This window comes from Myiozetetes cayanensis, unplaced genomic scaffold (genome assembly GCF_022539395.1).
Source record: "Myiozetetes cayanensis isolate MyiCay16 unplaced genomic scaffold, myiCay2020 scf1, whole genome shotgun sequence".
In the NCBI taxonomy this organism is placed as follows: domain Eukaryota; kingdom Metazoa; phylum Chordata; class Aves; order Passeriformes; family Tyrannidae; genus Myiozetetes; species Myiozetetes cayanensis.
The window spans coordinates 31443141-31731498 of NW_026086604.1; the positions used below are offsets into that span (position 1 = coordinate 31443141).

Sequence of the window (288358 nt, forward strand, 5' to 3'; positions counted from 1 at the left end):
TCATAAGAGAGCTGAGACCTCTCATTGTAAGATCTTACCCCATAGTGAATGCTGCAAATGAAAATGGTACTAAAGGCCCCCTTCTCTCTTGAAAGTCATCACCTCCCTCACCCATCCCTGCCACAGAACCCCAAGGTCCTCACTGACTCTGCATGTAAGAATGACTGGAAGCAGTGATTCTACACTATTTCATCTGTGGAAGAAATGGAAAAAAAAAATCCAAAATCAAATTCCTCTTATTTTTTGCAATAAAGATGGAGAAAAAACCACAAACTAGGTAAGTCTGTACCTTATCACCCTGCCTGCAATGCAGAATATCTCCAAACCTATCCCTTTTTCCAACTCCAAGGAAAAAGTGTTCCTCCCTAAAAATTAATTCATCTTTGCTCAGAGCTAATATGTCACCTACTCCCTACATTCTCTCAGGACTTGCCTTGCAACAAGCTCAGGAAAGCAACAGTGACTGGTATTCACACAGGCTAAGCAGACTGATCCATCCTCCTCACAGTTGCATCTGTTGCTATAGAGAAGAGTATCTGTCAAGTCCATTTGGATCTCTCAAATTTACAAGACAACATATTTGTGTCAATAGAAATACTGAATATATACATTATGTACTAATAGTTTCTTACTTTTTAGTCAGAAGACCACTGCCTGACTACTTTGAGTCAGTAAGTTATATTTTACATTACATTTCTGCTCATTTTAGAAACTAAGCAGAAGTTTGAAAAGTAACAATTAAAGCAACAAAAATATTATCCACTTTAGATCTACTTAAACTTGTCACACTCAGTAAACATAGTGTAGAAAGAACAGATAGGAAATTTAAATGGCTTTGCAGTAAATTTATATTAGTCCAAACAGCTTTTTCAGATGAGGTCAGTAGGGTGCATTTTCCATTTAAGAGAATCATCCAGACTTAACAGAAGGCATTATGCACATGTTGGATTTTTCAAAGAAGAACAAAACATAGTTGGCAGGCAATTTAAACAAATAGTACGTTAATGTCAGTTAATCCTTATAACTGCATGGCACATATTTATTGTAAAGTAGGGATCACTCTAGTTCACATTGTTTATACCTGATTTGATATTAATGTTTCAAATACCCAAGTAACACTGGAACACAGACTGAAGTGTGTATGTAGTACTTATCTACATAAGCATCTGTGTCAATTTTTGGGCTAGGAAATATGCCACTTCAATTCTACTGTAAACAGTGGGTGGTCAAACAAAAGTCTTGGTGGTATTAATGCATTTAAAATTAAACTATGGCTATCACTAATAAACATGCAAAGTCAAGATACTCACCCTCGCACTGGTGTAAATTTGGAATAGCTCCACTGGTTTAAGTTCAAGGCTCAAACTCACAGGACTAGAAAGGGAAGCTAAACGCAGTTCTGGTATTATCATAAGTAAATGAAGAACCTGTTATGTACCTTCTCCTTACCCGAAAGCATTCCCAAATGATACCTCCCGGGCTCTTAAAAAATGAAAATTTAAGCTGTCTACTCTCCTGTCATAGCTGTGGCTTCAGAGGGTTACAGGCAGAGAGAGCAATTTTATTAAGCAATGCAAAGTGGAATACAAAAATGGAGAAGGCAGAGGTGATCACCTCTAATGTAGCAGAGTACAAGAGCAGGAGCCAAAGTAGGTGTTACAGGAAGAAGAAATGCACAGTTTGGATCCAGGGAGGTATGTTCTTCCTCTCTGTGTATTCCGAGACGCACTGTGTGAGTGGTGCGGGAAAGAAATTAGGCTGAAGGGTGCTGCAGGGGCAGAGGGCTGCACGAGAGAGTGGGAAATAGTGAAGTTATGTCCTGGGGCTGCCTGCAGGAGTTTCCAGCTTCTGAACAGGAATTCAAAAGTAAGGAATTTTAGCATGTACAGCTCAGTAGTTCAGGGAGTTGTCCTCAGTTCTCAAGTTCTCTGGGGCACTGCAGGTCTCCCCTCTGTAGGGTCAGCTGCTAATTGCTGCTTTCCCTCTATCCTCCTACACTGTATATGCGTAGAGTTTTCTAAACATGTTTAATTCCATCTTGCATTTAACAGAGGATTGAAAATTAATGTGAATTGTGTTTCCACAGGAATTCCCACAGTGAGGGAGTGATCATGGCTGCATAGCTATCTTTTCATGCTTTATTAATAGATATTTATATTCCATAAATACCATCTCATACTCTGCCGCTTTCCTACAATGCCACCACTTTACTGGGAAACCTAAAGCCCCATTGGTCCTTTAACTCCCATTTTACTCTGAATCCAAAGTAAATAGCATTGCATTGAGAAAGATTGTTTGAAAGATTAGGTTACTCAATTAGAGGGATTTATTCTACCTTACCAACTTCCTTATAAACATTTTCATTTGAATTTTCAAGGACAGGAGTCCGTTCTCATAACAGGCATGGGCCAAGCTTCACATACCATCTGATATTTCTTCATGTGGTTTGTCTTAATCAAAATTGAAAGCTTCTTTTATCAGGTCACATGTTAGCATCAGCATGGATATAGGCCACCATGGAAAGCTCAGAAAACCAAGTTCTCTGTCAACACATTTAGACATCAGCTGAGGTACTGTTAATGACATGCTCTGCAGAAATGGGAAGGGTAGATGCTGCTATTATCCAGGGAGGTAATAGTTAAGTTTTGCTACTCAGAGGCTACTCAGAGGCTAAGATAGAAGAAGAACAGTGATATGAGCATCACAGGGTCACTTACTAAATATCTTCCTGGGAGATGGCCATCATGCCCTGGAAACCACAGTGTTCAAAGCTCAACAGCTCTGATCCACACGGCACTGTACATTCAGAGAGCTTCCTGTACTGGTCAAGACTCCTAATGGTGTTAGGAGGGGTTCCTTTGTAGATCTCATAGTTTTATAGATTTCAAGTGCAAAAGGAATCCATCTTCCTGTGCAACATGGGTTACCAACCTCCCCTGAACTAGTTAACTGGAGCAAGTGGAGGTAACAGAATCTCCGCACAGTTAGCACACAGTAAGCAATAAAATGCAATGCCCACAGAAAGTGATCCAGCAGACCTGAGCTCTATCCCACTCCCCATGCCGTGACCCTTCTAAATGCCCACAACATTCAGTCAGAACCTTTGGTTCTCTCTGCTGCAAAGCACTGCAGGGCTCCCCCTATCACAGGACTTTTTCACACTTGCAAATTACATTTCAGACTTCACAAAGCAGACACCAGGAAGACACGGAGCACTCATTTTCCGATGGTGTGCCTTTCAGCATAAACCACCTCATTCAACAGGCTTTCTGTGAAAATCTGGAACCCCAGAAAGAAACAGTGTACTCTGATTTAAATTATGACACTTTCTACTCACTTGCATATTATTGCAATGTAGAGTAGATAATCATAGAAATGGATGTTTTTCTCATTCAAATGATTGTGCATTCAGATTGTCTTTTAACATTTTTTTCCTTATGCCTTTATCAGTAACACTTATTCACTGATCTTTATTTTTGACAATATACATCATATCAAGCCAGTAGAGCACTGGAAAGGACTGAGTAATATTTTACAGAGCAGTGCTAAAATATTTGTGAAGGTATTGATGTGAGTTTTTATTGTGCAACGCGCAGCCTTTTGCCCAGAAGTTTCCACCCTCATAAGAATTAGTTACAGAAGAAATTTTATGAAAAATATAGATATTTTATTATTGTGTGACAAAGGCACTGAATAGATACAACCAATGAAATATCTTGAATAACCACAATTTTCTGCAGTTCTTCAACAAGAATAGCAGGAATCAGCAGGACCCCTGTGTCTTCCAGGGTCCTACCTAATCCAGAGGTTGGAAACTTCATGGATTTGCTACAGTGCATCTGGGAAAGAAAAGACAGAGAGAAAAAGACAGAGAAAATATGCACAAGGAAAAATGTAAAAATAAAATAAAATTCTCTTACAGTACCAACCAACCCAGTGGTTAAACACAACTTGCCTTTACATCTCCACAAAAACATTTTGTTTTATCAGTGAAGTAAATAACATGATTTGAGTTCACTCTTGGCTGGCACTGACACAGTAGTGCTGCTTCAGTATTAACTATCCTGGAGCTGCTAATAGGAGATTTTGGTTGGAAGGTTTGTAGTAGATTTCTTAGCCACTGAAAGGGTGTTACAGAATGGTCATCTATGTCTGAGGTGCATCCACTTCACTCAAATTTGAAAGGGAAAGCAGCAAACATCGTATCAACAAGCACAGAAAAAAGGGATGCATGGCTCTCAAGGGAGCAATCTCACGTCTAAAGGTAAGCATGTGTATAATGTTTGCATAGTCAGAAATATACAGAGGGAAAACAATTATTTTAAAATGAAGATAGGTCATCCACTCAAGGTTAAGTTCGCCTGCCACAAAGAAAAACAAATTTTGCATATTATTTTTGGGATAACAGATTTAACCATGACAGCATGTCCATTTTTGCTTATTCACCAAAACTACTTTTTAAAAGATGCAGTTGGTTTGGCATTTTATGTTCATGACCTTTTTCATCAGTTCATTCTTGCACCTCACTTCCCACTTGGAAACAGAACACTTTCCCTATTTTTTTGCACCATTTTAGCTCTACATAGAGTCTTTAATGCCGTCAGTTGCAATAGAGAAGTACATTTTCATAGTTCACAGGAATTAACAGTTTAGGGCTTTTCTGAGTCTGCAATTAGATATGAACAATTGTATCTGGACCTGTCCTCTAGGAACTTCTCTGACCCCTCTGTGAGCCAGTTCAGGTCTTTGGCCTTCTCAACATTCTATCTCAATGATAGACATAATTTAATAATTATCTATAATTCAATAAATTATAATTTAACTATATGTTAAGTCAAATCATTCCTCCTTTGATTGTCTTGAAATGCAATGCCTAATAATTACATTGAGTACATTGCTATTATAGAAAATAATCATTCTCTCTTTGCTTCTCAATACTATTTGTTAATCTTACAGAACTCTATCTGAGTCTCCTATCATATTTTATGGGAATTCAGAGACATATCTTTTCCCAGAAGAAGCTCCTACCTACTTTGCCTCTCACAACATGGCAGTTGGTGTATGCCCCTAAGCACCTTTGTGTAGTTCAGTGGGCTACAGAGAGTATTCAAAAGATGGGAGCATCAACCTTTGGCATAATTGTGTTTTCTGTTTCTAATTCTTTCTCTCTAGCTGTTAACATTATATGACATTACGACCAGTCCTAGACACTAAGCTGGTCTGATCATCTAGCAAATGATGACTTCCAAACTTCTCTCTTGACTGGTCAAACCTAATTTGGAGCTTTTGTATGGACCATTCAGGTTGTCTTGTTTGGATACAGGCATTCTTTGCACTGTTACTTTAGGCGCCGCGCTATCACCGCCGAGACCCGGGTTCGATTCCCGGTCAGGGACACTCCCGGGCAGGTGGGGCTCGTTAGCCCTTAAAGGCAACCCACCTATGTCCTAAGGACCTCACTGCCACCGTCCAAGCTCGCCTGGCCCCGGCAGATGAACCTTAGGATTAAAGGGTGGGCTCAGTTCCGCGCACATTGTGTCTCACCTAAAAAATCCAATGCGCAGGCTGGAAGGTGTAAAGACCTTCCCCGGATCTTCGCTCGCGAAGACTGGCCATTATTATTATTACTTTAGTCAGCCTTGCTACCAGGCATCAGACCATGATTAAGGATTGAGTTTCTTAGCACTATAGGAACTGGGACCAAAACTCAGTGAAGAGAGAACATGTGATAGTTACCTGTCTGATCTGCTATTTTTGGGTCCTAAGATGAAAAACTGTTTTGAAAACATTTTAAGATATCAAATGGGTCTCAATGACGTATCTGTCCCAGTCTCTCTGACGTGCCAAGACATGCCATACTTTTTTTCCTTCAATGATTGCATTCTTGGGCTAGCAGAGTCTGTTGATCTCTGGGACACTCTATAAGCCTACTTTATTCCTCAGTCATTTGTGGTTTTCTAGGAAGCTGAGAGCAGTTTGAACAGTAGGAATGAGGAGTATTAGTGGTTTGCCTGCTGTATTTAGTAACATGGATCTTGGTTACTTCAATCTGTACTTTTGATATTTTTTGCTGTTTGTAGGGGGTGATATTTAAAAATCACTAGATCACTTGGAATCTCACAGAGGCAACTCTTTCAGGCTAAAATAGTAGAAGTAAACAAAAAACCATAATCTAGCCTTCTGCTTCCCTCCTTTCTATGACACCTGTAGCTGGAGTCAGCAGGCGCCACACCCCAAGCGTCTGGCAGTGCTGACCACCCTGTTGCCACCAGAGCTGGCATATTGTTTCAGGGCCTGAGCCAGCAGAACTGGCATCAGGAACCATTTACAATCCCTGCTTTGCCACATCCCTGAGGAATTCCTGACAGAGTCCCTAAGTACAGTACTTTAGTAATACATCACCATGGTGATAAATGGAAAGTCTTTCTTTGCTTGAACAAAAAGCTTCATGTTATAAAGAAATATTTGTCTTGAAGGAAAAACATTTACTGTCCCTCATCTGCTTTTACAAATCCACACTTACTCTTGCAAAGATATCCACTGTCATTTTAAATGAAAACTGACTGAATGTTACATCAGTTAAAATTAACTCATGCTGCAGTTAGAATTTATTGTAAGGCAGCTGGGTTTTATTCCTATTTCTTGAAGAGAACATATGGATTATGACAGAACCTATTAAATATCTCTGGAGTGTATCTGGGAAGATGTGTCATTTTACTCTGAGCTCCGTCATTGAATTTCTGTCTGAACATCTTAGGCTCCTGTAGGCTCCCATCAATTTACAAGAAGATAGAAACCAGAAGAGCCTTTCTAAGCATGCTTGAAACTACAGCTGGGTGAATGACAGTTTTCTTTCTAATGCTTTGTCTTACTTGCACAGGTGACATTTGAAATTAGTCCAGGCTGTTCTTTTTCTTGCCCAGTCAGCACAGATGAAATGTACCCACTTTGAATGTGTGAACTGGAGATCATCAACTTTTCACCTCAGCTCTGCGTTATCTGGTACAGCAGATAACCTACCTCACAGCACCATCTTTCGTAGAGATTAATGGCCTGGTTTACAAATGCTTTTATTAGATTACTTGCTTTTCCCAAACTTTATGGCAAATATATTTCTGTCATTTTGTTCATTTTATTGTGTTGTGGTAGCAGTGCTTTCATATTCAGCAAAGCAAGAGAGAATTAAGACAGAACACAGCTGTCAGCCCGTGACTGCAATGCCCTCCAGCAGTTTCAGTAAGAGGGTGAGTGAAAATTGCTTACTCAGTGGAAGCTGGATGGGTGATTTCTAGGCAGGCAATTACCTGGCAGGGAATACGTGGAGGAAACTGTGGTTACTGCCCCTCTTCTCTTTAAAAGTGCATGGGATCTTTAGCAGCCACAATGGTCAAGATTTCAGGGTTTAGTTTAATTATGGGGAGATGTTCTCTACCATTAAAACAGAGGGGAAAGGAGGGGTAGAATTTTGTGTAGAGTATGTGTGTGTGTGTGTGTGTGTGTGTGTGTGTGTGTGTGTGTTTGTGTGTCTTAAATGCCATTTGATAGCCTTTAGAAGCTCTATGTTGGAGCAGCTCAGATGCTTTCTTGTTTAGAAAACTTATGTAGCAGAAATTCCATTGCAAGAAACTTCACTACATTAAGATACTAATACATTAAGATCTTTCATTTGTTAGCAGCTGACGTTATGAATGTTACTGTCTTTACAAAGAAGAAAATGTAATATTTCATTTTATAAAATTGGAGAATTAATCTTACTTGTTGCACTGTTACAAACTTTTCAAGTATTTCACTCTGCTTTGTTTTATAGTATGCTCTGTGTTACTAACTGGTAATTAAGGCACTGATTCTGTAAGCAGTGTGACCCGTGAGTTGCCACTGCATTCCTTGTCTGTACAGTTTAAACACAACATCTGCTGACACTAAAGGTAAATATTCCTTATGAACTATATCGGTTTTGACTTATAACAATTTATCAAACCTTAGTGTATGAGAGGAAAAAAAGTAGAGTTTGATTGTTATGTTCCAAGCTATTTGCAAAACTGGCAATAAAAAACATTTTCAGACTTACCAACATGAGCACTTTTATTCTATGTTTCTGACAATAAATCCACTATTTCTGAAGGAAAAATCATTTTTCCAACATTTATTTTCAGCAGAAGAATTCATCAATTCACCTTAAGAAGAGAGATGATTAGAGAAATACAAAGTAGTCAGAAGGAAATTAGATTATTTGAATACATGATGCGCCTCTGAAGGTGAAGCGTTAGTGAAAGATTTCATCACCGTGACCTATCAATGACCACTTTTAGCACTGATTACACATTTGTGACTTGAACTGGAGACATAAATCAGACTACTGCTGAAAAATCCAATTAATTTTGTGATCACAGAGAAGCAGTATGCCTTTCTGGCAAAATCTGAACTTGCAAACAAGGTAGAGAACCAGGATGTCTGGAAACTTTTGCAAATGTAACAACATGCTGTTGAAAATAGAAAAAGTAGAAATAATTCTTAAACTTGCATGAAGAATAGCTGTAAAAAAAGCTTTCCAAGGTAAAAAGAGAACCATTGTAGAAATGATAGTCTAGGAAATTGATATGCTAAAAAGGCATAAGGTTCCAGTGTACTAACCCATCCGTAGTCGGTGGAATTTATGTGGTGGGATGAAGTCTGTAAATTGCACTATTCACTTTTAAGGTTATACAGTTCAGAGTACCGTTCATATTGTTTCAATATTAACTGTGGTGAAAATAACTTTTCTTTGTTATGTCTGCATAGGAAGTTTATTTTCCGCAGAGATTCCAGAAGTCGGTTTTATCCTTAAAATATTTTCTACTGTGCCTCTTTTTTGCTCAGATATAAGTGATTCAGTGATTTGAATAAAGGCCGAATAGACCAAGAATACAGCGGTTGGTGATCCCCTCCCCACATGCTCAGGAGCTGGAAAAGGATCAAAACATTTATAATTATAAAATGTATGGCATCTCTGGAGAGGCAAGGGAACCACTGCATGAGATACAAAAGGGTAAAGGAAGTGCTTCACTTTGCATTTTGGAGCACTACAAACACATTCTGTGTATTCCACAGTAGAACATCTACTCTCCCACCACCTTCAGTACCAGACCAACTTCCTCTCAAATTAGTCCCACTGTACTGTAAAGACAAAGACTCTTTGTATTCAAAGAAAAAAAAAAAGTAATGTGTTTCAGGAGTTATACTTTTAGTAAATCCAAAAGAGCTAAAATATTTTAGTAGAACACCATCAAGTAATCCAAGTACCAAATGCATCTCTGCTTCAAGATCAGCTGGACTTCTTGCAGTCTTCCTTGTTCCCTCTTCCATGAGCAGAGCATTCTCCACTGGCTGAGGGTGAAGGCAACTTCAGAAAAAGAGGGCAAAAAAGGTATCACTGCTCCCTTGAGCTGCCTTTGGACCAGTGAGAAATAGAGTTTTGAAAATTTTCTTTGTTTCATCCAAATATTTATATTTATATGACCAGTCATAGTCTTGCCCCTTCTTTGCAGCTTTGTTTCCATAAGTCTTTTAGTTTATAAGAATGTAAAGACAGAAATAGAAGAAGATTGGATTTTTATCCTTTAGAATGTGAATGAAGGAGCATTTCCTTTCCTCAGTAAAAGTAAATTCATTCTCATAGAACCATAGAATGGTTTGGGTTGGAAGGGACCTTAAAGATCATCTAGTTCCAACTCCCTACCATGGGCAGGAACACCTTTCACTAGACAAGTTTCTCAGAATTCCATCCAGCCTGGCCTTGAACACTTCCAGGGATGGGGTATTCCCAGCTTCTTTGGGCAACCTGTTCCAGTGCCTCATCACCCTCACAGTAAAGAATTTTTTCCTAACATCTAATCTAAACCTATGCTCTTTCAGTTTGAATTCATTCCTACTTGTCCTGTCACTATAGCCTTGTAAAAAGTCCCTTTCCATCTTTCTATCTTTCTTTTAGGCTCAAAGACCTGCAATAAGATCTCCCCTAAGCCTTCTCTTTTTCACACTTCTCTCAGCCTTTCCTCACAGGAGAGGTGCTTCAGCCCTCACATCATTTTGGTGGCCTCCTCTGGATTCCCTGCAACAGTTCGATGTCCCCATGCTGGGGACCCCAGAGTTGGATGCATTATTCCAGGTGGGGTCTCATGAGAGTAGAATAGAAGGACAGAATTTCCTCCTTTCGACCTGCTGCCCACACTGCTTTTGGTGCCGCCCCAAACACGGTTGGCTTTCTAGGCTGCGAGTGCACATGGCCAGCTCATGGCCAGCCCCATCCACCAGCATCCCCAAGTCCCTCTCGGCAGGGCTGCTCTCGCTCTGTTCATCCCCCAGCCTGTATTGATACTGGGGTTTGCCCCAATCCAGGTGCAGCACTTTACACTTGATCTTATTAAACCTCATGAGGCCATGGACCCACTTCTCAAGCTTGTCCAGGTCCCTCTGGATGGCACCCATCCTTCAGTCACTTTCTCATTAAATTAGCCTTTAATTTCTTTAACTCATCACACTGCACTGCAGTTTCAGGGCGACTGGTACTAGTGCACAGACATATTTCAACTTTTTTTTTCTTTGGCAGATGTGATAAGAATATGATTGTGCAAGGCAGACAGATGTGTTAGAGTATAATTTTCTGAAGTTGCTTCTAATTTTCTACCTAATTAAATATTTTCTGAGAAAGACACTGAACGAAATTCAGCCTTGGTGTGGCAACTGGAATTACACTAGTGCCAAAATGAACAACTTGAGTATCTTAATTCCATTCTAGCTGTTCTTTGAGTGGCTTTCCATATCACAATGGATGAGTGAACAACACAGTTAAAAAGGAATAAAAAGTCCTGCTTCCTTCTCACTAATAGCATGAATTTCTTTTGTTCTCTTTTGGGTCCCTACACGCCTACTACATTTGGTTGTCCCTTCCCCATTGCAGCTTTAGAGCTATAGTTGAGCATTCTTCTAATGATGGTATTCCTATTACATGCAGCCTGTCCCCCAGACTGTCTTCCCTTCATGCAGATTATTGTGGATCTCAGGAATTGCTCTGAATTGTGGCTGTGGATAGGGAAAACAGACATTTTGCTTGCAGACTGTATTACACAAATTGCCCTCTTTTTTAAGCACAGTGGATGTTTAAAAAGGGTATCAATAGGCCTCTTAGGAGTTTTCGTCTCGATCCAATGTTAAGCTTAGCCGTTGTACTTGCTAATTCTCAGGGCAAAATCTCATTTGTTCCACAAGGCTCTTTTTCTTGTTTGACATGTGTTCTCCGGTGGGAATTCCATCACCCTTTGATTTAATTCTTCCAGATGTTTCATGCATCCTATTATGAGCCTCTTCAAAGAAAGAATAGTCACTGGTCTAGAAAGCAGTTGCATGTTCATTGTTCCAGGGAAGGTAATAATTTTATGCTAGGAAACAGGAGCAAAAAAGTGAATGGGTAGTTGAGCATATATGTGTCTATATGTATATATATAAATCAGTAATAAAGAACTCCCTAAAATCTTGTCAGTTAAACCCAATGGAGATATACTACATTTAAGCAGTAAACACATACATAAAATATATATATTCTATCTGAAGGTAACAGTATCCTTGGGAATGGAAGATTTAGGGCTTTTAACTTCTCCCCTTTCCACATAATGATTTGCTTTGTGTTTGTAAAGGGGTGTTGTTACAAAGAAGGGTAGTTTATTGCACCTGAAAGCCATAATGCCCTCATGAAACACTGTAACAAAATAGACATTTGTAGAACAGATTTTTGTATTTCAGCCTTTAAAGTGTTGTTACACTTCAAATAAGAAAAGTCAAAAGCAGGGCTGGATCTTTGTGCTCACTCAGAACTTAAAAGTTGCTCCTATAGTAATGATTTTGCAAATGTTTCCATGTTGGCTATTTATATCACTTACTGTAAGCAAATTCACTGCACACATCATTCCTCTCCTATCACAATGATTTTTCATCACTGCTATAAAACTACTGTTAATTCATTCATGACCTCTAGGTTCTGGAGGAAGGGTTAATTAGCTATTTTTTTCAGAATTTTGACGTCATGTTGTGCCTCTCCTGTTGCTTCAAATAGAAATCACAGCTTAGTTTCTCTTCCTAAATTTTATAGAGTACATCCAGATAATATCCCCTCATAATTCACTGGCCTACACAAGCTCAAATCATTGGGTTATCAATTAGTTATTTTTCAAGAGCCTCTTCAAGCTACTCTTCCTCTCAGCTATCCTGGAGAGGCATAAATGTTCTTAGCAGATACCAAAATTTCTGCCAGAATTTTATTTCATTAAAACCACTCTGAAAATAATACTTGATATCATAAACTGTGTTACCACGTTCTGTACTTCTTCAGTTTTGAAACTTTACATCCCATAACTTGTCCCCAGATTATATATAATAAGACAAATTTTGCTGTCCTGGAGTTACACCAATAAATCAAGTGAAATTGTACTGATTGCATGATATTACAATTAGTCTTTGGTTCAGCATTCCTTGGGACCTGACTGTTCTAAAAGCAGAAAATGTTTCCTTCCCTTATACAGGTTATTGTGAGAGGGACCTGACTTGTAATGGCTGTAGAAAGGATGTGCTGGGACAGCTGCGCTCAGCCTCCATGCTGCTATCCACAGGTCACCTGGATCCTGCCCTCTGGGTTGCAAGAAGGTCCCACCTTTCAAACAGCCATGTAAGTTCTAGAGCTGAGAATGCTGAGTATGAATATCCCACACTGGAAAAACCACCCTCAGACTCAAAAAGTCTGTGGAAAAACATCAGGCTGACACAATTTTTTTCACTTTAGTGACATAAATGTTTTCAAAATTGAACTCCATACTTTTTGCTCAAAGTGGTTTTAAATTATGTTTACCAACATTTCTGTGAGCTTCATGTTATGAATACTGATATTTCTGAAATGTAGTATACATGCCAGGTATGTATGTCCCTGTAGAAATATAGCAGAAAGAAGCATTCAGATTTAACTAACTTAAAAGAGTCTTTCAGAAACAGCAGCCGGACACAGCATCTTCAGACAGTCACATCTAAGACAGTGTGCTCAGGTCTCACTGCAAACACAGCAGCAACTGACCCTACAAGTGTCAAAAGTTTTTCCACCTCTAAAGACCTTAGTCACTGAAAGAAAGATATAAAGTTTCTTTGCCCTTACGGACTTTTTTTGACAAAAGGGAAATATTTTAGAAAATCTGAACAATTCCACCTGGTGTCAGTAATAAGTCAATGTTTTGGTTTGGCAATTATTGACTTAGGTACAGAAGGAGATGACTGAAACCTTCCATGTGTAACTGGCAGTCAGCTTGTTATGGATTATTAGTCTCACAGAAACAACTAGATCACAATCTGTAATTACTTGCACGTGGCAATAGGGACCTTTTTGGTCTCTAATACTAGAATATAAAGCAATCTAATGGCTACAGGTGGGACTAAAATAACTTTTCAAGTGTGTAATTGCTCCCTGAAGCAAAATAACTCCTTATGGTCTTTGTCACTCGAAGCCTTTCAGCTCAACATCTTTCTTCCTCAGTCAAAAGTTACTGAGTTTGATAATGTTCACTAATTTGGGTGGTGATCTAATCCCTATCAGTAAGGGTGACTCAAAGAAGATCAATTCTTTAAAGGGAAAGAATGAAAGGCTGTGATCTACAGGGAGCTTCCAGGTAGACTGAGTTAACAGATTAGTCCCTGCTGAACATAACATTTATGGATGCAACCCACATTTCCATTGGCTTATCTGAAATCAAGTTTACTCTTAGTCTTTTAAAATATATCCTATGTTCACTGAATATGTGTGTTTGAACGGGTGTGTCTATATCCTCATGTCAAAAAAGGAGTAAGATACTGCATTAGAGCAAGTAATGTCAGTCTTTAGTTCTGATATTTTTGTCTATATTCCAAGACATGAATGTTGACATATAGTGATTTGTGGCGGTATAACTATGAGGATCCAAAGATATCCAAGGACATTATTAGGGTACAATCTTTAATTATTCTTTTTGCTGACTTTGCTTCACATTCACTCTTCAAGTCTTACCCCTAACGATGCTCTTATTATTTAGGTCTTAATAAAATAATGCGATACACTTCTGGCAATACCCTTTGTCCTGATTGCCCTTTGGTTTGAAGAAAGAAGCACTTTTCCCAGAACAAAAATATCTCTGAATTGTTTGAAATACTATTACTTACAGCTTAGTCATGTCTTGAGGGCCAAAATACGTTTGGGTTCCATTTTAACAGTAGAGGGGTGTGATAGGCTAATTATTGAGTGAGTATAACACACACTGGTAGGGCAAGTGGGGAGGGAGGAACACCTAGAAGGGCAATGTTCCTAAGTGGAAAAGAAGAAAGTTGTATCTGTTACATGAACAGATGGTTTCTTTCTTGAAAAGGACGAGCAGATGAGTAGCAGTGGTCCCAAGTCATCCCTTGCCCCATGTGTACCCAAGCCAATGGCTCCTGCTTGCTCTTTCTGTTAGTAGAGGTTTTACTCCAGCTTGGAAAGAAATGGGATGACCCAGTGTGAACTGAGTAGGGGGTAAAATGAGTGACAGAAGGATTCAGCAGTAATTCTGCATTTCCTTGATTTTGTCAGTTTAAAGTTGACCTCTTAACATTAATGTATATTTTGTCATTTATTTTTTATGCCTGATGTACCTACCTTAATTCAGGGACAACAGTTCATGCTGAGTGTTTTATACATAATTTATATCCAATACTAAAACCCATTGTACTGCTTTAAGGGGTTATAAATCCAGTGCAGCCTAGCGGATATGTTAATGCAAAACTCCTGGCCTGCACATTTTATGTGATGTGAATTGCCTATGATTTTCCATCCTAGATACTTTGCCAGCAATATATATAAAAAAAAGAGTTACAGAATGTATCCATGAGTAGCAGTAAAAGCTGCCTTCTTGGGAATATTCACATCTCTAACAATAATTATCCACCCAAGTTTGGATTGGATATTCATTGTTCACATTATTTTATTATCCACAAAGCAGTGCTATTTCCAAGACTTGTACGCCATCCAAAGTTGTGGTTGTAGAGAAGTGTAACAACACTATATCCAATTTTATTGCAGTCCATCATATCAAGTTAATGACATACTGAGAGTTCTGTTATATTTTGTCTTGTTTGTTTACACTTTGGCTAAGATGAGATAAACCTGATATTATGATACCTAAAAGTCCTCCTAAGAGTATTCCATTGTGTTCTGTGAAATTAATACTATTAAATACATCCCCTTCATCTTTACTGCCCTATTTATTATTGGCCCTTCTATCTTTGCACAATGACATTAGTGGTTAAGATGCTTTCTAGATGTGACAAGCGTAGTCCCTTCCCACAAGAACTTGCACTTTTTGAGGTATTTTACAGCCTGTACCCTTTATACTCTTTGGTTTTCAGCAGCTTGCAGGAGAAACACTAAATTATGATGTGACATAACAAAATAGGGAAAGAAAAGTAGAAAAAAAACCCCATGTGCAGGGCCAAGACAGAGCAGTGTTTGCTATCTAAATGAGCTGTATTTGCATCTTCAATGTTCTAGCGTTGGCACATATCAGTGTGCATGTACTGAAAATACCATTTTTGCCATGGGATCACTATTAAAAGGAAGATGCAGTAGGACTGGATGTTGCTTTGGAACTCACTTTGCATCTGTGCAAACATGGTCCCCTTATCACCTGGATGGTTTGTTCTTCCTGAACAATCTCCATTCTTCGCATATCTACAGTGGAGCCCCTTCATTAAGAATTTTCTGGATGGAGACACAGTCAGGCTGTAGATCTGATGTGGAAGTAGAGAGAGGAATGTCAAACGTAGTCTGCGGTAAGAGCAATCAAAGATGTGGGAAGTGAAGCTGGGTTGCATGTAGCCATTTTGTTTGCATTAGGCTCTCCTTTTGCAGCAGGAGCTGGAGAAGATCTCCTGCTGCTTTAACTCTGCTGCAGCTGGACAGGAGAGGATCAGAATACTGTTATTAAGTCTCTGTTTCTACCAGTTTCCCTTTCCTTCAATAGCTGCTCAATGATGCATAGGATCATGGCCTCTCTGAGTCCAAGCAAGGATGGGTTTCTCCCCACCAAAACCCCAGGGGCATCCATTCTGTATCACAGAGCCAGCTTTCATCTCCTGGAGAGGGTAAAATAATGAATCCAAGAACACTGAAAGGGAAATTCTGGAAGCCAGAGCATCATTACTGATGTTATAGTTTCTCATGAAAGGCTGCAAGAGATCTTTAAGGTTTAAAATAAGCTTTCACAGCTTTGGTTTTATGTTCAAATAAAATAAAACAAAAATTAAATGAAAAAGGGATTTCCTTGTGGACACAGCTTCTCTCAAAACCACACAGGAGCTTTGATCAAACACAGAAACTTGGGTAAGTGTATTGTATTATGTACAACATTTCCAACAGCCCCCAAACTTCCCTTTGCAGCCTCTCATGCTGGTACTTACCAAACCAAACACACCTTGATTTCATTCAGTCTTTCAGGCTCTGAATTCACCCCGTTAAGGGTACAAGCCCTTAAGAAATATATAAATTTACTCTGTAAGTGCTATGGAAACATGTCCAATGTGTACTAATATGTACACAGAAAACTGTCATCCCATGCCGAGTTGAGGTAACACTGCCTTCCTTGTTTGCCAGGGAAATTGTTTGTTTGTTTTCCTGAAGGGGAGCACAATTGTTCAGACTGTTGTAAACTGAGTCAAAACCAGATTTCATTAAAGAGTTACATTTCATTGAATTATTTGTGACAGCTTTGATTAATTGCAGATGTGCTAATCAGATTTTTTCAATTTCTTATTAGCTACGGTACCTTTTTTTTCAGGACCTGATTTTAGTTCTTTGCTGGTGATAATGTAAACCTGACCTGAAGGCTGGCTTTGGTCCAGCCTTGGCAGCTTGCAGTCACTGCACAGAGGAACAGGTAGCCTCTGGCTCTTTGTTTGTTTTAAAATTTCTGTGATGATTGTGATCTGGCAGAAGAAGACAAATCCAGGTCTCGTTTCATGCAATTGTTGTAACAGGGAAATTTTGTAATATCCCTTGAAGCCAGTGATGAAAACAACATTTCTCTGTCATTACCCTCTACCAAACACCAAAGATCAGAATCTGTCCTATGTGTTTAGGAAGAACTCCCCTTGAAAATTAATTAAGACCTAGGGTTTTAAAATGTCACCTATATATATATTTAGGAGATAAAAGGAAAAAATACTTTGAGGTTACAGTCAACACTTAAGTTAATTTAAGTCAGTTCTGTTTATTTTACTTACAGGCAGCGAGAGGTATCAGATTTCAACACATCACACACCTGCGTCTTCAGGGTTTGTTTGCTTTCCATCCCATGACTGCATTCAGTAGACAATACCAACAGTCAGTAAAAGCACAATATTTTCTAAGCTAAAATGAATGAAAATCCACATCTCAGTTTCTAGAGTTTAAGTAAACATTAGAGACCATGGGGGAAATTCGGGATATTGCAAACAGCCCATAGTTATGCCCTCAGGTTGCACAGAAACCGCATTAGTTAATGCCAAGGCATGATCAGTAAGTGCTCATGTTTGCCACTGGGCTGCTGCTGCTGCTAAAAGTCAAGCTGTAACCTCTAGATTTGTGTATTCCTACCTCAACAAGGAATTAATGGAAAATTCAAACTTTTATTTTTCAAGGCACAAAAAATTTCAGCAAGGACTAATGTGTTTTTGTTTCTCTTTCCTCAAATTGCTTATATGTGAGGGTTGGCCTCCTGAAGTCAGTAAAAGGACTTTGTTTTTATGAAGCTTTGGATCTGTTCATTAAGTGCGAGAGGGCTTTTGAACAGCAGGGCAGAGCTGAAGGGTCCACATGTGTGGACATCTCTGCAACTGTGTGCGTATACGTGCAGGGGGCTCAGAGGGGAGAATGCAGAAATGCTCTTGGCTTTCATTTTAGGTTTTTGTTTTTTCTTTTCAAGAAGAGGGAGCTCCTGACTTCAGCCTGACTGTAATTCCTCAGTTCAGCTTTAAGAAAAAAGTTACATAAAGAGCAATGAAGGTTGTCATAAAAACTGTCAGTTTTTCAATGCATGACTTTTTCAATGACATTTTTCTGACTATTTGTAAGCAATTGATGTCTGTTGGGAGCAGACTCTCCTCAATTTATCTTTCCTTTTTAACTTGAGGTTAAGAACCTAATAAATGTCTCCAAATCTCCAAATCTCATAGACTTCTTGAGCAGTACCACTGAGGTTCTGTGGCATGCAACTAGAAACTACCACCCATGGCAGATAACTCATACAATTACCTGAAGGTTGTTTTCTGCTTTTACTGCTTTCCCCTTAAATTTTTAAAAATGTAAAACCCAGCTGAAAACAGAAAGAGAATGTGAGTTAAAAATCCTATTAGACTGCAAGGATCTCCCCAGGCACTCGAAGGAGTTTCTAGAAAAATGCAAAGAAAGTGTCGTCTGTTGGAATTTTTTTTTTTCTTAGGTCTTTAAGCTGGAGACTTTAAGCTTAGTGTCTTCTTAAAAGGGAAAGTTTTGTTTTCTTGGCAGAAAGGGCAGGAGAAGAAGTCCTCTAACACCCATGAAGTTCAGGGATCAGTAGGGTAAAGCAGCTCAAAACCTCCCCTGGCCTCTACATGAAAAGCTGCTTGACTTCAGAGTCTCCTGAACGTTGGTATCATGGTTTTCCTCAAAGTCTTGCTGCCACCACCAGCTAATGCTTTGGAATAGGAGCTGGTGTTCCTGTCAATTGTCTGAAAAATAGCATTAGAGCTTCCTGCTAATCCTGCTCTAAAATATTCCCTCTTCTACCTATGTCAGGCTCTTTGCTTTGTGGGGCTGCTACAAGCATCTTGGAAGAGGACACATGTTCAAAAGCAATCCCTCCCACACCTACTCCTGTAATGGGTGTTCAGAGTTTTCCTTTTCCTCCAACTATCATGCGATCATCAGTCAGACTATAAGGCCCAAGGAGAGAATACAATTACACAGAAGTGAACTTCAAAAGCAGAATTGTTAAACTATTTTTTTTCTGTATGAACTTGCCATGACTTGTACGCAAAATACTTTCATTTCCCAAAATGGAGAACAAAGGAGGCAAGAGGAACAGTTGCAGTGGAAACATACAGATCATGTTCTTACAGACTACTGGTGTCTGCCTTTCCGTAAAACTGAAACACTTGAAAGACTGGTGTTCTCTGTCTCTCTTTTTCTCTCTCTCTTTGATTCTGTTTGTCTGATCTCCATTATTTTATTTTTTTTCCAATTTCATTGCTTGAATTGAGGTTTTCTTTTCCAGGCAAGCTTTATTCAATAGCAGACACACTTTCTGCCCCACCACCTCACTTTGTTGTGATGAAACGTCTCCTGTGAGCTCAGACCTTGGTCTTTGTTGCTAACACCAGCTGTTGTTACCAAGAAAACTGATGTTAGACCCTGATGATACTGAAAGGGGAAAGTTGGAGAGGATTACTTATCTAAACCAAAAGTATTTACAATGTTCAAATGCAGGATTTTATTTTAGTCATCCCCACTTGAAAGCTTTGAGTTGTGAATAACAAGAATGTGATCCTTTTTTTATCCCTCTTCTTTAGTATTTTGCATATGGTAGAAGAGAAAGATAAACATTCTGAACTTTTTCTCACCTATCCCATAGTTAAATTTCTCATGTTGGAAAGTTAGCTGAATGGTCATGTGGAATGATGTGAAAAAAAAATTAAGAATAACCTGGATGATGGAGGATGCTAAAACTATTCTGATCTGTACATAAAGACAACTGATCTTGTTGCCTCTAAAACTGCTTGATTACCACTTGCTTATTACTCTTTTATTTTTATTCCTAGATCACCTGAATGTTTTAGTACCATCAATGATGGATGATATTTTTCTGCATCTCTTCTGCCTCTGTTATGTGGTGAAGTTCAGCCACTCTGTACAAAGGTTATGCCCAGTTAAAACAGCCTGTTAATTATTTATGAGACAGCAAGAAGACCAATGGGACTTCCACTTGTCCTTCTGGAGAAATAATGAGACCATTACAGTCTATTTAACACCATGAAAAACAGTATCCACAGGTGACCTTTCAGAATCACTGCCAAGTTAGATTTATGGCCATCATGTACTCTCATCAAGTAAGAATATCAAAGAGGAACTTAAAGTTTAATTGGCACTTCAATTGCTAACAGCATCCTGATGTTTGATAATAATAAAATCTCTCCATTTTACTTTATTTTGTTTAAGAGAGAGAATGTCTCTCACAGGCAGAATCTGATAGCTAGTGTTGTTTCATTTAAGTTCTGGGACCCTACTGAATACTGTGGGTATGTGCTGTGATATGACATAATGATGATGCCGAGATATTGCCATGCCTGTTCAAATAGTCAAAACATCTGTACTTGGAGAAAGATTTCGGCACTCTGTTCCTTCAGCCACACAGTCACTGAAACCAGTGCTGGATGTTGAAAGACCGAAAGCTTTTTCAGTAGTGCTCAGGCCACTGGTATACAAAAGGTGAATACCACCATCACCTCCCAGGGATGAAAATTAACTTAAAAATTAAAATTACAGAAAACTTTGGGTTTAAATAGTAATTAAATCAAAGAAAAAACATGGTTTGTCTGTCCTTTATGTTAGCAGATTATACTGAAGTAGATACAGTTTCAATCCTGATCCCTAGGTGGCTTTGAAAAGACACGTACATCTATCAGAATGGTGACTATAGGAAGAAATAATGACTTAATCTAAATGCTGAACAAAACAGCACTGTGTAGGACACATGCAGCTGTGAAACTGCAGATGGAATATCAAGGAAACAGAATCTAACTGTGTATTTTGAAACAGATGTGAAGCAGAAGGGGTATGTTCCAAGCAGCTGATTTTAAAAAAAACCCAAAAAACTACAAATTATTATAATTGATTGGTTATTAAAAAAAAATATATAATTGGTGTGACATGGCTTATAAATAATTCTTTGTGTGACAAAAGAGTATGGTCCACAATTACCAGTGTCACAGAAACTGACAGAGAAGCCACACCTGGCACCCAAAGAAAGATACAAAAATAACAAGATGTTTGTTCATCTTCTTCTATCATAAGCATCATGTTCATGGCCAAAGGGGTAACATCTTCCACCTTTTGTCTTGTCTATCTCCTTCACCAGAGCACTGATAGGAATTTTCTCGTCCCTTATGCAAATGGAACAGCAAGAGAGAAGTTTCCTTCATTATAAACCTCTGCTTATTTCCTTTGATGCAAGAAGCCATTTCTTCATGTTGTCTTAGACTTCGGATATGAGAAACACTGACTATTTCATGGAGCTCTGTGCAAGCAGCTTCCTCCTCCCTGTTCAATAGTCCATCTGCCCATGCAGCTGCACAGCCTCAGCTGTCGCTGCTGCTGGCCATCGTGTTCCCAACTTGTCACCCCTACTGCATCACTACCTACCTCTGCCTTCAACCGATTCAGTCTATCAGAAAGGGTGGCAAAACCTCAGCATGTGCCCTCTCCAGAGTGCCAGAGCCCTTATCAGCTCTGTAAATCCCTTTGTGCTGCCTGATGCCATAATAGTAATGGATATATTATCTATAAGTAAGGATACAAAACTTCCAAAGCTGAAGTGACTGCAGATTCAGCAGAGGTTTTTTGTGTCTATTTTTCATATTGAGTAGTTTCAATATGAAAACTACTTTCCCTCACACCTTCTGGAAAGGTATTTATTGAACTCCTAGTCAGAAGGGGCTTCACAAGGAGTATACTGAGGATAGAATTAACAGATTTTGCTTTGGGGCAACAGAACCTGTATTCCTGTTTGCCTTTCACAGTTCAGAAGCTAGAGCAACTGCATATCATCTTATAACTCATTAGCAGTGAGGAAATTGTAGGATTAAGCATAGTATAACCCTCTCCTTCCTCTACTTACTTTTAACATCCTTGAACTCTGTATTTTGAATGTCTTTTTTTTCTTCTTCTTCTTTTTTTTTTTTTTTTTAATCCCATGGTAAATTAACTGAAGACTATTCACAAGTCGAATAATAAATGTTCTTATATCCAAGATCACCTAAATCCCAGGAACAATGTTGGATGTTTTCCAACTCAATAGACCATAATCTGTATATTTTTTCCAGTTGACTTTCATAGCTCTATTGAATTCAGTGTAGTATGGTGGTCTTCTGCAATTCAGTATTTTAAGTAGTCAAAAGACATTTTTGAAAACAAATAAAAGGAAAAAATATGAAATAAAAAGAAGATGCCTTTTTTTTTTTTTTTTTTGTCACAAGCAGTGTATTTGTGATCCGCTCTTGAAGCCCTCCCACATTCATCCTCTCCTTTCCACCCCCTTGAAGAACCTGATACACCATGTCAAAAGCAGAGCCAAACTTTGAGGAATAGAATAACTGTCATCTGAGTTTTCGTTTTGGGTCTGTAGAGTACCTGCTGACAGGGAGCAGATTCCTCATTTCCTGCTGTTCTACATACAACTGCATTGTAAATGGAGCTCTTGACGTTGCCTCTGTTACTGAAATTGGGCTACATCCTCCCATCAACCGATTTCTTCCTCAAGTCCTCATTTATCATTTTCAGACTTCACTTTGAAAGAAACCAAAGTTCCAGAGAGCAAAGTACTAGAAGAGAACCATAAGGAGAGGATGTTTAGGAATTAAATTATCCACACAGAACATCAAGTTTTGTCTATTTGTTTTTATAGGTTTAAGATTAATCCCGATCAAAGACTGCTTCCTTCCTACCCCCAGCTCCTAAACTACAGCAGGAACAATTTATAAGGAGAAACTGATTTTTGGAAGACTCTGCTTGTTTGTTTTAGAGGGGCCACCACAACATTTAACTTGCTCAGATGCCACTCTTCTTCAAGGAAAGTTTCTGCCTGGCTTTTTCAAACCAGTGTTCTCACCAAAATAAAGTACTGTGTATTTTTGATCTGCCAGAGTTTGCTTCCAAAGCACAAGGAGCTGTTCTGTCTGAGCAGCAGCAGCAGTCACCCTTTCTTCCTGACTAGCAGACACATGCTTTTGGAAATTGAATGCAGCTGTTCTCCTCCCTGCCCCTTCTTAAGCTTTTGAAGGAAATCCTACTTAGAGAGATGCCCGTGCTTCCAGCAGGGATCCAGAACATGAGGGAGTGCCAACTGGAAAGACTACTTTTGCAAAGAGCAGGTACCAGGTGACCCCATTCTTAAATCTCTGAAGAGAACATGTTTTCTGGTGTCAATTACCTGTATTTTAGATTCTAAACAGATAGCTGGCATTTCTTTAAAAGAAGGTGTTTCACAAGTTAAAAAACCTTCTGGTGTCTTCCATGGAGGTGGTAAATTATTCTCCCAGTAAGATAATGCACATGAAAAAAGATTTCCATAGGCATCTGTAGACACCTCATCTATTACCTGCTGGCATGGCTGCACTCATAGAGAGGTCCAGGGAGTAGGAGTAGGGGAATTCTCAGTGATAAACCTCTGGGTCTTCATGGCCTCTCCCATACTCTCATGAAATTATTGATGCAAGTGATCTACAAAATAGAGAAAGAAAAGGAAAGGACTAAAATGAAACTTATTTTTTGTTATTTCTAATGTTACCAGCAAACACAATTTTATGTTTATACCTTCCTATTTAGATGAGACTGTAATGAGGACCTCAGGCTTTCAAAAGTGAACACATATTTCAGCATTTCAAATTTCGGGGTCAGGCTTTTAGGAAAAAAGGCTTATTGTCTATAAATACAAATGAATATACTGTGAGACCTAATGGAAAGCACAAAATTATTATCAGGAATTAAGTCTCAGGAGAGGTAATAATAACAATAGCAAGACGTCAATAAATTAATAGCTTTACCTAAATTGTGCAATTCTTCAGAGGTATGCCAATGGAAGCATGAGTGGCAAGGGCAGTGGAAGTGCTGTAACTTGTTAAAGTGGATCTTAAATTAAGCAGATGGTTTCACTCTCTTAGGCTACAAATACAGGATTCAGTAGATTACGCTTAAAGCATAAGCCCAGATCGACTCTTGCTGCAGCAGCGGTATAAAAGGAGCAGAGAATAAGCAGTCAAAAAGCCTGCTGACCATCCATTAAAGCGAAGGCACTTGAAAGCCCCTGCTTACCTTTGTTTCAGCCAGGGGTACAGTTCTTAGTGTATGGATGATGCAAAAATAACTCTTGAGGATTGTGTCAAGCATCTATCCACAGCATTTTAAAAATAAAGATGAGCTGGAGATGTGCTAGAGATTAACTGCACTGTAAGCATATCTGCAGTGGTCTGTGGAGTGAGGTGCAGTGTTTCCTGAGGCAGTGTTAAAAAAAAAAAATCATTACTCCTGCAAAATGACACATCAGCCAAACCAACAAGGATGCCCCGAGTTTTATGACACTGAGGTACGTCTGGCTCAGGCACACCTCATATAGGCATTAAGTGCTGTACACATGCAACATGTCTACAGAGTCATAAAGAAAAAATCTTCCATAGGTAATTACTGATAGTTTTACTAGGTCAAAATCAGTCAGGGTGCCTCACATCACAATTCACTGGCTGAATTTTGCCCCCTGAATCTGGAAGAAAACTCTTCTGTAATTAGAAATCCAGGAAGAATTAGGGCAGCCTCTGAAGTCTGAGGAGCTTTCACAGCAATTGCTCTCATGCTTTTATGAACATCAGTGAGACTGCACAGCTCTAGGTGAGGATAGATAACAGCTCCTGAATACTTATTTATGTGAAGAGGGGCAGAGAATCTGTGAGAATCAGTCACGGCCTTTACTAAAACAAATGTTCTCAAAAGCTGAGAAGAATGCCAAATCACAGAAGCCAGAGTTTCTTGAGGGGAAATAAATATTTTTCCACTGTCTTTTTTTTTTTTTTCCTTCATTTTATTTTTCAACAACCTTTGAGAATCTTTTGGCTGCAGCAACAAAACTGTCAACAGGAAAAAAATTACTAACTCCTTCAGTTAACACTCTGGCATACAATTTTTAAACTTTTTATTACATGTTGAATTAAAGCACTTCTGCTGAATATGGTGATTTATTTATATTTTTGTTGTTTCTGTTGGCATTTTATGTTCATATATTTTTTAAGTACTTAATATAAAATAAACTCACATGCTGATAACTTTGGATCAGTACGGTACTTTTAAAACCACATGTTTACAATAAAACAGTGAGAGCTTTGAAATTGAAGTTAAGCTCAGAACGAAACTAGGAAAAAAGTTAGAAAACTTTCTGTGCTCATGCATTTGATTCTGCCTGAGCTGGGCCAAAATTTTTTTCTCGTCAAAAATTACTTAAATATGGATTTTCCCCAGTAAGTCAATGAAGATACTTCATCTATGTTCCTCTCAAGGAAAGCAGAATCATGGCTTATTTTCCCCCTTTTGGTTTAGGTAATGAAAAATCCCAAAAGCTGAAGAAATTGAGCCATGTAGATAAAAGGCTGAATTGTAAGACCCAAAGTTTTCATCCTTTCACTCAAAATGTTTTTGCTGCCACTGTCCCTGATTTTGTGTCCTTTTGCAAGGGGATTTTGAAATTCAAGGCAGACTTTTATTTAAAGTCTCTTACCGGCTACAATAAAAGTATGAAATACACGGTAACACATCAGCTCTGACCTGATATGGAACAGCATTTTTCATCCTTACATTTTTGGCAGATTTGTACTGTGTTTTGATGGTGGGAAGAAGAACAATAAATGGTAAAGACAAAAACATCACTCATTGGTAGCCAGGTCTTTTCTGGGAAAATATAAACTAAGTTAATGCTCTCTGAAGATTTCATCTTGCTTTAATTATACCTTATAATGTTTTGGCAACTGAGTTTGAGAAAGGTAAGAGAAGTTAGGTGTGTATCTGCTTTAAAAAGGCTCCACACTTTTAAAAATCTAATTGAATAACTAAGAAAAGGCATATTTACTGTGTAATTTGCCTCATTTTTAGTTACCAGTGTCTGGTTCACTGAATTTCAAGCTCAGTGACTGGAAGCTTGGCCTGTGCTTTCTGTTCTGGCCACTTGAGGGAAACAGTCTGTAGCTGTGGTCCATAATTTTTGTTTTTACACTAAGGAAGTAAGAAAAATTATATTTGTTGCAGAAAGTTTTCCAACTTTACTTCAACATGAAAGACATCACAAAGAACTGGCTCAGAAATAAATTACTCCCTACATACTAAATATCCAGGAAGGGAAAAAAATGCTGATAAATGAGAGTCTTGGGAGTTGCTAAGTGAGGTCCCTGCACACAATTTATGATCATGCACTCTTGGACTTCAGAATGATTAATACATCTAATTCTCAGTAGAGTAAGAGCTGTTTTAGCCCAGGAGAGAACTGTACACTATTGTTTATAGAAGCAGATAACATCAAAGTGGCCCACTGCTTGTGTTAAGCAAATAGAGAATTCTGGGTCAGTGCAAATTAATCCTAGAGGAGTAAGAAAAAGTTCTTAATGACTGTTAGATCAGTGTGTTATCACTTTTCATGCAACCAAAAATGGTAGAACTGTTAATGAGAATTACAAATGGCCTCGCTCGCCACAGTGTACAGGCAGCTGTCTATTAGCATGGTGACCATTAAGTCCTCTGATGATCTGTACATATAACATTTGCTAATGGAGTAAAGAAGATTTAGGCAATTTTCTGAGATATTTAAGTGATTTCAAAATTTTACAACAAATGCACAAAGTGTTTTACACTGTAATTAGCAGAGTGGACCGAAAGCCTTAAAACCTTATCTTCTATTCACACAGTAAGATCTACTTTACAGAAACAAATGAATTGAATTTACACATGAAGTAACTGTGGGGAGAAAAAAAAGTCTTGTTGGTTGTGTCTATTAACGTGTGTTTTCTATTTCAAAGGCAAGGAAAGCACACAGTTTAGGTTTGTTTAGAAGGAATAGGTTGCATTTCACAGACTGTCAGTGTTGCAAAGTCAACTACAAACTACCTTAGAAGCATTTTTTCTTTCCCTTAAAGCACAATTTAACAGACCACAAGAAGATCTAGAAAATAGACTTACCTTATTTGTTTTCAGTTGGTGGTTCGGGTTTTATTGGTAATGATTTGTGCACCTCTGAACATACCCCAAAGCATTATAATTCTGTTCCAGCCTCTCTAATATGATATACACACCAGGTTATGGGATGGGGCAGGGCTGTTGACAGGAAAGGAGAGGGAACAGGCTGCAAGGGTACAGGCCTTGTAAGGCTGCAGGCTCCTGAGCAGTGGTGGTAGGACGGGAGGGCAAAAGTCTCCTCAATGGTAGGGTCATGGCTGTTTACAAGTCATCATAAAACAATCTGAATACTTATTCTGTGAACGATTTAACTCTCTCAGTGTAGTCACTTCACAGATATTTTTCTGTTAAATTTGCTTTGAAATAAATAGACTTGTTTCACACAGGATCATTATACCAAGAAACTATTTACATAATTGTTAGGTCCTCTGTTATATTGCCCTCTGGTACAGTGGTTGTCATTCAGCAAAGTTCACACACACATTTCAGTGCTTCCCAGAATATTTGACCATGAAGCAAACAGTTTTCAGAATGCAGTAATGGCAAAAATGGGTTCACCTCTCAATTTACAGTTTACCTTTCTACTACTTCACATCTCAGGTGCATCTTTGCATATGGAGATATTTGCTAATGTAAGCCAAGGATGTGAAATGCCCCTGTGTGTACACAGAGGGAAAATGTCCTGCATAGAAGACCAGATCTTTTTCTTCCTTACCTTGATACTCCTACATGAGAGAGTTCTTTGCTTAGGGGATGCAACAGAACAGAGCTGGAGCAGTCTTGTTTTATTCTAGCATCAAACTTCCCCAGGGACCTCCAAGCTCCTTTTGTAAATATCTGGGTGGGGGTAACAGATCCCTGAGTATGCCATGTGGAGTAAATGAACCACCTTTTTAGCAAGAGAGACTTAGATATTTGCCAAAAAACCATGCTTGGTGGAAAAAGCTGCTGACTTACGAAATTAATAGCCTCCCAAAGGAGACTTTATTTAGAAGGGAAAAAAAAAAACCCCATACACCAAGTGAAAATTCATCTTCTTTTCCTCTCTTTAGCCCTTCTCACTTAGATTTAGGAAGGCAAGCAGCTTTCCATAAATCACTGGTGTAACCTGGAGGTAAAGATTGCACAGCCTGTGGTCTTTGTCCTAGGGAAAAAGTCCAGAGATGGCTCTCATGCCCACTGTCCCATCATTGCTTAACCAAACCACCCTTGTGTAATTTTTCAAATCTTCTCACAGAACTCTGTCCCTCCTGCTCTGCAGTCAGCCTTGATGTTTCTCTCTGAACTTCCTCCAGTATACCTACTGGTATGTATCTGGAACTAAACACAGTATAATGAGTGCAGAACACAGCTACAGTGTAATGGGCACACTGAAGGAAAAAAAAAATCCACACAATCAAAAATGGTGTTTTCGACCTGAGTAACCACTGTCTAACAGAGTTAATTTACAAAATTTGTGTCTGAAAAGGCAAAATAAGCTATTTTTCACTTGCAGACAAACTTCTGAAATCTTCCACCTCTGCTCTAATTCCTAGAAAAGAGAGGAACAAAAGGAAAGTGACTGCTTGTGTTTTGTCTCTCTCTGCCTCTGAGAACACTGTGCATAGACCCGTTAAAATGCTCTGCAGACTTTCTTAGTGCCTGGCTTGTCCTTTTCACTCTCTCTACCATCATTTGAGCAATACGCTGTGCAACTGGCCACTCTGACAGCTTTCATGATGCCGAAGTTTATGGCAACTGTAAATCTATTAAGCCACAATTTGCACTTAATAAAATGAAACAGCAAGTAGTTAAATGAAAGCTCAATCCTAAACTGGAGAACATTTTTCAGGAAAAGTCATTGAGCCTGCAGTTGCTACTGCTGCCTTCCTTTGAGAAATTCAATCGTGCTGATTGAGGAAACCTGGAGAGAGCTGGCTATTCCTTCCTTTGGTTCGTAATTGCCCCGTAGACCATTTAATCATCTGTAGATGAAACAAAGCCTGTGCTGTGGAGTCCCGGAAGGGCAGGCATGCGCTTATCAAATATTTCCTACCCACCAAGCAGAGCTGGGAGCTCATCCTGATGCTCTGAGCAGCCCTGCTGTCAAAGCAAGGAGCTGAGAGCAGATGGGCTCTTCCTGCTGTCACTATGCTGGCCTTCCTGCCTGCCTTGATTTTATTACAGCAAAGTCTGTGCAAGCCAATTTTTCAGGAGCGGGGTTTGGAGCAGAGAATGAATGTCTTTCTGCCTGGGAAGGCACGCAGGTACTGAAACACCCACCAGGACAAGAGCTGCTTGGTGCTGTCTTGATGAGAAGAGATAAGCACTGAAAATTAAATAAGGGGAGCAAGGATTTACTGGCTCCTGTAAAACACATTTCTCTGACAACCTTAAAATGTCAGTCTTCATACCCCTTACTCTGAATATGCTCTATATTGTGGCATTGCTGGGTGATCAAGTGTATGGCCCTGTTTCACAGATGAATAGTCTGGTCAGAAACCATATGCCCAGTTTCATTAATTCAAAGGGAAAAAAAAAAAAAAAAAGCCTGGCCAGGGAAGGCACTGAGAGCTTGAAAACATGATCCATCATACTAATTGGTTTGGAATATTAGCCTTTAGTTGAGATTTGAAATCCATTTCCCCCTGAATATAGGCAATTTGCCTAACAGCTCAGGCACTACACATAACCACGTAAAGCTTGACACTCTGCCCTCTGCTCCTAGCTCATATTTTCTGGAATACACCGAGAGAATGCAGCACTGAAAATAGAGTTACAAGAACTGACTGCTCCTGGGAGGGCATCTCTGGGCATGTATCTTCCCCCCTTCCAAAACTTTTGTTGGGAAGAATTCTTATGAGGATTTTTAATTCACAAAAAACACTCAGTGCTGACTAATGCTTGCCAATTAAGTTCAGCCTATTGAATCAACAGTTTCCTGTTACCTGTTCCTTCAGGTAGAACAGTGGCTGATACCCCTGCCCTTTCCCAGGCTTCTGTGCAGGGACCTTTCCTGCCTGAAAACAGTGGGGACACCTGTTTTCTGAGCACGGAAGGCCAGCACCTGAAATCCTAGGAATGGGCCTGCTATTGAGTAAAGGGTGCTTGATAAGGCAGCCACTGTGATAGGCAGCGGAAATTTGATGATGAAAGGAGATGCCTAATAGATTAATCTGGTGTGATTTGCCAAAACACAGGGTTTTCTGGAAGATTATCCACACTCGCAATAGGAAGCCCTTTGTTTGGTAAAAGTCCCCACTTATCATGGTATTCTTTATCTCAATAAGAAACATAATGGTTTACTTGTTTACATGCATGGCAGATATATTCAGAGCTGGGCTTAGGAACTGTGAACTCCTTTTCATTTGAAATGCTTCCAGCAGGCAGGTTATTAGCTGAGGGGGAACAAGCAGTTGGACACACATAAAATTTAAATCTGCCTTGCTTAGATTGGCAAAAATGAATGTTATTTCATCCACTGGGAAAATGTTTTACTTCCTGCTCAGATACTTTTGGAAGAAAATCATAAGCTCATTTGTAGCCATCATATATGTATGTATATATTTTTTTAGAGTTAAGTGGTATGTCTACAGAAATGTATTTGTTACTTTATACCAGTTATTTTCCAGTAATATTAATTATTTTATTAGCTTGTCTTTACTTCTTCAATTTTACTTTGCTTACTATAAAATGTGACTGATGGCTTTACATTATTTATACTGAATGTGTGGCTGGAATTTAGCCCTTGATGTACCTTGGATAGAACCGCCTTGGTCTCTGGAATTGATTTTTAAATACCTTACACATCCGGAACTGCAGAACTACCAAAGTACTGTGTTCTTGAACTCTGGAAATAAACACAAACTACCGCGTTAGAAAACTGCTTTATTAAAGCCTTTTTTAGCAATCTTATGTCAACAAAGTTTTTCATAGTGTGCAATATTAAGCTCGCTGGATACACAATGCACAGGCTGCACAAAGAGATGCACGCAAGAACGCGTGTTTCATTTAAGGAGCTGGAGCACGGGAGTTCGAGGGAGTTACTTTTCTGTGCTCCTCGGCAGTAGCATACTGTGTTCACCATATAGGATTTAAATTTGCTGCAGAGGAAGCCAGTTTCCATATCATAATAAGTACAAGGTAGGGAGTCACTTCAAACAGGACTAAGAGAAGACAAGTTAGCAAGATGCTCACCCTTATTCCACAGGATTAGTTATGTGGACCTACCTCAGCAATACGCTGCAGCCAGCAAAACAGTGAGAAAGGAACAGAAATCAGAAAGAGGGGGGAAATGGGGCTGGAAATCTGATAAATCCATCAAAAAGAATAGATCTCTAGAGGTTTGTCTGTCTAGACCAGTGGATGGCTACAAACAGGAGTCAGTGGCTCATGCAAATGGATACAGTGCAGTGAAAAATTACCATGGAGTAATGCTTGGCACAGACAGAGGATTTTATTTTACTTGTAGGACATATTTTATGGTTTATGAAGATATTGGAAATCTACTTTCTGTTTTCTTCTTCCATGTTCATAGTTTACATTACTTATTTTACAGTGTGTTCAGGCACATATTGTACTTTCTTTTTTCTATCTGCTCCAGACCTTCTTGTAGTTCAAACCCTGCTTAAAGCCAAGTCCTGCAATTCAGCCTAGTCAGTGCACAGATGAAACTGAGGAGTGCAGGAAAGGCCTTCAGAATTTGCCTGGAGTAAGTGCAAAATAATCACAACCTTTGCAAAATTTCTTCTTCAGGCTCGAGGTGTCCATACGTTGTCCTTAAAAACCCTAAAGTGAAATCAGCAAGTAGAATCAAATATCACCTCCCTCCTTAAAACCCCCCAACTTTCTAATGTCATTTCCTTTTGTTAAGTTTTACACTATTTTCACAGAACTGTCTGAATAAAGTCACATGCTGGAAAAGAACAGCATCTTCTGTCCAGGATCAATGGGATGGTTTCAAAAGAAAGCTTTTAGCCAAGACTGAATGACAGCCATACTCAACTGTAGCAGTACAGAACAAAAAATAATTTTTTAATGTGTTACTTGGTACTTAGTATTCATTAGAAGCTGACTTCTACAGATAACTTCTGTGTTTATTATTGTTATTTTAATGACAGAAGCAGAAATGTCTATCCACAGCCAAAGTCATCTGAAAGAATATGTGCCTCCTTGAGAAAAGGAAATACAATGTCAATCTGAAGAAGTGCTGATGCACCAGAAAGGCTGTGGCCTTTCTGCTGCACTATGCTATAGAACAGTGTACTTCTGAGGAATCTGCAGCATTGCTTTAGGTCAGACCAGAAGTGCATTTTTGAACAAATATTCTGGTTCTTTCCATTCGCTGTGCTTTGGTTCACAGCACAGAGTGGCCTAAGAGCACATTCCAGAAACATTTTTTGGATGAAACTAAGCCAGATGTGTTCCAGGACTGAACCTAATTCACTCCAACAGATAGCAGGTATCTAAAAGGTCCCAGATCCAGTCACAAACTAGACCAAAGTAAACCCCCTCTGACACATGCCTGGTCCTCAGGACCAACAGATTTGCTTCACTGATCTGCTCATAGTAGCCTGTACTACCTGCTACTGTATGCGTAGCTTCTGTGACCAGCACTAATTTTGCCATATGGAAGGACATTTATATGAATGAAAACACAGCACTGGATTTCAGAGCAGATTAAGATCTCCTGGCACAAACAGAAGCACTGCGTAATGAACAGGTGGTTTGCTGAGAGTCAAGGTTTCAGCTGAAGCAAAACGTCAAAAAGTGGATTCACAGAGGAAGCCCTGATGCTCCCACATGGGCTTGCTTGCTGCACGCAGCTACTTCCCTTCGAATCTGACACTCATCATTGCAACAGACATTTGTGAGTGTGACTGCACAAATGAAAAAACTTTGTTTCAAATCACTGCCCTGTGTTGTTGTGAGTGCCCATTACAGGAAAATGTCTTACGAATGCGTGGAAAGAGTACTGGAAAAAAATGACACCTATTGCCATTAGAGACAGACAAGATAGACCTTTGTTTCTTGAAGCTCATGGGTTGCTTTTTTGCTTTGTTGCTCTGGTTAGTTCTAGTAAAAGATACCAGCTCTCCTTACAAGCCTTGACTCGGCTGTAAACTTAGATCATCCAAGCTACAACAAAAACAGGACAAACTCTGCATAGTGCAAATGTAATTTGCAGGGTCAGCATGAAACTGATCCTGCCTCTTGGATGAAGAGAGAGCTATATATGTTGTGTCACATCCACGGAGCTGCCAGCACCTGCTAAGAACCTTCAACACAAACTGAAGCCAAAGTGAGCTGAGGTCACGCTTCAGGCATGCCAGGATGGATGAAGTCATTGTGTTCAGTGACTCTGGCTAAATGCAGTGGCAATGTATATATATTGAAAAACCTCTGTTCCAGTTGTCCTTGGTCCTGTGTTATGGAGGATACGCAGGAAAGGTAGCCTCTTGTCTGTATGAAACAGCTACAGAATTGATTTCTATTATGTTAGAATTAAGTAAAAACATTGTATACAGGGCCAGAATTTAGGTCATCATATTTTCAAGGTTTTCAGGTAGATATTAAATATGTCTTAAATCCATCATTGAAACAAATGGATGAAGTATATATTATAATACATATTCAGTTCTAATGACACCCCTAATGGGAAGACAAACACTGTAGAAATTCTTACTAAACAGAGCTGTTACTAAACAGCTCTCCATAACTGGATATGAGGTAAAAGAACATTTATTGTTTTCAGGTCTCAGAGATTTAAAAACAAAAACAAAAACAAACAAAAACAAAAAAAACCCCACCCTTGGATTTTTGGCAGCTGAAAATAAGAGCTTTCAATTCAGACAAAAGAATTATTGTTTCTGGTGCTCATCAAAAGGATTAATACGAAATAAAAAGTAATATACTTCTGTCTGTGCCTTAAAGCCAATGAAGTGTGTGTTCCAATTTTGTCCTCATTTTTATTTGTGGATAGCTTTGTCATCTTTTGCTTCTTTGCTCATCTTCCCTGCACCCCAAGAGCACACTGTGTGTGACATCTCTTCACTTTCTCATTTGGCTGTACGCATGCAGTAATTGACACTGTAGCAAAAGGTCATCAGACCTATAAATTAGCATGATCTTCACAGAGAAATTCATATTCTTTCAAGTTAGAGAGACAGCTTCCATTATGTAGTTCTGTGGCCAGCATACCATAGATGTAAATGCAGCTGTTCCATTTTGGAGTCAGTAGACAGTTCTCAGCAGCAGCAGCAAAATGACTACTGTTTGATCCATGCTATCTGCTCGTTCCCACTGTGTGTCTCTCCATTTTCCTATCCCTGGCTTATCTATCCTGCCCATGGCTTGTCACAGCCCACAAAACTCAATGGAACTATTTTAAATTATTCTGTGGAGAGACATCACCTTCCTAGTGTCAGCCTTGTAAGGCTCTTCACTTAAATCCAAATCGCCACTGGACAAAGGGATGTCTCCATCTCTTCTGTGTCCTCGTGCACAATGCACATAGAAGAAGGATCTCGGTTGTCTTCTGCCAGTTCAAACAAAGGCTGCTCAGGAGGAATGAGCATTTCCATTGCTGTCCTTTTCTCCCGCACAAATGATGATCATTTATAGCAATTTACAATAATACAGCTTTGGAAAATATATATTGGAGGGGAAAGTGTTGTTTTAAGAACTATGTGGAATTTTCAACATAAAACTAAGAAAAGCACAGTCAATTCTTAGTGGTAAGATATTTAAATCCCTGCATATTTGACAGATTATTCCATGTGGATGATAATGATTTGTTGAAAATGTCACCATAGTAGCCACATATAAATATATACAGTCTAGTCTGACTTCAGAATAAAGTAAGGTTTATCTTTATTACCTGGTACGCCACCAAGAATAGAAGTATCCCCTTCACATTCTTGAGAAAGGAGACCCAAAGTTTGCCTTTTTTTTTTTTTCTATCACTTAAATAGTGAGAAAATTGCAAAGTGAGCTAGCCAGAAAATGTTGGCACTTGCATGTTGGCAATTGCATGTTGGATAGACTTGAGGGATGAAATCTGAGAATTCCAGAGACAAAAAAGAAGGATGTTGACAGGAACAGAAACTTAGACTTGGTAGCCACCCTCCTAGAGATGGTAGAAACAAGCTATGAAAATGAATTAGGTTGCCAAGGAACGAGTTAGAAAGGAGAAAGAAAGCAATTAAAGAAGAAAGCCTTAAGACACCAAGGGACAGAGGAAAAGGAGAGGTAGTGAAATCAGGATAAAGTAAGCAGAGGGGCTCCAGGAGCATTAGGAAATGAGAGTTGGAAGCAACTCAGTTGTCCAAAGGAGCAAGTGACCACGGCAGAGCAGTGATGGAGAAGCAGCAAGAAAAATCCCCTTGAAGAAGGTGAAAACACTACAGGAAAACTGGTGCTGTAAAAGGCATATAAAAGGGTGGCCCCTGAGACAGGGAGTGAAAAGGAGATTAAAAAATGACCGAATCCACTCTGTCCACTCTGCATGTGGTCATGCCCTCTTCTGCCCCTCTGGTACTGAAGGAGATGTGATGGCAGGCTGCATGGCTGTAATGTAACTGAGGGTCCTAATTTCCTTCCCTCAGAGAGAAATTACATCTCTTTAGGTCCATCCTGAAGCAGAAAGAAAACCCCTTTACTTATATTGTTGTGGCTGCTTATCTCATGCTGAGAGCAGGGTCTGAACAAGCTCCTTATCCACTCTGCTGTTTACATCACCCATCTGAAGGCATTTGAAGGTAGTGCCTAAGCAGAGGGTCAGGTCTCTCTGACTCTCACATAGTCAGCAGAACAAGAGAGGTTGCTCCAGGCAGCAGTTCAGGGCTCCCAGTAAAAGCTTCTCTTGACTTCCCTCTGTCCTGTGCAGGGGACCTGAGTAGTCCAGCCCCCAAGCCAGCTACAGATTTCCTATGTGAAAGCAAAAGCTATAGGCAAAAAGTAGTTAAAAGCTTAACACTGTATGCCTATTAGGACCCCTTTTATCCCTTTTTGCTTTTTTGAGTGGGTCATTTCTTAAGCAGTCTTCATTTGAATAAAAAATGGTGAGTACATCAATTGCTTGTAGATTTGAAAATGCTCAAAATACATGTGCAAAATAATAAGAAGCATTGTAAAGCTAACTTAAGTTCTTGGTGGCAAAGGGTATGAGAAGTTTAATGTGTTGTCCTTTAAGAGAATCTAACGTATGCATTGGTGTAGAAATACCATAGATCCTGTTTCAGTTAAATGACTTCATTGAAGGAGTCATAGCATGAAGATTGAATGCTAGTATTTATTGAAAGTGATAAATTATCCAAGGATTATACTTCATAAACACAAGATTCAATGTCTAGGAAAAAAATGCAACAACTACCTTAGGTATATTTTTAAAAAATGCTGTTCTGTGAGTAGCTATCAGAGCCTTATCCCCTATATGTTTGTGTCTTTTAAGCTCTGCATGTTACTACGGTATTAACCCTATTCATCTCTCACGTCCCCACTTGATAATCCCTTTTGGCAAGAGAGAGAGCAGCCTAAAGCTGTCCCAGAGCTCTGGGTGACCTGGCTGATGCATGGCCATGAGTGCTTGCTGTGCATCCTGGCATTGCCAGGCAGAAGCAAAGCTGACTTTGCCGAACAGGGGCCAAGTTACCTGGAAGAACAAATACGGTTTTTCTCCTCCATCCAACCACAAATTTTCATGGCAGTTATTGGAACTTAACGATGTTTGGGAGTTCTCCTCCTCTCTCAAATGTGGTTGAAATTGGCCTGAATTTTTGTAGAGACAGGAGGGGTTAGTGGGGGAAAAAAGTGAGAGAGAAAACATGGCTAAAAATAACAATGTTTGGATTTTTCCAGGCCATTTATCCTGGAATATTAGAAAATGTAACGTGTAAAATAATACTTTTTTTTTTTACCACTAAAAACACATAGTAGCACAGACACTTGATTATTATTTTGATCTAGTAATATACTTTCATATACACTGACAGCTGCATTTCCTTCAATTCAGAGTACATACACTTTGAGCTTGGTATTTTTTCAACTCCCAAAGGATGGACAATACTCTAGAGAGCCATTTGGCCAGTGGGAGGAAAAAGCACTTATCAGTGTATGGATTATTATGGAGATAAGCCCATAGCTGTGTGAGGAGCACATCAACAGAACCACATCTGTTTATATCAGCTGAGGATCTATCACTTACCTGTAATAGTATGTTTCCTGAGACTGCCTAACTGATTTTGGACTTAATATTTGATTCATGATTATTTTAAGATTATTTTAAGAACTCAGCAATGGCCCAGAAGAGAAATCTTAATGACTTTGGTAGTTTTGTCTAATTCATACTCTAGGTTCCACAACTCTTACTGATACTATGTATTAACAAACTAAAGAGACTGTTTTTAATGATCTATGTCACTGTGTTCATACTACTCATAGGTGAAGTTAGTTACAATTTTGGGGAGTTAAAAACCTTTCTTTAAAGTCAGCAGGCTCAAAGGCTGGTCCACGGGCATAATTGACAGTACCAGGGTTTGGAATGAAATTCAACTCCTACATGCTAATGCCAAGATCAAGATGCAGTAGGTTCAGGGCAGCCCCCACTGCTTTTGGCATTCTGATGCCACAGATAAACGTCAATTACTATTTTTGGGAATATTATCTTCCCTCGAGTTCATATTTTCACACTAGTTTCAATTGGCTACTGCATCTGTCTTCTCTTTTCAATGCCTGTCTCCATGGCTCCGATTAAATGCTACAGAGGTGCAACACACCAGATCAGCATGTGGTGGATGAGAGGCAGATGCATCTAGCAAAGGCTTTGCTGTTATGTATGTTGTAATTTATAGTTTTCATCAAGTGTATCTCTAAGGAAATAAACTTACACTCATACACATTTATCTCTGTCTTTGCTCTTACTACCCCTTTATTTCTTTACTTTCTTTTTCTGTTTCAGTATCTCTCTATTGTTTTTCTATTATTGTCTCCTTACAGAATGCCACCATTTTATACATTTATATGTCTATGGTAGAAAAAAAAGCAAAATAAAATGGATCAGTATAAACACTGGCTTTGCAGAGACCTGTAATGGGCAAGTGGCCAAGGAAATTCTGCTGCAAAGTAAGCAAGAAAGCCAAAACTTTTAAATTTCACTGCCTCCAATACACATCAGCCTAATGTTCATTTCATCAGAAAAAAATACGGATGACTTAGAAACCTAATTACATTGACCTTCAGGGATGTTTTTTACTTGCTGTCACTCCAAAGTCAGTAATACAAACTCTCAGAATAGGATCTTGGTGTTCATAGTCCCTTGCTCTCATTTTTAAAAATTAATGACAGTGCATCTGTCCATAGTCCAGATCTCAAGATGTCAAACTTTTATTCTCTTTTTTGCTTTTTGTTTCCATAAGAATGTTGTTGGAATGGATGGGGTTCTGTGCAGATCAGCTTCATAAGTATGCACTGTTTCACATTGAAAAAAAATTAAGAATCATGTGTATGGAGAATGAACTTTATTTATAGGGAAGTAATTGTTTTGTCTGTTCTTGATTTCTTACATATTCAGTTACTTTCTGAACATATATCTGAACATATATGCTATTGTACTCCAAATGCACTTTGGTGTAGACATCTACCAACACAATAATCAGTTGTGTTTACATTACAATCAGACTTGACTCATGCCTATAAAGTCATCCCATTTTATGTATTTACACACAGATTTTCTCCCCACTCTTTCCCCAAACAGACCACACAAAATGCAAGGAATGGTTCATAATATCTGAACTCAAATCTGCAAAAGTTGCAAAATATCAGGATAAGGCTGCTGCTTAAGACAGAGGAATAACTGGTAGTTGGAATTAGGATGTGGTCATCTGTAGACCGACTCTGGAGGAAGAGCTGGGGTACTCGCTCAATGTATTCTAGCACTAGAAACAGGAAATAAACTAGAATGGTGACTCTGCTCAGGCATCCTATATCTCATTCTAGCTTGTGAAGCAGGCAAGGTAAAATGGGCTTTTAGGAAAGTGCAAAAGAGAGCAAGCTTCCACTGCCATTATGTTTTATATAGTGGGGCAAAATCACTTCAGACAAAAGTAAGGCTTGAATGTTCAGCTTCAGGAGCTGAAGCTATCTGTATTCCAAATCTTAATCAGCTGGATTTCAACATGTGGAAATGATGGCTGCAGCTCTTGCTCTCTGTGAACAGGTTTGCTCTTGAAAATCTTTCAAAGATAGGAATTTTTGAAGAAGAATTTTCTCCTGAAAAAAATTTTCATGAGATTTGGATTAAATACTATTTGGATTAAAAAAAAAAAAAAGACCAAAGAGACAAGCAATGAAAACAAAATTACTTCAGGTAGAGATACCATTCAAAGTACTGATATTATCTATCCCTAGTCCTGCCACTGTATCTGTGTGACTGGTGTGGAGGAATTGATAATTTCTATTAGACAGCTCTACAGCATCTCTGTTTGAAGACTTGAGAACTGTGGAAAACATGTCACTGCCTCAAATAGTTCCCCATCTATCTGGAAGGCCAAGTGACTTGATCCACAGTACAGCAGTGTACTAAGAGTCTGTACCATGCACAAATGGTCCCCCTGATTTGATGTAAAGCACTAGAAAGAAAAATCAAACAGGTAAAGATCACAGGAGTTCATAGGATTGTGAATTCAATGAAAATTACACAGAGGTTGAATTTAATTGGCAATCACAGCATTGTTTTGTCAGGTCTAATAGTGACTCACCATGCTAAAAATCTAAATGCAACAGTACAGCAATATTAAACAAACAAACAAACAAACAAGGCAATCAGGAAAAACATCACCAAAACCTCACAAGGAGATATCTGGCATAAAGTGCTAAAATAAACACTTTGCCAAATACTTGTTGGCAAAGACAACAAGTTTTCCTTTAAGTTCTTTAAATGAAAAAAAAAACCAAACAAACCACAAACAACAACAACAACAAAACACTCTAGAACCTATTATTTGTAGCTGTGTTTTCTCTGTAAACTTTGCCTGTATGAAATTGGTGAAGTTTTCTTCCACTCTGAAATGATCCTGGAACATGTTCTGCGCCAGAAGTACTCTAGATGAAAAGTAAGCATAAAGAGTTCAATAACACAAATATCACAAAATTATAATTAATTTACATAAAAAGCCATAATAATGCACATTTGTAGTGTTTTGGTAAATATTTTTTTTTCAAAGTTAACACTCTTGAAGCAGATTATCTTTTTTTCTGTATTCTTTAAATGTTCTGACTTCAAATTTCAAAATGCTTTTCTATGTCAATGACAATCTTAATAAAGTCCAATTAGTTCCACAAGGCACTTTCTGATGCACAAGCCCCTGGCTTGATTGCGGTGAATGGTGGGTATTTCCTGTGTTTAAGTCCACATATGGATTGAGTAAGGCAGTGGCAGAGAGACTACTGTTTTCCTTCACTATATCTTCATTTCTTTTTCACAGGGTAAGCCTTTTTTGTTTTTCCTGGCTCTGTTGTCAAAACATTGACCAGAGTTTTGGCTCATGGTATTGGAATACGAGGCCAAAACAATCCTCTGAAAACCAGTGTGGCAAAATGTATTTTAAATCTATACATTCACCATTCAACCATGGGAGTAACCACTCCCACTGCCCCACTCTGTGGTTTAAAAACAACATGGGTTTGCCCCCAGAACAGTTTGATTTATTTGACAAGCTTTTTCAGGCTGGGTATATCTACATTTAAACTGTTCTGAGGCTTGGCTTCCTACGTCACATGTACAGCAAGTATTTAAAACACACTCTAATCATTTTCTACCTCTATTAAACTAGACAAGGTGAATGTATTGTGCATTCTGCAGGATTTCTTTGAAAACCTGTCAGTCTCTCCAAAGACAGACAAGCTACAGTGATTCCTTTATTTTTTTCCCCCTCAAAAACATACAGTTGGGACCTTTTAAGTATTACCTTTGTTACATCCTTTTTGGAAAATAGACGATTTTAATGAATATGTAGACCTAATTCCTGTTCCTGACATAAAAAAGTCCAATGCAAATCAGCAAAAGATTACATATTTTAAGGACTTCTTCATAAAATGTAGTAAGTGTAACAAGCACCCTGTGACAATGCTAAATATTTTCCTGCATTATCAGGTCCCTGGAGGGATTTTCTTTCCTTGGGGATAACAAGAATACAAACAAAAACTTGGCTGAAAAAATGAAATCAGGACAAGACCAATTTTGCACACATGACTGGGAAAATTAAAGTATAGAGATGGTGTGTGGTAGATTAAATAATCTATCCAAACAGAATCTAATAGTTTAAGTACTGGGGTGTAATTCCCCTGAACCAGAATTCCTGTATGATTTACTCCCAGCTTTTTTGGTTTCATTTTTTGTATTGGGTACCACATCACTGAGCTGGGTCTCTGTTTGTGTAGGTTGCATGGACATGATCTATCTGACAGTCACGTACAGAAATATATGCATAGGCACGCAATAAGAAGTCTAAATTTGGGGGTAAGTGGTGGTTCTACCTTGAACGACCTATAAATGATCCATGTGACATTTGAACCAAATTTAAATATCCCACCTGGATTTACTCCCAGGCGGCACAGCAGGAACCAAAGAGCACGCCAGGAAGCGCCTTTCGTCATTTAATCAAACATAAACTTCACAGCCAAACCCATTTCATTTTTGCGTGCTGCAGAAAGCTTTACAAGGGATGGGGAGAGAATATATATGTTTGTGAACGCAATGACACGTGTTACAGTTTCTCTGTTATCCTCCCCTCATGCCCAGCTTCCACCCGGGGTGAGGGGCAGCGCGGACCAGAGCCAGCCCTAATTGAAAGAAAAGCAAGAGCAATTAGCCCGGCGGACGGGCTTGATGGGCCGCTGCTGATGGATGTCCCACCGCGCCCGGAGGCCTGGGCGGCCCCAGCCCCGGCCCCCGCCACACCCCGGGCCTCCGGAGCGGCGGTGCAGGGGGGACCCGGCCGGTCTCGCCCCCGCCCCTCGGCCCCGCCTGGGGATGCTCCTCACCTCGGCGCGCAAACTCCCGCCTCCAGAGCCGCGGTTTGCTCCTCCTGCAACGTATTCCCGTCGGCCTTCGTCACGAAAACTGTAAAACCTCAGTGCTGGGTTTTTAGTGGTTTGGAGCAGAGCCAAAAAAAAAAAAAAAAAAAAAAAAAATTACATGAAGCAACGTTTCAACAAACCCCATAAACCCGAGATGCGAGAGCTAAAGGGTGAAGGGAGGAGCAGGAGCTGAAGTATCAGCAGGAACAGCAAATAGCTTCGTTTTTACTCCCAGACACCATAACTTGTTTTACGATTAGCGATCTGTCTAAAGATTTGTCCTGGAAGTACTTGATATTGGGTTACAAAAGGTTACGTTAATTGCATTAAGCCATAATGACCCATGAAGGACTACAAAGAGTTGGAGAAATCACGCTTCCTCCTTAAAGAAATACATAAAATAAAATAAAACCAAAATAAAATAAAACCAAAAGGGAGAGTGCGGCGGGGCTGGCGGCATGGCCGAGACTCCCGGCGGAGGCAGGCGGGGCGGGAGGCAGCGCCCTGGCCCCGGTGGGCTCCGGCCCCGGATGCCTTCCCTGGTGCCCTCGCCCGCCGCCCGGCTCTGCTGCGGCGGGAGGGCGTGTGTCAGCTCTTGGGCGCAGCCGCCTGCGTTATGGTCCGGAATTAAATGTGTCTACTAATAATCTGTAGTCTCGCTCGGCGGGGCAAAGCAGACAAACAAAATCGTCATTCCAAATGAAAAGAAAACACTATTTCTTAGAAGTGTTTAGGAGGGTGCACAGCGGGGCATATTTTCTTTCTTACTGGCAAGAGTTTGAAACTGGATCCCTTAACATTACTGAGAACATGAAAACATGAAACAAAAGTATTGATCCAAGAATTCGCCGAAGAAAAGTTTCCAAATACACACTGGTTTGTTTGAATTTTTTTTTTTAAGGTTACATCAGATGTTTACTGAGGAAGTGGAAGCTTGTGATATAGCCCCTCCGTGCCCCATTCAAACATACCTGGAGGAAAGTGTTATTTGTGTTGTTAAATTTACATTATGTTCACTTTAATTGCATCAGCTGCTAGATAGATCTAGGAATAATGGCATTTAAGAGGAAAATAGCAATCATCTTCAGAAGACTGCAGCATAATGGAAGAACCTAATTAATTTAACCTTGCAGTCTTCCATAATGGCTGCACTTTATCATTTCCACAGATGGAGCTTGAAGGAATTAACAATGCTGTTTATCCCAGCAGACATCTCTGACTGTGGTTAGCCAATGGCAAATTTCCCACTTTAAGATGCATTTCTTCACTTGAGAGAAACCAGCTCGAGCCCTGGCAATAGCTGTAGAAACTTGCTAATACTGTATGTGTGTGGGATATTGAAAACCTGAGAAAATGCACAATGGTCTCATCTTTATGGTCTCATCAAGTGACGCTGCGAGAAGATAGAGTGTTTCCTTTCTAACTTTTCCAATACCCTTCTGCTTCTCTTCCTTTATCTTCCCCTTCGCTATATTTTTTCTTTAGTATCTTATCCTACAATTTTTTTTCCTTCCTTTTAGAAACACTGTACGTGTCTTTTTCTAGATATGTAGAATTCAACCCCTGTCCTAGATGATTTGCAATGCAGAATTTTTATGCTTGGGAAACCCGAGTAGGCTTGAGGTAAGCACTCCTCCACGCACAGAACACAGTAAAAGCCGGATTATTTGAACAAGCTGATTGTTTATTATTTCAGGAAATAATGCATTTTCCACGTTGTCATATTCTAGGATGCACATGCACTCACACACTCCAGTCACTCGTGGGTGTCAGATGGAAACCGGGAGGGGAGAAATATGCAGTGATACCAATGTAGGAATGTGCCACAGTAATTATAGTTCTCTACACCTTTACCTGTATAGGTATGAAGCAGTGTTGTTTGGCAACTTTGAGAGGGATATTTGTTACCCCAGCGGAGGGGACTTGAGGAGTCAGCCACGGCAGGGAAGCAGTGAACCAGATGAGCACATTGTGGGCAAGATTCTCTCTTCCCGTTCTTGTACGAAGACAAACGTTTTCCGGAGGCACGGAGACAGGGATGGTTCTGCGTTCTGTGTGTTGTAGCTGTGCTTCTGTGTCACAGACGGATCTCAAACAGTATTCGGGTTTTTTTAAGGTTTACTGGCATCCGGGGTTTAGTGTCGCTGTTGGTTTAGGGAGGGAGGAGGGGGAGGCGGGCTTGCACACTTCCGAGTGCCTGGCAAGCAAAACTCCCATCCTTGAACTTAGACCTTAACCCTATCCCAAATGACAATTTGATACCTTTCTTACAGGCCGATACAGAAAGCGTCTTTCCTTATCTCTCGTTTGTACATAGCAGCATCCAATAGAAACCAGCGCATGCATGGAAAAAAAGCGAGACTTCTGGTAAAATTCGTACCGCTCAATGTCTATAAAGCAGTAAAGATGAATGGCAGCCCAGGAACAATATGAGTTGCTTGCGTCGTGTCCTTTAGGAGGACAGTTTTGGATCCAAACCTGAATTTGTTAATCTGGCAGGTATCTGCGATCAGCCCGTCAGCGGACACAGTATCTACATGGTACGAAACACTTAGGTGTGCTGTCACTTCTCTCCTTGGTGGGTTAAGTCCCCGACTGCTTACGGCCGGGAGTACGGCGGTGAGAAGCGCCTGCCTTTCATCCCGACCAGGGATACAGAGCCGCCCCGATCTCACTGCTCCTTCAGGGCAGGTACGGCAGGCAGGGTGCTGGGATTTGAGCCGATGACGTGCTCCGTGACGCAAGCCCAGCTAACGGGGAGACAGTGGTGCCGCTTCGCTAACCCATTTGAAGTCCTGAGCATTGGCCACCTGAAAATAATCCTGCACATCTATGTGTATATATTCCCACTGGAGGGAAAAAAAATATATAAGGAAGAACGGGAACAGAGAGCACCGCAGGGGACCTCAGGCTGTTGCTGGCACGTAGCTGGTCTGGGCGTGGGACAAAGCGAGAGATGCAGCACCGCTGTCTGTGCCACGTGAAAATCTGTTAAAAAAAAAAAAAAAAACCAAACCAAAAAACAAACCCCAACAAAACCAACCAACCAAAAAACCACCAAACAAACACCCACAAAGAAAAAAGCAAAACCACCAACAAAACAAACACCAATCAAAACCCGGGGGAAAAACCCAAAAGAGACTACGCATGGCTGGTGAATCCCGCAGAGGAACACAGGCTCGGCGGCCCCTGCGAGCCAGCCACACCTGCTCGTCCCGCAGACCCGCCCGCAGCCCCACCGGGCCCCCCGTGGGTGCCCACAGGTTGTCGGTGCCCCTACGGTTCTGGAGAGCCGAGGGGGAGGGGATGGCGGTGCTACCGGGTGTCAGTGATGCGGTTGCTGCGTGGGGGGGTTAAGTTTTGGTTATGATGTAGGCTAACGTCGCTGTGGGACTGCCGCATTGCAAATCCTGCACGTGTGAGAGCAGCTTTCCAGCCCCTTCCCTGCTCTGTGGTCACATATTCCCAGTGATAGTGATTTCACTGAAAAGAAGATTTAAAAAAAAAAAAAAAAAAGTCAAAGTGTAGCTATTAAAAGATAGAACACAAATCCCAGCGGGAAGCCCGCATGCTGTGGGATCCCACTGTCCCCTCGGAGACCGGAGGGCCGCGGCGGAGTGGTGGGCGGGGGAGGGGGCCACCTCCCGCTCCGTGCTCTGCTCCCGCCTCGGCTGCTCCTCCCCTCGGCTCGGGGAGATTCACCTGGGAATCCAACAGGACTTTCCTGTTTACCCGGCCCCAGTGGCCCCCGCTGGCGCTACCGCTGGTGCCGGCGCCTTAGGAAGGGGAACAGAGGCTCGGGGGCAAGGGGACATGGTGGGGGCGGTGAACTGGGAGACGAGAAGGCTGGAAGGGCAGCTGCTCTGTAGTTGAGATCTGGGCTGTTCTCCTGCTCAGCCACGGAACAGTGATGCTGTGCAGAGGCGGCGGCAGCATCTTTCCACTTGCTTTTCTTGAACCGTCGAGGCCAAATCTCCCTGGTGTCCCCCCAGAGCTGACGGGCAGCCGGGACAGCGGGGCCCGAACAGAAGTTCTGACGCGCCCCCCCCCTCCCCCGTTGTTATCCCCACCCACCTTCGTCAGCCATCACCCCGCAGCTCAGGTTCCCTCCGGCTCCATCCGCAGCTCAAGCCGCACATGCAAAACGGCCGGGCCGGAGCGGGGCAGGGCCGGGCTGGCCCCAGGTAGAGCGCGGAGCGGGGCGGCCGAGACGGGCGGGGAGGCTGCGAACGCCTCCCCCGGCACTTCCCGCCGCCGGGCGGGAGCGCTCAGTCAGGAGGGTGGGCTTTGCTTGGAACGGGGAGATCACGTAAATCTTAAAATCTCCTATGAAAATTAATAAAAACACACGAAATCCTAGACAGTCCATAGCAACTGATTTTTATCTACCGTTTTACGCGTTTCATTATCCACCTAAATATAGCCACCCCGTGATTTAATGTAGTTCACGGAGACCACAGGCATTTTTGGCTTCCCTTAGTCTTTTCATTCTAGCGCTGGCAATGGGCTGACTTCAGTCTTCTCTCAACAGTTGACTGTATCTGGGGGTTGGGATAAGACCAAGAAGGAGAAAAAGACTGCATTCGATGTATTTGTCTCGGTGCCTCTTCAAACCAACTTGGAGAACCCCAAGCGCTTCCAACCCTGTTTTTCGGTACATTCCCCTGTGCGCTTGCTTTCTGTCACCGTTAAGTCTCCACAGACAATTTCTTTGGAAGCTGGAGACACCCGTCCGACTTGGGGGAGGCGGGCGCTGGCTTTAATCAGCATAGTCAGAGAACCAGAATCAGGTGTGGATTTGTTTCAGGGCATGTTTGCATCAATCAGTATTTTCGTTACAATCTTGTCAACAGTTTTAATTCAAAGCGTATGCTAAAGCCGGAGAAACTGAGCCATACAAGGGACAAAGTTATTTTTAGAAAAATATTGTTAAACAAACTGGCATGGCTGAAATATTCTGATGCTACTAGAGGCTAATAATTTTTTCTTAGCTTTATCGACAACGAAATGGCTCGATCCTGTGTGGGAGGACGGTCTATAATTTTAGCGAGCTTCGACCGTGGCCTGCCAATCCAGAGGAGCGCACCGTCTCCTCCTAAACTTTTCCCTGTATGTCTATGTCAGGCGCAGATAGAACCTTCTGCTTTCCCCAGCACGGGCTGGCTCATAGGTGAGAGCACTGGGGGTCTGCGGGCCGGGGTCACAGCCCCAGCTCTTTTGCGCCTCGGGGCGTTCCGCGCCGTCCCACGCCACCCACACGCCCAGCCTGGCCCCGTCCCGCCTCACCGCGTCCTCCCGCGCAGCGCCCCATCGCAGGTCCCGGGGAACCCACGGCGCCCTCCGGTGCTGCGGGCAGAGAGGGGTGTGAGCCCCCATCGACTGGTCAGGCTTTGCGAGGAAGGTGGCGGAGGGACTGTCCGCGAGTTTGCGGCGGGCAGCCAGTGCCAGGCGCGGAGAGCCGCGGGGCTCGTCTCCAGTGGAGATGGGGCCGGCTCAGCCACCCCACCGCCCCCCTCGGGTGGTTAAACTCACCGGATTAAAGGCTAACCCGACGGAGGAGCGCTCCTACCTGGGCTGTGTTTTTGGCTTAGCTATTTGCGTGGGGCTTGAGCGGCCCGGCTGCGAGGACGCCCTGCGAGCGTCTGGCCGGCTCTTTTCGCTGCCGCTCTCCGGCATCCCCAGTTCACTTTTCACATCAAATAGGCCATTAACTTTTGATCCTGGCTGCTACATTCCAGGTTTCCCAGTGATGTTTCCTGCATACTGAGCACCCCTGCCCCCACTTCTGTCCGACTTTGCATTTAAACACGATCCCGTAGATCTGAATTTCTGTCGAAAATGTAATTTTGAACATATGCACTCATTCGTCTCTTCGCGCTTGGCCTCACATCGAAATCACTCTCGGAGGAGGGACCTAACATTTTAGAGCCCCAGAAGAGTGTTAAAGTTTTGGCTTGCTTACATCTTTCAGCGACCAAGCCAGAACGAGACCTATTAAAACACTGACTAATGCCTGCGAAGACAATTTCCATAACTCCAAAGCCCTTACGCGACTATTGGCAAAGGCTGCGTTCAAGCGCTGCAAACAGCAAAGGGATGAGAGAGCCCTTAGCTACTCCCGTTTAGAACGTTATTGAGCGGGAGCATGACTCAATCTTCAAACGAATAGACTTCGGGGTTTTTGGGTTTCTTTTCCCCATGTGATCTCCTAGTTTCCTCTCTTGGTTGTAGGAAACCATTCGAATGACCGAACGCGGTGTTGAAAGAGCACTTCCAGGGTGCTACAGGAGGTCCGCTTTGCGAGACAGCGGGCCTGCCCACTGTGGGTGGAAGGGGGCGATTTCACGCATGGTTGCACCCCAGTCCCTGCCCATCAGCCGCTTCCCCGAGACCTCGCTGCGGGGGGCCGAGGTAGCGGACCTCCGGGGTAGGTCCCTGCCACGTCCCTTGGAGCATCACTCAGGGGCCCCGTCTCCCTTGTGGGACCTCAAGCTGGTCAAAGCAGTTAGAGAGGGGAGTGTTTCAAAACGCCGGTCTCAGCATCCCCAGCCCGGTCCGCGCTGCCCCAGGCCCGCGGAGGCGGAGTGGGGCGGGCGGCGAACGCGGCTCGGCTGGGGCAGCTGCAGCCGGGAGGCGCCGCTTCTCCCTACTCCCTGGTTTCTTCCTAGCACGTTTGCAATGTCAAATTTCATCGTAGGATAATATTTACTTAAAATTTGCCTTTTAGTTAAGGTTTGGTTGGTTTTGGTTTTTTTTGGTGGTTGTTGTTTTTGTTTTGGTTTTTGTTTGTTTTTTTTTAATAAATTCGCTTTCTGGAATATTTCCAAACGTGTGTTCAGAAGGGGCTTGAACAAACTCGGAGAAGGTAATCTTAAATTCAAGCATTTTCCCCCAGATATCTAAAGATGATACTTTTTCTTATTAACTTGTCAGAAATGTGTTGCAATGCCTTCATATAATTTTATTCATTAACACAATACTATTATGTTCTCATCTTTACAGTAAACCCTTGCCTTGTGAATTACTATTTTCTTCGAAGACATTTGAACCTCCTGTTATGAAAACAATTTTTCTTGAATATACTGAGATATTTTCTTTATTGATCTTAGTGAGGATATAGTAATGACAGATAAGCAAGACTTACATTGTCAGCAAAGTGGTTAAATTACATGGACCAGCCTCTCGGACTGCTAGGAGCTGAATCAAGCCATAATGTTCTAAAGGAAAATGAAGAACATGAAATATATACAGGTTTTCCAAGATCCCCAAATAGAACACTTTTAATTAAACGTCTGTACCTGATAAACTGCAGTTCCAAATTCACAATAGTGACTGTACTTAACTACTTTCTCAAGTGGACTCATGTAAAGTAATGTGCAAGTCCATGTTTGTAGAATAAGACATTAAACAAATGGATTTTCACTCTGAATGGTTCAGCCTCCCATTCATACCTGTGCTATGTACACAGGCTTCTCATTTCAGGCCCTTACTGCTGAAGAACCTCATCTACAGTTGTGGAGAGAGCAAACCTACAGGTATTATTCCACTGCACATGGAATATTCAGTTTTAAAATCTTAATGAGCTAAGGCACAACTAAAATTACCAGACAGTTTAAAATACAAAGTAGGATTACATCGATAATCTACTTTATAATCTAGTTTTAGCCAGTTATTTCATGGAAAGAAACTTCTATAAATCCATGTATTCATAAATAGCTCGTGGGTAGTTTCATTAAAATTACAAACATAAGTGTCTACAGTATTAGATCTTAGAAAGCATTAAAAAATTATTTCCAGAAACTGAACAAAAAAAGTGCTCAAAACTCATTGGAAATCTGAGAGACTTCTACCAGTGACCTGGGGAGCTGTGGGAAGTTTCTATCTGCAGACACACAATTAGCAGATTATGAATCCGGGAGATATCTTATCTGCTCCTCCATACAATGCTAAGTTGCTGCTTTTCGCATCTCCCTCCATTATCATTAGTTTCAGACAACTCCTTATCAAGAAGATAATGACAAAGTAATGGAGTATTGGGGGAGGGGGGAATGAGCAGCACAGCAGAGGGAGAAATATTTAAAATTATATTTAAATCATCATATCACATGGAAGATAACAACAAATATTGGAGGTGTTGAAAACATAACCATTACAGATGAAAATGTTTTCTTTTGGAAAGTTAAAGAAAACAGAATCAAGACTTAGAAGAGACAGAATAATGTTTGAATGGACTATTTGTTATGTGTCTTCTCCTGGGATCTTCTAAAGGAGTACGTGAAGGTCTGTTGTCACATGTGGTTGCCAACATGGCATTATGGGTGCCAGTTTGTACGGGATCCCAGTAGCATCTGTCTCAGGTTCCACTAGAAGCTATTACACACCATTTGAATATTGTATTTTTTCATAATAACAAAAATTTTGCTTTTAATTACACCTAGATGTAGCTGTGGATGGCATCTGACCCTGGAACTGAAAAGCTCAGTTTTATGTGTCCTTCTTTGCATGGATAAGTCAGGTTTATACTCATGGCAGTGCTTTTGTTCATAACAAAATGCCCATCTGTGACTGAAAGAATCTGAAAAGACTCTGAGGCAGACAAAAGGATGTCTATTGACTAAGGAGGTCCCATTTTATATTCCTTTTCTAGTATGATACTTAAGTAAGACATGTTTTAGAAACTGAATGTATGCTTAAGTTGCTTCTAGAAAGTTAAACCCAAGTGCTGGAATTTTTTTCTCCTCAGGGCAAGGTAAGCAGCATGCAACAGCAGACCCGACACATAATGAAAATGCCACACCGATAGGACACAACAATGTGCCCAGTAATGAACTCAAATCCTTGAGTCTCTAAAACCACGGTGTGTTCTTGAGCAGTGAATTTTGTATTTGGATCACTTAATTGAAAGAAGTGTAAAGACAGCTCCCTACTGCCAAAATATCTGAGGTGGTTAGAGAATGCTGTTTATTCCAGCTAGTGTCTGGAATAAATTATCTTCAAGAAATTGGCTCCTGATACTCCTGTTTCAGATGAGAATTTGTACAGAGTGCTAAGTCCTAACACTTCTGGCCAAACCATGGGCTTCATTAGGATTTGCCATTCATCATACCTGCCAGGAGCTCTCAGAGCTGGAGACGTGCTTATTTTGAGGAGTGAAAGAATAACAGAAAAGAAACTGTTTACCTTGGAGCTACTGTCAGTTCTCAAAGGCATTGGTCTTTCAAATTTCAGGGCTCTGAGCTGTCAGTCCTAATATGCTTTCTTACTATTCCTACTGAAATTCATTAGTTACATAAGGAAGACCCACACTGGTTTTAGATGACACTATAGGTCGAATAAGCCACCTAACATTTTGGAGATTTCTATTCCAGATAACGGGATAATGGCAGCAGGTGACCTGCCAGCTCTTGGGGTGGGAGGGAGTTTTCACGACTGGATTTTACTCCAGTGGCAACAGCAGATGTTTGACAACTCATGAGACTGGACTCTAGGAAGCAGGATGGCAATCTGACTGCTATTTTAAACATTTTGATATATAAGCCAAGTTTATCAATCACCTATTGTGAACGGTAATTATGTTGATTTTTTTACTCAGTGCCCAACTATTATATGGGCTTCACTTGATTCTTCTCACAGTATAACAGCTCAAAATCCTGCAGAAGGGGAAAGCCAACAGAAACACTGCAAAGCCAAATCTAAGGCAATCCACATCACTTATCACCATAGTGTCCAGGGTTTCCTGTAGGAAGGAGATCTGCTCTTTTACTTCAGTGTAGGTTCAGGGCTCTCATGAAAGCACAGTCCTCCTTGGGGCTGCATTGCCACCATTCTTACATGCCTGTGCAGCATTCACCCTCACACTGGAACTGACGTTCACATTTTATTCTGAGGTACCCAACCCAAAAATAAGAGTATCCCTGGGGACTTAGGTGTGCTCCAGCAGAGACCTTAAATACTTAGGTCCATGTATAACTTTTGAATACTCTACTGCTTGTTCAAAATTAGTAAATACCTGGGAAATATGAATCTTTGAATTTTTTTTATCAACAAGGTTTCTAGGTGAAAAAGGACAGAATTTGGACATATGCTTAGCCTTACACCAGACTTTGAAGAAAAGCTTCATCACAGAGTGGATAGTCAACACCCCGTTTAGTCAAAGACCGTAAATTTCTGAAGAAACTGCTTTGTACAATGTAGAATTTAGGCTGCACATGTCTATCCCATGAGTCCAGAACAAAGTATGTTGCAGAGATGGTGTATTCCATTTTGCTTCCAGAGATTTTTATGGATCCACATATGGTCTTCTCCATTTCATATCCTACTAGAAGGGAGCAAGTGGACCTGTGACTTCACCTTTCTCGAGGTTTTCTTATAACCTGTGAACCACAATTTTTACAACCCATAGATGACATTCTCCCCTCAGGTATGTTAGGGCAATTTAATCTGCTTCCTTACAGAATAAAAATCCATTACTTCCAATTGTTACGGGTCAAGGTGAATTTAGTGGCAATTACAGTAACCTCTGTTTAATATATTAAAATTATGTTGAAGCAGAAACAGTATAATGAAAATTTAAAAAAATTTATACATATAAAACAACTCATATTTGACAAGTCAAAATACAGCCTAGTGGATTCATTTAAGTTCAAAAGAATGTGGACTTGATCTCTGTTAGTCTGTTTGTACATGGCCCCATACATGACATTCTAATTAACTCTCACCCTTTAATTTACAGGACTGTTACACTGGAGAAGAAACAAGTGGGGGAAAAACACTTAAACCTGTTAAAAAGTAAGAATGGATTCCATGTTATTTGGGTCCTTAGGACAAACATCTAGATATTCTAGTGATTTAAATGGCATGGATTGTATACAAAAAGTTAAGGAAGATCATGAATGCTCGTGGGAACATAATTTCAATTTCTCTAAAGCTAGAGATATGTTCTTTATTTTCTGAAATTGGCTTACAAGGAAGATGTATGAGCTCTGAGAAGAGCTGGAGAAGGAAACAGTGGAAGAGTATGTACTGAAGAAAAAGAAGTGGAATGGAAGAGCTTGAAGAAATGGCAACTTTTTTTTTTTCTTCTGGTTTAAGGAAGAAGAAAGGAAGGAGAAGGCCTGGGCTGCAGTGTTCATAATTACAATATGAGTAAAAAAAAAAAAAGATCAGCAGCTATGCTTGCTTCTGTACGCGGGCCAGGTTGCCAAACTGAGCAGGGCATTAGTTTATGTTATAATAGGGTGGCCGTGCTTCAGGCAGGCTCTAAGTTCAGGTCTCCAGGATGGGGAAGTAAAGAGGATGTTCTCTCATTGTTCTGTGGAGACTTCGTACCTAGAGTATAAGCCACAAGGAATCTGACCCGTGCTTTTTCTCTTCGTGGCTAATGAGGAGGGGTGGATATATACAAGCTCGGATTTTACGGATGATCCGAGGTCTGCGGGGTCAAGTGCCATACGCATAGCACAGCTTCTCCCACTGCAGCATTTCCATGCAGTCCTTGACACCTTGACTCATTCTGTGCCTTAGCCAAGGCGGGCAGCGATGGATTTCCCGGCGCGGTGAAGAGCGGTGTCAGACAAGCCCCTGCGCCCGGGGGATGCTGCCGGTACCCTCTCGACTGCCTGCCCTGCGCCCCGGCGCTGCCAAGGCAGTGACGGAGCCCCCCGCCGGGCTTGGGGATGTGTAACCTGCAGCCGTCCCTGACGTCCCGGCAGCGCCGCAGGAAGCTGGGATTCCTCAGGGCCCATCCTTTCCTCGCTAAAAACACCCTAAGTCTTAAAAATAAAATACATTTATAAAAAAGCGGAGCGTAGTGGGATGGGAACGGGGGGAGGCCGGCGGCGCTCTCCGTGTTCCGAGAGCGGCGGCAGCGGGCGGCGCGGCCGGGCAGGCGCGGTGCTGCCCCGGGCGAGGCGGCGGCGGCGGCGGCGGGAGGAGGAGGAGGCGGTCGGTCAGTCCAGCCGCTCCAGGGAAGTTTCCTCGCCACCGCCTCCCCGAAACCCCTCCCAGCCCAGCGCGGCTCCGCGCTCCTCGCAACTTACCGCCGGGCGCCGCTCCTGGGGAGCCGCCGGGCCCGCAACGCCGCCCCGGAGGCCCCGCGGAGTAGGTGCGCGCAGAACTGAGCCGAGCCGAGCCGGGCCGAGCCGAGCCGAGCCGAGCCGAGCCGAGCCGAGCCGAGCCGAGCCGAGCCGAGCCGCCCCGCAGCCGCGGTGCCGCACACGTGGGTGCGGCGGGGCCGGGCGGGAGGCGCCGGCTCGGCCCCATCGCCGCGGGCGGGTGCGCGGGCGCGCAGCGGGGCTGGCGGCCGGGAGGGAGGGAGGGGCGAGGCCGCGGGAGCCCCGGCGTGGGAGGGGAAGGGGCGGCAGAGCGCGGCTGGAGCGGCGCCGCGGGAGCCTCCGGTGCCGGGCGGCGGGCGCTGCGGCGCGCCGGCAGCGCTGAGTGCGTGTGTTTGCTGTCAGAGGTTAAGAATCTGTGGTCACCTGGCTGCGGTGTGAGCGCGTCCGCCGTCACCCTGTTTCCCGGGGATGCCCGGCTGTGGGCATGGCAAGGGTCAGGGGAGGTGTCCGAGCTCCCGACAAGGAGCGGGCAGCTCCTTCTCCGACGGACGGGGAAAGGCGGCTGATGCCGGGACACCGACGGCGATCCCACTGACCGCGACCGCCCTGGTGTCCTGGTATCCTGCTGGGGCGGCCGCCTGCCTGCCGGGAGTCCGCTGGCTGGCTGCCTCCAGCGGCTCGGGGGAAGGCAGGAGGGAAGGACGGATGCTCTCCTGTCCTCTTTCGTCTCCGCTCCCGCATTCCAGCACCTTGGGAGGAGAGTGCTGAGCATCGGCGGCAGGGAAGGGCTGCACCCACAGGTGTACTCTGCCTCAGCTAGCTTTCTCATTTCTCCCGCCGTCACATAAACCCTTCAAAAAGATGGATGGATATGACTAGTTCTGAGATGGTTTTAGTCTGTGTTGTTCGTCTTGGAATTAATGCTTTTTGTTGTTGTTGTTCCCTGGAAATACTCTGTTCTTTAATTAAATAGGCAGTTTTGCTATCACAAAGTCAAAGGTCAGAGTTTTCTTAAATTATTAAAATATAACATCAGGCTTCCCCTCTCCCCCCCTTTTCTTTATCTTTTAGGCTCCTAGGACCATACTGTTGTGTTTGAATTACAAAGAGTAATTCCCACTGACTTTTAGTATCAAAACACTGTAATGGCTACATATGATCTAGCAAAATGCAGTATGAACAGTAGCACCAGACAGTTGCTACGCTTGAAAACTCACACTTTCCATAGTCTTTCAAATAAAAATGTGGTTATAAGAAAAGAAAATCGTCATTCAGTGCTGTAAGAAGTTCTTTAAAAAGTGGAAAGTCCCTATGAAACAATTTCATTCTTTGCCAAAAGCTGTGTAAGCATGAACCATAATGAGGGTAGTTGTAGGATCACAGAGTAGTCATGGAGCAGGTAGTCCAGCTGCATCAGAAAATAAGAGACAGAAGGGCAATATGTATGGAAATGTCCCCAGTTGAGGACTGCAGCTCATGGAGGTAGCTGGAATGTCTTCTGAAGGGTAGTCTGGATACATTTCTCCCAAACCTTTGTTCTAGCTTGCCTACACCTTATTTTACCATAGATTTCAGTGTAAGGTAAAATGTGAGTATATGTGTTCTTCAACAACCTTTTAAAATGTATGCTCTTTCTGAATGGTTCACCAGTCTTCACAATTGTAGAAATTGTAATAGCATCAATAAAAATGTTTATAACCCATCTAAATAGAAATCAAGTCACTAGTTCCTGATGGCTTTGTTATTTATTCCAGGCCTGATTTTTCATTCCTAATTTTCTTCATTAGATGCATCTTCCCATGTAAACTGAATCATAAAAAGCGTAGGGAGAAAAAGGAGGAAGCAAGTCACTCTTTCGTGTGTTTATGGCTCTGTCCTCTGTGTGCTGCAAAATCTGTCACTATGGGTAAGGTGAGGGATGCGCTCTGACAGAAGAATTGTAAATATTTCAAAGGTCATTTGAACAGTTTCTTCAAGTCAGCTGGAAACTGGGGCCTCTTGCGTCCTGTGTATTTTGAGAATTTTAGGTTATTTTCTTTGTTTCTTTCACTCAATTACTTAATTATAGAATCCAAAAATATTATTGCTCAAAATAACCTTTCCCTCTAGACTTAGAGAGAGGGAGAGTGATACAAAATTAAGAGTTTAAATTGAGTTAAGAGGCTTGAGGTTTTTTCTTTCCTCTCATTTTTACTCTTTTTATCTTTGACTGTTTAATCTGATATACCAAACATCACAAGATAATGGTTTCTCAAACGTCTGGACACTTTTAATGCTAATCCCACTGCATGGCCATGGGAAGTAAAATATGAGTTTACCGTTGAATTCTGTGATATGGGTCAAGCTACCGAAGAAAAGGCTTTAGTGGTTGGACCAAGAAAGATTTGCCCAGGTTAGGTGGTGTGATGGTGAGCTGTGGCTGCCTGGGTGGGACACCTGCAGAGACAAATTCCTGGGGGAGCCTGAGGGCAGCTGCTGCCCATACCCAGGGCGAACCCTGGGTGTGTGGGCAGTGCAGACAGTGAGTGTTGCAGTCTGCAGGGCCCCCACTGTGCTGGACTGCCTGGAAAAATCACAGAGGTGAACTCCCAACCTCTGAGGTGGGTCTGCATTTTTGCAGCTCCCCTTATAATGAAGTGAGCTAGGAGAAAGCTCTTTTTATTTATAAGAACGGAAATTGTGTGTAAAGTCCTTAAAATCAAGGAGGCCACAGCTGGGTACTTCATATGCTTTTAAAAGCTTTTCCAACATGAAGTTCTTTCTCTGTCCTTCCCATGCTGTTTCCATAGCGAGTCACACCTACTGCCACTTTAGGCAATTGGCCTAATTCCTGAAATTTCTGAACTTTAATTTCTCAGTTCAATAGCTTGAGCTCTTTGTCATCTGAATATTGAAGGGGATTGCATGGTGTTGTGTGAATAAAATTTTCTTCGTCTTTTAGGTTTGCAAAGGGAAGGGAGACATTATGTTCAGAATGTTGATGTAGTTCATTCTTCACTTTCTCCTTTATTATGAAATAATATTTATAATACCTATGACATTATTTGATAAATGAAACATTATTTTTTAATAACAGTTGTAAAAAATGTGTTCTATGGATAACAACCATTATCTGTTATGTTTTTCACTCTTAATATATTACTGAAGTCAGTAATACATAACAATAAAGTTCTATTTTGAGCTGTGATGGTGAAAATATTACAAACTATTAAGATAAGCAAACTTGTAGGAAGTGTGGCTGTTGCTAGAGAACAGACTGATTTAATGAATTAACTTCAATGGTGCTGTGCTCTTGTGTGTTTTGTTTTTTTCATAATTGTATGTAAAATGCATTCTCTTTGATAGATATAGTTTGGAGAATGCAGAACTGAAACTATATACTGCTGTTTGACTAAACTCTGCATTTTTTGCTGACAAAAAACACATAATGCATCTTTGTGTAGTTATGTAAGCAGAACCTATTTATCTAGGTTCCAAATCCTTAAGTTTTCAGTTTTTATTACGTTAAAAATGATGAGTTACTGAATTCATTTTCATGAACACACAGTCTGGAAGAAATCAGAGGAAAAGCATGTAATCTGTCAAGCAAAAGGTATGACGCAGTTGAACAAACCAGTATTTAAAAATGTTTTTTAGCATTATTTTCTAGGGAACTGGGAGTTCTAAAAATGCTCTTACAATAATTTCCTTCTCTTCCCCTGTAATATTCCAATTCCAATTGTCAAAATTTGGCGACAATTTATTGGGGATTTAATTTCATAAGGAGTGACTGTTGGGTACAAAAGAGAGAGAAGTCCCAACCTGTACCTCCTCCCTTGACACACTCAGAGCAGGGATGGCCCCAAGGCCAGCTAGGCAGCACCTTCCCTGGAATTACCCCCTGAGAGGCAGCAGCTTGAGGATATAGCACAGAAATGTGAAGGAAAGCTGGCATCATTATTATGTAAATACAGTATCACTTCTGCTTCAAAATCAGCTTTTGGTTAGTGAATTGAGGGTATTTCTGGTCACCATGGGTCAGGCTTCACGTGGTATTTAGGTGACTAAAGTTGCAGTTCAGTGTTTACTGTAATTCATAAGGGTTCTTGCAGTATAAACAGACAAAGAAATAAATGCAAATGGCTATAGGTGCTTAAGCTGATAGGGTGCCTTTAAACAACCCATTGGATCTCACACTGACAGATTTTCAGTCATACAGCCTTCTGGTTTTCTCAGTCTTAGGACCGTTCATGCTCTATGATTTGGCCTTAACAGAGAATGGATGAGATTCCATTCTCATGGATGAGACCAAATGAAGAAAATAAGACTACTTGCACCTACTGGTGAAATTCACACCTAGAATCATAGAATCATAGAATAGATTGGGTTGGAAAAGACCTCCAAGATCATCAAGTCCAACCCCTGATCCAACTCTAATTACTATATCATGGCACTAAGGGCCATGTCCAATCTCTTTTTAAAAACTTCCAGGGATGGTGAATCCACCACCTCTCTGGGCAGGCCGTTCCAATGCCTGATCACCCTCTCTGTAAAGAATTTCTTCCTAACATCTAACCTAAACTTCCCCTGGCAGAGCTTGAGCCCATGTCCCCTTGTCCTGTTGTTGGTTGCCTGGGAGAAGAGACCAACCCCCACCTGGCTATAACTTCCCTTCAGGTAGTTGAAGAGAGTGATGAGGTCACCTCTAAGCCTTCTCTTCTCTAGACTAAACAATCCCAGCTCCCTCAGCCTCTCCTCATAGGACTTGTGCTCAAGTCCCTTCACCAGCCTGGTTGCTCTTCTCTGGACCCGCTCCAGCACCTCAATATCCTTCCTGAACTGAGGGGCCCAGAGCTGAACACAATACTCAAGGTGTGGCCTCACCAATGCAGAGTACAGGGGAAGGATCACTTCCCTGCTCCTGCTGGCCACACTGTTCTTGATGCAGGCCAGGATGCCATTTGCTTTCTTGGCCACCTGGGCACACTGCTGGCTCATGTTCAGCTTCCTGTCAATCAGCACCCCCAGGTCCCTTTCCACCTGGCTGCTCTCCAGCCACTCTGTGCCCAGCCTGTAGCGCTGCAGGGGTTGTTGTGGCCAAAGTGCAGGACCCGGCACTTGGCCTTGTTGAACTTCATCCCATTGGAGTCAGCCCATCTCTCCAGTCTATCCAGGTCCCTCTGCAGAGCCCTCCTGCCTTCTGGTAGGTTGACACTCCCTCCCAACTTGGTGTCATCAGCAAATTTGCTGATGATGGACTCAATCCCCTCATCTAGATCATCGATAAAGATGTTAAACAGGACTGGGCCCAGCACTGATCCCTGGGGGACACCACTGGTGACCGGCCGCCAGCTGGATGCAGCCCCGTTCACCAGCACTCTCTGGGCCCGGCCCTCCAACCAGTTCCTAACCCAGCACAGAGTGCCCCTGTCCAAGCCATGGGCTGCCAGCTTTTCCAGGAGTATATTATGGGAGACAGTGTCAAAGGCTTTGCTGAAGTCCAGATAGACCACATCCACAGCCTTCCCCTCGTCCACCAGGTGAGTCACCTGATCGTAAAAGGAGATCAGGTTGGTCAAGCAGGATCTGCCTCTCCTAAACCCGTGCTGGCTGGGTCTGATTCCTTGTCCATCTTGTAGGTGCTGTGTGATTGCACACAGGATGATCTGCTCCATAACTCTGCCAGGCACCGAGGTCAGGCTGACAGGCCTGTAGTTACCAGGGTCAGCCTTGCAGCCTTTTTTATGGATTGGGGTGATATTTGCCAACTTCCAATCATGTGGGACCTCCCCAGTGAGCCAGGACTGTTGGAAGATAATGGAGAGCGGCTTGGCAAGCTCTTCTGCCAGCTCCCTCATTACCCTAGGATGGATCCCATCTGGTCCCATAGACTTGTGAGGATCCAGGTGGCTCAGTAAGTCACTAACTATTTCCTCCTGGAATACAGGGGGGCTATTTGGTTTCCTCTCTCTGTCTACCAGCTCCAGAGGCCAGTTGCCTTGAGGGCCACCTGTCTTACTGGTAAAAACTGAGGCAAAGTAGGTGTTAAGTACCTCAGCCTTCTCCTCATCTCTATTAACTATGTTTCCCTCCGAGTCCATCAAAGAATGGAGGTTTTCTTTGCCCCTCCTTTTGTTATTAATGTATTTATAGAAGGACTTTTTGTTATCCCTAACAGAAGTGGCCAATTTAACTTCAAATTGCGCTTTTGTATCCCTGATTTTCTTTCTGCATGATCTAGCTGTCTTCCTGAATTCTTCGTAAGTAGCCAGCCCTCTCTTCCATAGTCGATAAACTCTCTTTTTATCCCTGATTTCCTTCAGAATCTCCCTGTTTAACCAGGCTGGTTGTCTTCCCCGCCGGCTTGCCTTTCGGCACACCGGTATGGCCTGTTCCTGTGCACTCAAAACTTCCTGTTTGAAGCACATCCATCCCTCCTGGACTCCCTTGTTTTCAAGGGTTGTTTCCCAGGGTATGCTCTGGACTAGACTTCTGAATAGGTCAAAATCTGCCCTCCGGAAGTCCAGCGTAGAGGTTTTATTGTTGTTTCTCCTTGAATCTCTGAGTATTGAAAATTCTATTATTTCATGATCACTATTTCCTAGGCGGCCTTCAACCACTATATCTCCCACCAGCTCCTCTCTGTTTGTAAACAGCAGGTCTAGCGGGGCCTTACCCCTGGTAGGTTCATTTACCAGTTGATGAAGGAAATTGTCCTCTATACACTCCAGGAAATTCCTAGACTGCCTCTTCTCTGCAGTATTGAGCTCCCAGCAGATATCCGGCAGGTTAAAGTCACCTACAAGGACAAGGGCTGACAATTTTGAGACATCCGCCAGCTGCTTGTAGAATAATTCATCCTCTTCATCATCCTGGTAAGGCGGTCTGTAACAGACACCCATGATGATGTCTGTCTTGTTGGTCTTCCCCCTGATTTTGATCCACAGGCACTCAACCTTATTGTTGCTGACCTCAAGTTCAACAGGGTCCAGAGAGTCTCTAACATATAAAGCCACCCCTCCACCTCTCCTCCCCTGCCTGTTCTTCCTGAAGAGCTTATAGCCTTCCATAGCAGCACTCCAGACATGCGAGTCATCCCACCACGTTTCTGTGATGGCGACTACATCATAGCCTTCCTTCTGCACAATTGCCTCCAGCTCCTCTTGTTTGTTGCCCATACTGCGTGCATTAGTGTACATGCACTTCAGGTGGGCTGTTGATTTAATTCTTAACTCAGGCTTTCCATCCTTAGGCTGATCACTGGAGAGCCCGGTTTCAACCCCTTCCCCCTTCAAACCTAGTTTAAAGCCCTCCTAATCAGCCTCGCTATCTTATGGGCTACAGTCCTCTTATTCTTCCTAGAAAGATGAATCCCATCTGATTTTAAGAAACTAGGTACCATGGAGTTTGCCCCATGGTCAAAGAAACCAAAATTTTGATGGTGGCACCAATTCTTTAGCCATCTGTTGAGGAGTTGGGCTTTTTTACTCCTCTCTTTCATTCATTACTGCATGATGAAAACCAGAAATATATTTAGGTATTTTTTTGTTGTAAAGATTGAAAATAAGATGCATCTTGTGGCATGTAAATGTTGGGATTTACCAGTGAAAATTTTGGTTGACCTTGAGAGATAGGGATGTTTTCTTATTGTGTGGTAGTTAAAGAAGAGAGCAGCATCCTTAACCTTACTGAGGGTGATGTGAGGAAGGTCACTGCTAGGCACATTCGGTTGATGGTGAATCTGTTGTGAAATCTGGAAGTGGCACTCACACAGAGATGCTGGAGACATGGCTCTGTGCCACAGAAGGGCATCTGCACTGCTCTCAAGGGCAGGGTGAGTTCAGAAGCAATTTGGTGGTTCTCACAGTGTGACCCTAACCCTGCATGGGGGTCCCCTGCACTGGGGGATGCCGAAATTTAGGCCTGTACATATCCCAGTCGAGCATTAGCTTTCCATAGCCAGGATGACCCACTTGCAACCATGCTTTCTGTGACCAATCCTATTTGAGTGTATTTTTCTGCTCTCCAGGATGCTGTGGCTTCCACTGCTGAAAATACAGCTGGTGCTGTTTCTTACTTGAATGCTTTTGCTGGCTTGGGGGAAGCCTAGGCTTTAATGAAGGTTGTTACAATTTCAGACTCAAATGTATCTGATTTATTTAAAAAATGACTAAAAGTTAAAAAAGTCATTAAACTAAAACCTTTAACTGAGAGGAAAATTACTTTAATTGCTCTGTGTAAACCTTAAAACCTTTACATGTGACTTGTATTAATTATAACTAGAAAACTTTTACTTGTTCGCACTGAATTCTGCAGAAGCCGTACAGTTGTTTGTTGTTAGACCACAAACTTTTATGGACTGCATATATTTTACAAACTACTTTAAAAGCTCATGTAAAATAATAAGTAATGCCCTACCTTTAATCTAAAATTATAATAGGTGTAGAAAGGCTTCTTAAAGCACACATGTAATTACTACTCATTATAAACATTGTACAGAACCACACGGGTTGAAAGAAAGCTTTGTTTGTAAAGCATCTTACACTTCTTTCCTGAAGTGGGTAAGTATTCCAGTTGCATGTTATGATTCGTAGCTCAACATTTTTTCTTGTATGTATTTCATATTCTTTATTAACCTTGACACTTAGTCTAATACTGTTAATCTGTGGATCCCCTCACCTTTTGTAGTGTGTTTGACACATAAAAAGAGGAAAGCAGATTTATTGCTAAAAGAAATTACAACAGAGGAATAGGCTGTTGCATTCTTGTTTTGTTCTTTGCTAATGATACATAAATAAAACTGGTGAAATTGTAACTTTTTGATGATAAAGATCCCAAGAAATGCTAAGAGCAAAGCTGTTTAATCCTTGTTTGAGGCAGAGTTCACCTTATAAATGGTAATTTTATTAATTTTAAAAAGCATAATATTCCCTTATGTTTTTACCTTAAAAATATTCTGTATTTCCTGTCCTAAACTCTTAGCATGTTTCTTTGCTGAATAGTTTCAACCTACATTTCAGATACCAATAAAGTTGATTCCACTGGGTAGTTTAAACATTGTATTAATTTTGTAAGTAATTTGAAAAAGAAATTCTGGCAAGCAAGTTGCCAGTATAATTTTAACATTGTTCTACAGTTTAACTTTCATGTGTATTCAGTATTCAAGGAAAAATGTGATCTTTTGCTATGTTTGGAGAGCTCTGCTTTTAGAATAATATTATTGCTTTAAATTTTTATATGTGTGTGTGTGTATCCCGCTTCAACCTTTAATGGAGCTTCCCGAAAGAGGCATCCTGTTGGGTGCCTGTGCCAGGGAGATTGCACTCAGAAATCTGACCATCACAGGCACCAGGTTTCATACCTGATGCACATACCAGGTCCTCATTCCTTTTCACAGTTTAAACCATTCCTGACCATTGGGTGCAGGAACACAAAGACTTCATCAAGACAGTTTTTGCAACAGCTGTATTTTAGTTCTAGAACCTGTAAAAGTCAGGGCAAATTATTTACCTGATTTTTTTCAGGTCTCAGGTTTTATACGATCACCTTTCCCAGGTACTCTGGGACTTTTGAACACTACATTGTCAAGTTTCTTTCTCCACCTCAGGAGAGTTTTCTTTGTATTTGACCATCTCTTCCAACACTGGGAAAACAGAAAATCTTCTGAGCTTGCTGAAATCAGAAACCAGCAGATTCCCTTAAAAAACATGCTGACGTCTTTGCCTTTCTTTATTCCTTCAGGTGAGAATTTTCTGTTATTCTCACCCTAATTTCTCCAAATAGCTTAGTCTAAAAAATTGCCTTAATCAGGCATGATAATTTTTAGGTGGCTTCCACTTGAGGTGAATAGCAAGGAGAGTGGACTGTGAAGAACTGCACGAAGGACCTTATGAAACAGGTCACTAGACAATGAAATGACAAATGAAATTCTGCAGAGATAAATGTAAGCCACTAAATCTTGAGTAAAATAGTTGTAGCTGTACATGGAAAGTGATGGGCACTGAGCTGACCCTCACCTTTCATAAATGAAATCTCGGCATCTAAGATAATTTCAGGAAAATTTATTCAGTGTTTAGTAATTCCCCCCAAAAATAAATGTTCAGAATTGCTAAGGACAAAAAGAAATTTACATGGGTTCAGGAGGAGAATAGACAAGTATTTGAGAGAGCTGTACTGAGAGTTGCTAGACAGATGAACTCCATCAGGCTCAGGAAACCCTCTGAACTGAAATAGCAGGAGACTGGGAAAATGTCAGGGAAATTGCATACGCGTGCTCTGTTCTTGCTTTTCTATGACCAGTTATGTCTGTTGTTGGGGACAGCACTAGAAGGATTGTTGGTCTGAACCAGTATCATGGCTCTTGTGTTCTTGTTAGATTTAATGGTAAATGGGAGAAATGTGGCCCAAAGTCTGTTGTTGAATGCTTCCTTCAAGTCAGGCTTACAGTGTGGTAGCAATTTTATAAATGTAAGCAGGATTCAAAAAGTAGTAAAGATGTATTTCCAGGCTGTCACTATTAGCATTTGTCTGTGATGTATTTTTTCTGTTTATAGTGCTTAAATTCCTACCTTCTTTCTTGCTTCCTCATGCTCTTGAATCTCCTCTGTTAATCTGGTTCAGCACCCAATAAGGTTCCTGTGTAGGTAGATGAGACCTCATGTTCCCTTACCAGAAACTTAACTTCCCAGTGCAATTAAAACATTCGGGAAACACCATCATTGTTTTAATTGATTTTTTAATTTTTATTTTAAAATAAAAGTACTCACATATTGAAAAAAATATAGATATTTACTTTATATTACTGACTTAAAAAGAATGAGATTACTTTGGTGCTGAACTAGACATCACAGTGAGTGTAAGTGCCATGGGTTTTAAACATGCCTGTCTAGGACACCCAAGTCCTTGTTCTGTATCTATATAAAGGAAAGCTTACCAATAAAACTTAATTTTTTCAATCTTCTTTCCAACAAGTTTACTTCAGCCACAAGTCCCAACACTCCACGCATTTCTGCTTGATGGTAATGGAAAAAAAGATCTGTTGAGATGGACATGGATGCTTATGGGGATGCAGAGGGAGTGACCTACCTCTTGTGCTGTTGTAGAGTGTGTTACCTACACACTGCATACCCACAGAGAGGTCTGGGGGTTTACAAACCCCCAGAGTCTGTGTCTAGGTTAGTGTCAGCACTGCAGTTGGTGTGGGATGTCTTCCAGCAGATGTGCATGTTAGGTCTGGCACATCTGGACACCTATCTGTTTTGCTGGTGTCCCTGAGGCTCGCTGGAAGGCAGGATGCTGTATTGCATCTGCGGACATTCCAGGCTGAATCAGAGGTGGTCTTCAGTCACAGTGCTGGAGTTAATTGTTTATAAAGCTGCTGAAAGGTCCCTTCTAAATTTCATTTTTAAAAAATACCTTCACCTCTTCCATTTTATTTCCTTCCTTTTTTTTTTTTGGTTTTCAGCTGTTACACTTGGCAAGTTTCTTTCCCAGCATTTGGAAATAATTGTTTTCTAAATGCTACCCAGGTTATCTGCCAAATTTAACACCTTAAAAGGAAGCAGGGGTGGGGGACGAGGGACCTACCTGGGAATGGAGCGAATGTAGTGAGTCTTTAGAAAGTGCTAAAAAGGAAACTTCCCAAATATAGCACCTAAAATCAAAACCATCAAGTTCCCTAATATCAACTGTGAAATATCACATACTATCATCTACAGGGTAAATAAAGGCTATTTCGCTCAGCCTCATAACCTCTTTAGTATTTTCTCTACCAAATGATAAAATACACGTGACTTTTATGTTTTGTTTTGGGTTGTTTGGTTTTTTTTCTTCTAACAAATGAATATGCTTTGGAGAGATACAATTTTGTCTAGGTGTTACTAGCAAATTCTATTAGTTTCTGAGAAAGCATAAGAAAATAAGCGCAAAATAGTATCTACTGATGACACTAAAAATCACCTTATCTTGGAGACTGCAATGGCGTAATCAACCGGGAAGTTGTAAGACAAGAAGTGATTTTGCTGGTGGCCCAGGAACAGGAAAAAAATTTAATTCCTTCTCCTTGGTGATGGAAATAGTAAGGTAGCCCAAGATATTGTGTTAGTGCTCTTTCTGATCACCGTGAGTTTCATCAGAGGCTCACTGCAGCTGAAGGTGGGTTACAGTAGCCCTGGAACAGCTCCAAGATGTGGATATTAGTGACAGAGTGGAGCTTGCTTGGGAAATGCAAAGTTTTTGTGCAGAACAGCTCAGCAAGTACAAGAAACTAGGCTCCTGGTCCTTCAGTGTGGGTGTCTAAGTGCCAGGGGTCAAACATAGCTAGCTACCTTTTGGTTGCCCTCATGTTTGGTGCTAACTGTGCAAGAGATCACCCTCCGCTGGTACCTTCCAGCCCTAAGAGATTATTTCTCAGTATTCCTGACTGTGTTTAACATCTTCCTCCCAGGTCATCAGTTGTCAGGTTTCCAGGCGGGTGCTCAGATGGGGACAGCCCTTCCAGGACAAGGAGCTTATTGAAGTTCCTGGCCACCTCTGCAGCACGGCTGGGAGTGACTGGCAGCCGCCCTGTGCCTGGTGGCAGAGGCGCACGTTCAGATCCATGTGTGTGGGGAAAATTGCACAGCCTTGGCTAACGTTTCAGAAAGAGGGGAATAAAAATCCCCCCATAAAACCACTTTCTGTACTTCTTTGTGGTTTTTTATTCCCTTTAAAATGGTAATAGCTGTTTGGAAAAGAGGGCTGCTGGTTATCACGCCTGGTGCAATAGTGTTTTAGCTGGTGGGACTCTTAGCTGCTACCATCGCGTATTTAATAGTAATAATATTTAACCAAGCAAATGACTTCCAGAGTAATAGAGAAAAATAAAACGGGATTTGTACTTTCATGACTTCCCTTCAATTTGGATCTTGTCTTTTTCAATGATTTGAGTTTTTGTCCCACTTATATACAGTGGCATATTTTGAATGTAACAACTTCTCTGTAATAGATACTTCGCGTAATTTAGATGTAATTTTTGATACATTAACAACTCAAGGGAATTTAATTAGTCTTTGTAAAGCTTTACTAAAAGTTAAAAATAACCTAAGATGACAATTAGAGTAAGGATAACTTAAGTTGCTCCTGTTCAAAAGTTGAATTTTTCAAAATTAAAATTTCTCAATTACATTGTAAATCAGCTGTTCTGCATTACTGTCTAAGCCCTCATGTTACTGCTGGCTTGATTATGCTGCCAGAGGTCTCTGGTGTCTGCTGAGAAAGAAAAGTCTTTGCCCCAAGGAGTATGGGGGTTTCAGGAGTATATAGGAGCTTTTTGTAAATCTCTTTTGCAGTGACTTTCAGGGCAGCATATGTCAGAGCAGAAAATGCAAGAGTGGGCTCTTTTTATGCTGGTTTGTTGTAGGAATCTCTCCCAGAAATGTTTGCTGCAACTGCTTCTGCAAGTAGGGTTGCCTAATTATGGTTGAACTACAATGTACTGTAAAACATCTATGCTTTTTCCATCTGGGCTTTAACAGAAAATTACCAGTCTTGGTAAAGTTTTCTTTCCATTAGTAAAGAGAGCACTGCTGATCTGAAAATCTGTCAGGTCATCCACATACCAGCATTACATCAATTGACTTATGAATATTTTTCCATTAGAAAAGGCTCCATTTTATTCCCTCACTGAAGTTGCAGACTTTCAGTTTGTGTGGTTTTTCCATTTATTGAATTTTGCAATAAAAGAGTTTTTGAAACAGATGTCAGTCATTGCTTAGGAGCAGGGCATTGTTAGAGAGTTGTTTTCTTCTTCTTCTCTTTGTTATTATTTTTTTTTTAAACTGGGAGAACTTCTTGTCCTTCCCCTCCCTAACTTTAATTGTCAGTTTTTAAAGCCTTGAATAATTTTCTAACCTATAATCTGGTGTCAGAACAAATACGAGCACCAGATTTCATAGAAATATTGCAGATTGGCCATTGTTCTCAGCAGGAGCAGGACTGGATTTGATCTCTCAATTGTAAACCAGAAAGAAGGGAGTGGATGCATTGCAGAAGCATGGTTCATACTAGCATCTTCCTTAGAGTGTGGAGTGAACCTGTTAACACTTTCTTAATGCTTAGATTTTATAGAAGTAGCGAAATGTGTGCAATAAGTAGTGTCCAAACAACTGGTCTTGACGGGATTTTTTTATTTTCTTGTGAGAGTCTTATTCAGGTAGAAATATGCAGAATAAGGTTTTGGATCCTGACCCTAGATCATATATATTTCATATGCAGAGTGGTTTTAGGACAAATTGAATATCTTCAGACCATCAGATCTTCACCTGTCATAGAAAAACAAAGTACTATTCATATTTCACTGTATATAAGGTATATATTATATACACACACACACACTTAACCTTCCCAGATTTTCATTTTTATTATTCTTTAGCAGACAGCATTTGCCGCATGTCATTAAAAAAGCACCAATTTTTCTAATGAGGATCTTAGCTGGGTTGTTTTAATTACTCCAGTGAATAGTTCTGAATTTTAAGATGTTCACAGCATTTTATTCTAAAGAAAATTGCCCATGGAAAGAAACCATATTTTGGATTTATATCTGTTTGGGGAGTAAGCCTTCGTTATTTCATCTCAGTACTTCCCTGTTATTTTTAACATCAAAGAACACTATTTCCAAAGGTGACAGAACACAAAGCATCCCATATTTATAATTTATAGGGCCTAGAACTGTGACCTAATGTAAACTTGAAGAGATTTAGTATAAAAATATCCTTAGCTTGAGGGCAACGTTTAGAAAACTTTGTGGATTTTCTTTTTTATCCTGGCTCAATCTACAATCATATTTCTTTGTTATTATTTCCTCTTAGCATTAAAGTACAATTGACATTGATAGATATCAGGGGAGGCTGAGCTTCCTAAAAGAAAAAAATCAAAAGAAGAAGAGATGTGTTGTTGGCACAGAAATAGTGTCGGCAAAAGAGTTCCTGGCTGCCTTTTATTTGTCTGCCGACAGCGAGCACAACAGGGCTCTCGCTGCCTGCTTTTGGCTTGCGTGGATTTGTGGTAAACAGATCAGCTATGTATTTGTTTTCAAGATTGATTCAGTTCTTCAAAGACAACTGCTCCCAACTTGTGAATACTTGTTAGTTAATGGAAAGTTGCAGAAGTGAAGATCTCCTCCTAGTTTCGTGCCAACAAATTAATCCGACGATGTGGTACTGTCTTTTCCACAGGTGTGTGTGTACTAGGACTGTCTGAACCTCACTGTAACTAATAGCCCGTATATAATTTGGAAGGAGAAATCTTCAATGGAAGACCCTGAGGGAATAAATGGGAAGTCTGTAAGTAAACAACTTGTCAGTCCTGAGAAAAAAAGTTACAGCTTTTAAAGTGGTAATTATTTTTGTGGCAACCAAGTGGATGAAAGTCTTAGAGAGGTACATGCTTTTAGCGATTGGAAGAAGCAGTGAATGATGAATTAACTGAGAGATGGAGACTTAGACTAAAGCTACAGAAAATTAGGTGTAGCTTTAAAAGTATTTGTCTTCAGTGATTCATACAACAAATTGATGGTTGTTACTCTCTCAGAGAAATACTTGGCTTGCTGCATTTATGTTGTTAACATTTTGAACTGTTAGAGAATTTTCATCCCATTATTTGAAGTTATTTCTCTTTGTGTGAATATATGCAAATACTACTTCTGGGCAAAGCCAGTGCAACTCTTAGCTGCAAAGTCTTAAGAACAGTGGCAAAAAAGTATAACAGCATTGTTGTTTCTTGTAAATACCTGTTTATAAAGTCATAATAGTAAGAAATTTTGCAAACTATCACACACAATAATGTTTCATGCATGGTCAAATGATTAGTGTGTGTTTTGGATTTGTTAGTTTAGTTTGTGATATCGTTCTTGGCACTCAGTGAACTCAGATCAAAATGCTACATAAATGTTTTTATTCTGGATTGTTTAACAGAAAAAGTGCATCTTGAAATTGCCTTCTTTTTACCGCTTGTAAAATAAATACAAAAAGTACTATTTAGTAAATTTGATTAGATTTATTGCCTGCATTTTTTCTGGACTGTTTATTTTTTACATTTGACAGTACTCTGCATTATCTCTCACTTTTCCCCTTGTATTCTATGATTCTATATTCAGTTTCCCTGATGCTTGTATTAGCTTTTCATGTAGCAACAGAACAGAAAAATACAAGCACCTAATAATAAGCCTATTGTGTTCCATGTTTTTGTAACACTTGATGTGTAGTGTCATTTTTACTGTCTGAAGCAATAGGTCTTTGGTTAGTTTCCAATATTCATTTGTTCCACAGACTTGTCTCTATGTGTACATTTGGCTATTTATCCATCCCTGCTACAGCAACGTGTGGACAGGACCAGTTAACTTCTAGAGAAAGGGTTGGCCATGGTTACTGACTAGTGCTAAACAGGGATGGTCCTGTTTGCAGTTGCAGTGCCAGAGCTTTCAGCACCACCCAAGCTCCATGTTTTATTTGGGATCAGGCTTTCTTCCATGCATGAAAAGTCTTTCCTTGATGCTGTCAGGATTTTTTGTGACTTCCACTGCAATACTTCCACTGTGTTTGCCCAGCATAGTCAGGGCTTCATGTGCTGTGGAGGGTTTGGGCCGGGTAATTGTATGCTGGAGCTGTATGTAATGACAAATGTAACTGTCACTTAACATAACAGGAGTATGAAGGGAAATATTTATTCATGGTTTGGCACTACCAGCACTCCTGTTGGGGTTATTCATTCCATTCCTTCTTTTCACCACTTAGTCCGGAGAGCCTGTAAAACACTTCATCTGCTCAGAGTTTCCCTTCATATTACCCAAGTGGGTGGTAGTCATGGATGCTATCAGGATTATCAAAATCTAAACCAGTAACTGCTGAATAGACCTGCTGCATCTAGAAGAACTCAGGCTTCTGTAAACAATGAGGACTGAAGTGCTCAAAGGTACATGGAACAGGGCAGGGTGTGACTCTTCTGACTGCAGTGTCATTGGACAGGTTTAAAATTGGATATTAAACCCTGAAATCAAATCCTTTAATTAGGTCTCATTTGAACTCATTCATAACCAGAGAGGCTGCTGCATTTGCAACAGCCAGTTGACCAACAGGGAGATTTCCTAAAAGCGGTAGTCAGAAGACAAAACAGTCCCAGTGAAAATGAAGATGATGGTGTGAATGCTGTTTTTGTTTATTTTGTTCTCTGTGTGTGCATACAAGAAAGAAAGAAAGAAAGAGAGGGTGAGGGATAGATCAGCACTCTGTCATTAAAACCCAGAACCCAAAATCTGTTTGGGATTTAAGATCCCAAACACATATAGTGACTTCTAAAACCTGGTGCTAGTCCATAGGAAAAGAGGAAAATGTCCCTGCAAACACCAGTTGAAAGGAAATTTAATCTTGAAAGTGGCTTATGCAAACTATGGAGTGGAAGCAAATTCAGGTACATGTGGATGAGGGAGGAGCTTTATTAAACAACTGAGAAATGAAAGTGTATAATGTTTTAGGAAGACGGAGCTAGATGAACAATGGAGAAAGTTCTGGGAAGAGAAAGGAAAGGAAAATGAAAAAAATTTTTCAGACAACAGTGTGAGAGAGTAGATGAGTAAGTACTTCACCACTGTCTTTGGCCAAGATTTCTCTGTTGAGGAAGAGGATGATGCTGCACACAGGAATGCAGCCTGTCAGTGTTGACACGTACAGAGGATACCATAATAAGCCCAGTAAACTCAATTCTGCTCTCTGTTACACTTGTAGAGCTGAGAGGGGATTTTAGTCTCTAAGCAACACTTTCATCATCTGGAGAAATAATTTTAATGGTACTGTTGTGCTTGGTTTGCATTCTGTAGGAACTGACTTGAAACTTGCACTTGCAAAGTTGAACACTACATCTGTCCCTGCCTTTCTTTTACTAGGTGCCTGAGAAAGAAGCAGAACACAAATCTGAAGCTGGCTAGACAGATGATATCAATGATGTATCCTGCCTGAGAATTTCACTGATGTTCTGCTTCTTTCCAAGTCCAAAAAAGACTTTCAGGTGTGTTTGTTAGTGTTATAAGAACCTATTAAAGATGGTTCTCTCCTGTTTTATCAAGCCAAAATGGTCAGGGCTTTTTTATTTTTATTACTCTATTAATAATGAGTTTTTGATTTCAATTTGTCAGTGAAGCAGGCATCTCAGTGATAACCAAGATGTTACAAATTCATGCAACTGGGCTGCCTCAGTGACTGGGCCTGTTTCTTCTCAAAGACTCTCCAAATGCTGTGCTGCTCACCTCACTGGACTTTTGGTGGATGTACTTCTTGGTCAACTTTGGAGCAGCCACCTATGAAGCAGTATTATTTGGCTTGCCACTGAGATCTGAAAGTCTGATACATAGCCAACATGCTTACACTTTAAAGTGCTATGCGTAGGGTTGCATCTCATGCCAGGTTTGATTACTGGTGCTCCAATTTCCATTTGAGTTCATAAGTCCTGTTCTTCACCACCTTGAGGGGGCTTTTCTACCTGACAGTCATTTGCAATGATTCTCACTGCTCATACGTATCTGAGAAGAAAAAAATACCTCTATTTTTTTAATTATTTTTGAGATGAAAATATCGTTTTGGATGTTAGAGAAATTCTGATAATAAGGAAACTGAGAATGGATAACAGTACATCTTATACAAATTGATTTCAAAAAATTGATGTAAAATTATCATGGCTTACGTGTGTGGTAGGTAAATCTACCAGCTCCAAACTTGGCATTGGCATGGATCCATTGCCCCAGAAACCCTCTAGAAGCCCTAGAAACATGGAAAACACTGATAATCAGAAGATTCATCATGATGTGCTTGATATAGACATACATGTGGTTTAGAGGTACCCTGATGAATGACTTTTAAAAAACTCAGAAAAAGGGCATTGTAGAGGCCAGCGGGTATTTTATTTAATTTGATTTGCCTACTGATTTTTTTTTTTAAAATGCATAGTTATTATTTATTTGCAAAACTCAGCACAAGAAATATTTCACAAGTAAATACTGGCAGTTTTAAGCAGTACTATACCCTCTGGCAATACTTTGGAAGGTGTTTCTTCCATAAGTCTCTCTCTGGTAGCGATATTAGGTTATTACACAGCATAAAATATTTTTCCTTCCTACCCTGTCCAGGCTCACAATTGAAAATTCTCTTTTCAAAATTTTACACCAAGAAGTATTTTCAGCAGTGAGGATTTTTGATGATGGAGTTTGCCCATCTGGAAAACAGAGTGAAGACTCTGAGGCCCTCAGCAGTCAAATTAGTTCCAAACACTGTGCACCCAATGAGCCAAGAAAGGAGATACTCTTGGTCCACTCTAGCAGTTAATCTTCTCTGATTTCCCCTGCAGCCCCCAAACCTCAGCTCTGGGCAGCCTGGCTGCATATTTCCAACTTCTTTCTCCTCCCTGCTGCTCACCGGACACTTCTCTCCTGCGTACCCCATGCCATGTACCAGAGAGCAAGCAGTACTTGCACCAAAAATTCACCTCATACCTCTGCTAATGGAAAGACGCAGAGCGAGTAGTTGGTTTCAGCAAGAAAGGGGGAGGGGGGGAAGTAAAAATCCAAACCAAAAAACATCCAGCACCTGGCTGCAGCAAAATAATGAATTTTGCAGCAAACATGCGAGATTCTGTGGAATCTTGGAAAAATGCCAGACTCCACGACCACAGAAATGCTGAGTCCATGGGGCCCAGAGAGAGATGGCTGGGGCAGTTCACATCTCTCTGTCTTTGTTTCAAGCTCCTTGCAGTCTTACTGAGGCATCAGATTACACTCTCTTCACATTTTCAAGGTTATCTTCACTACCAGAAGGGCTAGAAAGTTCATTTTGTTTCAAGGTGAGCCAGGATCCAGCAGCACAACTCTCGAGTGGTTTCAGAGGCCACTGCCATGGTGGTGGCATGGCTGTGACTGTGGGCATGGCTGGCGACAGCCAGGCGTGACCTCCAGGTTTGAACAGCATCATCAATGACATGTTTTTAATGCTCACGTTACCTGTTTACCACATTAGGGAACAAAGTCTATGAGGAAAGTGGGTGAAAACACAAATATTTTACCTTTAGTTGAAAACTCACAGCATTGTTACCTGTGAAAGGCATGTATAGCAGTGCTGCCTCAGTTTCTCTGAAAGACTGGCACAGCACTGTACTCCCTTTTGCATTCCCCTCCTGAAGAAATGTGTGACAGGCTTCCTTTTTGGAAAGCTCTGCAGGGCAATAGCCAACAAGCACCATGCAATTTCAATCTGTAACTGAGCACATAAAATGTAATGGCCTGCACCCTTCCCACTCCCCTTCCCTCTCTATCTGCAATCGGTTGGATATTGGAAACATAAACCACAAAACCCACTTATTACACTCAGTAAGTGTCAAAAATAATGAATAACCGGAACTAGCTGATGTATTTAAGTTCCCCAAATTGAAAAGAGCTGCTGCTAGGCGGTCCGTACTAACTGCCCGGTAAGTAACCATTGATAGAGTTTTTTCTTTCAAAACATTTTAGTGAAAATACTTCTGAAAATTGTATGGACAGTTTGGAAACCATAGGTTATTCACTACAAACTCTTCACTCAGCTGGGTTTGCAGTAACAACAGGGAGAAATTCTTGTTACTTAAAATGTAATTTTCCTAATTGGTGGCAGAAATCCTACAGTACCATAGGCAACAATGCTTGCAGCACTGACGGAGATGCTGCTACCACAACTTGTAGTGTCAGGCATATTCATCTTTGCAGAACCAAAGCCTAAAGACAGCATTCATAGCAGCAATTATTTTTAATGAGCATTTGTAATTTTCTGCCAATGATACCGAAACTAATCCCACTGTCAGTGTAACTCTTAGTGTTTTACCCATACACAGTGTTGACCTTATGGTCCTCGTTTTAGGAGCAGGACAGAGACATTGCAAGGGTTTCACTGGGGACCACGACTCATCTTAGTTACAAATTCTTTTTTCCTCAGAGAGGTGGATCTTTTTTGTTGTTATGGCATGAGGTATTTTTAGATCACCTTATAAAAATGGGTATATAAGAAATACGCACTCCGTCTGACTCTTTCCAGCCGCTATATAAGTGCGCAGTGTGCATACTGTTCTGCCTGAAGTGTCTTCTTGAAAGCCTTGATGAAGTTGTAGCTTAGCCCTTAACAGTAAAAAGCAAACTGCCAGTGAAGTTTATTTTCTTTTTTACTAGGTTTTCTGGACCATTGTTCCGCTTGAGGAGCCATGTTTGTTAGTTTTGGCTCTCTGACTTCTCTTCCTTAAGGATAAACTCTCCTTAGGCAGTTGTACAACTATGCACTAAAAGACTGCATAGCAGTTTATTCACAGCCCAAGCTCCAGCCGAATTCAACTGTGTGACTTCCTGGCTTAAGCAGGGGTGCATCCGTAATGTAAATACCTACTTGATTTTGTGGAAAACCAGGAGGTTTTTTTGTTTGTTCTTGTAAAAGATTCCTGCTGGAAGCTTAACTTTAAAGTTGGCATCCAGCCTTCTCTGCTGTGACTCGGATACTGATCTGATATTGTGCTTTCATGGACATTTTAATATTTGAAAATTTTTAATTCAACATTAGCTTTGCTTACAAGCTACAGAGCAGAATAAAATCACATTACAAACATTGTAGTATTAGATTTTATCACCATTTATTTCTTCTCGTCTGCCCAGGGATTTCTACATGTTCAGTAGAACTAATTTGCAGTCAGACACTGAGGTCTTCTAGAAGGCCAGCAGGCTCCACAAACTAATTTATCCAAATAACCAATCCCTCATAGGCCAACCATAGAAGGACACCAAAATGGCCTAAGCAGGCAAAGCCCCCTTTTGAAGTCTGGAATGTTTTGACTGACTTGAAACAGGCGGCAGGAATGAAGGGATAATTTTCAGTGACCCATGGGACTTTTTTGCCATTTTCAAATATTAGGTAAAACAAAGAGAAATTGCTTGTTCTAATTTAGAAAGACTTAGCAATCCGGAAGGTAACCAGACTCAGAATTGAGTACTAAGGTATAGAGCTGAAGTTTATTTAATGCATTGAGGGTTTGCATCTGAGTATATAGTATTTACACACCCACACATACACACACTGCTTTACTTATACATGCACATACCTAAACTTTTTTTTGAATTTCACTTTTATTAAAAAAAACTTTAGTACAAAGCATATTTGTGTAATACTAAGTGAACTACCTGAAACATTGTTTTTAAGTGCATATACTGTTTTTCTTGGAACAATCATTTCTAATTAGAAGGATGTGTTTCTGTTGCTGCTTCAAAAGTTGGAACAGTCACTCAGATGCCAAGATTTCCATGACATACCTGTTTTCTTCCACCGACTGTCCTGGTGCATTTGAGTAAATGTGGACATTAATATAATTTTTTAGTGGGTTTTCTAGTCTTGCAGATACAAAGGGAAAGTATTTTGATGCATACATAAACCCACAATTTTCTATGAACACTTCTACGGAAAGAAAGAGAGAGAATGTGAATATTTAGGCACAAAAAACTTTACAGATCATGTATTTCTTGTTCAGCTGCTTGAATGTGTATCTCAGTGTGGAGCAATCTCATAGATTTGAGCAACTTCCTTAGAGACATGCTCTTGTCAGTTTTGTCTCAAATTTACCATGCATATTTATGTGATAGGTCCAACCCTGTATTTAGCAACACTAATGGCACTGACCAACTCCAACACTCAGCTTTGTCCCCATGATATTGACTCACAGATAAGCTAGAGCTTCTTAGCAGAAAGTTTTGTCTTTAAGAAGGATCATTAAGCCAGTAGTAAGGCTTCTCTAGCCGTGCTTAATAGAAGTATCTTACCTTAAAACAGTATTTTAACAAGGATTTTGGTCACCAACTCACCCTTCTTCTTCTGACATCTTTGGTGGTTCTTGGGACCTGTACAGATATAACACTCACAGTTAAGCAAGAGAGTAGGTGCCACCTCCTGTGCACTCACAGTGAGGTTGGTGATGGGCACTGCTTTGCACACACATGTGTGTTCTGATAACTGTATGGATAGCAATGTCAGGAGATGGGAGTTTCAGGTTGGCACTTAAATATTTAGGGTACTGGGTTGGGCTATAGCTATTGCTGGTATCATTCCTACATACACAGTAAACTCCTAGATTTAGTTTGCTATTTTACATGGGATATTGAAATGTGAGTTTCTCCTTATTTCAGATTTCTCTGAAATATTTGGGCTTACCATCGTCCTGTGGTAATAGACAGAGAATAGAATGACAGAGAAATCCTGTTTAAGTGCAGTTTTCAATCTTGCATATACTGACCTCGGATTAGTGGATTTCAGACGCATGATGTTTAAATTAATGTTATTTTGGTGTGAGTGTATTTATGTGTGTCTGTGTGTGTCTCTGTGCATGGAATGTATTAGATTAAATTAAGTTATGTTCCAGCTCTTGCTTGAGGAATATAATTTTGTTAGTAGTTAATAATGTTAATGCCATGATTTTCTCATATTATGTTTACATATATGGCTACAGTAAAATCAAATTATATTTGCTGGGGGTAAGATTAATCAGTTAAGGACCTGTTTACAGTGGGAGAAATTAAAATTCAGAGTTTGTAAGAAAGAGATTCTTCTCTATTTCTATCTGACTTGCTGTAGCTGTACTGTCTAGACTTTCCTGGACGTCTTAGACTCACTGGTCTCGTAGTCCGTGCACATAGCACAGCAGCAGAATCTGGCAGCAATAGGAAGGCTTCATAGGGATTTCTCATCAATCACATAGAATTTGTCATTCTGACATTTTTGGCATTCAAAGCCTTATATTCTGCCACCAGCATTCACATAGGGTGGACTTTGCATTGTACCAAAAATGCACCAATACAACTGCGCAGTGCAGCAGATGGGAGAAAATTTCTTCCCAGCTCCTATGGTGATCAGCTCATACCCCAAAGCACAGGATTTGATTATCCTGATCATAATTTACAGAGCTGTAAATGCTGTTAATGATCATGAGCAATGAATGAAATTGCTTGATGATAAAAAAAAAGTGTTGCTTTTTTTTCCTTTTTTTTTTTTTTCATTCTGTTTTAAAAGAAGCAGGTAGGAGAGTAAGTAATTTCAGACACACTTTCACACTTTCCTTGATTTGAAAATACAATCTAAGAGTTACATTTAGGAAAAATGCATGGGGATTCAAAGAGTGAGAGCTTTTAGTGTAAGCACTGCTTGGGTGCTTGTAGATTCAGGCATTTGCTCTTGATGAATGTGTGTTTAGTACTGCAGATATTTTTAGGAAAGTAAGCATGATCTATTTTTTATTTTATTTTTATTCTTAATAATTGGACATATTTTTCATGTTTGACCACCCTTTTAGGCCTGTAAATAATTTAAAAGATCTAAAAGTATCTCAGTATTCAGGATTAACTAGTTAAATGCTTATATGCCTGGCTTTCACCTTCAGTTATTTGTACCTGAAAAAAGAATCTAAATTTAGGGTTGCCCTGTTTCACTTCTATTTTCTACTCTAGTTTGAAGCATTAGTTTTGTGGGGAACAAGCAAGATGTATTTAGTGGTAGGCTGATAGATACATCAGATTTTTGTCATTTGCAAGAATACTTTGGAGAGGGAGAAGGTGTAAGATCTATGTTTATGTTTTTCCTCTGGGTTTTGCAAGGCATTGTAAAAGCTAAGTGGCACATCAAGCAGGTTTATATAGTGCAGACACTGCATAAATCCTCTATTCAGTCCCTGGAAGGGCTGTATGCTGCCATTATGCTTTCTATAAACAGAAGACAAGAACACTGCCAAATCCTTGCAGCACTGGACATCAGCTCTTTCTGTTCCTAACCTGTCTTGTTTATCGATGCTCAAAGACTGTCTTATTTGCCAGTATTGCATCCACTTCTGATCATCGGGAGCAAAGAGTATCTTGCATTTCTTGGTAGCTGGAATTTCCATCTTTGCAAGTTCTTCTTCATCTGCAATTTTTAAATAAAATAATTAGCTATGATGAGTGTAATTAATTTGGCAGTATTTTGGTCTGACTAATGAGACTTAAAGACAATAGCTACTCAGAAGCAAACACTTTTGGGACTGGACAGGCAAACAAGAGTCTCATATGACAGCTTGAAGAACACTCACATTGGGACTGGCAGAGAAGAGCGAGAGGTATGTAAGTGCCCCTACACTGGGTTAAACAACATAACTTGGTTTGCTGTTCTGTGTCTAACAGGGACTGACAACAGACAGTTAATGAATGTAGGAGAAAGAGAACAAATACTGCTTTTGATAGGATGGAAGATACATCCAAAACATTGTATTTAGTGCTGTCCTTCATGAACTTGCTTTCATCTGAACATATATGTGCTTTGAGTTTCTGTAGTGATGAGTTCCGCAAGTTAATTATGCTTTTTCAAAGACCGTATTTTTGTTGTTTTATGCTTGCTGCTAAAAACATGGTGTTGTTAAGTTTTTTTGACCATGAGAAATGGTGAATTGTCAATCTCTGTTCACTTCTTGCAGTCTCTTTCCTGATTCTGTAGATTTCTGTTGTTTTCATGACACTGGCCTATCTCTTCCAAGCTGAAAAGCCTTGTTTTTTCCTGAGGCTGCTGCTGAGCTTTGTGTGAGAGATTCAAGATGTGAGCACTCTGTTTTTACGATGTTTTCTGTTTTACTGTGTGTTTCCTTCCTAATAATTTTAAACATTATATCGGCTCTTTTGATTGCCACTGGCCACTGAGCTTTTCAGAAAATTATTTTGGAATTCCACTAGTAACATTGTGAAAGCTGCCCACTTACTCTGTTCCATCTTCTAAATAGCAATTCATGGCAGACCTTTTATTTTACCTTGTAACAAATTGTTTAAGAGCTTTTGGCTTGTGAGAAATCTAAATATACGACATTAACCAAATCATTCTTATCCAAATAATCATTAACTCCATACAGAAATGCAAGTAATCTTGAAGTTATGACTTCTCTTTACAGAGCCATGCTTTCTCTTGGCCATTACATCATATTCCCATGTGCCTACCAATTCTCTTGTTTATTATAGCAGCTGATTTGATCATGCTTCCATTGTTCTAGAGCTCTTCGGTGAACTCTTGGAGCTGGGTGTTTTGTCTCTTCCTTTTGTTAACCTGTCCCAAAGCTTCTGCTAATACTTTGGTTTAGAGCTGTTAAGGTCCTTTCTTCTTGTATAGTATCATGCAAATAATTAATTCAGCTTTTTCTGCAGTTGTCTTGTCTTGACTGAATTTTTCTTTATTACCACAGATTGGCTTTTTGCATATTTTCAATGAAGTGCTTATATTAATTTAAGACAATAACAAATGGTTCTTCAGGGCTGGGTTTTTTTTTTGGCCTACATTCTCCTGGGTTTGCAGTTAATCTTCAGAACGTGAGCCCTATTCCAGTTTCAGGTATTTACCTGTAGTGTATGGCGCTCAACTTTTGTAATGTCTTCGAACCCTCAGTATCTGCTACAGAGAAGCCTTAGTCTTCTACGGCTCTGCAAAGGTAAACTGGTCCTGTGCAGGTGTTTAGGACATCTAACATAACACTAGAGGCCTTGTCCAAGCATCAGAATTGCTTGCAGTGTCTACTTATTTTATTAGTCTTAAATATTCCTGTTTAGTAATTTTTTCTTTTTGTGCTCTTGTTGTCTTTGCAGAGAATAGGTTAAATGTACTGATGCAGATCTCTTACAAGTGCTGCTTGAGTTTTCTGTTTATTTAAATACTTGGTTTAGTGAGATCTGTGGCTCGCATGTATTATGTATAAAAATACAGAAAATGTGGGGGATTAATTGCATGTTGACTTCCAGATGATGCAATTACAGAACATAAGCTTCAAAAATTCCAAGAAATTATGTGTTTGCAACATACCTATCATGCCAATTTTAAGTGTTGCAAAAATGTCTGGCAGCACGACTGAATGTGTGCTTGAGCCTTTGGGACCTCTACTTCTTTCTCAGGAAATGAAAAATATTCCTGGTGTTGGAATAAAATAGCTAGTTATTAACTTTTCCTAGTTTATATACTACACGAGTCCAGGTATCCATGCCCTGCTGACATGAATACTGGTCTAATTATCTTTTGTTGTTCAATTGTATGTTTTGGAAAGTCATTTTAGACACAGCCTTACAAAAAATTAAGTAGGAGCCTAGAAAACTCATTAGTTTGTCTAACGTGCTCTTGAAAGATTTTGGAGATTGGGTTCCTGTAGGTGGGCAGCTGATGTCTCGCTCATGTCTAAGGCAGAGAGGGTGGTGGTACCTCCTGCCCTGGCAGATTGCTCCTGCTTTCTGACTGCTGACACTCTGAGAATGGCAGTCCCTTTGAAATGGAAAACTGCACCCCACAGGCAAGGGGACTTCTCATTATGTTAAGGCTCAGACAACAGCAACATCATATTTAAACATCCCTGAAGATTTTTAAACTCCCAATATGAGTAATTTTTTTATTTTTGTCCTGCCTGTTTCATCAAAGGTCAACTCCGCAAACTATATCAAGGAGAATTAGGTCACAAAACTGTGGTACATAGATGGCATATTTGAGGCTGTTTCCTTACAGTATAAATAACTACAGAAATGAAATTGCAAAACAAGCAAAGTATGCTCTTTGTTATTATTTGAAGCAACAGGTTCTCATTATGAATGTTCTTTTTCTGTGTGAGATTTTCCAGTTTGGTTTGGCCTTTTTTTTAGTTTCTCAGACACGTTCCACATGAGACCAGAGTGCCCTTTGATGATATATAACTCTTTTGTGTGATGAGCTAGTGACTGAATTTACTATCCTATGGTAACTTTTTCAGTGGGAAGTTTTATAATCCATGCAGATGTGACAATACAACAGTAGGGTAAGATACTGGTAAAGCTTTTTGTTGTCTTTAGAGAGCTGTTTGAACAGTTAAGCCAAACAGGCTGTCACTAAAAAGAACTCCCTTCTCCACTTGAGATTACCATATTTTGCTTTCCACATGGTATGATGCATGAGCTGAATAGCATAGCTCATTACAATGAGTATTACAAGTGTTGTTATGACTATGTTGAACTGAACAGGTAAGTGAAATAGATAAACGAAGTAAGATTTGCAGGAAAAAAATGGTGTCTCTTTATAAGATCAAAATGATGGAATAAGAAATTGGAAATTTAAAATCAATTTTAGGTGCAACAGCATCCAGAACCTTTCTCACTGAGTATATTCAAGTTTTAAAAAATGGCTTTGAAACTGAAAGTCTGTGAATTTGTGTTGAAGTGGGGTTAATAGTTTTGACCACAAAACCCCAGAAGCTGGGGATACTGGCATCAGTTGCAAGTCTGGAAGGGAGTTGCAAGGAAGATGTGATTCCACCTCCTCTTCACTGTTCTCTGGTGATGGTGGTTTGGGATGTGTGGTGATGACATTCTCCTCTGTGTTACAGCTGTTACTTTCATGTTATGGCATTCAGTGTGTTATGCAGGAGGACGAGTAAAGGTATGGAGGAAGGTGGGAACTGTGCTGTGTTTGTTGTGTAATGCATGAGTGTATAATAAAACACTGTGGAAGATTACTCTGAATGGTAAGAGAGGCAACCAAGTCTGGAAGAATGAAGGACAAGTCATTTTCTCCCTTCTTTTGCCTCCAAGTGAAAGGGCTTCTGCACTTAACTGCCTTTCCTAGCTTTTGGCTTCTCATCATTGTTTTCATATTTTACCAGCACAGAGCAGTCCTTTATTTCAGTTGCTGTTAACACATCACCAAGGAGCATACCAGCACATGCCATGAAAAATTATTTGTGCCTTGGAGCTCTCAAGTCTTATATGACCTGTCAGGCAATTAAAAATGCACATTAAACGTTTTTCCAGCATGACTTTGAGAGTTATCAATTATGTACTTCTGCTGATGAACGCTGTGACTATTTGCTTGCTTCACACTAATGGCAGATTTACACTGATGCTTTTGAAGTCATCCTGAGTCCTTTCTTTAAGCACTGGTACACCTTTGGCTTTTCTCCCGTTGACTGTCAGCTTGTGCTAATAATAATCTGTGGATCTCAGCTGTTTTTGCTGAAAAGCCAGTGTTCGTTTGGGGATTTTTTTTTTTTTTTCCCTGCGCTCATCTTATTCAGCCACTGATGTTTTGTGCCACTCTAGTTTCTCATTGTCAGTGACTAAGTAGGAAAAGATTATTCGCTGCTAAGTGTGCACAGGGCGTTCAGCATTAGAGACAGCTGCTAGAAATAGAAGTCGCGTTCTTGGTTTTGCTGAGCAGTTGTGGATAGTTTGTGTCAAACGAACTCAGTGGGAGACTTTCTGCTGTTGTCACTGTTGTTACTTAGAGAGGATTGCAAACACTTGCCGTGGTTTTTATTGCAGATGGCATTTACTGTCACAGAGTTCTTGTCTTAGTATGTTTTCTTTTTACGGGGTTGCTTAGAAAATGTTTCCTGCTGAAGTATCTTTAATACCAAATCCTTGTGAGATACTAGATTAGAAGGCATTATTATTCTGCCTGTAAGTCTTGCGCCCTGCTGAGAAATTGCAAGACTTACGCTTATAAGTAAGTCAAAGAGAATTGTCAGAAACAAGTGGTGCTGACAAACCCAATGTGTTTTGTGCCTTAACATTTGTTTTCTGCAAGTAATTTGTAGGTACAAAAGTAAATTAAGTGATAAGAAGTGTTACACAGGACCTGTGTAGGTCTGCCAAGAAAAATAAACATGGCTGTGATGAAGTGTGTGACAGTGGTGTTAGCAGAGCTGAAGAGGCTCTTGGAGAGAGCCCCAAGTATCATTGGGATCAAAAACAGGCTGACCATGTGGAGTGCAGGAGCTGGGCTTCTGACACGGAGATTCTCTTAATTCAGCACAAGTTTTCATTTTACTGTTCAGGAAGAAGTTTTAAATCTTTGTTATTTTTATCAATTCTGAGTCTGTCAAAACTGAATCACTAGGTTAACTGGCTGTAACATCTGATGTGTTTAAATCAAACCTTTTGTGTTAGCCCACTGTGCCCAGACTGTCACTAGAGGTTTCATGATTGCTCTGCTAACACTTTTTAAAGATCTAAGACTTCGGTGAGGAAGAAATTAAATTTCTTTGCTTTGAGATCTCCTTTTGTAATTGGATGTAATGTTTATGTGGCAAGGAGGGTTTTGTCATTAAGACACTGACATGGCATTAGGATATATAAATCCTCTCCTGACTGTTCTGCAGACTGCATGTATGACTGTAGTGATGCCATGTTGTCTGTCTCTGCCTATTCTTTGAAAATTGGGGTAGTAATGCTTTCGTTCTCATCATATTAGTCAAAATAATTTGAGCTGATTGTAGTAAACTTGTGTCATGTATAGACATTTCACTAAGCATTGTTTTGTAGTCCTGAGTAATGAACTTGTTTCCTTTTTAAAGTCAAGTGAGAATGTCAAAGCATTAAAGACGAACCACTCAAAGCTTTTGCTTTCAGTAATAAGAATGATGAAGCTCGAAATCTTCCTTTGAACATCTCTGTGTAAATGCTCATAGCAACTATATTCCAGTGGCAAAATCCAAAACACAGAGGAACTGACCCTTACCCTTTTTCAGTGATAAAGATCTGAAGTCTAGATATGAACACTGAATAATCTGCCCTTGTGGGGGCAGTGGGAGTTATGTTTGCAGAGCTAAAGCCGTGAATTTGATCCAGAACTTTGTCCTGTATTTTGTAAATGCAGCAATTTCTCTTAAAGCATATTGTTCTGTATGGTCTCTTCCATTTCGTGAGTGCACACACATTTTATGGTGACTGTTATACAGTCTGTGAAAAATGGTATACTATTGGGTATTTAAATTCTAGTGCAATTATTTTCTATAGCAGACTTCGACATTTTAAAATGCTGAGCACATATTTAAATGACACTGTTCAATGCTTTCACATTTATTTGTTCTCATTTGGTCAGAATAAAGTGTGGAAATATTTTGTGATAACCCAAATTGTAGAATATGTTTAGGAGTTGTTTACTACTAAAGTAAAGTAGTACTATTCTACTGCTCTATTGAGTAGTTTAATTTAATTAATGCAAAGGGGTACTGAGAGGCAAATGAAGGAAATGCCAGGATAAATAAAGCAAATTTTAAACTTATTCTTTGGCTGTTTTTAAAATGGGACCAAGTTAGTAGGCTTACTTTTAGGCATCTGCTATTACTAGTTACTACTGTGCACAAATGATACTACATGAACAGAGGGCTCCATGATGCAATTTTAATAGTAGTAAGAATCTATTTTCTTGTCACTTGATGACTTTTTAAACAATGCAAATTTTAGAACAAGTATTTTTAAATGATAAATATAAAGGTAGTTGCCACATGTATTTATTATATTTATTTTATATTTAGCTACTCTATTAATCTTTGTTTCAAACATTAAATGCCTTCCTCATGGCAGCTGTCCATTCACTAGTACCATGACTACTGGCATGTTAAGTTCAAAGTGGAATGTCATGGAGAATGCAGATAATATATTTAGTTCCTGTCACCAGACAGCACAAGGCACCAGTGCGTCTCGTTCTCAGAGGGGGAAGCCAGCTACTTTCTCTGCAATGTTCCCCTTCAGTTAATATCATTTGGGTTTTTTTTTTTAGATAAAATGTTAATCAGGTCTATCAGTATGATTTTTTTTCTGTAATCTTTGGTGTTATGAATACCTGAAAGTCTTAGACAAAATAATTTTTAAAGCAATGTCAGAGAGAATATGTAGAAGATTATATGTTTGTTTTTCAATACTCACATATGTTCATGCCGAAAAATAAGCTGGAGTTGGAGTGAATGCAGGAGAACTCCGGGTCTGAATGATCAGAAGCAAGCCATTTTAAAACAAATTATAGAAGCTTATAGAAGAGAAAATTTTCCCAAGAGCATAGTGAAATGCTTAATCCATATTTCTAGAAAATTGCAGCTGTCAGGCTTTCTTTTATTACCCTAGCAAAATGCTGTGTCAGGTGTTATGAAGAAATTTGACCACGCATTTAGAAAATTAATAGCTTCCTTACATCAGATGTGTTAAATAGAAACATGTCTGGTTGTGCAGCCAGTTGTCATATTTTGATGTTCTTATTGAAAGTTATTTCTTTTACTGTATAATTTATGTTCAGTAATTAAGCTATGAGGAAAGACTCATCTTCATGCACATAAAAACCATTTATAGAACGAGACCAATGACTGCTGTGCCAGTCTTGCTGTATACAGTGTCAGGTGTTCCTGAGAGCATGCCACTCAGTCACAGTAAATTCCAGTGTGGAACAAGAAAACATTGCAAATGTTTTAAATCTTTCCTTGCCACAAGGAAAGAATTGGTTTTGACAAATTCATTTGTATCCCTGGTAAATTGTGTTTGGTTTGTCAAAAGAACAAAGTGACAGCCAATAGAAGTATCTTACACTGATGTTCTGATGCTTCAGTAAGTTCTATCTTGTTCTAATAGACTTTACGTCTTTCCAGTGCTTTCATTTACCCATAGATTACTACTCGCATTAACAGCTCAAGTTTTATGGGTTTTATGGTTTCTTCAATCTGTGTTGTGATTAGCATATTGAAAACTGGTGCTGCACTAATCTCATGGTGAACTTTTTTCTTTTGTTTATAATTTCCCACATTGAATCTCGTGTTTATTGTCTCTTACCCTGTCACTGTACACCTTCAAGAAGTATCAGACTTCATTTTCTCCCTATCTTCCCACTAGGAAGATATAAACAATAAGATTTCCTAATAGCCTTCTCTTCTTCAGGCTGATCAAACCTAGTTGCCTCAGCCTATTCTCCTATGGCTGCTTGATAGACACCTGTTGGGCCCATTCCAGTACAGCAATGTTTCTGTTACACTTTGAAGTCCAAAACTGGGCACAGTACTTCAAATACAGTCTCTTAAGTGCCAGATAGAGGGGGGAAATAATGTTCTCTGATTTGATGTTTGCACTTTTGCTTATACAACCCCACACTCTTTGACTTTCTTCACTTCTGCTAGCTCACTCTCAAATGCTCTGACAGGTACCCCCATCCTGTCCTGTAATTTTGCACCCAGTCGGCTCCCAGCCTGCACTGTTGCATCAAGATATTCTGTCCAGGCATGGAACTGGGCATTTCCCTTCATTGAACTCCATTAGATTCCTATAGACCCGTATCTCCAGCCTATCAATGTCTGTCTAATGAACAGCAACCCTGCCCTACCAGCTTGGGAGGGCAGGGTTGCAAACTTCCAAATTTTACAATCTGTACACTTGTTGAGAGTTCACACCATCCACCTCTCTACTTGTTTAGTAACAATACCAAACAGTGTGGGCCATATTATAAATGCCTGGTGAGATGACAATAGCAGCTAGCTGCCAGCTAGCCTTTATATGGCTGATGGCAAACTTCTGAGCGCAAAGGTTCAGCCAATTCTCCACCTGTCTTATCTTCTACTTATTTGTCTGAAAGGATACTGTGGGAGGCTTGCAGACTCATGTCCACAGAGCCAGTAATTTCATCATAAAGGCAATCATGATCAGTTAAGGTCAGTTAAGCCCAAGTGGCTCTTGTTAAATCCGTTCTGGCTGCTCCTTATTATCTTCTTGTCCATCAAGTGCCTGGAAATGGCTTCTGAAAGGATTTGTTCCATAGTCTTCCTGGAGACTGAGGTTTGGCTGACTGGCCTGATGTTCCACAATCTCCTTTCTCTTCTTGAAGACAATATGACATTTGCTTTTTTACAGTCTTCAGGAGTCTCCTCTGATCATTGTGACCTCTCAAAGATGCTCACTGGTGCTGCTTTTCTACCTCTATCCTTACACATTCAGGCCATGTCTTCATACTCCTTGTGAGTAGCCTGTCCCTGCCTCCACCCTTTATGTACTTAATTTTTGTGCTTAAGCTCAATCAAGAGTGTCTTGTTCATCCATGCTGGCCTTCTGCCCTTCCTGCTCAGATTCCTGCATGTTGGAAAGGATAGTGATTTGGGGAAGTTGTTTTTGAGGGTGAACCAGCTTCCCTCATTTTCCTCTCAACCCCATGGGATCCTGCCCTCAGGTCCCACCTGCTCTTCTGAATGATCAGATATGGATAGATGAGAGTATTGGGCTAAGTCATGGTCTGTAGGATGAGAGTATTCCTGGTAATGTAGGGCTGGCGTTGTGGGATAGCTCAAAAGAGAAGGAAGAGGATGTAGAACTGCTCTTCAAGCTGGCAGCATTGTGAGGAAATTTGGAGAAGAAGAAATGGAGGTACATAACTTCCACTGAGGACTACTACTGGTGATAGCAGATCTGCTGCTGACAGTAACTAATGGTGTTAGCAAGATAAATTTTACAACTGTGATTTAGACAAACTAAACATGGAGAAGATGATTGCTAAAAAGAGCACATGAGATTTGTAATGTTTTGGAAAAGTCCTTTAGCACTGGAATCCATAGGCTTGTAGGCAAAATCTAAAAAAGTTAGTAATGAAATACTACAACCAAGATGTTTTTCCCCTCCTTGTCCATTTTCTTTAGAATAACTTATTTCATAATATACTGCAAGTGAACAAATGTATAGGGTTGTTATTAAAGTCTATATAACTAAGAGGTAATTGCATATTTTATAACATAGCCTATGTTATCCCTGTTCATTCCCTTACACAATGATGGCATACAAGACCCCAACATCAATTAATATTTCTCATGTATCAATACTTCATGATACTACAAAGCCTCTAAAAGAAACAACAACAAAACCCCCAACAAACAATAGAAGAGTGTGTAGATACTATTACATTTGTTCAGTGTTTCTGGAACAATATGTATTTGATTTTTCCTCACTTTAAGTGTGATGTTGAATACAAATGCATGTGCCTTGGTTGGATGGAAAGGTCTGGGTCTTCCAGAGAAACAGGACCTCACATTAGCTTTAATTTACTACTTGAGTCAGGAGACATTCTGAGCCTTATAGAGTAATTGATTTGTTTCTCTTAGTTTTTCACAAAAATCAGTTTGCTTATTTGAATGGAAACTAATTAGCAAAGCATAACAGGAAAAACTTCCTGACAAGAAAAAAAGAAACTGTGGAATTTGTATCTTGGTTTCTGCAGTTGATTTTTTAAATCAGAAAGAAAAAGAGAAAGGCTTTTACTATCACTTTCGTTGTGACTATAATATTAGGCATTGTGAAAAATATCCACATTCAGTTTTTACACAGTCCCTAATTTGCTGGTTTACCCCATGCATAAGGCTTGATTCTGGCAGCACTTCTGAATCTGCAGCTATCTAAGCAGCTCTTCATTTAGTAGCCTGAAACCCTTGCCTCACTAGGTGAGGAAGAAAAAGGTGGTCTACAAATAATATTTAAAATAAGTAATCGAATTTTCTCAGTTCTAGGATAAATGCAGATTTACTGGAATTCAAGTGATTTCATTAGAAGGCCAAGTAATTGGGGTTCTACTTGAGGGGACAAAACAAACAGAAGCTGCTCCAGAGAGCAGCCTGCACTGACCAGCAGGAGAGGTACGCCTGGGAGGGAGCAGATGGGTGGCACTACAACGTGGAGGGGTTGGGGCTCCCCGAGGATCCCTTATCCCTGCCCTTGCTAATGGGTTTGAGATGTGCTCATTTCTCTCAGGATAAGAATAATTTTCCAAGGCCATTTTTATCAGTAAGCTTCAAAGGAAACAGCACTTTAAATAAGTGGGCATTTGCCTAGAAAGTGACAGTAATTAATGGTGGCTGCCCATTTAAGTAAAAAAGTAATCAAATAGTAAAACATGAATGTAGACTGTGGATATAAACCATGGCTGGTTAGGTGAGGAAATGTGCTTCCCCTCCCCCCCATCCCGTTAGAGAAGAATGCAAAGTAATTATTATATTTTGAGTTGCTGTTGTTTCTGTGTAATGCTTATGGCATAAACACAGCCTTTGGTTTCTAAGAGCATGACAGAATTTTATCAGTTCCTAGGGGAAGTTCTCGCTTTTGAATGACCAGCAATTTTCTGTCAGTTTATCTAATTGATAATGTTTATGCCTGTACAGTGTACAAAACAGAAAACCGCGTTTGTGGCAACTTTTAAAAGCTGAAGCTGGGCTACAAAATTTGGTAACCACAAAAACTATTTAATGCAGCTAAATGCCAGGGCCCAAATATTCTCCCATTATGTAATGCACAAAACAAATTAAATGCCCACAACATTAAACCAATGTTTTTCTCCTACTTCCTGGGATGCTTACGGTTCCCTCCCTTTTATCTTAAGGAGTTTTATAACTACTCCATTTGTTGCACTTTTCTGCAGGGAAGGACAGTAATCACTAAACGAGTTCATTTACTGGTACGTTGACAAAAAGCAGTAAGTCTTCAGTAACTCTTAGTGGACTTATATATGCACACATCGCAAGATAAGTGCAATACCGAGTTCATAATTTAGACATGAAGAGGTTGAATGTTGAAAAGATTGACTTATGTAGATACAAAATGATAAAATGTTTGCAGTTCCTCTGCCTTTTCCACATTATCCAGTTTATGTTACTGAATGCCAAAAGCAACAGAGTTAATTTGGAAATTGCTAAGGAGACTTCAAGAACAAGTACCAAAAATTAGTTTGAATTCTGTTGTCCCTTCCAAATTGCAGTCAGGTTTCCAGCAAGTAAACTGCTACCCTGCTAATCTCAAGCTTGGGTATATCTGTAACACAAAATGCTATTCGTAATAATCTATGAAATCTTAGTTTTACAGTGTAGCTTCCATACCTAGGGTCTAAACTAGGGTCCATCACAGTTATTTCCCTTAAGACCTCATATTTGCTGAACCTATATGTTAAGTTTCAAAATAACTTTTCTTTATTTTCTGAAGTGTGCAGAAATAATAATGATAATAATAGTAATAGATCTGAGGTTTCATATCTTCTTGATCCTTTAGGGGTAGGAGTTAGACTTCCTCAGTGGTTTCTGGAACAGTCACAGTAGTTGAAACTCTATCAAGCAACTGAAAGACCTTAATAAATGAGCAAGTTTGGAAAGACTACTTAAGATAAAAAAGGGTGTTACTGAGGGCTTTTTAGTGAAATATTTTCATGCCAAAAGCTTTTTTGCATTCCTTACAGCTGAATTTCTCAATAATGAGGTTTATGCAAATATTCAGAAAGGGGAAAATGAAGCACATAGTTGAATATTAGTGCAGTTGTTTTCAGGTGTGATGAAACAGTAGTTCAGTAGTATCTGTGATGAAGTAGTTAAAATTAAACTTTTCATGCCAAAGACATGCCTTTTTCTGTACACCTGAATAAAACATACATTTTGGTACATATATATATATCTCATTATGTTATATAAATATATATGTAAGTATTTATATATGTGCTAGATAAACTGGGAAGGTGTTTAGAAAGCTGCTCAATAGTACTGTAAGTATAACTACCATCAGCTGAAACTGGATTACATAAATGAAAAATGATCCATTAAAGCAAATTTTGTTCTAAATGCTAATCAAATTTTTAAAGTATTTATCCTGAATACGTTGCTTTCATTCCTTCTGTATTATCTTTTAATCTTGGCAGAAGCAAAGTGCTACAATCACAAAAAAATCTCAAAGTCTTGATCACATCTCCCAGAAGACGACTTGTTAAAGGGAATTTTATACTTAACTTTTTTGGGTATCTGATTGAAAGAAAATTATTGAGGCAGCTCTGTTAGTGCCAAGACTCATTTTTAAGGTAACTGACATTTCTGAACCCCAGCCAAGGCGATGATTAGGCAGATTGTTGGTCATGCTGTTTGATGTTTCATTGTTGCTTGACTTTTGGTTGTGAGCTTTCAAGTTTACAGGGAAGACCTTCAGTATGAACCAAGTTTAAGTGAAACATTTCAGTGTTACTATAATTAGTCCTACCAACAAACAGTGCTTTTGCAGACCTTCTGTTTCTGTGTTTAAGAACTGTCATTATTTTGTCGTAATACAAACAACATACATATAGCTCAATGCAGTGTCTAAGGCCCTAATCACAGACTATACATTCCTAGGTGAATGAAGAAATACTTAATTATTTTTAATAATTGGACATAATTCAAAGATCATGAGAGAAACTATGATCCATGTTGAAGTCAGCAAGAGGATTTCCATTGATTTCAGAGGCCACCCAATTTTTTCAAGTGTCATTTTTGCTTACTTGAGATAATTCCATGGCCCAGTTCCTCCCTTTGTGTAGTGCCAATTTCTACCAGTCGATAATTAGTTTATAGTGGATTAGGCTATACTCTATTGTGCATTTATATATCAGATTGAAAGTAGACCTCTGGTGAAATTTATGAAGCTCAGTTTTCAGTAGCTGTCTCCTGCGTGGATTTTCTATCATCTAAAATCTGACTGAGGTTATGAGGCAGCCTTTCCATTTATGGGGAAGGATCTCTTTTCTTCTTAGGCTTCTCTGTCCCTTAGAACTGTAGAAGCTGTCCTCTGTCTACCAGGTTCAGCTGTTGCCAAGCAAAGAATAACAGACATATGGCCTGCATGACAGTATGAAAAAAAACTTGTTTGTTTTTTTTTTTTTCTTTTTATGTGAAATTGGAATTTTGTTTGCTATGGAACTGGAAAAAAAATCAAAATGAAAAAACAAAGTAAGTTTTAACATATAACCTTTAATATAATACATGTAAATACAAAATAAAAATAATAGGTATGTCAAGATATATCCTTAACCATCATCCTGTGTTGAAAATACACTTTTGAGTAAATGAAATTAGATGTCAAGTAGCATTCCATGGAATCTTTTTAGATGTCAGAACACACACGTTAGAAGAAAATTTCAGATCTTTTACACAGTCTGGTTATAAAATTGATAACTAGGATAACACATCTTGGGAAAGCAATGGGAAGCTATTAAGGATCCTGAAAGAAGTGTGACAGGGAGTGTGGAGAAAGTGTAATCTCTACCATGCGACTTCTGTGTCCTACATGTTTTAGTAGGAATTCCTGTAGTATTCCTGTGGATACCACACCATCCCCTGGAAGTGAATTACCTCTTTAATAGCTAGCATTAATACTAAATGAAATTTCTTGATGTCTCCTGGCTGAAAAGTGACTAAGAGCAGGACTACTCATAATTAAGAAAAGGAAAAAAAATTAGTCCTGACCAACGCAAAAATGATACAGAACCGTAAAACTTTTGATATGTCTTCTAATATTTATTTCCCTTTTTGTTATGCTAAACAGTGCTAATAGACCAATAGACTTCTAAAATTATTCCACAACTGTGTCTTAGGTAATTAAAACTGATCACACCTTATCCAGATTTTGTGGGCCATATTCTCACTCACCAGGTGCCATCTTTCATCATGTAGATCCATGAAAATTAGTATACAACATGATTAATTTTATTTGATAGGATTTGCTATTCCTTTATAAACACTCTGCATGTTTGTAGGTAACAGTGCAATGTCCAGAGTACTTAGATCAGTGTGCCTGGAAGATCAATATGCCTGGAAGATAGTTTTAACCACCCTATTTCAAATGAACCAGAGGGGACAGGCTGACTGTCTTGAGGACCAGAAAAAGTTTCTATGTCTAGTCAAGACATAGAAATTTAGAGGGATCAGTGACCTAATTAAAGAACATGAATTCTTCTAGTGTTGATGCCTAAAGTTCAAATGTTCTTTTTATACAGGAAACTCGCCTGCCTGGCTGCTACACAAATATTAAAACAACTCTGTGTGAGACAAGTTTTTTCAGCATCTGGTCTGCAGCACCATGAGACAGTAGCTAAATCTTTGCTATGCAAGACCTCCTTGTCAATCTTGAGCCTAAACATAGTAACCAGTGTAATAAGATGTTTATTAGGGGAAACAAATAATTCATGTCTTGAGATAAGCTCCTAACAGAGACCACATTCGTCTTGCAAGTTACTGTAAAATGACTACTGTATTTTCTTCCTAACTATATTCCTTTCAGGAAGAGACTCGGCATGCCTGCTAAAGTCATTTGTAGCCTTGTCCTCCATATAAATGAATGTCAAGGTTGAATAAGATAACTAATGAGTTGGACGACTTCATACTTGAACACCAGAAGAGAGGTAGCTCCAAGTTTCCTTCCTCTAATCCTTGGTGGCTCGCTCTTATTCTCGTAACTTTTTCTCCCGACAAACTTCTCACTGTGTGTTTCTGGAAAAAAATACCTTATCTAGGGCTTATCCAAATCACATCTACATCGTTACCACATTCACCTTGGGAAGAAAGCCCTTAATGCAAGACAGGGGTAAAATATGGAAACAGTGGTTTCCAACTGTTCTAAATCTTTACATTTTTATAACTAAATATTTAAGTGTCAGAAATCTAACTAATAAATTGAAAGCCTTCAAAATCACAACCAGAGGGTATGCTGTACCTTATAGCACATGTTTTAAAAAGGAAATGACTGAATAAATTAAAACATGGGAAGACAATCTGAGTTACATAATAGCTATATGTATTAAATCATTCAGGAGAAGTTGCAGCTGAACTAACACTCTGTAAAAATGAACTCTCTGTGGTAGACTCTTCACTCACTGAACTTATTTAAAATGTAACAGAGATGAGTGAATGGTTGTACAAAATGGAAAATTGCTGCCATGGAAGAGATATGTTCAGATTTATTCCTTCCACAGGAGAAGATGATGATTCAGTTACATACAACAGAGAAGCAATTAACTGTATCTTTTAGTTTAAATCTGATGCTTATTTGAAATTACGTTTAACCCCAAACCAATATTGTCCCTCTTATCTAAATGCTCATCTATAAAAGGAAGAAAGCATGATCTATTCATAGAGGGGACATTGTGGATGCAATTAGAAATTGTTTACGGGCTGCATAAATGCCACGTCTAAATGCTTTCCCCCTAAATGCTCATATAAGCATCCCGTTGATCTTTTTTTTTTCTCAAAATACTCAATCATGTTTTCACTTCAAGTACATGACATACTACAACCAAGCTAAAATTAAAGTCTTAATAGTCTAATATGCAGTCCCTTACAGGGGGCCCCTTACAGACTAACCAGCCTTATGAATCTTACTGTTTTATCTAAATTAGGAGCCAATGAGCTGGAACACATAATTTAATTTTATGATGCACTGAAAGTATTTCAGTAAGTAGTCATACCAGACTGCTACAACACTCAGTCTCAGAAGGGCATTTTACAGGTTGTCTGTATAATAGATTTTAAAGGACAAAAATTATCTCATATCAGTAAATGTAGAAATATTTTTCATCTGGCAGGAGGGCACCTTCAATTTTTTTAAAAGTAACTGAGTTAAAAAAATACTTTGCCATTTATGAAAGCAAAACACTGCAGTTAGTGCATGGAGAATGAGCTCTTTTCCTTTCTTCTCTTCCTTTTTCAAAAAGGATACTTTCTAGAGCTACCTTCTAGTAATCTTACTTTTGTATATGCTATAAAAACATTAGCTTTTACTTTTCAGAGAACGAAGCATAAACATATATCCAATCCCCCTATATTCATATGCTAAAAGCATTAGTTTTCCATTGTTGCACTAGAACTTAACAGTTTGAGGGATTGTCCACCCATGCATCCTGGAAAAAAAAAGTGAGTTCCCTCGTCAAAATGAATGCAATTAGTAATTCTATAATGGATAAAACTTTTGCTACAAAAATTACTGTAACTGAACTTATTTATGTAAAAGAAATGCACAGAAAACAGTAATATTAGTTGGAAGGAATCCATTGTATTTCTTGGCTTGCTTTCTAATCAGTAATTTAAATAAAATCAGACATATTGTGCTGAGATTTCAGGGGAGACATTTACTATGAGAGATTGCTTTAGTGGTTGTTCCATCTCTTCTCAGCTGTGTTTCGCAGCTGGGACAATTTTAGTGAGGAAAGAGAGCACAAATTCCTGATATCTTTGAGGAAACAACCAAGTTGAATCCCTTGTTATGCTCATGAGAATATAGAAGTGGGTGAACTATGAATACTTAGTTAATTTCCTTCAACAGGCCTGTAAATTTTAAACCAGAGGTGGAAAAACTTTCTCACTGTAGGAGCCCCATCCTAAAATCCCTGTGGATCAAAAGCTGCTTGGGGTCCATTGCATACTTAAAAGAATCAAAGAGAGAAGGAGTGTGGTTTCCCAAAGAGAAGTGACAGAAGAGTCCCTGTGCCCCATAGGGCTGACCTGCCTTGCTTCTGAGTCCCAAAGAAGCTGAGGGATGTCATCCTCAGGAAGCTGGACCTTGCTGGCAATACAGATTACCTGGCAGCCTGACTAAAACCTTGCTGCTGGCTTTCTATTTAGCTTCACTGTAAGGAAATCCCTTTGAACATCCCCTTCTGTGTAGCACCACATCTTGGCCAGCCTTATCTGATTGCTTCGAGAATCTGAATCGGCGTAAGCATTAACCTCAGGAGTAAATGGTCTCATTATAATCAGTGCAGCTACCAACAGGCTAAACTCATGGTTTGTGATTTAGGACCCTCCATTAAGGGATGAATAGAGTGGATTCTAGTGGTTCCATATGTCCATTCATTTTTCATTTATTGAAGGGTACTGTACCAGCCACAGTTCAAACCAAGCTGCTTTACAGCACATTATTATAATCTATTTGAGATAGGAACATACAGTATGTAGTGAGGTTAGACACAAGCCTTGTTCATTTGAAAAGATACAGTCCATATAGCAAAGTGAAAACATGTTTATTTAATTTAAAACTCCTCTATGCTCCATTCAAGGATTGAAGATTATTTATTTTGCTAAATTTCTGGGAGTTTACTCTATTAAAATCAGTGCTTGAAACTGGCAGTTACTGTTTTTAGAGTTATAAAAGAGTTTTCTTCAGAGACACTTACAGGAATGGGACTACTCTGTTCTATAGAAATCCAAGGAGGATAAAGTCCATTCTTGGCTGGTACACTAGTTTAAGTGGTAATACTAAAAATTATACAAGACTCCTACTCTTGTTATCAATAGTTGCTTTACCATTTATCTACAAAGGATATTTCTTATACGTGTATGCATTTGAAGCCCATTTGAGACTAATTTTCATAGATTTTTGAATAGGAATAAAATCAACCTTTTTAAACTTTTAATGGACTTTTTCTTTCGTAATGACATTTTTACTACATCGCATATCACCATAACATTTTAAATATGCTGACTGTAAATGGACCAATATTCACAGAAGCATGGAAGAGAAATTCCACAGATCTATCATCATCTCTGAAACAGGATCAAACACCTTAATTACAATTGTACCAGTGGATGCTTACTAACATGATGGTGAAGTTTACTCCATTCCTGTTTCGCAGAGAGTGATTCACTGCCCTTTGTGAGAGACTGTTAGGAACTGGTAATGATATAAATTACATACCTCTTCTCAGTTTTCTCCTTTCTAGGTCCACCAGTGCTAGATCCACCAAGCTCAATTCTTTCAGTGATTCCTATTAACTCATCTTTCCTCAGCTTGATTGTCTCTGTTACTCCTTGCAAGGTTCATCTGCAGTTTTTTACTGGGGTGTATTATCTAAAAGAAGCTGAGGCTGTTTTGGAATAGAGATGTGTGAGAGGATTACTTTGCATGTCTTACGTTTGGCATTACAGTTTGTCTGTCAGAAGAGGATAAACACTTTTTTCACACATATTGCTTAGACTCCATTTGTGATCTGCTCTAAAACCATTTCTCCAAAGCTGCTACTTATCCAGTAGTAACTTCTCCACATCTCTCCAGCTACCTGTTTAGAAGCTATAGTTGTTTTACATATTAAGTATAATTTTAGTTGATGATAATTTAAAGAAACTAAAAATACAGGCTCAATTTTCTGACCTGACAGGGAACTTTCAGCCAGTGTCTTTATTTTCAACTTTTGGTTTTATTTCACTTGATTGTTATAACTTATCCTCACTGTTGTTGAAATAAACATTCAGTACATGTTACATTAGAGTTACACCACACCTAGAGTGAAATCATCATTCTGGATTTTAAATGGTTAAAACTTATGTATTTTTTTATTGTCAGAGTGCTCTAACTATAATATTATCAGTTCCTTTTTTGTGGATTTTTTTAATGGAAGCCTTGGAAGGTTATTTATTTTTACTGGTAACCTCTAGAAATTATTTTATTTATTTTATTTATTTTTCTTACAAGCTCAGAGATAAACTGTTGGTTTTGACTATGTCCCATATCACTGCTTTCCTAGACCATGTTCTTTGCACATAACTAATGTGGTTGAAGTTGAGGGGGCGTACATTTAAATTTGTGCTTGCATCTTTTCAGTACTGAGTCTTTACTTTGAGGTCTTTAGGGAACCAGCTCAGTTTGCTTTCCTCCCCAGAGAGTGCCTCATGCATTATAATAACAACAAATATTATGAAGAATGGGTATATTTTCTTATTCCATCATACTATCCAAGTGCCTGCAGACTTCTTTAGCAAATTCTTTTGCTGCCTGATGACCTTTCCATCATTAGTATGAATTTCCCTTCAAGGCAGGTATTTTTCAATCAACAGTAATTTGCATGTAATTTATCAAGAGAAAAGAAAAGCAAAATAATTTTATTTAAAGATTTCCCTTTGTTTTAAGCGTCATTAGCAGTTCTGACTAATCAGATTTTTACAATCTCATCAGGCGCTTTTAGAAAATCTCTATGAACTCATCTAGAGGATACATTTATTCCTAAGTGTCCTGTATTGCATTACAGCACAGTAACAAGTCACCGACTGCTACAGATGTTTATGTGAAATGCAATTAACACTCTGCCAATTTAGTTTTTATAGGGACACAATCAATTTTTATTCATTTTAAAGCTGGAATGCTTTTATTGTGTGCTGCCTCTCTGCTCATTATATAGCTAAACAAATTATTCTTCTGTTTGTAGTAAATGGGAGTGTTTAGGCAGACAGTACTGTGCCATAGATCACATATAAGATAGGAATTAAATATTTGGATTATGTAGAATTTGTAAGAACTAAATGCTAATTTAAAATACACTTAAGTTAGGTTTCTTATTTTAAAAACCACATAGTAATTGATGGTATTTAGAGATGGCTGTTTAATCACAAGCGTGGTCCTGTGATGTGCTTACTGTCCACAGCTACCATGGTTTCATTAGTAGGGAAACAGAAAACTCAGCTTGCTCAGGGTCTCCTTTAATAATGACATTTTCTGAGATACTTGACTTATTTAAAGCATTTGCACTGAACAATACTAAATTATTATGCAATAATCTTTGCTGCATAAAGAGACCCAAAATAAGTAGTATATTCAACAAACATAGGGGTATTGCTGTAGGTAAGGGCTTACAAAGAGTTCAGAAGAGTGGAGTTTTCTGGATGATCCCTGTTGGGTAATATATTTTGGATATTAAGAGTGATGTCAAGTCAAGTAAACACTAAGAAGTCAAGAAAAAGACTGCAGATGGCAGGAATGTGAACTATTAGGAAAAATTCACTTAGAATGAATTATCTTCTGCACTTAACAAAATCATTGTTAAAATTGGCTTATGCTCATGCAGAAAACTTTTTTCTAGGTAGTGGTTCCACCTAAATAAATAAATACCTGTTATCCTGACTTTAGTGATCACATGCAGAATCTGTAAAAATGGCTTCTGATCATTACTCTTTCTTACTTTAGCAGCATGCCCATATTATTTCCTATCCTTTCCTTATGCATTTGTTTGCTTTTCTTCCTTGACTGTTGAGATATGTTGATCTGCTTTCATAAAAGCTTATCAAAGAGTTGCTCCCTACCTGTCTTTGGTGTGTAGAACTGGATCATCAGGCTGGCCAGGGAAACACTTGAACCTGACTGCATAACCTTCCTCTGCTCACACATCAGTCTATTCTTCATGCTTTTCTCAGCCCCAGAGCTCATTTTCTCTCTCAGCTCCTCTTCTTTCCCTGCATTTGAATTAACTTTTTTCTTTGTCCTTTGTAGACACGAGACAGAGAATGAAGGGAAGGCAAAGATCATCATTAAAAAGAAGATAAAACCCATTCCTGACCTAATTTCATGAGACAGCCTCCAGAATTCCTCAAAGCATACCAAGTGTGAACAGATTGGTCCATAGGACTGACCTGATAAAATGCAATATGTTGTCAAGAGTCTATCATGAGCTGCAGTTTTCCAAGATTCATTATTTTTTTATCAGATTCATAGGGAAGTTATTAATTGCTGCCTTGAAATGAATTTCATTTCCTAATGTATAGCCTGACTTAAAAAATGATAATTAATTATTTTGAATATAGGTGTTTTGTTTTTTACCATTCTCAGAACTGGCTGAACAATTTTGTGCGACATTTTATATCAATCAGCTTGATATTAAGAAGCTGTAAGTGGAACTTGTTCACCTAGTGTTTAAAGCACGTGTGCATTTAAGCTTTCTAGGCTGCTGCTAGGCAAGCTGGAAACTAAGTTGAAAAGCCATTTCTTCTGCAACTGCTTTGCTACCCTTTCCCTGCCAGGCTGCAAGGGTTATAAGTGTTTTTATAGTCCCAGTCACTCGGAGAATGCTTTCATTGTACCTACTGAGAAGCAGAACCTCCTCTGTGTAACCTGTGTAACTATTAAACTTTTTAGTTTCAGAGAACGCAGTAAGCATGTGCATCGTATGTTTAAAGCCCACATTTACATCCTGTGAATTTTTGCTGCACATTTCAGAGAGGTTTCAGTCTAACTCCAGATATATAGATGCTTAAAGGCAGTCTTATCTTTGTGCTTGCCTGTCAAGTGTCACAAATCTGTTAACCATACTGATGTTAACTTACTTAGGATGCAGTTACAGCATGATGCTGAATTTTCTTAACCTCAAACAATGAAACAGAAATTTCTGTGCTTCAAGTTAAAGCACAGAAGTAGTTTCCTTAAATTTCACTAGTGACTATAAATAATGCACACTCTATTGTGTAATTAAATAATTATTTCCCCTCCAAATTTAGTTATAAACTACTAAATTTATTTCTTTTAAAGTTAACATTTCTATAAAATTGCACTTAATAACTTCATAGAAGACCACAACACAAATCTAAAGAAAATATTTACAAATTATAATGAATCCCTCCATTTTAGATTGCTCAAGTAAGGATGTTCATGTGTTCAGAAAAAATGTGCAAAGGTTTTGTTTTCTTTTTCCTATGTTTTTTGCCTCATCTAGCTTTCTGTGGCAAGTAACAAAGTATTAGCACCTTTGGTGCTGATACTAATAACTCTCAACATAACACACAGTTTTCTGAGGCCTCCCTGCAGACAGTATGAAGGCTTCTTGTTTCACTTCCTAAAATTTATTAGTATTCAAGTTCAGTGAAGCCTAGATGAATAATTGCAGAAAATAAACACCCCTAGGAAGTATGAACAAGGTGAGCTCTAGAAGCTGCTCTTGCAGTGAAATCAGATGAGATCCACATTTGCTTCTCTTTCATGTTTCTCTTGCGATTTTTCAAAGGGAAACGGTACAATGACAATGACTGTTCTTAGTAACACGTGGTAATTGCCACAGAGTTAGGACACAAACCATTGTGAAGCAGGCAAAAAAAAAAAAAAAAAAAAAAAAAGGCTGAAAATGACCATCAAGGACACTTTAATGAACACTTGAATGCACCTCAAATGAAAACCAGATGTTCTTTGCTAACTTCAGCAGTAAGCCTTCTATTCCAATTGAGGAAACTGTACCTTCACAATTTTTTTATGTTTAATAGATAATATGCCAGAGGTATGTTTCTGTACCTTTTTGAACCTTTATGGCATATTTAACATCACTGATATAAATAACAACCCATGGTGCTGGAATTTGATCAGGCGAACAGTATAGTTCTTTATTTAAGAAAGCCCTGTAATGCAATTTGCTTAGCAAATGGAAAATATTTCTGCAAAATAATTACTGAGAAGCTACAAAAAAGGAATATTTCCTTACCATTTCACTGCACCAGAAGGAATACTGCAAATAAAATGATGCTGTAAATAGATTTTCAGCATAGTTTTGATTTATTAGATCATAAATACCATTTTTTAGCTATCCATTCTCCAAGTTTTAGTTGGACTTCCTAGGTCTGGCAGATCAACTACTGACAGGAAACTAAAAATTCCTGGGAGAATTAATCACAGTATTTACATGCATATGTGTATCTATATCAATACATACCTAGACAGTCAGAAATACATATTATTGTATTTTAAACTATGGACCTTAAAAGTGTATTGGTTCATAGAACACCTACAGCTGTTAAGTCAGGTATTAGGTGCTCCAGCTACCCCTCTAAGCTTGCAGCCCTACTTTAAATACAACTTCATGGACCATTCTGGAGGGTAACAATCTTTAGCCTTTAAGGAAAGGGTTTAATCAGAGATGTCCAGAACTGATTCTGGAAACCTATAGCATTTTATAGGTTTAGCACTGATTTCTCCAGGTTGTCAAGTTGCTCTGCAGCACATGGTGTGTGGTCAGCTCAATCCTTAGTAAGTAGTGAGGATCCTGTCCCTGCCCAGAAAGGATACAGATAATTCTTCTGTACCATCTCTTCACTTTCCCATCAGGAGAAGTGGAACTAGAGGCACAAAGAAGTCATGGTGAAGCCATCTGCTGTGTTTCATTACTCGTTGGACTGTGTTAGTGGAAGTACAGGGTGGGCTTCTGTTTGTTTTAGCTGGAGGTAAGGAATGGGCAGGAATAGCCAGCTTCTTGTAGCTGTCCCTCTCCACTATGCCTGAACATAGCTTTAGGATTATGTATTTAGTATTATTTCATGAATTAATGATGTAATATTGTAATGATGATTCCATTACAATCTGCCAATCAAGGCCTACTGAATGGAAATGTAATGTAACATGCCAAGATCTATCTACTTGAAGACAATTTAATTTATGGCTTATTGACTAAGATTTGTTACCATTTTCTTCTGAGCTTTTAATATCCACTACATAAGGCTTTATCAAGGCACTTGTTCTATAATAAGCGATGTAGGAAATTTGAATGACTAGCATGCAGTGGCTAATGCTAAGCAATATACTAGAGCTACAACTTTTTAATGCATTAATTCTTCTGTTATTCATATTTAATTATTTACCCATTTATCTGTTTTAATGGTTAATAACTTAAGATATTAGGTTTATAGGAAAATTCACTTTGGAAGGCAACCCAGGAAGTCCTTCATTCAACCTCCTGCTCAAAGCAGGATCATCTATAAGGTCAGACCAAGTAACTCAGAACTTTATCTAGTCCAGTCTTGAAAAACCTCCAATCTCTTAACCTCAGGGTGAAAAAGATTTTCCAGTTATCCACTCTGAAACTCTTGAGGTTCAGCTTATGCCCACTGTCCCACTTCCACTCACCAGGCATCACTATTAAAAGCCTGGCTCTTGTCTTCTTGATGACCTCCTTGCAGGTACTAGAAGGCTGCAATTAGGTTACCCTTAAGCATACTAAACTTGGTAGAGTTTGCCAGATTTAATCCACTGGCCAAGCCACATATTATTTTGAGGAATAAAGGCCAGGTTTTAACTTTTAGACAACTCCCAGCTGCTCTCTGTTGGCATGTTTAGGTCCTCCAAAACTTTTTCTCTCTTTGTTTGTTAGTACTATGCCCTTCTGTGCTGTGCCAGTGTTGGTATGACATCAGTGAGTCGTTCTGAACATTGTGCCCAGAGGTTCAGCTTGGAGAAAACTAAAATGTTGGAGGGGATGATTAGGTTGTGGATACTCAGTGTTCTCTGTCAAGTGCAGAAAGGTTTTGGTTTTGAGTGCCTCTTCACGTAATAGGAGTAATGTGCTATTTACATTAGTCACACAAGGTTCCTCCAAAGGTCAGTGGATCTCACCTCTCTCGTATTGTTTCCACTTAATCTATTCAGGAGGAAATACTGTCTTTGCATCCTTCTTGCTTTCTGTCTTTTCACTGCAATTTTAAACTTCAAAATGCAATTCAGATCTACAAATCTATTGGAAACAGAAGTTTATCTTCAGAGAACTTCAGCTGTTTTGCTGATCTTAACCAGATTATACCATTTATCCTACTACTTAGTATTTCATAAAACTCATAGGACATCTGCTCCTTGTCTTCGATTGCTGTCTGGTTTGCTCTGCATTTCTTTAGCACAGTTAATATTCAACATGGGATGTCTGAAAAATGTTTATCTATGAAAAGTGATTTGTCTGTTTTTATGAACAATTTACATATTTTTTTTCAAATGAATGAATTTCATCTTCCTGAGAATGTGTTTCAAAGTTGCCATTATATGTCTTTATTACTTTGCATTCAAAAATATTTTGTTCCTGTCTGGATTAAGACTGGACTTGAGGGAGTAGGTGGGGACATTCCCATACATCCTCAAAGGGAGTTCAAGGGTGTGTCTTACATTAGTTTCAAAGTAAAATGTCAAAATTGACCAAAAATAAGCATTGTTTATATCAATCCCATTTTTTACATTTACCATTTGAAACAAGAGATCCTGTGTATGCCTAGAGAAAAAAAGTGAAAATCTGTTACTTACCAGCCAGTAGCTTAAGAATACAGAACCGACCTGTCCAGCTGTGTTAATGAGTCTGCATTCAGCAAACAGTACAGTAATGTGCATTACAGCACACCAGGAACTGCTTTGTGTAAGATATTGGAAAAACCACATTCACAGATATTTTTGGAGCCTTGCTCATCTGACACAACTTTATGCTTGGCTCCAGAGCTTCTGTCCTTACAGGGCAGCTGCAAACTTGTAACTGGGTTGTGTGAAGCTGAGGCTCTCATAAAGTCTTAGTGAATTATATCCAGCAGAATATTTCCAGCACAAACTTTTGTCAGGAAACATGAAGAAGTCCTTGAGATTCTCTGACAGTTTTATGTTTGATATTTAGATATTTTATTTCACTATATGTAATATTACTACTGTAAAGACTCAATTTACTTTGGTTAGATGCAGAGGTAGAAAGTTTTTGATTTCTGTGTTTATGTAAATGAGTGGCAGTTTAGCATTTTGTTCTTGTCCTTGGAAGACTTGTAGAAGATTTAGAGCCACCTGGGACTGTGGAGAGATGTAGTAGATGGATGGACAGAAAGCATGAGAAGGGAAGGGAGCAGATCTCCGGGTCCTTTTGAATCCCAGAAGTTGTGATCATTTAAATTTGGTGATAGTTACTGATGAACAGTATCTACGTATGGATAGATGGACAGTTTGCTCTGTGACTGGATTAGTTGACTTATGTTTTATTGCATCCCTGTAGTGCCTTGAGAAGGTTTCAGTCAGTGACATGTAACAAGTCCAAATTCTACAGATGTTGACCAGTTCTATCAAAGAATCCCTCCCATGCTGCAAGAAGGAAAAATATTAGTGCTTTAGTTTCTTTCTATTTTAAGTAGAATTTTTCTCTAGTATAACTGAAGTTTTGTTGTTCATTATGCCAACTACTATGTCTCATGGAGAACTGAGGTCATGGAAATCATCTGGGGCAGGACTTCACAGCAGCAGGAAGGAGTCCAGAAATGGCAGTAAAACTGTGGTTTTTCATTTGGTTATTGGGGCCTATGAAATTTATGTTTAACTGAACAAACCTGCAAGATATGGATTGGTACACTGAGGAAAAAAATCTGGGATCATTCTGGTACGTCAAGCCATAGCAATTAAAAGTGTAAATTCACGTGCTATTGCTTGTTGCATTATATACAAGCCAGACTGAAATACTGATTCATGTGATTTGTGGAAATAATAAAATGTATACTTATTTGGGAAGTCATTCTTAAATTTAACTTAGATATTTTGAATAGGTCTTGCAAAGTTTATCCCAATGTCATCATTCTTTAACTGATAGTAATACAGCAAAGTTATGTTCACAAAAGTAGATTTCAAACGAAATATTAGAAATATAAACTAATAAGCCCCAAATGCACAGTAACTGAGGTACAAATGCAGTTTTAGAAATTAGTTTTGGTATAGATTTAACAGGGCCAATAGTACATGTATTTCTTCTATTTCCTTCTAGTTTCTGTGCATTGTGATTCAGCAATGCATGCATGCAATAAGCAGAGCTTTATGAAAGCATTAACCAGTGTACTCGTTAGTGCCAGATACTGACTCCTTACTAGAAGATGTTGACGTGTAGAATCAGCAGTTAGAAAAAAACCTGGATTTCCAAGCTCAAGTTACAAGATTTCCATACTGTACTGTGCTGGTTTGACTGTTTTAGAGTACATGGAGCCACTATTCAGCCATATGGCAGTGTTAAAATTTGCGTGTACTGGAGAATTGCATGAAAACTCTGACTGCCAAAGTTTGGAGTTTAAGGTGGCTGAATAGAATTTTCTTACAGAAAAGAAACCATGAAAGTGGAAATTCTGCTACTTAGGTAGGCTTCTGAATGCTACCAAAATATCTCCATGTTGATTTTTCTCATTTGAGTCTTTTTTTTGCCTTTTGACTTATTGAAATTTTATCATACAGGCTGGGAAAGCATTATAAAAAGGAGTAGAAATCACAGATTATAATTTAAATCTATGGTATGATCTCTATTGCAACATTGAATATAGATGTCTGCTGAGGTTTTGGTGTAAGAATACTAGTTCCTGGAGCAGGGGGGAAATGAAGTTTGTAAATAAATAGGAAAAAATAAATAGAAGGTCCCACTCTTAAACAAACAAAATCCCTCTGCCTCTAACCTCCTAAAGCTTGGACACTAGACAAAGTATTTCAGAATTGAAGTTATACTCCAATAAGCCATGGCGGAAATGCCACCTGAAAAAGGAAGAAATAAGTGTCTTCTATATTTTTCCTGTATTTTATATAAAGCAGACAAAGTCTTAGTTTTGTAATGCTGCATGTGTATTTTAGCTTGGTTTACAGGAGGTCTCCTTAGCTGAGAAGATGAGAAGTGGATGGAGAACTTCATTGGTTCTTGAAGGACAGAATAGATTACTGAATAATCAGCAGAGATCTTACTTGCCAGCTTTTTGATTTAAATAAGCTGTAATGAAATGTACACAAATCCTCCCAGAGATTTAAGTATATAACTGTGCCTGAGGAAGTTTACTTACATAAAAGAACATCTTAATTTCAGTCCACTGTCTCTGAAACTCATTTCATAGGCTCTCAGGATATTTACCTCTCGTAGAAATCGTGCTACTGAATTCTGGGCATCCTAGTCAGAAAATATAGTAACTTGTATTTTCCCAAGACATGTATATTTTTGTTTGTTTATTTGTAAAGAAATACAGGGAAAAGGCTATCTTATAAGTAACAAAAATATTTTATGATAATTTTTCTTAGGATCTTTTTGCAAATCTCCACTAGAATAAAAAACATTCCTCTTGTAAAAGCCAAAACATTAATTAGTAGGGCTATTAAACTGTAAGAAACTAAATATAACAGATGAGAAGGGAAGAGGCACTACATCTCTGTAATGAGTCATGAATGATTAATTTATGTTAGTGTAAAATTAAACACCTACTTCTTATACAAAGCTGAGGAACTGTTTGTGTTTACAATGCTAAACCAATTAACAGAGCAGCAGCAAGAATACCAAATGGTGTTGTATTTGTTCAGCTTAAGAAGGGAATGGATAAAAAACATGAGTAACAACATTGGAAAGCACTGAGACATATTTTAGTATGAGGTAACTAGTGAGTGTGGAAGTGTAAATCCTTCAGAGAACATATGTGAGACTCAGTGAGGTTTCTGCATTCTTCATATGAGTCACTGAGAAGGTGAACAAAAACCAGACAGATATGGTGTATTTGGATTTAGATTATCACAAGGAATAATTCAAGAAACATGTTACTGCTAAACTTCTGTGTGGATTTGAAAGTGTCCAGAAGAATAAAGAGCAAATAGCAATAGGAGACTGATATTCATCATGCAAAACCTTCAGCATCTTAAAAAAAACCTACTTGGATAAACGCACTTATTAATCAACTAAAAGTAGGATGAGTGGAGAGATGGCAAATTTAAGACAAGATGATTTAGGTGAAAAGATTAGGAAAGGCTGAAGAACTCCCATGGTACCTGATATAACTGGCAAATATGATGCAAACTATTTGGTAGGACTGTGTGAGCTGCTGTAGACATAGCTCCCAGAGAGATCTGAGCATCATTTTGTGTAGCTCTGCTCACAGCACGGCACCAATAAAAAATTAAAATGGTTTCATTGATACTAGAAAATGTTTTCTTTCCCCAAGTAGTAAGCCTGTGTTACTCATAGAAGAAAAATCACTTTTAAAGTTCAGAGAGATTTAAAAGGGCATTAACAAAGACAATAAATAATAAAAATAGTTTTTATTTATGTTACATAATCCTTATGTTGTTGTTCTAGAAGAGCGATTGACATGTCTCTGAAAAAAAACTCTGGTGCCATCAGACAAACTGCAAGGCTGTGGTGCTACAGCAGTCATTTCAGAGCTTACCAGTAAAGATGTTCTAAGAGTTTCTAAATGAGGATATGCTTGTGCGTGTACAGGTCATTAGAAAGTGGAAGTTCAGATTGCAAAACCATCCATTTAGCTTTTGAATCTTGCACATTTACTGCGTGCAAGATGACACTTTTGTCTTATCTGAAAAGATATAACCTTCACTATTCATATTAATTCATAACTGATCACCTGCAAATGAGCTAACTACTTAGACTTGTACGGTTTTAGTATCCTAGCCTAGCTAAGTGCTTCTGGAGACTTAAAGCTCAAAACTCAGCCCACTCAAAAAGCTTGTTAATGGGTCCCACATGGCACAGCTATCAATTTTTTAGTATCAGATATACATGCTGTATCCATTATAACTTTCACTTAGGGGCAGGCTTGCCCTAACTGTACAGAAGCTTGTAAGGCTTTGCTCTTATTTTTGGTCTGAAATAAGGAAAAAATTAACCATGTTAGAAGAGAGTGCAACCGCGTATTGCAAAAGACGTATTATTCGCTATGTGTCTGGCAGGGAGAGGGCCTGATGCACTGCAAAGGCTTGCAAGATTCTCTCTCTGTTTTTAACATTTCCCAGGTTGTTTAAATGTGCATTGTAAGCAATGATAAAATGACAAGTTATCATTGATCTGTCCTTTCCTCCATCTCAAAGGGATTCATTAAATAATGCATGCACCCATGTGAATTACCCTTCTTCACTATACTATCCCCAGACCATTAGCCAAATATAGCAACAGCAGCATCTTTCAACCCCTAAAAACCCTTTGGCTTTCATTTAATTAAATTATCCCATTATGAAAACTCTTATAATGAGATTAAATTTAATTATTTATTAGACACTTATTTGCACTAGGGAACCTATCAATTATGCATGGTTGTGCTAAACATTTTTCAATCCATCACCTTTTCTTTTCATGGAAGGTGCAATTTATTAAGTGCAACTGAAGTACTGTAACAGAAGAGCTCTAGGAGAAATGTGCATGCCACCCTAGTTCAGTTAATTGCAAACATAATAGGAAAACAGAAATATGAAAATTTATTCTCTCTCCTTTTGATATACAGCACACTGGACAGAATTGCACATTTTGAAATTATGAGGTGCATCTTATTTTTACATCCTACGTAGTAAAGTTCATGGACAGTCATTTTAAAACACGATTTTGGTTGTATTTTGTGTGTTAATAATTCCTAATTGCACAAAAACTCAGATGTAAAGCCTGATTGGAATAGTTCAAAGAAATATTTGTAGCACACTGTGGCTTGTAGCTATGTACATACAATAATTTCGTAATAGCTTGTAGAAGACACTAATATTCTCTTACTATAAAGTAGTCAATCAAAAAGATTCAATTTTAGGCAAACTGGTAATGCATATAACCATAAAACATCCTCACTCACATATCTTCTTGATAAAAATTTGGATATGAAGGCAAAAACCTGTAAGCTGCCGATAATTTTTTCAAGCAGAATGACATTTTCTGATGAATGTTAAGAAGAAGATATAAATGTCAATACAGGTCTGAGCTTTTCTTTTATAAGACCTTGTCAATATGTAATTAATTATTCAGCTGGAGTTTTGTATGGCTCAGGGCAGCATTTCAGAGAGCTTTCTTTTATAAATTACAGTCATCATTAGGATTGCTTTTACTAGTTTCCTTTCCCTTTTTTTCACATTTAGAAATAGCATGTGTCTAAAAGCTCATAGACACCTGCGAGAAGGCATATGCAGTGTAGTGATAAAGTGAAAGAAGGAAGGCTTTTTAGTAGCAGTAGCTTTTAGCATATGCTTTTAATACATTACAAAATTCTGACTTGCTTTAGAAGTGCTCGTGTTTCATGTTCAGATTTGAATGGGAGTCAAACAGAAAGATTTATGTCCTTTTTCTCCTCACTTATGCATGTAAGAGGATGTTTGCTTCATTAACTTTGAAATTCACTGACCAAATAGACTGCATATTTTAGAGGATTTAAGTACATGTGCCCCAAAGTTCACACAAATTGCTATAGAGCATTTCAATCCTCATCTTGAAGGAATGAGACATGGTGCATCTGTTAATAAAAAACAAAGGAGTACTGCTTGTATTTGGCAAAACAGTCGTATTTTGTACTTACAACTTTATCAATGTCACTGGTTGTTATTATTTGGTACTTTCTTCATGAAAGTCAGGACAGTTAATTAAATCTCAGTGTGCCCTAATGGGCTTGATAGAATGGATTTATTCCTGTGAGGGAGATTACGTTCATTAGGACAGCTCTCCAGATGAAATTCAGAACTTAAGTTTGCTTTTTGGTATGCTGGATTTGCCAGCAAGGATTTAGCTCTCATATTCCAGAATAACCAACTATCTCGCCCTTGGATAGATATGCTCATGTGTAAGATCAGTATGTATTTGCATAGAAATATGTTTCTTCTGTTGAAGAATCAAGATCATGTATGAAGCAAGTGGTGGTATCATAACTAGTAGTTTTGGTTTCTGACACTTCCTCTGCAAAATCAAACCTCTGAGTGAAGCTTAAAAATAGTATCTAGACCAAAACCTCTGCCATGTTACACTGCAATGAGATTACCATCTGCAGAGTCTTCCATGGTGAAAGGATGAGTTACATGTGATGACATCTCAGCCTAAAAGCAGCATTTTAATATATTTTTCAGTAAGTTACAGCAAAAACTTCATTTTATCTTTGTCAAAGATTGCTGTATTTTGCATTCTGAAACCTTGATGCTGCGTTTAGCTGTGGAACAGCCCATCTGAGTCCGTGTTGGGGGCTGGTAAATTGGCAACGGTTAGTCTCTTTTTTCCTAGAGTGTAGTCAGTTGGCAGCTTTGAACTCTACTTTGAAATCTCCTTCAAGGATCAGGTAGACTACACATTACAATATTTTAGCAAACAATTTTAAATGCATAATTGAGACATGAAAATGAGATTAAAATAAACATGAAAAAGTGTGCTGGAGATACAACATCTGTCAGCCACCTGCTTAAATTATAGTTATTGAGTCAGACCAGATGTACTGGTAGGTGTACTCAATTTTTACACCTATATTACATGAAGATTTCAGTGTTTGTAAAATGGCTGTGGATGCAACTCTCCATATACTCCTCTCTTCCTTTTACATGTTATAATATTTTTTTCAAGTGGTACAGGAAAGGTGAGCTTCCTAAGAGCTTCAGATACTGAAACATTAAAGAAACCCTACAACCAGCTTATGTTGTGGAGGAGGGTTTTTTGGACACAGCTTTTCAGTACTTTGTATACAGTTTCACCTGAGCAAAGACATATCTATGACGATAAAAAGATTTTCAGTGATGAATTCATCACTGGTATGAAAACCTCGTATGTAGGCTTTTCATTTAGAGCTTTTAACAGCTTAATTTCAGTAACATCCTTTTGCTTTTGTACTTAATAAAGATCACAATTAATAGGATACTGCACAGATATCAATATCTTAAAAATCTACTAATTTCAGCTCCGCACCATTTTGAGCTGTAATTTTAACACTGATAGTGAAAACACATGATATGGCCAAGTCTAGTTGGTTATAATCTTTGGTCTCATGTCTTTATTAGTAAAGAACAACATGAATCCAGTATGGTTCTGAATTAATATAATTTTAAAATGTTTTACAAGGAATATGTAAAGTTTAGTAATAATATTTCCACCTTTGTTGCTTGTTTAGTGTTTTCCTCTTCCATAACTGTTTTATTAGAAACAGGTTTCTGCAGAGGAGTTAAGATATGAGTAAAAATAATGTTGTATAAGGAAAATTATATTAAAAAGGAAAAACTTGTTAAAACAGAGGGAAATGTGGGTTCTCAGGATACAGTAAAATTTTTAGGACACTTTAAATGTAAAGACCTTTCAGCTTTCTTATGCTTACAGCTTTTAAAATATTTTTAGACAAGTGAGACTTTGTTTAGTTTGGGTGAAAAGACTCCTGGTTTGAGGTTTCCTTGTCTCAGGGAAAGATTCCTTTTCAACAGAGCATTGATAATTCTACCAAAACAGATAACCATAGCTGGAAATCATCAAGGCATCAGTCATTAAGTGAGGACGAAAGACTCTCGCTTCCCCTATTCTTGATGCAAAGCTTTTATGCCATCATTTTAGGCCCTCAGGTTGCCAGCACTCTTCCCTTTCGCCTTGAAACAAGCTGACAGCCCAAGGCTTTCTGGCAGGCTGTGTAACAAAGCCCTTTCAAGACCTACTTGGTGGAAAATCAGGTTAATCATGAACTCATACATGGTGTCCATTCTTGTGGCTATTGATCCTTTTCTCGTGGTCTCATCCTTCATTGCATTGCTGTGGTGTCTTTGATTTTATTTTTTGGTATTCATCAAAGTAAACTGAAAGAATGGGTGAAAAAGGAAGATCCTCGTCACTGATGTCAGTCTTACTTATGGTCTGCTGCTACTTGGTGAAGAAGACAAAGTCAATCAGGCCCATGTATGAGACAGCACAGTCCAGCTGTGTGCATCATCAGTTCTGAGATTAAAAAAAAAAGTTCAAGCAATCCATAATATAAATAAGAAGTGCCTTCTTGATTGCAGGCATAGCAGGTCTCTGATAGCAAGCAATGGACAAAGAAACTGGAGAAGGGTTTTGTGCCTGTAGTATTATTCTCCTTCCTTTGGCAGCTCTATAGGATGAACCTGATTTCTTGAGATACAACTTTGCTTGTATAGGTAGGGACTGAAAGGATTTCCTATGACAACTGACAGATCTTACCCTCTGGGGAACTGTCTTTCTATTTAAAATGAAGTTGCCCTGTCAGCAAAATCAAAAAGTTTATTAAAATAGCTGAAGAGAACTGTAAATGGAGATCAGGCAGTTTCTTGTTACAACCTGGTTTCCTAAAAAAAAAAAAAAGGCTTTTGCAACCACATTCTTTGTACATTTGTCTAGCTCTGTGTCCTCTGATAACTTTTCAATTTGTTAGGAAATCTCAATCCAGTCTGACAGAAAGCTAGCAGCCTCAAATATGTCACACTCCTTTAACTTATGAAAACAGAAAGATGGGTTGTGGAGAATGTCCTTGGCTGATGAGAGGCTAAAGACAAACGTATGGGTAGACACCTCTGAAACATCAGGATAAGGCTGCCCTGTACTGATGATGGCAAGGTTGGAGACGTGCAGGTCTTCACTACAGGGCAAGCTGCCTTTTGGCCCTGTGGGTGCTATTGGTGAGCACAGCTTGTTGTGTGCCACTCTCCCCAGCCTGGGGTTTGAGTAAGAGGTACCTGGTTTGCCTGTGTCACCTCTAAGCCATTACACCCTCAGTGCTCCCAAGCCCAGAGAATGCACTTTGAAGCAACTTGCATCCCAGACCCTTTTCTCTTCTCACCAGTAAACCTCTCCTTCTTCTCTTGATTCTCTTCACTTAAGCCACCCCATGATCTTTTCTTCCAGTTTCCCAACACTGAGGCTTCAAACCCATTGCAGCTGCTCTACCACTGGATTTCAGCCTGGATTAAGGTGCTGCTTTGAACCAGCTGTGCTCCTGCTGGCTGACTGTGTTCACTGCCTCTACTTCTGCCTCCATCGTCACTGGATCTCTTGAGGTTATCTGTGTGAGGAAAAAAGTCCTCCCTTCCCCCACTCTTCGTTTTAAGGAGATGTAAAAAAAACTGGTAAGAAGCAACAACTGTGAAAACTGAAGCCTATGAGCTATAAAACAGAGGGAATCTCTGGCAAGACCCTGTAAGTAACTTTAAGCCTGTAATTCTCTCCTCTCACAGCCTAGCTCTAAAATACCCTGGCTGACCTTCCTGGCACATTGTGGGGAAAGTTCAAATATAGTCAAATGCAAAAATCTTTCATTTATAACTTGCTGTCATATAACTTCTGTGGAGGAATGTCTAAGCACAGTTTTCTGGGACTGTTCAATGAGTTACGGGTTGATTATGTCTTCTTCTATTTTTAGTGGTTCTTTTGATCCGTCTTTTTTTTTTGGTAATTGTACTTTTAATTATTTCAGAGTTTCCCAGAATACTGATTTTCTATGCATCTAAATAGGCATTGCAGCAAAGGTATTAATGGAAATATCCTTAGAGGTGAGCATTAGGAGCAGCACAAGGAGTTTAGTAACTCTCATTAGGATGGGGACTTCTTTTGGCTATAAAATACCACTGGAGCATCCTGAAGCATTTATGTGAAAAGACTGTATGTCCCTTCTGTAATTATGAATTGTAGAGTGGGAGATGCAGATAGTGCATATTTGGAATTAGACAGTTATTTTAGATGGTGAAAAGCAGGAGGGAAGTTTTCAAATTAGATTGTGAGAATATAACTATGTGACTTATTCAAATTAATAGGAACTGCATAATGTAATCTCTATGCACCACTTTGAAAATTTCCCAGGGGCTTCTTTTATGAATATTTATGCAATCAGAAATAATATGCAGACAATGAAGCAAAAGTGTAAATACAAAGTGATCACATAATTTTACATGTTTTTAATTATTGACATAAACTCTACTTTTGTCCAGAAACGAAAAATACATATGAATGAAGTAGTTAAACACAAAAGAAAACTGTTTCAACAACTATTTAAAAATGAAATATTGTTTTTAATTTAATTACTAATGAAGTTACTAAACCCATTTGTACTTTTATCGAATATATTTAAAATCTATAATCCAGTTTATGTTCAAAAAAATCCCCAAAATACAAACTACTGCATCTCTCAAGAATAGGTTTATGTCAATCAGATTACCAGATATCAAACAACCTGTTGGTAATGTATCAAGTCTTAATTTGATCTTAATATGGGGCTCAACTAGTTCTTTGTATTCTGAAGCCTGTACCTGCACTGAAGGATGATATGAGAAAAATGCAGGAGGTAAAAGGAAAGGTCTGTGCATTTGCTTGAGAATCCACCTATCCACAGTGTCCTCTGACCACTTACTACTGGCTTACTAAAAGACACATGGTGCTTATTGTTAATTAAGTCCTGAATGTTGTTAATTTTATTATCCACTGGTCTTTCATTCAACAACATAAATACAAAGAAAGATAATTAGCAAGACTCATGGTTTCTGATCATCAGTTCAGTTCAGAGAAGGAATGACAGATGAAGTAGTTATGTCTGAAAACAAATATCATATGGTGTCTGCACCCCTTCCAGAATTCAAGAGCCCCAGAACTAATTTCAGCTGTTCGCTGTTATTTTCAGTATTACTGTACCACCTTGGCTTTTCCGGGACAGATGCAGCAGGTCAAAGAATGACAATGCCTGCAAAATGAGAATAATTCTGGATCAATATAACCCTTAAAAAACCTGTCATGAAAAGTAGATGTTCTGCAGCTTTCCCTGTCTGCCAAGTGGTTTTCACATTTTGAAGTCTTGTTAAACCGAGCAGCAATCTTCTGCCAAATAATTCCATCACCAATTAGTCTGTCATGGGTTTTGTCAGTTCATCTTAACTTCTCTGCCCTATGGGCTGAATACTGGATATAAAAGATCAAGAGGAAAGAAATGTTATGCTTTCTCTCTGTATAACACAGCTTTAACCCAAACATCCTCCTCTGCTGAAGCTGAGAAGCAAGGAAGTTCCTCCCCAGGACCCCAGACTGAAAAAAGAGGTAGCCACTTCTCCATTAGGACTGAAACACGCCTTTCCTAGCAGGACACAGCACAAGAGTGGTTAAAGGGGTGAGGAGAAATATAAAACAAATGGATCAGTATCACAAAGTGTGATCCCCTACATGTCACAAGCAAAATATAAACACCCCCTCTATCCTATGGAAAACCTAAGACAATGAATTCCCCTGGCAAATAATGTATAGTTCTTCCCCTAAGAGAGGAGAGTTTCACTGGCTTGTGTAAAGAACCATAAATCGTGTAAATTGGGTGACCAAATTGAGAGAGGGCTGGAAAATTGTGCTAGGTGAATGTGGGTATCCTTAACTGTTGATTGCACCTCTAAACAGCTGGAGAGCAAAACCTGTATGAAAAAATGCCACCCAGCTTGAATTGCCACTGGACTGTCCTCACTGCCAATACAATTCAGAATATCAGTGATTCCTACTTCAGTGGTTCAGACCAAGAGAGCTGATAGAGTGAACACAAAAGAGATCTAATAAATACATCCACTCCTTTCTCTTATCTTCAAAGTCAAAAGAAGGGAAATAAGCTTCCGACACCCAATAGGGCAGTCACCCCTGCGTGGGAGAACAAACTCCTTGGAAGGTATTTATAACATGGTTAGAGACGAGAGACTGCTGTACTGGACACCATATTTTCTGGCAGATGATTTCTGGAGCTAACAAGGAACTATGCAAATGAAAAAATAATCAGATAAGGTGATAAAGAGTGAAGAAATGAAACAGTCTTTCAGGGTTGCAGTTATGAAAAGATGATTGGGATGCGTTTAGCAAATTTCAGCTAATGAAGTCAGAGTTGTAACTGCAGGCAGGTGAGGAAAACAAATTTAAAAAAAAACTTTAAATGATAAATCAGTATTTATGTGTTTTAGACTTGCAGGAAGTCAAGCCTTCATTTGATTCACCCCAAATGTTTGTAAAAGAATTTATGGGAAATTTTGAAAACACTGTTTTTCAGGAGTAGCTCTTTTCAGGGCAAGAGAGTTCCCTAAAAAAAAAAGTTTTATTGTCACCATCAATCCAAAGTACTCTGTTGTGCTGCAAGAGATGGGGTATCTGGGCTAACAAATTGTATTTGCATGAGAATATGGGTGTGGAGATGTTTTCTGAACCCTGGCTTGCCTTACACAGCAGAGAACAGTAGCCTAAGCAATGTGCTTAGCTCTGCAATAGGAGAAATGGCACTCAGTATGCTCAGTAGCTCAATTTAAGCACCAGTTCCTATTTGACATTGCTAATTACTTAATTTTTCTTAGATGCTGTCCAATATAATTGTTTGGGTTGCGTTGTAAGTTAGGTTGAGAGCTAAGGCCAGTTCTGGAGGTCAGAGGAGTCTAAGGTATTTGGGGTTTTTATGGTAAACAAGAAAAAATATTGCCTTCACTTTGTTAATCCAATACATAATTATCCAGAATAATTAATCATGATATTAATTTTAATGTTAACTGTAACTGTTAACCAACAGTCATTAATAAGATGCTAACCTTTACTTGGCATTCCATCTATGACTGGAATACCAAAGTTCAAGTATTATACATCAGTTTTACAGGCTAAACATCAGTTTGAACATTTCAAAGCATACTTGTTTCTGTCAACCTTTCAAATTTATTTTTTTTTTTTTAATTTCTATATTGTGAATCCATTTGCACATTTCAGAAAGCAAGCAAAAAGAGTACCTTCTTTGGGATTTTCAAATGATGGAGCTAATCCAAGACCCATTCAAGTGAAGAGAATTTACTGCATTTACTACTTCTTTCAGTGGAACCCACTCTGTGAAGATGTTAATTTGGATATCATTGCATTTAATGTTAGGCAGGGAAGGATGCTGTGGCTTATTAGTTCTAGAATGGAAAGAAAAAAACACATTTTCTATGTGTTAAAGGAGATATCTATATGCTAAAGGAGATATTAAATGCATTAGTAATTTCCTTGAGCACATGACACCCATATGAAAATCTTAAAAAGTCTGGATATCACTATTTTTATCATATATTAATTTATCACAATTCCACTGATGTCTGCACATGCAATTTCATGTTTTTTGACTGTTAAATGACATCACTGCTTTCAGATTGACAATACTTTGCATTATTATTAGTTCTCAGATATTTGAGGGAAGATTATTGGTATTATACATGGATCTTTCTAGCAAGAGAAAAGCTGTGCATTTGTTTAAAGAGCACTAAAGTTGGACATTTGGCAAGTATCTTTAAGCTGTGTAGTGCAGTTGTATTAAAACAGAGAAACTTATGTCTTGCAAAGTTACAAGCAAGCTTAGGTGAGTGTAAAGATTTAGCAAATCAGTGTCTCAAATCAGTCTCTTAAATCACTGTGATTTATTCTTTTTTTATTCATAGTCATGAATTTCTAAACCAAATGTAAACATAAGTTTTCAAACCTCTTATTCAGGGTCTCTAAAATCCACTTCACTTACTAAATTAATAGGAAATATTTTTACTGCGTATTACCTTACAGCTATTTTTTCACTGCCATTCACTTCGAGCCATTTTGTGGTATCCATTCAAATTTTGAGAAACTGGTGTCTTGACAGACTTCAATGCATCCAAAGATGACAAGATAACTAAACCTGTTTCCTGCAACCTGGGCTATTAGTGTAGATTCCAACCAGCAGTACACAGCCTTTTTGAGGTCATAATGACTATTAATGGGCACCACAGTCCACCTTAGGATTGGACTGGAGGACAGTGGCCTGGGCTCAAGCAGACCTCAACACTGATTGACAGGAACCTTGTAATGTAGGACCTGCTGTATTGGGTTTCTGTGGCTGGGTTTTGATAGTGGAGGTGGCTACAGGGGTGACTTCTGTTAGAAGCTGCTAGAAGCTTCTTCTGTCTGGTGGAGCCAATGCCAGCTGGCTCCAGGATGGGCCTCCTGCTGCTCGGCAAGGCTGAGCCAATTAGGAATGATGGCAATGCCTCTGTGATAACATATTTAAGAACTGAAAGTTATTGTGCAGTTGAAAAACTGCAGCAAGCGAAGAGAAGAGTGAGAACATGGGAACAACAAAGTAGACACCAAGGTCAGTGCAGAAGGAGGGGCAGGAGGTGCTCCAGGCACCAGAGCTGTGACCCCTGCAGCCCGTGGTGCAGACCATGGTGGAGCAGCTGTGCCCCTGCAGCCCATGGAGGATCAGAGTGCAGAGACCCCTCCTGCAGCCCATGGAGGAGCCCATGCTGGAGCAGGTGGATGCCTGAAAGAGGCTGTGACCCCGTGGGAGCCCCAAGATGGAGCAGGGTCCTGCAGGGGACCTGCAGGCCATGGAAAGAGGAGCCCACACTGGAGCAGCGTTTTCCCTGGCAGGACTTGTGGCTCCTGTGGGGGACCCATGCCAGTGCAGCTCATTGGTGAAGGACTGCACCCCATGGAGGAGTGACCCACAGGACAGCAGTTTATGAGGAACTGTTGCCTGAGGGATGGACTCGTGCCAGAGAGGTCCAACAAGGACTGTCTCCTGTGGAAGGGACCCCACAGGAGCAGGGGAAGGACTCCTCTCCCTGAGCAGGAGCAGAAACAACAACAACTGACTGTAACCCCCATTCCCAGTCCCCCTGCACCACTGTGGGGGGGAGGAGGTAGAATTTGGAAGGAAGGTGGGGGGAGAAGGTGTTTTAAAGATTATTTTACTTCTCATTCTTTTGCTCTGATCCTGTTAGTAATAATAATAATTCAATAATATCCCCACTTTGAGTCTGTTTTGTTCGTGATGGTGATCAGTAAGTGACCTCTCCCAGCTCGTATCTCAACTCATGAATCCTTTGCTGTTTTTTTTTTCTCTCCTCTGTCCAGTTACAGAGGGGAGTGAGAGAGTGGCTGTAGTGGGTTCCTGGTGTGCAGCCAGGGTCAACCCACTACACCTGCTCAAATGCATTTCATCCTGCATATTCATCCGATGGTAAAACCAATTTTAGGCAACCCCATAATAGACTGATGTAAAAAATAGTTTCCTAAAAGTTGTTACTCTATGATGCATACTGCATAACTATTTACTATTATTTACTTACTGACCAGAAAAGCAAGAGCCAAATCCTGTAATTCATCAACTAGTAGAGAAAGATTTGTATAAAGCTCCTGCTGTGCTTGGTATACCACATATGTCTGAGGCCAATTCCTTAAAAAAAAATACTTAACGTGAGATTGATCCTGTTTTAATTCAAGCTTTAGAGATGCATACACAATATTTTATGGTATTTTGAAGATAAAAATATGAGTAGTGTTTTCTCATTAAAAAAACAAACTAAGAACAATGAGGATTTTATGAGAGAGGAGATGGGAGGGAAGAGAAATGCACTGTAGGGCTATCACTGCTTGTTTGTGACAGCTTTTTCAGGTCTCACGGAGGAACAAGAGCCTTACATTACCCAAACTGTGCCCAACTGAGGGGAAGCCCCTCTCCATCCCTTGGTTTTCCCCTCTTTCCAACTATAGGCACCACACAGTTCCTGAGCCTATTTCTGAATTCAGAACCATTCTAGACGTGGATTAAGGTTCAGGAGGGGAACCTTTGTTCTGAGTGCTTTTCTTCCTTGGCATTGAGGGGTGGGTAAGCAGCTCGTCAGTGGCTGCAGGGGCTGGGGATGCTTTACTGTATGGCCACAGCCCTTTGGGCTTGGTGGAGCTGGTGGCAGCACCACTGGTGTCTTCATCCAGAGAAATGGAGCCCTTGTTTTGTCCCAGGCATTGTAAGGCATCATTTGCAGCATTCAGTCTTCAGCAGTTTGATTTTGACTTTATTTCAACAAGCAGTCATCTACGGTGGAATATGTTTCAAGATAGTGCATTTTGAGGCTACTAAATTTTCCTAGGTGTCTCTAACTCAGGATTTGCTGCTCTCCAGATGAGCTGTTAAAAGTCAGGCTAGATGCAAAGAAGTACTCTGCTTATGAATATAAGGAAAAAGTCACCAGACACACCAAAGGCAAACAAGCATTTTTGAGTTGCACTCAGCACATTCCTTATACTGATAGCTGCCAAATTAATTTTTTTTTTTAAAAATCAAATTATATGAGTTAAAAAGAGTTTATCTCTGCTTAGCCACCCTTGTTTCGAGTTCTTCATGCAGTTGCCTTCTGTTGTCTGTATCTTCTCCTTATGATATTGCATTCTTGGGGTATCACTGCATGAAAAGCATTCTGCCTCTGCTCAGTGTGCAGTACCCATGCTGTGTCTCTCAGCTCATAAATTGGCATCCAGTGCAAGGTGCGCTTTCATTTGTCTATGCCTAGTTGAGCAACATGGTTTAATGGTTGTGGATAGAGATTCCTGTATGGTAGAAGGCAAGACGTCCTTAAGGACACATTTTTAGAACTTCACCAGGTGAATCACTTGGGTGGATATGAATGCTTCTGTCTTTAAGGAATGCAAACATGGTACAGGACAGGGGGGCAAGGTATATGATCTGGGCTTTTTAGGTATTGGAATAAAAATTTTGCTGGTTGTTAATTCTTGTGAAACCTTCTTGAAATCCTTATTTTAACCTATTTCCCTCTAAATTAGTGACAGGTTTGAAGGGACAGAATTCTGACTGCCCTTCATTATTTTTTTTTCCCCTTGAGCCCATATTTGAAAGGGATCTGTCATCTTATGTTCATGGGCTGAAAATATAGGTGTAATTATGAATAATTGCTTTAAGAATTAAATATTTCTTTGGTAAGGTAGATTGTCAAGCAGGATATATATGTAGAAAATCTGTATAATGCCTTTAATTAAAAAATAAATCCGTATTAGTAGCCTGGAAGTATGCAAGCAGTAAAAAGAGTTTAAGTTTTGTTTACATTTTGGCTGCAAGAGGTGCCTCCCTTTAAGTATTTAGATAAACAAACCAAAGCTGCTGTTTTCATTAACATGTAACACAGAGTCCAGTTTCCTTACCTCAGAGAACATTAAACTAAAATTCAGTGGCAGAAAGCAATTTGATCTCTTGCAAATATGACTCTTGATAAACCCTACACTATGGAAAAAAAAAAACCAACCACAAAAAAACCCCCAACAAACCCACCTTCAAATTTTGTACCTATTGACATTGCTTAATAAAAACATCTAGAGTGCTGGTGCTTCTGAGTGTGTTTCCAATAGCAATGTGATTGCGAGGCTCTGTGGATAAAGTTACCAATCCTTTGAATTCTGACCTTCAGTCTAAAACAGCTTTAGAGGTTACTCTTTTTCCGATTTGTGAGATTGCAGAGAAAAAGTTAATGCTGCTGGAAGGAAGCGGGGGAGGGAGCTGGGCTTGGAGATGAGAACTGGGACTTTGATGCTGTCTGAGAAGTTTTCCTCTGGCCTTGATTTGTAACAACAAATATTGGCAGCCTGACTCTGAGTAATTATAAGAAGTTTCAAAATAGAGCATGCGTCAATTGAAATTTCTGTGAATATAATTACTATTGAGACCCAATTGATTTTAAGAGAAATTATAGTATTGGGTTTGACAAAGTTTGGATTCTTGGGGGAGCTGTAGCCATCAAAACCTGAGAGCTAGCTTAAGCCCATCATCTGTGTCTATGGGGAGGGGAAACCTCAAAATTGAGTCCCCTCCCTAGACACATCAACTGGAAGTTTCTTTCTCTCTTGAAGATGAGGGTTGGGATGATCATCTTAAACTAAATGCTTCATTTTGTATGGTTACAGATAGATGAGAATCTAATCCCTGCTAAAAAAATTAGGGTCATGGTATAGTTACTGTAAGGTTCAAAGGAACTTATTGTGTTTAGTTTCTTAAAAACAGTTTATAGAAAAAGCATTGATGCAAGCATAAAATAAATCACCTGAGTATTTTAACTTAGACTTCCACTTTTTCATTCTTCATTGCAAGGCCCACAATGTGCAGTATTTATGCTCTTCACTTTTAGAAGATACTTCACCCTTCCTCATCACCATAAGAAAAATATGTGTGACTGAATGTTTCAAAATTAAGGACATACATATTTACTGTATTCAGCTAACACAAGGTTTGTAATTTGAATATGTGTTTATGAGTCACTTATATTAGTCATAAATGCAGGTTTGTCTTAATAATTTGTCAAAGTGAGCTTGGATTACTGTTCTTGCAATTTTCTTCCTAATTCTAAATGCTTTCATTAATACTTATTTTCTCTACCTAATTTTCTTAGCTTTTCTGTAGTCTTATATGTCAGCAGCTGAAAAATTATGCAATAATTGACACAAATAACTAAAATACAGTAATGACCCACTGCTCCATCTACTGTTGAGCAGTGACATGAATAACACTTCAGGAAAAAAAATACAGAATGCATTTAGGAAATAATAACAGAATGGAACTTGCAACAAATAAACCTATTGTTGCTGTGGTTAGTGAACAAACATATTTTTCTTGTAGAAAAAAGAATTCTGAGTATGACTCTAATTCAGAGCTGAAAAACAAAGAGGAACTTTCCATCTTCCTTTTCACCTTATAGGAAGTGCTGACAAAACTGATTTTGTCCATGTTAGTGGAAAATAGTTGGAGAAAAGACAGTCTAGCCTTACTGAGCTGACTCATGTTATACAGTGCACTGTATTTATATCACTGGCAAAAATGTAAGTTATTGCTGTGAAAAAAAAATTTGCAATGGTTTGTAAATTCTCACTTTATTCTAGGAGCACTAAATGAAAGATGAGGAAGGCTTAAGTAGTCGTGGGAGGATGAACTATGGAAAAATGGCATGTGTGTGAAATGATGTGTTTTATAGTCTTATAGAACAATAGGACTTGATTATTTTGTCAGCTCAGTGGTAATCTCTCATTTGTAGTGCATTCTTCCTGCAACTTAGTCTTCTGAGGAACTACTGAGTATAGCTTTTACCATCCGTTAGAGCGCTAGCAAGCTGCTCCTTGTCATAAGTGGTGTATTTGATTTTACTTGTTCACTTTTGCAAGCAAATTATTATTCACATATCACAGTGAAGGGTGATTATTTTCAAATTTTAGGCAGTTCTGTTTCCATGCTGAGCTGGAGTAAAAGCCTGAATGTCAATTGGAAAAATTAGCTCTTTTTCAAGGCTGCTTACAGATTGCAATGTACTCCCTTCATTTCACACCCTATCTTGCAAACAGATAATTCTCCAAATAACATTGGTCAAAGACATTTATGTTGTCTTCGGACAGAATACTTTTATAAACAGTTACTAACATGTTTCTGTATCCTTTGAGCTGAGGCTTTTGTGCAAAAAATGAAAGTGTCATTCTCATTGATTCTTAGGTACCATAGACAGTATTGAACCCTCTCCATAAAACTATTGAACTTTATTGGAAAATGGAAAGTAATTTTCTATAGTTCAGTGTAATAGCTAAGACATTGTTTAAATGAAGGCTGTTGTAGTTAGAAAAGTTACAACATTACTCTTAAATCTGGAGAAGATCTCATAGCTCTGCCCTCAGGATGTCACAGACCTGGTTTCTCGGCCTTTAGGGAAAAACTATCACTTTTGGGTAGAGCACCTACTTCAGATGACCTGGAGACCAGAGCTTATCAGTATTTTTGTGTAGCAATCATAGGTATAATTACCCTCATGAGATTTCTAGAAGAGACAAGTAATGTAGGGTGTTAAGAAATACCAAAACAGAGTTGATAGTATTAGATACATTTAAAACTTACCTTTATGTCAAAACTTTCCCTTCACCCTGCCAAACTACTTATTTATTTTGCAGTTACAGTACTGACTATACCTATAATTTACGCTATTGATGCCTATAAATATATAAACACACACTATTTTTTTACCCCTGTTATATAATGCTTTTAAGATGCAACAAATCTACTGAAAAAAACCCCACATACTTTCATTTTGGAAAATGAAAAATTGAGAAACACCAAGGTATTTGCTTTCAAACTAGATTTTGACCTCTTCTTCTGTGTACAATCTCTGCATTTGTTTATATTGTAGCTGTCAAGAACTATTTCAGGGTCATATATAAGTTATGCATTCATTCCAGAAGCTAAAGCAGTATCTAGGTAAGATTAATAAAGACTACTATTTCCCATTTATTTTCCTATTATACAAAATTATTCTGTAATTCATATTGAAGTTGTGGATTAAAAATGAGTAAAATTGCATGCAAACGAGCCCGTTGGGGCCAGCAGTTCATGTACATTTTGACTAAGGATGATGGTTAGCAACACACCCTTTTTCTTGTAACACATTACACATAGGTTTTAATTCAAGATTGACTTTATTCAATGTATCTTGAAAGAATATAATGAAATTGGTCTTCTCAATCACGCTGATAATTTTTGGACAGAACACTTAAAATGGTTGATTTCTATCACTTTTATTGTTTGTATTTACTGAGGTCTCTCTACTTTTGCTCACATGAGTAGCAGGAGACAATAAGGGCTCCTGTCAAATGCTGCAAACTTCTGCTCCAGCCAGGGACGTCTCTAGGCAACAGCTGCTATGTGTAAGATAAAACTTGTATGGAGGCATAGGAGGGATATTGCCTGCTTCAGAGGGTTCTGATGTTGCACTGCAGTTGTTATGGAAAAAGCCAGGCAGCAGCTCTCAGGAGCAATGGGATGCATCTTTTGCTTTAGTGAAGTGTGGTCTTCCTGGGCCTATTTCTTATGTTAAATATTTCAGCAATATTTTCTACTTGGAGACGAACATGCGAACATCCCACTGTTCCATAATACATTTTACATCTAATTTTTCTTAATTACCAGCACATCTGTAATTGTAGTACCTAAGCACACCATAAATACTTGTTCCAGATGGATCTGTTTTACCAGCGCTAAAACAAGTGTGTGACACTGCATATGGAGTTAAAACCATATTGCATGAGTAATAGTTGTAAAAATATACCCCACAGCTTGTTGTAGCATTTGATATTATGTAATAGTCCTGGTCCTTTACTTCTTAGGACTCCTGAGATGCCAGCTGCATTAACAGGAGTGCAGAATCGGGGCAAATTCAGGCATGATGTAAACATATACAAATCCCACTGAAATCTCTGTCCAAACCCAGTATTAGTGCAATTGTGGTTTGAAATTGATGTTGGGTGCCAATGATCAACAATGTAGCCTGCACTGACTTGGTATGCAGTTAGCTGGAAGAACATAATCAAAAAGCTAAGCAAATAAACCTCTTTCAAGTAGGTTTCAAATCGGTTTAGTGCTCAGCTGTCATAATTAGATTACCTGTTGAAATAAAAAAGCCCTGCACTCACTTAAACCATATAAGGATCTGGTCCACAGTATCAGCTGTAGAATAAGTTCATAGGTTAGACCATATCATGGGGTAATGATATAAACTAATCTGAAGTCCAATCTTCAGACATCAGATAAAGAACTTTAAGGCACTGTTTAATGGCTGTATAAACAAAGAGGACCCTACTTTATCTCATATCCCCCATCTAGATAATTTATATGGCTTCAGTTCCCATACTGCCTACATGCCATACTACAGAAGAGATTAAAAATTCAAAGCTGATTCTTTTCTTGCAATGCATCATCAACACCCTTTTTCTGATCATCTTAGCCTGTGTGTAATTTATCCCATGTTTATCATCACATCATCAAGCTCTGTACGTGTGTGTGGGGATCCGTCTTACTTTAATTAAATACAGAGACTGGGCACACTCCTGAAGTTATTACTTAGATAAAACTCCCAGTAGGGATTACAAACTCTAACCAACAGTAAATCTGTTTCAGTAAGCTTTACATTTAAAACAGTAAAATTTATTCATATATTTGTGCTATGTGTTGGTTTGGTTTTTTTGTGGGTGGTTTTTTTTTTTTAATGGAATGAAATAGATTTATGCAAAAAATTACATGCGTCCCTGGAAGTCACAGTCTGTTTTTAAATAACTTTTTGATTTCCATAGCATCATTTAAGAACCACTATTTTTGCAAAAGGGTTTTGAGTTACCTTTTCCAGTGTCAGATGGTACCCCACAACAACATAATATTCTTTGAGATTTTCTTCCGGGAAAAAATGAACTTCTGCTTCCTTAAAGTGTGTACCTGATCTTTTTCATGTAATATATGTAACTCCAAGAGTCAGTGAAGCAAGAGTATGCCTTTAACTCCATACAGGATTGGATAGGTTTTTTAAAAAATGATCTTATTAACACTAGTAAAAAATCCAGAGGATCGTGGCTGTTCCAAAACATCATATAGTTCAGGATGATTGCATAGCCTTGTATTTCAGGATTTCAGTGACTTTTACCTGACAAAACTGCATGTCTCCATAATATGTAATTTGTATGTCTTTCACAGTTTAATATAGAACATGATAAATAGTTTTCTTGGCATGAGATCTGGTGTGTGACTCTAAAGAAGTGATGGGATTGTGTTTGTGCTGGCTACGCAGACAGACCCAATCGAAAGCTGCTTATTTTGACCTGCGTTCCCATATATGGTGTGTGACTGTCCCGAGATCCCTTTTCTCCGCTAAACAAAATGAAATCCTAGGTGCCTTTTCAGCTCGAGGTTGACTTGTAGCTTTGCAAACTGATCTGCTTTCCTGAAGTATTCCCAATGTACTTGCTACAAAATAATGTCTCGCTTACTGGGATGTAGTAGCCAGAAGACATTTCTTCTCTAGAAGTATTGCTTTCATTCACAGATTAGTTAATTGAAGGTAAGGATATATTAGCAGTGAATAACCACAGATTTTTGTAAAGAAAAAAAAAAGTTATGTTTCAATCTATTTATACAATATGAAGTTGGTTTGTTTGTTTGGGGTTTTTGTTTTGTTTTACTTTGTTTTTTAATTTATTTAGTGCTGTAGACCTGGCATGGTATTAAGACTTCTTTTTTTTTTTGGTACTGCAAATCGTTACGCTGTTTTCCTCATCATGTTTGGATTACCTGTACTGAAAGAGTGTAGAAATATAAGTGTTACATGAAGTGAAAGATACCATCTACAAAGTGGAAATGCTGTGGAGAACACTGGTCAAATTTAGTTATTGTGTGTTTTAATGTTTTTAACATTGTGTATATATTTTTAAAAGAGCTTTTTTGAATTATGAGCAACCAAAATTCTGTAATAGAAATGTATCATAAGCCCATTTCAGTTTAATGGCTTGCTAATTAAATTACTTAATTACTTATCGATTGGTAAAAGCTACGCTTTAAAGAGTTACTGTTACTTAATGCACAGAATTAACCCTATGCAACCATCTCTCTCTGGGAATATTTGTAAGGTCTATAGAAAGGGCCTTTATGCAATTTCTTAAAATTTTGCTAAATTTTAAAACTTTAGAAAGTGAGCAGTTATAACCGAAATACAAATTTGCATATATTTACAATTGTTTTTAGGGGTACAGATATTTAATGGTTTAAACGGTTTAAACCATTTTAAAAGTTCCGGATACTTTATTTAATAAATACCTTTAAATTGGAGAAGGCTGGCTTAAATAGTTTTAGCAGACCCCTTCTTTACAAGGTTGCAAGAATCTCAGATATTTGAGAACAAATCTGTTACATATCCAATCAAAACGGCATGTCCGGACGTGTGTGATGGTTGTATGCTTAAGAGCTTCTGTGAGTATCCCTATTTAGCTTCTCTCATTGATATAACGTTGGTGTAATTCCAGTTATTCTATTAGGACGGCTTTAGTTTAAACCCGGCTTACTAGCGGGGGGACGCATCTACACACAATTAAACTTTCCAAATGAGGAGGGACCCGGGGGATTCGGGAGTTGTTCTGGGGTGAGGCTGAAGAAGGTGAGGCTGTGGCGGCGGGGGGCCAGGGGCGCGCAGCTCCCGCGGCCGCGGCGAAGCGACAGCCCTGGCAGGAAGGCTGACTTGACCGCGCAAGCCTCATCGCGGTTGTTGCTTTTAAACCAATAAGGCTGGGGGACAAGAGAATAGCTGCGGTTTGCTTTACAAAAACAAAAACAAAACCCAAAAGGAGGGAGGGAGGGAGGAAAAAAGGAAAAAAAAAAAAAAAAAAAAGGAAGGAGAAGGGGAGTGAGGAGGAGAGCGGGAGCGGCAGCGTGCCCCCAGGCAGTGCCTGGGCAGACCCACAAGGCTGAGCAAACAGACGGTGGGGCTGGAGGCAGCCTCCCTCCGCTGTGCTTTGTCTGCCCGCCGCCGACCCGTTCCGGCCCCGGCCCCGGCCCCGGCTCCGACCCGCGCCCGGGGCGCGCCCGCCCCGCCGCGCCGCGGGAGGCGCGGCCGCGCTGCGGGCCCGCGGAGGCTGCGCCCGGCTCCGTGAGTACCAGGCGGGCGGCGCGGGCGCTGACAGCGGCAGTGGCGGGAGAGGCGAGAGCGGGAGGACAAGACCGGGGAAAGAGGGCGACTGCAGCAGCCCGGCTGCCGAGCGGCCCCGGGTCCCGGCGCGGCGGGGCCGCGGTGCGCGGAGGGGCAGGGGCGCTTTCTGCCGTCCCGGAGGAGAGCAGCGCTCAATTATAAATCACTAGGTGCTGCAGCTAATTTTGGCCGCGATTCAGGATGGGGTTTGTAGGCTTCCCACAAAACAGATGTTAGGCGGTTCTGTTTATTGTGATCGGCCAGGTTTGGGGATTCTCCCGTTTGATTTCCTCGAGCGCTAGTGGTTCGGTAGATAGGGACAACGTGGTGGTGAGATGTTAAACGGGGTGGGGGAAGAGACACGTACTGTAGGAAACTGGCAGACCTTGCTGAAAGAGATATGAGAGCGTGAGAAAAATAATAAAAAAATTGGGAGAAAGAATGCCTGACAGAGATTTTGACAGTGCTTTCTGAAGCAGGAAATCCTTTTGCTTAATATGTTTAAATTTTCCAAACACCAAGGAAAACACATAGATCCCCACAGGAGAAGTCTTCAAGATGACAGAATAAACATCTACACAGCTGAAATATTTGACGTTTATTGACATTTTAGGTGGCTTATTTAGAACGGTGATCTTAGAACGAGGAAGTTAGAGACCTTTTGAAGTCTCATTAAATTTACATCTTGCTTTTGAGCAACCGAGACCCACCAAACATTCCCAAGTATGTATTTCTCTCGGTGTTTCAAAGACCAAGAGGAAGAACTACCCTTTGCAGCGTAAGATTTATTCTCGAAAAATTAAAGCTCCTGGTGCGTTTAAAAACATTTGGTGGGTTTTTTCCTTTCTGTTGTAAGCAAACATTTAAAACTGAAGCAAGCAGAAGAGATAAAAGGTTTCAGGGAAAAAAAGAAAAGGATAGCATATTTCATGTAGTTTGTTTAAATTTAAAAATGAGCACAGGAAAATTTGGAATAAGTGGAAATGTGGTGTAGTGTATCATTGGAAGTTTCTAACGTTAGATATCATGTATAAAGGTTCTTTTATTTTCCATCCCATACTGAGACAGTTTGCAAAGCATCTGCCAAAACACAGACTGCTGTTTTGGTGTGTAAAATAAATTAATAATATGGATCTCTATATATACATATATGTGTGTATGTGTGTGTGTGTATACATTAGATTTTAGGTATATAAACATGTATGCACACAGCGTTTTGTATACTGCTGACAAACACATGACATGCAGTTTTTAGCCAAGCACCTCACTGCTGTCAGAGTTTTCCCAAGGCCTAGAAGGGTCTGGAAATGAGCAGCCATCTCCTCTCAGCAGTTCTTCTCAGTGACAGACGGCTTGAGTCACGCTTCGCCTTTGGAGAGAGGAGAAAAAAAGAATGAGTAATCATTTTGTTTGAATTGCAATAAGTATGAAATATTTCTCAGGAGCCAAAAAAAATCTTGGAAAAGCAGAAAGACATTCTTAAATGGCTGGTCATAATAGGAGCATTGTCACATTGTAGTGCTTCTTTCTTAAAGGGAAGAAAGTGTTGGGGCTTCAAAATGTTTCATTCATAATTGTATGAAGCAAGTATGCAGGATAGCACTTTTAGAATTTAAACTAGTAATTAAAAATGAAATAACTACAATTACCTGCTTTTGCTTTAATAAGTGCAATTTGTCTTTGACGTGAACATCTAGTGAAAAATCACTACCTCCTCCCTTAGAGCCCAGGAGTACGATTATAGGAAGAGTGAAAGTATTACCAAGTTTCCTGGGTTGCCAGCAAGGTGCCTTTCTGCAGCCAATTTGCATTTTAGTTTTGTAACATTTTGGCTGTTGAAGCCATTATGTCTGTAGATACTGGCTGCATAGCGCTTTTAAGGAGGCAAAGAGTGCTGTTGGGGAAAAGTCCACTTCTCTCCCTCCCTCCACCCCTTCCTAAAAATGACAGATTTTTTTTTTTCCTCCTAAGAAGGAACAGTCTGATTTGAAAACTGCCATTGTCTTTGAAATCTGCTTCTTTAAAGTAGAACTGTGTTTTAAGATAAAGCGCATGTGCTGGCTATAGTTTTCTGGGTTAAATTCTTATTTTCACTTTGAAAATTTCTTTTCAGCTGGAAAAATGTTTTAAATTATAGCCATTAGAAAAAATTGCTCCTAGCAAGCAAAAATACTGTGGAAAACCTGTAATTTAGACAAGTACCTACATTTTATTTTCTCTGTGCTGCTGAAATTTAGAATCCCTTCCCATTTACAGTTTACTTTTCACAGAACATTATTAACTTTTTGGCTTCATACATGATCTTCTGTCAGATGCTTTTGATTTGTAATTTAGCAAAGTATAATAAACAGTGCAAAAGTCATGAATTTTCCTCCGCATCCTGAGCTCTGTGGTAGGGAAAATGTGATAAAATGTGTACCTTAAGTCTTGTTTGATGATCTCTCAAAGCAAGTTTGCCTTCTGGAAATAATTTCTGGGGTTGAAGAGCATGGTATTAACAGATTTAATGTGGCTATTCAATGGATTGGTGGAGTACTATGTGAGGTTTAACAAAATGAGAGAGACAAATTGAACATCAACAAAACCTACATCTGTGAAGAATTATAAATTTAATTAGAAAAAAGGCAAACTTAAAAGACCTCATTAACTAATCAGAATTTGATGTTACTGATTTAAGATTCTTAACTGGATGAATTTGAAGTAGCTTTGCTATCATTGTCCTTTTTTTCTCACTTTGTACTACATAGTGCCTGGGTCTGCAATTTGTATTGAGAAAAAAGATGTGAATGTTACTTACAACAATCAAATCATACACAATAATGTTTTTGAGGTATTAAGGAGAATGTGTATGTCTCTTTTATCATCTATAGCATTTTTAGTTTTAGCAGAGCACTGTGTATGAAGGGAATGTCAGAGCTCCCTTTTTTTTCTTTTTTTTTTTTAAATTTAATTGTGCCCTATTTCTGGGTGGGTAAGGCCATTGCATTTGGGGGATTTCTCCACTTTCTGTTTGATATGTGAGTTATGTTGCAGAACTTCAATTATCCAGAAATCTGTTGGCAGAATGGGAGAATGTATGAGAGCAAGAACACACCACCCAGAAATGTTTTTATTCTATGAACTAACTGGTCGTCATGAGTGTGGTTCCTTACTACGTTGTAATTTTGTACTACACATAAAAAACTGAAAGCATGTGAAGTGTAGCATTTTGTAAACTGTAACTAATTTCACTCACATCTGTGTCTAATTGTTGTCTGCATTCGCATTCTTGAGAGTAGATTTATTTTTCCTGGACCACTCTGTGGATTCAGCTGACCAGCCTAAGTGAGGATTAGTTGTTTTAAAGTTATTTTGATTAAAGAGTCATTTTTAAATTTGGTAACGTGCAACACATGGTTTAAATAATCCTTGAGACACAAAGGAATATATATAAAGTATGTCTAATGAAAATGAAAATTGTGGATATGAACTTTCACAAATCATAAAGTGTTGGAGGACATTTAAGTTATATATTTAATTCACTTCAAGTGAGCTGGTTATTATTTTTGCTTTCTCCCATGCATCTATAAATGAAATCTCTCTCACTGTGTACACACATGCACATGTATATATGTATATTTGCAAATGCACAGAAGTTATTATTATTTTAAAAATTGGTAATTAAAATAGGATTACATGTATATTAGAATTTAATCAAATATGAATTATTCTGTAGGGCACATTGGAAAATATCAGTTAATTAAAGCATCCATTTGAAAATGGAAGTTTTTTGTATTATAAAAGATATGTTTTAAAGGATCCTGTGCAAGAGGGAGTGAAGATAGCTCTGTAAGCAAACTTAGTTCTCACCTATAATTTTTTCCAGGTGTTTAGAAGTAACAGCAGAAACATATCCTAAGGCACTCCGCAGCAGTTTCTGGGGTAAAGAACTGAGGAAAAAAAAAAATCTTTGAAACAAAATGCACAGTTTTGACTGTATCTGCTAGTCTGGTTTGATTTGGCATGCAACGATGTATTGAGAAGCGTGTTATGCAGTACTTTAACTACCCAGTTATAAAAAGATTGATGTTTTTCAGCATGTATTATTGCATGCTTTTTGATTGCAGCTAGGCAATGAGGAACCACGACAATCTTTTATAATGTTCCTCACTGCCTGGCTGCCCCTAGAAGTTGTTTACTCTTGCTAGTAGTAATTCTGTCTGTGATTAAAAATAACAAAAACCCCACCCCACAGACACATAAGTAGGATTTGCTTGGATGATTTTTATGGCACTTAAAATGCCTCATCTCCCTTGTCTTTGCTCTGTGATCATTTAAGAGATGTCAGTTCAGGTTGAATGGAAACGCACATGAAGGATCCTCACTGCAGACGTTAAGAGGATATATACCTTGCCCAGAGAAGCTTTTGTGTGCTTTTATGCTAACAGTGTCTAGCAGTGTCAGTGTATCTTCACCTGAATTTTATCACCTGCTGACAATCATTAGTGGCTAGAGTGTGTTAGCAAAGCAACAGTGTTCTTCTAATAGGATATGAAAACTATTACTCACCTGAGTTATAAAAGCAGTAATTTTATTAAACTGAAAAATTATTGTTGGGCTTCCCAGTGGAACCAGATTCCTTTTCCTGATGAGTGACCTCAGAGGTAAATGCTACAGCTTCCTCCTATTTATTTAGCCAGAATTGGTTTTTAAGTCATTTTATCAGAAATCTCATTAGCGACTGGAATTTTTATGAGTAGGACTTTGTGCAATAATGTGTGGGGCTTTGATTTTAATTCACCCTGGCTGGAGATGGGGTTGTTTTAGAGGTGGTTGTATAATACTGTTGGCCTTATATTAAAGATCTTTACCACAGGTAGACCTGCCCATTGTTGTCATTCCCACCCTTCCCCCAGAAACATTAGTGTCAGCCTCTCCACCTTGCCTTTGGGGGGAACGTGGCTTGCGGGTTCCCCGTGGCCCAGGCACGGAGAAAGGATGGCGAAGAGCAGAGGAAAGCCAACACAATGAGGGCAAGAATCTGTGAAGAGTTAAGGGGAAGGGAGGGATGAGAAGAGGCAAGAGGGTTGGTGGAGGATGCTGAGGGGCTTGGGGCTGGAGCAGCTCTCGCTGCCCTCGGCCGGCGCGGCAGGGTTACCTTTGCGGGGGTGCTTGGCGGAGCAGTGCCGTGCCGTGCCGTGCCGTGCCGTGCCGTGCCGTGCCGTGCCGTGCCGTGCCGTGCCGTGGGAGGAGTGAGCCCCTCTGCAGCTGTCACGGGCCCCTGATGAATCACTATCCCGTCACTTGGCTGCCGTCCCCCAGCGCAGGGAGGAGGGAGAGAGACCTGCCGGGGAAACAACAGTTGAGCCTTCAATTTAAAAGACAATATGCCTTTCACGGGCACCGCACCCACTTCTCTCCCTTTGGATTTAAAGAACAGAATTGTCATCTGTGTGATATCCTTTCTTTAAATTAAGGCCTCATAGTAAAGCGGAATAATAGAAGCTTCTGTTTGTTTCCCTGGTTTACAGGTGCAGAAGTCCCAAACTAGTTCAGATGTTGCTGTTTCCTCAAGCTGCAGGTAAGGATTTGACTGAAAATTGCTACTTTTCTGCAAGTCTTTTTAGTGTTGGGTTTTTTTTTAACTTCAAGTGATAAGTAAAACATTTATTCTTATTTTCCACGTTACGTGGATGAATAGGTGCTGAAGTGGTACTTTTATGTGCATGCAAACAAGTCTGTAAGCCATGAGCACATACACTTTTTCAGTAAATTGTTTGACTTTATATAAGATACTGTCTTTTTGAACTCATTGCGATATCGTTCTTCTTTATGTATAGATCAGATGAGGTAAACAAACATAAAATGAAGGATATTTGTTTAGAACTTGTGATAAAATGTCAGTTAAAATGTGAAAACTTCATAACTGGAATGACACTTAGGCTTAAGGATATTCATACCATTACTGCAGCAGGAATTTTTTATATAATTTTAATAGTCTTTAAAAGAGCCTAAACGTTTCTTTTAAGCTGAAAAATTACTAGTTCAAATGCCTTGGAGGCAAGGCAGAGTCAACTATGAAGTTTCTACTGGGAACAATTACTTAGAATGAGTACATCAAATAACATTATTGATAAGTTTTAGGTATAAGGTGGAAGGATGGGGCACTTCCGTCATAAGCCCCAACATCAACCAAAGGATATGTCATGGTTGTGATGGCTGTTGGCCTTTATATATAAAGGTATTGAAACCACCAGTCTGAAATATCCAGCGGCTTTTGTGCAGGTTAAACTTTTAATTTTTGCTTTGAATTGGAATTGTTCTCTTTTTATTTTGCCTAAGCGACAGCTGCTGAGGTACAGCAGAGTGCTAAGGCACACAAACGCCTGTATGGATTCACTGTATGTTGCTCACATCCCTTTGCAATTGGGCACACTCTGTGTAATCCACAAAGCAAACAAGTGAGCAGACATAATAATGTTTTAATGCTGCATTTGTTTCAACGGAAACAGAGGAACAATTAAGTAGTTTGCCAGAGTAAACACATACATCAGGAATATCTCATTCCCTGTCAGTAGATGATAGGTTTCCACAATTGCTTCAAGTGTTTTATTTGGTTTGGAGGGCCATTATATTGCCACTGAGTGGTAAATCCTGAAAAAGCGGAGTGTTAATTTGTTGTTAAGATAATATATGTCTTTGTATATTGGTGATTCCATCTTTGTAGGTGTCTTAATAGAAGGTTACATGAATGTTTAAAGTACAGTACTTGGAATCTAAATTTTATTCTGTTACAAGCTGTAAAAATAATTACAGTAGCTGGTCAGTTGTGTTTGGGGCTAAAACATGAATTAAGCACTGGAATAAGTCAAGTTGGGAGAAGCTGTTAATTTTTTAAATGTTTTTGGGATGTTGATTAATAGTGGGCTGCATCTTGTAAAGGCAACTCCTGTGTAATTCATGTTGAATCTGTCACTAAGACTAGTTGCATCTTGTTTTCAGGTCTATGGAAATGCAGGATCTAGCCAGCCCACATAGACGACTAAGTGGTAGTAGTGAATCCCCCAGTGGTCCAAAACTTGATAACTCCCATATAAATAATAATTCCATGACACCCAATGGCACAGAAGGTGAGCCTGGTTTTTGGTGGTTTTTTGTGGGTTTTTTTGGTGTTTCATAATTTGGTTTTTTCCTCCTTGTTGCATTGGTGGTGTTGCAGTCAGCAAGCTATATAACGTTTTACTATTTCAGATGTTCTGTGTTTATTGATATGATGCATAAATCAATGTTCAGTGTTTATCAGCAGTTACTATTATCAAGTTTCAGCAATAGCTTTTGTTCCAGGTTTATGTTCCTTTCATGGAGTTTAAATGGACTGAGCAGGTACTATGTGCAGAGCTTAAAGTAAAAAAAGACAAAAAGCCTGAAAGGGAAGTTTAATGATGAGGGGGGAAAGGAGGTGTTTACAATTGCCATAATACAAAATGCAATTTTTCAGTCTTTTTCACTATTTTGGTATTTCTTTTTATTCCCACTTTTTCCAAGCTCCTGAGGCTATGAAAGTTTTGTCAAGTAGGCTAATAAAACTGCGTGTTGAAAGTTCCTCAGGCTAGCTTGCTGCTCTGATGGAGTGGCCAAAATTCAAACAGGTGTAGTAATTCAATGGGGTAAACTGATACCTATTTTTCAAGAAGCAGTCAGGCAGTTGATAAGTTATGTTTGTTCTCAGTAGAATACTAACAACAGAACAACCTAACAGCTTTTCCAGTAATACAATACATCTAGAATACATATAATAATACATATAATGAAGCGCAGAAGGGTTTATACAACAAGCAGCAAAAAATTCTCTTTCCTGTAAGATTTCCACAGCAATAGTGGGAAAGATCATGCATGACATTTAGCTATCTATGTGAACAGACACTTAATGCGTTATTAGGAAAGAGAGTCACACAACTTCAATATTACTGTTCATTATAAAAATATAGGTAAACAACTGTTGCAACAGAAGATATAGCTTTTTTTCCCTAAGAATTAGGTCATATTAGTGCTGTCAGACTGTTAAGGATTATGGACATGCATTGCATGCTCCCAGGAAAGGCGCATGTCAATCAAACAAATGTCGTCCCCCCTCAATTCCCCAAACATCTCTGTTATTCATTCTGACTGGAGTCCTTGTTAGTGGGGAGGGTTTATGTGTTATCAGATTAACAGGTGTTTGTGCCAGAGTTGTGCAAAATTTAGTTTTTGCTATTGCTGTAGAAGTATTGCAATAAAACTTTAAGCCATTTGAAAAAAAAAAAAAACTTTTAAAGAATAAATAAAGTGCTTACTATGTTCATGTAGTTTAAGCAGAAAAATATTTCATGTTCACAGATGAGTCTTCTTCCTTTAAAATACACAAGTATGTTATTAGATTTTTATATTATGAAGTAAATACCACTTTTGGTACAGGATGAAATTACTTTCAAATTAAAATTCCTCTACTTCACAAAAGCCTTTAGTACCTTCTATGTTATTTCAAGGGTTTTATGGTAGCCCAAAAATAGAGAGTGTTCCTTAAAACACTGAAAGAGACTCATCTGACTTGACTTTTTGTTCAATATGTAGTTGCTGTGTGCTGACATACACTCTGAAAAATGCTTAATATTACTATGTCAGGATATGAGTCATATATTGTATCTATTTATTAATGCACTCTCCTTAGGTAGCAAATAATTTTGGAAATAGTATCCCAACTTATAGGTGGGTATCAGAGTTTATTGAAGAAATTCAGGTAAACCTGACAAGGTGACTTGTTTATCTGACACTATAATTTTAAAGTTTAAAAGCGTTTGGGGTGAATTCTACCCAGAAAGCTCTAACTTGCGCTACGTGTTTGCCTCCTGAGACGAAGCCAAACGGTTTTCTTTTGTTTGCCATTTTCCCTCAGGTGACATGACCCTCCTCAGCACTGCAGACTGGTTGCTCAGCCCTAGCACACAGACCCCCGCAGGTTTGCGTGGCTGCAATGGGCGCAGCAGGCGTGGGCGCTCAGCATGCGTTTTTCCGATGTTGTTCAGAAAGTGTCCCAAAAAATAGCTTGTGCTTGATGATTTGGGTCTAAGCTTTCTAATTTGAAAATTCCTGTCTCTGATTACTCTTAAGTGACAAATAAGGAGAAGTTTGTCAAAGAAACACAGTAGAATAGTTTATTTCTGAATTAGATGTGTGCCAAGAGACAAAATTCATAAGTGAATCAGACGCCTGAGAATCTGAAGGTGGAATTTTTACTGCTAATCTGTTTTATCTTGAGAAAATGTTTTGTTAAGCTTCTTGATCTGCTAAAGAGACTTAAGGAAAAGTGGAGTGAATGAAGCAAGAGTTTCCTATTTTTCTTAATGAAGGGTGAAGTAAAATTATTTTTTCTGGGGTTCTTGAAGCAGAATCCTGCTGAGACACAAGTGGCTGATTCAAAGGATGGAGTCATAAGGGCTCACCAAAAACCTTTCTTAAAATGTGGCGGTGTGGTTTGCTTGCTTGTTGCACATGGAATGGAGATGTGAGTTACTGAATCTTCATGTGTTAAATATAATATGGGAAACCAGCTTCTATTCTACCATGCACTCATTCTCAATAACATGAAAGATCCCTCCTTTTTTGGCATAATGGATCTTTATGGGAACAAGAAGCAGGGCCTCTAGCTATTTGCATGTTATAAATATCTTGTAAAGATATGTTAAATTTGATTTGACTATGGGTGTGACTTGGGCAGGTTTCCATACCCTGAAGTGCAGGATATGTTCACTAGATGAGGGGGAGGGGAAAAAAAAAAAGAGAAGAAGAAAAAAATACCTGTCCCAAAGTGAAATGGCCACATTTCAAACAAATGTTCATTAATTTCTCTAAGGCACATTTTCAGACTTGTCTCTTATTGATGTTATTCTGCAAGAGGATGTGGTTGGAAGTTAGCTCACTGTTTTTAGCTAATATTTTTAGCTTCACACTTAGTTGTAAATTTTCAAAGCACTGAATGGGGATTTAGTTGTGTGATTGATTCTGAGTTCAGTCTCTGCATGCAACTTATATATAATAACTCTTTGTGTTCTTGATTTCTCTTTGATAGAGCAAAATTCTTCTCTGTGCCAGGCAACCTGGCCTTCACTGATGGGGAAGTAACAAGGAAATTATAGACCTTGACCAGTGAGAAATTTCCCAGGATCAGTGCAGAGGCATAACACTAAAATGTCTGGATAAAGGCACTCAGAAAAATCTGTCCTGGTATGCCAAGGTGGTGCAAATGATATAAACACTACAGTATTTGAGGTTTCCATGTTTTCTTTAAGTGTTTTTCCGCACAATACTCTCTGTTGTAGAAAACAGTAGATGCTGGACACCATAAAAATTAAGGTCCTGTATGACTTGCCTAAGAAAGTCTCTTTAAAAAATTATTGAAGTAGAGATCAAAATGGCACAGTAAGGCACAGTCATGCCTTATCTCTAATATTCCTTTGTCAGTGAATTGCTAGGGTGGGTTGATACTGAAGGAGTTAGAGGAACAATGACAACAGAAGCTCATAAAATTGCCATTCGTCAAGTTTTATCAGACAGCTAGTGGCTATTCCAACACCCCTGCCCAGATCAGTAGATACACTTAAAGGGGAAAGGCTGTGAGTAATCAATGAATTTGAAAGGAGTAGGAAATCTGTTTTCTGTAGCAGACTTTCTGCCTATGATGATCTTTACTTTTATGTAAAGAATGTAAATCCAACCTGATGGATGGCATAGAGTGAGAAACAGAAGCCTGTGGCCCATCATGTTGATATTTTATGCAACTAGATGGAAAAGAATAGATGAGGACTGGGAGAGGGAGCTGTGATTTTCCAAGCAACTATACTTCATTCATGTTAGGAGTATGGACCTGCTACGGCCCTTTTATTTGAGTGTTCAAGAAGGAAGGAGAGAAGGCATTATCATATTAAGTGGGAAGGGAAAATGGATAACAAACTGAAGATCAGATTTTCAAAGATACATGGGAAGGGAGGCTTCAAAGGGAGCTGGACACCAAAATTCCTTTGGAAAAAAAATGGTTCTCACTCTTTAAGTACCTGCTGCAACATGAGAATGAGATCTCACACAAAGACAGTCAAAACTCTCGACTATGAAGCTATCTGATGGGTTGTCACTAGAAAGATTGTTTTAAGTCTGGTGAACATAAATCCATCTTAAGGAGTTCAAAAGACAGCACTGTGTAGTATGTTTGCTATCAAGCTGCAGTATTACACAATGGAGAAAAAATTGTTTTCAGCATTTCCTGAAGTAATGGGGGAGTAAGATGTTGAAATTCATAGAGAGGGGAGAGCTGGTTATTGTTATAGCACATGATGTAGATTTCTGTAAGTAAATTCTATTCCTAGAAATTGTAATTCTAGCAATACTTTGTAGCACTCAAAATAGTCTTTCACTATTGCAATTAAGCCTGCTCATTGGCAGTGAATGATTTTTAATTTATTCCTATTTTTTAATAGTAATTCTTATTTTTTGTGTGCTTCGGGTGCAAAGTTGTGGTAGGTGATGTCAATCTGACAAAAGGACCCTTCTTTTGGACATGCTTTGGTTCTGGTACCTTTTAGTTACTTGTTTCTGGAGTTTCTGCTGATTATATAATCTGAGGTTTCTATACTTGTGTTTTCATTGAAGAACTTTATGGTATGAAACTTGTAATTGATGCATGGATATCTTCATATTTGGAAATCCTGAAATAATAGCATACTAAAGGTATATTTAATATTTACATTTCAGTAGGGTATGAGCATCAAGAACTATTGATGTTAACTTTACTCAGCCCCAGAAGACTGCAAGAGGACAGTTGTATGGCTAGAGGCAAAAAACTGCAGAGTCACAGGCTCGAAAAAGCAACCTGTAGAGGCTAGTAAGAATCTTCAACCTGATGGCACTACTGGGGAATAAAAATCAGATACAGCCAGTTTATGTAAAGGCAAGGAACTTGGGCTATCCTTTCTTTCCTGCTCTTCACCTTTTTTTCCTTGCTGTATTACATTGGCTTCCTTCCAGACTTTTTGTCTTATCTGTGCTTTTGTTCTCCTGTTTCCCCAAGAGTCTTTCCGTCTGTTCTGAGCACATGTAGCATAATGCTCTATTATTCCTCTTTCCTAGGTATTTGGCCAGAGAAATAACTTGTCCACTTCTCTGCTGGCTCAATCCGGCAACCCCTGTTGCAAGGTCTTGAGGAGGAAATTGGCTATTCAATATTTATGTACTTACTGTCTTGTCTATATGTATGGGCATCTGTTTTTGAAAGCTTTGCTATTTTCTTTTTTCAGGTTTTCCTGAAAGAAAGTAACTCATTTAAGTGATAAGTTAATAGCAATACCGGTTCCCACAGGCATTCAAGGGGAAAAAAAATACTCCAAATGACAAGTTACTTAAAGAAACAAACAAAACCAAACCAAAACCAAACAAAAACAAAACAAAAACAAACAAACAAAAATCCAAACCAAAAGGAACATCTTGGAAGCACCATTATTTTAATATAATTTATTTTGCAAGCTTCTAATACACGTGTTCACAGCACAGAGCAGACTGTGGATGAATCATGGTGGTGTGACAGTACCCTCTGAATGTGTCTGAGGGTCGCAGAGTCCCTGTGGCTTTGCACAGGCTGAGGAATGTCAAAGACCTGTGAAGATGTCCACTGCTTCACTGAAAACTGTGACTGCAACACATCATGCCAGGTGTGGTGTCCTTCCAGTGGGACCAGCCTGTTATGCGTGATCTGCAGACATGCAATTGTGTGATTGCATGCTCAAATGTCATATGAAATGTTGTATGTTACATGCCTGACCAGTAATACAGATGAGATGGAAATCCAGTCCCAGCTCAGTGTGCACTGGCAGAAACTCCAGGGAACAGAAGTAGAACATCTCAGTTAAAGATCACACTTTCGTAGGGTGGTGTTCGAAGCGCCTTAGCAGCTTCACAGCCTTGTGACTTGATGATTAACATTTGTATTTGCATCTCGTAATCTTCTGAGGGGTTTTGCTTGGCACGGGTAGATTAAAACAATGAAACTTTGTTACACTTCGGGGTTAGCGGTGTTATATGATCCCCACTCATTGAGTGAAGTGTCTGTGCCACCTGGTTTGTGAAACAGTCCAGGTAATTTGCTGCTGCTGCTGGGTGGAGGGTAATGGAAGCTAGGACTGTCCCTCTTTGTCGAGGTGAATTTGGCTTTAAGTGTGTCGGTCCTGGAGTTCATACCCTGGCCAGAAGTAGAGTATATTGTTTCCCATTTGTGAAAAGTCCCACCTGCTTTATCATTCTGTTTCTGTCTTCAGAATAGACTTAGTCTTGTGTCTTGTACACCTAAACGGCAGAGTGGGCTTGACTTCTCTGTGCTACTCTCTTGTTCGCTTGAAGACCTTTGTGTTCCCAGAAGGTAACTGAAGACATTCTCTGTCATTAATGGCTGGGCCATTAATGACATTTTGTGATTATTCTTTCTGACTGTGGTTAAAGAACATGAATATTGTACAGGATTGTTTCTGGATGCATATTGCCTCCATTTGGACAGGAGAGATACAAACATTGGGTATAATTAGACATGTGAGTGTGAAGGGGTAAGAACATTACTTTGTCTCAGATATACTCATCTCCTAAATGCAGTTAAGGAGAATATTTTAACCCGTGACTTTTCAGATGAATATCCACATTGAATCTTGATTAGCAGCTACAAATTCTGTCAAACCTTGTCTCTACCCAGATGGTTTTGAATTTTCTTTCTGATTTTGCACTGTAGCAGCAACACATTTTCTTTGTAAATGTAAGGTTTTTACTGCTACATGAGCAGGTACAATGACATTAAAGCTCTCTCAGCTGTAATGAATAACATAAGAGGAAGATGAGGGTTGTGGGGCTGTATGCAGTGAAAGCTAGGTGTTAGCCACAGCCCAAATTCTGCAGAAGTTTTGAAGCCTCTCACATCAGAGGAGGGGAGAGCCGGAAACAGTCTGGGCTTGAAGCAGAATGTGCTGGTTTGAGCAGGGACTTTTTTTGAAAGCTAACCATAAATTTAGGTTGGAAATTACCTTCTGGTAGTTTCCAGACAATGACATTCAGGAAGAGTTCTCTGCTTTGAGAAGCAGGAACAAGTAAGTTTATCAGGCTTCATGGTCAGGATCTGATGATTTGATAATTTGTGATAAAAAGAGAGAATAATATCCTGGATAGGAATTAGCATAATTGAGTAACCTGTAACCTTCAGTAACCTTCAGTAACCTGTTTATAATTGCAAGATTCTTCACCTTAGAGAAGTGTTTGGATAAAATAGTGGAAAATGAAATCAACTTAGAGATTCAAGGAAGAATTTTTGCCTCATTGTTAGTGACAATTATCTATTTTGATTTAATATATATGGCGTAGCTGTTAACAAAGACTAGTTCAGTAGAGCAAGCCTTATATGTATTTTAGATAATAAAAACAATTTTAGAAAGATATTTAAAAACCTTACCTTTTGCATGCTTGAAGGTACAATTGTTATGAGATATTCCTACAACTTCTGTGTTAGGAGAGGCCAAATATTAGGTCTCTAAATCCATATTTAAAATAGCCAGCATCTTATTCCTCCTAGCACTCTTTACTGATATATACACCAGAAACTGTATGACAAGCTGTGAACTAAGAAAGTTGTTACTTGGCCAATGAGTCACGTGAACTTCTGGGTTCTGGTCTGAAATTCTCTTTCTTGGTAGAGTTCAGAAACTGCTGTGTAAGTAATTTTTAGCCACCTTTTGCAATATGTCTGACTAAACACCATGTTGCACTTGCAGTCTCTGAATGTCTTAAGAAGAAATATCTTGACAATCAAAATAACGTTAGATCAGCAGTTAAGCTAGCTCTGAATTTTTGTGCCTTTTTTTCCTCCAAGCTAACATTTGTGTTATTATCTGCTACTCCTAATTTTTTTCTATTATCATATTGTGTTTTTTTTCCTACACAGTTTTTTCTTAGGTCTTGTTTTTTAGAATCTCACAAATGACTAGAAAAGAAAAGTAAGGAGGAAAAATATCTCTCTGTTGACATAGTTTCTTTAGCTCCTTAGTATATAAACCAGAATTATATCAGTAGTTCTAAATAAACATTGCATTTTTTCTACAGATTAAGAATACATTAGACTTCTCCTTGAACTTTTTATTGATAATCTGTTTTATTACATGAGTGATTTTGCTGGCACTAAAACTTAGTAGTACATTGCTAAATCAGAGTCTGTCTCTAGAATTCAAGTCTGATGATTCTGAAACTGTGTAAAAGTCAGTTTTGATAAAGGAACAGCAGAAATCGGAACTCTCCTGTGTCACTTTCTGGTGTTTGGCACAACTGAGCATGGTGCTGGCAGTTACTGGCAAGCTTGCAATGTGTGCTGTGGAGATGTGGCAATATTCCTGCTCACTTCCCAGTGTCATCTTTTGAAAGCTTAGGACATGTTGCAGAAATGTTAATTGTCATGGAAAATGTGAAGAGCTGAAATCCAGAGCATGCTTGAGCAGCATGCTGCAGGGCCAGATCCATGCCTGTCCAAAGCCTGGCTTCCTTGGACAGCTCCGCATGTCTCTCATGAGAGACATGGATTACTGATGTGCTACTGGGAGAGACTGTGAGACTTGTAACCTTAGGCAGTCCCTTTGCAGCTCTCTTTCCCCATGATTCTGGGATGAAATATGCTCCCCTGCAGGTCAGTTTTTGTCTTTGACAAATTAGAGACCTTTCCTTTGCAGTAAGAGTATACATGGTAAACATTTCCAGAAGGTAACCCCCATGGCTGTTTTTCTTTCTCTTAGAAAGAATCATAGAACATTTTGGGTTGGAAGGGACCTTAAAGATCATCTAGTTCCAGCTCCACTGCCTTGGGCAGGGATAGCTTTAATTAGACCAGGAGGCTCAGAACCCCATCCAACCTGGCCTTGAAAACTTCCTGGGCTGGGGCATCCACAGCTTCTCTGGGCAACCTGTTCAGTGCCTTACCACCCTCACAGTAAAGAATTTCTTCCTCATTGTCTAATCTAAATCTACCCTCTGCCAGTTTGAAGCCATTTCCTTTTGTCTCATCACTACATGCCCTTGTAAAAAGTCCATCTCCATCTTTCTTATAGGCCCCTTCAGATACTGGAAGACCTCAATTAGATCACCCCTAAGCCTACTCTTTTCCAGGCTGAACAATTGAATTTTCTCAGTCTTTCCTTGTAGGAGAGATGGTCCATCCCTCTGTTCATCTTGGCTGCCTTCTTCTGGACAGGCTCCAACAGGTCAATGTACATCCTGTACCAGGAGCCCCAGAGCTGGAGGCAGTACTCTAGGTCATGTCTCAGAGCGCAGAGTAGAGGGACAAAATTCCCTCCCTCACCCTGCTGACCATGCTGCTTTTGATGCAGTCCAGGATACAATTGGCTTTCTGGGCTGCAGGTGCACATTGCCAGGTCATGTCCAGCCTCTCATCCACCAGCACTCCCAAATCCTTCTTGGCAGGGCTGCTTTTATCTAAAACAACTGATACTATACTTCTCTTTGTAGTGTGAGGCGGTTCAGTGTAGTCCTTGGACTGCTAATTTGCAGTTATCCAAGAGTGAGGAATATGGAATTTTATTTCTGCAGTAGAGAAAAGGAAGTGTTTGGGAAAAGCGTATACTGAAAACTTTCACCCTCTACTCCAATTTAGGTTGATCTGTCTTATCTTCCTCTCTTTTCCCCCAGCGTGACTATTAGCTATGGAGCAAAACACCTTTCATTGTTATTTCCAAAAGCATAATTGCATTATGGAAATTAGGTTCAGAAGACTTGCAGATTTTGGGGAAAGTTGGAGTAGTTCTATAGAGAACTCTCTAGAGTTCTCTATGAGAGAAGTATTAGTCTGTAAAATATAGTTGTGAGAAATGTAGCTCTAAGAAAAAGCAGAAGATAATGTAGATGATATGATTCTTCATATCTAGATTAACAAACTGCAGAACATCCTGTAAAAGTCTGGTAGTTTCTGAAAAATTTCTTGTGATAGACACTTTGCAATAAATATTTTATTGCATCTTCTGTTAGACTTCGAGTATTTAGTGATTAAATGAATGGTGGATAATTTATATGCTGTGTTTTTAAGAAATACCTTTGTATTAGAGTTACAGTTCAGATCATGAGTGCACTTTTGAAGTGCACCTCTTGGCCACCCTTTCTTATCATGTTACTTCACCTTGTGGAGTCTCTTGTACTTCACTTCTTTCAAAAAAGGTGCAGAAGTGCAGCTAATATTCTCCAGCTGAATAACCCCCTCAAAACCGCCTACCCTATGGAAACTGGACCCCCTGCACCAACCATTTCACTGCCTGAAACTTTTCTTACTGGAATACTACTGCACTGTGTTGAGCTAAGTACTGACTTCCCAAGTTAGCAGACAAAAATCCTGCATGAGAGTCAAAAGAAAATAGTGGGCGATCAGTAAAATCTTGAGAGAGGGCTTTCTAATCTCATGGATAAGGTTTGGTGAAGGAAATAGACATGCAGAAATAAAAATTTGGGTTGGCAATGAAAGGAAAGTTCATTTGTCAAAAGAGGGAAGTGCCTCTGCCTCACCCTTTCCAAACCTGGTACCAAAAGGTTTTTTCTAGTGATGGTATACCTGAACACATATATACAGACAATCATATATGCACAGATATATGCATGTATGACAACATTAAGGCCTTACATGTCAAATGGGGTGCAGTTTACCTTGGTTTTCCCAGATTGACTTTCCACAGTGTTACAGAACTCCCTCACTGAAAGGTCAGGTATGCACCAGCACTGGTGTGTGGGAAGCGGCGTCTGTCTGTGTCAACAGGAGTGAAAACCCAGAGGGGGGGAGATGCTGATAGTAAGATCAGCTCCATTGTTTTCTGAAACATCATCCTCAATTGCTTTTGGTGTACTGTAACTCCAAAATATAAATGTGTAAAAATGGATTTGAGAGATTGCTATGTTGATCTCCCTGGGAGTAGGGATTGTGACTATTTTACAACCATGGCAGGTCAGTCCCATCCTTGCTCTATGGATGAGGATACTGTCATTGCAGAGTTTGCACTGGAGCAATGGAAACAGAAATTGTTTATTTACTTGAGGCTTTATTAAAAGTAATTAATTAATTATTAATTATAATTAAGCATGAGCCAGGAGATAATCTCTCTTGGTTTCATTCTTTTTTACTCTCTGATAGCTGTGTTGAGTTGTGGATGCAGAGGGAATAAAATGTAAAAGCATTCCTTGAAGTGTCTGTTGAGAACTGTGTCCCCTTTGTTTATTCAGGGTCATTGAGAATAAAGTTTTCATTTTGAGAGGAGAAATTCACCATGAGGAAAGTGTTTTACTTCATCACATCTGAAAATTTACTTGAATGGAAACAAAATTTGAATAAGCCTTAGTGAAAACTGTTTAAAAATTATTTCCTTTTTTGACTTCTTCAACTTGCCGCCTTTCGTCTGTAAATGCTGTGTGACCTGATCTAAATGTGGACCCTTATTGTTGGGTCTGCAGGATTAAGAGGAATCAGGACAGGTGCAGAGAGTTGCATGGGGACTTCTGGTTTGTTACAGTGGGTAACAGAAATAACCCTCTTGATCATCTTATATGTATGTGTAAATCATAGCTGCCAGTACTTTGCATTGTTTGTATGCACAAATACATAAAATGCAAAATATCGATAGCCATGATTTAAAACACTTTTGGCAGATTTTTGTTTTATTGAGTTTGTGTCTGTAGTGAGTGTGTGTGCATGAGCATGCAAAAATTTTAGGTGCATATAGAATATCTTTTGTTTATATTTCTATAGTTAAAACAGAACCAATGAACAGCAGTGAGATTGCTACTACTACTACCACGGACGGGTCTTTAGAAAATTTCTCAGGATCAGGTAAGGAATAAACAAAGGTCTTAGGCTCAGCACTTTTTCATTTACTATTTTCTTATCCCACGTGGTCTGAACCTGTACACATCTGTTAAAAAGCCTTGTGCATTTTCCAGCTCTTGCCTATTTCTGTTCATCTAAGTGGAAGTCAACAGAAGTTTTCCCTGAGTAAGGAGCATTACAGTATGGGGCTTATTAATGTCCAGTGATATGTTTGGTGGGAGTCTCACTAGGGAGTATTCTGGCCCAGAGTAATTTTAATCTCTTTTCTGTGAGTAAACATACATGCCTCTTGTGATTAGTATTGTAACTGAGAAGTAGGTCTTCCTCATTTATTGTAACTCATTATTACGAAGGTATTCATTCTTTTGCCAAGCTTCTTTTCTTCTTGAAAGCCAAACATCTTAGTTTCTGACATGGAGGAGACAAATGCTGTGAGAACAACCTGGGGTGTGTTCACAGTTTTGCCTACCTGTGGACTAACTGTGGTATTTCTAGCACATAGTTTTTATGGTGTAAATCAAATTGAAAAGGGATCTAATACTATATTGTGGGGTTATATTTTTATACAAGCAAAATTTGACATCTAGCAACCAGTCAGGCTCCAAGTAGCTAGCCCTTTGCCAGTCTTGTCACAGCCTTCATTTTCTGGACAAGCTGTTGAATATGAAAGCATCAAACCTGAAAGCCCTCCAAAAAATAGAGTATTTTAGTTCTCTAAAAGAAGAAAAGACAGCATGTTTAACACTACTTATGTACGTCTGTGGTGATCAGACTAAAGGTTGGACTGTAACATTTGACAAGTCTGCAGCCTCACAGACCACAGAAAATAAAAATTACCAGGCGTGGAAGGCACAGAAAGAGGTTTCTTGCTTCACAAGGACTCCTGGAGTATAAAGATGATGGATTTTCCCTGTAGCTGGCTAGGAAAGGGGTAGCTGGCAAAGGGTAATTATGCGTGCCTTGTTTATTTCCAAGTACTTAGCAATAGGGCCTGTTGTTTCTCTGGCTGTCTGATTTTACAGTAGTCTCATAACCTGCCGCTGACCCTTTCCTGGCAAAGGCTTTCAAACCCACCTTGGGACCTAAAGGAGAAGTGACACCCAAACAGTAACCAGAGAGGGAAGGGCTCCCAAAAATAACACCCTGAGCAGAGTACACCAGCGCACCCGCCACACTCCCGGCAGCACCCAAAAATACGGACAGGAATGGGGATGGGTTGGTGTAAGGCTCTGTGTCAGCAGCACGAGGCTGCCGGGGGAGCAGCTCACGGAGCAACCTCCTCAGCTTAAGTGTTTCACTAACAAAATCTGCACCTTGTACATCTTTATGCAACACTGGCTAATTTGAAGGTCTGAAAGCATTTTGGAAAGCAGATAAGATGGAGGAAAATAGATGGAAGTGTAATACAGTAATACATAGTCTGTATCAGGAATTATTTTTTTTTTAAGAGGCACGTGCTCTGAAGCTGGCCATATGTTTTCAATCGAGGCACGCATAAAGCTCCTTCATAAAATGTAGGTCTTAAAAATTCTAAAAGTTAATAAAATGTTGCACTTGAGATATCAACAACCCTTTGAAAATATGAAGGGAAATGTTTCCATTAGGAAATAGGTTGTTTGCATTGAAAATGTTGTCTGTGTGCAGCCAAAGAATAAACTATCGCTCAGGAGTTGTACAAAGGGGCAATTTAGTATTTGAGATTTGCAATCAAGATTTTAATGTTAAGCATTCTTGTGTAGTTCCTGATAAAATATTATTTTCTATCTAAGGTATCAATGATATTTGAATTTAATTAAACTCTTGTTAATACTCTGAAATTCTATTAGGAAAAATAATATTTATCTTTGGTGTGTGTATTTACACTTCTGTGTGCTTTCTTTTCTCCTTGGTGCAGCAATTGGAAGCAGTGGTTTCAGCCCAAGACAAACACACCAGTTCTCCCCACCACAGATTTACCCTTCCAAGTATGATATCTTTTTAAAATAATAATAGTACTAGTAATAATAATAACTTGAATAGCCAGATTTTAACATCATATAAAATAATAATTGGGTCCATCTGTTAAGCCATAATTTAAACCACAGCAGCTTCTAGGGAAAAATGTGGGTTTTTTTAAATTATAAAATGTATTTGTAAAATATCTGTAAGTTCTTATTGTACCTGTACTTTTATTATTGATTTCTTATTGTTGTTTTGTCTCTGTCTTATAGTTTCTGTTGTCTAGCATGGCCTATGATTATGTGTTAATGAAGTAGCAGGATTATATTAAGACTAAAAATAAGTACATGCATGTCTGTCTCATGCATTGTCTGTCATTTTTTCTGTCATTTGTAATTAATAGCAGACCCTACCCACATATTCTTCCTACCCCCTCTTCACAAACGATGGCAGCATATGGGCAGACACAGTTCACAACGGGAATGCAACAAGCTACAGCCTATGCCACTTACCCCCAGCCCGGCCAACCCTATGGAATCCCTTCATATGGTAAGAAGTCACGTCTGTGTTATTTTATTCCTGAGGTAAATATTCTTTAGATCAAGATTATGTGACCCTTGTGTTGGTACTTAGCGAGAAAGTTGTGCTCTGGAGCATTTCTTGTGGAAGACTGGCCATTTCCTCACATTGGAATGAGTGTATATGCTTAATTTATGTATTAAAGAACTAAGAATGTACTCAAGAGGATGACTCCATTTTGGGATCAGGGAGAGAGGGTCATTAGCTTTTTGTTGGTGATATAAAAAACACAGCGTTCAAATGGGAAAAGAGATCCGTGGGCTTCCATTAGACAGGCATGGCCCCTGGTGACTTGCTGAGGAGCTCTGCTCTCCAGCAGTGCAGTAGGTTACATTGGTGCACAAAGGTCTGAATTTCAGCTGATACAGATCATTGCAACCCGGATGAATCCATGAAACTATGCTCATTTTCAGCAGGCAAAAAAAGCTAATTCAAAAGGACACTCCTCCCACCAAAAAAAAAAAAATTCACTTTCCAATATTTTAAAAATCCCTGGAGGTGAAAATTGAGGTAAATTGACGCTAAATCTCTGTCTGCCTGATGAAGGAGATAGTACTAAGTAGCAAATATTTCCAAAAAAATTTAATTTAAAAACAAGCTGCTGTGGGTGAGACCATTTTCCTGCCAGACTGTCTGCTGGCAGACCACATAGCAGTGCAGCAGCGAGGATGCATTATTAGAAAATAGGCCTCATATTCCTCTGGGGGCATATATTAAAAATATACAATCCACATGCTTTGAGCAGTAAAAATACATTATGTAAAGATACATTCATATGATGTAAGTTTTATACAAAAAGGACAGAACTCATCATAAAAGCTGTTCTGTTTAAAATTGTTAAAAGTTTTAAGTGCAAAACTGGTGAATCTTTCATCCTGAAATCTGCAAGTTGAAATCCACGGGATCTCAGGTATAACCTATAGCAGATTATTGTGAACAAAAGAAATACCTTATTATTTCCCCTTACTTTAAAATATGGTTCTAAACATAAATTGGATGTTTCAGTTCAAATCCACATCTTTTAAGCTTACATTATGTAAATGGGGAGTCTTACGCATATACACACACAAAAGCTCCTGTTGCTGATGAGAGGTTGTCTGCTAATTCCATCTGGATCAGGTGGGGTGATAACAAACGACCCCTTTCCCCACCACACTTTTTTTGGCCTGTTTCTCCTGCGGACACCTCGTGTTCATACTTGGCTGACTGTGGAGCTTGGGCAGCCCAAACACTGACTTTTTTTGGTTTTTTGCTTGGTTTCCCTGGATGAAATCCTGACCTCACTGAAGTCAACTCTAAAATTCCCACTGACTTCAGCCAGGCCTTGATTTCACTACTTGAGTTTAGCTGTCTCACTGTCGTTGGAGCTGTAATTGAGAGCTGCTTTACTTGGCAACTGCTCTCAGGGGTTAACATGCCTGCCTGCTCTTTTGTTTTGTTTTGTTTTCTTGCCTAGTCCATCCCCCATGCCTAGGACTTCAAATAACTTCGTCTAACATTTTACACTGCAAAGCTGCTTTTGACCACTGAAACCCTCAGTTCCTAAGCAAAGTGGATTTTTACATGTTTTGTTCTTTTCAGACAGTGATTTGTGGCTGGAACTAAGGTGCTTCTTACTGATATACTTTACTGGAACAATATTTAAAAGCAAATAACAATTAAAAAATTTTAGGACCTTACATCATATATATTTTTTGCATATTTAAAGCACATCATATAATCTGTGCTCCCAAATTAAATTATGCAGGGAACATTGGGATGCTCATTTGCAACAGGCAAGAACTGAAACCTTACTTAGAGCCAAATTCTCCTCTTTGGTCTGCAGCTTAGGCCTCATGTATCCTCTGCCTTGCCTTTCTTTCATTGAGGCAGAAATCTTCAATTTCCATCAGGTATAAAGAGAGAAGACTTATGACATATGTGAAAGAAAAAACTGAGTTGAGCGGGGGGCCTCTTGCTTTTTGTTTCTTTACTCCTGGTCTACTAGAAGAAAAAGTATTCATGAATTCCCATATCAGCCTTTCTCAAGTTTTCTCTCTAGGGCAAAGTTTGGGAAGGTGCTGTCTCAAATGCATCTCTATCCTCTTCATTTTTCCACTTCCCCACCTCCACAGCGGTGCAGCCATGCAGGCAGGAAGGGGGGTGGAGGAGAATGCCATTGACAGCTGCTGCCCAGGGGCTCCTGGCTCTGCTTCATCTGCAAAGCCCCTGAGGAGGTTGGAGAATTTCCTGAAACTGTTTCCTCCTGCCTGCTCCAGCAGCAGCTTCTAGCAAAGGCTTTGCTTACCAGCTTCTTTACTTTCGAGATCTTGGCAGTCCCCTTGTGTTTTCTCACTCTCCCTTCCCACTTCCTTGCATACATTAGACTTGGGAAAAGAAGGGAGCCTCGAGGTTTGATGAGTGAAGGCCTTCAGGATGAGAGCAGGTGGGAAGAGTAAGTCCCAGGAGATGAAAGGCTCTTCATAGCATGGAGGTTTGCAAAAGGGCACGTCAGTGCCAAGTTGTCTTCACTCAAGTGGCATCCTCCTGCTGCTGCCTTTGATCGTCTCCTCCCACTTGGTCTGAGATGGAGAATTAAATCACACTGCCAAAAAAATATTGACTACAAATTTAATTCTTGATTTAGTTAAACTTTCTCTGTGCAATATTTAATCAGTATTTCAGAAGTCCTTAAACAGATAGCAAATAAGGATCATTGATACCAAATCATCCATAGCAGGAGTTTCCCCTTGAAAATGAGGTGTCAGATTTTTCACTGGGACAGTTTAATTGTAACCTGAAACAGAAGAAGCAAATAAGCATCAGGGAAAAACAAGCAAACAGGAATAGTCTGGCAGTTAGCAGGTCTGGCAGAAGGAATTAAGGGTAAATAATGACAGCAGTTGAAAAATAATTATGTGGATGGCAGAAAATATGCTGCCATTTGTATCTAGGGAGATACTGAAGTTTTGCAAACATAGTAACTTCTCAGCCCTTTCCTACCTTCAAACATCATTGAATATTGTTTAAAAAAATCCAACCAGGAAATGGGCTTAGATTAACAGTAATTTTCAAAGGAATGTTACTAATTCACACTTAGATAATTCAGTTCAAATAGTGGTGGTTTCTGAACAATGAGGTATCACTGAATGCCACAGTGAAACCTAAGAATATTGTATCACTTTTCCATTGCTTTGGCTATAATTATTTTTAAATGTTGGTTCATGTTGGGACAATCTTATAATTAAAACTAAGAGACAGGGGCTAAACTGTGTGCATTTCCTCAGTATTTTGCTTGCTGATATTTACTTGCTTGTTGCCTTACAAACTGTGGGAAGAATCACTGAACTTGGGCAGCAAGTCATTATTGATAGGACTTAAGATTCTTTTATAATTAAATTTAGAAATGAGAGAGTAATGCGATGTGTAATGGATTTCCCTGTCAGTGCAGATTAATGACTCCCTGCTATTTTTTCCCAGTTTGGCAGGTTGCTTCAGGAATAGTTCTTGTCTATTAGGTGTTTATTTGTTAAAAGACTAAATGCCTCCTATAGTGTTTAATTAGCTTTGAAAAATCATCATTACACTTACTACTGCTAGTTCTCTTTATCCACTTCTAATTTCTTAGAAATTAAGGAGCACTAGGAGCTATGTAATTTTCATGTAGGAATATTATACTATGCAAATCTCAATTATGTTGTTAATGAGTAGATGGCAGGAGATCTTGGCTATGCTACGTTTCATTAAAATCATACAAAGTTGCTAATCTACCTCTGTGTAATGTCATGAATATATGGAAAAGTTTGCCTCTGGCAGGAAAGGAAAAAAGGAATAATGCAACTTCCTGTTCATGTATAAATTTCTTTTGCAGTTATTGGAAACACAGTTTTGAATTTAACCTCTCCCTGGTGAACTTCAGTTTTCCATGTGCTTTTAGACTGCCTTTACCCTGTTCATTTGTGCATACTCTCGGTATTTGTTCTCTCATGCAAGCAATAGTAGTTTTATCTTAAAATTGCTGTTAATTAAGTGATTTTATTTTCCATCCCTGTTTGAATACAAACAAATAGATTTGCTGTCACTAACTGATTTAGGTGCATTGTGGGCAGGCATCAAGACAGAAGGTGGATTGGCACAGTCACAGTCACCTGGACAGACAGGATTTCTAAGCTACGGTGCCAGCTTTAGCACACCTCAACCTGGACAGGCTCCCTATAGCTACCAGATGCAAGGTCTGTATAAACAGATATTACCATTAATTAGATACAGTTAATGCTATGGTGGGTTTCTTATTCTCCTCATTTCTTTACATTCCTGGAATAAAAATGAATGTTTGCTTGAGCACTTACCTCTGATGTTACTGCAGTTGGAGCTGAAATGATGATTGCCTTTGTTGAGAGCAGTGACAGATCAGCTCTCAGCAGTTTGGAAGATCCCTTCCTTCATTAAATTTTAAATAGTAAAGTGTTCTAGTGTTATTACAGTAAAAATGTATCTCCAAATAGCAATAGTTTAGCAAATAATGAACAAGACAAAGCGAGTCCTGGAAAACGTGTCAGGATTATGGATTTAGGAAGTGCCAAATATAATTTGACACCTGAATGTGTTCGAGAAGGGACAAGAAGATAAAAATACCTACTGCAGCTGTGGAGGTGGCTAAGTAATGATTGAAGTCTGTTTCTTTGAAGTCTATTTAAAAGCTGTAAGTCTTTGTATGTGCAGGCTATTATTATCAATTATATTTTGTAGCCTTTCTTGCCTGTGTAATTTCTTTAATATCTTGCCACCTTGTTCTTGCAATTCTTTTCCCCCCCTCTGTATCAAGAAGTCACTGGGTGTGCCTGGTTCTGGATTTTGCACCACTTTAAGTGATATTCTAAAAAAATCTTTGTTTATCAGAAATAGCTAATTTTGGATGTCTTCTGCAGGCCTTTTCACTCCTGAATTTGTCAGTAGAATTCAGATACCTTGCAGCTTTTAGAATTGTTGAAATATATGATCACTCAAAGAATTGGACCACATTTTTTTTAAGTTTAGCACCTTTCTTTATTATTATTAAGCTCAATTTAAACTGTGTACCATCAAGTAAACACTCCATGAAATGTCTTGAGGCAAAAGTGCTTTCAGAGATAAAGTGAATGAGGTTTTGCTTTTGTTCCACAACTTTAAGGGTATATTGATTCAATCCTTTGCTCAGACACAAAAGAGATGGGTTTTTTTGCTCTTTTTTTTTTTAATCTCTTTTTGAACTGTGTGTTGAGTAACTCTGTAGGGTAGAAGTGACTATCTGAGGTCTGAAGTATTGATGAATTGTAGTGTACTCTGACAAGTAAGAAGGATAGAATCAGAGCAGTGTGCAAATTTTCATCTATGTGCTGATTAATGATGATCTTCTACTCCTCTGAGTAAATATAACCATAAGCAGGTTATTGGTTTTGCTTTCTGCAGATAGCTACACAAAAAAGTAAAACAACAAACCCACACCTGCCCATCCTCCCAAAAAATCCAACCTCTCTGTAGGAGAGAGCTGAAAATACTTGCTAGCAGCAGCTACAAGAAATTTCTGGATCAACACTTCAGCTCTTAAGGAACTGATAATTCATGGCCTCTAGGAAATAGTGTTATTGAAAAATCATGTCTGTGTTACCTATAATTTCTGTTGCAGTAGTGCCTTCATGCTACAGTCATATACAGAGGATCCTGTTGTGCTAACCTATACAACCAAATAAAAATATAGTCCCATGGAAGTTGGAGTCTTAAACAAAACATACAGGCTAGAAGGCCCTAATGTAACAATAAAGCTGACACCGTTTAGCAGTAATAAACAGTCAGCACTCCATATTGGTTTTCTAACAGCTCTGAAGTTGTTTTTTGTAAGGTATGGAGGAGAGGGATGTCAAGTAAAGGGGATTTTAGGCGGGACAGTGAAGTAGTAGTTTTGCAGATGTCTGTGGGAAACTCATTCGATAGAGGGAGGAAAGGGGGAGCAGCATGGGGTAACGTGAGAGAGTGTTTGTTGGAAAATTTTAAGAGTAAGTGAATGCTGGCATTAGTAGAACAGAGCTAGGACTCAGTCAATGGACTGTGCAGAGATCTGCCGTAAACAGTATTGTTTTGTTTTCTGCAATATTCAAAATGTGTATAAGATCAGAATTGTCAAGCTCAGGAGAGGGTGTCAGTTGTCAGGAGATGGAACAGAAACATCCTGGAAAGCATTTCGGTTGTACACATTGGAAAGCAAGGACCTAAAAATATTCTGCAAATGTATTAATGATGACCCAGTTCGAAGCTCTAACAAGAAGAGGGTCGGAGGTATTGATTTCATGATGCTGTTGTCTGCAGGGCTGAGGGAGGAGGGGGTCTGAGCTGGGTTCTGCTCCAGCTGTGCTGTGCTTGGGCTGTGAGCTGCCCACCTGTGGAACTCAGCAGATCACTGACAGTCTGGCTTGGGCAGAAGAAACACGGGTCAGAGTTAGGTGGTTCCTGTGGTGTGTATGTTCTTTCTGTTGTACTCATAAACAGCACAATGTGTGGGTGAGGGAAGGACTGGTCTTGTACAGAAACCTTAGAGACCATAAGAATATAACATTTCAGATGAAAATATTTGTGAAGTTGTTAGATGCTAAGTAGAAAAGAATCATATCGCTGAACAGGTCTTTCTTCCAATTAAATGTTTGACAGTATATGTCTATACTATACATGAGAATATATATGTCTTTTTAATGTTTTCATAAGGCTAACTTTTGTATTTGAAATTACTTTAAACTGACTTAATTCTTCCTTTAGATTGAACAGCTGTTAAAAGCAAACAGGAACATTTGTTTCCCTTTCCTCATTTAATTTTGGAAGGAGAACCTATTCATAGTTTCAAAGGACAAAATTTATTCTCATGTCAGACGACAGGGTTAGTGCTGCTGCTGTTCAGTTGTTTGTGCAAAAACCTCCAGAGAGGAAAATGAGTTTCTTCTCCCTTTCCCCTCTAGCACTATATGGGCAGGCTGCAGCCTCAGCCTTGTCATAGCCTGCAACAGCCATTCTTCATCTCCTGCGTGCAGCTGCTGAGCTGCTAAATGGAGATAATGGATCCCACAACCTACTTCACAACCATGCGTTACATGACAGCGCGCTCGGGGCCCTGCGTTCTTGCCTGCAGTAAAGGGGATTTCCTAGTGGCCTTGCAGTTGTCATGCTCATGTTCCCTGACTGGGGTTACCTCGTGCTTGAAAGCTTTGGAGTTAATTCTGGTTCCTCTCCCTGGGGTGAATGTCTTCCTGCAATGTAGAGACTCTGCCTTGCGGTGCGTGTGCAGCCAATTAAATCCAGTGCTTTTCCTGACCCTGCTGAAATTACAGCGTGATTAGTCACTGAACAATAGTGCAGGGAGAGACTGCCAACTTTTGAAAATTATAAGGAGAATCACTGCCTGTGACTCCGCGTTAAGGTTATTCTGTTAATCAGGTTTTTGTTTGTTACAAATTTATCATCCTTGGAACAGGGGGTGCGTAGGGGAAAGGGTGAGAAGAGGGCTCAGGCAGTTCTACCACCTCATGTCTCTACTCCCTTACTTAACGAGTGTGTTCCTTAAGCTGTTTTTCATATAAGTTGCTTCATAGATGTTGAAAGACCACTTACATGACTAATGGCTGTGGGAATGATCTGTTGTTCCTATATTGGCAGAGTTGTAAGGATAGCTCAGTGAGGATAAATGAAGTGGAGAAGGGCTGGGGGGAGCGGCAAGGAAAGACCTCCATTTGCAACTGTCTTATTTGAGTATCCTTTGATTGTGATAAAAGATGGCTTTTACCCTGCACCCAAGTATCCTACTGTGGAAAGATAGGATACCTATGATGAGCACTGGCATTGTTTTAGTTACCAAGACTGTGATGATTAACTATCCAATTGGTTTGGGAAATCAACCATAAAAAAGTAAACGTTAAGGTATTTGGTTATTATTATACAGTATAAAAATATTGTGCTGGATGGCTAACCAGTTACTAGGACAACAAGGGAGAGTTTGCCAAGGATTTTTAAGCACTGTAAGCAAACGGAAGAAACCTTGAGTTTAAATAGCCCATCTGGCCGTCTTAGGCTTTCCCAGGAGAGCTGCACTAAACTTCTGCCACATACATTGTACCCTGATGATAGACATAGCCCACGGCAAGGAGACCGAGCCAGGAAAGCAAATGGACTACTGTGGTCAACACATGGGGGAGGACAGCACCCCACGCCTCGCGGCAGCAGCACAGGGCAAGCCCCGTGCCTGGAGCCTGCACCCCAGTCCAGCAGGGTCCGTCAGCCTTCCAACGCTGGATGGGATTCCCAGCTTTAATGTGGGTCAGAGCTCTTTGCAAAATAGACCTTTGACCTGCAATTTACAGCTTTTATCACATTTTAAAGCTATGTAGCCGGCCAAGTTAGGGCAGTAAATCTCGTGCGTTTTGTAGCGATTCTCATTTTCGTGTTTGCTCAGCTAAGGCAGGACATCAGCTCTGTGCCATGAATACTTAAAAAACAAATGGCAACATTGAAGCATTGTAAAAAGAACTTTAGGCCTGTAGTTCTGGGTGGCCCACGGAGCTGTTTCTGAGAAACCTGCTTCATGTTTGTTACGGTCTAGGAGACCCCTACCCCTCCTCCATAGGAGCCAGTGCTGACCATGAGATGAAAGAGAGATCTGCGAGTTAGTATGTGTGTGTCTTTGTCTGAGAGGCAGAGATGCTGGCTGGCATGTAATTACTTTACTCATTTGCTCTTGCAAATTATTTGCCAAATTTTCTGCGGAAGGTAACGTATTCCTCAAAAAAAGTCTTTGGGTTTGGTTTGTTTTTTTTTTCTTATGAGAGGCTTTTTATATCTTTTTTAGAGTGGCTCAAACTGTGCACCTCTAAAACCTGTGTTTGAATGTATTACTGCATCACTCAAAAATACCTACAGAAATAAAAAGAGACAGAGTGACTTACATTCTTCCAGCCAAAGCAGTATTAGAAATAAAATATCATTTCGAAGTTTTGCAATTTAAAATATTTTTCAGCTGTATTTTGGCTCTGGGGTTTGTTATAATAAAAAAGAAAACATCTGTTTTCCAATTTTAAATTAAATTTAAAACAACATGTTTTTCTCATTAGTACTGTTTATCTGTACTATCTGCTAAACTTGGATGTCAACTCTTCTGCTGAAGTAATCTGATTTTAGTTCACAGGATTAGTAGCATCTATCAACAACCACAGAGCTTTTGCATTAATAGAAGATACAAGAGAAATGTTTACAGTCATTATCACACGTTAAGTTTAAGCTTCATCTTTTACTCCCGTTGCTGTTTGACTTCACATCTCCTTCTTTGTTCGAAACTTAACTTGTATGTGCTTTTAGTTACTTTTGCAATCAACGCAAGCAAATATTTTCCCTTCTGACTTTTCATAACTAGGATACCTATTTGTTTTGATTTTTTTTTTATTTGGAGAAGTAGATAGCTCACAATTGACTTGATGGGGTTATACAGAGCATGCAGCCCTGCCTGCATTCTGTGCTCTTTGGAGTTGCAAGAAATGTCACTTTTCCCAGTGAGCAACCTCTGCATGGAATTTGGTTGTTAATTGAGTTTTGTCAGTTATCTTGGAGGAGTGGTGCATCTGTGTGCCTGGCTCCCTGTTGATTTTCATCCCTCTTTGTCTTTGCTCACCTGCAAGCTTTTGCTCCCTGGACGTATGTATATCTTTGCACTAAGGCAGGTTATGGTGGTGAGAGAGACTGTAAACAACTTGTATGCTTTAGTAACCTGCACTGGCTGGTATTCTCCTGCTGGACAAGTTCGATAGGTTGCCTGATTACAGACTTTGTGGTGGCTTATGTAGTTCACCCTGTGCATCCATATGTCTCAGCTGGTGGCTGTGTCACTCCCGGTTATAACCAGTGAGGGCAAAACAGCTGAAAGGGGGTTGCTGCCCTTTTAGTGGGACAGCTTCTCAGGTTGGGTATTAAACAAGAGCCCCATCTGTCTGGTTTTGGTGGCTCATGAAAGCAGGAGAAGAGAGATGAAGGCAGTAATTCAGTATCTGGGCTAAATTCAATACTGGATCTCCCTTCTCAGAGATACTTTTTTTCTCTTGTCATGCCTAATAGACTCTATCAAAAAAGAAAAGATTTGCAGCCCAAGGCTGTGTATGATCGATTAGTGAATCCTAATGGCTTTGCAGTTGACTGAGCTGTCTGAAGCAGGGAGTTATGGCTTTTGCTGTTCCTGCAAGGGGCTGAGGCTCAGGAGGGGAGAGGACACAGTTCGCAAAGGTGGGAGGAGAAACAAAGCCACTGGGCTTTCGTGAGTGGAGATGGCATCTCGTGGAACAAGGCCTACCATTATTGTTCAACAAAAAAAGTAAAGAAACCCTCATTATTTCTACAATGCTGGGTATTATTTGAAAGGGTGGGATAGCCTAGTATTCAATCAGAGCTGAGGTGGCTCCAAAATTCCTGTCTAAATTTCAAGGGATTTTTTTATTGCAACAATGAAACACACAGTGTAGGAACTATGAATTACCACTTTCCATATATTAACATGTTGTAGAGCCAAATTGGTCAACATATGGGGAATATTACAAATATGCCATAACCTTATGATATAACCGTGTGATGGAAGTTATTTTCCGATACTTTGTTTTAGTAATGTATGTAATTTTTCTTTTCATTTCAGGCAGCAGTTTTACAACGTCATCAGGAATATATGCAGGAAATAATTCCCTCACAAATTCTACTGGATTTAATAGTTCACAGCAGGTAAATTTGTAAATAGGAGCTCAGCAAACTTTGGCAAACTTAGAATTCTCATCCACTGAAAAAATGTAGCCTTTATATAGTTTGTTGAAAGAAATTAGCATCAAGTTAAACTAAGGTTTATAAATGTTTTTCTTCAATTTGTTGTCTTCCATTAATTCTAGAATTAATTGTCTGAGGCTGATGTTCTTTATCACACATAGTCAGCAGTGTGTCTAATTAACTGCTTGTATGAGAAGACATACTGAATTATGTGCATATTAGATACTGTTTTATTACCTCGCAGTTTTAGGTCCTATAGCATCTAGTCCAGGAAGCATGCTTGCTCAAAGTCTGACATGTGTTTGTAGTTATATTTTGGAATTTATACTAAAAAGTAGCAAAACTTTGATGGACTATTCAGTTGCTTTTTTGTCTTGCAGGAATATCCCTCTTATCCCAGTTTTGGCCAGGGCCAATATGCACAGTATTATAATAGCTCACCGTATCCTTCACATTACATGACAAACACCAACACCAGCCCTACGACACCCTCCACAAACGCAACATACCAGCTTCAAGAACCACCATCTGGCATCACCAGTCAAGCAGTTACAGATCCTGCAGCAGGTAATTACATGGATTTTATTGTCCCTATGAGGCATGCTTTTTTAGGTTGAAAGGGGATTGAGTTGGATTTTTTTTTTTTTTTTTTTTGGTGTAGTTGTTGATTTTTGGTTTGTTATTTCTTAATCCTGAGCCTGTGGCACATCTTGTGTAGATTCTAACAGAAAATGGAGTGAAGAAAAAAGATGATCAGTAAAAGTTTTAAAGATTGTGCAAAATAAAATTTGTTTGTATTTATTTGTAAAATCCATGTATTAAAAATTGCGGGGTTTGGACCAGTCTTTATGCTAAACCAGAACCTTCTGTTTTTAAGCTCTGTCTTCATTAAGATAAACTCCTTTGAGTTTTCCTAAGTAAGACTGAAATCAAGAGGCCTTCAGACCATAGCCCAACTGTCCACTTAAAAGAGAGCTTTTGTGGTTTTTTACTTTCAGAGGACATAATAATGCTTGTAATGGGGAATTGAAATTGCACAAGTGTTTCCATTTTAAGAAAAGATTTTCAGTGGCTTTTTCTTTTTCCCAGTCATTTTACCTTTCTTGGTGGAATTTGGCAGTCCTGTACTAGCTGAATATTTTTGAACATTTATGCCAAACTGCTCCAGCTGTTTTTGGAAATGAGGGGTGAAAAATACTTTTCCCATTATTGAAAAAAATAAAAATCCTTATTTTTTTTTTTAAGCAGTTCAAGCATGTCAGTACTTAGTAGATGGCAGAAGTTTGAAATCTGTCAGAGAGAAATTCCAAGATTGCAGATGTGTCTCACAGTAATGCAGTGAGAAGCAGCTATAATTCAGCAATAGTATCATGTGGTTTTGTTTTGGACTTTTTTGGGGGAAGTTGTTTTTAGTTTTCCTGAAATATTTGATGTGACTAATCTTACCTGTGCAATGCAAGCTTTTAGTATAATTTGCTAGGCCTCTGTTGCTTTTCTGCATGAATGTGTACCTGAAGAAAATGTATTCAGTTTTGTCTTGTTTGAGGCATTTACTGAAAGGAAATAGGGAAGAAGATACAGATGATGTATGTGTTTATATACACGAGGTCACATATGTATGCAATGTACTAGAGAAAGATATCTTTCTAAATATACAAATGCATGTTGGAGTCTGGAGCATTTAGAATATGTGGATATATGTTGGTGTCTTCTTAATAACCCTGCTATTCAGTCTTTAGAAATTTTTTACTTTTGTTTTCTGATGGGTTTATTTGCTTCTCTTTTGAAGTTGGAAGCAGTTAAGTTCTTCTTAGCCCAAAACCCAAATGTGATCAAATTTTAGCTTTTTAGCAAGATATTAAAATTGTTATATTATCTGGGTTCTGATCTTTTGCAAAATTTTGCATTTTTTTTTTTTTTAAGTCGTTGATACTCCCTAAAAGCAATAGTAAATGCATATACAAAGAGAGGAGTTATATTTTCCCAAGCTCAAACTTACTGGCTTAAAGGCTGTCTTCCTATTTAAATAGTTTTCTGTACTCTATAAGCTTGGACAGAACTTTTCTATCAGTTTCTTTTTAAGAAGTTTTTTTTTTTCCTTCCTCAAATCCTCTGCATTCTTGTTATGAAAGTTTTGTCAAAAAATTGTAAAGAATTTTTTGGGTTTTCTCTATTAGGAGGAGCTAATGAAAGCCATTTTTCTGTTCTCCTTTGTTAAAGTGGTTGTAGGCAGGAGAAGGGACAGGGCGAGATCCAGATTTTTCCATTTTTCTTTATGCAGTTGTCATCTTTATGCATGTAAGTTAGGATCCAGCCTATTTAGACTCCTGTTTTGAGTGGCAAGAGATGAATACCTCTATTTAAAGTTCAGTTTAACTACAATCTTAATCCTGAGGTGCCAAAGCATCTCCATTGGTATGAGAGCAGTTTAGGGTGGCTAACAGTGATGGGTTCCTAAGGAACCCAGCGTTCCTAAGGAAACCAATATTGGGTTCCTGAGGAAAAATTAGGTCAGAACCTTTTGCTGCCTCACAAACCTTTAACTCTTTGAAGAACCCCTTGCAAGAAGGGAAGAAAGGACCAGTCAGTGAATCTAGTGCTGTTCTTGCCATTTCCCCTGGGATGGCGTAAATGGTTTTGCTTTTTTCCTTGCTGAGGCTTATTGCAAAGCCTCAGCTGAACTCACATACAGTCTGCTCAAAAGACAAAGCAAGGCTGAGGCCGAAGAAAAGAGGATCAGCATGGAGAAGGGGAGTTCTGGTGGACTGAGGACAAGTGAAAGGTGTATTCAACAGAAGGAAATTCATAGTTGGGTTAAAAAACACAGAACAAAGGGGCAAAATAAAAAAAAAAATAATTAATTGCTGTTAGTCAGATTTCTGCAGGCTGTTTTGCCACATCTGGTCAAGTTAGGCTGCTAATTCTCTACCACAATTGGAACGCTTCATATGAGGAATGGTGGGGGGCAGTGGAGAGCCATCACATATAGTAGGATGCGATCCAGCTGCTGAATTGCAGCCATCCTACACATCTTCTATATTTAAAAAAACCCATGTAATCTTTGTGGTTATGAACTATGCCAGGACAAGCACAGAACAGCCTTCAGACTTTACAGAGGCACCAGAATAATTTGACATACATAGGTGGTTCCTATGAAAATGGGCCAGTAAGTGAAACAGAAGAGTCTGGTAAGAAAAATGTGAAAGAGAGAAAATAATTATGTGCGCCTGTGACATTTTTAGTATAGTTTTGCAGACTCAGAAAGCTCAGATAATTTCACTTGAAATACGTTTAATTCCTTGTCCAAATACAAAATAATCCTTTTATGGTTTGCCTCAGTTCCTAACTAAATATGAAAGTTTCTGCCATGCAATCCAGGGCATCCACGGATTCTTGCAGAAGAACCTGAGATTTTCCATTCTCAGTGTTTCTTCTGTCTCTTCCCTTTGTATGTTTGAAAAATTTCTTGTACCACGGTCAGGACAAAATCATTTGTTCCATAAGTCAGACATACAAATTAATGTTATTTTCTTGTGAACAGAAGGTTGTATTTTTCTTAGTGACATGATCACAAAATTGTTAAGCAAAACAATCTCAGTTGGCCATTTCAAAATTTTAATGTATCCTCTGTTTCAGATTTCATTGGATATTTTGTTTTAGTTCAAAAGTAAGGATTTTCTAAGGTTTGTTGTTTTGGGTTTTTTGTCCACTTGTAAAATTTTTTTGCAGAAGAAAATACTTTCCATCAGAATGGCAATGGAATGTTAATTTTCTTCTGGGGTGAGCTTTCAGTCCATACGCTGAACAGATTATCCCAGGTATGGACAGAGAGTTGCTGATTTTTTTTGTCTAAGCTGTAGTATTTAATGGAAGTAATAATAATTAAAATTATAAAAAAGAATGGAATTAGACAAATGAGCAAACATTTGCTCTCCTTCCAATATTCAAATTCACTGAAATAGGTTCAGGGTGAAAAAAAGGAGGTATTTCTTTATGTTTCATATAAGTAAGCTGTGCAGCTCTTTGCTTCAGGACGTTGTGAATTGAAAATATTTGTGCCTGTTCAAGCATTGCTTAGACAGACTCAAAGATTAGGTTTACACAGACACCAATGTCAATTCAAGAAATTCTTGACGCAGAAAATCACGGGAGACAGTGGATGAATTAGTGCTGTGTCTATCGTTTTTATGCTTTCTCACTTAGTTTCCTGCTGTTTGCCCATGTTGAAACTTACCCTGGACAGATGGAGTTTTGCCCCCATCCATTATGCCTGCTTTGATGTTCTAAAATACTTAACATTCATAACGCATATTTCTAAGAGTTATTATAAAAAAAGACTACCTTTTCTAAAGCTTTAATAATTTTCTCTTGCAATGTTTCAACTCTATCATCACAGCTGGTAACAAAAAATTCTCTATTTGTGCAAGGGTTTTTTTAATAAATTAATTCAGTAAAGCTGAATTTATCCTTCTATTTCATATGATACTGTATTTGCAATTTATTATACAGTGTTTCTTGCAAGAGAGACTTCCATTGTTCTTGAGATTTGATCTCTTTCAGTTTTCTTGGTTTCTGTAATAAGTATGTTTAATATATTATGGGGTTTTTGGTATTACTCACATACTTCACAATGCAGAATAAAAACCCCACAAGGGTTTTTAAGGGGGTGTACCAGCCAACAAAACTTGTTCTCAGCCATGGGTCACCATTTTGCTCTTAGAAACTAATTTTTTTTTCCCTTGAACACTGTATCACATTTAGTATTGCAAAAGGGAAAACAACTTTTACAGTTTCTCCTTATCATATTTCATAACTATAAATTAGAGACAGGAAAATGAAACAGAGCAAACAGACTAGATAGGCAACCTTTCACTAATACCTGTATGAAAACAAATGCTGCTATATTTGCAGTAAATTTCTGTTATTCTAATATTTGTTGTTTTTCATAAATAAAAATGAAGAGTAAATCTAGAAGGTATATTTATACAGGAGTCAACATCACTGAAAATTCTGTAAAAACAGAAAGAGGACTGGATGCAATAATGAATGGCCAAGTACAGCACTGGTTTTGCCTTTCTTATAAAGTTTGTTTTCCTGCTTTTGCATTTAGAATGTGAAACTTTAACTCTTTGGCATTGCATCCAACAATATATAGTCTGACCCCTGGATGCAAAATATATTGAGTCTAAAAACTTGATGCACTTTTCAGTAGACTCTGTTTTAAATAAATAAATAGGGTGTTCATCATTGGTTTTGGTGGGATTAAAAGTTACAATGATTTCAAATCTTTTGAAAGCATAACTAATGAGTAAGGAAGAAATAACTACAAGGTATACAGGTACTACTGGTCCATTATGGGATATTTTTCTTTAACAAAGAAAATTGGAGGAAAAAAATCTGGACCACTCCAGGGCTTGTTGATATAGTTGTTGTCATCCATTGTTTATATATACTTTTATAGATGTATATAGACAGTTATAGATATATATATGAGATATACTGTTAATATAATATTTTGTCATTATTTTGAATACTAAATCAAGAAGTCAACCAAACCTTGAAGTAAATAGGCATTTTGCCAGTATTTTAATAAACTATTGAGAGTTTCTGTCAAGTTTATAGTAGTATGCTCTTAGTCCTCAATATACAAACTTCATTTTTAAGGTAAAGATTTTGATGTTTGTCAAAACAACGCTAAAGGCATACTTCTATGATCCTACCAGCAGGCATTATTGTATTCCTGGCAATACTTATTTAGTACTTTTACTTACTACTAATATAGTACTGCTTTTTTTTATAGAGAAGTAAAAAAAAAAAACAAACCAACAAATACATATGTGATTCTGCTGCATTATTTAATTCTGGTCCAGGTTTATGTAAGAAGAATAAGTCTGTATAAACGCTCGTGAAATTTGTGTTTAGTTTATTTATGCAAAAGTAAACTTTAAGTATGCAAAAGTAGGAAAATCATAGCATGAGACTGACACATTCAAATTACCCAAATTTTACATTTTTTTTCTGGTATACAGGAGTTGAAACAACACTGGTCTAAGGATTTAGGTTCTTTATTCAAAATTAAGTGTAAGATTTGACAGCAAACCATTAATCTAGGCACAGTCTAAATGGAAAATATTTGTACATACCTACTTGCAGAGACATTTGACTATCCTAACTATTCTAGACCCATGTCATCCATGTAATTTACACTGTGACATGAGATATGATTACTTTGATAATGTATGTTTACTCTTTTTTGCATACCCTTTCAGTGTAGTAGGGAAAAATCTGACAAAATTTGCAATGCCTTTGTCAACAGCAAAAGCTTTACCCATACGCTCACCAGTTGGATTTACTGAGAGAGACCTGATTTTGGGATTTCTGGGACAGCCAGTTTTCCCCAGATTTGTCACTTGATACTACTGCTGTACATTGAAATCAACAGTAAGAAAATATGGCAATTACTTAAGGGGGATTTCCATAACAAACAGAAATGAATTACAGAATATGGTGTTGCAAAAGCTCTGTCTGTGGCTGTACTGCCTATTCATAGGCAAAGTTGGGGGTTTTTTATGAGATGTTGGAAAATTGTCCTGCATAAAAAAACCATCAAAACCTCCCTCAGTGATGTATAACAAGGAAGTATATGCTCATGAACTGTTATGTCAAGTTGCAATAATGGGGTGCCTTGAAGCATAGAGGAAAGTCTGCTGCAGTATGGTTCATGCATTTAGTTAAGCCAGAGTGTAAACATATTTTATTTCTCACAGTTATGTGCAGTTTTTATCTGGCTTGGTGTGACCGTATTCTACAGGGGTTACTACCAGGTCAGGAGCAGGGGAGTACCAGTCACACCTGGAAAACAAGACATTTATAGAATCTGGGTTTTAAATTTTTTTTTTTTTTTTGACTGACTAGAGAAGTCACACTTATCCAAGGTTTGGAAGAGAGAACTCTTGAGTGTCTGAAACAGAAACAAGCTGTAACATTTAGTGTCTACCTGGGGCAGAGTGCAGAGAGTTGCTATAGCGGGAAGATCTAAAATGATGTGTATGTTCCTGGATGAAGAAGAGTAACTGTTCCTACATTATTAACATAATTCTGTGAAGGCATATGCAACACACAGGAATGGCTCTAGAGGTCCAGATTGATGGATCAACCAGCCCCATGCCCTGCTGCTTCAGAGGCCATCAGCATACATCTCGGGTGCAGCAAGAACAGACTAAACTTGTGTCAGACTTGCCCTAAGTACTTTTCCAGATTCCATATATTTTTGTCTCAGGGGATTTCCAGAGCTGATGTTGTTTGTATGTTTAGGGTGTGCCTGCATTAGCATTTTAATTTGGAGTAAGGTCTGTTTTGATATGGAGCTTTGGCTCAGCAAAGAGGTCCTAGAGCACTCAGCTGGAGTCCTTCCAGTCAAAGCTAACCTGGAAAGTATCCTCCAAGAGACTCCTAATTCCTCCAGCCCCTATTGAGGATTCTTAGGAGACTAGACCAGGCTGGACCTGATCAGGCTGCACTGAAATGACCTCCCAGAAACTGGTAGTGGAGCCTGGTGATGTTGCCACCACTTGTCTGGTCCCACAGACTCCACCTGCTAATGTGGTGTGGCTGTAGCACTCCTGAATGCTTCACTTTGAGGGGTGTCTTCAGCCTTCTCTTGAGCCCTGGTAATCTTTTGGGAGCCTGTCATGTTTTTTTTGGCAAAATGTACCACAAATCTCCTAGGTTTTATCTGAACTCCTTGTATTTAACCCAGCTGCTGCCAGTTCCTTTTTGTGATCTTGCTTTAGTATTGATAGGCAGTAGAGACCTAATCCTCACCCCCTTCTGCGCTCATGATTTTGTGGAGGGTAAGGTTTCCTCCTGTGCTTATCTGTGTTTGTGATGCTCAAAAACAGGATAAAATTAAATTCGGTGCTTTAGAAGCATAATCATTTCACTTGGATAATATTAAAATATGTCTGGTACCATGAAGTCAGCTGAAGTTGAACAAATTACCCTTCTGCTACCAATGATTGTAGAATAATGATAACATGAGTTTGTGGCCTTATAACCTGACTTCAGAAAGTCTCTTCTACCCTGGCAGTTAAATTTTTTCACTTAACAATCTTATAAGAAAACTAGACTAAAACAGTCTGGCAGAAACTACAGCAGAGTGATATAAAACTGTTTAGGAAATGGTGTCCAGAGAGAACTCAGTGAGAGCTCGCTATTAAAATAGAAGGATGGCTACAGCAGCATTCCTCAGTGTCTGCCTTGGGCCTAGCACCATACCACATTTTCATTAATCATTTAGATGACGGAACAGAATGTGTTTGCCTATTAAATATGTAGATGACACCATGCTGAGAGGGGCTGTGAGTTCTTTGGAGATGGGATGAGAACTCAAAAAATGGAGATGTGATCTGAATAGGAGCAGGTGTGAGGTATACATTTAGGCAGGAATGATGAACTGCACAAATGTGGGATGGGGAATGTTGGCAGCTCCTTCCAGGCTCTACCTTTCCCTGCAGACCGCTTTCAGTACTCCAGATATTGGTGGCACACGGAATACCCTCAGCCGCTGTTGTTTTTCTTGTTCCAGAATTTGTCAGGGCTTGGTTCTAGTCGAGGCTCAGGGCTCAACTGGACTCTGTATTCTTTAACTGTGTTTCCTTATGAGGACCTGAGAGTGACCATTGGGCAGCGAGCTGGTAACCCAGCCATGCACACGGAGGCTGCTCTGTCCAACAGCCCTAATTCAAAAAATACTTGCTCTGGTTTCCCTTTACAAGCATGGAATAAGTTTCTTGCACACACAGTCATGTTTTCCCCCCATTGGTTACAGCCATCTGTCACACTGTAACACACTGGTGCCCTGAATAGACTCAGGAGTTCCAAGTATTAGCAATGTTGCTTATTCAGTTCATGTGCAAGGTTTGGTCAGGTCTTTGAGAAACAACCAGTTCAGTGTCACTTCCTCCTCAGAAGGTGATCTAGAAATCCTGAATGTAACGTTTATTGGAAATATTGCAGAAAAATCCTGCCAAGTGGGGCCCAGGGGGGTAGCCTGTGGGACATCCAGGAAGTCAAGCTTTGCTTGACTTTGCTTTGCGTTATTGTGCCCAGTTTGGAGAGACTATAGAGAGTGATAATCAGAGCCTGGAAAAGAGGATTTTCGAGGAAGGCTTAACCTAACAGCAAAGGGATCTGTGAACAGTCTTCAAATGCATGCAAATACAATGAAGGGAATAATCTTTCCCCCCTTTCAGAGATTCAATTTATATTGTTGTAATGAATGCTAAAGTTGAACGTTCTAATGGCACAGCTGTCAAAGCAGCAGAGTAAATTTCCTGGAGAGATCTGTAAGAGCAAGATAAATCTTTCTTGGGAATGATGCAGGCACAGTGGTTCCAAGAAGGGTGGGCTAAGGTCTTCCCGACCCACCTTGGGGTCCTGAGGTAGAGTTGGGAGTCTTTCTGTCAAGTGCTGGTGCATTCAGGTTATCTGTGAAAGGGAACTGAAAATGAGCCCCCATTCCAGCTTGCAGCCCTGTATTTGAAATTTTGAATGCAGTATTCTTAAGTGAAAGGTGGTCAGAAACATGGAGAGCTGGATGGCTCTTAAAACAGACTTTCTTCCCTGCCCTCACCATGCTCTGCTCTGCATGCTCACTCATTTGGGTTTGCTCGGGTTCATTTGTCCTGAAGTTTTGTTTATACTCTTTCCATGCTGTTTCCTATTTTACTTGGTATTATTGTTACTACTGCAATTTTAATACTTAAAATTTTTAGTCATAGCATGTCTGTGAGAATAATTTAAAAAAATTGTAACTGAAGCCACAATCCTAAAAACATTGTCAGAGACCAAGAGCAGCCCTAATTTAAATTAGTCAATAGGAAATGCAATTTTTCATTACGTCTAAACTTTAGAACACATATTTAGAACATTATTGGCCAGTATATCTGTTGAAGGAATTCCAGTCTGTTTATTTTACTGTGTTGTAATTTATCTCAAGGCTTCTGTGCATTGTTTTCTTTCGTTTTCCTTTTTATTAAAGATTGTAATAAAGAAACTGTGTATAGCAGACAAATTGATTGGAAAAATTTGATACACAGAATCGCTCTTTTAGTATAGACTAAGTGTCTTTTGAAGCTTCTGTGTTTAACCCTGACTTACATTTTAACTTGTTGCTCTGCTTTGTTTAATGTAGCCTGAAATACTTAGGTAAATATATAATGTGAAATATATAAGATATGTCAGTTTTCAATAAGGATAGATTTGAAAGCTGAGCATGAGAATTTCAAGACCTTTTCCTTTCATTCAGCACAAGCAACTTTTATTATTTTGAGTAATTGTGCATATGTGGTGTTACACAGATGTCCAGAGTCTCCTCCTTAATCTAACCTTTGACCTCAACAGGATGTTTTCCTAGGAGAAAGAATCACTTGTGTGAGAATTATACCTGTCTGTTCAAGCTGGAATGCCATGGGCTAGGCTGATTAAAATGAAAATACAAATACTTGTATCTACTGAACTCTAAAGAGTAGTTAATGTTAAATGAGAAGTAAAATTGATAAACATAAAAATTTCAGCTGCCTTCACTAAAATAGTGTTTTTAGGAAAAAAATTCACTAGGACCGTCAAAATAAATATATTTGTGAACTTCAGACTATGAATGGAAGTCTTCAAAATTTAAAAATATTTAAAAATGTGTAGTTGCATTTCTGAGAACTGTGGTACTTCTAAGTAAATTAATAGGAAGGATAATTGATGCTGGGTGTCTGCTTTATTAAGGTACAAGACCTTCACTGTTACTGAGTCTATGATGTTAAGAGTAGCAAAATATCTTCCAACTAGCATGTTTTCAGAAGAATTTTGTTGTTCTTACATATATAAATCATAATTCTTTTTTCACCTGTTCAACAACAGTAAACAGTCTTGCAAATAAATGTTGCTGAAGCATAATGATTAGCATACAATACTAAAATGTTTGTAAATAATTACATCCTATCTTGAAGGTACTCATTGGAACAATTCAGTGTTGAGCAGGCCTTAAAAATACTATAAATTTCATCTCCATAGTTGATGCATATTTAAAAAACTTACTAATTGAAATTACCATGGGAAAATAAATACTGTTTTATGCCATAATTAGAAATAATTCTATTCTTCTGGCTCAAATGTAGCAATCTAAAAGAAAATTGTCTGCAACCAGGCAATTTGGAAAATTTTTCAATTTCTTTTTCTTTTTTTTTCCACATCGAGATGTTTTTTTCTTACCAGTCACCATAGCAGTTATTTTAAATCATATTTGAAAGCTTAGAGTTAAATCAATGTTCTTTTATAAAGAGCTGGCATCCCTTAAAATTGTTTAGAATTTAATCTGCTAATATTTGAAGGAATTATTGTATTTTTTTACTTAGTTCTTTTTTACGTGTTTATTAAAATAATTTATGACTCTGTTTTTTCATATAACTTAGGCTATACTGAATTAATTTATGTGTCAATATTACTACTCATCATTGTAAATTTAAATATTTTAGTTAGCACTAGTTAGCAGAACATACCGGTTTTAGTGTCACGCATGAAAAGCAAGTAAGTTGAACACTTTGAAGTTTGAACTGAAAGGTAAAAATGTCCTTTCTTTACTATAACAGAATACAGTACAATCCACAGTCCATCAACCCCCATTAAAGATTCAGATTCAGATAGATTGCGTCGTAGTTCAGATGGGAAATCACGTGGACGTGGCAGAAGAAACAATAATCCTTCACCACCACCTGACTCTGATCTAGAGGTACATTATGTTAAATGTCTTTTGCCTGTTACAGACTTTATTTTTATCATTATTTTGCACAGAGAAATATTATTTACACATCAAAAATAAAGTGGCATTGAAGCTCCCTTTTTTTCCTGAGAGTATTTTCATAGAAGATAGGGTTTTTCATCTAAAGAACCTTCTTCAGGAAAAGCTCCTACTTTCTCTGAAAAATACTCTGTATTTCTTTCTCCTTTTCATTAAAACAAAGCAAACAAACAAATGGAAGAAAAAACAAAAAAAAAGAAGGCAAAAAAAAAAAAAGGCAAGCTTTTCCTGAGGATAAGAAAGGTTTGCATTTGGACAGGAGACACTTCTAGCACAATAGTGGCTTTTGTTCTCTCATGCTATCTCCACATTCCTCCCAGTGGCCCATGGTTTGTGTTGAGAACACATCTCCAATGACACACCACAGCTATGAGCGTCCACACGGCATTACTTTTCCTTTCCAAAAGCTTAGCCCATTCGTCATCTTGGGGAAACACAATCTCACCAGAATTTAAGCTACTCGCATTTGAACACTTTATTTTTTATTAAAATATCATTTTGTTTGTGGTCAGAAGATGAGTTTAAAATACATATTTTCCATTGTCTGTAAGCAAAAGAATTACTTACTGACACCGTAAATTTTTACACATACATCATCCAAGTTCATGATTTTCATTCTTTAGGGGCCTAAAATGCATTAGAAATTAGCATAAATTAAGGGGATTTAAGTGCTTGGCAGCAATTTGCTTTGTTCTGATTTTAGAGGTAATTTTAGAGCAGTTATATGAACTTTGTTTTCTAAGACTTGCAGAAATACAAAATTCAAACCCTGAAGATTTAATTTTCAGAGTCTTCTTTTCACTTATTTCAGTTTCTAATCTCACATTTGGCTTCAGAAAATAAATTGTACAATCTCATTTTCTGTGTATATTTGACAATAAATATAATTCTATTCTAATAGAATAATTTGGTATAATAGGAATTGTAGTAAAAAGCTAACGGATTGTATTACCTTCTTCTGGAAAAACCCCCCAAATTGTTATTTTTAAAAATAAACAGCAAGGAAACTATGGTTTTAATATATAACCATTTCAGTAAAATTTTCCCATTTGTGTGCTTACTGATTCAAATTTTAACTTTCCATGTCAAGTATCAGCTTCACAGAGGAACACATTGATCTGATTCTCTTTTTACAGAGAGTATTCATTTGGGATTTGGATGAGACAATCATCATTTTCCATTCCTTGCTTACAGGGTCCTATGCTAACAGATACGGAAGGGTAAGTGTCAAGAAAGTGATGGAAATTTTCAGTAATATTTGCTGGTTTATGGTTGATACACAAGGAAGATTAGAACATTAGTTAATTTGCTAGAGGCAAACTGGTACTGGTGCTACAAGACATAAAAAACCAAGGAGTAAAGCTGTTTCACATGTCCATTTTTTGCAGTTATTCTGCTCTTATATTCCGTAAATATTTGAATAACATTGAGCTTAATACTTTGACCACTTGACTTTTAGATACAGGTTGTCTGAAACTTGTTGATATCAAAATCTGCAAGGGTCTACCTCCCTTCAGAGAGTGAAGAACTTCCAGGAGTGATTGCTTAAAAAAAAACATTTTAAGTGCTGACTGATCGGCAGTGTACTGTGCTCTGCATTGAGAAGGCAAGAGGAAGAAGACTTTTGGGCAAAGACAGATTAGTCTAAAATTTTTTACCTTAACTTTTTTTTAATCTAGATATTGACTGATGTTTTTCAAAGTCTGTTTATGAGTCAAATCTTTCTATTATGCACAGTCTGTAAATCATAACTGAACTGAGGAATATGTCTACAGACTGTGGGTTTCCTTGGTAATTCTCAGAAGAGAAATATGGCCTTTGATGCTTAAGAACAGTTTATTAATGGAATGCCCTTACTAGATCAGACTTTGTTTTTCTAGGATTGTATTTGAAAGCTAATGTCTCATCTTGTGCTAAAATCTGTTACGCTGTTTCATGTTCACCTCAAGTGAGCTATAACTGAAACACGTTTTTTTTAGCCTTACAAATTTCTACATATAAATAACAAACAGTTTTATCTGACTTCATGAAATACTGTCTTCTTGTAAAGCTTCTATTTATCACTAAAAGATTTTACCCTATGCCCAGCTGAGTGAAGGGTAAATCTACCTCTTGTTCAGTCTGTGCCGTAGTCAGGTTCTGATTTTCTCTCAGTAGATTTTAACATTATAAAAATCTAAAGCAGTATTATTTTGCAGCTGCTCTTGTTTGATCAGGTGAGGTGTGTTTTCAGGAAAGTTTGCTGTGATATCAGCTTACCTGTTTGAGAAATATAATTAGTTTTTTTCATGATGTGACAGAAAAGCAAGTTAATTCCTCAGCCTGAACATAAAACACCTTTCTGGCTGGATGCTTGAAGTTGAGGAAAGTGGCTAATATTCATTTGCAGAGATATAAATATGTATGCTGCATGGAGCTGGGTGTCTCCTGATTGCAGCCCTATCACTCTATCTGTGGCACTGTTTACTTGAGATGCAGCTTTTGCCCAGCTGTCTCTGGTTAAGTGGCATCTGCCATAATATTTCTGCACTGCTAAATGACAACCAACTGTTGATGTTGAGAGAAATGATGGTATTAGGGCTTATGCTGTGGATAAATATTAGATCTTTCTGGTGAGTTAGCAACATGCATGTCCTTGGCTCTCAGATGCCATCATGCAACTGTGCCATTCATGCTTTGTTTTGATGTCAGAATTTCTGTTGTCTTATTGACAGGTTCAGACAACAGTTAGCAATTTCCAGGGATGTAAGAGGAAGATAGAGTCAAATGTTCAAAGTAAACGTGCTAAAACATGTGTCATATCAAAATTGTGGGGTCTATTTGCAGCAACACGAGGTGCACATTTTTAAAAGGTTGTTTCCTTGTGATTTGATTACTGGCTTTTAAAATCAGAAATCCAGATCATAAGTCAATTCTGAAAAGAAAAAAACTTTGAGGGGATTTTTTGTTCTTTTCACCTGTATTCCTTTTTTCAATCCATCTAACATCACCTTTTCTTGTATTTATGTACTGTGGTGAGGGCCAGAAATGCCCTTTTAAAAAATTAAATCTAGGCTGCTCACATAATCATTAAAATACAAAAGCTGGATCTTCAAACAAACAAAAATATCCTAATTAAATAATAGAGGATTTGGCAACTTGGCTTTTAGCTCTTTTCATAATGCCTGAGTGAGTTTCATGGTGAATGACTATGAATGATGTGTGGCATTACTGCTGAAGGGATTGATTTTCTTTTCTTTATTCTCTACCTCTTTCCTCCTAACTTCTTTCTTATGCTACCCTTTTCTGTATATTCCTACTTTCTTATACACTTTTATTACCTGCTTTCCTTTTGCTGCTGTGTTTTCTTTCTGCTTTTGTCCTTCAGCTTTATTGGAACAAAATAACACCTTTGTTTTTCAGTTTGTGCAGTTGTGGCAAAAACAACGGCATAAACTTCTACATTTTTATTCAAGTATTATCTGAGTTTAGTGAATTTTGTGGAATGAAAGGGAATGCATGAAACTACAGGAATATGATTTGTCCTTCCAAGAGAGAAGAAAAAGAAACGAACCAAAACGTTTCCATTTGCTTTTAGATATTTCTTAATATGTACATAGAGAGACGTATTGATCAAATATAATTTATCAGTTACTTAATTGGCACTAGGGCTGATTAAGTTTTAGAATTTTGAAAAAGTTGAAACTCTTCTTTAGTATCTTGGAGCAGGTGCAAATATGTCTCAGTATTGGCACTAGAAAACTGTGGTCTTTACATACATTTCCAGTCTCAGTAAACGCAGTTATATTGAGAGTCTTAACAGGAATTTTCCTTTAAATTATAAGTTTTCCTAATGTGGTTTAATATATTTTAGAGATTGAGAAAAACAAAGCCTGGTTTCACTTAACCCTTCATTTGTGACCCGTAGGCTTAAGTGGAAAATAAACCTTGTACCCAAAGTGAACTTTCCTGTTTTTCAGCTTCTTGTTTCTCCACAAAACAAAGAAATCAAGTGGGTAGAATTTAGAAATGACATACAGGCAATGTTTTGGCTCCAATGCCAGTATTCAAAACAAAGGGCCTGCTTAAGCAGTTTGACATTGGTATTTCTTTTCTTTAGTTAAATTGTACCTCCCTCAGAGATTTGTACCTGATTTTGACCATACCTGAAAAGACACTCCGACTGAACCTGCAAATCCCAGGCAACAAGAAGAGATTGTTAGCTTTCCTACTCATTGTGTGACACCTCACAGTAATTAGCTAGCAATTAGTGGCTTAAAATTGAAAAAGAAGGTTTGGTATGGGATTATTTTTTTAAAAAACCTTATTCTAGCCATGACTTTTTTCGAAGATTACAGCCCCTACTGAAGGTTTGATGCTAGAGTTTGATCTACTATAATGGCTTAAAGCAAGGCTCTCGTGCTTTTTATTAGAGCAGTTGCAAGTTTGTGACTACATAGACATTTAAAACCCTAATGTAGATAAGGCTTTTGCTTCTGTTGCGTATGTGCATCTCCGGAGCTACAGTTTAACACAATTTTTGTGCTAAGTGGAACTTCCTAAATACAAAAAGATTATGTTTGATCAAGGAGTTTCGATTTATTTGAAAAGCTATCTGTTTTCTTTCTTCTTTTAGCTTTTATGTTATTTAATCTGGCATTTTCAGTAGGTGCCAATAATTTTCTTGTTTGTTTTCCTCCCAATTAAATTAACCTAATAAATGATATTATTTTAGTATTACTTTATAGAAATCCCATTCTGTTTTCTTCTACTATGTAAAAATACCTTGGAGTGAAATGGTTAGAAAGCTTTACAAAAAACTATTTTTTCAGACTCAGAGGTGTGGAAAAAATGTTTGTTAAAAAAAAAAAAATTACCCTGAAACTTAAAATATATATATATGCAGCCATTTTTTAAAAATTAATTGTGCAGGTTCATAGCCAACATCATGGTCTCTATGCCTATTTATTCTACTTTTCAAAATGATATTCCCATTTATGGATGGAAGGTCAGAAGGGAATTAGTTCTACATTGTTACATTAGCAACTGATAATCAAGATGTAGATAGTGATCTTCATTTACATCTTAGACCCTTAGCCTACCTAATGCCTTTTAATAATTAGTGAAGAGGCTTCTGTGAGGTGACTTCTGTTAGTGCTTAGGCACAACAGAAATCCTTGTGTAGTTAAAAAAAACCAAAAAACCAACCTGATTAACTATGTAGGATGGTGGGGTGGTAACTGGGCACAAAGATAAGCAGAAATGTCAGAGGAAAAAGTAGCCTTAGGCCTAGCTAGAGAGAAAATACCACCTGCTTTCCACTCCACATGCCTGCAAAAGTAAAGTAAAGGTCTACAAATAGATCAATGTTAAAACAGAGAGACAGAATACTTTTGTTCATCTTTTAAAGTCTTTCCATTTTAATTAAGAAGCCAAATATTCTTTTTTTTGGCCATGCCAGTTTAAAGAGAAGGCTTGTTTTTAAGGGCAGAGTTCATCACAATAGCATGATGCAATTTTTCTTTCCCATTTATAAGGGGTATTTTTTTTATTTTAGAAAACTTTTTATATTTATGAGTTCAATAATAGATATTTTATTTCTTCCATGTATCTCTGTTTCTAAATTTCAAAAATTCTTTTTCTTGTTAGTAGTTCTTGGGTTTTGGCATTTCCAGAGGCAGAGTCTGCCAAATCATCATTCTTTTCCAACTCTTTACTACTGACACATTTTGCCTTTTAACCAGTAGTTACAGAAAAATGTCTGAAAGTTCAGAGATCATGTTGAAACACCTATTAATTTGATTGAGAGGTAGAAAAAGAAACTAGAGACTGCATCTCTTGTTTTTTAACTGAGTTGTCATCAAGTTTAGAATACTAATTTATTTTAAGTAAAATATGGGTTGTAACTTCTGCTATTCTATTTAAAATATAATTCCTAACAAACTAACATTATTAATAGAGGGTGTTATGAGATAACATAACATGTTCTTTCAAACTCATGCTTCTGTCCACTTGGATATACTTGGCATTATAAATGAGAAACTCTATATGAAAAGTATGTATTAGGCTTTCTTTTTGATTTTTCATATTGAAAATATATAAAACACACAAAAAATCAAAACAAGACAAACATCTGTAATGCATTTGGTAACCACAATGCTGAACATGCTTTCTGAGTTTATTAGCTCTGTAGGAATAAGTTGTTATGGTAATTTCTGTAGAGAAGTTAAAGTGTGTTATGTATTAATAACAAACAATAGATTTGTTCACTCTGCATGGGTGGGCCAAACTGAAATCCTAATTAAAGTATGGTTTTGTGGAGAATCAAGGAGTGGTTTTAAATATAATTACCATTTACAAATAAAACATTACTGGTTCTTTGCTTTAAAGTCACTAGGTATTCCCAGGACTGAATCCTGTCACTTGTGACCAGTGAGAGTTTATTTTGAGTAACAATAGCATTATCGTGCCTCTGGTCGCTCATAAAACTTGTGAACAGTTGTAAAATCTGCAGAAGTTTTAGGTGAAATGAATTTGCCCTTTCTGCACAGAGAGCAAAGAGCCTGTGCCAGGGATGCATGAGGGTGTCCACAGAGGGCCCACTGCAAAATCTCAGGGTCAGTCGGGTTAAAGTCATATTTTTGAGTGTTACTAGTAAGTGTTGTAGTACAGGATTAGACACTGAAGTTAAACTGACAAAGTGGATGTTGCATTTAATAAAAGTAGTGTCTCTTGAAAAGCTGTTCCTCTAGTTTGTACTCTTGTGTGTATGTTAGGCATGGTATTGATGGTGTACATACTTAATTTCTTCTTTAAGGATCCACCCACTTCTGTGTCCCTTGGACTCCGAATGGAAGAGATGATTTTCAATTTGGCTGACACACATCTATTCTTTAATGATTTAGAAGTAAGTGTTCGTTCTTTTAAAACACAGAGATTATTTAATATTTGTCTCTTTTTATGTGTTGTTAAATGGTTTTACAATTATATTTGGTTTCTCAATTTCAATATGGAAATGCTTAGAAAATAGCTGTAAAGTTTAGTCATTAGGATCCATAATAATATCTATATTAAATGTCTGCACTGGCCTTCAAGGGTTACTATGGTTTAAATGGTCGAATTTTGTCCTCACAGGCTTTAGTATTTATGATGACAGTAGACAAGTTTCAGAAATGTATACACCAAAAGCATCTATAAACATGCGGAATTCAATAGTCTGCCATGGCCATTAAATATTAAACTTCAGCTTCTATAAACAGTTAATGGCTGGGTACAGATTTCTTGCTTACATCCCACTGTGGTCAAGTGTTACCTTAGCCCCAAGGGAAACCATTAACGTTGCACAGGCTGTCTATCTCAGTGGATTGTTGCTGGGGGTCCTCTGCTTTCCCCAGCAGCAGGCACGATGAGTTCTGTGCCAGTGTTTCTCTGCCACTCGTGCCTCTGCCCTGCAGCGCGGCGAGGGGCTGGTGTTGGCATGCCAAGGGATTGTTTAGCCTACACAGGCTATGGTTTGGCAGTGCTTGTGAGATCATTCTAAAACTACCCAAGCTGCTGAAAGAGACTGTCACTGTAATGCCTGGCTGTTTCATCTTAAAAGGGAAAAATGCAATTTCTGATCATATTTGAATAACATGAAAACATGAAAACAGTCAGATTTCTTTCCCATCGTAGTGAAGACAGCTGTTTATTTAAAATCCAGCTGTTAAGCAAGCTTGTGGTGGGGCTGCCAACACACATTAATCATCAAGTTGTTGTTTTGCTAGATTTTAGAATAGTGTGTTATTCCAGACAGGCAAAAGAATCTAAAAGATTCAAATTCAACTTTTGCTGATCAAAGTTAATTGGCAGCAATTGGCCTTTAAATATTTCCTGATGTTTCCCTTTTCAAAATCAAGCAAAATACACCTTATTTAATAGATGAGCCAAAATCATTTGAAAAATGCCAGTGTGTGATAGACCTCAAATGTGGTTTGTCCAACATCTGTCCTATATTTTGATTTCTTTTCATCTAAAAAGAAACTACTCACAGATGATTTGGCATCTTAGTATATAATGAAATCATTTAACATGCTTTATTTTTTCTTCCATTCCTTAGAGTATTTATTTTTTATACTTACAATAAAATATCTGGTTTCTTTAAATTTTAAAGTAGTGTTTTCTTTCATTGAGGTAGCTAAATGTAAAGATACGATTGTTTTGGATATAAGACGCACCATCAGTGAGTTGCATGTGTAGGACTTATTTTTCAGATTTGTCTAAAATTGTAACAATGTTAGTTATTTTCCAAATCTGTTTCTGATTTTTGGTTTTATTTCATTTTATCCAAAGCAGAATGAGAAAGTACTACTGTATCTTACCAGCATATTCAATGCAGTTCATTGTGTTTTCATTTTCTATGCATAGCCAGACATGTAGCTACTTCATAGATGGAAGTCAGTGCCACTGACTTTAATGGAAGTTAATCAATCACATTGTACAGATGATAGAACATCTTCTGCTAACAGACATCTTGTAGCCTTAACAATACAGTGCAGCAGTTCATTCACTGAAGAAATGTGAAGCTGTGTACGAAAAAAATACTGATCCAGGTAGTTCATGGAAGCAGAGAAGCTCACTGGATAAGCCTGGTTCGTTGCATTTCCACCATAACAAGGCAGTTTATCTTGTGTCTCCAAACTCAAGTGTAATAGGGTTTTTTAATATACCCTAGTCTGTCTTCATACATAGAAGCACCTAGGAGTGAACAGTTTTGTTCATGTCCTTGTACCTAAGCTCTTAGTCCTTATTCCTGGGGAACATGAGCTCCAGGCTGAAAGATCATGTCTTGTCGAAGAAATGAAGAGCATGTTCAGCATGCACCGAGAAGCCTTCAGAAAAATACACAGTGAAAGGGCATAAGAGAGCCTGTACTTTTTGGGAAGCAGCACGTAAGGACTAGACCTCATCACAAACAAAGGCTTTCAGTTCACCATAAATGACACATTTTTTGAAACATGTCACAGACATATGGTGTTTTTGAAGGAGCCACAGTTTGTCGTTCTTGTGAGCATCACCATTTTACTAGCAGGGCCTGTTTCCCAAGGTCTGCGACCTCGGGGCAGATTCCTCGTATCCATCTCAGAAACGCAAAGTCCTTGCTTGGTGGTTTGGACGTTCAGGCTGCTTACAGCTTGACAGGCTTCCATGAAAACTGTGGGCAATTTGGATGTGCCTCAGGCTTAAAGCATCTGTTCTTACTGATGAAGGACTGAGTCTGAAAGATCTAGTGGTGGCCCTGCTCAGGCCTAAGCTTTCCAATTCATGTGCACCAGCACCTAGGCTGTTAGAGATCAAGATGTTTATAGCAACACTGCCAGTGAGCCACAGAGCTTGGGTATCCTTGCCCAGCAATAGGATGAAGGCAGACAAAGCTGGATTTGGAACATATCTAACCCACAGTGTAGACATGTCTTTAGGTCTAGGCATAATTCAAAGTAGGAACCTGAAAGCTGATGTTTTCCAGCTCACCCAAGCTCAGAGGGAACCCTTCCTGGCATATAGGGAGACTGGGTTTACGGGCAGGCAATCATCAGTCATAACTTTGGCCTATGATATACATTTTTCCAGATACCACAAGTTAATGTTTTCAAATAAAAATCTTCTTTCATCCAACACATTCCAGAAAACTCTATAATCAGAACAGCTCTCTTGTTATCCAAGTAAAAATACTTTTTCTTCTTATGAACTGCTGAAGACTGATTTAGCATTTTAAATGCAAAGGGCAGAGTTGCAGCAGTGATCTCTGAAGCACAGCTTAATTCGTTTATGACCTAACTGGCTTTTCAAAGCTCAGCCTAGAGATGAGTTTAATATTATTAGGTTGAATTCTAAACTTCAGGAGTCAATTTTAGTCTGTATAAAGTCAATAAATGCCAATGTGTATCGGTTGCAAACCCATCTGAATTTAGTAAGGGATAAAGCCAGGTAAAGGAATCATCTAATTTCATGCATGTTGCTCTATATGTAATAGTGGTAAGAATGAGAATGGTATGTGTAACTGAAATTTTCGAACTCAATGAAATAATTCAGTCACATCTCACTGAAGATCTCTACTTCTGAAGTCAGAATTCTGTTTTTGAATGGCTGAGCTACATTTAGATTTGCAACTAGTTACTGCACCCTTGTATTAGTTCTTAGTTTATTGCTTTGAGAAAATTGAAATAAATGGCTTATTTCCTTCACTTTGTACAGAGTTATTTGGACATATTAATTCCAAAGTGATGTAATAGCAAGTAATTTCAGATCTTGAAGACCATTCCTTAAACAGCATGCTAAAGGGGAATGATGAGGGTTTTTTACATCCTGAAAGGAAAAATATATGTTTATTTATGTATAATTTGATTTAAGTACCATCATAAACAGTGTTTTCTTGAATTAGTTATAATTTCATAATGCAATTAGAGGAGTGTACTAGGTCAAACAGTAGAAAAGGTACAATGTTCTCAAAATTTAGATTCCAAAATCTGTATTTGGGCTTCTAAATAAGAAATTTGGCATTTCAGTATTGAATTTTTTCACTTAAATATCTCTTACTCTTTGTTCTATAGTTGAATTTTAATTGTGTGCAGGAGGGAATAACTACATTTATGCAGTGCTCTCAAGAGAGCCAGAGTTACCTCATCTGAAAATAATGTTTGATTTTACATGCTGATTATGTTGTGATAGGGATAATAAGGTATAATATTTTAATGGTGTATGCAAAGCAATTACACATATTTAGGTATTTTAGGATGTATGCTCCAGTGTTTTAGGGAAATTAGCAACTTGATGATAGGACTGAAATGTGACATCTGCCTATTTCATCACTCACCAAGGTGATCAGTTCTGGTGTGGGCATGTTCTAGAGCAGAGTGGGGGGATCATGGCTTACAAGGGGAATTTCCTGAGCCAGGAAAATCCCAGGAGAGCACAAAGACCCACCAAGAGCAGGCAGCTCTCATGAGAATGGCTTATTCTCCTGGCATGTGCAAGGCCAGGAGTTATGGTGGCCACCCCCGCTTCCCACCAAAGGCAGCCCTAGTGAGCCCTGTGACCAGGAGCCTTGTGACCTGCACAACCAGGGCAGGCAGACAGGTTGTAGTGTGGTAGTTTGCTCGGGAGGCTGTGCAGGGAGGACACCTTCTCAAAGGAGGGACGTTCCACTGGCCTTGAAGTCTACATAACCCAGCAACTAGGCACTATTCTGTGGTCATCTGCGCAGGTCAAGGGCACTCATCCTACTGGACCCCCAAGGCAGAATGGTGAGCACTCATCTGAGAGCAAAGGCTGCAGCTCCAACAGTGGATCTGCACCATCTGCTCCAGCAGTGGCCAGTGCCTCCACCCAGGCAGACCCACCAAAGGGAGAGGCTACAGTGCAGAATTCCAACTGCAGAAAGTGCCTAGACCTTCCTCCTGGGGCAGGGACAGGCAGCAAACCTGCCTGCCAAAGGGGTGCCAGGTGGAGGACCTCCTGCGGCAGGTGGCTGAGCTGCAGGAGGCAGTGGAAAGGCTGCATAACAGCAGGGAAGCTGAGAAGGAGTTGGATAGCAAGTTCCAAGTACAATCTGCAGAAGATACACAGCCCACAGCCAAACAGCCAAAAACTCCTCCGTTGGCACAGAAGGGAGAGGGGCCAATAGTGTAGAAGAATATAAGCTTGCAAGGGCAAGGACCTGCAAGAGGAAGGCACTTCTGCAAGGCCTGAGGTGCCCATGCAGAACAGAGTCATCCCTGCGCAGACTGAAAAGATCAGACCAGGGGAGATGTTGGAGCTGAGTAAGGAGCCCAACCTGCACCCCATATAACAACGAGAGCAACTAAGAGAAGGCAACAGCTGACAGTAGTAAACAATTTACTTCTGAGGCAACTCTCGTTTGCCAAACTGATGTCCTCTCTAGAGAGAAGTACTGTTTACCAGGGCCGCAGGGCTGTCACCAAGAGACTTCCAAGCTTTATACGGTTCACTGACTTCTGTCTGCTGCTGTTGTTTCACATGAGCACCAGTGATACAGCCAGAAGCAGTTTGAGGAGTATCAGAATGGATTACAGAGCCCTGGGAGCAGCACTGAGGGACTCTGGAGTGCAGGTAGTGTTTTCGTCAATCCTGAGAGCCAAAGGGAAGGAGTTTGAAAGGGCCAGTTGAATCTGGCAAATCAACAAATGGTTTCAGGACACGTACCACAGCTATTTAGATCATAGGACTCACTTTGAGGAACCAGGTCTACTGGAGGCTGATGGGCTTCATGTCTCAGAGGAGGGGAAGAGCATCTTCAGTCATAGGCTTGTCAAGATGGGGAAGAGGGCTTTAAACCAAAGTTGCTGGAGTAGGGGAGTGTCAATCCATCCCACTCCTACCAGTCTGATGCCAGTGGCAGCAGTAGGTGCCCAGAGCCTGGAAAAGGATCACAGATCAGCAGAGGAGCACCTGAAGAGCAACACAAAGGAATTCCAGCCACTCCAGCCAGTAAGTTGGCTTGATCAGGGGCCCATCTTAAATGCTTCTATGCAAACACAAAGAAGCATAGAGAATAAATGAGGAATTAGAGGTGCATGCATGCCTGCAGGTTCTACAATCTTATTGGCAACACAAAGACTAGTAGAGATGACTCTTGTGATTGGAGTGTTAGAATGAAAATATACAGGCTCTTTAATAGAGACAGGCAGGGGAGATGAGGAGGAGGTGTAAGTGGATGTCAATGCTGGAGTATATGGAGTGCTGCCTCGGAATGGATAAGGAGCTGACCGAGAGCTTACGAGTCAGGATTAAAGGGAGAACAGGGACAGGTGACATTAAGTGGGGACCTGCTATAGACTGCCTGATCAGGAAGGTTGAGTGGATGAGGCACTCTATAGACAGATAGGAGCAGCCTCACACTAACACCTCCTTGTCCTCATGGGAAGCTTCAACCACTCCAGTTTCTGTTGGAGGAACAACACAGCAGGCCATAAACAATCCAGGAGGTTTCTGTAAGGCATTACTGACGACTTCCTTCTCCAAGTGATAGAGGAGCCAACAAGGAGAGGTGCTATGCTGGACCATATTCTCACTAACAAGGAAGGCTAGTGGAGAATGTGAAGCTCAAGGGCAAGCTTGACTGCAGTGACCATGAAAGGGGGGAGTTCAAGATCCCTAACTTAGGACAGCAAGGAGGGTGCAGAGGAAGCTCACTACCCTGGACTTCTGGAGAAAGACTTTGGCCTCTTCAGGGATCTGCTTGGTAGAGTACCATGGAATAAATCCCTGGAGGGAAGAGGGGTCCAAGAAAGCTGGTTTGATATTCAACTCCTTCAAGCTCAGGAATGATGCATCCCAAAAAGTAGGATGCAGTCAACACACTGGGTGGAAGGGATGCCATACAGAGGGACCTTGAAAGGCGTGGGCCCACGCAAACCTCATGATGTTCAACGAGGCCAAATGCAACAGGCTGCATCTGGATTGAGCAATCCTAAGCACAAGGGCTGGGTGGAGAATTAATTGGGAGCAGCCTTGGGTAGAAGGACTTGGAGGTGTTCGTGGACAAGAAGCTCAATATAACCCAGCAATGTGCACTTGCAGCCTAGAAAGCCAACAATATCTTGGACTGCATCAAAAGAAGCATGACCAGTAGGTCAAGGAAGGTGATTTGTCCACCATGAGACCTCACTAGGAGTGCTGCATCCAGCTCTGGGGCCCCCACTAAAAGAAGGACATAGAGTGAGTCCAGAGGAGGGCCATAAAAGTAATCAGAAAACTGGAGCACCTCTCATATGAGGAGAGACTGAGAGACTTGGAGTTGTTCAGCCTGGAGAAGAGAAGACTACAGGAAGACCTCATTGTGGCCTTCTGATACCTAAAGGAGACATACAGAGGGATGTTTTACAAGGCATATAGTGATAGGACAAGGAATGATGGCTTCAAACTGGCAGACAGTAAATGTACATTAGAAATTAGGAAGAAATTCTGTACTATGAGGGTGATGAGACACTGGAACAGGTTGCCCAGAGAAGTTATGGTTGCCCCTTCCCTGGAAATGTTTAAGTTTGGGTTGGATGAGGCTCTGAGGAACCTGGTCAAGAGGAAGGTACTCCTTCCCACAGCAGAGGGGTTGGAACTAGATGATCTTTAAGGTCCCTTCCTATCCTAGCCATTTTATGATTCAGTAATTCTATGATTCTGCCTGTATATTTAAAGACTATTTCTTTATGTATTTATAGTGACCCTTTAAAAATTTGGTTTATTCATTTTTTTGGCATATCAGTTGCATATTATAACTAGATATGCTAAAGAAATAATTGGTGGTAGTGAATTATTAGGAACAGCCTATTTTAAAAAGTTCAGTGTTTTGCAAACTTGGTTCTAAAATGTGACCATCTCATTAGATCTGTTCCTGAAAATGACACTTATTAGGCCTTTTTTTTTTTTAATCTTACATAACACTTTTTCTTATTAATAGATTACTTTTTTCTGTTTGTGTTGAATTCTGCTGAAGTAATTAAAAGCAAATTAACTTTCAGTTCTATTCATTATTTTTTCCTTTAGAATTTTTATTCCTGTCTTTCAGGTTTTTGGTGTGGGCTTTTGTGGGAAGGTTCAAAATAAGATAATATATTATGATATTAGAAAAAAATTAATTTTGTCACCTCTGACAAATGCAGTAATGCACTGGGCACAGTCATGGCGGTTAGCATTAAATTTTCTACCATTTGTGAAGGATATATAATGCACATTCATGGCTTCACAAGCTACTTCTGGTTGTGAAGTCTCTATATGCAAAGTGATGATATGTGCATGAGAGTCATCTATAATGAATGGCAGTATGATAAGAGTTTTTCAGCTACATTAGTTGATGTATTTAATGATAAAATGATAAAAGAGGAATGCTGTCAGATATTACTGTAAAGCAGTAACTGGTTCTTTGGAAAAAAAATAGTTGTGTTCTAACAATTAGGAATTGGCTAATTTCTCCTCATATTCTTATTTAAAATCCACCTGATTGTATATTAATGTGTTCTTGATGGAAATTCAGAACACAGTCTCTTCTGTGTGTCAAAAAGAGCTGCATGACTGCATTGTGATTTCAACTATGGTGTTACTTCACATTAGTGAACCTCTAAGCCTCTGCATTAGCATATTACTGTGCATGGACCCCTCTGGAAAGCTGCCTGCATTACAGTTGCATATGATTTCCATAACATGCAGCTCTGTCATTAAGCACAGTTGTTTGGAGCATCAGCCTGGGGCAGACAGTGGCCAAGGTGTTCACATCCCAGCCTGGCTACCAGTCTCCACTGTCCTGCTCACCACCTGCCACCAGCAAGGTTTGCCAGTCCTCCCCTACTGAGGAGCAGCACAAGAGCAGCTTCTGTATTGCTCTAACTGTCCTGCCTCTGCACTCCATTAAATGAAGTTAGATTAATACAGAAACATTGTACAAATCCGACACTTTACACATAGGGGAACATTTCCAGCTCCCATGAAGCATCAAGATTCTGTCTTACACAGATGCATCTTTTCACAGTTTAAAGCCGAGAATAGACAGCATTTATGTCTTTGCACTCTCACGTTGTGTTTGCCCTGTAAACCTCCTCCTTCCCCCCACATTGCAATAAATCCTTCCAGGACTCTCTATAAGTCTCTAACTGCTAGCTTGGATTTACTCAGATCTAGAAGTTGATAGGAAGAAATTAACTGCCAGGTATTGTTTATGACAACTGCTTTTTGTGGATTGTTTCCTGCATAATGTACTATGTGGAAGTGCCTGCTTTCCTTATATGTGGCTCCCAGTCACTGGTCTATCAGTATTTATCAGCACTACCTCTCCCTCCTATTCCTTCTCAAGCTCAGGACTGCGTGAAGTGCAGCTTTTTCTCTTGAAATGTGACTGAGATGTCTGACACACAGCAGTATGCTGAGCCCTTCTGTTCCCTAAAGAAACATAAAGGCCCACTAAGGCCCACATTGCAGTGCAGACTCTCATGTCACTAAAGCAGATGGTGATACACTCTGTACTAACACCAGGCACTACAGGGATTTCCAAGATGGACATCATAGTGAGAGCTCAGGGCTAAGAAAGGGATCAACTAAAACCCAGCACAGCATCTGTAAAGCACAATCTTGCAGCAGAACTCCTTGAACATTAGTCCCTCTTTGGCCTTTGCCTTCAATTCTTACAGGTGAAACCAGGCTGCCTCCCGGCTGCTGGAAGCAAATGTACCATATAAATCACTTCTGGCCCTCAAGGAGAACTTTTTGCATGACAGGGACATATTTTCTCTTTTCATCAGCCTGAAAATTTTCTCCTTTGTAGGTATCAGTAACACTGCAGGAGACTAAGTGACTTTCCTCCCAGGTTCTTCAGTGACCGTGCACACAGCTACGTCCCCAGTGTACCACGCAGTGCCCCGTAGGAATGCCTTTGAAGCAATACAGCCATATGTTCTGTTTCTTTAATCTGAAGGAGAAAGGGAAACTATTTCCCCTCAGACCTGGGTACTTTAATACGCCACAGACTCGGGCTGGTAACTTTTAGCACAGTAGCAATCTGAAGCATGATTTGGGATCATGGGCTTTATGATAATACACTTTATTGAATTCATTACTACATTCAGCAGACTTATCGTGTGCAGGTTATTGCACATCTCAAAGAACCATGACCACTGTAGGGTAAAATGCTCCTCTTTCTGAAAGCATTTTAGCACATCTGGTCCTAGAGTCAACTAATCTAACAAATGAAGTGCTTGGATGCAAGCCAGCCCTTAAGTGCAGGCTTTAAGCAAACTCCAAAGCAAGCTGGGAGAGCAGGTTGGCCGCTATTGCCAGTATAGAAGTCCATCATTTATTCTCCTACACTTTGTAGAACTTTGGAGCCAGCTTTGGACAGGCGTGACAAGTTTGATGTTGCCTAGATTTAAATTTAACTAAATTGTATGGAGGTCCATGGTCAGTGATGGGAGTTAGGGAAGCTGCAGGCAGACCAAGGAGGTGGAGAAGGAGGATTGTGAAAATGCTATTAACAGAGAGAAAAGCTTTTTCAACTTCTCTGCATGGAAAAAATCAGATCAAGATCATTTTGTGTCTGAAGCTGTGCTCCAAGCTCTCAACATTCACAGAGTCAGCCTTTGCTGACATGAGATACTAATCACTTGTCTGGTGTTCATATTTTACATACGTGTTTGTGGAGATGACATGACACAAGGTCAATGTTTGCGGTTCCCAATACTTTGTAATTCCTGATCAACTGTCCCTTAGTCTCCTCATGGCAGTGATGACAAGAATAGTATTTACAGATACAAGGATAATTCTGTCATAAAGTGCTCAGGAGAACAAAGCCAGAGTGAAGTAGAGTGGTCTCTTTAATGTATTAGTCCTCAAGAACATCCTGGCATAAATTCTCTCTCTGCTGACACACTTAGAAAATGTGTTTATTCAAACAACTTTAAAAAAATATTACAAAAAATTGCAAATTGTCATCGAAGAAAACTTTCCACTTTTCAATTGATTCGTTCATTCCTTTTCTATTGTGTTTTTATTTTGGATGATTTTTGTAAGTTGCAATTGTTCCAGTTTGAATTATTCATACATTTCAAGTAAACTCTGATTTTTAAAACCACTGGTTAAAACCACTGTACTTGTGAGCTAGAGCTAGTATGAACTCCATGTAGTCAGCTGGTGCTGGGGCTTCTGTTTGGAATGCCTAGATTTTGTTTTAGCACAAAGGAACCAAAGAGTAGACAGATAGGTTTTGTGAAGAAATACATGGACACACAAATTGCCCAGTATAGTAAAGAGCATTTCACAGAATCATAGAATGGTTTGGGTTGGAAGGAACCTCTAACAATCATCTAGTCCAATCCCCCCTGCCATGGGCAGTGGAATCTTTCAGTAGACCAGGTTGCTCAGTGCCCCATCCAACCTGCCCTTGAACACTTACAGAGATGGGACATCCACAGCTTCTCTGGGCATCCTGTTCAAGTGCCTCATCAGCCTCACAGTGAAGAATTTCTTCCCTGTACTTAATCTAAATCTACTGTCTTTCAGTTTAAAACCGTTACCTCTTACTCCTTGTCCTATCAGTACAGGCCTTGGTAGAAAGTCTGTCCCTCTCTTTCTTCTAAGTCCACTTTGTATATTGAAAAGTCACCATTAGGTCACCCCAGAGCGTTCTCTGCTCCATGCTAAACCCTAGCTTTCTCAGCCTGTTTTCACAGGAGCAGTGCTCCCGCCCTCTGGTCATCTTCAGCCCTCCAGATGCGCTCTATCAGGTCCATGTCTTTCCTGTGCTGAGGACCCCAGAGCTGGAAGCAGTACTCCAGGTAGGGTCTCATCAGAGCAGAGTAGAAGGGGAAAGGGGAAAATCACCTCCCTCAGCCTCCTGGCCATGCCTTTTCTGATGTAGCCCTCTGTGCTGTTGGCTTTCTGGGCTCTGAATGCACATTGCTGGCTTATATCCAGGTTTTTTATCCACCAGTATCCCCAGGTCCTTCTCAACAGGGCTGCTCTCTATCAGTTCACCACCCAACTTGTACTGCTATAGATGTTTGTCCCAACCCAATTGCAGGACCTTGCACTTTATTGAATTTCGTGAAGTTCACACTAGCCCACTCCTCAAGCCTGTCAAGGTCCCTCTGATGGCATCCCATTTGTCAGTGGAATACATGGTAGTCATAGAAGGTTTGTGGTAGGCAGAAATCTAACTTTTACTGGTATTGGACCCATCTCCAAGATGGTATCCTAAAAGAAATTTCTATCAAAATAACAAAACATGTTTTGTTTACGTGTTGTCTCAAATTACGCATTCAAAGGTGTTCCTTCCAGTGACAGAATTAAAGTTCTTGACCCCTTCCCAGGAAATAAAATACCAAATTCTGGCATGCTTTTCACGGTAAAAATTGTGCCTGCCCATTTACAGCTAGGTTCTCTGGAGCCTGAAATATCAAATCAGCTAGTTCAGGAGACAGTGTGTGTGGAAGGACAGCAGTACTGTACCTGGAAGCCATTATAATACTTGCATCAAAGCTGTATATAGGCAGGGTCTGTTACTGGAGTCACAGATCCATCCCAGGTATGGCAGCTTTAGTCGAAACAGAAAACTTAGTGTTGTGCTGCAGAGGAAGGCTCTGAATAGTAACAAGAAGATTGCTGTGTAATGAAGGACATGAGACAGCACTTTGAAAATTCTCTTATGGCCAGTAATGAAACAATACACTTGTTCTAAAAAAACTGACTAAGGCTTGATGGAAATTGGGAGGTGCAAAACTGACTATAAGAAATGTAACAACCTGAGAACTTTGTAGTCAATTCTCATGCTTATACTGTCAATCTGTTAGCAGATTTCAATACACTGGCTTATTGCTGACACATATAAACACCTACCCTTAATGAATTTTTATTTTTGAGAGGTTGCAAAGTTCTTGATGTCTGCCACAGAGCTTTTCTACCAAAGCAGATCGTTCCCTAAGCAAAGATGTGATACATTGTTTGCTGGTTCAGCCTGTTAGATACAAAACTGAGTAATGATGTGATTCATCCCAAAGGCCCCTTAAGTGCCAGAATTATAATTTCAGATTTGATGGGTTCACTTTATTAGTTTAATTATCCCATAAGTCTGAAATAATAGAAGAGTAATGTCAAATAAATAAATGAATAGTTGATACTAATGGTAAAAGCAGTTAATGTAGCTATTAATAAATTTATTGCTTTTCTTTTATTCTTGCATAGAGAGGCTTCTCTTTGGCTTTTAATATTTCATGGAACTGATGTGAACAATTTTTTTTTACATTTTATTTAAATATTATGAATATGATACACTGAACAAAAGCCTATCTACTGCTACAGATGTCAAACCTATAGTTATGGCTCGTTCATAATGCATTCATGAGTTTCCTAAGTATTCCGTTATTAGTTTATAACCTAAAAAGTTTCACAAATTCAAATAACATTCCTGAGCAGTAGATTCTGTGTTTTGGTCTCTGATGAAGTTGACAGATGTGTAAAACCTCATACAGCCAGTCAAGTCCCTGGTGCAGCTGCAAGTGCTGAAGAGTGCAAGTTATTCCAGCTAAGATCAACATTAATTTACACTCAAATACCTTTCCCAGCCCAACCTTTCTATTCACATAATGCAGTTATTTTGTGCTGATTCCACTACTTTGAGGCAAACTATTTTTTTCTCACTGGAGTCTTCTAATATAAAACCCAGAAGATAAACTGAAGAAAGCATTAATAGTCACCTCTAAAGAAGTTCTCTCCTGACTGATGTCGGTACCATTTTAAACTACAGATCTCAGATTTGTATTATTCAGGTTGGTGTTTTGAGTGGATTAGTCTCTGAAAATTATGTACTTAAATTATTTTAAGAAAGCTAGGTGAAACTAAGTTTCATACTCATGTGACATTTTGCAGGATGAAAGCACGTGAGACAATCCTCACATAAGTACAAAGATTTCAAACCACAGCATAAGCATCTTAGCAATATGCGTGGTAGGTAGTTTCTATCAACCTCTTTGTCCTAGACTTAATTTTGGCATGAATTTACAATGTTATTTACAAGATGTCTGATATCTTGAAGGCCATCGTGCAGTTTGTGCTGGTCTGGTTATGTGTGAGTGCTGTGATTGAAGTTTAAATGTTAAGAAAATATGAATACGCATGACTTTTAAACAGATCTGTTTATGCTGGCTTTTGAGGGGTGGGGAGTGGTAGGAATTATATTAAAATGTTGCTACAGGGAGAAAAATTGAGAAATGTCTTTCATTCATTTTCCTTCAAATCATATAAGGGGTACTTGAAGTTGGTTCCCAAAATGTTTGAGTTTCACAGTCTCAGGAGATTTCTACTGTTTCAGTGTGGTTACAATAAGGCCTCTATCTGAATTTCATCCAGTTCAATGGCCTAATGAAACTGTAAAGAAAGGGGGAGAGGATTATTCCCTTTACTCATTGTAGTATCACCTTTATTTTTCTGTGTTTAAAGTAAAAATTGGTTGTTGTTAATAGCACTTGTAAAATTTTTCTTTTGATATGGCCAAGAAACTGGGTGATTCTGTCGTGGATTAAAACTATCCTAAAGTGTGCTATTGAAGCGTGAGGCTTTATGAGGACTTCAAAAAATGTAAACAAAGAGTTTAACAAAAGAAACAGTGAGATATCGAAGGAATGAAGTATTGGGTGGTTTTGGGTTTTTTTTCCAAGATCCTTATCCAGTCAGAACAAGGCAGTCCAGACACTATCTTCAGGTTACCTGTACTATAATGCAGTCAGAAGATGATAGTTCTTATATGTTCACTGACAGCAGAGTACAGACTGCTCGCATAAGTACTGAGCTCAGCTGAAATACTGTCACAAGAAAGATGAGCTTTATCTAAGCAAACGATGCTTTCTAAACTGTAGAAAATCAATCAGCTGAAAGATCTCAGCTTTTTCTTCTGCATATTTGTGTAACTCACATTGCAAATTTAAAATGTGGATGCACAGGGGAATAATGCCTTCCCTAACATCAGTAGGCAAAGGCAAGGGATAGTTGTAGAAGTAGTTAGAACTCGAGTGTTTGTAGGATTTTTTTCTGAAAGTTTTGACTGAAAAGTTTAAAAATACAAGTCAAATATTTCAATTCATTTACTGGAACAAAATGTATGTATTTTTCTTAGGTGTGCATTTACAAGTCCAAAACTCCTGTTACGGCTTTAGTCAAAAGAATTTAGCATAAATCAAGTCATGATTACCTACAAACAAGGGCATACAAACAGAAAAAAAAAGACAGTGAGAACATACACTGACTTTTGTTCTATCACTTTAATAAATTCTAACAGAAATTTGAATATAGGGAACATCTGACTCCCAAACTGTCAAGAGGTCTGACTAACATAACTAATGTATCTTTTTTGAATCTAATCTCCACTAGTTTGGTGTTCAATGCAGCAAATATAATAACTAACAGAAGTGTCTTCCACAAGAAAAAAACATAAAGCAAACAAGGGTTTTTAATTGTTCTATTATATTGTAAATTCATAAATCTTTCTTTACCATAGGAAGGTAGGAAAAACAATAAAGTTTTGTATGACTGTAAATTTTTCATTTCTAATCAAAACCACCCTCAAACATCTATGTAATGTAATATTTCGAGTATTTGAAAAGAGTCAGTAATTTTTAATACTGTATGTTAAGCACAAACACTGAATACTCCCAATTCAGTCTTTTCTAATTATTATTTAAATTTTACTTAAAGGAAGTACTGTGAAAAAATTAATTTTAAAAACTTGCCAACTACAAAAAAGCTTTTACTAAGAAATTAAACAGCAGTGTGGTAATACAACTTTTATATATGAACTACATGTGGTCATACAAAGGGTTAAGCTATGTGATTTCAGGATAAAAGGTTTCCTGAGTTGACTGTTATTCCTATGGTCTGCCAACAACTTTGCAATAAATGGAATGATTTTTATGGGAATGTGGTTATTCACAGCAAGACTACAGTTGGTGTCAGTATGAAAAATTCTTCTTTAGTAGATTCTCTCAGCAGGGATAACAGATCTGAAAGAAAGGCAAAAAGAAGTTACAGAGAACTCTGGCTGGTGTTGGTGACAAATTATGTTTACGAAACGATGGGTTAACTCATTGAAAAAGAAGAAATTAGAACAACCGTAAATCAGAGTCTTGCTCCTCTAAGTGTTGCTATTCCAAAACAAGTTACCTGTGATTGTATTGTTTAATAGCTTATTTTTCTTGTCTATAAAGTGAGTGATACTTCTAGGCTTTCAGTTGTGGGGGTGTAAAATAATGCTTCAGAAATCAGTAAACTTACTGCAAAGTTACACCACAGTCCATGAGAGAACACAAAATATTGGTAGGTATGTATTAAAATAGTTCAGGAGAAAGGAGGGGGGAAAAAATCACTTGATTAGAATATAACATTAATTTATAATTATTTGTTATATTTATAATGTTTATAAATTCTATTATTTCTTAGTATCACTTGTCTATTTTTTACATCTATGTATTTTTTGAAATAATATTATTAGAAGAAAAGTATGATGGAAAATGCATTAAAATATTAATGAACTTTAGTATTAGCAGTTCCTGCATTTACGTTTGGTTTGTGATAAGCTTTCAGAATGTTAAAAAGGCGAAACCATTGATTAAGTCTGCAGCACCACCACTAGGGCTGATATAATTTTCTATTCAAAATTAGGATTAAAGTTACATAGAATTTCATAATTCTCTTCCAGCCATACAGCAACTTCATGCATTTTAATTACTTGGTCTATTCATAAGTTAAGTTCCTGGAATACAGAGGAGTTTGTTACTATTTGGGTTGTTTGGTTATTTAAAAGAAATAGGTAGCAGCTGTTTAAGAAGTAAACATGGCAGCTTTGAGTGCTTCCTGCTCTTTGTTTTCCTCATGGACAATTACCCCAGTTCTGTTTAAAACATTTCATTTGTGAACTTGTCTCAGAGCATTGCAAAACTTCGGGTTTTTTCATTATGGCATGAATTTCCTTTGTTTTACTGGAATGATGTGCGAGCAAGAAAGAAAATCAACCTAGATGTGTTACTGTCAGGAAAAAAAAAAAAAGAAAGAAAAAAACAATCCAGTATGGAGCAACAGTGTTTTTGATAGGTGGAGGCTAACCACTCTTGAGATAAAGGGATAGGTTTAGTGACCTAAAAGTAAATATTGACTATGATGATGCCAAAGAAAATAAATTTTGTAGAAAATTACATTTCACATTCTCTCAGAAAACCTAAAACCAGCATGTGCATTCTTTAATATTCTAAGAAATGTTTCTTCAATAGAAATATTTTAAAAGAATCTGTGAAAGAAAAGCTTTTTGTTTGAAACGAGTGTGATGTGATAGTTAAAGATGCAGCTGAAAGCAGAATCCGCTCTTGGTGATTGTTGAATGTAGTCATTCTTAATGGTCATGTTAATTTCTATTGCCGGTAATACAAAGAGAATCTCTAATACAAAGAGTCCAGTTTTTCACAAAGTGGTGGATTTTGCCAGATGACCTTCATTTAACAATGAACAATGGACAGAAGTTCACATACAGACCACTAGGTCTGGTTCTACTGCTGTGAGAAATAGCTGTTTCCTTGAGGCAAGTGTGTGATTTTGGCAGAGTTGGTCTGATTTGGCTGTGATTGGAGGATGGATCTTGGAGAGTCTTAGCAAACCTTTGGCCAAAGGTTAGCTAGGTGCTGAACAAGAAACACCTGTAGTTACTTCTTCAGGAAAAAACAAACCACCTAATGCAGAAAGTACTGCAAAACATAGTGAAAATATATTTCTGGGACATCGGACTCAAAAAAATAAGTTATTACAGGAAAGGCTGTTGAATAAGGCTTATTCCTGGTGAGAAACAAGGGGTGGTTTCAGGGATAGGAAAGCTTCAGACAGAGCTGACTGAATTATTTCCCTCCTAACCCCAAATACCATAGGCACGGCAGCTGAATAATTCTTTGGTCACCCAGAGTGGAATCATCAAGCCTCTACAGAGAAATATCTATTCAAAAATTACTTTTTTCATTTGGTTGAAAGAAGAGTTCACCTCCTCCCAGTATTTGTGATGTCTGTAATAGGAACCTCCTGACCAGACAGTGGTTAGGGATTCTCTTCTTTATGAGAAGCCTGTGATTCAACTTCTGGTAGTTCTTCAGCAGCAGAGAGTTCTGGGAAAGCCAAATGTGATTATTCCAAAAGCTTCAGTAGAGCTTTTTTTAACAGCATTAGATTTATTTTTAGAGATATAAACCTAATTTTTAATTTACTATAAGTTCTATGAAAAGTAGGCAGTTCCGTTTCTAATTAACCCATCAACAATTGTGGATTCCCAGCAGGCATCACAGTAGTTCCCTTTGCACATTCAGATAGAGACACCAAGCCCATCTATTTGCATTCAATTTTCCACAGTAGCAATCCAGGAACGGCTCAGTTTCAGTGAAGGAAGGAAGGAAGGATAGAGAGGAAAGGAAATGCAAATCATGGTATGGAATTTTCCCTAATATGTGTGTGAAGGAATGACTGGAAAATAGTTTCTCATCTATGTAATACAGCAACCATGGGTTACTTGCAGTAAGTTCATGAAATTCCACTTCATGGATGTGGGACTAAATTACTTCATACATGGATCTGTAGGTAAATGAACAGAAATGCAAAACAAAGTCTTCATTCATAGGCAGAACTGTGGCTTTGCTGGTGTGTGCAAAACACAGCTGAAGACTTCAACCCATCCAAAATTCATGATGCCTGGCTGTTGTGGAATGTGCTGCTGTAGTTCACGAGTGTTAGAGCTATGAAGAATAACAAATACCTCCTTTGCTTACTTGAGAAGATCATTCCTATAGGCTTATGCAACTTATTAACCACTTAACTTCTTTCAAATGGCCAACAATAAGTACCTTCATCCTAGTGCCACTGAAAACAGAGCCTATATGATTTCCTTTCTTGAGAGAATCAGATGGAGTGTTCTTCGCACATTTACAGCTGAGCTGAAATACACAGGAGCCTACCAAGCTTGTAGCATCACTTTATCACTTTATTTACCTTTCTGTTGCTTCTCCCTGAGTTACCTGCTGGGGTTAAGCCATGACAGGCTGTAAGGTGGTACAAAAACTCTTGCCTCTCTAACTGGCACTCCTAGAGCTCTGACAAAGCATAGCTGTCCTCTGCTCCAGCTGGGCCAAGGAAGCAGTGCCTTAGCTCACTCCCTGCATCTGCTACTGAGCAGCAGCTTAGGGGTCAACCTCTGCCCCACAACATGAAGGGTGGGAAAGAAAAGGAAGGAGTAAATTCAAAGTATTGTGTAAAGGTCTTCAGGCTGCACATAGGAGCAAATGTTTTTGCTGTTTGTAGTGGCAAGGTTAGCAGAGAGAATTTTAAACCCGGTCCTTTTCCCATTAGCAGACAATTACAAAGGTGGGAGACTTGCTCACCCAAAACATTGTAGTTTCCTTTTAAACACATGCATTTAGGAGATCACCAAGAGCACCAAGGCACTTCAAATTTAAATTGATTGACACTGTGGGACTGAAAGAGAGAGATTACGTCTCCTTGTGAAAATTTCATTATCCTCTCATTTCCTGAGAAATTAGAAATTATATTAAGGCTTTTATGGAAAACAACATTCTTTTCATAAGTTTAATTTTTAAATTGTTTAAAATTGAAATATATTTTTAAAATATTTAGTATATAGTTTAAACAAAGTGTGTATGTCCTAAAAGTGTACTTTTAAGTTATATTTGGGAATAGTTCATTACACTCTCATGAGATTCATGGTGGGTTTTTTTTACTTCCTAAAACTCCATCGTACTTTATCTTCACTGGCTTTCATTAATCATAGGATTTTTTTTCTCCTTACAAAAGTATCTATTTGCAGATAACAGGAATCGTCATAAAAGAAGTATTTACAATCTGAAGTGCTGAACTTTTAAAATACAGTGGATTTGACACTTTAAACTTAGCATTGTTTTTTCCAGGAGTGACATAGACTCTTCAAATGGATAAACTTGAGTTTTATTTAGCCATTTCTATCTGTTGGTACAATTCTTTCTCTGACACCCCTCTCTTCCTTTCTCTTTCCCCGCAAAATGTACAAAAATAGAAAAACAAATTATTTTGTCAAAGTTGTAATAAGAACTGACTGTAAGAGAGGCACTCTAAAACACTTCTCTTAGTAAGGTGATACATTACAGAAATAGAATAGTTTTACTTTTTATCCTGTCTGAACTGGAATGTAAGGAGTGCATTTGGAATGATAGGGAGTATTTCTGAACGGGAACCTGAACAACAAATTTACACCCTAAAGCAAGCAAGAAATCTCTAAGGTTTGAAGGACTGCACTTATTGTGATTGTCCTGAACTCTGTTGACCCTCTGGTAGAGGTATGAGCTTACTTTTTGATCTTCATTTTCAATAGAAAGGTTTCAGTGTATTGAGTAATATGTACAGAGACAATATCAGTTCATGAAATATCTGTCTCATGACACTTATAAAGCAAAGGAAAGTAGTAAAATAGTTTTCTTTTGCTGTGAGAATGTAACTGGCACAATACAGTTGCTCATTAGATACTTCTTTAGGTCATGTTTTATTTTAAATTGGATTCTTCCAGTTACAAGGTGAAGTTGAAATGAAAATGTAAACCTTGGTTTTAACATAGCTACTTCAATAAACACAAGTTGCAGAATAAGATCTGTATTTATTTTGGAACAAACATTGTTTACTTTAGGAGTATCACATTTAATCCAAATGCATTTGTTGATATGAGCAAGCAAAATAGGATTTTAATCACTTTTTCTATTACAAAAGAATGGCATCCATTGTGCATTATGAAAAGGTTACATGCTTGGCACAGGAAAGCGCTCAAAAGTCATTGGCTGTGAAAAAAGTTTGTTAAATAATTTCAGTTCTTAGTCCTCAATGTTTATAGTAGATAATAATTTATATAGATGATAAGCTGTTTTGTTTGTTTATTTTGATGGGCTATTTTAAGAGTAAAAGATGGGGTTTGATAGTTGTTTTTATGGTGGTTTTTTGTTATGGGGGTTTTTTTTCACTATAAGCATCTCTTTATAGTCATAAGTTTAAAATGGGAGCATTTTGAAAACCTTCACAGCCCGATTTAATTCCTTGACTGTTCATCCACAAATTGTCAGACAGAATGAAGTGGATTTCAAGAACTCCCTTTGTTCTTAATATCCTGTGCCTGACCTACAGGTAATCTGCACCTTTTTTCTTCAGTGCCAAATAATTGTGGTGGGAAAGAAGAGAAAATGTTAGGGTCACAAAGTGCAGGCTAGACAGAGATGACAGGTCCTGCCAATGGAGTGCCAGTGTTGAGAACCTGCGAACCGCAGTCTCTGCTTTTTCACATGGATTTGCACTGTATGTTAACAGGCACTCTGTGATGATGGGTTAGGAAGTTCAGCACTTCAGCCTTTGTTGCCTCAGCTTGAAAGCAAGTGCACAGGATTTTGTATACTTAACAAGTACAGAAGTACAGTGGAGGAACATGAGACTAAAGTCATGTGTGTGTATATATATATATATGTTGTTCTATGAAATGTCAATTTTCTAGCCTGTAAACATACCAAGGATTTTGTTATCCTTCTAGTAAAGTAAAAGCCAGAGATTTACTTGCCAGGTTTAATGACTGCCGTAAATAGTGTTGGGATCCTTGCATGTTTTCTTCCTAAAATTAGAATAAAGGCTGGTTGAAGCAATCTGCTTTTCATTTTGCTGGAAGGTAGTCACAAGTGTGAGCAAAAAGATGTAGAAAACAACACTTTTGAGGAGTTTTTATATGGTCATTCACAAACCAGCTTTGGAATATGTAATTGTTGCCTGGAAAAAACATTTTCTGGCAATCTGTGAGTCTGTGTTTCACAAAGAAGCACGTTGTGATGGCTAATAGGAGTGATGAGTATTTGTGGAGCAGATAATAATCTGAAATAGAATATATAATTTAAAGAATATATATTGTATTCCTGGAAAAGGCATAAACAGAGGTAGTGCTGTCATAAAAAGCTGCATTAAAAACACAGCAGTGAGCACTTGAGGATTTTTTTTTGGATTTTTTTTTTTTCAGATACATCACATTTATAAAGGATTGCAGCTTTAACTTGTTTTGCTAGATCTGTTCTCACATGTACATGACCAAATTTCTCTACTGTTCAGTAGGGAAAATGAAGCAGTGGATATAATTGTGTAATGACAGATAGGAGAGGAACAGAGAATCCCAGCAATCATTTCCTGTGAGTTGGCCAGGTTCCAGGCTGTCTCAATGGGCACGCTGATGTAAAGGCAAAAGGAAAATAGCTCATTCTGAAGGGTGGTTGTTGGTTGGGGTTTTTTTTCCCTGTCTCATTTTGACTTTGCAGACCAAGGTATTGAAACAATTAGTTGACAACGTGGTGTTAGTTTTCTCACGGTAAATTAAGAAGATTAACCAAATGTGGAAGTGTAGTTTAGCCATAATCAGCAGATTTGAGACTAATACTTCGGCATCCTCTGAGGTTATGTTCATGATATTATTCACATTATTCCTTTATATAATGTGCAAACTTGTCCAGAGTTATCTTGTGCTGTGTTTATTCAAAGACATCATAATTATTAGATTTATTTCTGTTAGTTTTGTAGCACAGAAATGTAGAGGATCACCATGCTAGCCATTGCGTCACTCCACTTGGCATGTAGTATTGGCATAGATAAGAGGAACTCTTGTAACAGTCTTAATCTCTTTTATTATTATTAATTTTCCTACAGTAAATTGAGTACTGAGACATATTTTACATATTTATGGCAGAAATACACAACTTGACGGGTGGTAGTCAAGGAGCAAAGTAATATAAATATTTGCAGAACATTTCTGCCATAACTTAATGCTTTGCATATGAATCTTTATAAGGATCCTAAGTTAGTTTAAAGGAATGATTCCAGAGGACTACATCGGTCCAAGCATTTTAAGAGCTGTGAATGATGATTGTGGAGCATCTCTGGGAGTTTTTGGCTCATCATACAAAAACAGAAGAGAGAAGGAGGAAAAAGTTAACAAATGCTTTGGGAATGGAGCAGGGAGAAGACACAAGCTTTCCATGTACAAGTCATTCATTTTTGATTGTTGTTTTTCTTTGGCTCACTGCATTTCACTGGAGACATTCACTTAGCAACATTTGCAGCAGTTTTAAGTTGCTCCTGCAAGCACAGATCTGCTGCTGCTTCAAGCCCCAAAGCAGAGCTGGTGGAAGGGAATGTAGAAACAAGTCTCAGTTACTCCATGCAACATCTGTGGGTTTAATTGAGCTGCAGGAGGTTCAAGCTAAGCTACCAGTTGAGGCACAGAAAGGTCTGAGGGACATGGACACATGGATGTGTGGCATGCAAGCCAGCTGTGCGAGAGAGCAGCAAAGGACAGCACAGACAGTAACTTCTTAAGCTACTATAGGTAGGTTTGCTAAGCTACACATGCTGACACTCTCATTTTCCCTGAAAGTATTATCCCTAAACTATACCAAGTGCATTTTGCTTTCCAGGGGTTGATCCCAAAGTGCAGAGCTGCATCTCAGCCTGTCTGACTGAAATCCAAATCTTCAGTATAAACATGTCATCACTTGTAATTCCTCCTGAAGATTTCAAACTGGCTACACTGAAGTTGCAAGGTCAACACCTTTAGGAGCAAAACACAGCTAGCTGCCTAATCTTTATACGTAAGCCACAGGATAATTTGCTCCTTACTTGCCAATTCAGCCTATTTTAAAAGAGAATCCCATGATTTTAATTTTCTGCTTTGGAACTGACTGCTAAACTGATTCTGTCATAATAAAATACATCTGCATATATAACAGTGTTTCTACAGGGACTTTCAGTATTAATTTCAGATATCACTTTGCCAGAGAAATTAAGGGGAGAATACTAGTATTGTATTTTCTATGAAAATTTCACAAAAGTGTCAAATACATTTGTAAAATTTTGAAATGGTAAGCCTGCAAACAAACCTTTTTTTTCTCTCTCTTTTTTTCTGAATGGCCATTTAGCTGTAAGTCAGGTCCCATCACAGAAACTTTTCTGAGAAGTACTTGAGGATTTTATGAGTCTTTGTTTATATACCTTTGCAAAAATATACCAATTGGAAGCGCATACTTTATTTGTTGGTCAGTGTTTTACTATATCCCTGATTATGGTGTGAGTTAACTGCTGTTTTTAATTGTTGAATGTGTGGGTGCTTGCTTATAACTAATCAGCGGACTGAGCAGTGTCTCAGGTAGTCTTTGCTCTCAAACAGAATGCTCCACACAAAGCAAGCAGGTGAAAACAAATACAAGGTGCTCTGCCAGAAGGATGGGCCAGATCAATTAATGTGGGGCGGGTAACTGGCGTCTGTGAAGAGTTATTCCTAAATAACTTTCCTGCTAGAAGAGCAATTGCTAATTGAATGTTTTTCCCTTACTATGTTCAGGGGTCGAGAAATGCACCCATCACTCATTAAGCCAAAGTCCAAGTCAGCTAGACAGCGTGAAAAAATACCTGGCACTCAAAGCTCACATTTAGCCTCAAAGCCATGCCCTGCCACTCAAGAGGAACAAAATAGTCGTGCACTGTTTGTGACCTTCCTTTAGTTGTAATGTAGTGTCAATCACATTGCTCTTTAATCCTTTCCAAATTATAACATGTATCTCTCGTGCTTTAATTTTGCTTCATTCCCCACCTGGCTTAACCTTTTTACTTCTTTTATTTCTGACAAAAGAGGACACTATCTCTCCATTATATTCAGTATTTAATCTCGAATTTGTGGTGATCATGACCTTTTCTTTGCTTTTCTTGTTTTTTTGACACTGTTTCTATACCTTTACCCCAGCAATTTTTAGTCTCTGATTTCTTTTCTGGGTTTTTCCGTCCAAAATACTTCTTTCTTTTAAATGCCACGTATTGTATTTCTAATGTATCACTTCGGTTCTCACTTTCTACCTGCCAAGCAGATGGTTAGACAGAAGGGGAGAATGTCTGTCACGTCCCAGGGCTTGTCATGGCCCCAAGACCTCGCACTGCAAATTGAAGGTCCAACCAAGCTCCGGGTTCTCTCTAACTGTGGGATCTAAGATGTAGCAGTCTCATTCTTTCTGCCTCTATCTCTTGCCTGAGAGAGTTCAATTTGGAAGTTTGTTGGAGTTACTCCTTCTTTTATCTGCTCATGTAAGAAGATGAGCTTCTACTCCTTCCTTTAGTTTTGTCATTACTAATAAAATTTGTTCCTTTTTCCCAGATTTCTATTTTGAGTCTTCTTCTCCAGCAGCTTGTTCCGGTTGTCTGTCATAGTTTCCAAGCTGGGGAAGGAGAAGTTGCTGGGAAGTCGAAGAGTAATTAGAATGAGTAAACTAATGAATTCAGGAGGGTGTCCTTTCTTTAGCTTACACTCAGTTCATATTTGAATTGTTAACTTTGTATGCATTTGGATGGACATTTGCTTTCAGTTTTAAACAGAAAAATAATAATAATTTCTGTGAATTTGATAACCTCTTGAAGAAGCTTCTGGCTCTTTTTTTTTTTTTAGCCAAGTTGATTTTCAAAGCCTGGCAACATATGTTCACACTTGCAGTTTCATCTGTGTCTTTGCGGCTAAAACATTTTGTTTGTCTGAGGAGTAAAGTCACTGGATGTTGGTTAAATATGAGCAAATGTAGCGTTGTCTCTCCTGTGCTGGTTGTCACTCCTGCCTCTCTCTCTAGCACAAGCTACTTATGCATAAGATAGGAAACAGTATGCATTACAGTATGAATAAATATATGTTATATACTTATATATAAGTATATAAAGTGCAAAAGACCACACCTTGTTCTTCAAAGCATTTTCAGTTTCTGAGGTATTACTTTATAAAAATCTAGAATCTACAGCCACCATGTGAGGCCAAATAGGCTTCTTCAGCTTTTTTCTTATCTGAGGTTGTTGACCTCAGGAGAGGAGGAGAAGGTTATAGGGTCAAAGTCTTTTCCTCCTTGGAGCTTGCTGCTTGCTGGGAGAGGGTTGGCTGGAAAATAGATGTTTTAGAAAAAGGGTTGAGGGTCATGATTTTAATTCTGTTAGGGAACAGCTGGTTTGAGTTTCTTTCCACTTCTATCTTCCCTCCCTTCCTCACAAATCCATGGAGAGAGAAAAATTTGTTCAGAGGGAAGCAACACAAAAATAAAGGATTGCAGTATTTTCATCTTTAAAAAAGATCATGTTTGTTATAGGACTTCACATTAGGAGAGAGAAAAGGAAATTATTAAAATAATTGAAATCCATTATTGTTACAAGCATTGAAATGATATTGATCTAGAGTGTCAGAGGTTTATTTGTTTTCCTGCCAAAATTTAAAACATTAATAGTAATGTTCTAGTGGCTTGGCTTTTTTGTAGATAAACAATACATATTACCAGTTTTAATTTAGAAAAGGAAAAAGCTAATTTTGAATGTGCTGTGTTAGTTTGCATAAGTTGCTGAAGAAAGATGGTTTGATTTGGCTATTTCTGTTCAGATTTTCTTCATCTTGGCATGCTGCTTTCATGCACTAAGACCAAAGAGAGAGGAGGAAACTCACAACTCTCAAATGAATGGCAAACTAGGAACAGATTTTTCATCTGCGCTCCTCTGAAACACTGGCCTCAGGCTGTGTTGGTGTGTGGCTCAACAGCAATCAGAGGTCATAATTTCATTGGCGGTTAGCATCAGGTTTAATTTTTCTAATATGTTACATTTACCAAAATGTCTGGTTTCAGTTACACTTATGCACTGACTGAATCAGCTTTGAGCAGCATGATGTTTTAAGGTACCTGAAAGGCTACAAGAACGTTTATGGAACACATATGCTAATTGTTTTTAACCACTTTCCTTTCTAAACACAAAAATGTGTTTTTGGAAAGCTATTTAACAGTAGTAGCTAATGACGGTGTGCATTTATTCTAAGAAATGAACACAAGGAATAGGTAAAACAGTTGTTTTAACAAGACTGCCATCTACTGATTTCCACAATTAAAAATGTTCCTGATGAGTAAATTGTTCATAGGGGTTTTTTTATAGCTTTGTTTTCAAGATTTGCAAGACCAAGAAAATTATAAAGTCTTTCTGTCACCTTAGGAATGCGACCAGGTTCACATTGATGACGTGTCCTCAGATGACAACGGTCAAGATTTAAGGTACAAGAGAACTCATTAAGATAAAACGTTGCTTTGCAAATTCCTTCCCGGGAAAAGTGATGGGCTGCTGGAACGCTTTACAGTAGCCTGCTCTCTTTTTACCTTCTCCTTCTTTGCAACCCAGCAAAGTGAGTAGCTGGTGGTTCAATGTAGCCTGTTGCCTTTTATTAATCTAGGGGTTTTCTTGTGTCTGACTAGCACCTATAACTTTGGAACAGACGGCTTTCCTGCCGCTGCCACCAGCGCGAATTTGTGCCTGGCGACAGGGGTGCGCGGAGGAGTGGACTGGATGCGAAAACTGGCCTTCCGCTACAGACGAGTAAAAGAGATATATAACACCTACAAAAATAACGTTGGAGGCAAGTGACTCTAGAGTACCTAACAAATATTGATTAGAAGTAGTAAACGGGAAGAACTGGTTTCTGTTGCCTTTTTTGACATAGTTTAGCGAGCTGTTAATTTTACAGTCTGTAGAAAATTGTCTCTGAGCTCACGAAAGGGAAGGAAAATGACAGAGCATTGCTTAATATCAGTGCAGACATGCCCTTATCTACTCCACAGGTCTTCTTGGTCCAGCAAAAAGAGAGGCTTGGTTACAGCTAAGAGCAGAAATTGAAGCTTTGACAGATTCTTGGTTAACACTTGCACTGAAAGCACTCACCCTCATTCATTCGAGGTGAGTACAAAGAGTACCAAGGAAATTCTAGGGTGTCTGCTGATGATCTAGAAGAGACTGCCTGGTCTGATGGGCAAAATGCTGAACCTGAAGGACCTTGTTCTCATTCCTTGTTTCGATCTGACCATGCCACTCTATCTTACTCTCCTGGGAGGTGGTAAAAAAACCCATTCTTTTTAAGTAACAATAATAATAATAACGAGGGGTTCTGATGGGAGGGTTAAGGTTTTCCTGATGTTGTTTTTTTATGTTTTGGTTTGTTAAAAAAGGATGTTTTTGCGTTTTCTCTTCCATAGGACAAACTGTGTGAACATTCTTGTAACAACTACTCAGCTAATTCCAGCTCTGGCAAAAGTCTTGTTGTATGGACTAGGGGTTGTATTTCCCATAGAGAATATTTACAGTGCAACTAAAATAGGTGAGCTATTTTTATCATGTTATGATACATTTAAAGCCGAAATTCTAAAAAAAAAATAGATTGAGATCTGTGTTTAATTCTGACATGCTTTCTCTGTAGCAAATACAGAGATTAGTAATACTTGATGTCATGAAACACTTCATGCTAGAGCATCCTAAAAGTGCTTTTCAAATGTTTGTCATGATCCAGCACAGAAAGCTTTATACAGTTCTATTAATACTGATGCAACCTCTGTTAGGAAGAAATATAATTGCCTTTTTTCATCATTTCTCAAAACTGTGGGACTGTGTAGCAGTTGAAAAGGCTTTTTAGTAGGCTGTAAGTACAGAACACTGGAGTCTTCCCAGAGTAGGAGAAGAAATTGTGTAAAGGTAAGCCCTGTCTCCATTTGTTTTCGTGGGCTCTGAAGCAAATTTTGGTAAACAATTTACCAGAAGCAAGAATGTTTTGCTGCAGAATGTAATTATTTAAGTTCCCTCATACTGACTGTAATAAACTTCAGACAGGCAAATGTTTATTTCTGTTTTCTGGTTCAGTATAAAAGATGTCATTCTGAGTATGTAGAAGTACATCAGACCAGATGGCAACGATGCTTGTAGTTTTTAATGTGATTATGATATATCTGTTCTGTCTCAGATTTGCTCAAAATTGTGGGCCACAAGAAAACGTTTTTCATATGTTCTTAAGTATCCATAATGCAGGAAGCTCAAATGGCCAAGAAAAAATTGTGGCATATTTTGGTGCGTTTTTTTAAAAAACAAAACAAAATAAAAATTGGTTCAGAGTTTTATGAAGACATTTGAAAGCACTACTATAAAAAATTTAAAATTGTTTGCTGGATATAAAAGTAACAGTGTGATCTTTCAAAACTTTATGGTAAATTAAAACTTCGAATCATAATACTTTAAGTACACATTTTAATTAAAACATTTTAATAAATATTCACTTGTAACTTCATGTGCACAGGACAGAAGGGTATTTTTGGAAAAATGTGTTCAATCACTGTCACAGGAAATCATGAGATTTTTGTAGTATGACACAATTAATAATTTTCAAGTATTGTTTCAACTTCGTGTTGGAGATTTCTTATGCCTGGCACTGCTGTTAAAGGATATCCTTGAGTATTTTGGCCTCTCTGCTGGCCAGAAAACTTCTTTTAATTTCCAAGCTATTTTTTCTTGGGCTTTCATGGTTCTGTAGCTGAAATAACTATTTTTAAAACCCCAATTTTTCCCACCTGTTGCTGCAGACACACAGGTAAGCATGTAGCATGACCAGACTCAAGTGACCTTTCAGAACGGGGACATTTGAGAAAGCTCAGCTGTAAGCATTTATTTTCTTTCTGGCTTCTCAGTACCAGTACCTGAAGCTTTACAATATGGGTAATGGGTATTGAAAAATGGGAAATTAAGGTTAGCTATTAGGAAGAAGTTCTTTACTGCAAGGGTGATAAGATCCTGGAACAGGTTATCTTAGGGACTTTGTGGATGCCTCATGCCTGGAGAGGTGCTCAAGGCCATGTTCAAGGTGATCAAGGTGTTCAAGGCCTTGGACAACCTGGTCTAGTGGGAGATGTCCCTGCCCATGACATTTAGCCAGTGGGACTAGATGATCTTTAAGGTCCCTTCCAAGCCTTAACATTGTATGATTCTGTGCTACTTATGCCTACCACATGTGGACCACTAAGATCGTATCCCTAGGTCTGAGCAGTGAAGGAATGAGTCATATTAATGGATCCCAGTGAAGTATCAAGGATCTTGCCCATGTATTGGATTACAGGCATTTAAATCTAAATCTTTTGGATAGCCTTCTAAGGCGGGATACTACTGTTTTAGGAGCTGTGATTAATCTTGTCATAGGTTTTGGAGAAAAAGCTAGAATCTCTGCTCCGATTCAATCAATTTGCTCGATTCAGGCTACTGGCTGTATACAAATGGTAGAGAATTCTTCTAGTAGGGAAAATCCCCACAAAACCTGTCTCAGATTAGGGAATCAGAAAAGAAAGCTGATATTGCAGACCTCTAGAATGCTACATCTACCATGGCATTTGTGCTGAAGGACCTCATGGTGCAGATTTTTGAGTTTCCTGTCAGCTGCTGTGGCAGGACTAAAGCTGCAATCAGCCTTGATACACTTTCCTGTAGGAGAGGCTCTTCTTTCCCAATAGTTCTACTTGTGTATGTAAAGTGTTGGGGACATCCGGGCTAAAAAGTTATTTATTTGATATTATCCCATCACCACCTACCCTGAATATTCTGATCTTTTTCTTTCAGGAAAGGAAAGCTGTTTTGAGCGAATAATTCAAAGATTTGGAAGGAAAGTAGTGTATGTTGTTATAGGGGATGGTGTCGAAGAAGAACAAGGTGCAAAAAAGGTAATGACCTTTTTTCAGTGCAGGTTGGTTTCAAGAATCTGAAAGCAAAATTGTCTTTTCTTCAACAGGGTACATTGACATTTAGATTTGCTGTTTTGCCTTATGAAATATGTTTTCACCATATCTAGTAGGAAACTGCATAAAACTGTAGATAATGATGTGTCCTGCTGTTCTCCAAAAGATACATGAAGCTAGCTATATACGTTTGATGTATTTCAAAAAGGGGCCAGAAAATGGACCCTGGCTTTTGTGCAAAGAACTAATAGTTCTGTTTTCATTGGCAACCCAAAATACCACATAGGATGTTATGAAAGTAAGCAAAAAATGGCAATTCTTACTGATCAAAGGCAGCTTACTATTTGACTGTATGAAATATGTATATGTTAAACCTTGAAAAGGTATGTAGGACTGGAGTAGGTACACAGAAATTTCCCTTTTCTTGTGTGTCCATAATTTGGATTCTGCTTTGGGACGACTACCTGTGGCTTGGCATACATTCAAAACCTCAGATATCTGTGCAGAGATTACTATGTGACTGTCTTTATTATTTTTTTCTTTCCTCTGGGAAGAAGGGAAAAATTCCCATTTTTTTTTCCCCAGTGGGGATTAAGTTCCATAGAAAGCAACACTTCCCACTAACAAGTAATAGGCATTATTTTTAGCCTTGCTGTTACATGCAAGGGCAGCAGATGCAGACTCTTCACTTGGAGAAATGAAGTATAACATTGGCTGTTTGAATAACAGGAGAAAGAGTAGGAAAATGAGCATTTCGGTTCTTTTTCCCTTTCACAGGTAAATTGCTTTTACACAGCTGCTTTTTCACCAAAAAACTCCCTGTGATACTTCTATGTCTCTTGGAGAAGTGAAACTAATTAGTCCACATGGTGTTTTAACAACCATTGGCTGGTTTTGCCTCATGAAATCTGGGTTTTGTGCCCCTTAAGCCTTGTGGGTAGGTTCCTGGCTCAGCCCACCACTTTGCAGAGCCTCAGTTTCATATATCCCTTTGGCGGACTGGCGGGAACAGTTTTCTCCTTTCTCCTTCAGAAATGCCTTTCATCTTTGCGGAGAAATGTTTTCCCGCTGTAAATGATTACATTTTAAAAGCTGTGTTTAAGATCAGGGGGGAAAAAAACTCCTTCCCTTTGTTCCTTTTCTGTTGCTCGGTGAAGTAGTGTTGTATATGATAATTGCAGGAGTAGTCCTTTCGGTAACATTATCTATTTCAGTGCTTTTTTCAACAGGAAACATGATTCAGAAAAGCATAAGAAAAAGCCTTTCCAGTCACTAAGAGGAGTAGCAGTATAGAAAGTTCCTTTGTGCCATTACTTCTGTGTATTCTTTCTTGGAGGAAGGAATTTTCAGGTTGAAAGCATGTTAGATGCTCTGGATTAAATTATCTGCTGCAGAATGCCAGAGAAGTCAATAAGTAGACCAGCAGCCCTGCCTTTCTGCATAAACTATTAATTTGATAAAGGAAAATGCTTCTGTGATTCTGGTCCTGCCTCTTACTCCACCAAAAAAGAAATCACCATTTCACACTGTGAAAGCAGGATTTGCCTCTTAAGTTTTGGCCCTCGCATCCTGCAAGAGCAGAAACCACCCAGTGCCTTGTGGTACGAGGAGCTACTTTCAACTCAGATGAAGTCCTTTCGGTTATCTACTCCTCAGGTTTTTTTAGAGTTACATGGGAATGCACCCTAATGTGCACTGTGCTTCAGGCTAAAAACATCTGCCCTGTTTAAGGAATAAATGATATCATTATATGAGAAAACAGTAAAAGCCTAGACCTTCTCTGGAGAGTATGCAAATAAAACAAAAGTTTTATGTCTACAAAACCACCCAAAGCACATCAATCCAAAGTGGCATAACAGTCCTGTGATCTACCCCATTATGGTGCTTATCCGCTGAACTTTGGTAGCTGGTTCCCTCCTGCCTTCCTTCCTATTAGCATGTTGCTTTTTGTGGTTGGTATTCTCAGGCCAGGGACAGGTTTTCTGTCACCCCTTTGCACAGCAGTTTGCTGGAGGGGCTTGGCCTGTGGTGAAGCTGTTAGTATGTTTGTTTACACTACTTAGAGAGTAAACAGTACACCCTTCTTTAAAGAGCACTTCTTTGCTTCCATGTAAACTATAATATCTTTTCCAGTCTTTTAAAGCGAGCATATAAATTCAAACCTATTTCATTTGAGAAATTTTTTAAATTCTGAATTCATTTTGTGAAAAAAAAAAGAACTTTCAGGTTAGGAGGTAAGAAAGATAAAGTTTGTTATTAAAAATAATTTACCAATAATTTATCAATTGCTTCATAAAAAAAGATTTGCATTTACAGAAAATTCTGAATCAATACAACAATAGGAAAAATAAAGGGCATATTTAATTTTTTTTATTATTTTCATTTTTATAAAAATTCGGTAAAATAAACTTTTTAGTACTATTTAAAAGATAATTGCTCTTTTGAGAAACATTTTCAGGATAAACTGATTGTTCATAAAATGCCTCTTTTGACTAATGTAAGTAAATACAATACACTGAGAAAACTGCACACTCTTTCATTTCTCGTAACGCTGGTCAAGCCCTGGCATCAACACCTTTGTTTAGCTGCCACTTCCAACAAAATATTTTGTGAGACATTTAAAATTCTAAGGACGCTTATGTTGCAGATTGAGGAATAATCATACCCTTCTGGATCAGTGTAGCAACCAGCCAGCCTGGATGTAACAACAGGGTTCTCGTGGAGGCTGCTGCCTTCGTACCAGCTTCCCCAGGAAAAGAGGGAGAGGAAGGCAGAGAGAAATCAGCATGAGAGCCAAGGGGTGCTCAGGAGCTGCTGGCACCGGTGCAGGTGCCTTGTGAGTCAGAGCCGACTGCAATGACAGAGCTATTTGCAGAAAAAGTTTCTAGGGTTTTCTGCCAGAGACTCCATTGTCTTGGCTTTGCTTTGTTCCGTGTTTTGTTTTTGGAGGGTTTTGTTTGGTTGGGTTTTGTTGTGTTTTGTTCTGTTTGAGCTCATCTTTTGACTCTGCTTTTGGAGACTTGTAAGGGAAATACTCATAAGGCAGAAAAAACCCCCAGCTCCTGAGTTTTTCTACTTAGGAGAATCCTCCAAAGGACTTCAGATTTGTGAGAAGAGACAAAGGAGGAGGCTCTCTGCACTGAGGAGCTGGATTTTACATCAGGTGGTTCGGGAGAGCCTGGGCAAATGGACTTCTCCCTTTGTCTTCAAAATGGTCATGCTACCTCAGAGGGAAATCGTGAGGAAAAATCATAAATCTTCGTGGAGCAATAAATAGAATATAAATGGGTATCCAATATGTCACTGCTTTTAAGCTCACAGTCACACTGTGCTGGTCAGGTTTGGGGTAGGAAATAAAGACAGCCGCTTAGCAAATCTGGCAGGAATACAACAAAAATACTGTGAGAGATGACAAAAACTGATGAGTTTTCTATTCAAATCCATCACAAATCTCAGGAGTAAGGTTTTTGTATAAATATGTATTCATTTAAGGGAAGGAAGATAGTGTGCACTTTTTGGTGTTCTGTCAAAAACTGGATTTGTTTTGTATGTGTATTAATAGAAACACTTCACTTTGTGGAGTAAAATAGCTGTGTTCTTTTATTAGGTATATGCTGGAAAATAATATTACTTGTATTTCAGAAATAAAATAACTTAGTATTCTACACTATTTAATAATTTTATAATTATTAGGTTTGCTAAATTAATAATTTCACTTTTCATACTTTTTACATCAAAACCAAATTCAAACTTTTACCACCATATTTAGTTTCAAAATATCATCAAAATTAAGTAATAAAAAAATTCATAAATGTTTTATTACTATGTATCAGCTACAAAACAATATACCTTTTTTAAAAGACAAAACTTCATGTTTACTTGGAAGATACTGAAGCAGTACATAAAATCATTGTTTTACTATGAGTCTAGATGCATATTCTTCCAATATGCAATATGAAAATGATGTCTTACAGTTTCATTACATACTAAAGCATCCAGTTTCACTCTTTACTAAAGTTAACATTTTTAATCCATTCTCCCACAGCAGCAAATGAGATATTATCAGTTCTCAGTTTGCTTAGAATAGAAGACACATGTTCTACATGACATGTGGGCTAAGTGTTGGCAGAGATGGCTTTTTAGTGGCAGTATTTAGTAAATATATATACAAAGAATCTCTCGCACAGTCATTTGGTAAGAAAAAATATACCTCTGTCTCCTGGGTGTGTTGCCACTTTCAGCAAGGCTGAATAGCTGTGAATAAACAGGGCATGCTAATACAGGAATAATACATACTGTTTTGTGTGATAATTTTTGTTACTTAATGGTTTTCATGTTGTAAAATCATTTATTATCTTAGATAAGCTGAAAATTAGTGTACATGCCTCATGAAAACACGTGTATTTAGGAACATACGTGCACAAGACTCTCAATATACATACACACACAAACATATCAATATATATAAATCTGTATCAGGTTTGTTTTTCCTCCTCGTAGCTATGAAGGCTGTGCTGTAGGGACAGACTGACAGAAATCTGGATTGGCCAGGTTTGGCCATGCAGAGAGTGGCTGTGCACATTCCAGCCCCATGCAGCCACCATGTTCCTGGTGTGCTTTATTCCTTGGGAGTGTGAGGCTGGTCTTTTGGCCTATAGGCAGGAGAACTGAAAATAGTTATAATCCTGAGGTTTACATGATCACTTTTTTTCATAGAACTCCCTAGTATCATTCCACACTTCACTGCTATAACACATGGAGTAAACAGAGGTATACTCCTTTCACAAAAAGACAGAAATAAACCAGAGGACACTAATTGAATTTGAAGTATAGAGATATAGCTAAAATAATGACTACTTGCAGTATTGGTTAAAATCTGACCATCAACAGCTGACCCATAAACAGGGTAATCCAAAACTCGATATTGCACAAGGGCATCTAGTGAGAGTCGCTGTAATTTGATTTAGCAGAAGCTAAACCTTCTGTTAAATCAATCAGAGCCTTTAACTGTTCAAGCTGCCTGGTGTGTGTACGCTCTGTGATGATGAGACTGTTACTAGGGAAGCAGTATAATTCTGGAGCTGCATGAAGTGGGAGCTGGAAACCAAGAATTTATTGCTACAGTTCTCCCTGTTCATTGGTTTGCTGTATGACCTTGGAGAGGGTCCGTGTCATTGACTCTTGGCTTCTGCAGAAACACTAGGCAAAGGCAGGTGTCCACCAAGCTCTTTGCCACACCACATCATAGGTATACTATTTACACCTCCCTGACCCAGTGGTTGAGGCAGAGCTGGTGCCCAGCTGACTGGGAGGAGCAGGGAGCTATGGCTGGTTGTCAGGGAGAGCAGATGGGTCTTTCCTGGACAGGGTTTGTGAGACAAGAGGGAAGGTGCAACCTCACAAGAAAAGGAGGCAGCGTTGCTGAGCAGCGCTGTCAACCCATGTAGTCAGCCGGCAAACACGGCACTGGCCTGCTGCAAGCACAAACCTGTGATCCTTTGTCCTTGATGTAGTACCCCTATGAGAGATTTTAAATTCTACCAAGATCTTGCAGCCTAAGTAAGAGATAAGTGCACAGAAGCTTTTGCAAAGTACAGAGAATGGCATGATTAGTAATCTTTATTTTGTTTTACTCTTGCTGGTTCATTTCCTGAACATGGTGTAAGAAATTAATCTTTAGGAAATGTTTGAGCTGGAAAGAAGCAGTGTTTGGCCTAAAAGAACACTGTCTGTATGATGTAACAAGGAAGACATTGGGATGTGGAGTTGTAACTGAGTGAACAAATTTCATCTATTGCAACAAATTGCAACGGAAACATTGCTGGTGGAGTGTAGAGACATACAGTGGAAGTCTAGATTGAAGATGTAGAAAAAGCAGGTGTCATAGTGTTTAACACTTCCTTCTTAAGGAAAGGATTTATCTGTAAAAGTGTTTTGGTGTCATTTTGTTGCTTAAGATATTTCTTTGCTCTAGAAGCTAGGCCTACTGTGAATATAGGCATTGGTTGATGCATCCATATTACGTCTTCATTCAGATCAGGAGTGTCATATCAAAGCAGACCTTTCAGTCATTCACCCTCACTATGCTTGGATTAATATCATAGACTGGGTTTAGGGGGAAAAAAACCACCAAAACCCAGATTTCTTTTGGATGGAACTCAAGAACAGTGTATTGTCCAGGTGCTCAGCAGATGCTCTCCAACTACTAATGGGCCCTTTTTCTATGATGGCAGACTGGAACTAACCTGAAGTAAATACCCTAAAACATGGGCACTGGGTGCTCAGTGCCACCTCCTTCACTTTCCAGTCCCTCTAATTGTGCAACTGTGCTTGCTAATGCTTGTTCTGCACTGAGTGCACATTTTCCAGATTCCTTACAGTGCTCTCTTTCTGATCATGTATGCTCTTTAGTCTTACTTATTAATATTAATTACGTCAGTATTATCTTCTCTGACTCTTGAAAGAGCAACAGTTGATTGTTCTTTTAACAGTTGCCATTTGACTTCAGAGACTTGACACTACTAAAACAATTATGTTTCTTTTAAAAATCTCTTCTTTATTTTATAAATTCAACCCAGTTAATCATCATTATCTGGACTGAAGCAGCATTCTTCTAAAAATAATTATTTATACACTGACAGGCAGAAGTTCACTGGAACTTAAGACAAATTTGTGATAGGCCCTGTGTTAAGATGTTTGCCTTCTGAGACAGGTTTAAAAATTACAGGACTTGCAGTAAACATGCAGCTGGAAACAGAGAGTTTAACATTGTTTTCAAAATTGTTCTCTAACTTAAAATCTGAGAAGAGCTGAATGAAAAAAAGAAGTCAGTGTAGAAGTGACAAACAGAGGAGATGGACTTTTGCCACTGATTTCACTGGAATTAGGAATTTACTCAGAAGGTGCTGAAGTAGGATGAAGAAAGGCTCTTTGAGAAGTTGTAGATAAAATGCCTGGGAAACTTAGAAGCTATTGTGATAATAAATGGACTGTGGTTTGCCTCCTTAAGATGCCAGGACACAAGCTGACCTAGTGAAAAGGTGAACAAGATCATGTTAGCTTTCAGAATATTGTCGAATTGAAACTATTTTCCCATGGGATTTATCAGATATTTTCCTGACAAAAGCTGATGGTTATCTTTTTTTTTTTTTAATTTATGCAAAAGTTCTTGTTGATGCTATAATCCCTGGTTTAAAGTATAAAGATAGTTCTTACTCAGATTTTTACCCTTCAGGATGAGACAATCTGTGCTTTTTCCTGGTATTTGTGCTTTTGGTTTATTCAGGTTCTTTACAAAAGTATTTGTGCTCCAGACAGATTTTATTACAACTAATAGAAAAAAAATATGTATTTATTTTAATGTCCCATATGGAAAAGGTGTTTTAAGATCAGTGCAAACAGTGAGCAATGTTACACAAACCCCTGGGATGAAATTCTTTTCAAAGTGATGTGAGCAACATGAGTTATTCTGAGTCACCATTTCTCTGTTTTTAATTCACCTGCCAGTGGTAGTTCCACAAGCAGCAAAACCAGTTTGATAGTAAATAATACACTCACTTTCTTTTTTTTTTTTAAATCAAGTTCTGTTCTCTTCTTCAAACTACTCACATACTTCATGTATATGTTGTTTTTCTTATTTTTTTCCTGAAGTAATATTTTCTGCAACATGCTGAAATTTGTTTTTCATATAAAGAGGTTGGAAGCTATTCCCTTCCTTATGATTTCCTGACATGTTTGCTGTAGTTCCTATCATAAATTGATTTATTATTATTAAGAATTTATGCTTAGGGGGTAGGTCCAAGATTTATTATTATTAAGAATTTATGCTTAGGGGGTAGGTTTCTCTCTTTCCTAGAGAGAAACATGAAGGGCTCAAGGTTTTAGGAGCTCTTTTCCTCTCCCTGGAGTGTTCCCTTATCCTTGTGAAAGACAATGGGTGGGTCTAAATACCAAAATGCTTGGAGTTATTTTTACATGTTGTCTGTGCTGTTCACAGCATGCTATGCCATTTTGGAGGATTTCGAGCCACTCTGACCTTATGGCCCTTCACCATGCCTTGGAACTGGAGTACTTGTAGCAGCTCAGCAGCACTTTCAAACCTCAGAGCCTCCTTCTGCCCGTGGATGGGATGCCTGTGTCTGGTGTCAGCATTGGACTACAGAACTTAGTGATTTCAACATGTTGACGTACAGCTGCAATTGGTCTTAACCCTTGCCCTTTCAGTAAATGGAGGAGCATGTCTTTTTCTTCAGAACAGCTGTTGGCTCTGGCACTGCGAGTCCAACGAAAATAAGCCATGCGAGTGTTTGAACAACTCACCTTTACCGTATTGCTACCAAAAAGAAATAGAGAAGGAAAAAGGAAAAATTAAAAAAAAAAAAAAAAGGAAAGGGAAAAAAAGGTTCATACCTGTGAAGAAAAAAAAAAAAAAGGACCTGCAAATGCTTTGTAGTTCGTAGCCTCTTCAATGTGACACACCCCATTTCTTCAACACAGCAAACTTGATTGCACAATGAAGACTGAGATTTTGCAAAATACCGGTGGAGTAATTTTCTTGTAAAGAAGGTTTACTTTTTGGTTTCTCACACCCAGGGTACTCTGTACATCTTTACTTATTTATGAACAGACTGTATTTTGACATCATATAACTGAGGATATGTATAATAGGATTAAAGGCTATTATAAGCCTTTGCCTTTATGGTACAGCAACTACTTTTGATTTTAGCACATTACAGAGTAGTTTAAAATATGTCTAATTTAAACTAATAGGTACATCACTGAGACAATCATGTACAGGAAGACTTTTTTGTGTAAATTTGTAATAATGAATGATTCTTTTACATATTGTTAAGGTAAATGCTATTGAAAGATAGTAATGCCTTGTTGGTGAAGAATGAGGCCAGGTGTGCACAAACTTGTGCAGTGCCTTATCAATGTGTTGGATATAAATATGTAGATAATGGATTTTTTTTAGATAAATTTGTCAAGACCAAAAGCATGGATGTCAAGTGTCAATAGGAATTGGGTTTTGTTCTCAGCTGTTTCTCTACCATTTTCTTCTCTCGCTCATTCTGATTATGAGAAGATTGATTTCGTGTGTCCCCCCCGTCAAAGGAAATACAGATAAAACACAACTGAAGAGGAGTCCTTTGCTGTCTTTTTGTTTCCTCTTTTAAAGTTAACATATTAACCCTTTTTTAGAGTATTGAAAAATTAATTAGGAGAGTCATTCCATAAAGAAATAGAGAAAGAACACAAATATATTTTAAGATGTAACTTAAACTGGAATCTTGGTACCAAATAGTTTTTGTCTCATCCAAAAATGAAGGAAAATATTGTCGTCAATATTTTTAGAAATTAGAAATGAGAATATTTTGGAGAAATTGAACAAGAATGCTCATATAAGATTTTTAATCCTCTTCCACCAGGAGTCAGATTTTCCTAAGATATAACATCCATTGCTGGCAATGGAAATGCTGAAAGAGTTATCGCCAAGGAGTTAAAATTTGCTTTTGTCTGTACTCACTTACAGGACAAACCTAGACTGTGTCTGTCTGTGACTTGTGACTTTTCTAATCTTGAAGGCTATGATCTACTTGGTTAGATAAACGGTTAGTCTGATTTTTGGCTTGAATTGTACCAAATCCCTTTGCCCAGTTTAAATATCGTATTAAAAAGAAGCCTCAGCTTTGTTCATTTTCCAGCTTTTCTTTTTGTTTTGTATTGCAAAAAAGCACCAGCCTCAAAACAGCTACCTGCAAAGCTACAAAGCACCAATGTAGCTACAAATCAACACCCTTCTCTATTGGAGGAATCATATTGCTGCTAGAATTCAAAGTCTGTGGATTGCTTTATTACCAACAGACAGGTTTTTATCCTACCAAGACTTGCACATGTGCTTTACTTTACCCAGTACGAGTGTTGCAACTCACGCAGTACTCACATATGTACATAAAGCACATTGTGGATAGTTTTTAGAATTGAGACTTTAATTAGCCTTTTTTTCCTCAAGCAAAGTAGACAGTGATGGGGGGGTTGGTTGTCTTCTTTTTTTTTTTTTTTTTTTTTGGCTCTTTTCAATTTTTAGTCACTCGTGGACTGAAAAGACAAAGTTTATCTGGGCCTTATTGTACAAAAAGTGTGTTGTGTCCACAATCGTGTACAGAATTTTTCTTCATTAATTTTGTTTTAAATTAATAAAATTGATTTGTGACTGTATTAAACAATTGTCTTGTATGCAAGTCTGTGATATTTCTGTTCGCTGTGTCAGGAATGAGGAGACATCCCTCATATCTTTGCTGTCCCAAGGCAGAGAAGTTGTACCTTCTTGTGCCCAGCTGAGGTGTTAAATAGATTAAAAAATACTCTCATCCAGTTTACAGAAGGCTCAGTTAGATGAGCAGCAGTTTTGCTTATCAGCAGGAGCTAGAGAAGGTCAGTGCAGAAAAAGGCCTTGGTGTCCTGGAAATGTGTGTCTAAGTGACTCACAGAAGCAAGTGCCTGAACTTCGGATGCCACAATGCCTCGATCATGCAAAGCAATCCATGTAGTGAATGGATGAGTCCACCATTCAGACATCTCACTCAGGGCTGTAACAAGTCTCACGCCCTCTGAGGTTCTACAAGCCTGAACATCTCTGGAAATTCAGGACTGGCATTTAACTCTTAAAAGCACAGAGCAGGGCTGCCCTTTAAATTAGGGGAAGAGAGGCAGTGATGACCATTTCACAGCAGATGCTTTATTGCAGACACCTTGACTGACAGCTGGTTAGCACCTGTGCTCACTTTTTGGCCTAGTGAGACCTGCATTTTGTTGCTATGTTTCAGTATGGCTTCAAAAAGAGAGACGAACCATGTCTCAACCCAAAAAGAAGGCATGGCTTAATCAGGTATGGGTTTGTGTCTTCTGACTTAGAAAAGGAATTAAGTCAGCACAAGACATTTTTAACTAATTGTCCCATCACAGCAGTAGTGAACAAAATGAGGGCATTGCTCCTGTTCCCTGCATGTCTAGAATCAACTGGTATCTGCCACGTTTTCTGAGAAATTTGATCATAATGATATCTGAGGTGCTGGAAGTGCCTGGCAAGACTGGATGCATGTAAAGAGGTAAAAGAACAAAATGTAGATAACAGTTAACTTTACAAACTACGGTATCTTACAGCTTTAGGTGAGGAACAGGATGAAGTTGCACTATAGAGTGTGCCTAAGTCTCACTTCAGGTAACTTGAACTCTGTATGTGTCTAGCCTTTAGCATCTCCCTCAGTCCTGTGGAAGAGTAAAATAACCTGAATAAAAGATTATGGGAAGAAATTAAGCTGTAGTTATATCAATTTCCACATGCTGAACACCTTTCCTTGCTTGTATCTTCCACACTTCGGCCTTTCTTACAGCAAATCTTTTCTTGGGTTTTGCTGCACTGTAGCTTGTTCCTTGGCAGATCTTTTTGCAAGATCTCCAGCCCCACTCATTACCAGTGTGCTGCCAGGTGCCAGAAATTGTCTTCCCTGAGAAATGGCTTACCTTCAGAGAGCTCAAAGTGGAATTTTCTCAGTTACAAAAACATAGAACAGATTCTTCTGAACAGTGAAACTCTGGAACAAGCATAGTGGCTGTAATTCCATGAGGTTTTGCAGTTTGCCTCTGAGGTTTGCTCTTTTGCGTAATTACTAGGATAGCGGTCTTATGGAGACTGAAATCCCCTTGCCAGCTGACCAGGCTTTAAAAAGCCCCTTCTAGGTCTGCCTCATCCCATTGATGCACTGAATGCAGTGCTCGGGTGTGCTCCTGCACTGTCCATGAAAACGAACTGTCTGCCACATGGAACTCATTTTGTAGGTTTTGGTGTTTTAGGCCAGTGGGTCATCACAATATTTTAAAGACATACTCTCTCATAATTGCTTCTGATCTCAGATGAGTCTTAAACCAAGAACATGAAATTGCGAGTGTTGCTTAGCTCCCAGCATTTGCTTCCAGAACCCTGACAGGCCTGTAGCTAAACATTATATGACATCACTGATAGAGGCCATGCAGCCTAAATATGCTTCGCTGTGAATCAGCTCATTTGATACATGAAAAGACATTCTCATAAGAAAAATATTGCCTCGGGTCCCTCATTTATTTGAACTTTTGCATCTTAAAATGATTATATGTACAGTACTGCTGATTGTTTTGAGGTGAAAGAAATCAGATGCAATATATTATTCTGCTGTAATCCATTAGAGCATTGAATTTACAGTGACAAATCATAATTACAAATTTTAAAACTTTTGCATATAATATGAAGAATTAAATTGAGCTTTTTGTTTATATTTCCATCCCTTTCTTTTAAAACTGAGAGCCTAACAAATGTAAGCAAAACTAAGACCCACCAAGGACCTGCTTCTATGTTCAATACTCAGCAAAATAATTCTTTTTTAAGGAACGTCATATGAACACCTTTTGTAAATAAAAATTTTGTAAGAAAACAAGGACTCCTGTAGAGTGAAGAAGATTATGTTGTGATATAAGTAGCTTATAAACTTGGGGGCTGCTTTTTGGAACATGTCAGTACTGCTTGAAGTTTCCATTTCTTAGGTGCTCACTGATAACAATGTTCAGCTATAATAGTTTTCATTCTAAGAATAACACATGTAACTTTCAGGTAAGGCCAAGAAAGTGAAATTAAAAATAGTAATTATTGTTATTTATGTCTTTCATGACTGGAATGCATGCTCAGTGAGTGGTACTCAAAAATGCTTGCAGTGCAAGCCAATAAAATATTGTAAGAAATTATTCTTTGCCTTATCCTTATGCTTCTCTCAGTGTTGTTACTCTTGAATTCTGCACTGCAACATGAGTAGAGAATAGATGTCAAGAGGTACATCACTCTGTCATATGCCAACATGAGGCACAGTGCCTGCCCCAATCTACCTGTGTTCTTAGTCAATGACAAGGCTGCACAGCTGTCACTTTTACCATTCTCCCTTTAACCAGGGAGTGGCTCTGACAAAACCATCCAGCTCTCTCATGCAGACAAAGAGCTAGAAGAAAAAGAGAAAACAGTCAGCTCCCAGGTTGAAAAAGAAAGAAAAAAAAAAAAATAAGAAGTATGAGGGTTGCAAGGCTGCAAAAAGTGTCTGTAGGTAATCAGGGAGGGTCACTGAGTGGAGCACCCAGTACTCTCAGACGGCCTCCCAGCAGCTGCCCAGCATTGTGGCCAGGAATGTAACAGGACAAGAGACTAGTGAGAGGTCCCACAGTCTCTTGGCTAACCTATTCCACCTGCTTCATGGTGTGGATGGCAGCTTGGCCACAGCATGCTGGACAACAGCATGCTGTAACTCAGTATGGGCCTCAGGTGAGGATGGTATAAATCAAGGGGAGGTTGATTGCAGTCCCTCTTCTGGCCCCTCCTGAAACTTTCCCTGTCCCCATTACCTCTGCAGAGCTGGGGTGAACCTTCATGTGCCAGGAAGGTCACAGAAGAAGACAGAAATCTCTGTGTCCTGAAATCCCTCCACAGCCTATTGACTGTGTGAAATAGATAGATAAATAAATAGATAGATAGACAGACAGACAGATGGATGGATGTTGCCAAGATTTGTTAGGATAGCAAAATTAAAATGATGTGTCATTCAACCTGTTATCTAACCGACTTTAAAGCAAATGGTTTGCAATAGAAAATGCTGCTTACTCTCATTCTTCAGCACAACTATGAATGATAAATAAAACCCTTACACTTGACTACTCAAACCATCCGTCTTTGTAACTGTCAGCATTTGATTTTACATGACTGCAAATAAACTTTCTCATTTTGATACACCAGGTAAAAATACTTTTTTCATTTTGTATTAATATTCTACATTACCATTTCTGGTTTTTCAGTAGCTATTAGTTCCTGGTAATGGTAATAGAATGGCAGAGGAAGAAAACCAAAATATTTGGAAAAATTTGGAAAATACAGATCTGTTAGCTCTTGTGGAAGCCATATGATGTTGCCAACTAACACCTTGTGGAAGTCAGACAAAGACACAAGTAAGTATGTCATTAGTGATCTGCCCTTCCTATCTGTGCTTCACCACCACCGGCAGTGTTTTTGCTGGGAAGAGGTATTTGAGGCTTGGATTTTGTTTCTTATCCTCACTTTGAAATGTTTTGCAGGGACTGCTGTTTACTGATTCCTAGAGGACTGGCCTTTGACACTGTGCTATTTCCAGACTCATGTAGAGGTGCACTGTTTTCCAACGTGGAAGTTGAATCATTTGCAAAAGAAGCCCCAGTCTGCTTCATTTTCTTCATTGCCAAGTCATGTCAAATCTGACATGGAATTTTAGATGAGATCTAGAAATTGCATTAAACTGAGTAGCTGGGGGTGCAGTAAGGAGCAATATAATGCAGAGAAAGTGAAAAGTAGTTAGGGAAAGACACAACATAAATTGATTTGAAAAATGTAGGATAATAAATCTGGGAGAAAATAAGGCAAAGCAAGGAGGGGGAAAGAATAATGAGTTGTCTAGAATGGAGAAAATTATGCTTAGGAAGGCAAATTTAATTTCTTGCCTCTATCACAGAATAACCCAGGTATGTTGTCAGGGCTTGGGCTCAGCAAAGCGAAGTGTCGCGGTGACTGAGTGGGGCATTCAGGGCTTCAGCTGGACATGTGTGCTCTCCATGGAGAGAGCTAGGAGCCTCAGTGAAGACCTGCTGAAGCCAGCTACTGGCATCAGAGCTGAGGATGAAATCCTGTCCCTACTGGTAGTTTGGGCCTTGCCCCTTCACTGATGGTTGGAATCCTTTTCCATGCAGGACTGAAGGCTGCCCGTGCTGGGGTACGTGTGAGGAGGTGCCCGTGTCCTGTATGGCTCCCGCTGCTCACCTTCTCTGCAGAAGCTTAGTGATTAATCACTACTCACAAAGGATACAGGTGACTTTGAGCTATGTCTGCTTTCAACTCTATCCAGATCTATGTGGGCAGCTGCCTGCTGTTAATGCTCTCAGAGGACTGGAGGAGTTCTGTGGGAGTGGAAGAAAACAGGAGGGAGAGTGTGCAGGCTCTCAGTGAAGCATACAAGGATGATGTTTGCAGAGCAAGAACACTTTGCCTCTGTATAGCTGCTTCATGCAAAATACAGAAAGTCCTGGGAGCTGGCTCCTGCCTGTGAGACATGTGCTCACACTGCCGAATCACAGTGATGCCCCTTGCTCTCCTCAGCCAAATCCATTGGGTGGACTAAAACAGATTCAGCAGGAGGTTGCAACTATACCTGTTTTCCATCCTCTTGTGGTTTAAGCCCAACTAGTCACTAAGCCCCACACAGCTGCTCACTCACTCCCCCTGCGTTGGGATGAGGGAAAGAATTAGAAGAGTAAAAGTTGGGTTGAGATAATTTTTGTCTCATGTGCTGAGACAAAGACAGTTTAATGGTAAAGACAAAGCTGTGCGCGTAAGCAAAGCAGAACAAGGAATTCACCACTTCCCATGGGTGGCCATCCCCAGGAAAGCAGGGCTCCGTGGTGGCTTGGGAATGGTGGCTTGGGAAGACAAACACCGCCACTCCAAACATCCCCCTCTTCCTTCGTCTTTCTCCAGCTTTATATGCTGAGCACGATGCCATGTGGTGTGGAATATCCCTGTGGCCAATTGGGGTCAGCTGTCCCAGGTGTGTCCCCTCCCAGCAACTTGTGCACCTCCAGCCTGCTCACTGTTGGGGTGGGGTGAGGAGTAGAAAAGTCCTTGACATTGTGCAAGCACTACTTAGCAATAGCTAAAATATCCTGGGTTATCAACACTGTTTTCAGCACAAACCCAAAACGTAGTCCCATACAAGGAACTGCGAAGAAAATTAACTCTATCCCAGCCAAAACCAGCAAAATACCTCTCCAGAGTAAACAAATGCAGTTCTCAGTACCAAGACAAGCAACTGAATAGGAACAAAATCATGACATTCCCTTTTACCTCAAGAAATGCTACAATTCCAGAAGGGGTTATTAACTTTGCATTAAATTCATTGTTCCAGCTCCTAAATCTATCTATGCAGTCATTATTTATATGTGACTCACTTAAAATTCAGTAGAGCATCTGTGTCATAGTGGTCTACTTACATGCCATTTGGTATTTGTCACTAATCTGGGGTCACAGGAGGTCAGTCCAGCAGTATCTCCACTACACACCAGGTAATTCCTCTAGGACTGCTCCAGATACCTTCTTATAAAATGAGAGTTTGAAATTCAGTTTAAACTGCCCAGATTTATACCCCATAAGAGCCTTCCTGGAGCTCTTTTTTTTTAAGACAGAAAGTTTTTGAAGAGGATTTAAAAAAATTAAGAAGAATCCTAAACTATATACTTAGTTCTCTAGAGAACAAGGAAGGCTCAGTAAAATAAAATTAAACCAGCAGTAAGTCAGGTTGCAATATCCCTTTTAAAAGGAAAATGCATGAGGGGGAAAAAACCCTAAGTTTTTGTTAATATTAGCATTCTTTTTTTGTGCTCCTATATTCCACCTTAAATCCATCCTTCTGTAACCTTTTCGTCCAGAACCTCTCACCATTGCTCCAGTTGCTTTGTCAACCAGGAGGTCTGAGGGTTCTGCTGAGGGTCTTTGGGCATTTCCCTACAGAAGAACCAAACCAGGAGATGGGTGTGCCAAGAAAGTAACAGAGCCAATGTCAGCATTGTCTTGTGAGTGAAGGTGCCTTCGCTACTATTGGCTGTTCTTGTTTAACACAGGCAACAGGCATGTTAAATGACACTTGAGAAGTTCAGTTTCTGAATGATATTTTTGTGATTTCGTTTCTTACAAATAAGCAGAATTGGAATTCTTTGAAGTCAAATACTAAATTTCCATCAAAACCTGAACATAAATTAGCTATTGAAAATTCAAGACATTGGGTCACCCATTGGTTTCAATGAAGTTTGTGGGCATCTGTGCAGATCTGTTACTGTAGCAGACCCTGAAACTTAATGTCCTTTTTGCTTAATATTTGCCTTTTTTTTTCCACTAGGAATAAAAACAAGACAAACCTAATGATTGCTATGGCAGCTCCAAGCTAGAGCTTTGACTGAAGACTTTTATTTGGTGCTTGAATCATGTTTTGCTTGGAAATGTGGTTTGGTCTTTATTCTCCTTCCTGCTGAGCAGTCCAAGTCCTGAGCTGGGACACTGGGTGATTAGAGAAGATACTGATCTCATACTCCTTTTTCTCTTTTTTTTCCCCTAAACATATTTTCTCCCACATTTGTCTGCGAAGAACTGATCTTCTATGATCCTGTTCTTGCCACTTCAATTTCTTCTTAATCTGTGCAATGTCCTCCTCCATATTCTGTGAAGCCCCAATGTTTTAAACATCAACATCTGAGACAGAAGCTATTTAATGCTTCCATAATAGTATATAATGTTCTGAGATGGATAATACTGCACCTGAAATGTGCAGAAAAAGTTACGATTCAAATATTAATATTTTCCACAGGCTTCTAATTGCTCTTCAGTCTGTACCAAATATAGACTGATGTTCAAACCTTTTGTAGGACTCTGGCAGGACTTTGAATGGTTATGTTGTCTCTGGTCAGTTTTCTAAAACCATTCTAGTAATTTTGAAAACATGCTGGCAAAAGGGCTGTGTTCCACAAGACACTTGGTTTAATTCTTAGACAGTGGCTTTCTGGTGAATATTTGTGGTATCGTTCTAAAGTGTGGAAATACATGGAATTTCTAAACCCTCAGTTTCCTGGTGGGAATAATTCTGGACAGATGGTTTCACTATCCAGATGACAAACTAATTGCCAATAATTTTGTAGAAATAAAAGACTTATTTGAAATGATGACCTAATTGTTATGTAAAAGAAGAACAGACTATTGTAAATGTTTCTTTGTATAACACGAATCTGAAAATGAGCTATGAATGCTGCCTTTAAAGCAGTCTGTTACACATCCTTAGACTTGTAGGTTGATGTTCAAGGGTTTCTGTTCATTCAGAGACATAAAGCATAGAGAGATTATGATTCTCATTCACAGAAAAAAATTATTTAAACCACTCCTTTCTAACTGGAAATAAAAAGTAGACTCCCTTCAAACAAATTTTGAATTAAAAATGAGGGACAGCTGGAGCCTGAGGTTAAATCCAGTTATTTCTACAGTTTAGTAGAGAGCTTTTGAGATTTTGATTTTGGCCTTTGGATTTACTGATACACCCAAACACCCAACTGACATCACTTTTAATCTGAAAGTCTACTAACTAAGATGCAGTGTTTGTGGTTGAACTGGCACATGAGCACACTTAAACATATGCAACAAGCATTCCACAAATCTCTAACCCATGTGTTTCGTTCCCTGTCACTTGGAATTCTTTTCAGCATCCATTGCAGTCAGCATCAGTGTGGGTATGAGGAATTCCCAAATGGACCCAGGGCCACCATGTGTCCTTCCCACCTATCTTCAAATACTCTGCTTGAATCTGTGTTTATGCAGAAATCAGTATTTTAGCCACCTATCACCTGTTTTTCAGTTATATCAGTCGTGTGACATGAAGAATGGAGAAGCAGACACACCAGTGTTTGGGCCCATCTCAGTCATTAACAGCCTCAGCATCGTATGCAGGGAGTGCTCTGCCATGGCTGGGTTCAAGCTATTCCATGTACAGCTTTATTTCATGTATCTGCAGAGCACACTCCTCAGCTTCACTGATCTTGGGTTTTTTGGTATTACATAATAGTAATCCCCTACCTTCACAGTCATTGAAATAATGCTGCAAGGATGTGAAATGGCAGAGCTGTGGCCTATCATGGCACGTTGGCTCTTTTGCGCAGGTTGGATTCCTGTTATTAACTTTGAATCAAGTCACTAAATCTCATGTCAGGTCCTCGTGCCTCATTCATTTTATATCTTCACTTGAAGGAGAGTTTTCTGTTTCAGCTTTGTGTTCAGTGTTTCCCAAAGGTGGCCTGGGTAAAATAAACAAAATACCATGTATTTATGTCTATGGCTGCAAGAAAAGCTTGGTTTCAAACTCATTACAATACTCCTTAACAACAGGATGCAAAATTTAAGCCTGTCTATTCAATGCCAGGAAGAAACACTTGCATTACATTTATAAATAAAATTAATTAGTGATTCTCCAAAACATAGACTAAGCATGCTGTTAGTGATATGGCCTATTAAATAATAAACTAGGGAGTCCTAGCAGTCAGACTGTAACCAACTCTGACATCCTTATATACTCCCATAAACCTACAGTGGTTTGTAGTTTACTTTGCTTCGAAGAGAAGGGCAAACAAAAATAAAACGAAAAAAACACAGCTTTGGTATGAAATTACTTAGCCAAAAGTTGAACCCATGCAACTGTATAATTTTATTTATCCACCAGCACTGATGTTCTCTTCTGCCAGGACTCCTCAAATCTTCAGGTCTGTAGCATAGATAGTAAATCCAAAGAGCCACGTTTTAGTAACACTAATCAGCATAGCTGCTGAAAAAGACCAAACAGGATAATGGTAAAAACCTCTGCCCACAAACCTAGCTTGTGGTCTCTGCAACTTTGCCACAGCATTTCAGCTTGCCAGATGCTGACTGCATCAGTCTGCAAACATTCTACTATTCCTTTATTTAAGAGTAGTTCAGGATGCGTGGTAGATGGCAACCATTCTGGATCTTTAAAAATAAAAGTCTAGGTTAGACCAGGTTGGGTTAAAAAATAGGTTAAATGGTTAACTGATGGAAAAAGTACTTATCTCTCAGAAACTAAAAGAGAGGCAGCAGTCTGGGAGAAAGGATCAGCCAGGCTATGAGATATTATTTGGTTTAGAGAGCATGTTGCATGCCATGCCAGCACCTGTAGTTCATTTTAGAGTCCATGTTAGCTGAAATACCTTGCCACAGTTTGCCTGGGGCTTAACCCACCTCTCTCCAGAGTAGAAAGAAGAGCAGGCAGTACTCCATGGCAAGAGCAGCCAAGCTCATCCAGTTGCAGCACAGCCATCCATGACCCTCCTCTGAATTGGGGATCTTCACTTGTACCTGTGCTGCACTTGCAGTGGCAGCTGCGCCCATTCAGCACCAGACCTAAAGTACTGAATCCTGTGCAGAGCTGTACAGCATGTGCATTCCCCAGACACTGCCCTAGGTCCTATAGGAAAGCAAAGCATGAATATGGGCAGCAGGAAAAAGCCTTTATCAACTGTTGTTCTCCAACCAATACACACCATAGAAATACATTTTCCAGTTTGAGCTGATATCCTTTGTGAGTCAACAGCAGGAGTACAAGGACTGGTACAACTCAGTATCCAGGACAGATAGGTTGTATCCTCTCATTTTCCCATGTCATGCTAAGTGACTTCTTGACTGTATCTGACCTCTCTTACCTCTTAGTAATAAAAACATCATGCACCAAATAGCTGTTGGGACACAGGGAAGGTTGCAGTTGTGAAGCATTGTGTATTTGTCAAACATACTAAAGATCAAATGTTTTCAGTAATGTCAAGATTTTATTGTGTGTACATTTCTGTTTTAATTGTAATGTTATTTCTAACTCAATTGTTTTATTTTCTTTACTCCCCACAGATCCCCCATTGGGTCAAATAGACGTCCTGATGTTTCACGGATGGTCCAACTTCTCCTCCCGCTCCTCCTGAATTTCTGTGTCCCTTGAGAGAGTACCACTGTGGCCCAGCTCTGGCCCATTGACCTCCACTGGCTGCAGGGCAACCTCAGCTCTGGCACCTGGAGCACCTCCTCCCCCTCCTTCTGCACTGACCGTGGTGTCTGCAGAGTTGTTATTCTCACATATTCTCACTCCTCTCTTCTCTAAGTGCAGTCACATCTGCACAATAACATATTTTGTCTGTTTAAATATGTTATCACAGGGGTGTTACTGCCATCTCTGACTGACTCAGCCTGGGCCAGCAGTGGGTCTGTCTTGGAGCTGACTGGCATTGGATCTCTTGGACATGGGGGAAGCTTCTGGCAGCCTCTCACAGAAGTCACCCTTGTAGCCCCCCTCTGCTACCAAAACCTGGCTACACATACCCAATACACCGCACCAGAAGCGGAATCTAAGGAAAATATTTAGATTATAAATCCTTCTCTCCTTTGGTTTTATTGTCAGTATATTTGTGGGGGCACTGCAGCCTGGGTCTTTTGAGAAGGCTTCAATGACAATACCTGTCTCACTCAGAATGGTGTCATTCCTGTCCTAATTTGTGAAAATACAAAAAGCTCACATTATAAATTGCCAAGAAGAATACACTCAGGCTGTGGACCAAAACGAAGTTTTTTAGGATTTTCTTTCCCTCTTGAAAGCTAAATTGGGACTAGAACTGGAATATGGAAAAACCATTTTAGATTTTCTAGAATATCTGGGTTTATCCAATTGTCTGATGCCTATGCTGATGATGTAATTTCTAACAGTTTTGGTTTAAATCCTACTTTGCATTGGATTTTTTGAAATGTTCCATCAATATTGCTGTATATTTTTTGTTTTCCACGTGTTGTGAGTTCAGGTTCTTCTGCTTGCAGTACAATTTAAGTCTACTGGAATCAATACTTCTCAACTGGGGAAAGCAAAACATCTCTTATGCCAGTTGAAATTTTTCATTCCCGTGTCCCCACCTGCTCTACATGCCTACAGTCACTGCCCACCACACCTGTACTAGTCACACTCTTCTCCAGGCAAGCACTCACCCTTCCCTGGTGCTGCTGCTTTCAGGTATCCCTCCTTCTTTCAAAGCATTCCCAAGCAGCACAAGGGGAGAGGCTCCTGCTCTGTTGCTTGTGCCTGTGGTAGCATACTAGGAATACACTTTTTTGTTTTGGAAAGCATCTAGTCAAGTGAAATAATTTCATCTGTTTTCACTCATACTCATAGATCGATGATTTTTAGAAGGAAAGCACATAAATCAGATGGAAGTTGCCAGAAATGTTTTATTCTTATCAGCATGGAGTAAGAAAATTTGTGTTCTGATATTGACAGAACATGGCTTTCCTAGGTTAAAATACACATTTACCTCTGCTACTGGTTTAGAAATGCTTTAGAAATACACAAAGGATTTTTAAAAACAAAAGCATGATGCCTCAGGGAGTACCGCTAGTTTAAATAACACATGAAAAGTATTTATGAGCCTTTTTTATGAGGTGGTCAAAGCAAAGACCATCCAGCATGTAACATAAGACTGGTTAAAGAAGAAAGGTTTTTCAAAACCACACTGGAGAGTTAAGCATGAATGGAATTTTATTTCAGTCTCTATTTCTTATTTAAATTAATGTTGTTTTCAGGTGGAGTCTAAATGATAATACAGATCAAGGTGAGTTTTGCCAGGGAGCTGGACATTAGTCTATTATTCAAAGAATGTTACTGACTAGTGTTGACATAATCCTAAACAGAAAATAGGTATAGTGAAAGTGAATTTTTAGATAGTTTCAAACATTTTCAAGTGCACTGGAATTGTGTTGACTCATTCATTAGAAATGGAGATTAATACTTCTGAATTGTCCCATGTACTTTAACAGCAGATCTTCCACTATTTATCTAGTGTATCCAACAACAGCAAAGTGCAGAATGAAGGTCATTGCCTCTTACTTGGTCAGGCAATACAAGCCCAGTAGTTCCTGCTGTGTTTTTGCAGAGCTAATGAGGTTTTCCCTACTGCAGGAAGAAGCTCCAGTCTATCCTCGTGTAATGGGACCACTTCCAGGTCTAGTTCCATAGATTGCCAAACCCTGGCCAAAATTTCCTGGAGCTCCTAGGGGAGCTATGAATCCAGACTAGCCTCTCACACTCTTTCCTTCCGCTTCATACACGCCCATTCACACTCTGGTTCCAACTTTTCCTGTCCCTAGCTTTCCTGTCTCCACATAGGCCTCTGAGCTAGCAGATTGATTACAGACACTTGCAATCCCAGGTGTTTTCTGAGATACCACATGTCCAGGGTACCTACTGACCAAACACACCAGTCTCAGTACAGTGACTTTTGTTCTTCTTGGACTTATACCTCACAAACCAGTGAGACTCCAGTGTCTTCATGTTATTCACTGGTTCTGCATTAGGTATCAAGGCAACTGTGCAAATTTAAAGGATTAAAAGGTTAAAGGATTTGCACAAGTGCAGAATGATGAGTGAAACTTGTGAATAGGCATTCTCTTTTTTCTATATATACCTAACTATGCAGGTAGATATTTAACTAATTAGTACATTCATTTGAAATTACTTTTGCAATTACGATGCTAGTAAGTAGGGTAGAACTGAGCAAGATGAATTACAATGGGACTGCCCTTAGCTACTCTAAGTAAAACAAGGATATAAAACATTGGTGTATCCATAACAAACTTTATCTGAAAAAAAAAAGAGCTTCTACCATGGTATTTGTGTGGCTTCACTGTGAACAGGGTTGGTGAACTGATCTGGATGCAAAATCAGTTACAAAAATAGTTTTTGACCATGATTCGCATTGTTTTGTTTTGTTTTTTAACTGGGGAAATCTCTCGTAAGCTGGTATCATGGTTGTCCATTTTGTAACATCAAACCACAACCTCCTACAGGAAATATAAATAATCCTGGTGGCATAGAACTTCAATAACCTTAGACCATTTTACACCTAAATCAGAGCATCTGTGGAAGGGATTACCATACTTTAATTTATGTGCAGTATTTCCCACCTTGAGCCGGTTTGCCTGAACTTTCCTGTGTGTCCCTGGGCAGATAAGCAAATATGTAAAGAACCTGGGCTGCATTGGTTCAGGTACTTCATGGAATGATTCCATAGATCTGGGTGTTTGAAATCAATTCTGCACAGAGACTCCTTAATTTTGGTACAGGAGTCCACTGAATGGACTCGGATCACTCCCAGCAATGCTGCAACTGAGTAGGTTTTTCAGTGATTTAACATTAGCGATGAGGGCAGTAAGTCTGTCTTGGTAACTGTTGTTGTGGAAGAGCATGCTGTTGGCTATGGTAATGGAGATTAAAAGCATCTTAAAACAAAACAGCTGCAGTCTCTCAGTTGTTATTCATTAACATTTCATTGTTCAATCTGTTTTATTGATTTTCATAGTGCATAAAATACACAACATGTACAGAAAATTCGATACCAAGTGAAAAAGCAATGTATAGAGAGAATCATGCAGTGTGAGAAGGGTTCCAGTGAAACAGGCAGACTGAAATGAGTTGAGCATGAATTCACTGAAGGTAGTGGACTAACCTGCCACCATTACTTCAAAAAGGTTGGAAAAAAACTATGAAATTGCTCTGTGGAAGTATGTAACTGAAATGATAGCAGTCTCTCAAAACAGAACAAAAGCCTCTGCTTCTATTAAAAGGGGTGTAAGATCCTCTTCAAAAATGTTAAAATATTTGGGCAGAAGGGTTTTGACTCTACATTGAGTGGGATATATTTCTCTGTGTGTGTCTGTGTGTCTGTGTGTCTCTCTGTTTGTGTGCGAGTAGCAGCTTTTATAAGGGAACCCTCTTAAAAATATTGCTGCCAAAACCAAAGTTGTCTCCTATTGCTTAATATTACCTGGGTTCAGGAACATGGGGCTTGCCAGAGATAACTACATACAAAGCTAACTCCATCATCAATTTCTCCTTTTAAAGAGAATAACCTTCAAGCCTCCAATTATTTTGGCATAGCTAATCAAGCCGAAAAGTGTAACACTATAATCTGCATAAACAGTACAAACTGTGTCTGGTGGTCAGGGAGCCAAACTGGTATCATCCAAGTCCCAGGGAGGCCAATGGAATGACTCTGATTTCACCCAAAGTGTGCCTTGGGCCAAGTCCAGCAGTGACATATTTACCATCTAGGCCCATATTCCTTCCATCAAAGGGTACCCATTGTCTTAACTTTAAGTGGTTACGAAAACAGCAGCACTCTGATAGCAACGATGTTACCCTGTCACTTATGCTGCTAGTTAAAGACAGAGATGATGCTTTACAACATGAAGCACTTTGTTCTGCCAAGGACCACTCCTGCTTTGTAAAGCAGGGGCTTGTCTCGAGTGCTGCCTTTGTCCCTGCCAGGGGTCAGGGCCCTGAACATATGCAACCAACATGTGCCCTGACAGGGATGGGAGCATCTAAGGCCTCCAGGCAAACCTCGTGAAGTTCCATAATGTGATTCCCAGGCCATTTGGACACTCTTCCCTTGGACTGCATGCACAATAAAGCCATAATGGGATTCTCAGTATGCCTGGGCTCAGTGCCATAGGAACAGCAGTCGCATCCTGGCAGAGGAAGAGTCTAGCCCTCGGCATTCCTTTCCTGTAGTTTGGGAGTATTTCAGGTCTGACACCTCTCCAAAATTGGTCCGAGAATAAGGTTTGGCGAGGTGACCTTGCCTGAACACATTACTTGATGTTCATATTAAAGCTCCTGGCTTTTTCGGTAGCCATGCAGTTAGTTGGCAATACAGGCTACCAGCTTTGCTCCATGGGAGCCAAACACTGACCTTTTTCTATTTCATTCTCTTAAAGCCTCTGTTCCTGTGATATTAATTTACATTGCTAATTAGTCCAAGCATATCTGTTTCTCTCTAGGATACAACAAGCATTTATCTGGCACTATAAATGTAAAAATGATAATAACAGAGCTGTCTCTAAGTGTTTATTTGAACACACTTGGTAAACCCAAGGGAAAGGCTGAATACAGTGACATATTTCATTAGAAGACAACTGATGTTTTATTTAACTCAATAATTAAAAGTTTTACAAAGATCACCTCAGGGTGGTTTTTTAATAGCTTGGTTTCAACTGAATGCCCAAGTCAACAGGTATGATAATTGTCCAAGAGAATAATTTTAATATAAGTAATAAAGGCTCATACAGATTCAGATATGTTTCCCTCAAGACAATGAGAAGTGTTTCTATAGAGATTATGATGATTTATAACTTAGTCCATCATTCTTCTGTGCACAAACTCTATAAGGTTGCCAAATGATATAAGTATATAGTTTACTGCAGCAGGTCAATGAGGATATGCAATGATAGAGCTTTTAAACAGTGGTATTCTGTTGGTTTAGCTCCCTTTTTCCAATAGGTTATTTTTTATGAACTGAGGGACACAAAAAATAAGTTAGCAGGGCAACATCTTGGGAGCAGTTAATTAGTGAGAACATGATATGAAAGGGGGATTAAACTTTGCTTTTGTATTGAAATGGATGCTACCCCCTGTATGGTCTATTCCCAGTCTGATGCTGAAGCTTGACAGCTCTTCTCATACCTTAAGAGCTATAAAATATATTCTCATGCTGCCACTCTAACTTCTGGTATTAACTCTGCCCTTTTTATGTCCTCCCAATCTTAGCTTTTTCGCCCCTCTGTGCTTCTGTCTTCTAGATTAAATAGTTTCCTAAACCTTTTGTGACAAATCACTTCTCCTTTCTTATCCCTAAAGGAAGAACTAGTTGTTATGTTTGGGCTCATTTCCCTTATGCATGACACATTTACCTTGCAAACCTTGTGGTGCCAGAAAGTGTTACTCACCCTAACAGATGTTTGCTATGCCAAGACAGTCTCAGCAGTAAGCACAGTGAGTTTTTCCTAATCTGCTCTAATGCACAGTTAGTGGTTTAGCTCAAACCATGTTGGTGAGTTTTGAAGTTTATCTGGCCACTTTTACAATGGTTGGTCCCCAAAACATGTAGCTGAAGGCTGGGAGAAGATTCAAGGAGCCAGCAATGCAGATATGAGGACAGCTAGGTGTTCAAGTACTCCAGTTTGGTCCAGTAAAATACATCATTCCGTGCCCCAATTGTTCTTTAAAAGCAAACCCTGATCCCTTAGTATTTTGTGCCTTGCCTTGTACATATTTAAATATGGATGAAAAATATTTGAAATGCAGGGATTTCATGCAAGGATTTGGGCTCCACCTGGCAGAAGTAAGTTACACCATTATTGACAACTAAGAGCTTGACCCTTTGTATTTTAGGCATGTGTATGTAATGCTATATGTATGTGAGTAACTGCGTGTGAGCCTTGCAGTGTAAAGAACAATCATAATCTTAGTGAAGTATGAATGCGAATTGTTATAGAATTACCATAATAGTGTTTATAGTAGAAGGAATAAATGGTACCATGAGGCTGATTAAAGCTAAAGAGCTGCTTTTCCTGCTTGCTGATTACAATTAGCTCTTCACTAAATTGCTTGCGAAAGGACTCCATTAAACTACAGTCAACTGACCTTACAGGCTGTATTTTTTGTGTGCTTCAAATGCCTAGATGAAGTTTTTCACATGGGGAACTATACGTACTCTGATCACATATAGTGAGTCACTATAGTGAGTTCAGTGCAATAATCTATCTGCAGCAGCAGAAATAGATGGGGCTTTGTATTTGTTGTTACATCACACATTTGCAAGCTCTCATATGCTTTTAAAAGCCTAAATCTATCACCTGTTTCTCCAACTTGTGGGTAAGTCTCCATCAGTCTGCTCTCCCATTTAGGTATGTCACAGGATTGCATTTCAGGAGTTTGAGGGGAGGGAATCGTTTCTGTATCCCTGAGGGCCACCAGTTGAAAATGTGATCTGGGTGTTCAGTTTCCCAAAGTCCCTACCCTACTCATGGTAAGTTTTAAGATGCTGTGCTTGTATTTGATCAGTCATTATTTTCAGTAAAAGAGCAGAGCCTTTCACCTCACAAATCTCACTTTCTCCATTTCTTTCCTCCAAAGAAAACCTTCTCCCACTGTTCTGGTAACAGTCCCTGATACTGTCGTTGATATATAGCCAGCTCTGTATTTTGCTGGTATCTGCTTTTGCTTTTGCAACTCAGCAGGGTCTATTGCTTTCTCCAAGTCCCACCAAAAATTGACATAAATTTTCACACCCTCCTCTTTGTTTTAATACTTGATACCCCCCCCAATCACCTTCCCTGCTGATTCCCTTAAAGCACCATGAAAACTGATTTTGATCTCCCTGTGAATCTGACCAAATAAGATTACCATTTAACAAAAACCCCTTTTAGAAACAAAGCCCTGAAGACTAAATGTAATCATGCTCATTCTGAGAGCTGCAGTCATTTGTCCTTGGCTTGTTTTTCCCAGAAATGACTAGCACAGGCATATTTTTTCATAACAGTAGTTGGCTCTGCTCTCACTTGGCTGGTCTTACGAGATGATTTCAGTTACAGTTTCATCTGCCAAGTCCCATATTCCCTTGTGACCTAGTTTGGATTTTAGTTTTCCAGCTAGACCACCTGCCTGGTGTTAATTAGTTATGGTTTCCTTTTCATATGCAAAACTGTTTTAACTTCATGAGCTGGCATAGATTTGCCTGGGCTTCCCTCCTAGTCCTACTGTACAAGCAGCTCTGCCTGCCTAGACCTGTCATCTGCGCTATAAAATCAGCCAGCCTCAATCAGATATGACAAATTGTTCAAGGGGAAGGGGTAGGAGAAGAGAAGCAACAATTAACTTTCCTGTTTTCCACTTTGAGGCTGTTGATCTCTCTCTGGACTTAAAAAATCTTTGTATGACTGAGTTGCTGATCTTTTTTCTAAAAAGTTGATGGTTTTTAATCCAAAGCAGAAGGACAGGTAAAATGTCTTCAAGTCAGCTTGCCCAGCTATTTATAGTCGAGATATGCAACTCTGGCAGGACTGTTTTTCCACACCCAGACTATTTACTGTGTGCTTGTTACTCTATCAGGCTGGACTGATATCCTGTTACTATGATAGGTACTCCAAGCAACGTCTGTGCATCCTACCCAGTCCATTCCTCTTGTATCTGGTTTTATCAAAATTGTTGCAGGCACATACTATGGAAGAACACTACCAGACAAGCTGCATGGCACTGAGGCTGGCTACCATCCTCATAGGGATGCCACATTAGCCCACAATATTCTGGGCTTCCTCTGGTCTGAATAAATAACCAGACTCTTCTTATCTTTTTCTTGACATAGGTATTCTGTCTGTCATCCCTCCATAGCAATCTTGTGTCTTTGGTCCTGACATAATAAGGACTTTTTTTCCTGGATTTTAATTCTCCACTTTTGTGGACTCAAGATTTACAGTTCACTTTTTGGAGGTTTGTAATTGTTGATAAATGATGCTAAAGGTGGTAAATAACTTTTATCTTTTCAAATCTTCTGTCAGTGTTCTCAGATGCCCTTCAAATCCATCCTAGCACAAGATGCCTACTTCTTGGTGTGAGCTGTGTTGATTAGTTATTGCAATGAGTGTTTGGCTACCCTGATTCTGATAGAGTTGTCACCAAATTCAGAGTTCCATGTGAGTGAATAATCAAAACATGCAAAGCCATCTCTGCGTATAGTATGCCTACTTACATGTCTTGCTTCTTTTATTCAGTGCATGTCATCTCTGCAAAATTTCACAGACCAGTAGCTTTTAGCCTCTAATATGAACACAGACTACACAATTTCACTGAATGACTCCAGACCCATTATATCTGACTGAAACAGCATCTATTTTTCAGAAAGATTCTGAAGATGCTAATTTATGTGACAACATGTGTGCTGTCATCAGTCTGCTGAGATAGGTGATATGAGGAATCACCTGATACCTTTTCATGCTTCTACACTACATAGGTTACATCTAGAGTAACTGTTCAAGTGGCCAGAAACCAAATATTTCACTGCAGATAAAGGGAGTGATTATACTAAAAAAGGCCTAAAGAAATTGGAATGAATTGGTCTTCTTTCTCCTCAGACACTTTTAACAATGTAACAAGAGACCCACCTGTGAAGATTCAGTGAGGCCAGACAGCTCCAGGCTTACATACCTTAGGCTCCAACCCAGAGATGTGATGAGGATTGAGCTGACCACAAGTGTATGAGTTACGTTGCTGAGTTTTGCAGAACTACTTACTTGGTTAAGTGTCTTGGTACATCAAAGTTTCTGTGTGTCCATTATCAGTTCCTTTGAAATGAGAGGAGTATTTTATAGGACCTTCAAATATCAAAGAAGTAGAGGTCCTTTAATATCACTCAGATTGTGTCTGAACTAATACACTAAACATGCTTGGAATCATTCTCTGGCAGTGAGCACAACTGGCACTTGGGTTCACATCATCACACCCAAGCCCCTCAAAGCAAGGTCCCTGAATTCAGGTTGCCCACTGGGAAGGCTTTCCATCCTTTTCTTGCCCCCAAGCCATGCCTGGGTATTGTATAGGAGAGTGATATTTGACGTGAGCCAAAACCATCCCTGGGACCTTTTGAAAAATTTAGGAGTAAAGGCAATTGAAACCCAGAGAATGGGAACATTCCTTTCCACTTTTAATTTAGTAGAATAGTTGTAGCCTCAGAGAATGAACACTCCTCTAAGGTTACCTAGACAAGCATGCACAGAGGCAGGAGAAAACTGAGAGGCAAATAGTTAGGAAAACAATAATTTTGCTTTCTATAAAAGGTCACATATACTTAACTGTGATAATCTGGGCAAAAGAAAATAGACTTTTGCTAGGCTATTGAAATGCTGAAAGATTTCAGACCATGAAAATACATGCCAAATCCAAATCTCTATCCAAGAAATACCTAGGCAGCTATAAGCTCCTGTTAAATCAGCAGCATTACTGTTCTTATCATATAGCCTTGACAAGCCATCCACTTTTCACTGTACAGTCATGACAAAAGGCCATTTGCACTAAGAGCCCCTATTCTAAACAGATCAGGTAAAACATCCTTATCCAAAAGTAGGAAATCTCTGCAAACAACTTACTATATAGTATATAGTGAGCCAAATTGCACTCTGTAAAGCCTGTATAACTTGATATCTTTGCAAAACAACTCAGCAAGAATATGGCCAGTTTCAACAAAAGCCCTCATTTTTGAATTTTCATAGAAATTATGGGTCCCCCTTCTAAAATTATGGCAGTCCCTTCCCTTCTCCATCAATGCTCTCACTGCAGTTTCAGGCTCTGTAAATACCTTGCTGATATGCAAGATAAAAATACAACCCTGCTACCTGCTGGAACTGAGGCCACTGCCTGAAACTGCCTTCTTTCCAATCAATTATGTATACTTTTGTGAAATGGGATACATTCATCCATACGTGCTTTAAGACTACCAGTTCTTTTGAAAACTTTTTTTAAAAAACATGAGAGCTGATGTACCTCACAGTATACGACTCTATTGAGAATAAACAAGGGGGGAGAAAACTGAAAGGAGGGAAGAAGGATAGCTGAGAGTCCCAGCAACAGCACAGAGCCGCAGGAAGTGGCTAATGAAACTGGATCCCACGGCAGCTGTGCTGTGTTGCATACGGCATCTAGCAGAGATTTCACCGGACTGTCATGAGGATAACAGGAGGACGTACAGGCTGGCATGCACATTACAGTTTGCAATTAAAAATAGTTATAGAACTTTTTTTTAAGGGACTACTTCACTGAAAAAAAAATAAGTGAAGTAAACAAGGCGTGTTTGAAAAAAGTAAGCATATACTTGAAATTTGTTCAATCCCGTAGGGCTTGCCAGAAGGATTTTTCCTTTGCAGCATTCATGCTGACAGAGAAGATGTTCAGCTGGTCCAGTTAAATTATTAGAAATGTAGTTACATTGTTTTACCAGCTAAGATCAAATCTATTATCTCTGAAATTCCAGAAGTGGCACAAAACAGAAGCAATCTAAGTGGTCCCGAGATATGCTTCAGAATTGAAAGTGGGGAATGGTGTCACTTCTTAAATTCACCAGTTCTTGAGGAGTTAAGAAACTATCACATGAACAGGACAGGCTTTGAAATACTTTCCAGGTCTGTAGGTTGAAAGGGAGGAATTTTTCACAAAGAAGAGTAAGATGAAACCTGTACTGTGAGGAGGAACCATTCTAATTCATCATACATAAAAGTAAAGCAGCAGGCACAAATTGAGCTGGGATTACTGCAGGTCTTGTAATAAACGACAGCCTTTTTAGGGCAGAGCCTTGGTCAAAGACTATCTGGAGTCTCATGTGAGGCTGATGGGGAGTAAGATCATGCACATTTTGTTACTACATAGGTAATACATGCCATAAAGCCTTAGGTTTTACATAGTCAATGGATACTACTGTGGATGTACCCCTGTTTGAATGGAGTGCTGTCTTGAGGATATGATAAAATTTTTTATAGAGGTAGGTTTTTTGCCTGAACTGAGCTCCCTGCTGCTGTACCTACTTGCTACTTTTTTCTGAGCTAACCAGTTTTAAGCCAGTGTGGCCATGTCTCTGCCATATTTATCCTTTAAATTTAAATTTAAATTCCCTTAATTTTAACTATCTGAGATTTTCAAGATAGTCTATTCTGCCCATCTGGGAGCAGCTTGACTCTGAGCACAGGACTAATGGCTATAATAAGAATGGCAATCACGTGAGGAGCACAACGGGCAGAAAGTCTACTTCTATCCTGCTGTGGGTTTGAAATGGATAAGGGGATATAAGACTCATAACAAGGAGGAAGATACATCCTAGGTGAATCCCTTGGAGTACTCACTAGTGTTACTAAAATCTGGACAAGTTAATGGCTTGAAAGCTTTCTTGGATCCCTGGAAGTCCCAGACCAATCCACATAGCTTGGTTGCCCTAATCTGTGCTTTCATCATTATCCAAGGAGACAAAGCCAGATGAGTTTTCAGAGATGTTCTGAAAACACCTAAAACAGATGAATTTCCTTCTGGAGGTGCTTGTCTCTTTTCCAGACACCCAAGGGAATTTAGCTCATGAGCTAGGACAAGCTCATAACTATTAGCTAGGTAGATGTATGTGAAATGACCCCAGTGTGGTTAAACCCCTCCAGTTCACTGTTGCAACAAGTCAAAGACAGCTGTGGTAGGCAAATTAAGTCAACAGCTACTGATGCCCAGCTGTTTGCTACTACCCACCTCCTCGAAGCTATTGTCTCCTAAGTTATGCTTGTGTAAATAATTGTCAGTGAACTTTGGGGTTGTGAATGAACTAGGGGGAAAAAATGGCTGAACATATCATTCTGGGGTGGAAACCACCAAATGTGACTCAGCAACTGCTGAGTTGTATCATCTGTCCATTACTGAGATTTTAATTACGTGGTCTTGAGCCTGAGCCCTGCATGGTGTAGTATTCTGAGTGAAAGTCATTTTACCTAAGGAAAGGGAAAAGAGTGTTTCTGTACGTGAGCATGGAAGAGAAGCAGAGAAAGCCCATGGTAACTCCTCAGGTAGGTAGTGAAGCAACAACCCCGTGAGAATTCTTCAGTGGCAAACCTGAGAAATCCACTGTGTTGCCAGTCTGACAACTCAGCACCACGTGGTAATAAAAGGGGAAGTTGTAAACAATTTTAGCTCTGAGAGCTCTCAGTTATACTGCAACAGATTTCCAGAAATACCTTTCTGTCATCTGCTGAGAAAATTCTCAGTAGTAGGTCATGAAAGAAAAGCAATATGTGTGCATATTCAGTTCCAGCTGAACAGCTCTTATTTTTTCACTGGGTTTTTCTATACACAGGATGCTACAAATAATATTCGGATGATATTATGTTGCTCCTGGTCCCCTGAATCCCTCGTGGGTTAAAAGCTGCAAGCTCTGTGTGCACTCACATCCCCTGGAAGAACTACAGAAATATGCAAATGGCACATGTCATCACTAATTCCTGGGAAAGATAGAGAAAATATACAAAAAGTTTAATGAACGGAAGAAGAAAGAGAAGTGGTAACTGACATTTCTAGCTAGGGAATATGACAATCAACAGCACGACTACCAGCCAAATCCTCTTATAGGCCCAAAAATGCTAAAAGCTTTAGCTGAGTGTAAACAAATGCCATGTTCAGTGAAAAGCAGTCTTGGGGGACAGATCTGTTAACCATCAGTGTACATGTTTCATCTTACCGCTCCCCTCCAGTCAGTTAAAGAGAGCTTTGTGTACCTGCCTACAGACAGGAGCTGCGGCTCTTGTGATGCAGGAAACCATTGCCTTTCCCTCAGGCCAAAAAGGGAAGACTATAGCTGCTGCCTACATATATAAAATATAATATAGACCATTTATAAACAGAGAATTCTTCAAATGCCTTCCCTTAGGCTACCACTTTTCAATTTATACTCAAAGAGAACAAGGGAAATGTCAAATTCAGGTGAAAACTGAGGACAGATTTATGTTTTAATTTAGTGCATAAAGTGACCCCGTCTTGTTACATTAGCTTGCATTAGCATGAAGTATTGTTTATTGCTTAAAAAAAATGAAATCATGCCTTAAAAATCTGTGCAAGGTAAAGCAGAAGCCCGGGAAAGCATTTAACTGTTGCTTTCACCCTTAGCTCAGAAGTTCCACTGCAGGCAATGGCAGTGCTGATGTACTTGATGTCCTGCCCATGCTTTGATGTACCTTTCCCTCGGGCCTCAATGACCTCCTTCCATGAGAGAAGCCAGACTTTCCCCTTCTGAGTCAGTACGTTCTTCAAGCCTGCGCAGGCTAAAAGTCAAGTCATTCAGATCATCCAAAGTTCCCAAAATGTTTATTGAAATGTCACTTGTTTACAGTCAGTGAGCTGTTCAGCTGGTGAATCAAAGCATCTCAAAGCAGATATTTAGCAGCTTTGGTTGATTTTACCAGCTTATTCTTAGATTTTTTCTGAATTATTTAATTTAAAGTAGAAATTTAGAGAAAGTGATGACAAAGTCTGACTACACTGTTTGGGGGGGGGAGGTATTAGACTTTTGCTGTCTACAGCTCCATGAGACATGGTTGTAATGAGGTGGCAGTCCCTTCTTCCAAGTGACAGGATGAGTCTAAATGTCCTCAAGCTGCACAAGGGGAGATTTAAAGTGGATATTGGGAGAAATGTCTTCACCAGAAGTGATGTCAAGCATTGGAACAGACTGCCCAGGGACGTGGTTGAGTCATTGTCCCTGGAGGTATTTAAAAATGTGTAGATGTGACACTGAGGAGCGAGGTTTAGTAGTGGGCTTGACAGTGCTGGGTTAATGGTTGGAGCTGATGATTTTAGAAGTGTTTTCCAAAGTAAACTATTCTATAAATCTATAACTCTCTGAATCTATGACTTTGTGATCTCCAGAGAGGTGCTTTCCAACCTCAGCTGTTCTGTGCACCCTTAGAAGAAATGCTACAGGAAGCTAAAGTAATGCTGAGAAACTCTCCCAAGGAATTGCCCAGACTGTTCTTGCTGTACTAGAAGTTCTCCTCCCTGCAGCAGTAACTCACTGGGATCAACCCACCATGATGGACCCCTACTACATCAGCGGGGATGTGCATAGTCACAGAGGCTGAGCAATGGGAGGAACTGCCTAAAGACTGCTCAAGCATTTCTCCGCTGCAGAGAAGGGAGCATCCCGGTTGCAAACCAGTTCCAGAGACAGAAGAACCCACTGGAATCTGGTGCACTTGCTTTATTTGCCTATGACAGTAATAAATCTGTGGTTAACCTAGGTTGAGGTTCATAATGTTAAAATAATTACAATTTTATGAAAAAAACCCTGAAAAAAAAAAGAGATGTTCTCAGTGAGAAAAAGGTGTGTTTGAAAAATAACACAAATCATACAGTCAGGTCTAGTCAGTTTACTTTTCTGGGACTGTTTGGCAATGCCAGTCACACAGGCTCATTCTTTATTTTTTACTCTGTAATTTGAGTGGAGCTCTCTCATAGATGTGCTTTTTTTCATCCAACAGGTGTTTTGAGTATGTCTCACCTGCAGACTAGGAGCTTTTACAGGTATTTTTGATGATTTATTTTTTCATGGATAATTTCACAGTGTTGAAAAGTTAACTGTGCCACTACTTCTCTACAGTGGAAAATTTTCTTGTGCTACCTGAAGGTAGCACATTAATGCCTACTGACACAATCTGAGCCCTGAAACAAAATCTCTTCAGATATTCACATGGATTCAGGCTTTTATTTTCCAATTTGAAGAAATCATTTTACAGTTCTTAATCTAGCCCCTTGGGTTATAGCAATATATCTGTGGGTTCCCCACAAGGCACAGTTAATTGCCTAAAGAGTTGCCCACATGGGTGAATTTAAATTAAACCATCAGTGATGTTCTGGGTCTCCCAGATCTTTGGCCTTGCTGCTGGCCAGAGCTGCATAGTCAGCAGTCTCTGGGTGAGATACCCAAGCTGCATCCTGAGCACATGCTGCCTCCTGCCTTCCTACAGCATGACCTGTGTGTCTTACCTTTCTTTCATGGGGTAACAGATGTGATGAACCATCACCCGTTCTTGCCAGGAAAACAAAATGAGGTGCCCACCTAGTTTAGACTGCCTGGAATGGACACACTTGTTCCTGCAAAGCGTCCTTCAGGAGAATTACTCTGTGCCTCTGTTACAAAAATAAAAATAAAAACCCAACCCTGCCCCCCTCACCTCCACCCAAAACCTAAGTAGCACTACTACAGGCATTTTCTTTCATGAAAGCCACTAGTTTGCCTTCTCTGTCTGCCTGTCGGGACTCTGGCAAAAGGTATTCACAGGCCAAAAAATGTATACTCAAACCAAACATATTCACTTTAAGAGTAATGTGTATGTGCAGCAGAAGAGATTCAGTGCTAAGGTATTATCATAACTGTAAACAGAAAGTTGCTTTGATAAGACGTAGACCTACCTCAGGGATAAAGTACAGTTTGGATTGGTTATTTCTTTCTTTATATCCACTAATTCACCTTTCATAAAACTCCTTCTAACAACTGAAGCCACTCTGAGAAATTTCAAACAACGTCTTTCATGTAAAAGAATGATGACGTGGTCAAAAGAGGCAACTCTCCTGTCTCCTTCAGAGCTAAACTTGCCTGCATAGCTGGGCAGGGAAAAGCCCTCTTGCCCCACTGAGTATCTGGCACAATGCTGTGCATGAAATGTCATACGATTTTATGGGATGGTTTCTGGAATGACAGGGTGTCTGGAAGGATGTAAGTGCCTTCCAAAGTCAGTGAAAATTTGACTAGTCCCTAAAATCACACAAAAAGCCACCTATCCTCTGTTTCTTACCATAAACTATTATGAAAGCACAGTCCAGTGACTGTAGATGTTCCAGTGACATTTAAGAAAAGTTCACTAAGTTAATTAAAATACAGATCCGGAAAAGACTTCAACTACAGTCTCATGTTCCACATTGATTTTTATTATTTTTTCCTGGCCACTGGTAATCTCAGTTTTCTTTAGAAATTTCATCAGATGAAGTGGCTGGTTATTGAAAGGATAATAGTGAAATATCTTTCTTAAGATTTGTCTCCCAGGAATAGGGAATTTTTTCATTGCCTTCTTTTGCTATCACATTGCTGTCACCATTCTGAGCCATATCAGTAGTGTGAATAATGTTGTTCTTCTTCTTTCCTATATTCCTGGGAATGGTAGAGCCTTGATATAAATTGTATTGCCTTAGAATAATTGTTATGGAATGTAGGACAGTATTGACACAAGCACTTGCTACCCACTCACTGAATGGGAATTCAGCAAGCTGTGAGACCAAAGAGTTGGGAGACATTGATGAGCTCTGATACTTGACTGAACTCAATTTCTGATTGCTGGTGCAGAAGTCCAGTGAGACAGAACCACTGTAGTCCGTGTGACATTCCAAATTATGAGGTGATCCTAAAAAACCCATTTTTTTTCAGGAAAGCTCTGCTTTAAGCTGTAAAAGCAAGGAATAGGTCAAGAAAAATACAATATATATTGGCATGAAGTGTGTACTAGTATATATTGGCTTTGCTCTGCAAACTTTCCAAGTACCTAATGCTTTAAGTGATCATTCTTGGAATGTATTATTCAATTATGAATATATATATTTAGCAAACAGAATAAGTATTTGAGGGTTCCAGGCAAGTGTAAGGCAATACCTAAGAGAGCATAACCAAAAGTGTCAGGGGTGGAGCAATGGAGGCCTACAGAGAATGGAGACAGACACAGAAAGGCTATGAAGAAACCTTGGAGGAAGAAATCGATCTAGAGGTGCACTGACAGCTGCAACTGCAGGAAGCGCCTGAGATCCAGCGATAAGACACCGCTTCCACAGACCCCTGCAGAATTCCCCTATCTGTGCCCCCCTTGCCATTCCTCCCCCTCCTTCCCTAACTCCCAAATCTCCCTATATGGCTGGACATATCCCTGCAGCCAATCCCTCCATCTTCCCTTATCTCTGACCCTCAGGATTCGTGCCTCTGGCAAGAATCCCACCCTTGTTCGAGACCCTTCGATGTAACCCTCTATATAAACTGAAACCTTGTCTTAATAAAGAGCCATTTTGTGAGTCACCTATCTGGGGCTCGTTTCCTATACAAGATGTGCGCTAGGGTCGATCACGGGGCCGTACCCCACCCGTGATACAAAAGGAAAGTGCTTGCCTGTTGCACAGAAAGGGATGTTTGTGGGACTCAAAATATAACATCGAGGTAACACGATATCATACAGCAGATTACTAGCAAAACCATAGACTTACACTGTTACCAATATGACTAAAAATATATTTAACAGAGTTCTAGAACATTAAATAAAGGAAATTTTGGATCCGAAGTCAATGGACCAATTCAGTATTTTCCATTCCACAAATGTACCAAATCGAAAATTATAATCTCTGCCTAAACAATAATTTATTTTACTGATTTTTTCCTCTTGTGGAATATTGCAATTGGAAAAAAATATTTTACACTGTTTCATTTTCATGCTTAAAAATGGACATCTTTCCCTTAATAAGATTTTTGCTCAAATAATGGGATTTCAAGGGGAAAAGTTCAGACTAACGATATAAAGGACAAGCACAATAAAATACAGCTCTCCCCAAATCTTGTCTTGGGTGAATTTGAAAAAAAAAAAAAAAAGTTAATAATAGAATTAGGAACTGAGAAAGAACTTAACAATAGAATTGGGAACGGAGAAAAGTGCCTTCTGCATGAATGAATCAAGTCTCCCATAACCTAAACAAGTATGTTTCTGAAGTGCTTGGAATTGCGAGGTACCCTTTCATTTAGCTAGGGAAAAAGAACCTGATAAAGAGTCCTAGCGTCTGGGTAGAGTATTGTGACTTTTACCAAGGGACGAACACGATGCTTAAAATTTTAATGAAATAATTTGCAATTTCATATTAAAATATTTAAGGCACGTCACCTGAATTGGGAAGAATTTAATAGAACTTTAGGTAAAAGTAGAAGAATATTTTTCACTTCTTGAACTGAAAAGAAAACGTGATAGCAAGAGATGAGCTTTAAGAAGAAGTTCTGATACTTTGGCAGAAAAAGATAATTTTTAAGAAACTTCACAAAACAATGTCAGGGTAGTCCATCTGTAGGAATTTTTATCATAAAAAACCATCAAGCAAAGACAGCTTTTTTTATCATATTGTGGTCTGTCTTTGCAGTTGCTGGGAAAGGTGGTGGCTTTCTGACTTCTGAGCAACATGACACTGCTGCTTTTAGGTATTCCGTCTCGCTACCTCCAATCCTTTTTTTCCTAAAAGATTCCCCAGGATTCAGTCAGCTGAAAGGTAGCAACAGGAAAAAGGCCTTTTTACGCTGAGGAATCCATGGTAGATCCACTCCAGCTACTGTTCCCAACCTATGAGTGTGTCTTTCCCCACTGCAGGAGAGGAAGGCCAATTTTTATGGCCCTACTAAACACCTTCTTTGTGGCCAGGACCCCTCTTTTGTGATGTGAGAGGAGGAAAACTTCAGCAGAAGCTCACTGGCAAGAGGCAGTGTCTAGTCCCCACCTCTCCCCCTGTGGATAAAGCCACTCACAGGATGCCTTAATGCTGCCAGGAAGCCAAAGGAAAGCAGTTCAATTAAGAAAAGTCATTTGTGCTCGTTCCCTCATCCTTTCTTTCCCAGACACCTGGAAACAACAGTTCTTCTCTACTGTCTATTCTTTCCCATCCCACTGAGATGAGGAAACAGGAATGGAAAACTAGAATTATTTTAAATTTAGGATTTCTAAAGGCAATTCTGAAGACCTAAGTTGTATTAGCAACTGACACACATGCAATTTATTCCCCTATACTCTGGTATAGTAATTAAATGCCTTAGCAGCCAGAGCAATAATGGATCCCAAAACCTTTTCTCTGGTGGTCCTGTGAACTGATGACTCCTGAGCCACTAACAAGTAAGATATTTCAATCAGATTACCTGAAAGGATGCCAGAAAGCATGATAAATGAAGGTAATTAGTCACTGTCCTTACAGGTCTGCCTGGTCTGTAAAACAGGAGACAGTCTGCTCCTGCAGACAGGAAATCACATGCAAATGGGGCTCTGAATGCATCACTTTGAAAGCTAAACACCAGAGGCACAACACTGAGAAAGAAAGAGGGACAAATAAGAGAATCTTTTTAATGCCTTGATTTTTTCCTTGTTTATGAAAGCAGTCACAAACATATTTTCAACACAGGCAATTTAAGTATTTTTTTAAAATAATATCTACCTATGCCTTTGATTTTTCTGTACAGTATTGACAGAGGCAGTCAAAGCTGGAAGTAGGCCTGACCCACTGGCTCAGACTGAGGACTAGATCCAACCCCTTTCAGAGGTCAGGGCTGTTCAGACTGAGCCATAGCTATATTATTACAAAGGGACTCACACAGCCACTGCTGATACAAGACACATATCTCCACAGTAATAAGCTTAGACATAAAGGAACATTTCCCGTAGATCAGGTTACAAGTGAGAATTGTGCAGGCATTTCTATATATTTAAATTCCTGCTAACTAGGAGGTGAGTGTAAGTGGTAACCACTCTGCGGGACCAGCTGTCCCTTTATGGCTATCAAGACATAAAGTTCTCACGTGAGAAAAGGTGTCAGTATACCTAGAGACAGCAAATCATGCAGAGGTGTTGAAGAAGGTGAAGATTTACTGCAGACATATGCAACTGGGCGTTAACTTGGCTGGAGTCACTGATGCCATTAAAAGGAGAAAGGATTTGCTTGTCTCACAGGCTGTGGTACTTCACACATTTTCTGATGCACTTTTTCATAGAAGAAAACAGTATGTAAATCTTCTTAAAAACACGGTAAACATAATAGCAGCTAAATTGATTCTAGCCTACAAAGAGACAGGTAGAGGCTGTCCCATCACCTGTGATTTTAATTGGGATCAAGATGGCAGAATTAGAGCAAATCCTGAGCACTGGTGCTTTCCCCTATGTCCCTGGGAGAGAAGCTGCTCTGGAAAGGGAGCACGTGTTTGTCCAGGAAGGGTAGAAGTCCATGAATGGGCTGGCAGCCCTTCTCTGTATGTATGAAGTTGTGCCAGAGTTTCAGGGTCATCTTAGCCACTTTCTTAAAAGCTCCCCTGCACTGCTTTCTGCAGGACAGGTGCAGGAAAGAAAAGCAGTCCCTTATCTGTGATTAATAGCTTAGGATTGAAAAAAGCTGGGAAATGAGCAAACTGGACAATGAAGTGCCTTGTGATCCATGTTCAATGGCCTTGCACATGTCTCAGAGGTGCAGGAGAACTGCTGAGAGAACTGCTGGCTGCTGGCAAAACCACCCCAGTGGGATGGCACTGGGGGGAAGACAAGGTGAAGTTTTTGTCCCAGGACAGCAATGGTTGTACAAAGAGCCTGCAGAGCAGAGCATGTGCTGGCTTTCAGGCCCATTGCAGATGAATCATGGTTTTGAAGTGGTGTCAATGCTCCCCCAGAGCACTGAAGGGTGCAGGTGTAAGCACAACCTTTTGAACTTCTGGCATCTCCCTATATCCTAACTGAGGAGCTTTAGACAGTGTTATGAGATCAGGTAAAGAAATCAATCTATGGAGAGCCTGGGAGAGTCCAGATTTGAGATCTGTGATTTATATATGCGGATATAGCAAAGAAGCAGGGCCAAATGTTGCTCTGTTAGTGATAGTGTAAATTCTTATGAACTCATAGGAAGTCAGTGAATCTTGTTTCAGATTTGTACAGGCTTGTTCCACTATGTTTCTTAGTATACTTGATTAAATCTTGTTCTAATTTAAGTAACATACTATGCTGGAAAACTATAATCAAAGCTAGCCACAAAATTATAGAGATGCAGATACCAGGCACAGAATAAGCCCTAACTGGCATTTTATTTTGTGGGAAATGTGCTAAAAAGGCAAAGGTTATAGCCAATACATTTGCTGCTTGGAACACTGTGTTTTGCTGAAAAGAAAAATATTTATTAGTAAATATTATAACTCATTATGTTTAACCAGTATTTTTTCTGAGCAAATTAGGAACAATATATTTTGTTTTGGACTAACATCTTGATGTTACCTAAAACAAGGTCTTGATATAAATATGAGATATGATAGTTGCATTTAGGAAACATATCAGTCTTCTTTAAAAGATGGCCACCTTCTTGATGGACAAAACAGTCAAAACCAAATTGTTCAGAACTTCTTATACCATTGAATACTTCAGCTATTCTTACTTTCGGTCCAGCAACAAATAATAAGATATCACTTAATGAACCTGTTGTAAAAACCAAATTCTCTCTCTTGACATGAACCAGAGAACTATATAACAATTCACACATATAAAATTGATAAAAAGCTGTAAGAAAACATCACAGGTACTTAATCCTGGAGAGATTCCTATGAGAGATGTATTTTCTACTACAGATAAAATTTGTGCTTTACAGAATCAAATCATTGGAAACCCTCATAGTCTGGGCTCAGTGTGCTCAGACTCAGAGTAAGCTGCACATGTACTACAGGAAAAGCAGACTATTAGAGCACAGATTAAGCTATTTATTTCTGTAAATAATAGAACATTTATCATTGTTGGTCTGGATTTCCTCTCATAAAAGATGGTACTGAGTATATTTGATTAAAAAAAAAAACAAACCATGGAGCATATTGCTTTTTTGTCTCAGTATTTCTAGGTGAAAAATAACATCCCTGACACATTTTTTTGCATTTCCCTAATGCCACCTATTTTATTAAGCCCTTTATGTAAAACCACATCAGTGGTACTGAGGGAAAATAATACCCCTGCAAATTTAGATATAGTCAAACCAAAACCATTTTCACAAATGACTGGCAGATTTTTGCATTTGGTTTACATGGTTAGGTATGTTTGTTTTTATTACTTGGTTGTTTTTAATGAGTAAATTTGTTTATACTATGAGGAACTAAAAATAATGGTAAATACTCTCTGACTGGTTATTGAAAGGAGAACTCAAATACTTTTCAGAATATATTGATATATAAAAAACATAGCAGGTTGGGGGGGTTATCTGTACACTCCAACATATATGAATATCATATGTTTTTCCTAAACTCAACTCCCCAGCTCTTTTCAGCAAAAGACCCAGTTGAAGACAAGGGAAATAGCTGGAAAATTTGGGAGCAGCTCTGATCCACTACTCTGGTTTCCAGCTCAGCCTGAACCCAGACACTCAGAGGTTATTTCAAAGTATTTATGACATTACTAAGTTTCACAAGGATTTTTCAACAGTTACAAAGATGAAGTTGTCTTGGCCAGGTCCTATTTTCTCTTCTTACAGTGGCTGTAGCTTCACAAGTCTGAATCTAATTTATTTGCCACAATAAAATTATCACACTCACAAAGTCTGTCAGATCCAAGTTTTGAAATTCTTACTCAGATCTAATTAAGTAAAAGCCTGACTCCGATTAGAAAAAATATCACATACTCCCAATTCACCTACAGTTCTTCACACAGAACACAATTATGTTCTCCACTGGAAACAAATTTTAGTCTTCTACCACAAATAAGGAAACCCACCGTGTGAAAGGTAATCTGTTGAAATGAAGAGCTCTTCAAATTATTTGAGTTCTAACCTAACACAAATATTCTTAATATTAGATTTTATGTAAGAAGTAAAACTTCTAAAGTGTTTAACTAAGAGCATATGCCTGAGAATTCTTGTGGTTATTCACCATGTTTCTGATGCTTGTCCTATACATCAGGTTTCCCATTAATTTCTTCAGAATTAGGGTTTCCCTCATAGTACTCTTTATGGTACCAAACAGTTTCACTAAGTTCACTTCCCAGTTTTTCATCTATGTCACATTCATTCATAAGAAATGTAATAAAAAACTCAAGTCTCAATTTTTGCTAATATTTATGTACTATGTCCATAAAAAGTAATTGAACTGCTCATATGAGTAAAAATTTGACCTCCTGATTTGTATCAGATGTGCAGACGACAGTCTCAACATTTCATCACTCTAGTAATTTAATAAAAATTTCTATATACTGAAGATAAAAGGCTGAATACAAGAGATTCCTCTGCCAGACTGGTGAAAGTTTAGAGCAAGTGTATGGATTTAGACTGAAGAAACACACAGGCACTTATGCCATGCTTCAGTTCATCTGGTATGTGCAAGGAACCATAATTACAAACACAGGAATGTCTGATATGTACTTGCCCACATAGCACTGTTGTATCTCTGCCAGGACAGGCAGTAAATACATCACTACAGAGTTTCTGTAGAGATAATATGAAAATAATTATCATGGGTAATTTCAGGCACTTCTGCAGGGCAGTCATGTTTGCTGGCCCATACTAACTCATCTTCCCCAATTCAAACCGATTTGAACATGATAGGCTTGAGAGTTTAGCTTAAATGCAAATATTAACCCATTTTTTTGGTTGCTAAGTGATTAAGAGAGGGATGAAAAAGAACAGAGGGAATAGTAAAGATTAAAATAATAAATTTAATCATAAATTTGCTACAAATTAGGCTGAAAGTCAGCTTCAGTTGACTGAAAACTGTTTTCAGTGGAGCTCATCTTTACCACCAGGAAAAACAAGATGGAGAGCCATTGTCTTACTAAACAACCACTATAGAAGTAGAGCTCACCAATTTGTGTGAGCTCACTTGTGCTTTTCTGAAGAGTGGAAGAATGCTATTCTATTGCAAAATCCATTACATAAGCTTCCTCTTAGAAATCCATCTTCTTCACAGGAAGTGAATTAGCATGAATAATGAACAGCACAAGATGTTGTCAAATCTGGGGGACAGTGGGAGGATGGAAGGCTTGTAAAACTTTCTAGCATTTTTGAAGTTATGAAGAAATACATGAAAGTAGTCAAATATAAAACTCTGAGACTCTTGCCTTAATATTCACCTTTCACATGCACATAAATTACTATTAAGAATATTCACCCATGCAAATCTAAATGAGAAAGCCACCGAATTGCAGCTGTCCCTCAAAATACATGAACATGTTCCTACACATAAACACAAATTTATATTATCACCACCAGAGTACCTAGCTATAAAAGACTCCCTCAAAAATAAGGGAATACCTTTCTCTTTTCACAAATTATTAGGTACTAAATTATAATTTGCAGGATGCTCAGTACAGGCCTGTTTTTTGTAGTATGTGAGATATTAGGGAATGGTTGAAAAATATGCATATCTGTGATTTGTACAGGTTTTGTGGGTAATAAACTGTCTCCTATAGGAAGCCATAGAGGACTAATTATGTCTATAGCCAAACTGTTCTGTCAGTAGCCTGACCTAGCTTTCAGCATGTGATTACAAGATCCAAAGAATTTTATACAGAAGTGTGAACTTTTACTGAAAAGTAGTGTGGTGAGCACAGCTCTGAAATCATCCTGTAGTCAGTTCTTTTTCAAATTCATGAAACTGAGATTTACAAAATTTGTTGCACCTGTCAGTTTGGTGGATGCTTCCCAGATCCTCTACGTAGTTCCTGAATAGAGTGACTAACATGTATAGAAATCATTTAAATACATAGTTTTTCTGAGGCATTACAGAAAAATTTCCAGGGATAAGCAGGTCCACTGGTGAGTCACTTGCTACTCTAGGGCTTCCTACCAAGTGGTCATTGCTGTGTGACAGGCACGTGCCATGGCAGGGTGGGTGCACCTGAGGATCTTCAGTGCATCACCCGTGTGGGCAGCAGGTGGACATGGGGGTCTCCTGCCCCAAGCAGCTGTGGCAGAGTTGGGTGGGGGCAAAAGGGAGTCACCTCCTCCAGAAAGGAGACTCTGGCCATGTCAGCTGCCTGCTCAACTGGTGCTACTGAAGAGACTGAAATGTGGCCTGAAGTCAATCTTCTTTCCAATATTGTTATTTAATTTTTTGTTCAAAGCGTATTTCTGACCTAGTGGAAATACACACACTGCTATCATGATGTGGGGCTTATATTTTTCAGAAGCTCATATTCAGACACTCAGGTTTTTATAAATGTTCAAAGTCATAGAATCACAGCAGGTGATTCAAAATCACAGGTTTGGATAGAAAGGGACCCTTGAAGATCATCTAGTTCCAACCTGTTACCATGGCAAAGACATTTTTCCACTAGGCCAGGTTACTCAGAGACCCATTCAACCTGACCTTGAGCACTTCCAGGGATGAGGCATTCACTATCTCTCTAGGCAACCTGGTTCAGTGTCTAACCACCCTCGCAGAAAAGAACTACTTCCTAATATCTGACCTAAACCTACTCTCTTTTAGTTTGAAGCCATTCCCCCTTGTCCTGTCACTACACCCTCTTGTAAAAAGAGCTCCCTCCTTCTTGTCCACAATTAGGACACTCCCGGAACCTTCTCATCTCCAGGCTGAACGATCCCAACTCTCTTATAGCCTTTCCTCATAGGAGAGGTGTCCTATCCCTTAACCATCTTGGTGGCCCTCCTCTGGACTTGCTCCAACAAGTCAATGTCCTTTCTGTGTTGGGGAACTGGATGCAGTGCTCCAGGTGGGGCCTCACAAGAGCAGAGTAGAGGGGTAAAATTTCCTCCTTCAGCCTGCTGGTCATGCTGCTTTGGATGCAGCCTAGAACATGGTTGGCTTTCTGAGCTGTGAGCATATGTTGACGGCTCATGTCCAGCCTCTCATCCACCATCACCCCCAAGTCCTTCTTGGCAGGGCTGCCCTAGATCTGTTCATCCCCCAGCCTGTATTGACACCGGGAGTTGCCCCAACCCAGGTGCAGCACCTTGCCCTTGGTCTTGTTAAACCTCACGACATTCCAGTGGTCCCACTTCTCGAGCTTGTTCAGGTGCCTCAGGATGGTATTCTGTCCTTCAGGTGTGTCACCTGCACCCCTCAGCTTGGTGTCACCCGCAGATTTTCCAAGGCTGCACTCAATCCCTTCATCTATGTCATTAATGAAGGTATTGAATAACACTGGTCCCAGAATGGACCCCTGAGGGACACCGCTTGTCACTGGTGCCCACTATGACTCTAAGCCATTGACCACTACCTTCTGGATGTGACTGTCCAAACACTTTCTTATTCGCCAAACAGTCCACTTATAAAATCTATCTCTCTCCACTTTAGAGAGCAGGATGTTGTGACTTTACAGAAATCCATATAAATATAATCTGTAACCCTTCGCTAGTCCACTAATGTAGTGACTCCATCGTAGAAGGCCACTAGGTGGGTCAGACCAGACTTGCCCTTGGTGAGGCTGACAGGTTGGTAGTTTCCAGGGTCCTTCTTTCTACCCTTTTAAAGATGGGTATAATTCTCTTTTTCCAGTCACCTGGGACTTCACCTGATGGCCATGACATTTCAAATATCACAGAGAGTAGCTTGGCAACTACATCAGCCAATTGTCTCAGGACTCTGGGATACATCTCATTGGGTCCCATAGACTTCTGTACATTCATGTTCCTCAGGTGGCTGTGAACCTGATGTTGTCTTACAGTGGGAGGCACACTGCTCCCCCAGTCCCCATACTGCTGTCCATCCACTCAAGAGGTGTGGAAAGAGAGGCTGACATTGAAGACTGAAGCAACGTAGTTGTTGAATACCTCAGTCTTCTCATCATTTGTTGGCACCAGTTTTTCAGCGTTGATTATCAGGGGGCTGTGTGGGAGGTGGGGGGTGGTACACCTTCTTTGACATTTCTTTTCTGATTTTCCTTTTTCTTTTCTACAGGTTTTCCTACCTGTAGAAGCCCTTCTTTTTATTCTTTGCTTCCCTTGCCAGGTTCAATTCCGGCTTCACCTCGGCCTTCCTCACCCCGTTCCTATACAACTACACTTCACCTCTGTACTTTTCTCAAGTTAATTATCTTTGTTTCCACTGCTTGTGTACTTCCTTCTTTCCCTTTATTTTGATCAGCAGTTCCCTACTCACCTATGCCAGTGTCTTGCTTTCCTTGCCCAAATTCTTGCTCTGGGAATTGCTAGCTCTTGAGCTCTATGGAAGACTTCATTAAGGATCTGTCACCCTTGTTCCAGCCCCTTGTCCCAGAGGGCCGTCTCCTGGGGTATCCTACTGACTATCTCCTTGAAGAGATGGCAATTTGCTTTCCTAAAGCAAAAACAGCCTAAATTCTACCATATACTGTATTTGCAGTCAGACCATCACAGGAAATCAGCATGCAGCACACTGTCCTCCATGTGGGTCCAGAATGGAAATAGTTTCATTGAAAATTGTCCCCCAGTGGATAGAAGGATGAGACAGAAAGGAAGTCATACTGCAATCAAGAATTGACCATAAAGAAAAACGTGTGCATGGGCTGGGAAGTACTGGATCCAGGAGTACACTGTTTTAAATAAGCATCAGACCCTCTGCACATGCACCATGTACGTAGTATGTGCACACGTGCAGGTTTAATGTGACACAGAAGTATTGGATTTAGTGTGCACATGCTGTAAATCTCACTCATGGAGTGACAGTGTTTGGTATTTGAGGTGCAGAGCTTGGAGAAACAAGAACTGAGACTGGAAAGGCAAGAAGTCTGAAAGAAAAGCAAAGGCAAAATTGGAGACACACAGTCGTAATGTGTCAAACCTTTCCATGACCCAAGTAACAAAAAAGGCCCACTGAAAATCTGAATACTCGATGGTAAGAACTCTTCTTGCTCCTAACTACCAACTGTGTCATTCTAAGAAAGGAGATTGTTAGAAGCTTTTAGGAGGAAATACAACACCTTAATAGCACCTCCTATACTGAAGGATATATCACTACCTCAATGATTAAACACTCCCAGGGTTGACAGTGACAGTTGACAACTCTGTTGAAACTAATCCCAATTGTCTTTATGGCATAGACATGTCTGTTCACACTGGAAATGGCTTTTCCGTTTCCTTCTCAATTTGGCAAAAAACATTTTTCTTGCATACTTTTCAAGTTTGGGATAATTAGACCACTGATCCTGAAATCTGAGACATCATGAGGTGGATGCAGAGCTGTAGTTTGTGCGGAGTCTTATGGATTTCAGGCTCCAAAGTCCCATATCTGATTGTAGATTTGGGACCTTTTATTGCATGTTCACACAGGAAGATTCTGCTGGGGATAATCATAGCGAGTACTATTTTATAAGGACAGGAAGACTCCCATTTTTATCAGCTGCAGCCTGATGTAGTAATGCTTTGCCTGATGTACAGTATGCCAGGAAAAAATGGAAGTCTACCTTCAAGGAGATTTATTGCACCCTCTGTAGCTGCCTTTTGAAGGGGGAATTACTTGTAGTCCCCTCCAATATACTGTAATTCAAGAAAGAGAGAGAATCCAGTAGAGCACACAGAAAAAACCCAAGCTTAGGAGTATTTTTTTCTTCCCAAAGTCTATTTATTTTCCTTTACAAATTTATAAACTAATATGTAATCTATGAAAAACAATGCATCATGTGTTCATTTGTTCATTTTTTAAGAGGATGATTTTTCTACAAGTTGTTGTTTTAATCATAAGCAAATGATCTCTGCAAGAGGAACTGTTTCAGTTCACAAATCATAAATACTGTGTGATTTTTGGTCCACTGTCTTTAAAAACCTGATACCTTTGTCAAAATAATTTGATACAATCCAGTACATCAAGGGTTAGCTGATTCCTACAGCTCACATGACTAATCTGGATCAAGAAAGAGGAGGAAAACTAATGCAAAAGGGGCTGTGCAGGATGCAGGGTGTGAGCTGAAAAGGACAAGCAAGTCTGAGCACATCTACTTTGTGTTTGGTTCTGCAAACAGATAAAGTGAGTTCAGAGGTGAAGGTCAAGGTCAAGAAACATCCTGAGTTGTTTGTCCTTTTGGGAGGTGAATTTGCTACAGAGATACAATCATGATCACACAATTCAGATATATGCATAGGAATTTAGAATTAATTGTGATTATAAAAAGTTAAAAACATTATACTTTTTAATTTAAAACTCTACTTCCTATATGGCAGACATGCTTTTCAAAAAGATATTGCATCTCACAGGGAAAAATGTTGGTACTGGAAAAGCTTCAGTCAATTAGCAAGGGCATAATAAGAGTGATTTCTGCAAAATTTCATCAGTTGAATTGCTTCAAAACCAGAAGCTGAGCCAGCTTGTCACAAGACACCACATCTCTGCATTCTACTGCTCAGATTCCAAAAAGAATGTAAAAAATTTTGAGGTTGGTGAGCCTCCAGTGAGTGTTTCCAATGCAAATCTTGTTATCCATGCAGTTTTGATGCACCTGGAGTGCCCTGATTTTTCACTAAGTAGTGTGGGAGGTAGCAGCAAGTCCTGAAACATGGAGCACTCCCCAAAACCAGCTGTGTGGGTCTACCTGGTCTCTGGTGAACAGCAAAATATCTGGCTAGAATAGATAAGGTTTGCTGGCAGTGCTGGTGCTTGAAAAAAGATGAAGTTATTTTGACTACCCAGCATCAGTCACCACTCCAAAGGCTTCCAATCCTCTCTGAGCTCTACTTAAATATTGGAGCTGCCCCAAAGTCAGCAGTTTGCCACACTGGGGATTGTTATTAACCCTCTGGTGCCAGAAGTCATTGCTGAAGCTTAATGAACTTGCCCAAGGCCTAATTCCTTCCTTACACCCCACACCACACAGAACACCTGTGGGGTGTCCCTGCTCAAAGTCCGAGTTCCCACAAGTGCAGCTGTCAGAGTAGATCCAGGTTTTAGGATGAGGACCTGAGTGAGGCTTGGGATATGGCTCATGCAGCCAGGCAGACCCCTGCAGCTGTTTTGTTTCCCACTTCCACACCTCTGTGACTATCTTTGTACCTTTGCAAATCCTTTCTGTAAATGTCTTCTTCTCTGACTGTTTAAATGCTCTTCTTCCAGTACATCCTCTGCAGCAATGAGGTCTGCCCATTGCTGATTTGATTCTTACTCACAGTTTATTTCTAGATTTCTGCATCCTTTGCCCATCTTCCCTGGAACTTAACTGGAATTGTGATGCAAAGCGAAGGTATTCAAGACCTTCCCATTATCCCAATTTACTTCAAGACTCAACTCATATTCTTCTTGTTCACAAACCCAATTGAGCTGATCAGGAAGGTCTAAGGTAGCAGATAGGAAGAAGCAAATAACTGGCCCACAAAATCAAACAGCCTATATGAACTTTCCACCTTTCCACAATAAAGCATTCATAAGCACGGTAGTTAGATACTCCCACTATTAATGATTCACTAGCAGTGTATTCATTAGTAATAAGCACTAGTGTCATGTCAATAGTGCATCTAAATTGAGCTAATTACATTACCTGATGCCTCATATTTTATGTGTATAATTTATTCCCTGTGGGATAAACCCTTGGCTTTTTTCCAAAGACAGGCAAACAGGTCTGGCAGTTCGTTCTTCACTGGAACAAGAACAAAGCAAAATGCTTTATATCCTGTCTTGGCTGACACCCTCAGATCTGTTCCATGGTCCAAAGTTTGCAGGAACTGTGACATTTCCCATTTTTCTCATGCAGAGGGCTGTGCATGGTGCTTCTCTCTCATTTTTGCTCTGCTTTTGCTCTGTGCCCTCACTCCTTAGCCAAACCACTGTGGTGGCTGCAAGTTATGGCATCTCACCCTCAGTGGGACAGGGGCCACCACAGACACATCATTTGCCACAAACACCTCTGAGAAGGAGCTGGTATTGTTCTTGATTAGTATCCCTGTGTTGCTTTGTAAGTTGGTATGCACTTTGAAGGGTTTCCAGACATTGAAAACACACAAGACTTTCTGAGGTGTCATCAGCCTTGGGTTAATCCCAAACCATTTTCATGTCCTGATATAAATCAAAATAGGCACCATTTCCAGAAGCAATAGTCTTCTCTAGGGAGTATGAAGACATTGTTCACAGTAGGGAAGATCTTCAAAACATTTTTAAATTATTTTTTTAGTGAACATAGGGACATTTGCCTTTCTAAATATCTTGGCTTAATTTCTTCACTCTTTGGCCAGATATAGTTGCTTATGACTTTGCATCCCCATCTGCTGATCGCCCACCTTTAGTAATCTAAAGATTAAGATAGGAGAGCTGGGCAATAGAGACAGTCATACTGTCTAAGTTCAGGAACCTAACTTTAGTGAATAATTTATCCCAGACAATTACCCTGGACTTTTTTCTGTAGTCAGTGGAAAAAGATACTTCCAGGCATATATTCAAATCACTTAAATTAAGTGATTAAAGTTCCTAAGGTGGCCCATCAGATGCAACATTCTTATTTACATTTGCAATGATAATTTTCTTTCAAAGGAAAATTCAGAGAGCTTATGTACACAAATAACCTCGTGTACAGTTTATCATTTCTCTTGATAAATGTAAGTCTAAACACAGTACCCCTTGCCTAATCTATTTAAAAAATGGTGCATTGAAAATAAAATGATGGACTTGTATTTCTGTAAACATGCTACAGCCCATCCCTCAAAAATGCATACTCCAGAAAGTTTAATATGACACGACTGTGAGGTTTTCAGCACTAGCCATGTAGCTGGGACTCGACCTGGATTTTATACATCTTCTGCTAGCACAGCTTTTCAGAAGAGCTCCTGTGAAACAGTATGTCCACCTAGACAGAGGACTGCAGTTTCCTAAGGGGTCTGTTCTCCACATCTGTTTCTGCAGATCTCCTCCTAACTACATGGCAAAGACGTCTATGCTGTTAATCAGCTGTTCTTATTTACCATACACGTATCGAACTTTTGCTGGTGAAATTCTCTTGGGGCTACGAATGGAACTTTGTGCTCTTCTGAATTAGCAGAAACTCTGTGAGAGGCAAAGTGCTCATCAAGGGATGAGGCTTAGACACTGGGAAATTCAGATGTGCTAAGGGGAGTGAACTCTGGGGACTACAATGCATACTGTGTGCTACAGATACCTCAATATCTTACAAGGGTTCAAGAAACATCCTTCTTAGTAGCATGTTTTGTGGAACAAACTTCAGCTCCAAGGGGCAAATTTCCACAGCTGCTGTCAGACGCCTGCTGCACATTGCCGAGGGTTGTTCTGAACACCAAAGCCCAAAGAGGTTACCGCGTTGACTGCAGCGGGTCTGGGATTTTTCTGTTGATGTCCTCTCTTCTTGTTCTGCTTCTTGAAGTGCTGGGAAACAAAGGAACAAATTCTCAGACTGAGTGACTCAAAACTCACGAAAGCTTCATTCAGCAGGAACTGTATGGAAAAATCTGAAGGAAACCTTGACATAAAAAAAAAATCCAATACCTATCCCTACTAGAGTGTCATATTACAGTTTTACTGACTGACATATTATAGCTGGCAAAGAATAACGCTACTGTAAAAAAATCCATTATGTCAGTTTGATTGTTTAAATACTCATGAAAATATTTTTTTAAAACTTTCTGCTTAACTTTGACTACAAACCCAGTATAACTAGCACCAGGCTAGAAGTGAAGAAATTGCTGCTTCACTTTAATTGAAATAATAGGCAAACACCATAAACTGGGAAAGAAAAGTATGTTTTTCTGGAGAAACATTTTTCAATATAATTTTATTGTCTCTTTTGCTGTCAACTTTTGAAACCTCACAATAAAAAATATTTTATTTATCCATTCTACTTGAGACTATGAATCTTGAGTTCATACAGCAAGGTCAGAGAAGTTTATGAATGCAGTAGTCTCAAATGAATGTCAGTTAGCTAAGAGGTGCTCAAGGAGGGTCTATTAATAATGAAAGCTCCAGGCAAATGTATAATGCAAGCCCTTCAGATCACAAAACAGAGATCACATTCTCTTGAGAGTCATCTGAGGACAAGATGGTTAGTTATAATGAAGAGAATATAATACACAGTAACAGAAAGAAAAATCCATATTGTGCATTCTATATGTGCCATTTTATATTGCAGTATAGTTATTGCTACATAAATAATAGCAAAAGTCCTATGACAACAGAGATAGTGAAGACTTCAAAAGACCATTTTCTAATCTGCATATTTTAATATTTTAAAATAGTGAAATAGGTAAAAATTCCAAATAGATGCTATTAGATGTGGTTATAATCTACATGCAGACAACACAGTTTCATTATAATCTGATCTTTCATGTGAGTTAGGAACAAAACTGATTTCCAAGAGAGGTATAAATGTAAGAACTTAATCACCAGTATATAATATGCTCAAATCAACTTATAAAAATTAAAAAATAGCAATTGTGAATTTACTAGTTAGGAAAATAAGAAAGGTATTTTCTGTATTTTATGAATGCAGTGCGTGAGAGTCATACAGCAAATTAATAGGTAGGACTGAAGTAGAAGACTTCCTAGTTCCTAAGACGACACTCACACTACTCTTAGAATATTGATGAATATCGAGAGATGCAGATAGGCAGAAGTTACACTAATTTTTTTATTTGTTTAAGTTCGTGCAACTCTACACTGCTCTCAAGAGCTGTGTAGATGACCCTTATTTTCCAAGGCCATGGATAGTTCCTTTATCAGCTTGACCAGAGTGAGCCAGCTATTGCAACAGGTACAGAACAAATTCAACCAGGGCTGTATAAAGAGGCAGTTTCCACGTTCCAAAGATGTGGTGGACTGCACTGCCCCCCTTCCCCTCCCCAGGACTGGTTTACATGCTGGGGTCATGGCACAGGTGTACTGTGTGGTTAGCACCCAAAGGCTCATCTGCTCTTCCATGGCATCTGAGCTCAGGGACAATTAAAGCTGATGGAAGTAGGCTTGGGCTTGCAGTTGGGGTGGATTTACCTAAGGATTTACATACTGTGGATTAATGGGGCTGGGACCTTGGCAGCTCACGCATTTTATGTATCCAAATCACACATCTGGCTCTTATTTCCACCAACTGCATCTGTGTGTGGGCTTCAGGAAAAGGTTTTCAGGAAAAGGTTTTTCACCCAGAGGGTGGTTGAGCCCTGGAACAGGCTCTCCAGGGAAGTGATCACAGCACAAAGACTGTCCAGGAAGCGTTTGGACAACACTTTCAGGCGTATGTTGTGATTCTTGGGGTGTCCTGTGCAGGGCCAGGAGCTGGGCTCAATCATCCTGATGGGTACCTTCCAACTCAGCATATTCTATGATTCTATGATGAGGCTGGTTGTGGTGCTCACCTGGTGCTCACCAGGACCATGCAAGTCTTTTTGGCTGTGGCCCAGCACCTGAGCTGATGTGGGACAGTGTGCCTGTTACTTGTGACCCCACATGGCACGGATAATTACTCCTGTGTTTTGTGAGAAAACTTCAGCCATCCTGCTGAACAGGGCAGCCATCCCACTTCTGCCTTCTCTCATTACCTCCCCAGGTCACGTCAGGCAGTGGGTCGTGTTAAGGTTACATCATCTTTGCCCATGACAAACTGAGCCAACATAAATCTTGTTCTGGGGCCCCACCAACAAGACACAGTGTGGTTGTTTTCGTGGTATCAAGGAGGGGTGTAAAATCCACTTTTGAGAATGACTGTTGGGGTCAGCCACACAGTGTCCCAAAACAAGAATACATTTTTGGTCTTTTTTACTGACCTTCAAGAAGGCAGAGGTAGTTTAGGTGAAGATCTGAGTATATTCAAACACTGAGGACATATTATAGATGGAATATATATATATATATATGTATATATATATTCCATATTATATATGGGAAAATGTCCATTTGGACCTTATTCAAAAATATGGTGTTGCACATGAACACCTATAATTCCATTTTCCAAAGACAACAAAAACATTGCTTATTTTCAATATTCATTAACAAATACTTGTTATTGTTATTTTCTATTACCTTTTTTAATACCAATCACAAGAAAAAAAGAGTGCAGTTGCTAGGGATGCTATTCATCTTAAGTCAGTCAGAATTAATTGTTACTGCAATTCTTGTTCTGGGCTTCTGAACCCATTTGACACTTTCTTGGGCAACTGTTAAAATTTTCTGTTGGTTTAGTTACACCAGTATTCTCTATTATCAGCTTAGTATTGTTAAGAGAGAGAAAGTCTTTTAGGCTAGCATACTATCTTTTAAGATAGTTAACTATCCTAAGAGATTTTAGTCCTATACAGGAAGGGATGCTGGGAGGTTGTATTTGCCAAAGCACATGAAAGGTCACCTTCTCTTGTCCCATGTGGTTTGTCTGCTGGCTGGTCTTTAAAGAAAGGCTCCTATCCTGGTTTTGAGAAGTGGAAAGAGTTTCTCTCCTGGGATCTAGCAAGAGGCTCATGATAAATTTCTGTCATAGAGATCAGAACAAATTAAGGAATAAATTTTTTTAGCCAGAGTCAAATTCTTGGAGAAAGTCCAGAATGGTGAGATATCCAGGAAAGACTGCTTAGAAAGCTACATTTTTCCCTTTACCATCTTGCAGAGAAAGACCAAGCATTTGTCATCTAGTTTTGTATGATATTTTGAGATTTTTATGCTGTTATTAGAACTGGTCCTTATGTGAACTTGTGAGATGGAAATTCATCTAGATATGCCACTTGAGGAACATACTTGTCAGCTTACATCTGCTCTTGCAGAAACCATGGTTTCTGCAGAATCAAATATATAATATAATCCTAATCTTAGTCAAGAGCCTATGTAGGTACACAAAATCTATCATAGACAAGGGTCCATGTAAATAGGCAGAATGATGAGTTTTTCTCAGCACATGGTAATGTATTTACTTCATTAAGAAGAGCATGGACCATGTCAGTCAGACCTCTCCATGTAGTAAATCCTGATAATCAAGTGGGTTCCAGCTGTCAAAATACTCAGAGTACTGATAAACAGATAATTTGTTTGTAGCATTTCATGTTGCAATGTTCTGAGGACACATTAAATTGGCATCTCACAGCATTTGGGAATTACCCTAATTCCTCCTCTCCTTCATTTCAAAATTCTGGAGAGACCTGCTAATCCCTTGCGTACACTTCACATCTAATGACACACACACAAGGGAAATGTAGTAAAGGTTTAGTCATTTGCCAGTAGGGCTGTGGAAAAGCAGTTGTTTGTTTCAAATGCAACATGGTTTTTGGAAGTCTTTAGCATTCCTACTTGCAGCTGTTAAAAGGTTTAAACTTTATGCTTCAATTATGACTGCTTTGGGACACCCCAGAAGCAGTTCCATGATCCGAATGTTTAGGTCTGTGTGTTGCAAATCCATTTCAGAAGTCCCAAGCAGATATTAGCCTGCTTCCCATGCCCTACTTTTCACAGGTGCTGAGCCCAGAAGGGACCTTCATCAATTCCCAACACGTTCTCTGCTTTGGATGCAGCCATCACCAGGGCACACATTAATGAACATGCCACAGAGGGCCTAATCCTCGTAGACTAGATCAGCATTTAAAGCACCTTAAAACACAGGATTATTAAGACAACTGACTTTTTCCCCTTGAGGCAGAGATAAGACCATTCAGAACTCACTGAAGCACCCTGACAGGATGTTGACAAAGAAAAATGCATTGTGGGGAGACAATCTTTCACATACCACCAGGGATACGTCATTTAAATTGTATAAGGAAGTTCTCCATCACTTTTAATGGGCAAAAAAGCAATTTGCCTACCTTTCTCCCCACTTGTCTCTTGACCCCTAGTTCACAGAGAGATTGGATCTAGAAACCAAAAATTCATGTTTACAAATAGCACTGTAAAACCCATACAGTCACCGATACTAGATACATTTTTGTTGTCCGTATTCCTATAGCTGGTCTAAAAAAATATAGTCATTAATAACTAAATAATTAGCATCCTGCTAAGGAAAATTCCAAATGTAAAATCTTCCCTAAAGATGCTTACTGAAACTCCTTTGTTACATTTGCCTTTGGCTATATTACAGCTGTTGCTTCTTTTGCAGAGTTTAATGTCTACAATCTGAAAAACAGTGCTGACAGGAGAACTTAAATATAACAAATGTCCTATAAAAAACGGCTAACTCTGTAATGGCCATTGCTTTGTTTTCACTGTGACTTGAAATGACAAATGAAAAGGAGGTTTAGGTTGGGATTTAGTGAGAGATTTTTCACTTTAAAACCATAATTAGGATATTGAAAAGTCTAACAAAAGATGAAGATTCAAACAGCACAGAGTTGAACAGCAGTGAGTGGAGAGCACTCTGGGGCGTGGCTGATGAATAGCAGTCCAAAGAAAAAGGATGGATTAGAAAGACCAATAGTTCTCTTCATACTAATTTCCTAAATTTTGGTATAGTCTTTGTAATGGGGATTATTATTAATTAGGCTCTTGCCTCTCCTTTTGAACTCTTATTATCCTCGCTAAGAAACACCATAATTAAATAGAATATGAAAAACATGGCATTATTAAATTACTTTTCAGTCTATGGCTGTACATTTGTACCTATGCTGAAGTCCTTAAGAAATGTTAAAAATGCAAAACAATTGAACATTTATTTTAAACTTTCCCAAAAATCATTATAAGTCCATTTTTTTCTGCCTGAATTCCTCTCATCCAGGAGAAAAGGACAAGTCACTGCAACTGTGGACCAAATACTCTTCAACTAATGTTGCAAGGCAAGTGCAGACTGCAGATTTAAGGGGAGTAAGATCCACTCTGCAGCAGAAAGGTGCCATCAGTCTCAAGCTGTAAAATCTGCTAGTAGCTCACAGAGTCAGCCTGCACTGCACCTCTGGACTCTGGTAAGTGGTCAGAGTCTTCACTTCTCCATCCTCCACTCTCAAAAAATAAAACCCAAACAATACTAAAATAAAGAGAGCGCTAAATCTACATGAAAAAGAAACAAACTCTCAAACATGTTTGCAGTCTGGTCACCTTTCTCTGCACCCTGATTTGGATCAGCTTTCTTATACCTTTTCTCCCATGTCATGACCAGGCTTGGGTGGGTCCAGCAACCCAGAAGTAGCCTTGGTCTGGAGTATTTCTCTGTTGAAGGTAATCTGATTCAGTCTATCATGGGCATTTCTTCAAACAGGATCTTATTCTTAACAGAAGATACAGCCTCATTTTAACCTCAAATACCAGCACTCCAATTTCTAAAAACCAATGAAATTATTTCAAAAATTCTTTATTACCTTTACTTAAAGGAAAGAAAAATCAAACTAGAATATAGATCATTGGAAATGGTCTGTTGCTCATTTTGCCTCCTGTAACCCACTCAAGGGGCAGAATAAAAGCTTTCCCAGGACTGGAATGCAGCACTTTAAACTTTACTGCTAGGAAGCATTTATTTCTAGACAAGATTACTGGTTCACTTATGGAAGATTTTAACCACTATACATTTTTAATTTTTGCAGTTAAAAACATTTTATAAATGCATGTCTAAATGTCACACGTAGCGCTTCCACTGCAGATATTTGAAACCATTGGATAACCACTTTGATTCAGGTGCCAAAATGCAGATGTAGAAGCCAAAATTCATTCACTCAGATTTTAGTATCTGTATTTCAGACTATAGTTCCTATCTAAGCTTTATTTAGAATACAGTCCTAAAATCTGAGCCAAATCTTATTTATTTGAAATTTTCTTGCACATAGTGTTATTAAGTGATGGATTATAATTGGAATGGGAAACCAAAGTGAAGACTGAGAAAATAACTCTGAGAGAAACGTGAGGTATTAGGCATAAAGAAGAGGGTGAAAGGATGAAGACAAAAGAAACAAGTTAAAATGGGATAAGGTCTGAGAGAAAAATTCTTTCTGGCCAGGCCTATGGAAACTGATGGCCTAATGATTATAATTTTGTTTGTAGATTGTCCCTGAACCTCTGCCAACATCAGATAATTTAGCCATGGTTGGAATTCAGGAATGACTTGCCTTTTTCTTCCGTAGAAGGAAAATCACTTTACAATACATTTTGTAGAGTTTTTCACTGATTCAAGCTGTAGCTGAAGTTGACACCTACTAGTAGCAGAAATTAATTTTTGGGTTCTGACCACAACACAGAGAAATCAAAATACTTAACAAAAAGATATATGACTTCAGAAAATCTGATTTTTAACACACACTCGTGCAAATATAGAGATATCACTCACGTAATCATGATTCAGAAAAAAAAGAGGACGTATAAGAGTGTTCATATCGTTTTTGATGCATACCAGGAACAAGCAGAAGCACCCATAACAAGTGAAACAAGGAGATGAAAAGCTATGTTTTGCAAAATGAATTTGAATGCAGGATTATTTTGACAGCCCCTTTGGAAGGAAAGGGTGAAATTCCGTAAACTGAAAAGTAAAATATTAGCAGTTTAAGTAGGTGTTTAGTATAGGGGTTGTTAGGTTTGTTGTGTTAGCAGTCATTGTCTTCTGTCACAGACGGAAAATCTGACTGAGAGTGAGGAAAGCATCATGCCTGAGGGTACAGATGAGAGACCATTGGATAACTTCATTTCAGGTTGTCTGTGGAAACTTGCTGAGGAGGTGCAGGTGAAAAGAATCGCAAGCTCAGCCATAGTCACAGCGCTGGAAAAGCTCTTTTGGGTCATGTGGAGTTTGGGATAATGAATTTGGAGAGCACGGATAGAAGCGTACTCAGTGAGATGAGAACTGAATCCATGCATACTTCAGCCTGTTTGTCTTAGGATACTATTTTTCTGCAACTGTAGGGAGCTGTTGTCCTGTACTGTGAGAGCCATCTCTTTCCTTTGACATCAAGCCTCAGAGGCCTTTGTCTCTTTTCAGCTCTGTAAATGATTTCCTTCTAAAATTATAATGAACTTTAAATGGCAGGTGACCTTTTTTTCAGTGCTGATGTAATTTGTTCCCATTTGAGCCATGCTGTAGTACTTCTCCCTGTGTCCTGTCTCTTATGTCCAAACTGAGCATGATGTTTCAGCACTGGGAAGCTGAAGTAGAGAGTGCCAGCAAAGACAATGTGAAACTATCATTGTTCCAAGCACATCATTAAAACCATCCTGGAAAACAGCCCAGCCTGTTCCAACTCTGACTCTTTGGTCACTGGAAATGGAGACCAACAAAGAAAAAAAAAATAAAATATAAAGGATCTGTGCTCTTGGGCTCTGTGTGACCACCATCTCTGCCATCACCCTGTGCCTTCTTCACTCACACTTAATGCCAGATGGAGGGCTCTCTGAGACCATCACTTGCTTTGACCCTTGTTTCCATCTCCCTCTGAACACGAGTATTACAGCAACCTGGCAGAAAGTGCTTTTTCTAGATGCAGCAGTTTCATAGACGTATACAGTACCTCAATTTTCTAAAAATAACCAAGGACAGGAAATGCTGAGCTTGACTTCTTTCCCCCTGTATCTCACATCATTCAGTGGCATAAGTGAAAATGAGAGTCTTAAAGCCATATCTTCAATACAGACACTCAGGGGAGTGGTTTAGTAATATATGCCATATTTTTTTATTTTCTAAGAAGTCCAGACTTCTTACTGTCCTGCTACTTACCTGAAGCAATATGTGCACGTGTCTGACCAATTTGGTTACATCTATACATCAAGGTCTTTCATCACTTATTTAAACTCAGTGAATTATTTTGCAGACAGATTTTGTTTTCTAATGTACTCAACCATCCATGTGAGGGTCAGAGGAAAGAAACATGTCTCTTCCTCCTTTCTACTGTAGAAAAAAAAATGGTTTCATATCTATAAAACCAAAATACCTCTGCTCTTGGTGCAGTTGTCATGAAATATATTTCTGTGAAGTTTGTTTAGTTAAAACAAAAGTTGAGATCTCAGGGTGATTCCTGTCTCCTAAATGTATGACCCAGAAAACTGAGAAATGTGAAGATCTGTTATAACCAACTGAAGAAACATCTTTAGATTTGCTTAAAGTAATCCATCAATGATGCTAGACTATGTGTGCAGAATTAATTTTTGTAGGAAGAGAGTTTATTACATTTTTGGTCAATATTAGAGTACCTGGCACTCAGTAACAGCCAGCTGGGCTAATAAATGGCCATAGAGGAAAATCCTGGTGTGCAATACAGATGCTTTGCACTGCTTCAGCACCCACAAGGCTGACGTCGCCAGCTAACTCTGGGGGTTTAAGTATTACTACATCCAGATAAGGATTTTTCCAGTGTTTCTGAATCCCTGTATAAGTGGTAAAACATGGCTGGAAAGCAGACATGAAATCTGGCTTCTGTAATACTTGTTTAAAATTTTTACCACTTGGCTATTGTTTCCAGCAAAAGAAGGCTAAAATGATGCAATACAGTCTTTTCCAAGCATACAGTAAACAAAAACAAGGAGGGGAAAAAACCAAAGAAAGTCATGAAGCAGTGTAAAGGTTTGATGAGGATTGAATGCTCTTCTAACAAAGTAGGTTGCAGTTTTGGAGAGGATCAGAGATGTTGATGGAAATTCTTTTAAATTGTATATACAAGCAAATGGAAGAGCATAGGACATATATAGAAGGCCAACTTGAATCAAGAGGTTGGTTGTTACAGCCGTATTTTGATAACAGCTGCAAAAGCTACATCAACAGATGATATAAATAATAAAAATAACAGTTTTTCTCATCTCTATATATTACACTGACCAGCCTTTTATGCCTTTATTTTACAACTACTGTGTTTCCAGTTTACCTTCTTGGCAATCAAAACTGAAAAGGCACTTTATAACATCTGTATGCAATATTTATAGACACTAGTGATTCATAAACTTTGATTTCAAAGACATTTCCTACAACTCTTCTTGCTCCACAGGACCACATGAGTTTCCGCACAAAAATTCTTTATTTGTTTCCAGAGTTTATCTCACAATTTCTGTTGTCTAGGGGATGAAGTGGTTTTGTTATAGCTCAATCACTGGGAGCTATTAACTCAGCAAGTTCAGACAAATTCCCGAGCCAGGAAAGGGTCCTTTAACTCTTTTTGTTCAGAGTTTATTTTGTTGCTTTTGCTAAATACTTCTGGATTGAAAGGGGGAAAAAAAAAAAAACCAAACCAAAAAAAACCACACACACACAAAAAACCCCACAAATAAAACCAGAGAGCAAATCTAATAATAATTATAATATAGTTTGAACCTTATCCATACTGTTTCCATGATTGAAACAGACAAATAAAATATATACTACAATAAGATGGGAACAAGTGAGGAAAGAAAGCTGTAGTAGGTTGGGATAAACTGGAACAAACCTTTTCCTAACAATACCTGGAATAGGTAAATATGCAAATGATAAAATACTGATGTTGACAATACTATTACAAAACCATACGTTAAAATTCAGTCAGGGTTGTGGCCACATATTGGTAATTTAAAGCTTAAAGACGTTACAAAAGTCTCGTAAACATCTCATACGTAATTTTTATAACATCTGCTGATAAAACCATTATGAGAACACCAAAACCATGTGGTTTATTTGGAACAACTGCTTTGCTGAAGTCAAATTGCAGACAGGAGTGAGTCTGATCTGTGCTAAATGCAGTCATCCTTACTACCACATCAGAGTAAAGGTTTGGAAGTGAGCAAATGAGAAGGGAACTTCTAGCAACCAACATTTCCATAGGGTTGTAGTAGGATCAAGTCTGTGCTCAGTGACTGAATACTTCTTTAAGAAACAGCAACACATAAATAGCAGATCCAAGATGTGTAGTTTGCTTCAGGAAAATTTTACAGGATAAGGAGGGATTTCTGATTCTGAGGTTTTATTGGAGTAGTTTCAGGCATTGCTGTAAATTTAGATGGAGTGCAATAAAAATATTTGAAAGCATGAGGAAAAGGAAACTGTTTTCTAAAGTCAATAGAGATGTGGCTTTTATTTTGTGGGGTAAGGCAAGATCAAGTACAATCATATAGATATTTTTGTGATTACTGTTTTCAAGAAGATTTTTATGGTGTTAAGCATACCTATGCTTTCAACCAGTTCTGGGGTCTCACAGTTCCAGTTACTCAAAGAAAAACACCAAACCCAAGATCAGAACTGTTTGGCTTTAAACAATTCAGCGTATCCTACCTAGGTGAGTTAGGCTGAGAGGCAGCGAATTCATCTACAGCTTTTCAAAGCTGATCTTAAAGGTACCTTTCAGTAGGTGGAAATGGATCCAAAAGGTGGGGACAGGAGCATTATCAGGGTGAGAGTTATGGGCTTTGTTTGTGTGATTCTTCTACAATCTCTGTGACATTATAGGTGAATTTATTTCCTGACATGTCTCCTGCTTGCTTATGAGGTTGGCTGAGAATTTGGTGTACCCTGACCATTTCCAGCATGAACTGGTGGACTCACAGGTAGTAGTAGTAAGGTTAGTTGGAAACAGGACCAAAAGAAACATAAGCTCTTCCAGAAGGAGGTCACTTACCTCAGGTGCATGCTCAACAGAGGGAATTTCACTGGTATAGGTCTGGTTGACTTCCCAGTCATACTCAAAGTCTTATAGGGCTACACTAAGAGTACAGAAGATCTATTTGCACATAACCAAAATTATGACAAGGTTTGGGATGGAAGAGGGAAATAGGAATTTACTCCCTAACTGTGTTGGGAACCTGTAAAAGTAAAAATGGCTCTAAAAGGGTCTTACAGTCACTTGAGCTGCATTTTTAAACTCAGCTCATATTTCATGCAGAAGTGAATGGATGCTGGAAATAAGAACATCAGAGTGAGATGAGTCAGTGTCCAACATGAACAAATATTAAACTACCTGAATAATACTCCTTTACAGACACCTTTAGACTTTTTTTTTACTTACTCATATCAGACAAAATTCTAATAAAAATGAAACATACATTTTTACGAAGGCTCTTCATGATGAAAAAAAATTCAGGTTTGTTGCAGGGCTACAGACACATGCGATTTTTACAGGTGGCCTTGTATGAACAACATCTGCAAACACTGCCTTCTCATAGAGTGGGGAACCAGTTGCTCAGAGGGATTTGGTCCCCAAGGTTTTTGCATGTTCACAGTTCTTATTTCTACTGCTAGGACAATGGAGAAGGGTGTTGCTGGAATATAGCCCACAGCAAAGATATTGCTCAAACAGAGGATCTTGATGTTAATATGGTGTTACTGGAATTTCAGTTGGTAGTTGCCAACATCTTGGAACAGTTTAGTCTTCCTATACTATTGAAATTATTTTCAGTGAGAACATCTGGAATACAAAGATGCTATATTGTTTAAGCTAAAACAAATCCCATGAAATGATGGGAGGAGGTATCACCTTGTTATATGGTGTGACAGGGTGGTCTCCTGAAGGAATGTTATGGTGGAGATGGGGGTGAATGAGTGGAATATGCATAACATGGAATGTTAATTATTATCTTGCTATGCCATATCTTTTTTTTACTGTTGTACCCATATGTGGTTGCTGTCTTTCTGTCACCCAAACACTATCTAGTCTATGTAAGAAACAACTAAATGGGTTGTGTGGGTTAGTCTAAATACCAAAGGGCAATTGCTTAAACAATCTTGGAAGCCAACCTGAGGAAGCTATAGCTGTTGCCCAGTTTCTGTGTTTGTGAAGGAACCTACTGAGAAAAGGGATTGGTACTTTGAAATAGAGAAATGTGTGCATTGGTGGGGTGTCTTTTTATTTCTTCTTCAGCACAAGGGTATTTCTAAATAAACCAGAACTGTGGCTTCATTTGGCCTGATGGTATAACCACATATGCTTGGGGCATACAAAGCATTAAGATCCTGTTGTTATTCTAAGTCTTGGACATCTCAGGGTTGTCAGGAAAAAAATTCTGGTACAAAGAAATGGTACAGGAAACACATAGTCTTTGTTTCAGGGATCTTGGCTTCTTCGGCTATTATTTATACTGAGAAAAGAGAGTTGTCTAATTGTTCATTTAAACTGCATAATTAGTTAAATTAAACTGCAGGATGGTTGGAGCACAGGACCAACACCCATGGCTATCTGAAGGCATTTGATACAGTATCAGAAAGATAAGCTCTATGTGGTCAAAAGATACTGGTTTTCCACAGAGAATTTTCACTGTAGAGTGGAATGTTTACCTGTGAACAGGCAAGAGACAGATGGAGGGTGTGTAGGGAGAAAAAAAGCATTGCTTGGAAGACCAGAGGAAACTGAATGTCTTCTTGAAAAAAAAAGAAAAAAAAAAAAAAAAAGACATTGTTACAGCTAGAATTTCTGCTATTGGAGCACTGCAGTTTATAATGAGTTGTGCCACACATTTCAGGACAGAAAGGAGAAATTTGAGAAATCAGTGCATGAACCTAGAAAGTGAGTCACTTTCTCAGTTCTACAGGAAAGTATATGCTGCAGACTGGTACCCTCTTCTGCACTAGACAGTGGTAAACCATATGGAATGGCAGGCCAAACAGAAGCCAAAAAACAAAATGGTCCTTTTCAGGTCTTTCCCATAGTCATTTCAGGAAAGAAATGCCAGATTATATCAGGCCCAGCAGGTTCATGGAAAGAAGAGCAGGTCAGTCATAAACTTCTTCCATTTCTGTGCATGATTTTATAATCATTTCCTTAATGCAAGCTAGTTTCTAAGTTCCTGAGAAGAGCTCAGGGTAGGGTGTGATATTTAAACCTAGACGTCTTTTTTCATCTGGGTTTCCTGTCACAATGCCAGTGTCTGTGTGTGCAAAATTCTGGCAGCCTGAAATACTTTGATATATTTTTTCCCAGGCTTCAAAAGGAAAGGTAAACAATGGGCTAGCCACTCCAGGGCAAGCATCAGTAGCCAAGAGTTTATGAGGTAGATCATCTTCTTTTTGTTTCTGGCATCACTTTAAGTAGTTTGCTGTGTAGAAGGGATGTATGAAAGAAAATGTATGAAACTCATTTAGTGGTTTTTGAAGCTGCAGGTTTGATGCCCTGAGGTGATTTCTGGTCCACCCAGGTTCTTGACTCTTGCTACAGGTAAAACAGAGAGCAACTCGGCATCAAAGACTTTAAAAATCTATTTAAAACCAAAAAGTAAAGTCTAATGTTTAGTAAAAAAAAAAAAAAATGGTGGAAGATTTATAGTCTTTTGGATATTTATTTGAAATGTTTTAAACACACTAACAGTGAAGTCATGAGTTCAATATGCATATACTGTGTTTATTTTGTGTTATAATACTGTAATATAATCTAGTAAGCAATTGTTAATTACTCTTCTAATAAGTAATGCAATCGGGGATAGGAGGGTGATATTTAACATTTGGAACTGAAAGGGAATAAATATGAAGAGCAGTGAGATGTTCTTAAAGATCCTTTCCAACCTAAATGACTCTACAGTTTTATCGAGAGAATTACAATTTAGTACAAAGTGAGTAATCAAAACCCTAGGAAAAATGTAAAGAAGTAAACACAGAAAATAATCTAACAAAATATCGAGGAGAACTTCTGATGGGCTAGGGTATACGTGATTTTTTTTTTAATTTGGAGCTCGTTATTTGTTTTATTGAAAATTGGGAGAAGCAGGCTGTTCTGTTCAAATTGATCCATTGCACTTGTCACTGTAGTAGCCCACCAAGCCACTAGAACTGATGTAAGTAGGAGTGCTGCTATATATAATGCAGAGTCTTCTTCTTTTCATTTTTGTCACACTGAGCATATATATATATATAAAAATATGATACAAATCCAATGCAGTCTGGAAAAATAGATCATATAGCAATTTGAACATTCTACTTTACATCTGTCTCAGTTTAGGGAGTGGAAATCTAGTTTGTAATACAACTGTGAAAAAGGTAGACCTTGTACTAAGAAGTCTTTTGGAGATGGGACAGAAGTCATAGCAAATAATCAGTGCATTCATCAAAGTAACAGATCAAGATAGTAGAAAATCCTTTGTTAATAGAAAATCTTTCCCTTTTCACTTTTTCTTTATCTTTTTTTTCCTTTCCCTTTTTTCCAAGTGTGCACTTTCCACAGAAATATTATCCCTTTACAAAATGTTCTTCAGATTTGGAATTGTGTTCAAGAAAAATATTAGTGACTGTAGCATGCCGTATATGAATGCCAATAAAATTTCACTCTGCTTCTACCAGATGCTGTCATCATGTGCTGCAGTGCTCAGTCCTCTCTTTGTTGTCCAAGTTACTTTATAAATTTCATATATCCCTTAGTCTCATATTCTTAGAAGGGAGGGTAAAAATGGTCTAAAAAGACAGGCTTGATCAGGGTGGTTACAGTTGTTGGAGAAATTGAAATTTTGTTATTTTTCACAAAATTTTCACATTCTGTTTGCATAATTTTTTTATGTAGAAGATACTACCCAGAAAAGCATTTGTGGCATCAGGGGTCTAAATCTACTCTGGTTGGGTTAAGTCCTTCTTTGCTCCAGGCTACTAACTTCTTTCATTCCCTTGACTTATACAGACAGGGAGCTCTTGTATTTCACTAGAGATGACTGTATAATACATTCCATTACAATTATATTTCCATGCTCATTTAATTTAGTGCCAGGCAAAGAAAAATGCTGGCATTCAACTTATTGGTGTTTTCATTTGTTTTCTTGAGTATATATGGAGAACCTCAACCTCAGAACATATTCAGGCAAGGTGAACTGCAGCTAATGTCAAGGTCTGCAGTTCTGCCATCAACTCTGTATTTGCAGATATGTCTGAATGCAGTGTTGTCAAAATGCATAAAATTGACTGCATCAGCTCTGAAAGTCTGTGGGAATTTGACAGTGAGAAAAAACCATTTTACAATTCCCAGAAAGGTGCTGCTGCATCTAATTTGTTACACAGAGTTTGGGGATGCAGTAGTTAAGAGCCTTCCTAAATTAGGTGATCTGCTAATGGGGTCACTAGGATGTGTAGAGCGGATTTTCTTTGCACGCAGCTCACTGAAGAAAATGCGTTTCTTTCGCTCAAAATTTCATGCTCAAAAATTTTCACTTGTCAGTTTTAAGTGCAAAACGAGTCTCCTGAGATTATGAGTTTGGAGATATTTGTGGAGATGCATAGACATTTTCACACAGCTTTATCTCAGCACTGTAAAATTCTCATTATTTCTCCTGAGTACTCTGTAACTGTATAAAACCCTGAAACAGTTGAAAGGGATCAGATCAGCCTGCTGTTGTAATGGGAGGAGTTCAGACTACATCTGTTCTAAAAAAATTAAAGAAGTATACAAATGTAGTGGATCTGTTAGACATTTTCTTTGGCTGACTATAGCATAGTGAGCATGTCAGTCAATAACTTGATGTTTTTTTCAGCCTTTTTGGGAGACTCTTTTCTTCAAAGGACTTTTTAGTACCTCTTAAACAATCACCTCTCAAGCTTTTATTTTACTGTCTGGTTCCACTATTACTGAAAAAAAGAGTTTAATCAGCAGCTAAAGCCCCTTATACTTGTCTCTCCATAAGATTTATGCATCAAAGAGCAGTCTGCTCCAGGGTTAGAGGTCACTTTCACAGATACATTTCCCCATATATCTCCAACTGTTCCTACTGTTCAGAGACCAGTGGGTTCCTCATACCAGCTCCACTTTCATGACTATGTTAAAAAAAAAATAGGTATAAAAAGAATAGTTTAGAAGAAAAGTTCCCTCCATTTGCTCTTTTGAAAGGTTTTATAGATAGATGAGAGTATTACTTTTTCTTCAGCTTTTACTACTCATCCAAAATACATTCTGTGCTACTCCAGTGGCTTCTGCCATGTGCAGGACCCCATTGCTGTAGACACTGAATGATCCTTGATGATGTCTTTGCAGTTGAGGCTTTATCTTCTCTGGAGACCAAGCCAAGGAGAAGACAGAAGAGAGTGAGGTGGTCTGGGAGCAGATGGCTAACCTCTGTCTTCACAGTGTGAGCAGAAGCACTTGGAGAGAAAATCAGAAAATTCTTGTAGAAACTGAGGTCGGGATCTGAAGAAGAGGAAAAAGTAAATCAAGGGTCTAAGAAAGTATCGGGTAAAGCTGAGTGAGGCTTGCAGAAGACAGATAAGAACTTGAGAAGAAATTGCTACTTTTGCTGTCAAACCTAAAATTATCAAGTATTAAATTAGTTCAAGATGAAATATTGAGTATTTGCATTCAAAACTGCTACTATGTCAATTTTTGTAGTCAAGTTTTACGGACACAAGGGTGTTGGGTGGACGTTGGGACAAGGGCTTAGAGAAATCACATTTGTTGACTCTTCAAGTGTATACAGATCCCAATGCTTCATCTGGAATAATTCAAATCAGTGTGACAAAGTCTGACCTTTCTTTTTTTGCATGCCTACACCCACAGTACTGCTCTGTGAAAATGAGATTATAAAAGATACTATTTTTCACTATTCAGCCTACCATTTACTTACATTTCTAAGACGTATGTCCTCAGAATTACCCACTGCTTACATAATAGGGGGTTTTAACTTGCTAGAGTTCACTAACCATCTCTCTATGTCCCATGTCCTTGACTTACAACCTTTTCCATTGGACAATCCAGAAAATCTTGACAAGAATTCCATATATTTAATTATTCAATAAAAGAGTCAGTGCAAAGTGTCCTTAGTAAGTTTATTACTCTCCAATTAGTCACAAAAAAATCAGTCAAAAAACCCAAACAGCAATCTGCCAGCCCTTCAATAACCATCAAGAGTCTATTTCTGTCCAAAATGTTATTCTTTTCAAAAGTACAAGTTTGTCTTCAACCAAATATTGAATTTCTTTTTTGTGTGTTTTTGGTTTGTTTTGTTTTGTTTGTTGTTGTTGTTTGTTTGTTTTTGTTTTGTTTTTAATTTGTTTTTGTTTGTTTGTGGGTTTTTGTTTGGTTTTTTTGTTAGTGTTTTTTCTTCTGTGGTTTTTTTTCTTCTTTTTTGGGGGGAGGAGGTTGTGGTATGGTTGTGGGGGTTTTTTTGGTAACCAGTTTTCCAGACATCTTTAGCTCTTTGTTAAATGAACAAATAGCAAAGCCAAAACAATTCTGCTATGATTTTGTCCTCCCCATTTCAATGACCTCCTTAGAGGACATTCTGGTTTCCATTTTCCATGTGCATGTTAGCTTGACAGCCTTCAGATATACATATACAATTGCAGATATGCATATACGATATATTTCCCCTCTGTTTTAAAGACATGGTTTCATTTTTCCCTCCTTTTATTGACAGACTTGTCATTGATTCTAATGTTCATAAAAGCAATGTTGACAGATAGATGTCTGTAACTGAACAACCCACAGTGGAGTTCACTTGTTCCAGTAGGTGTTTCTTTTTTTGCTTTTTCTTACTTACCTCCCTTCCTCCAGAGCAAGTGTATTTAGGGATTTATGGATTTTCACTGAGTGACAAAAATATAGAATTTTGCTGGGCAGCAAAACCTCCTATTGGTTTTTCCTTCCCTACATCATAGGTTCACATTTCTTTGACTTTTCTGAAATTAAAAAGTTTGATTCTAACTGATCTCATATTTCATTTATTTATTATTATTCTGTTTTGCAAGGGAGGATAAGAGTTGTATTAAGAGCTCATAACTGTCTCTGTCATCAGCCCCTGTATTATGCTAGCTGTTCCACAATAAGCAGTTCCCTATTTTCTGTAGATCATCTTCACTATGACTGCAAAAAATGTTTACTACCTGGTCTTAAACTGAGTTCTGTGAAACACACAATTGCAAAAGCTACCAGTGAGGGCAAGCTGGTTATGGGAACAGCAATCAAAACGTTAGGATGGGGAGGTTCTTGATGACAACGCTAGAGCTTTCTAAAACAAAATGCAAGTTGGCAGTTTGTAGAACTGAGGTTTTAAACAGAACTTGGAGAGAAGTTCAGGTGCTTTTCCAGGGATTTGAGTCAAATATGTCATCTGGAGTGATTTCACCTGTCAGCACAGACAGTTCAGGGAAATACTAAGCCCTCTCTCTTTGTCCCTGTTTTTCAAGGTAGAGCAAACCAAATTTAACACATAAAATTTGCAGTTCCCTCCTCCCCCCGCAGCTTTTCTTTCCCCTGTTTTATTTGTCTAGCAGTAGCCAGCAGGGATCAGACAGTAGGAACAGTGCAGTCAGCACCTTTTTCTGGGGCACAAACACCACACCAAAATGTATTCACTGCAGGCAAGAGCACTACATGCAAGAAGGAGCCTCTCTTGCAGGGTAGCAATGCTTTGCCACCAGCCCACTCAGCCGGCTCCTGCTGCAGTTTTAAGCATTGTTTCATGCCCCCCAGGCTGAGAAATGCCTGCCTCTTCTGGAATGCTAACCATTCTTCCAGGGTTGGATGCCTCTGTTTCATTGGACAAAAAATTAGAGAGCTCGAGTTGGACTGGAAGCGACCATTTCGCCTAGCTTGGGATGGGGATAAAGAGACGTGTTTGAGCTCTGGTTTAAAAGACTGGCCAAGAGTCACATTTATCAAGTCGATCTCTATCCATCTTCTGGGTGGAAAACGGTAGCTGAAGCACACTTTATAAAGCTGGAGGAGGGGTTGGGGAGGGGAGGTTAGTGAGAACGGGAGGCGTGGGGGCTGCTTTTGTGGCGCAGCCTGCAGTGACACGGCAACCCAGACATATGGTGTCATTACTCAGCCGACACAAATTTGACACTTGGTGAATTTATTATATTTTGGTTTTCTCCTGGTGCCTGAAAGGCTTTGCAACTGTCTCTTCATAGGGCCTGTCACAGATGTTGATGTATTTTCCTCCTCCACAACCAGGTTTTACTGTGGAAACTGATACAACTTCACGATAGAATTTCTGGATGAATTATTCACGCATTGCATGCTTTCTGCACATAGGGGGTTGGAAGAAATCCATCCCATTCAATAAATGGCCTCTTTAATCCCCTTTAACAGAAAATTTTCCCTGACTTTAAACCATTTCTATTATCACCTTTGTGATCCTAATGTTTTGGATAACATATTTATAGTTAATAGCTTTGTTAAATTTTTCACTATATTTCACCTTAACACACAATTAAATTCTTCAGACACAGTGATGAAACTGATACATTGAAGAGACAATAAACCATATGGCCCAGATTCTCATCATCTTAGCTTTTGGTAGCCCTGGGTTAGTTTTTTTTTTCAATACTGCAGATCATTCCATGTCCAGTGATTTATAGGGTAATTCCTGAAATATCTAAATATTTGTTGTTGTAGACAGAATGGGCTGCTGCTAATGCTGGTACCATCTGTGGAGATGATTTTTTAATTGAAAAGAATTTTTAGTCTTGAGAGCTGAGAGTTGGATGAACTTATCACTGCCCCCTGAGAGAAGATTAATGAAATGAAAACATATCATACCCTTTTAATACCTGGAGAAGTAATAAGGATGCATCAAGTGACACTATAGAGCATGGTGCGTGGGGGTGAATTACTTTAACATAACAGGCAAAGTCCATCCAAGAATTAAAAACTGCATTTGCAGTTTTTAGAACTACTGAGGTATTAGTGCTTTGCATTAAAAATCCTGATTTCATTTTCTTTCTGACTTCTAACTCCAGAAACAGAGTTCAGATTCAAATTCCATTGCTTTTGACCCCACATACAATAATTCATATTCCCAAAATAATCCTGTTTAATTTAATATTAAATAGCTATATGGCTATGGAAGGTTTTTAAATCAAAAGACTGCATGAATATTAATTATATCCCAAACAAATGATGTTACTTTTGAAAGATAGAACCAAGTAAAACTTAGTAAATTAATATTCACTCCCTAAAATACAAGAGTTATGGGTTTGTTTTAGTATAAAGCTTACACTGCCTTGACAAGAACTGGTAATTTAAAGCCTAATACATTTTTCCTCAGATTACTGTGTTATAATGTAATACAATACACAATAATGATAAAGTAAATAAAATTAATATTGTAAGTAATAATAAAGTTTATAATACTAATACAACCCCACATTGCTGAGTCACCAGTTGTTAAATTGGAATTTATATTCATATTTTGGAAAATTGCCTTTCTCCATGAAGTTCCAAGTATTAAGATCTCAGCCTTGAACCCCCATGGCAGTATTCAAATATGGAAAATATTAAAATACTGGACTTCACCCCAGTGTTTTGTGGAAGGATTACTAAGAAGCAGTTAAGGTATTATTAATAAGAATTTCCCAGAAATTGTGAAGTTCAATTTACACAATAACTTTAAATGAAATACATTTCTTTATGGCTTTATTAAAAAAACTTGTGACTTTTCTTCCTTAATTTTTTCCCCCAAACAATTGCATATTATTCATTAAATTACCGTATTTAAGAAAAATATTTTAACCGACAAAATTCTGTCATTACCACATCATGGTTCCATGAAATGAGAAACAGTACAGCAAAATATCTTTTGATAATTTGGAAAATACCTTTTTTTTTTCAAGAGCTTGTAGCTTTCTGTTAAGTAGAGCAGGAGATTTTCTCCTAAAAATGGATCAGCCTGAGCTGGACAGACTTCCTGATCTGAACCCCAAGCTCTAGTTTCTCCTAGTCCGATCAAGTCACTAAAAAAAACCAAAATGCAACAAAGTACAAAATATATGCTGTTTGAAATTATAGATATCTCATTGATTAATCTACAACTGGAGTAAATATGGAATTTATATACTTATTTAATTTTGGTTTTTTTGACATTAACACACATACAGTAACTCAGTGATCCGCCAGTGATTTAGGTGTAATCTTTATAGATCCGTTTCTGGAGCTGGGAAATCAGAATGTGAGATATTAAATTCGCCCTTTCCCAAACATGTAGTGCCCTTAACACACTGCTTCTGTTAATTGAACAGTTATGCTTTCTGTGTGATGTTTTCCTGCTCTTCTAGCCTTCAAATGTGTTCATAAGCAGCACCAAGTGTTGGGGTAAGAAAGAAACCATCTAAAATGATAAAACCATCTATTCTCTAGAGTGGACAATTACCCATTTTTACTTGATGCTAATTATTTTTCCCTCATGTATGATGGCAGAGACAGCAGTAGAAGACTTCGTGTGGACTGTTTACAGCTATGAAGTTGTGTTGGCACCGTTATATATTGAACAAAAAAAACCCCTGCCATGCTTAGATACTTCATTTCAATGTTGTGAAGAACTCTGCAGGTACACCTTTCCTTTACTCTCTACTCTCACACTTGCCATTTGTCATGCAAACACCTGTCTGGTTAGAAGAAAAAAAGAAAAAATAAAAGTAATACTAACCAGACAGTTGCTCCATTATGAATTATGATTGCTCTTGGCCTTCCAAAAATAGCAATTACTCAGCCAGCAGAAGTTATACAAGTTTGAGAGTGTTTGATTTTTTTTTTTTTCCTTAAAGCCATTGGCCCTGTTGAGGTACAATGGTAAATCTGAGATGTGCCACTGGATTTGCAACACCTTGCAATGATTCATAGTTCCAGGGTCACTATTCTCTAGAGTGGACAATTATCCATTTTCACTTGATGCCAATTATTTTTCCCTCATGTATGAATGTACCGGCACATGCACATTTGAAGGTTATCTTTGCTGAGTTGCTGCTCAGGAAATGCCACTGAGGTGCAGAGGCTCTGAGCAGTTTCAGTACAGGGCTGGTGGAACAGTAGCCAGGAACTGCTGTTAAAAAGACATCCACAGTGATCCACTGGCATACATCTCTGCTTTATCTGACAAAAGAGCTCTCCCTCTCTGTTTTCCAGGCTGTTTGTATATGTGCTGTAGGTACAAAGAGCAATGAACCAGAGGACCAGTGCCAGACCCTATGCCTTGAAAGTCTCTTCAAGCCTGTAACCTTTCCCCTTCTTCAAGTCCCTCCTGAAAACTCATCTCTCACTAACGTGTGTATTAAATTACAGGGAGATAGTAGCCCAGCAGGTTGAGAACTATCTAGGAACAATGTGCATCAAGGCTGTTCAGCTGGAAGATCACAGCAGCCACACTATGAATCAGTTCCTTCTTCAGCATAGCCTGAACACATGTGAAGGCTTTTATGGCTCTGAGCTGAGCCTGTGTCATACAGTCATGCCTCCAGATAAGAGAAAGACCAGTCCTTGGGAGCTGCACTGTGATATTAGTGTTAGAGTTCATTCCCTCTCCTGCTTTCCTAGCCACTGTTCACCCTACCATCCTGCTGATACAGACTGAACCAAAGAATGGCATTTTCCTGTAACTTCTATCACAGTGGTGTCAAACTTCTCAGAAAGCCCTGCATCTGTATAGAATAACAGTCAGGTGAGCATCTATTAAAGGAGAGCTAATTACAAGCTCCAAAAGAGGCATCTTTCTTTTCCTTTATTTTCCCACTTCCATGATCCTCAGCATTTGATCCTTTTCAATGCTTTGGTGAATTACCTGCAGTCCACAGCCACTGGAAGTGGAAGTAGTTCAGCTTCCAGTGCCATCACTACAGTAATACATAACAACTCAAACAAGGATGGAAGGAATAGTAGGAACAATCCACAGAAATAATCCTTTTGTCCTCCACAAATGCTGAATGATAGTTTAAATCATCAACAAAAACACTTTAGAAGTTATGAAGTTTTGCTGGTGACAAATATTTCAGCCTTCAGCCCTCTATACAGACCATCTTTAAAAGCCTGCATGTTTAACGCTCTGCAATCTGATTCTACCATGATTTTTGGGGCTTCAAATGGCAACTATTGCAACTACTGCCATAAATATAATTCTGTGAACCTAAAAAGAGCAATGCAGGTGACAGGTCTCTAAAACCTGATATTCATTGCTAACCATTCTGCTGGAAAGCATGGCTCTAAATTTACTTCACTTCCCTCTTGTCTAAAGGAGAGCAGCAAGGCGAAAGGAAGAGGGAAGGAAATGAAAATTATTCCAGGGAATTACTTAATTTTACTGAGTTGTTGTTGTATGCTTTACTTAACAAGCCAGCTCAAAACTTATAGGTGGCCCAGAAACGGATGATGTGATACAATGGGAAACTGTTCAAATTCAATACCGTTGAAGGATAGTCTGTTACTTGGCAGGTATTTTGGCACTTACAAACACTCTTCCCCCTGCCTTTTTCTTATGCAATATTTAATCTCATTGTAACTTTTTTCCCCACTTCATTCTGCTTGTCATTGCCACCTTGCCATTTGTGGATTTGCAGACTGTATTTTAAGTAGGATTTTTCCATCTAGAACTTTGGAAGTAAATAATTTCTTTAATGTGTATGAGGGTAAGCAGGCTTTAAAATCTTCCATTCACCTTGGAGAATTTACTTTATTTTTATGGCCAGTATATATGTGCAAGAGCAGATGGACAGAATAACAATCATATCAGGTGATAAATATTGACAGGTTTGCTTTTCAGAGTAGTGGAGAATATAAATTTCTTAGCATGCTTTTTTGATATGATAATATTAAAGAATTTGCAAGGCAGACCCTTAAAGTGCTTTCATTTTAAGGAGAAAAGGAAGAAAGGATAAAACTTGTAGGAAGGGTAAATCACTGACATTTCCATATAAGCAAGAGCAGTCTCAAAGAATATTTTGAGAAAATAAGCTAACCCAACTTAGTTAGTATTCATTGTGCACTTTATGTTTCCCCATTATCCAAAGACAGATGTGTGGTTTAATAATCTTTAACTATATAAGCAGAAAATTTGAACCTGAAATCTTGCCAGCAACTTACCTCACACCTTTGTAATTCCAGGAGCTTCTTTTAGGGTTTGGTGTTTTGGAATGGTTTTTTCATTGTGTTGTGGGGGGGGGGGTTCTTTTTTTTTTTCTTTTTGCAGCAGTGGGGGCAATAAAAAAAGTTAAATCTTTCAGCATCTCCATTTTGAAGTTCATGCCTCTGTCCTTTTCTGTCTATTGTTTCTACATCAGTCTCTAGCCATTCCCACATTCTACTTTTGTTTGGTTTCTTTCTGACTGAAAACAGAATGAAGTTGACCTAATTAAAGAAATTTGGGGAACCTTTAAACCTTTAAAAGCTGTCTAAGCCAGCTCCTTGGATCTCTTGCTAACTTCTGACCCCAGAGGAAATGAACTGAAATGGACAGGATTATTAATGTAGGTTTTGATGTTTTTTCTTAAGTCCATACTATGAACTTTACCAGAGACCTCTATGTTGGTCCACTGGAAATACAGCTCTGTGGAATTGAAAGGGCAGTATCTGTGGAGAGAAGAAAGAGGAATGGCTGTTCAGTTTTACTTTTTATGGGTTTTATGTGTGGCTAGTGAATTCTGCCTGGTCTATTCACAGGATTTTTTAATTGACTTAACGCAGAGATTTCTAAGGTTTTCAGTTATATGAAAGTCAAACTCACTTTTTTAGTGTTTAGATATCAGCAAACTAAGTTGATGT

General features: G+C 39.0%; 1 protein-coding gene and 1 long non-coding RNA gene across 8 annotated transcripts; one reads left to right on the forward strand and one right to left on the reverse strand.

Moving 5' to 3' along the window:
* Positions 1-69322: 69322 nt before the first annotated feature.
* EYA1 (EYA transcriptional coactivator and phosphatase 1) lies at positions 69323-220418 on the forward strand. 7 transcript variants are annotated; one of them, XM_050322330.1, is made up of 20 exons: positions 69396-69419; positions 113805-114095; positions 134722-134771; positions 136193-136320; positions 138123-138185; positions 148032-148112; positions 150004-150073; positions 150451-150596; positions 154700-154837; positions 161293-161375; positions 161795-161981; positions 173057-173196; positions 174402-174485; positions 180062-180151; positions 206848-206906; positions 207105-207265; positions 207468-207582; positions 207879-208000; positions 210274-210374; positions 218386-220418. In XM_050322330.1, the coding sequence occupies exons 4-20, from the start codon at positions 136197-136199 to the stop codon at positions 218464-218466; spliced, it is 1845 nt and encodes a 614-aa protein (XP_050178287.1). In that variant the 5' UTR covers positions 69396-69419; positions 113805-114095; positions 134722-134771; positions 136193-136196; the 3' UTR covers positions 218467-220418. The 7 variants fall into 7 exon arrangements, with proteins under 7 accessions (XP_050178296.1, XP_050178248.1, XP_050178257.1 ...); XM_050322291.1 differs by lacking the exon at positions 113805-114095 and having other exon boundaries at positions 69352-69419; XM_050322300.1 differs by lacking the exon at positions 113805-114095 and having other exon boundaries at positions 69352-69419; positions 150454-150596.
* Positions 129982-133140, reverse strand: LOC126643744 (uncharacterized). The gene is made up of 2 exons (XR_007629810.1): positions 133061-133140; positions 129982-130580 (listed from the first exon to the last, which is right to left on the reverse strand). It is a non-coding gene; the product is annotated as an uncharacterized LOC126643744 (long non-coding RNA).
* Positions 220419-288358: the final 67940 nt, after the last annotated feature.

What these genes read in the sequence shown, in the direction of transcription:
- EYA1 (XM_050322291.1), top strand. Translation starts at nt 69,387, where the DNA reads ATGGAAGACCCTGAGGGAATAAATGGGAAGTCT. An exon ending in AGAAAATTTCTCAGGATCAG is followed by an intron (nt 148,113 to 150,003) that starts GTAAGGAATAAA and finishes TCCTTGGTGCAG; the next exon opens with CAATTGGAAGCAGTGGTTTC. An exon ending in GATTTAATAGTTCACAGCAG is followed by an intron (nt 161,376 to 161,794) that starts GTAAATTTGTAA and finishes TTTGTCTTGCAG; the next exon opens with GAATATCCCTCTTATCCCAG.